We start from the raw sequence: 244,151 nt of genomic DNA, 5'->3' as shown, positions 1-244,151 counted from the left end.
GCCCTTGAACTCACCCAGGCCTGTGCGTAGTGGTGCAGCACATACACCCATGGTGGAGGCTTGCGTACACAGGCTCAGGCGCAGAGAGCTTCTCCCGCCCAGCCAGCAGGGATTCCGGGTGGGATGGGGTGCGCCCCACACAGTACGAAGGAGACGAAGGAGACGCTCTAGCGAGGCCTCCAGGGGTTCAGAGGTCTGAGGCGGGGCTGGGGCCCACCTATTAGCGGTGTCATCACATTCTATGTTTCCTTTTACTCTTCTTTCCTGCATGTACTCCGGAGAATCTTTTCCTCTCCAGAGTGAAAATCAACCCTCATCCATGATATTTCTCTCGTATAATTTGTCTACACCCAGAGATTCTCCATGGTCTTAAAGGTGTGAGCTTTTGCCAGAAAGTTTCTTGGATCTGGGAGATTTTTGGTTTCATTTTTTTTTTTTTTTTTCTGTTTTCTTCCATGTTATTTCCTTTTCCTGAGATACTGAGCAGAAAGCAAGTTCATAGTTTAAGTGGCTGGGCATGGGATTACTCAAAAAAAGGGGAAAAATAGATTTATATTTCTAAAAATATTATAATCAAAATATTACATGTATTTATATTTTTATTTGATAATGAGTTTATATTTGATAATATCTGATGTTTTGAAAACTCAATCCGAACAGAATAATGAAATATATTATGATGCTTTTCCCTCCTGAACACTTTTGTACATTTCATTTCAATTAAAAACCCATTAGTGCTGCTACGGTATACATAGAAATTGAAGAGTCTATAAGAGATAAATTATATGAGTAATTCCAATAAAAGTATATAAAATCTCAAGTCCTGAAGTCTCCCAGGGTGCATACCTAAAGAAGACATAGACATGTGCTGTAAAATTAGTCCTAGACACTAATTCCATCTCTGAACTTCTAAGATTTCTCCCAAAACAAGACAAATTTGGGTCATAGAGGGTGCTGTTAAGACAGATTTCCTGCCTCCTGTCAAGCGGCTCCTTTTTCTACCTTAAGGTCAAAATCTTGAGAACTAATTAATCCTATTTCCCATACCTGGAGTAGGATTTCTTCCAAAGAACCTTATCAGTGAAGTTTCTTTGGCTTCAATCAACAGAAACCAATTCTAGCTCATTTAAGACTGCAAAGAACACACTGATTCCCATAGGCAGAAATCCCAGAACTAGAATGGCTTCAGACAAACTTGTTTAGGACCTCATCCTAAGGAGCTGCCTGATGGATCTTGACATCACGGGTTCTCACCTGTGACAGTGGAGGGACCAGCCAGCTTCCTCAACTGTTCAAAGGCCCAGAGGCCAAACACTGGGTCTTGTGCTGGACTACACACTGCCACGTTTTCTGTAAAGAGGCAGAGAGTAAATACAAGTATTTCTGACTCTGCCGGCCACGCGTCACAAATACTCAGCTTTGCCACTGTAGCACAAAAGCAGCCATACGTGCGTGAATGAGCATGGCTATGTCACCAGACAAACTTATGAATGGAAACTGAAACTGAAATTTTACATAATTTTCACATATCATGATATACTATTCTTTTGATTTTTTTGCAACTATTTAATGATGTGAAAGTCATTCTTAGCTCACAAACTTTATAAAACAGGTGGCATGCAAGATCTGGCCCATGGGCAGTAGTTTGCCAACATCTACTCTAGGGGAACCACTTCACTTGAAACACATAGACTGGGACTGAGGGAGAAGTGGGTCCCTCAAAGCAAATTCGGGCAGTGAGTTCAGAGCAACAAACATAAATGTTCACCCCAGCACTGTGATGCTTCACAGTTTTAGGTCATGAGGACTTGAGCGGGGGTAGCCCAGTGAACTCATAGAATTCACCCTGGAGCTCTAAGTATAATGAGTGGCTCACCTCCAGCTCTTCATTGCTGCTCCTACCCACTACCACTCACCACTAGAGTTGTCCAGGAGGCAGAGCCCATATAACTGTCTATTTCCTGTGGCACCAACAAAACAACAAGTCCCCGGTCAGGATAGTTTTGCACATCTGAATGTGGACCACTTGGTCAGTGCTCTGTTCCCAGTGTTACTGACACAAAGTAATTATCCAGTTTGGGGATAATCCACTTTTTTTCATTTTTTTCAACAAAGAACTAGTTATTGATCACCACCCATTACTCTAGGCTCTTGAGGATACAGCAGAGAACAAAAAAAAGGGGGTGAGGGGAAACCTGCTGGCAAGTGCAAAGGCCCTGGGGCAGGGATGTGACATATTTAAGGAGGTGCAATTGGCTGGAGCAGAGAGAACAGGCAAGAGGAGATGAGGTCAGAGAAGTAGCAGGGGCAGGGGGACAAACAAAAGGGCCTTAGAAGCCATGGTACCAACTGTAATTTTTACTCCAAATAGAGCTGTTGCAGAAAGTTTTCGAGTAGAAAAGACATCATTTGACTCAGTCTCTTAACTGATCATTTTGACTGTTGTTTTGAGAATAGAGTTTTGAGAAGCTAGGAGCTGTTCTAAAAAACTGGGTGTCTTGGCCTCCACTCACAAGCAGAGAACATTTCTCTGCTTGGCCTACAAATCTGTCTTCAAAACAAGCCTCCAAGTATAGTCTGTAATAAACTAAGGCATCAAACAGCTTTGCAGAACACATGCAAGTATGGTTAGCCCACATACCCACTGCCCGCAGGCTGACTCCTTTGTGAACAGACGTCATCAGTGGTAGCCAGCTGACTGCCCGCTCCCACCAGCACTGGACAAAGAGAGTTGAGACCATTGTTGTCTGTGACCTGTGGCTTAATGTTACCCTCAGCCTCTGCAAAGATTACTTTTTATTCTAGAAGATGCCCACCCTACCCTTTGGTTCAAATGTCTGCTGCCAGCATTGTGCACATGTGTACACCCACTCAAGCTCCCCACTCAGCTGCCTTTCTCACTGCCGCGACTGAGCAAAGCTAACCAATAGGGATAATATTTGTGCCAAAAGGTAGCAGAGATGTCACCAGACACCAAGTTTAGGCGACTTTCTTTGGCCCTATACTCTTTGCCAAAGACAGTACCAGGGCTTCCACCTGTATGTCCAAACTGTGATAAACCACCATTCCACAGCACTACCTCCGGCCTGCCCTGAGAAGTTCATACCTAAGAGCCTGGATGTGAAGTTTTTATACTCAAACAACCATATGTTGGCAGAAAAGAGATCTGCTATTCTAGAATGAAAGGGTTCCAAGGTGATCAAGATGTTTGGTAAATCCTGGATAATGGCAGAAAGTCATCTCCATTTCCCCCACATTATCTGCCCCAATAACTGCCTTCACCTAAGCTGGGTAAGGGTATGAATGATGCTTCCTTTGTAACCTTGTGGATGCTGAAGTTCAAGCTTACGGCTGGCCGGTTGCTCACCCACCCTAACTCTCCTTGAGCCTAAGCCCATGTTTTTAAAATAAGCTACACAGTAGAATCATGATGAGGAGGGAAGGGCAAAACAATAGCAGTGCCCGTGTTTCTCCCAGAGAGTTAACATGAAATTTCTGTGAGTGGGGTTCAGGCAACATGTGGGGTGATCATAATGTCCAGCCAGGGTTGAGAACCTCACCCTTAGTTATCAAAACCACTGTTCCTGTTTCTAAGTGGGAGCTCCACTCTTCAAGAAAATTCAAGGACAGAGCAACCTTTGTTACTAAACTTAATTCAACAGAATGCTGGTCCCAGGCAAGGTTCTCCCGCCTCTACCCAAGAAGCAGGAGCTGTCACCAAAACCCCCTTAGAGGTATAGAGGTTCTTCCCTTTGCCTTTGCTCTGCAACACTGCAGCTAAAGCAAAGCTATAAACCTAGCATCCTTTGCTCGTTCCTGCTCCCCTAGGAAAAAATTGGTTTAGTTTCTCTGTCCGCTTTTGACAAGCAGCCTTATTGCCTTTGCCTTTATAACTCTTCCTTGGAATCCTCCGCTCTCTGCATTGCGCTTGACTCCATTTCCTTCTTTACTTGACTAACTTCTGCTCCAGGCAATAAACCTTCCCTGATTACAGGAACGACCACCTATTTGTTCTACAGCTTTTTACTATTCCCTGCTTTTCTTTGCTGTAGCACTTAGCACATCATGTGACTGCCTTACATCAAGTCTTAGACACCATCAATGGTGAGATACATTATTATTTCATGGAATGCTAAGGAACAACGACAACAACAACAAAAAAACTGTCAATAAAATTATAGCAATGCTTTCTTATAACAGTATTTCCCTTTCACACACATTGAAAGAATTCTTTTAGTACAATTTTGAGATATATCAAAGAGCCCAGGGTTTTGTTAGCATTTCTTATTTAACCAACTAATAGTCTCAATTCTTCTTCAATTGAATCACCTGTCACAGAAAGTTAAGCAACTGCTATTCAAACTCAGTGGGAAGTTTCTGATTTTGGTGATTGGCACTCAAATGACAGTCCTACGTGATGAAGTAAATTGATCACATCAACTCCTTGTTGTTTTGAAATGTCTTTTATCTCTTCAGAAGGATGAGGCAATTTCCCCTGCCTTTAGTTGACTTGCCTGGCATGTGATACCAGCATGTCTCAGACTTCAATGTGCGTCTGAGTTAGGCAGGGCATCTTCCTAAAACGCAGATTCTGATTTTGTAAGTCTGGGATGGGGCCTGAAATGCTGCATTTCTAAGAAGTTCCCAGGTGACGCTGATGTTCTTGGTCCATAGCACACATAGTTTAGCAAGATGATAGCCAATTTTTTGTGTATATCTGCCACCTCACCTTACATGACTTATTCAACTAGTATTTTCCTTTCTTAAGACTTATCAAGCATTTTATTAATTTATAGGAAAATAAGAAATGGAGGTCAAACCTCCAACAATAAATATTAACCACACTGGTAGTAAACAGATGCCCCACTGCATTCCCTCTAGCCTTTCTGCATGCACAATAACTTTTCATTCTAATGCTGAATTATAGTGTAATTTTAAAAGGCATTTTAATGGCAATTAGCTCAACTCATGCAATACCAACAATGTATATATCAGTGAGGGAAAGATAATATGAACAGCTTTGACCAAGTGTGCACCCACACAAACCAAGACCACTTCTAACTTCTGCCTTGCCAACATCATTAGTAAGATGTCATCAACTGGAGCATGCAACCTAATTTTGGAGCTGTGACACTACAAAGAAAAATAATTGCATGCCTTAGTACCAACACAACACCGCAGAGGCCTGTGTCCTTTCCTCTTTCCACCACTGTACAGTGAGTTACTCTAGTACAAGGACTAGGCAAGCCTTTGTCCTAAGCACAGACGTCAGTGGCAGGCACTGCTCAAGGTAAGTGCGTAAGGAGCTGATGCAGTCCTCATACTCTCTTGACAGTACTGTTTCCTCAGGGCTAGGAGTTAGTGACTCACACCTATTTGTAACACACATTTGAAATGTTCTCTGGCTGTGCCTACCCAGGGCTTTTTGTGAATAAACTGGGACAACCAAGTGCCTTGTCAATTAGTATTAGCCCAAGGCGGTGAAATAGATTGTAGTTGTACCAAAAAGGCTTGTTGCGTGTGATTCTTTGACATCCTGGTAGTATAATTTGCCTTTTCAGGCATTATGACTGGTTTACTCCTTCACTTCCACTCTCCTGAATAACCCGTGTTTTATTTCTCCTTTTTTCCTGAGTGATGGCTGATGTGAAATAGGAATTCAGTGTCCCTATATTATTACTCACTCTGGCCTTCGTGAGTATCTCTGATACATTAGTCTCCCACTTCCAAAAGAAAAAGAGGGAAGAATTATATTTAGCATATTACAATAGTATTTCATGAAATCATGTGTTCATTAACATGTTGGAAATATACATGAAAGAATTCTGAGGAACTCATGCAAAATCTGGGTGATTATAGATAATTATATTTTCATGATTTTATTTTTAACTCCAAACCGAGGTGGATAACAAGACATTTTCAAGTCCTCCACCTAAAGCAATCTCACTGAAATAGAAATGGATGTTTTATTGTCTAAGAGCATGAGAATTTAAATAGAGTCATTATATTTTGCAGGCTGGAAAGGACCTTAGAAATTATTTTGTTGAAATCCCTCATATTCACAGGTCTTTCCATTCTTACAATTCTAATTTAGTACAATTTTGAGATATATCAAAGAGCCCAGGGTTTTGTTAGCATTTCTTATTTAACCAATTAGTAGTCCCAATTCTTCTTCAGTTGAATCAATTGTCACAGAAAGTTAAGCAACTGCTATTCAAACTCAGTGGGAAGTTTCTAATTTTGGTGATTGGCACTCAAATGACAGTCCTACGTGATGAAGTAAATTGATCACATCAACTCCTTGTTGTTTTGAAATGTCTTTTATCTCTTCAGAAGGATGAGGCAATTTTCCCTGCCTTTAGTTGACTTGCCTGGCATGTGATACCAGCATTTCTCAGAATTCAGTGTACTTTCTGAGTCACCTGGGCATCTTCTTAAAACACAGATTCTAATTTTGTAAGTCTGGGATAGGATCTGAAATGCTTCACTTCTAACAAGTTCCCCGGTGATCCTTACAATTCTAATATTCTTTATAATTCAAACACTTTTTATTCATATGAAAACATGAGAGTGTTCAAACACTTGATTTGCAACAATAAACTTTTCTTTTTATATATGTTTAAAACTATAATATTTTAAGTTAGATATTCCCCATTTAGGGAAGGTTCTGCCTGTGCCCTCTCCCTGTATAATAGAACCCATTAAAAATGGAACCAATAATCCCAGCTAGAGAGGTATACATCTAATAATGTTGCTACTCAAGGGTGCTAAAAGTAACATTATTTCTTTTCATTTCTCTAGAGAATGAGAAATCAAAGAAAAATTCCATTTTTATATTAGGGTAATATATTTGTAAAGGTGGGGGAAATGCTTCTAAATGTGTAGGAAATAGCCTCAAATTTTGTTACCTTTTTTCTAAAACGTAATTTTAAATTTCTTTTACTTTAATATTCATGCTTATTGTAAAGAAAATAAAGTTGTTCCTTAAAGACCACTTTGTTTCAAACCCAGTTCTTTATAGATATCTGACTGCTTGAGTCTAAAAAATCCTTGCAAGAAGTAGATCTAGCAGTATTTTCCATCTCTGGGAGTACTTTTGGTATTTCTTTCTTCGGTATTCCCCCAGCAGATATTTATTGAGTGCAGGCCTCTTTTAGATCTCTGTTCTATCCTTTTGGTATGTGCAAGAACCTGCGATGTCAACCCAGGGCCTGAAAAGTTTAATATGCCTTTAAATGGTCTAATTTCTGACTGAAGAAGCTTAATTATTGAGGTCAGAAGGTGACTGCTTGTGTTTTCCATTCTTTTCATTAAGTTCATACAATGGAGATCTATCTGTATGATGAATGATCCATACAATAGATGGCTACAAAGTTCCATAAACTTCCTCAGCCCTAACTAAACCCTGCTTTTCTCAGTTACTTATCTTCTTGTTTAACTGAAGCAGACTGACAGATCTTCCTACTAAGTAGGGGAAAAAAAAAATCAGGAAACAAGGAAACAAAACCATTTTTCAATTCATTTGCAAGAAGAATGAAAAGTCAGAAAATCACATTTCAAAAATATTGGAACTTTGGTGACCTCTTGTGGGATAATTTATTAGTAGTCCATAATAACATAGTTCCAGAATGGAATCTGAGACTTTTTGCTGAGACTCAATGGGCCTGTTATATCCTAGAAATACCTATACTACATAAAGGTATTAATAAGGTATTAAAATTGGGTTGGCCAAAAAGTTTGTTTAGTTTTTTCTGTACTATATGGCTCCAGTAGCTTCATTGGAAACAATTTTATTACATCGTTTTGTGACAGCTGTCATATAAGCGTACATTTTTTAAAACCTTATCAAAATTGGTTAATTTTTGTACAGCCACTTTAATATTGAATATGGAAGAAAAAACACAACATTTTTGGTGTATTTTGTTTTATTATTTCAAGAAAGGTAAAAATGCAACTGAAATGCAAAAAAGGATTTATACATTGTATGAAGAAAGTGCCGTGACTGACTGAACATGTCAAAAGTGATTTGTGAAGTTTTTTGGTACTATTGACATTTTGGCCAAATAATTCTTTGCCATGGAGCTGTCTTATGCATTAGAAGATGTTTAGCAGCACCCCTGGCCTCTAGACACTAGAAGCCAAAAGTGGGAGATAGCCGACATACTCAGAATATCCAAATCAATAGTTATTGGTGAAAATGAAAAAGTTATCTTTTACAGAAAAAATTAAATGGACTTTTTGGCCAACCCAATAATTTCATAAGGCTATATTTTCAAAAGAGCTTATCTATTTATAGGCATACATCAGGAGTGATGTAAATAAGGTATTAAATATATTAAGGCATCCTAGAATCTTCTGTCCATAGGATAGGAACGGACCTTCCAACCACCCATCAAATATTTGATATTCCTTGGCAAAGGATCCAGTCACAGAGAATTTAGGAAGAGGTTATGGAAAAATCAAAGCTAAGCTATTAGGCATAGTATAAGTGTTCAATAAACAAATTCATGGAAAAAATAAATGAAAAGATTTATGTCTATATTTAATAGTTAATACTAATATCTTTAGGCCTATAATGAGTATTTAAATAAATTGGAACATCTTCCAGCTAGATTCCCAGTTGATGGGAAGAATGAATCTATTCAAGAAACTGTCCAAGGGACTTGTTTAGGAGAAAGAGGATCAAAACTATGAACATTAAAATGAAAACTGTATCACAACAACCAACAAAGAAGCTAGGGAATCAAAACAAAGGCAAACTAAATAGGCAATGAGAGTGGGAAAAGAATTATAGGTATGGGGACATTATAGGGGGAGGTCAGCAGGGAGTGGAGACGGGGGAAAGGGAGGGAGATGGTATAGGAATTAAGAAGCATAGTAGGAGAGAGTGTAGTAGACAGGAAGATGTTGAGAAGAACTATATGCACAACCAATGGGCATGGACTATGGCGGGGAGAACAGCTGGAGGGGGGGGGGTCACTGGGTTGAGGGGAACAAAGGGAAAAGAAATTGGGACAATTGTAACAGTATAATCACTAAAGCATATTTAAAAAATAAAATAAATCCCCCCAAAACAAAAAAGAAACTGTCCATAGGCATCACACACACACACACATGGCAGGATCCTAAGCTGATGAACCAGGGTTCTAGCCAGTAGAGTAATCACTATGGCAATTCTTTTGTCTTTTCTGATTAGCAAACAGTTCATACACAGTCAGATTTGAAGAATAAGTCAAATTTATTTTTCTGCCAGTTATGATCTAACCTATGTGTTACCTTTATGAGGTAGCTATGTTAAAAAGCAATGACTTAATAAAAAAATTGGTTTTCAAAATTTCAGAATTCTGCTTTTCTTCTGAGTTTGTTTTTTAGATTTCTGTTAATAATTATTCTTATTTTTCATGTCAGAAATTTTAAAGTAATATAACCACATGGCAGGCAAGGAAGCATTATTGTTATTTTGTTGTCCTATTTTATATATTCTGCACCATTTGTATAGATTTGTATACTGTAATTTGGTGCCTAGTAAAAATACACAAAGATACATAGTAAATATTGACCAGTTTGAATGACTAATTTTATATAAAAATTTTTTAACTGGATTTGCATTCAGAGAAATCTGTTTAAAATAATCAGATTGGGGGAAGATATAATTTCATAAAATAATACATCTTGATTGTTTGGTAAGTTTTTTAACTAAGAGAATTTGTACCCACATAAAGAGTAAACATAAATGGGGGCGACATAGAATAACTCTAACAGAACAACAATTTAAAAATATAATTTTTTAAAAAAAGAATAAACATAATATGTAAACTTGTTTTAAAAAAATAAACCACTAGGAAATAATGAGTAGAAAATATATCCCCCTCACTGTTTAATTTTATAGCATTAAAATAAAACATGCATATTACATTCCTTTTAGTGACTTTTGGTCCTTTTACTGTTCTTCATCACTTATATGACAAATGACCTTATTCATAGAGACCATTGTCAGAAGCAAAAAACAGATTTCTGTGTTTCATTGAAATTAGAGTTTGATAATACAGGTTCAACCCCTACTAGAGTAAACCAGCATTCCTTCTACATCAAAGATATGACAATTTGGTGTTTGATAATTCTGGACACTCCAAGAGTGACCCTGATAGAGGAGATAAAGTCATTTTCCCATGCATAGAAAAATACTAGAATATCACCAAATATACATAGTTCTATACCTTCCTATTGAATGAGAAGTGAAAAAAATTAAAAGTGAATTAACTTAAATATCAAGCAACCAGGACTAGGGTTATGATGGTTTAAGCATAGTTACTTAAACTTTTATCCCTGGCATTTCATCGAAGTATTTCCACTTTCCATATACTCTGGAATATTATTTTTCAAAATTCCCTCTCAAGAGTATTTCCTTAAGAATCAAATTTGTCTGTCAATTCTTGATTGAGAAATCTAAAATATCCTTAGAGTTCAAATAACTGACTCATTCCTGTCCCCCCCCCCTCCTTAAAATCCAGTCACGGGATCAGTCTCATGACTCTCAGTGTATGAAGCTAAAATCTGAAACCTGAGTATTGTGGAAAACGGGTAACTAGAAATAAAGGCTGTTGAATACATATTACAGGGCTAAGAACTAGGTTATTTAATATGGCTGTCCAGATGTTAACAAGTTTTCCTTTGCTTACATTTGATCCTAAAGTAGATCATGTGTTTAAGAGATTGTGCCTTGATTACAAGCCATTAAAAACTAATCATAAAATAATATTTTCTATTTTAAAAAACTTCTTTTTCAAGCATGAAAGTCAGAGTCTGTTAATAATTTATGACATAAATTAAGAATAATTTGAGAATTTAGTAATTTCTTTTCCTTTGCCTGGAGCATTTATCTTGGTTTACATAAGTATAATTGTTTTAATATCCTAATATTGATACTCATAAAGCATGTAAAGTGATTTTAATTTTTAATAATATAAACTTCCAAAATTATAGATTCCACCACACAAATTATATTTGCTTATCATCTTTAGTTCCCATCCAAAAGTATCTTGCTTTTACATAGTTGCAATTCTAGACTAGATAACATACCACCTTGAACGTTTTATTTCTATTTCCATGTTTTCAAGTCTTCATAAGCCTCGCTGTAGAGATGAAGAACATTTTATCATGTTGCTATAACATCATTAATCATTTGCTTTATGGTTGCATAAGTTGTTTGTATTTCACTTGCTATTGAATATGATGCTGCAGTGAGCATTTTCATATAAAAATTTTGGAGGGCTTTATTACTACCAATAGTTTATGCTATCTCTTTGTTGCAATAGTTTAGGAGTTGTCAGGGTCACAGCAATATATAAATAAATAAATAGATAGATAGATAGATAAATAAATAAAAAGGTGATGGCACATTCCAAAGGGTTTAATGAAAGTGTATAAGCAGGATTAACTCTACCAGCAAAGGTAAGTGAAGTACACAGAAGTTGGCAAAAGTGGGACATCATTTATTACCAACCCATTAAACCTGAAGGGCAAAGACAGGGAGGCTGGTAAGAGATGGAACTATGGTCAAGGAGTTGCTCAAAGATGAGTATACATAAAAAATAAACAAAGAAACAGAAAAACACAGCCACTACTAGAACTATGGTGAAGTTGGGAAGGGAAGGATAAACACTCCTTCCTCTCTCCTGCCTTCTCCTGCATTCCCACCAATTGGCTACAGCCAGCAGGGAACTACAAGGGAGAGAGGGAAGAGAGGGTACCTGGCGATGGAGCCTGGAGAATGTATCTGCATGAGGTGGTACAATGGGAGACAGAAAATTTAATTCAAAACCTGAAGTAGAATATTTAAATATTTAACATGTCAAGTGTTTCTCAGCCCTCTCTGCTCCCTTTCCTGCTTTACTTTCCTCCATAGCATTTGTCATCCTTTAACATATTTTATAATGTACTACTTTATATTCTATCTCTTTCACAAGAAAATAAGCTCTTTGAAGGCAGACTTTTGTTTGTTTTCTCTACTGCTGTGACCTCTACTGCTGTGAATTTGCTGAATGAACATACATAATAAAGATACATAGAGAACCAGAGAAGAAACCTTCATATAAGACTCTTTAAAACTATAAATAACTGTAAAGGAAATAGATTAAATCTGAATGTTTAGAAATTATAATGTGGGTTTCTAAGCCAAGTCCTTGTATTTTAAACTATTTAAAAATATTCTATTACATTCACAGTACATAAAACAAAGGCACTCAAATTTAATACAACATATAAAAACATCTCTAATAATGTGTATGAGGGGGGACCCAAAGAAGACAGAATTGTCTTCTGGAGGGTGGGCCCCTTGTATCATAGGCATGCCCCCTACTAGGTGAGTTTTCTAGGAACCTATCTGTATCAGTGTACCAGCTGGTGTTGTTGTGAGAGGTTGTGTGCAGCTTCAGTGAATTTATTTTTGAAAACTCAACCATTTTCCCATTTTATGATGGGTGATTTATGAACATACCTGCCCCATCATGCTTAGTGTTCAGCAGTTTTTAACCAAAAATGGCATGGCCCCTATGATCCCTTAGGTCTTATAAAACTAAGAAGTGTTGTGGGAAGAAAGTTATATTTACACCTACAAATATTACTAGAAATTGAATTTTAGCTCAGATTGTGTTTAATGTATAGCCTGAGAATAAGGAAAATCAGTGGATGAATCCACCTATAATAGCAAATATGGCTCCTATTGATAAGACATAGTGGAAGTGTGCTACTACATAATAGGTACCATAAAGAACAATGTCCAATGATGAATTGTCCAGGACAATACCGCTTAAACCCCCTACCATAAAAAGAAAAATAAAGCCAAGGACCCATAGTATAGCTGGAGATCATTTAATGTTACCTTACCCTCCTTGAATACCAATGATAGTTACTTAGCCTTGTTAACAAACCATCACATGTACTAGAGGAGACCACTTGTAAGAAGGTAAGCTACTGGGAAGCGCATCTGGCTAACAGCAAGCTTAACTCATACAAGTACAATAGATGCACAAGAGGTAGAAACAATTTGAACAATCCTTCCTGCCTTTATTTTAATCACAATTGTTCTTCCTTCCTTATGAATTCTATATATAATAGACAAAATCAATAATCCATTAATAACCACCACTGCTCCTATTCACCTGATCTCACCCTGAGTGATGTTTTTTGTTTGTTTCTCTGGATGAAAAACATCCTCAAAGGGAAATGTTTTGCCGATATGGAAGAGGTGAACCAAAAAAAGAAAAAAAAAGAGAAAAAAAAAAAAGCAGAAGCACTAAAAGGCATCAAAATTGATGAGTTCAAAAACTGTTTTGAGCAGTGAGAAAAAAGTCTCAATAGGTGTATTGCATCAGATGGAGAGCACTTTGACGATGACTGAAGTTTAAACATGTAAGAATGAATACACAATTTTTAATAACTAACTTCCTTTTTGGGTTCCCCCTTGTACTTACTAATATGTACTAATAAAACAAAGAGAGTGCTTTCCTATTTAAGACTAACACCATTAATATAATGCAATGCAAAACAGACAATAGCAAAATAAATAAATGCTTTATGTGAGTCAATTAACCTTTAGAATGGCATGACTCTGATCTTCTGTTTACCATGTTCTTTACTTAGGTTAAAGTTTTGAGAGACTAAGGGTACTACCATGAAGCCAATGTGTAATGCATATATGTCCCTACTATGTAGTAAAGTAGAAACATTGCATGCATAATTATAGGAGACTGATATTAACTGCTGTGTTTCCTACTTCACCCCCCACTCCCATGACAGTCCCTGGTTACTAGAATTTAAGCTTCATAAGAAGGGAGCCCTTGTCTTGCTTGTTCACCACTGTATTTCCAGCTGCTGCAACAGTGTTTGGCACATAGTAGATGCTTAATAGTTGTCAAATGAAATTTGGGGGCAGCAAAACTATATCAAGAAATTTATGGGCCATTTTATTTATATCAAAGAACTTTAACAGTAAATGAATAGCAAATGACTTTATGTGATCAAATCAGTAATAACAGAATCATCCTAACATTTTGGACCTTTAAAATATATTTGACAACACTTCAGTGAATCAGTTACATTGGTGGCCTTATTTAACCCTTAAAAAGTAAAAAATAACTATTACAATATATCACAACATTAGTACTACATTTTTATAGATGTTCCTTTCACCAAACATTTGTAGATCTCTACTGTGTCCAAGACAATTGGTGAACATAAAGATTTAATGCGTTTAGGAGTTAACAAGGAAGGTAAGATATACTTGGGTAAGAAGAGACACAAGCAAAATGCTATTGAAGCGGAGGAAGTCGAGTCGGATTACCTGCGTCTGATCCCCAATTCCCTACTTGGTAGCTGTTGTCCTTAGGCAAACTACTTCGCCTTGCAGCATCAACTTTAGCTACATTAAAATAAGGATAATAATAGCACATACTTTATAGGGCTCTTGTAAGAACTAATAACTAAATGAAATAAAATATATAATGCGCTTAGCAAAATACTAAACATTTAGCAAGGATTTATTAAATGCCAATTGTTAGTCTTACGGTTCCTACTAAAGGATTCTTGTATTTAATTAACTTCTATGAAGTTTGTTTTACATGAAGTTAAAAAATATTTGTTGGTATGACCTCTGATATTATAACCCATTCTTATTTAACTAGTTTTATTAGACAAAGAGCAACCTGCATCTGAACTTCATGCTATATAACTCAATAAAAAAGTAAACTATTATTGATAAATGTACATTGTTGAATTAAAAATGACTACATGGGAATGAACAACTTTCTCAACTAACTTCTCATTTGACAAGTTATGGGGAAGGTAGGGTTTTTAATAAAAATAGAGACTATTAATGAAACTAGGAATTTTTGCTAATAAGTGGAATTTATCTTCAACCATGAGAATTGAGCTCTACAACCAGCAGAAACATCTATTGTGTACAATTATGTACTATTTAGTTGCTCCTGGAACTATTTAAGACCAAATACCACTCTCCACATACCTTTACATCTTTAACCATATAAGTCTGGGCCAGGAAGTCTCAGGGTAAAATATTGAAGAAAGTACATTGGAATGATGTCAGAACTATCTAAAATTTGGGTAATTCATTAGTACTTGAACAAGATTTTTTCTGTACAGTTATAGTCACGTAGTTTTTTTTTTATATTTACAGATGTAACATTTGAAGTATAAAGTCAAGATTGATATTTCTACTTCAAATATTATTAAACAGAAACATAAAATCATTAAAGGCATATATCTGGTACAGCTTACATTTCAATCTGTTTTCCACTAACCAATATTTGAAAAACTAAAACCAAAAAGTACTAATTATTCAAGCATTTACTTAAAATTCAACATGAGAAGCCTTCTGAAAGAAGTTTGATAGTGACACAACTGGCCTGATTTTTACCCTACGCACACACAAAAATTTTGTCTCCACATTTATCTTCATTATAATGAGGGTATAAGAAAATGTAAATATGTGTTACAACTGCTAAAACTCTGGAACAAAATTCTCAATCTGAAAAGTTAAAGCTGATTTATTCTAGATATCATTTGATGGGAATAGTATATAAAAAAAAAGGTAAATTATTATGAGGTTTTTATTGCAAATAAGGTTCACAGATAGGAAAAAAGTAGGAAAAGCAAGAATCTTTAAATGTCTTCAAGATTAATGGTAAGAGCCTCTGAACTGACTATGTTACAAAATAGCTGAGGAACGTGTAACTTAATTATAGTCTTCACAATGCTATGGTTTTTAGAGACAGTTTTCACTTTGGCTGTTTATTCAGGTGGTATTATATTCCTAACAATAATGTTTTATTTCATCATCCTGTTTGAGTCAGGTTTAAGCATACAGCTGTAGCATTTTTAAGAAGCAAAGTCAGTCTAGTTTTATGAGTTTGGGCTTCTTATTCCATATTTAAATTTATTTTTCCTGGAAAGGAAAAATTGTTATAGCAGCACCTGGTATGGTGCCATAAATATAGTGGAGGTTTAGTAAATATTTATCACTCTTGAAGTTAGAAGAAACACTGATCTAAATTCTGCACAATATGTTGGATTAGGACCATATTGCTTGCAAAAAACATAAATATTTAGGGCAGTATCTGAATCTTAGACAATTTTTGAAAATGATTATTTTGCAGGAGGCCTAATGTTACTTATAACTATAATTAAGATCCACCTAAAAAACTGTTTAGAAAAGCACTCTACAGCATGCTGAGAATTCTCACTCCTTTGTATTGTGATCTGATTAGCCTTGGCAGCGATCCAGAAGAGAACCCCAGCCTTGGACCTGTAGGAAGGAAACTAAGCCAATACTGACAGGGTCAGAGCCTGCCTTATGGCTAGAGCTACACCCAGTTTCAGCTTCTATGGGGACATATCAAACTTGGGTCCAGTTCAGCTAAAGGTTGATAAGCATCATCTCAAATATACTGGGGAGGGAGGCAGGGCACCAGAAATTGGTTATGAAAGAAATGTTATTATCCCATAGATGACAGTTTTATGTTTTGAGTGAGAGATTGTCTGGATTGTGAGAGGGTCTTAGCCAGTGAGCTACAGAGAGCGGAACATTGGGATAAAATCCAGAACCTCCCAGAGAGAAGGAGCTGGCAAGACAGTAAGCTTCCGAGGCCTAGATAATTTGTCTGGGGTTCAGGACTGGAACCTAGTAATAGCAGAGAATGAAGTGCAAATACAGAACAGAGGCAAGAGCCTAGATACCTTGCAGCGTTGGGGTTGAGACCAAGAAGCTTAATACTGGTGGCCACATAGATGTTTACACAGGCTCACTCATCAGTAGGCTTAGGGCAATATATGAGTTCCAGACACTGGTTATTGATGGAATGGAACTCCTGACACCTTGCCAAACCTGAGTCATTTGAGTAACAAGTTGACCATGTTGTATCTATAGGTTGATGTCATGTAGTAACTGCTAGTTGGGCATGGCTATGCAAGAGCTGTCAGTTTGAGGCATTTTTTACTTTGAAATAAACTTAAATAAAGCCAAAACTATATTAAAATTGACCATTCATTTATATACTACAATGTCAGCTCCACAAAAGAGATCTTTGTCTTTCTGTTCACTGAAATGTATCACATTGCCCAGTTGGTCAAATTAAAGACTGTATTAAGCAAATGGTATGTGTCACATAAATGATGTAAATGCTTCTATATGTGCCCTGAAGGCAATTCTTTCCTCTGAAGCAACAGGGCTGAAATAGCTGAAAATCAAACCAGAACCTCATTCTGTGACTGACTGAATCATAATAGTGCAAGTTGAACTACTTGCCTCACAACATGTCTGTTAAAGTGAGGGCATTGATTGGGAAGAACGGGGCTCCTGAAAGTTGGAATGGGAATGTGTGGGAAGACTCTGATGACACTGGGGACATTGAGCCCGTTGATTCTGGTGAGTCTTCTTTGCCAGTGGAAGCAGCCTTTTAACCCCAGTGGATGAGGCCTCTCCACCTCTGTCTGAGGGGATTATCCCTGCATTGCCTGAGGAAACTGTAATGGCCTCCCCTGGGGCAGTTACCTTACAAGACAATGTTTATTTTTCTCAGGAACAACCACTACCATCCCTCTTTGCTTCTAGACCTATAAATAGACTCAAGTCTTAGAAGGATAGTTGTATCATCTTAAGTGAAATTATGACCTTGTTATTGTCTTCACATGGAGATTAAGTATGGCTAAAGGAGATGCATATGGGTGTCAAGTTAACATGGAGTGAGCTTGTGATGGTTAATTGTTATTACCCCGATAAAAGAGGCCCCAGAGACCTTTCTTGCTCTGTTCTGTCCTGTGTGAACATAGTAAGAAGATAGCCATCTGAAACGAGGAAGAAGGACCTCACCATGTATCAAATCTGCCAGTGCCTTGATCTTGAAACTCCAGCCTCCAGACTATGAAAAATAAATGTACATTGTTTATAAATCACTCACTCTTTGCTTTTGTTGTTGTTATAGCAGCCAGAACTAAGATAGTACTTATCATACAGGAGCGGTATAGAAATACTGAAATTTATTGTATATATAAATACAATGTGGTATGAATGTTCAAAGGTATTAGAGCATAGCATAAGTATTCTTGTCTATCCTGGGAATCAGGGACCATGTCAAGAGAGAGTTGGCATTTGTAGGGAGACCTGAATGAGAAATAGGATTTTACCAGGCAGATAAGGTAGGTATCAGCATTCTAGCCAGATAACATAATATGCAAAATTATGAGAGCATATGGGTTTGCCCCTCCTTTAAACATGGGACAAACTGACATCTTCAGGAACTATACAAAGTTTAGTATTTCTGAGAAGGTGATGAAGGAAGAATGATGGGACTAGAAAGGCTCACTGTAGGCCACATGTATCAGGCAGTTCAGGCAAGCCACTGAAAAATTCTGAGCAGAAGAATAACATGCTAAAGTGCCTTGGAAAATTGTAAGGATAAATTGAAGAAGATTGAGACTTTCTGCTCCCAGGGGCTTCTGCATCATCCACATAAGACATAATGAGTGGATATGAAGAGAATGTAATGAATATTTTGTAGATAAAATGGACAACAAATAATATAATAACAGATAACATTTATAAAACTATTTGTGGGTCACTGACATTGTGCAGTGATTATGAATCCAGGTTCTAGAATCTTATTTCCTAAATTCAAACATTGTGTTTCCATCCATTGCTAGTTATCATGGTCAAATTGAGGCAGGAAAGCTAAAATAGAGAACAAAGGCCTTGAGGTATATCCCTCCCCTTTCTCCCCTTTTCCATCTTGGCTGGAACATTATAGACTTGACTTTCACTGACCACCTGTCTCCCCACTTACCCTCCCCAATTTCCTGTAATTGGGACAAACAAAACTAGTCTCAACCAGATTTGACATCAATACTGACCTAAAAGACCAACAGGACCATTATAATATCTTGATAATAAATTTGCATTATAGTTTTGGGATCCCCCTCCCTGAGTCACCATGACAGTTCTACAAGGACCCGTTTTAGTAGTTAATGCATATTATACTTAGTTCACAATTATTTTCTCTATTCAAATTACTTGTATGCTAATATTTGTTCCTGACCAGACCCCAAATAACACAATAGTCAATAAAATTTTGAATCTTATAAAAAAAAAAACAGTAGGCTTCAGGTATTATATCTCCAACTTTGTTTTTCTTTCTCAAGATTGCTGAGACTATTTTATTTGGAATCTTTCATAGTGATATCCAGAGGGAAAGGGGGAGGTAAGGGTAGGTAGAAGTGGGCAAAGAGGGGATAATTTGGGACAAAAAGCAACTTTGCCCTGTGTGATGGACACATGATACAGGGTGCAGATGAACTTTGGTGAGTTGTAGCCTTGAAATCTGTATGGTTTTGTGAATCAATGTCACCCCTATAAATTCATTTAAAAAACTAAAATAAAATCAGAGGAGAGAGAGAGACTATTAATTGAACTCTTTTGTATAACTTGGCTTATCTGTTCTGTACTTTCCTAGACTTTAGCTTAATTTGATTTTATTCAGAGACTACCTAGGAAAAATTCTTCCAAAATAAATAATACATGTCAAAGTCAAGACTGTGGGCTGACCACATACATTTATCTCCTCTTCTTCCTGATAACTCAGTAAGTAGTTATAAAGAAAACACCCACACACACATATACATATACATACATACATACATACACATATATATAATATATACTATAAATACAGATATATGTACAAAGTCAATAAAGAAGACAGAAAGTAGAGCATCAGCAGACAAGAAAGGTCATCAAAATTCTTAAAGAGATTAGCAGTTAGATGAGTAGTGTAGTGAGTTAAATTGTGGTCCCTAAAAAGATATGTCCACATCCTAATCCCAAGAACCTGTGAATGTTACATTATTTGGAAAAAGAGTCTTTGCAGATGTAATTAAGTTAAGAATCTTTGATAAGATCATCCTGGATTTTTTTGAGTCCTACCTAAATCCAATGGCAAATATACTTTTAAAGGTGAGGCTGAGGGAGATTACACAGAGGGAAGACCCTGTGAAGATAGGCAGAGATTGGAGTAATATCTACAAGTTAAGGAATGCCAACAGCCACCAGAAGCTGGACAGGCAAGGAACATGTTTTCCCCAGAGGCTCCAGCCAACATCTTGATTTTGGATTTCTGGCTTCGAGAACTCTGAAAAGTATGAATGTATGTTGTTTTAAGCTACCAAGTTTGTGTTACTTCATTGTGGAAGCCACAAGATATTAATGCAAGTGATTTTTAAAGAAGCTGAGAAAATCGGCCTTGCAGAAATACAGAGAAGCTCAGAAAATAACCAATTGAAAACAGGGAGCAAAATGCAGAATTAAAATGGGGGAATTAATTGAAAGTGAGTGGAAGTTCTAGTCGTCTTTCTTACCACTCCTTCATCCCAACAAGCAGAATGCCCACCAATCAGGTATTCTAGCAAAAAAACTGGAAGATTTTTCTCTATAGAAACTGCACTGACCAGCGAAGCAGGGCAGCCAATGTGGGTGCTCCCCAGCGAGACAACCCTAAAGGAAGGTGGATTAATTGGCAAGCCCTGCCCACAACCATAGAGCTCTGAATCAACTTTCATTGCCTGATGTTTAACAAAATAACAAGTAATGAAGGAACTCCAGACATTTTTAAAAGGCTCCAGAATTATAGAGAGGTCAAAGGTAAATAGAAAGAAAAAAAAAAAAATCCTCAAGGAAAGTTGAAATTCAAGGAACAGGAGAGAACCGAGAAAAGGAAGGCAGCCTATTTACTGAGTAAACTCAGAGATAGTTATGCCAGTTATGAAGTTATTTCTCCTTGGCTCAAAACTGATCACTTTTTTCCTTGCTTGTGATACTGAGAGTGGACTCTGCTGTCAACTTTGGTCGCTTGCTAGATGTAGGCTCTGTGGACCAAGGCCACAGGGCCCTACAAGTCTGGAAGGGGAGGAGGCACTTTTTGTTCAAGTGTTTTTTTTTTCTGGTCCAGCAGGGGTCCTGCTGGTGTTTACTTCAGCAGCAGTGCCCCGTGGGCCTGGGTCAACTATACCCACTCCTCAGTTGTCTGAATCTCTGCCTGGGGCATCCCCACCTTGGGAGGTTCAACGTGCCTTCCTATTCACTTTTCCCTCAACTCTGCAGTTTGCTACCTCTGTGTACATTACAGTTCTCTTTTACCCATGTTAGTAGCTAATACAGCTTTTACTTAGTTTACAATTATTTTCTCTATTCAAATTACTGGTGTGGTAATTTTTGTCCCTGACCAGACAGACCCTGAATAACAACACAATAATCAATAAAATTCTGAATCTGTAAAGTCCTGTAAAAATAAACACTAGACATCAGGTAAAACTCTGACTGCTGAAGTAAAATTTTCAATGGCTGGTTAGAAGAAGAAGTTGAGAAAAATTCCCCAGAAAATGGACTCACCAGTCAAGAGATGGAAAATATAGGTGGTGAGATTGAACTGTGGAAAGGATGGGTGGGGGGGTGGAGTAAAAGGGAAGTGTGAGGTTGCAGTATCCTCACCTTAAAAGGTGGGGTGATGAGATACAATATATAGTTGATCAGAAACAAAGGGGTACGTATAATAGCTAAACTTACAAACATAACCAAAAGAGGAATTAATTATAGTAAATGTATTACTTGTTTAACCCTGGCTGGTTTGGCTCAGTGGATTGAGCATTGGCCTGAGAGCTAAGTGTCGCTGGTTCGATCTTCCAGTCAGGGCACATCAGAGAAGGAAAACTCTGATTCCAAAAAACCTCCGCTGCCTTGTGGCATACCTCTTCAGGGGAAAGGCTAAGGGAGTAAACCCCGACAGAAAATCCGGAGCCGGAGTCCCTAAGGCGGTTTGATGTTGTAGTCAACACCAGCAACTCCTGCGGCGCACCTGAAGCCAAGCTGTATTGACTCCGTCTTTCCCTTGGACCCTTCAGCTGTGAAGAGAGGGGGGGTCTGCTGCATGGGCAACAGCAGACCCTCCATATCACCCTGCCCAGGCTCTGTAGCTTCAACTTCACTGGAGAGGACACTCCAGCGTCATCGCAAGATGTCGATTCAATACTGGAGGAGACAGATACCGTGTCACTCCCGAATTGGACTGCACAACCATTCTCGGCAGTGCAGATAGACTCTTAAGAAGCTACACCATCGTCTCTCGAGACGGACGGCTGCCAACAACAATTACTTGTTTAGCGCTTTAAATATATTGACCCACTTATCTTCATAATTATCCTCTAAGGAATAGACTGTTACTATCCCCATTTTACAGATTACAGAAAAGTTTCAGAGAAATTGAGTAACTTGTCTTTAAGGTCACAGAGCTAGTAAATGCAGAAGTGGGATTCCAGAGAGCATGCTCTTTAAATTTAGAGTCCTCTATTGCCTCCCTATAGGACTTTATTAGGAAGAGATGGGTAAGGCAGGTAGAGGATGATGCAAATAGGTTAAATGATCTCCCTTAGCAGTAGACTAAAGCACTATTTAAGTGGTGATTAAGAAATAGAGATAAGAGGCAGACAGGTGTTAAAAAAACAAAGTTTCACTAAGTAAATTTGGAGATCTAATTGACTTTATCAGGTGATTCACAAACTAGGTGTTATCCCATCAAGCAAGTAGAAGGACACACTGAGGGGTGGTACAAAATGGGAAGTTTTTCTAGAAGAACAGGTGGGGCAAGGGAGCTATCAACAAAAGAACAGCATGGATTATTTTTTTTGACCTGGACAACATCTGTTTCTTTGCGGGGAGGAAAGGGAGGCAAGGTTTTTTTTTTTTTTTTTTTTTTTTTTTTTTTTTTTTTTTTTTTTATCACACAGATTGCCTCTTTCTGTGAGAGATGGAAACAGCCCAAATGACTAATTACCTTACTGGTGCTTTACCAGAAAATTCCAGACTGGTTGATTAAGGTTATATTTCTAAGAAAGGTTAAAACAGCAATTAGGTCAGGCAATAAATCTAGATTTGGTAGCAAAGTGATATCATTTTGGGTCTGTGGTTTTCTCTTTAACAGAGGTAATCACCAGAAGAAACAAAAGCAGAAAGTGTTTCAAGGAGATTACTCTCAGGAACAGCACTTTGGGAAGGACAGGGTGAACCATGGATTTGTCATTTTCCCTTATAAGTCTTTCTGTACTATTAATGCTTGACTTTGATAATAATTTACTCTAAACATTTTAAAAGACATACAATTTATAATTTTCTCTGCTTAGGAGAGAAAAAAATGAAATCATGAAATTATACACAAAATTATGTATTTTTATTTTTAAATATTAGTTCTCTAAAGATAACCTTATATGTGAAAACAAGGGAAGTCCCTTCTCACTTGTGGTAGAGAAATCTAAGATTTGTCCTTCAGAGAAGTAGGCCTGGTAGTTATTCACAGCAGGGTTTTGGAAGCCCCTATTTTCACACTTCATAATAGAGATGAAGCTGATTCTTGATCTAGTAAATACATACCATTTGAATATGAAAAATGTTTAAGCATTAGCAGCCACTAAAGGCCTTACAACCCAGAAATAGGAATGAGTAACCAAAATGTGCCCTTTGTTCAATCAGAGGGCCTCTTGTTCCAGATGACAGATGAGCTGTGTAGACAGTAGTTTTTAATGATAGGAAAGGGCTCTAGATTCTTATGAGTGTTCTATAGACTGGTAGTACAGGCACCATTCTGCATGATATTTATTAATCTAGAAACTATATTTTTCAGCCTTGGGGTTTAATGCCTCTCATGAACTAACATAAATTCAAACTAGTAGATTAAACATTAGTAAATTAAATTGTTTGGATAACAAATGGGTACATAATAAGATGTAACAATAAGGCCTCACATACCCTTAAATTGCGATCTTTTAGGCATGCATAATGATATATATTGATTTGCTGCCATCTAGTGTTCATTGCTTTAGAGATCTAGAATGAGCATAGTTGACATGATTTTTTACTTTTTTAATTCTTGCCTTAGTCTCTTCAACAGTTTGTTTTGTTAAGGGGCTTTCAGTGACCTAAATCAAAACATTTTCCTAATAAAATGGTATTCGTGTAGACAACAAATCTATAAATAGTTTATACAGTGTGGGAAGCTCAGTGAATTCTGACCTAACCCATATAAGTTTGAGTTATTTTAGCATGGCATCGCACAGAAAATTTGTAAGGAAGTCTCAATTACAGTATTTCCTCACATATCACGGGTATTACGTTCTAGACCCTGCCACAATAGGTGAAAATCTGCAAAGTAGAAACCTTACATTTCTTTTAGTGTTTATATATATTTTAAGGCTTTATAACCCTTCCCACACACTTATAAGCCATTCCCAGTCCCTTATTAACCTTTCCCACTCCCTTATTAACCTTTTCCACACTTTTGTAAACACTACTTATGTTCTTAAACATATTCTACACTCTTAAACCTGAGTAACTTTAACAACATATGTATACAGTACCGCAAAATCCCGCGATATAGCGAAAAATCCGCAATAATTAAATATAATATTTTCAAAAATCCCGCCATATAGTGATGCCGTGATAAGTGAACCACGATATAGAGAGGGACTACTGTAGATAGAGAAGAGGTCCAAACAGTTAGCTCTGGTATACTCCAATATCCAGAAGTCAAGGAGATTAGCAAAAATTAGCAAAGGAGACCTAGAAGGAGGAAAAGCAGGAAAATGTACAATCACCAGTTAGAAAATATACAATAAAAAGAGAAGTTACTGCATCCAAAATGACACCAAAATTATATAAAATACTGAGGAATAAATTTAATAGTAATATGAGAGGCTTATATGAAAGCTCTCCTAATTTTCAAAACACCCAATCATATCAGTTATCATTTTTATTATAACTGATAAAGAAATTCTAGAATAGAAATGCTATAGTATGAAGCCATTAAATTAAGGTAGATAATTACAGACATAAAAAGCCTTCCAGGATAATAACACTTGACAAAGACAATAAAAAGTGGTGAGACAAAAACTATAGCATGAAATTGTCTTTATAATTTAGAATAGTTATAATATATACATAAAAGAAAATCTGGAAGAGTGTATAAAATACTTTTATCAATGATTAACATATGGTAGGCTTTCAGTTTCTACATTGTAACATCTGGATGGTTGTTTAAATTTTTACTATGAGCACATATGAACATTATTAACAAAGTTAGAATTTTTAATGAAGTTTATATGGCATACATAATAGCAAGGAAATAAAATTATAATGTTAATTCAAAAAAGTAGAAATAAACATCTTACAGGTGGTACGGCTAATTTGAGAATATGCATAAAAAACAGACTGAAAAGAAGTTTACCAAAACAGCTGGTTGAGTCCCTTTGGGTAGTGTCACTGAGTACCTTTTCCTTTTTCCTGGTGCTATATTTTTCAAATTCTCTATAATATGAGTTTTCCTACTTGTATTATTTTCTGTTTATTACAAAAATTTTTAGATATATAACAAAAAAATGTAAAAAAAATACCAGGTATCTATCAACCAGCTTCAACCACCACCAAATTTTAGATATATATGCATTATCTTTCTCATCTTTCCACAATATATTTTTTGGGGGGTGGGGGATTTGAATATTTTAAAGCAAATCTCAGACATCTTGACAATCTGTTCTATGTACCTTAAAAGGTCATATTCTTACACAACCACAATACCATTATCTCCTCTATTAAGAAATTAACAACGATTCTTTAATATGTAGCCCATATTTAAAAATCTGATTGCCTACAACATATCTTTATATAGTTGGTCTGTGCAGAATGAGAATCAAAACAAGAACCACTTGTTACATCCTGTTTTGCCTTCAGAATCCTACTTCAGCAGTGTCATGGGCTGAATTCTTGTCCCCTGCCCCCCATATTCACATGTTGAAATTCTAACCCCAGTACTCCAGAATGCGACTATATTTGGAGATACTGTCTTTAAAGATGCAATTAAGTTAAAATTAGGTTATTAGAGTAGGCCCTAATCCCATATAACTGATGTCCTTCTAGGAAGAGATTAGGACGCAGACAAGTGCAGAGGGAAGAGCCATGAAGACACAAGGAGGAGGCAGCTGTCTAAAAGCCAAGGAGAGAGGCCTCAGAAGACACTAGCCCCTGCTGCCACCCTGATCTCGGGTTTCTCTTACATGACTTACAATAACAGCATCATATCTCATCTTCCTGTATCTAGATTTGTTTTCTTCCCATCATTTCCCACACTGCAGCCAGAGTTTCTTTCTGAAATGAAAATGTGACCATTTTATTCCATTATTACAACCCCTTAATGGTACCTCATTGACCCTACTATTTTCTAGGTCTCTTCATAACTTGCTCACTTCTCTTGTCTTGCTTTCTCCCAAAGCCTCTAGTCTCATTCTTGACTTTTCGTCATGCTGAATTTACTTCAGTTCTTGGATTATGACAACTGCAATAGCATAATCAATAAAAATAATTTACAGAACAAAAGAAAGAAAGGTGGATAAGCCATACACTGAGGATGTTATAAAGGTAGAACAGACATGATTTTGGTGTAAGAGGTGTAAGAGATGCTCTACAAGTACCTTAACTACAAATACTGCGAAGATAGTGGCGGCTTGGACCAAGATAGAAACCCAGAAAAGTTGAGTGGAAAGGTAAGCAGTTCACTTAGAGACGCATTGGATTTGTAATATTTCTGCCTTCTAACAGGATTTGGAGAAACAAAATGAGATGCTTTGTAAGGCATAGTGATGCCAGTGGGAATGGAAAAGCTGGCCTCCAAAGAAATAATGCGTAATGTTTCACCGTACAAACGAAACAACAGGTTCTAGTGCATGACTACAATAGCAGAAAACTGGAGTGGAGGAATGACTTGTCTAGTATTTTTCCAGCCCTGGTGACTCAGAACTAAAGATGGCGCTTGTGGCAGAAAATAGGCAGCGGGAGGGGCTTCGGGGTAGTAAAAGATGACGTTTTTCTTTTTGTTCTGCTTTAAACACATGCTGCGATAATTTAGTGCCTAACAACTCATGGATCATTTTTTTCTTAAGATTTGGTCTGTAGTACAATTATTCATTCTGCACGCTTAAAAGGATGTTTCCTTTTGTGGGCGGATGAGTTTCTTTTCCCCATTCATGTTTATTTTTGGCGGGTCCCACCACAGCCTCCCAGCTCGCTTTGCTCTGTCCCGTTTTCCCCAGTGCTGCTACAGTTCTGAGATAGCGCCTTTGGAATTCAGGCTCTAAGGGCACCTACACATTCCCGGGGAGCCCTTCCCGCTCGAGGGGGAGCGGACTCTCCTCCCTTTCAGGACCGCGCGCTGCAGGAGCGCGCACCCAGCCGCAGTCTGAGGCCCCGCGGGCGCGCGCGCCGCTTCCGCAGGCGCCGCACTGCAGTGCCTCCCAGCCCAGGCGTAGGCGGGGCCGTGAGAAGCAGTCTAGCTGGGCTGCGGTCCAACCTGGGCCGCATCGGTTGTCAAGGGAACGGCGGCCTAGGTAGCTGTGACGTCAGCGGACGGCAAGCTGCCCGCAATGCGGCAAGGGGCTGGCTGACTCTGAGAGCTGGGATTTCTGGCTGCTGCATTGGCTGTGTGGCCGCTAAAGTGCCAGCCCGCCCCTCCCGGCTCGGGAAGCTCCTTCGCACAGTCCCGACGTCGGATCCAGTGGGACGGGCTGTCGGCGGCCCAGAGCTCCCCTCCCTGTGAGTACCCAGAAGGTGCGCTGGAGCCGGAGCCCGGACCAAGCACCAGGCCAGACCCAGGGGTTGGCGGCGTGGGGGCTGTTCGGGTCGGTGGGCAGGGGGGCGGCAGTGAACACCCGCAGGCTGACCCGGCAGGCGCCTCCAGCCGAGGAGTGTGGTTTTTGGGATATAGATCTACGTACTTTTCCGCTCCCTTTCCTGGACTCCTTCGATCCGGAGTGTTCAGCGTGGTGTCCCGAAGGAGTGAATGCAATCTTTGCTTTTCCTACTCCTGATTCTGGGTTAAATGCTTTTAAATCACATGCGTAGTCAGTACGTTAATTTCCTTTTAGGATGTCAACCTGATGCTGATATTGAACCTGTGAATGCCTTATTAATTACATCTAAGAAAAGATGATCGATGCGTTTCATTTATAAGGAAAAGGTCGAATTACATTAGTAGGGTTTTTTATTTGGATATGTATAAATACAGGAAAAAAAGTAGACTAAGAATCTACTGTGAAACATCTAGGATTGGAGTACATGGCTTTTTCTTTTTGAGGAAAGGATGCTAACAGTTTTTTCACCTGTTGCATTGATGATTGCTGTTACTGCGTGGGCTTTCAAGAAGATTGCGTATTATCAGGACTATGGGAAATTTTAAAAATATATTTGAAGTAAATTTGAATGCCAAAAATATTTTAAAACCATATTTAGAATCTTGTTTGTTTATGTAAATTATCATTGATTTATTAATTTTGTATAAAGGGATTTTATTTTTTCCCCCATGCTATAAAATTTGGTTAAAGAGTTAGTTATCCACAGCTCACAGCTTTTTCTCCCCTCGATCTTGAGTCTTATATTGACCAATAATCAGGTGGTTAGAGAAAATTAAAATGCAGTTAATTTTCCTATATAGTCTTTCTTAACACACCTGTCAAAGGGGTTGTGAAAGAGAAGGTTTAAAATACATAATAGCATATGTGAGGTTTAGGAATGCCCTTTTAAGTCTGACTTTAATTTTTGCCATAGATGTAATCAAATATTCCATAATTTATTTGCTGTAGTATACATTAACATTGAGAGATGATTGTTTTTGTAATGTATTTGCTGTGTTGTTAACTAATGTTTATCAGTTGTGCATTAAAAATACTAAATAGTAAGTAATGTAAATATATAATTAATATAATCTATCACATAATTATTTTAATACTGTAATAATGGGCAGAAAGTTATTTTATTGAACACCTGCAATGTGCCAGCTACTGTGCTGATCAGTTTGCTTTTCACTATTTCCTTTTCTCCTGAGTAAAAAGTAGGTGCCATTTTAATTTTTCAGGAAAAACAAAAACAAAATAAAACAACAAAAAACAACCAAGCTTTAGTGGTATTAAGTAGCTTGCCCAAGTCACATTCTGTAAGTGGCAGAACAAGAGCTTAAACCCTAGAAACATTTCTGACCCTAGAAACATTCTTACTGACACCTCCCTCCTCTTTTTAAATTGGGAATACATAGATGAAGAGAATGTAGGCCTAGCTCTCCAAAAAGCTTGCAGTTCAGTGGGGGGAGGGGGGTGGGTGTCACAGAGCATATTACCAGGGTGAAAATTCAGGGCTGAGCTAGAGGGAGGTATGAAGATCAGTGCAGTATGGGAGCACAGAGAAGTGTTTAACTGCCTCTTAAGGTTAGAGTGGTCTCTGTAGAAGATATCAGTTGCATCTAGTGTCAAAGTGTACTTACGCATTTGTTAGAGGGACAAAGGAGGGAGGGCATTTCTCAGGAGAGAGATGGATGTGTAATGATACAAAGGCAAGAGTGGAGCATTTTAGGGTTGCAATCAGTTTCACATGGCTAGAGACAGAATGTGTGCAGATGTGTGGCTGGAGAAGGGGAGGTGAAGAAAGGCAAGGGGTCATTTCATAAGTAGCTGTAGGCCCCCAATAATAAAGACTTCATATTTTTTGATTTGGTGATTGGGAGCCAGTGAAGAATTTCAAACAAAGAAATGATACCATCATATTTTTATTTTAGAAAATTACTCTGGTTGCAGTGTAAGGTTAGGGTGGTTGAGTTGTGGAAGTAATCTGAAAAAACCCCTGCAAAATCCTTCTGTTGTCTTTTTGTCTCAAAGCCACTGCCTTCTGTCACTTGCCTTGGGTGGTGGTGGTGGTGGTGGGGGAGACAGGTGGGAGTAGAATTGCAGAAACAATTGTCTACATGTTTCTTCTATAGGTCTCAGCTTTCATTTGTTTCTCTACCTGTGACTGCCAGATTTCTGCCCCTCCATAAACAGCTTTGCATATATGACTTCCTGATCACAGATGCAGTGAACTCTCTGTTCAAAACTTGCAGCCACTCTTGGGACCACACAGTGTAGATCACTTCTTTCTTAAAATTCTTTTCCCTTTGGTTACTTTTCCCAGTGTATCACCTATTTCTATGATGTATTTTTTCCTTTATTTTGTGGGCTCCAAGAGTTCTGTATTTGGCGTTCTTGTTTTGTTTTTTTTTCTTGCAACCATCACAGGTATAAATGATGGGCAAAACTTCAGCCTAGATCTCCCTGCTGGATTACTTTACAAGCATACCTCAGAGATATTGCAGCACAATAAAGCAAGCTTTGCAATAAAGTTGTATCTTTTTGCTGGTGGAGAGTCTTGGCTTTTAATTTGTGAAAAACAGAATATTTGTGAAACACAATAAAGCAAAGTGCAGTAAAATGAGGTATGACTGTATTCTATTGCCTACCAAGCATGATCTTATTCTAGTATACATATACATACATATACACACACAATAATAATAGCTGCCATTTTTGAAAGGCTTGCCATGCTCTAGGCATTGTACTAAGTGTTTTACTTTCTTTTTAAATTTTGACAGAAACCAGATAGGTGATTTACTGTTATTTAAAAGATAGGAAATGGAGGTCCACAAAGATTAATCTATTGGCAGGTAGAACTGACACCTGAATCCAGGGATCTGACAATGGAGCCAGTGCTTGTACTCACTTAGTGGCCCTCAGATACCCAGCTCAATATGCCCACTGAGCTTACTGAGTGTCCCTATAAGAAGTACCAATTATAACTCTGGCTGGATAGTTCAGTTGGCTGGAGTGTCATCTTGTAGAACAAAAGGTCGCAGGTTCGATTCTCAGTCAGGACAAATACCTGGGTTGTGGGTTCAATCCCTGATCAATGCACATACAGGAGGCAACTGATTGATGTTTCTCTCTCACATCAAGGCCTGCCCCCCTTCTCTCTCTAAACATATGCTCAGGTGAGCATTAAAAAAAGAAAGGAAGAAAATTGATCTATTGATTGAATTCAGTCCTAATCAAAATGTCAGCAGGCTTAAAAAAATTTTTTTTTATAAAGAATTGAAAATCCACCTTGGCCTCTGTGGCTTGCTTGATTGCAGCATCATTTCATAAACCAGAAGGGCGTGGGTTTGATTCCTGGTCAGGGCACATACCTACAATAGTTTGTAGGATGGTCCCCAGGTTTCAGACAAGAGACAGCCCTAATCAATGTTTATTTTTTGCACCACTGTTTCTCTCTCTCTCTCCTTCCCTTTTCCTTTCTTTGGAATCAATAAGCATGTTCTTGGGTAAGGATAAAAAAAATTGAAAATATAATTATAACATTTATTTAGAAATTTAAATAATGGACCTAGAAAGCCAAAACAATTATAAAAGAGAACAATGTCGAAGGAATTTTATTGTCTAATTTAAATTTCATTATAAAGCTATAGAGCAGCAGAGAGTCTGGGAATAGATCCAAATGTGCATGGTCAATTGATTCTTGACAAAATTGCCCAGGTAACTCAGTGAAGAAAAGGATAATCATTTTCAATAAATTGTGCTGGAACACATACAATATTACAAAGTCTAACCATAAATTATGTTCAGAAATTAAATAAAAATAGATCCGTGACCTAAACATGAATGTTAAAACTATTTAACTTATATAAGAAGCAGGGTAACACCTTCCTTGAGTTATGAATAGATTTCTCGTGTTATAAAAGCGTGAACCATAAAAGAAAAAAGGGATCAATTGAACTTTGTGAAAATTCAAAACACTGCTAAGAAAATAAAATGATAAGCTAAAGGTTGAGAGAAAATATTTGCAACACACTGTATGATAAAGTATATCTAGAATATTTTAAGAACTATTAGAATTCAGTGATGTGAAAATAACCCAGTGAAAATTGGCAAAAGATTTGAACACATCCAAAAGAGAGATGCAGGTAGCAAATGACACATGTAAAGATCAATGTCAATAATTAGGGATATGAAATTTAAAACAACATTGTGATCCCCATTACACACTTATTAGAACAACTTAATGAAAATTGACAATGCTAAGTGCTGACAACGATGTTAAAACTAGAACTGATACATTTGGGAATGCAAAATGGTGTAGCTACTGAACCAGTTTGGCAGTTATTTAAGAAGTTGAGCATCCACTTACCATATACAGCATTTCTATTTTTGGGTATATACTCAAGATAAATTAAAACATAATAGTGCAAAGCTTAAAATGACCTAAATGCCCAGTATGGAAAAATAAAATGTAGTATATATTTACACAATGGAATATTGCTCAGCAATAAAAAGGAATAAACTACATGCAACAACACAGATGAATCTCAAAGCTTTATACTGAGTAAAGGAAACCAGAAACAAAAGGCTACCTACTGGCCCTGGCTAGTGTGGTTCCGTGGACTGAGTGCTGCTCTGCGAACCTAAAGGTTGCTGATTCAATTCCCAGGCAGGGCACATGCCTGGGTTGCGGGGCCAGGTCCCTGATTGGAGGTGTGTGAGAGGCAACTGCACATCCATGTTTCTCTCCCTCTGTTTCTCTCTCCTTTCCCCTCTCTAAAAGTAAATAAATATAATCTCTAAAAAATATTTTTTTTAAAGGCTACATACTGGATGATTCTATTGATATGAAATTCTATAGGACAAACTATAATGATAGGTTGAGCGGGCAAGGGCATGGGGGAGTAGCAGTTGACTTTGTAAATGATCACATGAGGCGATGGAAATGTTTAATGTCATGATGTGGTAGTCACATATCTGTACACACTTGCCAAAATTCATTTAATTACACATTTAAAATGGGTGAAATTATTGTATGTAAGTTATATCAATATAGCTGATTTTAAAAACGTACAAATTAAGCCAAAATCCTAAATGATATACAGAATGTAAAGATAAAAGGATGGCCAGAGATATAATAGAACATGAACAAATGTATTTGGGACAATTCAAAATTCAGGTATGATCTAATCCGTGAAACTATTAAATCCATAAAGTAAACATTTTTACAATAGTACAATGAAACTAGAAATTAGTAACAGAAGTTTAATGTTGATAAACTACTTGGAAATTAAACTATCCCATCAAGAAAAAGAAAATCAAAACCACAAAAACAAGATCTCCTAAAAAATATTTGTGCTATGGAACATATGGGATGCTACCAAAGATTTTGGGAATTGTATTTATTGCAGTGGTTTAAGATTATTTATTTTTTAGGGAGAGGGGAAAGGAGAGAGAAAGAGACTGAGAGAAACATCAATGTGTGTTTGCCTCTCATGCACCCCCAACTGGGGACCTGGCCCGCAACCTGGGCATGTTGCCCTGACTGGGAATTGAACCAGCAACTTTTTGGTTTCCAGGCCAGCACTCAATCCACTGAGCCACACCAGTGAGGGCTTTTGCTGTGGTTTTAAAAAATTAATTGAATAAAGTAAAAGCATATAAATAATGAATATAAAGTCACACTATAAAATTAATATGATATTAGTATAAAGGTTGACATCAGTAGAAGATGTCAGTAATTTAAACACAGAGCCTCATCTGATTAGCTTTCCAGGGTTTCATTGTTTTATTTTTTAATTCTATTTTATTGGTTATGCTATTACAATTGTCCAATATTTTCCCCTTTGCCCCTGTCCACCCAGCATCCCCAACTCTCTGAGGCAATCCCTACACCATTGTTCATGTCTATGGGTCATGCATATAAGTTCTTTGGCTGCTCCATTTTCTACACTGTACTTTACATCCCCATGGCTATTCTGTAACTACCTATTTCTACTTCTTAGTTTCCTCATCTCTTTACCAATTCCCCCATACCCTGTTCCAACTAGCAACCATCAAAATGCTCTCTGTATACATGATTCTCTCTCTGTTCTTCCTGTTTGCTTTGTTTGTTTTTAGATTCAACTGTTGATATGTATTTATTGCCATTTTATTGTTTATAGTTTAGATCTTCTTTTTCTTAAATAAGTCCCTTTAACATTTCATACAATAATGGTTTGGTGATGATGAACTCCTTTAGTTTTTTCTTGTCTGGAAAGCTCTTTATCTGTGCTTCAATTCAAAATCGTAGTTTTGCTGGGTAGAGCAATCTTGGCTGTAGGCTCTTGCTTTTCATGACTTTGAATATTTCTTGCCAGTTCCTTCTAGCTTGCAAAGTTTCTTTTGAGAGAAATCAGCTGACAGTCTTAAAGCAGTGCCACTATAGGTAACTAACTGCTTTTCTCTTGCTGCTTTTAAGATTCTCTCTTAATTTTTAACTTTTGGCATTTTAATTATGATGTGTCTTAGATTGGGCCTCTTTGTATTCATCTTGTTTGGGATTCTCTGTGCTTCCTGGATTTGCATGTCTCATTTCCTTCACCAAATTAGAAAAGTTTTCTTTCATTGTTTTTTCAGATTGCTTTCCAATATCTTGTTCTTTCTCTTCTTCTGGCACCCCTATGATGTGAATGTTGGAACACTGGAAGTTGTCTCAGAGGCTGCTTACACTGTCCTCGTTTTTTTGGATTCTTTTTTCTTCTTCTTTTCATTGGTTGTTTATTGCTTCCTTATGTTCCAAATCATTAACCTGATTCTTGGCTTCATCCACTCTACTGTCATTTCCCTGTAAATTATTCTTTATTTCAATTAGTATATCCTTTGTTTCTGAATGGATCTTTTTTATGCTGTTGAGGTTGTCACTATGTTCCTTGAGCATTCTTATAACCAATGTTTTAAACTCTGCATCTGATAGATTGCTTATCTCCATTTTGTTTAGTTCTTTTTCTAGAGTTTTGATCTGCTCTTTCATTTGGGCCATGTTTCTTTGTCCCCTCTTTTTGGCAGCCTCCCTGTGTTTGTTAGGTAAAGCTTCTATGACTCCCTGTGTTGGTAGAGTGGCCTAATGTAGTAGGTGCCCTTTAGGGTCTGGTGGTACAGCCTCTCCTATCATCCAAGCTGGGTATTCAAGGTGCACTCTTCTTGAGGGAAGAGCCTTGATTTCCATTGGCGGGTCAACGGGAGGGATTTATGCAGGCCAGTCATCAGCAAGGAGAGGCTGTGACCACTGACCACCAACCTCGACCTTCTGTGGAGGATCAACTGTGCAGGGGCAGGACTTGGTGTAGCTCCAACATGGTCTGTAGTTGTCCACTATGTGCGCAGGCTCTGGGGTTTCCTGGATGGTGCAAGGCCAAGGTAAGCCCCCACCTATGTTCTGCTTGGGGCCACCATGTGTGAACTGTAAAACAATCTGAGATGGCTTCTACTTGTGCTGGGCTTGCAGATTCCCAGGCAAGGCCAAGCTGTGAATCTAGGCAAGCTGCTGATAGTGCTGGGCCTGGGGCCACTTAGCAAGAGGTGTGGGGGCCCTGGGGCTTACTGTGAGGCTGGCTCTTGCTTGTGTGATAAGATTTAGGAAGTTGTGAAACCTGAGCCAAGACCAGCCATTCATACGGAAAAGCCACCATTAACAGTTTGGGTGGGCCCTTAAGTAGGGTAGGGCAGAGTCTCAGAGAATACCCAGGGCGGGGCAAACAGTGTTAGCCAGGGTGTTGGAGTCTCGAATATGGCAGCTGCCTGCCAGCTCTGTGGCTCTGTGTGGGGAGGAGGAGGAAAAGGGACAGTGAATGGCTTTTGCCTGCCTTTCTGTTGCCCAGCTCTTGCCTTGATGCCAGACACTTAAGTTCCTCCCTGCATGTCACTGGTGCCTTTCAAGCTGCTCCTCTGGTGCTGGAGCTCAGAGGGAGTGAGTCTGAGTAAGTCCTAGTGTGAGTTCTTTAAGGGGAGCTACTTGGGACTTTAGCATTTTTGTCCACTGACTCAATCCCTGCTGGTTTTTGCATCTAGAAGTCATGGGGACTTATCTTCCTGGCACTGAAAGCCTGGGCCTGGGGGCCTGGTATAAGGTCGTGAACTCCTTGCTTGCAAGATATCCCTCCCGAATTTGGGTGGATGTGAGACCAGCCTGTTCTGCATCTCTGCCCCTCCTACCAGTCTGATTGGATGTGGTCAATTCCATAGTTGTCCATTAAACTCAACTTCTGACTGTTCTGAGTGATGGTTATTCTGTATTTTAGTTGTAATTTTGATGTGGTTGTGTAAGGAGGCTAACTGTGTTTACCCATGCTGCCATCAAGGGTTTCATTTTTTAAATATTTTCTTCTAGAACATTGTTCTGTTTTCTATTTCTAGTTCTTGGCTTTTTTCCCCAACTATTTCCTTTATTAATTTCTTCACAATTTGTATAATATTACCAGTACATTTCTTGTGCTTAGTGAAAGTAGAAAGAAAAATTTGCATTTGCCCTATTCTAACATAATGGAAATTCAAGGTTATTAATTATGACTATATTTATAAAAAGACAAAAGTAAAGTTCTGAAAAGATTTACAATGATTTTTCTTATATGAGGCAATCAGGGTTGGTCTTTAAGTCTTCTTTTTCTCTGTATTTTCTCTTGTTTTGTATTTTTATTTCTTACTGTCTTAATTGGAGCATATGTTGCTTCTATAAACAGAACATGTGAAACATACTTTTTAAAAGAAAATTTTTATTAGATTTTATTAGGGAAAATTTTTTTTGGAGGGTTTAGCTTCATAATTCATCCCAAGAATAGATAGAATTTGGAAATATGTTTTAGATAATCAAAAGTGTCTTGGAGATGGTAAAATAGATATACAAGGTATTGCAGAGTAGGTTTACAATTGTGCATATGCAAAACAGTTTATTCTTGTATTATTATTTATTAATTATTAATTTTTTATACGAACAACTGTAAACCTACTTTTGCTCAACCCTCCATATTGGGATACTAGTTCTTTTAGCATTTTATTGTCTTTTCTCATATATTAGATATTTTTTGACTACTTTTAAACATGGGGATATTCATAAATTGAGCATCGATTTTATTAATAAGCTCATGCATTTCTGGGAGAATTCTTCATTTTGATATTGGCTTACATCTTTAGGACTTTGCTTTTATCCTTTCTGTTTTTCAACACATACCTTAAACTTTAACATCTCTTACTCCAAATTGTAATTCTAACATCTGCAGTGTTTGTTTTTTACATCCATTGTGAGTTTGAATTTCTTTATTGATGCTAATCACATTTATTTTATTTTAATATTTTAATATTATTTTAATTTTTATTGTATATTTTTCTATTACCATTTAGTCCCCTTACATCCCCGCTCTCCTGCAATCACCCCACTGTTGTCCATGTCCATGAGTCCTTTTTCCTTTATGCGCAGTCCCTTCACCCCCTCACCTCCCCACCCTGCCCTTAGCTGTCATCCTGCTTCTCATCTATGAGTCTGTCTTCATTTTGCTTGTTAGTATAGTTTGTTCATCAGATTCTACATATGAGTGAACTCATATGGTATTTGTCTTTCTCTGACTGGCTTTTTTCACTTAGCATAATATTCTCTAGATCCATCATACTGTCTCAAAGGATAAAGCTTCTTTTTTTATGGCCAAGTAGTATTCCATAATGTGACTGTCCCATCGTTCTTTTATTCAGTCATCTACTGATGGACTTAGGCTGTTTCCATATCTTGGTGATTGTAAGTAATGCTGCAGTGAACATAGGGGTGCTTATGTTCTTTGAAATTAGTGTTTTGGGTTCCTTCAGATATATTCCCAGAAGTGGGATTGCTGGGTCAAAAGGCAGATCCATTTTTAATTCTTTGAGGGATCTCTACTGCTTTCCACAGTAGCTGCACCAGTCTGCATTCCCACCAACAGTGCAAAAGGGTTCCCCTTTCTCCACATCCTCACCCTACTTGTTTGTTGATTTATTCATGATAGCCATTCTGATAGGTGTGAGATCATATCTCATTGTGGTTTTAATTTGCATTTCTCTGGTCATTAGTGACATTGAGCATATTTTCATATGTCTATTGGCCGTCGGTATTTTCTCTTTGGAGAAGTGTCTATTCAAGTCCTTTGCCCATTTTTAATTGGGTTGTTTGTTTTTTTGGTGTTTAGTTTTGTCAGTTTTTTATAAATTTTGGGTGTTAACCTCTTATCAGATGTATCAGTAAATATGTTCTCCCATTCTGTGGGTTGTCTTTTTATTTTGTTGATGCTTTCCTTTGTTGTGCAAAAACATTTTAGTTTAGAAAAAAGAATAAAATACCTAGGAATAACCCTAACCAAGGATATAAAAAACCTGTACTTGGGAAATTTTAAGAGAGTGAAAAGAAATTGAAGAAGATAAAATTAAATGGAAGCACATACCATGTTCATGGATAGAAAGAACTTACATAATTAAAATAATCATACTACTAAAAGCAATCTGTAGATTCAGTGAAATTTCTATCAAGATTCCAATGATGTATTTCACAGAACCAGAACAAGTATTTCAAAAATTTATATGGAACCACAAAAAGCCCCTCATAGAAATAGCGATCCTGAGAAAGAAGAGCAAAGTTAGAGGAATCACGCCAACTAATATCAAACTATACTATCAGGCCATAGTTATCAAAACAGCGTGGTACTGGCATAAAAGCATACACGTAGATCAATGGAACAGAATAGAGAGTTCAGAAATAAACCCACACCTGTATAGTTAATTAATATTGGTCAGAGGAAGCAAGCACATACAGAGGGCTAAATATAGTTTATTCAGTAAATGGTGTTGGGAAAATCTGAGAGATATATGCAGAAAAATGAAACTAGGCCACCTTCTTACACCACATATAAGAATTAATTCAAAATGGATCAAAGATTTAAATGTTAGATTCAAAACCATAAAAATCATAGATGAAAACATGGACAGCAAAATCTCAGACATTGGTTGTAGCAATATTTTATCAGACTACCCCAGTCAAGGGAAACAAAAGAAAAAAATAATCAAATTGGACTACATCTAGTTAATCGCACTTATTTTAAATTCTTATTTTGTTTATGGTATTTGTTTTCCTTCACTGTTAATAGTTTTGTTTTATTGGATTTTGTGACTTTTACTTCATTGTGCTATTTTTCTTAAGTGTTTGTTAGTTTTTAATTGTCTACTCATCTTTCTGAGTAAGAAACTCTTCTGCCTGTTGGTTGTGTATGACATGGTCAGCTTCTGCAATCAGAGAGGATTGTACCTACCTGAAGCATGCGTCCATATCTCCCTGTGCTCAGCTGCTTTATCCTGAGTGAAAGTCACCATCTAACACAGATGGAGGTCAGGGACAGGGTTGCCCCTCCCAATGCCTCAATTGGCCATCCTCAGGCTTGTCCCTTCCTTTACTTCGCATTTCTTAACTTTGAGTTTATGGCTTCTCTGGAAGCACTTTTTTTCTCTGGAGAGGTCTTTTCCCATTGGCTTGATTTTTCTCTGGGAGTTCCTTAATAGATTTAATCCTGCCTATTTCTTTTTATCTTTTGGAAATTTCTCAAAATATTTATTTTATTAATAGTAACATTCCTTTTTGGATTTTTAGCCTTTTTTCTGTTAAAAACATCTTATTTTTAATAATTTTGATTGGGGAAAGAGGTACCAGTGTGTGTTTAGTCTATCATTTGATTTAATTTGGTAATATTTAATATTTAGCAGTATTTTCAGTGGTATATTTGGACTAATTGCAGGGTGATCCTAGAGCTATTGCCTTTTGGTTTTAGAATGTAATTATGAAGCAAGATAAATGACCTGTGCGTGTTTTCTAATGAGGAACCTGAAGTGCTTTAGCTCAGTGGCTGTTTTACTGGTTTCTCTAAATTAGAATATGGATCATTCTGCCAAAGAGGAAAATAACTTTTGAGATTTGAGCAATTAATTATTAAAAGTCATTAAGTATTTTTTCACATGTTAATTAACTCATCTATCAGAAGTTACCCTGAGAAATTACTAATCTAGTGCTGGGACAGTGAACTAGAAGAGTGCTTATCAGATGCTGTAGTGTAGAATGTCGCTATGTTCAAGTGAAAAATGAAATAATTTTTCCAATATTACACATTGTTGAACACTAATCATTGTGTTTTATCTTTACATAACTAAACCATGCTTAGTGAAACTTTGTTACTGTGTCTTCATTTCCTAGCTCGACACCGTTGGAAGCAATCTTCAGAAAGTTAAAGAAACTAAAAGTGATTTAGTAATTGCTGCGAACACTAATAACCCAAAGAACAGCATGCGAGTCAAAAACAAGCCAAGCGACCCACAGTCAACAACTGAAAATCCAGATGATGATGTGAGTGGAGAGGAAGACAAGCAAGAAAAGGCGAATACGGTTGCAAAAACAGTGTGCCAGGTGACTACACAACAGACGGAACAGGACGCAGAGGTGGATTCTGCACATCAGAAAGCACCAACCAACTCACAGCCAGGTGTTGCTAATCAGAAAAGTGAGAAAGCAAATGAAGAAAAAGGAAATAACTTAGATGAGGAAGAACTGAAGCAGTCATACCAGCTCCAGGTAGCTGAAGAAATGGCAAAGGAGATTAAGAAGAAAATAAGAAGGAAACTCAAAGAACAGTTGACTTACTTTCCCTCAGATACTTCCTTGCATGATGACAAATTAAACAGTGAAAAAAGAAGAAAGAAAAAAAAGAAAGCCCCAATCCTGTCTGAAACAAGGTACTTTACATTGATAAATATAAAATGTTCTCCGAAAAGCTATTATTTTCTACTTTTAAGTGGTATCTGTAGTTTCACAAAGAAAATTCTTAAGACTTTCATTTGGACACGTTGCCAGTGTGGTAATAACGGCTAACCCTGCAATGTGCTAAATGCTTTATAAGAATTAACTAACCCAATGAGGAATAGTAATATTATCTTTTGTAGATGAGAAAACTGAAGTTTATGTCACAGAACCAGTAAGAAGCTGAGTCAAAACCTTGGCAGTCTTGCTCCAAAGTCTGTCCCCCTACCTACTCACTTACATCTGCTTTTAAATAATAGAAACCTAATTACTTCCCCATTTTTGAGTTACAAATGCCTGTTTGGATATATGAATATAGTCCTTTTCCCTTAAAATACAAATAATGTTTGTAGGACACACACAGACACAAAGAAGAAAATAAAAGCAATCCAGTCACTCAGAGATTACCACTGTTAGCAATTTGGTATCTACTCTTTTTCTGTATATGATACGTATGCTTGCATATGAGGTGTGAACTTCTGTGCATATACTCATATGAATATGGCTCTGCTTGGGGAAACCAAAATAAAAAATATCCTTTATCTACCATAATTTGTTTCCTGTAATCCATATTTAGTTAAACAACTGGAGGTGGGAACAGTCTGTATTAATAATTCCCCTCTTATCAAAAGCTAGATAACCAGTGGTAACAAAGAGGAGGCACACAGAGTTACTACAAGGACATATTCATATATTTATTAGTTACCTGTTGCTATAAAAAAAAACAAAAACAAAAACAAAAAAGACTACTCCAGAACTCACAGCTTAAGTCATCAAACATTTACTGTCTCATAATTTCTGTGAATCAGGAATCTAGATGTGGCTTAATGAGGTATCTCTGACTCAGGGTCTCTCACAGGCTACCCTTAGGATGTCAGCTGGGGCAACAATCATCTCAAGACTTGCCTGGGTTGGGGTGGATCTGCCAAGTGACATTGCTGTTGGAAGACTTGGAAGATCCACTTCTAATCTTTCTCATGTAACTGCTGTCAAGTTTCAGGTCCTGCCTGGCTTTGAGCCAGGCACGTTAGTTCCTTGCTATATGGACCTCATCATGTGGGCTACCCAGTACAATAGGCACTTGCTTTTCCAGAGCAAGGGCTGAGAGAGAGAGAGCATTCATAGTCTTTTTGGAACATAATCTTATTCGTAGCACCTATTACTTTTGTCATAGTCTTGTTTATTGGAAGTATCAAGGTAAGTTGATTGCACAAAGCTGTGAATGTTAGGAGACAGCGGTTATTGGGGGCCACCTTAGAGGCTGTTTGCCACAGTATATTATTACAAATCCTCTTCTCATAGCTACCGTATGAATTGGGAAGCCATGCTTTCTATTAAATAAATTTAGTTCATGAATTTTAGGTAAAACCATGGCTTACACGATAATGACATGCAAAGGGTATTACTCCCTTTAAGTAATAGTACCTGGTGATGTGATAAAATATGGTTTTCTGAAATGACTAATTTGAAATATTTCTCTAATCTTTCTATTGCTCAACCTCTTTTTTTGAAATATGGAGTCAATTTTTGATTACTTAGAGGTAGATTTTTTACTTGATAAATTACAAACAAACTTTAATAGGCTGTTTTCTTGCTACAACTGTGTGTGCTTCTGAGATGCTACCCCTTTACCATTTGTTAGTTAATGTGATGCAAATTTTAAATTTAATAATAACTTTCTAAAAATGTAGTGGCACACTCGCTGCTGGAAAACATGAGCACTTAATAGAAATTGAAGGTTGACTCTCTGAAGCCTTTTGTAAACAGAATAAACTCTGGATGCATTTTTTGCTTTTAAATAAAGTATTTTAGAAATTTGGTCATTAAGCATTTACTTGGCAGCAGGGCGAGGAAGCATTTGATCAATCCTATGTAAAAACAGATCCACTGGTCATAAGATACAATTTTATTTTTCCCTGGAGCTTAGAGCTTAGTTTAATTTGGCTCATGGGTGTATAATTCATCACCAAGTGTAAAATAATACCCATAATACCTAGTTTGACAGCTAACCATTTTAGTGCAAAAGAAAACATACATATCTCCTAGCTGGAAATAGTATTGATTTTAGGATTATCCTTGCCTGTAATAATATATTTGTAATGACTTGTACTTGGGTTGTATTTGCAGTACATTGCCTTTTAATGACACAATTGAAGGTGAACAAAAGAAGGAAGGTCTGGTTGGAATAGTTACTCCAGACAATCATCAAGATGTTGAAATAACTTCTGTGGAACAAAACATAGAAGACAGCGCACAAGATGACACAAAATCCAAACCAAAGAAAAAGAAAAAGAAGCCTAAAGCAGGTTTGTTATACAAATTAAGTGAAAAATGTGTTCTTGGTAGACATAACTTTATTTTAGGGCTTTTAGTCCCTAAAACTAAAGAAAATTAGTCCCAAAGGATATAATAAAATAAAAAAAAAATCCAATATAGAATATTTGGTACTTGTTCTTCAATTCATCTAGATTAAAAGTCATTTATTTGTAACTGTGACCTTCTGAGATGAGTTACTGTTATTTGAATCAGTATTACTTGAATCAGCTCTAATTCCTGACTTAATTCAGCTTTAGAATGACATTAATTTTGTAGCTATTATAGCATAGAGGATTTCTTCTTTCTACCATTGAGTTTAGAACCCTAAATAATTTAGACTCATAGTTGTTGAAAGCAGTAAATGGTCAACAGCCAGTAAACATTTTACATGATAAGGCTGCATGGCTCTGTCAAACATGATGTCTTCCTAATTCCTCAGCCTAGGTCAGCTTATGTCCTTCTCACTTTTCCTTTTCTTCTCTTGCTTTCAATCTGCCTCTTTACTCATGTCTTTCCTCTTATTTTTCTTTACTTACTACTCTTGTCTTTTTTCCACTTCTTAGATCCTTTTTTTGTGTGTGTTTGTTTTCCGTTACCATTTAATTGGCCAAAAATTGGGACTGGAATAGGCAGTTTTAGGATTTGTGATACTTACTCATTGGATTATATAATTGCTGATGTTTTGCGGTTTCTGTAATTAAATTTTTAAAAAGTGCACATATTATAAACATACTTCTTAGTGAATTTTCACAAACTGAACATGCCTGTAAAATTGTCATCCAAGTTGAAAAACAGTGAGAAGTTCCCTCAAGTCCCTTTCTGGTTCATTGCCATTCAGGAGTAAATACTGTCTTGACATCAAACACAGTTTATTTTGTCTGCTTTTCTACTTTCATATAGATAGAATCATGAATATTATGCTCTCTCTAAAATCAATAAGCATGTTCTTGGATGAGTATAAAAAAAAAAAAGAAATCCTTATGTGCTAATCCAATCTGGATCATCTGTGGGTCTGTTTCTGTTTTCTGGTTTGGGCTTTTCTCTTCATTATTGGTCATATAGTCTTGCCTCTTTTATGTCTAGTAATTTTTTATTATATGTTGTCCATTGTGTATAGAATCCTAGAGGCTCCAGATGATGTTTATGTTCCACTAGAAAGGGTTTCCTCTTTGTTCTCTTAGGCAGCTAGGGTAGGCAACTGATTTCAATTTCAACCAGTGAGGAATTGAGCTAGGTTAGGGTTGGGTTGTAGTCTTGGTAAGATTCTGATTTGTCCTGTTCCTAATATGGAGCTTTCCAGGTGTTTTAAATTGAGAACCTGACATATTTATTTCCTCAACCCTAAGAGACTGTTGGAGGTTGAGTTTTGCCCTTCAGAGGTTTTCAGCTTAGTCCATTAGTCTCTGCCCCGTGCAGCTTCAAAATTTGGTAAATGTCTTGAGGGGGAGACTGGCCGTGTGTTTGAGGCCCCTGAAGTCTCCAATTTTGTCAATGTAGCCCCATGCAACCACTAAGTTTTTCTCATTACTCTTTCACCTGATAGTGACCTCTTACCTGGGCCAAATGCTGATCCTCAGTTCATGCCCTGAATCAGCAAATGTCCCCAGAGACTAAAACAGCTGCCATTCCATCAGCTTACCTTTGAATGATTCTCCCCATCCAGAGTTTTAGTCCATCTCCTATACATTGTTTCGGCACTTTTCTGATGTTTTTAAAAACAAGGTTTTTGTAATTCATTTAGCTTTTCAAGTTTTTGTCACCAGAAGCATTGACCTGCTACATCCTACTACATCCTGCCCAGAAGCATAAATTACAGTTATAACTGAATTGAGTGATATATATTCCACTTAGAAAATACCTAGATGAAATTACTTTTTATCTTTGCTCTCTTTTTCCTTTGTTGTTGGTCCTTGTTAGGAAAAATAAGAATGACTCGTTATTTTAATACATTAGTTAGTGCAATATTTTCTTCTTAGAAGGTAAGTCTGCTATTGTCCGGCTTTTTCTTTCTTTTTCCTTTAAGTTTCTTTATGAATAAAAAAAACTAACCATGAATCATAAGATCAGGTTATATGAAAAGTCAGCATATATTGTTGAGTATATTGTGTGGGAACATTAATTATAATGTTCATTTTCTCCTATGCTTATAGTTTCAGATGATAATGAAGACACGGATGGTGATGATGGTGTTCATGAAATAACAAGTCGAGACAGTCCAGTTTATCCCAAATGTTTGCTTGATGATGACCTTGTCCTGGGAGTTTACATTCACCGAACTGATCGACTTAAGTCAGATTTTATGATATCTCACCCGATGGTAAAAATTCATGTGGTTGATGAAAATACTGGTCAATATGTCAAGAAAGATGACAGGTAATTTTTTAAATTACACATCCAACCCTTGAATTGAAATGTCTACAGTAGAAGTTCTCTTTTCTGCCATTGAAAGTCAGTTGCAAGTAGGGCTATGGATTTGTATTGGAGAAAAATTTGCTAGTTGTAGGTGTTCACCAACCATTGATATTGATCAATATGTTTTGTAGAAGAAATGGAGAGTATCTGTTAATTTAGTGATTCATTTTAAGTGGAGGGGGATTTAGGGAGTTTCTGCCAAGCTGAATGACTAATTTATGACATTAAGCTAGCACTGTAAATCACCTTATGTTGCATTGTAAATGCATTAGTTTTCTAACTTCATATTTTTGTTTTGAAGTTAATAATGTTACCTGGGCCTCAGGTGAGGTAAATGAATTTTGAATTTAATTTTTTCTGTACTATTACTTCTATAGATACATGCTTGAAGGCCCAAATAAAAAGTATAATAAAATACACAATTAAACTAGGAAACAAAAACAATCTGCTTGGAAAGATGGCAAGGTTGAAAAACATGAGGATTATCAAAAGGGTCATTCATTTATTCAGTTGTCTTACAGCATACAAAGAAGATATGATACATCTTGAAAGGTTTAGATTCCTGTTGGGCTCATTTTCTTAATTGAAATGTACTATTTTATGACAAACTCATTTAAGATTCTGAAGGAGTTGCTTTATTCCAGCTTTGCATGCTGAAGGTATAATCATACCTCTCACTTTACATTTCTATAATAAAATAATAATGTGAAACCAATGGATACACTTTTGTCTCATAAAATTTATAGTTTTCTAGATGGACAAAGTAGTTTTTCCTTATGTATCATAGCTATTCATTATTTCTAATTGCCTCTAATTACTCTAATTTTATTTTTTCTCACATTCTCAAATTTATAAAGAATTGTGTTAATAGAAATATCTTTTTTTGAACAGTGAACGGCCTGTTTCATCTTACTTTGAAAAAGACAATGTGGATTATATCCTTCCTATTATGACCCAGCCATATGATTTTAAACAGTTAAAATCAAGGCTTCCAGAGTGGGAGGAACAAATTATTTTTAATGAAAACTTTCCCTCTTTGCTTCGAACTTTTGATGAGAGCCCTAAAGTCATCCTGTTCTTCGAGGTATGAATTGAATAGAGCAATTTAAACTAAATTTTAGTTATTACAATAATCCCTCAGTATCTACAGGGAATTGGTTCCAGGATCCTCTGCAGATATCAAAATCTGTGGGTGCTGTAGTCCTTTATATAAATTGGCACAGTATTTGCATATAACTTGTACTTGCTGCAGCAGATATGTCTACACATCACTTCATTCACATTGATTCAGCATAGTTCTCCGTGCATGGTAAATTCAAATATTACTTTCTGGGATTTTTGAAAAATATATAAGTGATCTGCAGTTAGTTGAATCTTCAGATGCAGAAGCCACAGATACAGAGGGCCAATTGCAAAGCTCTTGTTTTAGTAGTTCAATATACAACGAAGTAGTGAGAGAATTTAATCTCTATTATTTAGTGTTTGTAATATGCAGTAGAGATATGAGTAATAGCATATTTGTTGAGCATTTACGAGTATAAGTAGTTAGCCTTTGGATTTACTCTTATTATTTAATCCTTACAACAATGTCATGACTATTAACTGAAGTGTTGAATTTAATGTGTATCTATGTAATCCTCCATTCTTAACCCATTCATGAAATATAAACTCATTTAACAATATTAGATGCCGTAAGAGTTTGTGTATTACTAAGCGAAACGAAGGTGAACATACACAGATCATTCTTAGGTGTGAAGGATAAGTGGAAGATCCAAACAGTTTGGAAAAGCTTTAGCCGACATGCTATTCTAATTGCAAAGGAAATCTAGGAGTGTAATTTTTCTTAGTTTTCCAACTTTAAGTGCAGGTAATTTGTATTGGAAGCTAATTTAAACTTAAATACCACATTTCTTTTAACTAATTCATATTATCTCTCCATAAGCAAAGGGAAGTAGAAAAATCCCCTTCCAGTTGAAGCAAGGTGGTGGATTTTAGCATGGGAAGAGCAAGGCATGACCAGAAGCAATGATTGATTTTGTAGAGTTATTTGCTTTTATGATCCTTAAATTTTATGTGATCTGTGTATGTTTATGAAACAAATGTTACACCTTTCACATGTGATTATTTATATAATTTACACACAGCTGTGACTTTTTTTAAAAAAGTGGTATAATTTGCATGTCAAGGAACTTTGTCATAAAAATTTGTCATTTACTACTATAATCTTTTGTATTCATTTTAGTAATATGAGATTTAAGAAAGATTGTTGGATTATAACCACTTTTAGGTGCTTCTTAAGTTTTAACATTATGTGTTACTGTTTACAAAGTTAATTTTTATTTCAACTTTTTAAGGATTTATCGAGGACAACTTGATAATAACTACTAGAAGTCTTTAAAACTTACTGCACTTCAAGTAGTTCTCCTAGGGGAAAAATGACAAGTACACAAAAATGTATGTGCAAGGATATTTACTTAAGCACTCTATAATAGCAAAAGTTTCAGAGACATGTCTTTTCAATTAGAAAGATTTCGATAAATAAATAATGGCTTATATTAAATTTATGGTATTTATAATACAGAAGAATACTAAGCAGCCATGCCATGATAATATACATATATATGAATTGACTTAAATAGATATCCACTGTGAAGTGTATCAAAATAGTCTGAAATAGCATTGGATTTGTAGTAATAGAAAGATATTTAAGAAAACTCAGAAAAGGGTTTAGATACATGTGAACCAGAAGGTTTAGATACATGTAAACCTGAAAACGTTTAGATGTTAATTTTGATCGTCTCTGGGTCTGGATTACAAGTCATTTTTACTTTGTAATGTATTTTTATTATATTGTCAGTGTTTTTTTATTGGGTGTGTATTACATCTGAAGACAGATTTAAGAATATAAAGAACAGGGATGAATGGAGTCCATATTATTTTTTAAAGCCTTCTTCTATAAAGATTTGTTACCTCAACTGAACTTTTGATAAGCAACAGTAAGTTCAAAGTGATAATTTTTGACAAGTTCCCAGAATACATATAGTCTCTTATGGAAGGCTGGTTGCAAATTTATGAGCTTTGACATCTAGACAGGACAGAGATGTGAAAGAAATTTTCTCGAGAAGCCTAATTACAAGTTATATACACAGAGAAAACCCCCCAACTTCAGGAGGATGATCCAAGGAAGGACCAGAGATAAACAAGGCCATGAGTTTTTTAAACGGTCCTTCAAACACTGCTCTCATACATTAAAAAATGATCAACATTTAAGTATTCTGTGCCTGGTGTATTTATGCCTAGACTATATTGAGGTAATTAATATTTTTGTCTCAGATTTAAAATAAATCTTAATAAAAAATTTATTAATAAAAAAAGTTAAAAAAGTGGACCCTCACTAACAGTATGAATTAACTTAAAGGTTAATGAAATTAGATAAAAATGTTTTTCCTCTTTATAAGGAAAACGTAAGGAAACAAATTATTTTTTCATTTTCATAATATGTTGTTAGAAAATATTAAATTTTAGCTAGTCTAGTCTTCTGTGAAGTAATTTTGTAAGTATTGATTTACAGATTCTTGATTTCTTGAGCATGGATGAAATTAGGAATAACTCTGAAATTCGAAATCAAGAATGTGGCTTCCGGAAAATTGCCTGGGCATTTCTCAAGGTATGTTTTTCATCTGTTTAAATGCTTTTAAAATAATCTTCAGATCTGATTGGCTGCTTTTTTCAAGTTCAGTTTGGGTCCATATAAGGAGTTATGATCTAAGGTAAGATCGCAACGGTAGAGGGTTATTCAGTCAAGCTCAGGGATACTTATTCGGATTTGTAAACATTTATTGAGTGCCCGCTTGTGCCAGGTATGCTCTTTGGCTCTAAAAATACAGCATCGTAAAAGACAGACACAGCCCTGCTGTCATTTATTCAACTTAACAAATATTTATTAAATTCTTTCTATGTACCAGTCACTGCTGTAGTCGGTGAACAAAGATGACAACGTCCTTGATCTTGTGGACCTCATATTCTAGCAAGAAAAACACACAAAACAATTGATTATACAATTTTTCATTTATTATAATGATGAAAACAGCCTGTGGGGTCAGAGAAACGTCAGGTAGAGACATTGAACCTGAGTATTAGCTAGATTGTAGCAGTAGGGAAAAGACAGTTCTAAGTAGACGGTACAGTATATGCAAAGACCCTGATGTTGGAAGTAGTAAGGTGTACAGTAAGACCTCAATGTTGACTATAGGTTCTGCAACTTTAAGTGAAACGATGTATATAATGAAATCCATTTTATCATAGGATAATTGATGTGAACAGGAGTTAAATTCCTGTGGTGTCTCACTATGTTGTAACAAAAGGATGTTTAACAAAACATTATTTGAGGACCTGCAGTACTCGGCCAAAAGAAGGCCACTGGTACTGGAGGACAGAGACTGAGGGGGAAATGAGTAACTGAAGAGATTGCTGAACGTAGGCAGTGTCTTGATTATACAAGGTCTTCTAAGCCATTATAGCCACAGAAAGCCATTATAGAATTGTAAGGGGCAATGAATGGTAAGTTTTGAAGAATTTTAAAAAGGACAAAATAAACTGAGTTACGTTTTGGAAAGATTACTTCGCTGGATGGAGAACAGATTAGAGAGGGTACAAATATATATACTGGAAGGTCAAGGTAGAAAATTCTTGCAGTAGTCTATGTATAATATGGTGTCTATAGGATATTTCAGCAGAGATAAAAGGCATGAAAAGATTGATGTTTGTAAAAAAGAAAATCTTAATTGTATAAATTTTTAATTTCTGGTATTTTTCTAACTTCAAACATAAATTTGAGTTATAAAAACTCTTGAGTAATTAACCTATTTTGTACTATCTTATTATAAAACTTTTCCTTTTGTACATCCATCCATTCAACAAATATTTGTGTCTGTGAAATGCCTGGCACTGCCATTATAAAGGGCATTCACAGATTAATTAGACATTGTCCTTGCCCTCCAGTTCAGTTTCTATGTAAACATATTACTTACATGACTATGTGTCATAGAGTAGATGCTCTGAAACCCAGGTAAGTCACAAGTTCATGGAGTTAGAGAAGAGCTTTAGAAGAGGTGCAGTCTGACTGCTAAATGGCAGCCAGGTTGGCAGTGATGAGGAAGTAATTCTACAGTGACCTTGCAAATCACTTGGTCCAATGTACCTTTTAAAATAACCTACTGTTATTTCCGTACCCCTCTATACTGAATTAGAGGGGAAAAAAAACAAAAACAGAAAACCTAAAAAGGTCACTTTCAAATAGTAAGCATTGCCTTCTTGTGGTCCTATTAAAAATTTCTTTCGTTCCTTTTAATGCTAAGGTTTGTGCAGAACTTCAGTATTTCCTGTAAGCTGCACTCAGGAAACAGTAATGTATCTCATAGCATTTTTGCCTTTAAATGTCCCATGGACTGTTAAGCTTTTCAAAGTCAGCAGTGCCTTCTTTTTGGCAAATTTGTTGAACATTATTTAGTTTTTATTTGATCACATATCTTTGCATTAAATATGTCACTCTCTTGAAACTGTATTTCATAATGTCACCAGTTCCCAGCACATAGAGTTCTTAGAGACTCTGTATTGAGAGAATTAATAAATATATAGAGACAGTGACTAGGAAAGAAACCGATCTTTGAGAAGGTGGCATGGATCACATTAAAATTTTAATGTTTAATACCCATACCATTGATTCCAGAAATGTCCTAGATAATTGTAAATTATTATAGTGGTCCATATGAACCCCAAAGGAACCTTGTCCAGATATAAATTTATGAGACTTTATCGTAGTTCTCAGCTAGAGGCACTGTCAGTTCTTTTAGCACATATGTATATATCTATTCTTTTAAACTATACAATAAATGCAGCCTTATTTATTCAAATTCTGCCTTATACAGGATGGGGCAAAAGTAGGTTTACAGGTGTTCATATGGAAAATACGATAATTAATAATAATATAAGAATAAACCGCATTTTACATACTCACAACTGTAAACCCACTTTTGCTCCACCCTGTGTAATTTGTAACCATATGACAGGATCTTGGCTCGGTCTTAGTTGTTAGACAGCCTGCTGAGTATTACAACAACTTATGGAAAGTATGATTTAGAAGCTGGGACTAATATCTCCTTCAAAAGATCCTCCCTTATGATAAGCTGCAGGCAGATAGTAATAAGGTTTATGAAGGGAGTCTTGTGTGCTTAATATTTAATGTTAACATTTGTATTGCTCAATTTAAAGCTGTTCTTTACCCCTCTATATCATATTGCTATCCCTCAGCTTACGCCCTCCACTGACTTGATAATCTTCCCTAAATGGGTCGGGAAAAGATGGGCTTATCTTTTTGCGAACTGCTTTATTTCTGCACACTCTACAATCTGTGTTTAGTGGCCTTAGCCACCAAAGCTTCTCCTAACATATCACTGATGATTTGCGAAATTATAGAACATTTTTTAGTTCTTCTTTTATCTCACCTAGACTTGTGTAACACAGCACTCTTGAAACTATCCCTTGGCACCATCCTTTCCTGATTTCCCTTATACTATTCCTTCAGTTTCCTTCACAGCCTTCCATTTACCTCTTTTAGATCAACCTTACTCATGGTCTCATCTTTGTTCCACTTTCCTTAGATCCACTTTTCTTACCTCTGCTTCAAATACCAGGCATTTCAACTTGGATGTTCCACGGATATCTCTGACTGCCCCCAAACTGCGCATCCTACCTAAATCATCGCCCCTTCTCTGTCTGCTACTTCAGTCGGTATCACCGCCGTCTGCCCAGGCTCGCAAATTTACAGCCATAGATTTGCAGTGTGCATTTTGGTAGCCACAGTCACATGTGACTATTTGACTTCAAATTAATTAATTAAAATGAAGTATAATTAAAAATTCAGTTCAACAGTTGCATTAGCCACACTTCAAGTGCTCAACAGCCATATGTGACTAGTGGGTACTGCATTGGATAGCACAAATACAGACTATCCCTATCATCACAGAAAGTTCTGTTAGCACTACTTTAGAATCTTTCTTGACTCTTCCCTTGTTTTACTTTCCAATTTGCATCAGTCAGCAACAGTTATGAATTTGTTTCCTGCACTCAATCCCTGGTCTTCTAGTTGTCAATTCATCTTCTGCCTCAGTTGCTGCAAAAGCTCCCAACTGTGTCTGCTAGTTTGTAGAGGAAACAAAGGTTAACAAAAACTTTTTTTATTATACTTAGAGTATAGTCTAATGAAAAAGAACCTGTTTTGATTGGGTGAGATTTTTTTTTCTCATAGGAATCTCCATTTACTTAGCTTAAACATAAGTTGTTTAATATTTTTTAATTAAATAGGCCTTTTTAAGAAGGTAGACTGAAATGTTTTTTAAATATAATGAATGGATTAAATGAATTTAATCATGTTAATTACTATTTGAAAATGATTTTGACTTTTTAAAACTTAGCCATTAAAAATACTGATACTAGCCTTGGCTACTGTGACTCAGTTAGTTGGAGCATCGTCCAGTAAACCTAAAGGTCATGGGTTCGATTTCCGGTCAAGGCACATGCATAGGTTTCAGGTTTGGCCCCCAGTTGACATATATTCGAGAGGCAGCCAATCGATGTCTGTCTGTCTCATCGATGTTTCTCTCCCTTTGTCTCTCCCTCCTTTCACCTCTCTCTGAAATTAGTAGATATGTGCTTAAGTGACGATAAAAAAAAATACTGATACTGAACAGATGGAAAGTTTGTTTCTGTGTTTAAATAATATGCATTTGATCTTTATCATTATCTCTAGCAAAGGTACATTGACCACCTTCTATGTGCAAGATAACGTCTACACAGAAATGTAAATGCTTTACCAACAATCTGAAGTTTTATAGGCAAAAAGAAAACCATCAAGAAAATATTTAAAAAGTCATTTGGGTTACCCATTGTCAAAGTTATTTTGAACTGTGGTTCAAAGCTATGTCAAAGTTCTTTCCTTTGCTTTACAATCTAAGGAATTTCAGCATGCCATCTTAAACTTTTTAAAATGAGTTTTTGACTATATGTTATTGCTTTATTGGATTTATTTATTTTCAATGAAGATAAAATTTTATTTGAATTCATTTTTTTTAAGCTTCTAGGGGCCAATGGAAATGTGAACATCAATTCAAAACTTCGCCTGCAGCTCTATTACCCACCTACTAAGTCTCGATCCCATTTAAATGTCGTTGAGGTTTTTGAGTGGTGGTCAAAATGTCCAAGAAGTCGTTATCCGTCAACGTTGTACGTAACTGTAAGAGGACTGAAAATTCCAGATTGTGTAAGTTAATAGCACATGTAAATATATATCCTCTGCTGTTGAGACTGAATGGTGACATGTTCTCCAGTTCTAAAAAGATAAGATCTCTAGAATTATTTTAATAGATTTGTAGAATAGAGAGTTACCTTTGGAGATTATGTATTGATCCTATAATAGCTGATACTTAAAAGATACTTAAATGAATTTTTAGTAATAAATACAAATTTAATTGTTAGAAAAAATGTTTTTTAAAATACTACTGTTTTTAAATATTAAAGATAAAAGAATGATGTAAAATAGGAGTTGAGAAATGTTGTTCATAAAGAATCAGTTAGTTAATAATTTAAGCTTTTCAGGCTATACAGTCTCTGTTGCAATTACTCAACTTTGTAGTGTGAAAGTAGCTCTGTAGACATATATAGGTGATAACAAAACAATTTGAAAATGTGTTCCAATAAACCATTATTTACAAAAACAGTCAGCAGGATAGATTTGGCCTGGGCCATGGTTTCTAGACATATTTTTAAGGCACATTTTTCTCTATATTATTTAAAAAATAAGTAACTAATATTTCTATTGATGTTTTTCATAGTTTAAAATTATAATGACCTTAGCAAAGAATATGTCCTAAAATGAGGTGAAACTTTTGCTTTTGTCTTATTTGCTATAAGTTGTTTTAAGTCAGTTGCATATTCTGTAGCTGATATTATAAACTGTGACCACAGAGTTGGTTTGCATTGATTTGAATGCAGTTAAATCTATTTTTAAGAAATGAAAGATTTAAAAAACTTTAGATCTTATTGCCAGTTTTGTGATATTAAAGCCAGATATGCCATAGTGCTTCAGAGCCACGACATAACGTCTGGTGGGTTTCAGTGAAGAGACAGAAACAAAGGGTCATAATTATTAAAACAATTTTGTGTTACTGTTCAAGTTCTACTTTTTCTCTTAACTTCTGAGGCTTTTTGGTTACAGGACAATAATTTTAAATATTTTTCTTTTTATTTAGAATAATGTACAAATAAAATCAAATATTTTTTTATGGTTTACATTTTGAAAACATTTCCATGTTGTTGGTTTCACTATTTTAAAAACCATCTCTGCTAGAAAAGAGAAAAAATTACCATGATATATAATTTTTTCACTTTATGTACATATTTAGATAAAGCCATCTTACCGTTCTGTGATGGCTCCTCTGGAGGAAAAGAGTAAACCCGTGTATTGTGAACAACACCATGAGCCGAGTTCAGTAGACACAGAGCCTGGATTAGAAGATTCAAAGGAAGTAGTAAAATGGAAACGACTCCCGGGGCAGGTGAGGTGTTTGATGATACCGGATTCATTTAGATATTTACTTATTTAACACTCCAGCAACTCCTAGGGTAACTAGATTGCTATTTAAAACTCTCAGATTATTTATTCTTGTTTTTAACCACAATGTTGTCTTTGCAGTAATTCATTTCATAAGTAATAATAGAGTGATTCTCATGTGCATAAAAACCCTCTCTAGTTTGTTTGTTTAGAGATATGAGCAGTTTTTCTAGTTTGCTAGAGCTGCCACTAAAAAAATACTGCAGCCCTGGCTGGTGTGGCTAAGTGGACTGAGCGCCAGCCAACCTGTGAACCAAAGGGTTGCCAGTTCGGGTCCCAGTTGGGGCACATGCCTGGGTTGTGGACTGCGTCCCCATATGGGAGAGTGTGAGAGGCAACTGATGGATGTTTCCCTTGCAGGTTGATGTTTCTCTCCCTCTCTTTCTCCCTCCCTTCCCCTCTCTCTCTCTATAAATAAATAAATAAATAAATAAAAATATTTTTAAAAAATACTCCAGACTGCTTAACTTAAACCACAGAAATTTATTTGTTCGTATTTCTGGGGGCTGGAAAGACTAAGACCAAGGGTTGACAGGGCTGGTTTACTCTGAAGCCTTTCTTCTTCGCTGACAGATGGCTGCCATCTTCCTGCCCTTTTATGGTCTTTTCCCCTTGCCCTGTATATCCTCACTGTCTTGCTCTTCTAATTACAACTGGCCCTAAAAAACAAACAAACATAAAACACTTCATTTTAATGTAATCAGCTAGCAAAAGAACTTACCTCCAGATACTATTACTTTCTGAGGTATTGGGGTTGGGCTTTAACAAATTTTTGAGTACATGATTCAGCTCATAACAATACAGAGATTTTTGATGTCTATAAGCGGTATGTTTTCTAATTGATTTATTACTAAAAACTCTTTTTTAAAAATGAATTTATGAAATTTTTTGCAGTCTCTGGCTCCTTCCTGAATCGCATTTTGATGGCGATATGTACATGTATATTTTTCTACCACAAGTTGAGCAGTATTTCAGCTTTTACTAAATTTTTCTTACTCGATTAGTATATTTTGCAGGAGCAAGAAGCATTTCAGATACAGTTTTATAAATCTTACTTGTTTCCACAAAGAGGAGAGTGGTTTATTTTATATGTCTGAGCCAATACCAATGCAATCTGTCTAAAATCTTAATTTATGCAAATATTTAGTATATACATAACAATGATTGTTTTCCCAGACCCTTTCATTTTCTACATTTTGCATCACATTTAATTTTCTTTTTGAGGCCTGCCTTTAACAGATTTGTCTTATAAATACTTTAGACCTGATAATATGGGGAGACTAGCACTTATACTGTGCCCTTAGGGGACCTTTCACATCTGTTGGGGAAACAGAAGACAGTGTTCTTCACTGTCAGGGCAGAGAATTCTTAGCAAATATAGGTACAAAAATAATTGTACAGATGAGCAGCTCTCAAAGTGTGATTTGAGAACAGTAAGAGTCCTGAGACCCTTTTAGGGAGACTATAAAATCAACTTTTCTCATAATGGAATTATAACGATTTTAATAATTTTATAATGATTTAATTTCTTTTTCATATTTGTTCTCTCACAAGTATACAACTGAAGTTTTCCAGAGGTTAAATGATATGTGATATCAAATATGAACTCTAATTGTCTTTTATGAAGCCAGATAGTAAAGAGATTTTCAAAAGTGTAGAACAATTTTATTTTATATAGTTATTTTTCATGAAAAGACACTGTTATTTAAAAAATTAATTAAATGTATTTTAATTTATCAAGTTTACTTTATAATATGATAAATAGGCACTTATACAAAAATTTTTAGGAGGGGCGTCCTCAAAAATTTTCGAAAACTATAAAGCATCTTGAAACTAGAATATTTTGAGAATTGCAGGTATGGAGAAGGTGAACTAGAGTCTCAGAGGAAGGGTTGATTTAACAGGTTGGCGGAGTTGAGGTAGACTTTAAAAGGTGGCTAAGTTAGGGGTGGGTGAAGGGTAGAGAAAGGTATTTTATATGGGGCCCACGTTGTAAATAAATGGGAAGGGACCTGCTCTATTCATCAGGCACTCAAAACTTGAGTGACTGGAAACCAGAGTTTGTATAAGGTTGTATGATAGATTAGGCAGGCCCACATTATGGAGTGTCTTGAATAATCGCCCAATACTTCTTTGTGTGGGATGTGAAAAATTAATGAAAGGTTTTGGGCTAGGAGAGAAGCATGGTCTCAATTACATTTTAGGACAGATTAATGCTGGCAGTGGCAGGTAGGAAATCTTGAGATAGGATACATCCGAATGAGAGAAACCTGCCAGATGGTAGTTGCATTCATTGATGTGAGGTGAAAAAGAGTAACCTTGGGGGAATGGTGGCACAAATGAAAAATAAGAGATGACAACAAGAAAGAAAGAATGAACCAGCATGGTTTAGTAACTGACACGGTAGTAAAGAGGGGAAGGAGTCAAAGATGTTGAGGCCCTTTATTGATATTACACTTTCATTGGCTGTTCTTAGTACAGTGTCAAACCCTGGGAATGCAAAGAAAATGATAGTGGCTTCCGTGACTTTAGCCTAGGTGATTAGGCAGAGTTTTCCTCATCTGCGTCTTCCACTCTAGGAGCAGCAGCAACTGATTGTAAAACCTCCCGACTTTTCCTTCAATTATTTCCTCTTTTTAACCTCCTCTTCCTTTTCAAGGTCATCTGGATGGAGAATGGAGGGGGAAAATGGGTAGCATGGTGTCTGGTACATTATTGTTACCTACTAAATGTCTACTCAATTTTCTGCCTTCCAACTAGCTACTCATAATTCTGCCTCCTAATAATGCTGCCAATTCTTGATGCTACTTGTGAGAAACCTGGTACCTATCTAGAATGCAGGCCCTTGAATTAATAGTCTTTGACTAGGCACATTAAGCTGGGCTTGACCCTCTGAATAATCCTTATTAGCTATATAGTAATGATTACTCATGGGGTTGCTGTAATGAATATATGAAAAGACCTGTGTAATAAAATACCATGTTCTTGGCATATAGTCGTCGGCATCGTCGGCAGCCGTCCGTCTCGAGAGACGATGGTGTAGCTTCTTAAGTGTCTATCTGCACCGCCGAGAATGGCTGTGCAGTCCGACTCGGGAGTGACACGGCATCTGTCTCCTCCCGTGTTGAATCGACATCTTGCGATGACGCTGGAGTGTCCTCTCCAGTGGAGCTGAAGCTACAGAGCCTGGGCAGGGTGATATGGAGGGTCCGCTGTTGCCCATGCAGCAGACCCCCCCTCTCTTGGCAGCTGAAGGGTCCAAGGGAAAGACGGAGTCGATACAGCTTGGCTTCAGGTGCGCCGCAGGAGTTGCCGGTGTTGACTACAACGTCAAACCGCCTTAGGGACTCCGGCTCCGGATTTTCTGTCGGGGTTTACTCCCTTAGCCTTTCCCCAGAAGAGGTATGCCGCAAGGCAGCGGAGGTTTTTTGGAGTCAGAGTTTTCCTTCTCTGATGTACCCTGACTGGAAGATCGAACCAGCGACACTTAGCTCGCAGGCCGACGCTCGATCCACTGAGCTAAACCAGCCAGGGTTATTGGCATATAGTAAGGGCACACTATATGTTTAATTGAACTTTTTCTACAGTAAATATATTAATATGTTAAAAATTTTTATTTTATCTGATAATAGGGAATTAAAACAAAAAATTATGAAGAAATTTTAATAAAATTAGTGAATCAGAAACCAATAGGAAGTGAATGATTCTTTGAAAATACATTTTGGAAGGTAGCCACAAATAATGGTTATTTTAAGAGAAAAAAAGAGAGAATAAATAATTATATATCCTGTTCTTAGCTGGGCCCTGAAGGGCATTTATGGTCTTAGAACAAGTTTGTGGTTCAGCAAAAATCACGTTATTAGTTCTGGAATAAGGGTGCGACATATAATTTTGTGTGTGTGTCGTCATATAAAAGCTATGAAAGTGACAGCTTTAGCGTTTCAGATATTGAAATGTTCTGCTCATATTTTGGGTGAGTTAAATACTCGTTAGATATGGAGTACAAATTTACTTAATTTTATGGAGAACTGACTTTCTGTTTAGAAAGTCTATGGTTTTCCATCATTCTGTTTACTCTTCACTGTAAAGGGACTTAAAAAGCACCTACAGTAATTAAAATTAACAGCTAGCCTTCATATTTTAATGTTTCTTAATTTATTTTTAAAATGTATGTTTTTTTAGGCTTGTCGTATCCCAAACAAGCACCTCTTCTCACTAAATGCAGGAGAACGAGGATGTTTTTGCCTTTCTTTCTCAAACAACGGAAGAATATTAGCAGCAGCCTGTGCCAGCCGGGAAGGCTATCCAATTATTTGTGAGTATTAATCCTATTTGTTTAATTTTATTGAAATCTTTTTGGAGAACATTCTTTGGTTTTTAAAATTCATTGAAATTTTAATTTGAATAATCCCTCAGCACTACTAAATTAAATAGATTTTTTTCAAGTAGAGTAACAGGTCTTTTTAATTTACACTTTTCTATATAATGTTTTCAGAAGTAGACTGCAGGGTGGCAAATTATTTTAAAACATGCAGGCGGGTTTTCTTAAGCATTTTTTATTTTAAATATAGAAATTTAGAACCATGAAGGATAATAAATCTCAGAAGAATTTCAGTTTAATGTGGTCAGTCAGTAGCAGGAATTATTTAAATTATGAAAGCCCTCAAATTTGTTATGCATTAGAACAAGAATATTTGGCTCAGTAGGATCTGGATTAAGACTTCTCATTATGATAAAGAAGTTAGCAGAGAGGCCAAAAAACCCACTCTCAAATTGCCTTTAAAAAATATAGGAAACTGTGTTAAAAAGAAAAATTATTTCTGTGTCTTTAGAGATTTTATTTTATATAAATGAAATAAATAAGTCTTCTAGACTTAGGGGCTTTACTACCTTCCCTTACTTCTGACTTGTAATGAAAAGCAGCGCAGCTCAGCTCCTTATGGACATCTGTCCTGAGCACTAGATTCTGTTGAACTTCCCTCAGCTTCACACAGTTATTTCTTCATTGATTTCTTGTTTTGTTTTGTTTTTTTTTCGTTTTTTTTTTCTGCAAGGACTTATAATTGGCTTGATTAGCATTTGTTAAATAAATATTCCTTCTTATGAAATAATGTTAGCTTTAAGAAATATAAAATTACTTGTGTAGCTTGATTATGGCTCTGCTCATTTAAAATTTCACCAAAACCTTTACATAGGGAAAGAAAATGATTCTTAGGAAACATATTCCAGAATATTAATAGTGATTTCAATCTTTAGGTAGTGAAAGAATTATTTTTATTTTTATTTACATGTGTTTAACATTTTGTGATAAATATATGCTTAAGACATCTTGTTCAAAATGTTATATAAATTTAACTTTACTTACTGTTTAAATCTTAAAATACAGAAGAAGAATCTTTTTAAGTGTTCATTATGATGTGTCTCCTTGGAATTTGTTTTAGTTTGTAGGATGTGCTGATTAATGTTTTTCACAAATTTAGGAAAATTTTTGTCTTTATTTCTTCAAATATTCTTTCTGTCCCTTTCTATTTCTTCTCTTCTTGAGAGACTCCTGTCATTTCTGGTTTGGAACACTTGATGGTGTCCCACAGGTCTCTGCAGCTTTATTTTATTTTTTTTATTTTTTCCGTGACACTCTGCAGCTTTATTTGTTTTTCTTCATTCTTTTTCTCTCTGTCCCTTTGACTGCAAAATATCAATTGACCTCTCTTCAGGTCTTGGTCCTTCTATTAATTCAAATCTGCTATTGAGTGCCTCTCAGTGAATTGTTTATTTTAGTTATGGTACTTTTCAACTCTAGAATTTCTATATGGTCTTTTTAAAAAATAGTTTATGACTCTTTATTGGTGAGCAATTCTTACATCCTAATTCTTTAGATACTGTTTTCTTTAGCTCTTTGAACATATAAGAGTGGATTTAAAGTCTTTGTCTAGGAAGACTGATGTTAAGGCTTCCCCATGAACTGGTTCTATTAATTGCTTTTCTCCCTGTGTATTGTCAAATTTTTCTGTTCTGTTTTGTTTTATGTTTCCATAACTTTATGTTGACAACTTTGTATTTTAATTATTGAAATGTGACAGCTGTGGTAATCAGATTCCCCCACACACACCCCTACACCCCTTAACCTACCCAATCAGGATATGTTGTTGTTCTTTTAATCTTTACTCTTTTTAAAAAATTTTTATTGATTGATTTTAGACAGTGAGAGGAAGGGGGAGAGAGAAGAAAAATCAGTTTGTTGTTCTACTTATGTATGCATTCATTCTGGCTGCTGCTGCTGCTGCCCGCCACCCCCCACCTCCCACCCCCCACCCCCCACCCCCCACCCCCCCTTGGTTGCTTCTTATATATGCCCTGACTGGAGATTGAACCCACAACCTTGTTGTATTGGGACAACACTCGAAGCAAGTGAGCTACATAGCCAGGGCCAGGATATATTGTTGTTTAGTTTGTTTAGTGACTTCCTTGGACAAATTCTGTAGTCTTTTGCTCTTGCCATGTGTTGCCACTGAAGTCTCTACTTGGTGAGTTTAGTAGTCAGCTAATGGTTAGAGAGAGATTTTTTAAGTGCCTCGCGTCTGCTGCGGGGCTCTGTGCGTGTGGTATTGGGACACACTTTCAGTTCTTCAGCTGTGGCCTTCACTTCCTGTTTGCACAGAGCCTCCCAGGTCAGCCAGAGTGACACAGGGCCCCTCAGGTCTTGATTGGGCACGCACACAGCCTTTCAGGAGCACGTGTCCTAGATTCCCAAGAATATGTTGGAGTTTTTCAAAGTGCTCTGTGGGTATCTCACTCCCAGTTTTTTCTTTTTAAGCGTTTTGGTCAACCTCTTCTCATCCCTGGCTGGTATTACTGCCTCAGACAGCCATGCCACTGCGTTACTTTGATATGCACCTAGGGTTAGAATCCTACCACAGAGCATGCTCAGAGTGAGGTCAAATACAGCCAAGCCCTGAGAATGGAAGCTTCCAGATGTCTAATAGTGCTAAGTCTTGGAGATGGGGCTTTGGGGGAGCTTCAGACCTCTTCTGCCCATCAGATGACCACTAGACCTGATTTTCATTGTAGTTGCAAGGCTGTTGGTTTTTAAGGATACTTTGGAGCTTGGGAGAGGGGAATGGGAGGGAACAAGGCAAGTTAAAATACCACAAAGCTCAATTTTCTTACCGAGGTTCAGCTATTTTTCTTGACTAAATCCTCAGATTGTTGCAAGCCTTTGTTTAATTTCCAGAGTTCTGAAAAAGACACTTTTGCCTGTTTTTGCCAGTGTTCCCATTGCTTTTATGGGAGTGCACACTTTTCAAGGTCCTATTTTGCTATTCTGGAAGCACTTATGTACAAAACTGCTTAGTATTTTAAAGGCAGGTGTTTGACCACTAGGTGGAAGTAGAGACTTGGAAACTTTGTTGTTCTGTTATCAACTTAGATCAGCAATTTTCAACCAGTGTGCCACAAGAATTTTTAAAACATACAATGCCTGATTATTTAGTCAGGGACACTGACCTCTTTTCCCTTAGATTGTCAAATAAAAATATGACAACAGCCAACACAACAGTAGTCCACTGTGAATGAATCAAAATTACAAATTGACAAAACATATATTTTTTGGTGTGTTGCAAAATATTAGTAATGAGTTTATAGGTGCCATGAGATAAAAAAGATTGAAAATCACTGTCTTAGATTATTTTATTGTATATATTAACATAACAATACTACAGTGTTTATCATATTGGACCTCTATTAATTCCCTTACGATATCTATAATTTTACTATTAGAATTTTTTTTCTGACAGTAGTACAGTTTAAATTTCTTGTTACTTCAAATAAAATTTTGGTTGGAATTTAATCAATTTTCAGGTAAAATAGTACCTTTTTAACAAAAGCCCAAATTATAGAACCTTTGAAGTGAATCACAGTTTAAATCTTATTTATTATATGATTAATTAATTGACTATCAAAGATTATTAGGAAAATTGTTTTGGAGAAATGAGAATAATTATTAACTATAGCATATTACAAAATTTTATGTTTGTAAATTTCTGTGTTTAAAGCAAGTGAAAAACTTTGTAAGTAGATTTTGAAATTAATTACACTGAAAATCTTTGGTGATATTCTTACAGACAGTGCTTACTATATGTACAAATTGTTATAAACTATAAATTTATATATTACCGTATTGAGAACCCTCTGTCTGGAAACCTACTAATTTTTGAATATTTTCATTAGTTTATGAAATTCCTTCTGGACGTTTCATGAAAGAACTGTGTGGCCACCTCAATATCATTTACGATCTTTGCTGGTCAAAAGATGATCGCTATATCCTTACTGCATCCGCTGATGGCACTGCCAGGTTAGTATATCTGAGAAGTGTTTGTTGTGTATGCTGTTTGCCATCCAGGAAAGCAAAGGGAATATGAAGCGATAGAACCACTAATGTTTCAGTTATGTTTTGCTTCTCAAGGGACTGTCACGAATATGCATTGAGCAGACTGGCTGATTAAATGAGTAGTCGTGAAAACTTTTCTCGAAGACATTTTTGTAAAATCTATTTTATTTAAGTAATATATAACATAATTCTCACTATCTTTAAATGATCATCATGTACACTGTTTGATTAATACTTCGAGATGGAGTTATTAAACAACTAAAATTTTTCCTAGAATATAAGCTCCTGATGGCAGGGATTCCACCTTTACACTTAGCTTGGTGCAGAAGCCAGGACACAGTGGTGCTTAGTACGGATTGTAGGGTAAATAAATGAATGCACACTTTATGTTTTCAGAGCTTTATGGATTGTCAAATATCTGCATTTTTTTAAATGTCAGTCTTTTTTTGGGGGGGGGTTTACAGTACATTCCTTTAAAAAAATTTATTTATTTATTTATTTATTTATTTATTTTTTATTTTGGTTTTTCAATTACAGTTGTTAAATGTCAGTCTTAAATGAACCCCTTCCAATTTAATGTGTCACAGTAAAATATTTTAAAAGCTACTTTTTAAAGTTCCACTTACGCTTTTTGTAGCTGTTTGATCTACCTTGATGTGTTCTAAAAATATTATTAGGCAGTTGTTTAAGGTGCTTTTATATATGTCCTTTAAATTTGATTCCAACCAATGATATTTATTATCTCTACAGACTAGGAAACTGACATTTAAAGCTGTTCAAGATCCACTCTGATTTCACTTTTACTTGTACTTCCTGTTCTTTTAAAACACATTTTATAGACACTTCTAGTGTCTGGGTCCCTTTTTCTATTAATCTTATCAGCTTCCTTTTCAATATAAAATGTCTAGTTAATTAAGATGCTATCATTACTATTTAGTTTATACTTAAATGAAATAAATGACAACTGATGACAATTGATTTACCTCTCTATGTAGCTGGAAATCTACTATTAGTCCCTCTTAATATATTCAAGAATAGCATTGGCATTCTGTCAGATGCCAGGTTATGCTAGAGGAAAATACATAACCTTGCTAAGACCTGACTATGGTCTTATTTAGCAAGTTCCCATCTCTGCTGAGCAGTCCTTTCACTCATTTTTGTTCAGCTAGCTTTTCTCATTGCTCTGGCAACAGACCCAAACCTTACCACACTTCAAGTTCTCTATCCTAAATCATAATCTTCCCACTTTCATTAGATGATGCCTTCAATTTACAGTGAAATTTAGCCAGACATGAACTTCCTATATTTCCGTCTGGTTTCCCATCTCATATCTGTAAATTTACCCATCTTTATCTCTGTCCATCTCTCTTAACAAAGAGGTATGGGTACAGACACCTTTAAGGCTAATTTTTGTCCTGTCCCTTTAACACATTGCATATGGGTGGCGAGAATTCCCATAATTTCTAAAAGGCATTTAAATACTCCGGTCCGCAACATGTTAATTCCAGTCCTTTAATCTACAGTTCTGTTAACTTCTATTTCCTATACCTCTTGACTCTGTAGTATCTTTCTCTTTATTGATTTTGTCCTCTTAAAAATACAGCATACACAATTTCCAATCACAGATGAAAAATAACAGTTTCAAAATAAAGTTTTAAAAGGTGCATGCATGTGGACCATCTCAGATCAAACTCGTGTTGTTCAAGGGTCAACTGTATGCTCAAATCTCCTCATCTTTAAGAAATCTTTTTTTCAACTCTTTCTGCCTTTCAGCTACCATGTAATTTTTTTTTTTTTCTCCATCATCAAGAGCATCCAGCACAAAATTGTCTTAACTTCAGCCCAGTTAGTCTGGCTGTCACGCCTGCCATGCTGTAAATGAACTTCAGGAGGTCAGCAGCTACTTGCTAATTTTAAGAATCATTTGCCAGTTTTTTGTTGTTATCCTGTTTACCTTCACTGCAGTATTTGATTATTGACCAGTCTTGAAATATTCTCAATGTATAGTTTTTATTGACAACCTCTTTTGTTTTCTTTTTAGGACTTTGATCAATTCTCACTCTCCTTCTTTAGTTCCTTCACCTATTCTCTGTAGCTGTTTATCTTCAAGATTCTTTACTTGGATAGTCTTCCCTGGTTTTGTGTGCTTATCCTGGCCTCTCTCATCTTGCCTTGCTCTGAATCTTACTTATATGCTAATGACTTCTAGCTCCCACTTTTTTCTGAGTTAGACTTTCTTTTTCACACTTCTATCCGGATTGTCCAGTGGCACCTCAAGTCCAAAACCAAACTTACCAATATCATCAAATTTGGTCTTCCTCTTTTAGTCCTTTTATACTATATATTTTTAATAACATCCTTATCTGGGACTCAAGAGTAGAACTCATTTCTGCCACTTATATCTACATCTCAGTAATACTAAAGTCTCTCAATTCTCTCTTCTAAAGGGCTCACCATTCTATTAATATGTTTTACCCTCACTGCTATTGCCTTAATCCAGGCCCTTGTTATCTCTTGCTTAAAAAGATGCTGCTAAACTTTCCCAGTGCTCAGTCTCTAGCCTCCTGCATCTCTAGCCTTATCCAATGTCATCTTTCATAATGCCATGATTTGAAAAATCTTTGATTACCAGGGCCCTTTAGAAAATGTTCCAGTTCCTTAGAATGGCATGACAGGCTGTCCCTTATTGGCCTTATCTTCTTCTCTTAGACACTTCCATGTACCCTCTGCTTTATCCACACAACCCTTTGAAATACCATTAACTTTTTTGGTGTCTGCATGCCTTGTTATTAGCTTACTGATTCTTCTATGCTTAAATGCCCTTCCTGCCCTACTCATTCACTCAATGTAGTGGGCTCATAGCCATCTTTTAAAACCCAGCTCAGATTTCATCATTTCTTGAAGCCATCTGGGACTTCCCCACACAACATATAATAATAACAAAGTATGCCTTTTACTTTATGTAGCTTTGAAATTGATACTAAGTTAGGACTCTTCACATCATAAAAATATTGTGAAGGATTAACTGAGTGAAGGAAGAAATGTTGTGGCTAAAACCAAAAAAGACAGTGAGGTTTTGAAAGAGGTAAGGAATGGCTACAAGTCAAAAGGAAAAGAATTAGAGTGGCTCATGCTCCAAAGTGGCGAAAGCATAGGTTCCTGTCCATGTCCTCTCCTTCTGTCTTCCTCGTGTCACTGCCACATGGGATCCTTCATCCTTTCTGAGTAACTCTTTCCTACTGGTTAGCTCTCTTCCATAAGGGTTTAAACCTAAATCTCCTTTTTTAGTTATCTTCAGTTTAATCTGTACTTTCCCCCACATCAACAGCTCCTCATATAATCAGAAAGATTTTTTGCGTGTAATGGCTCCCAAATAGGCCAACCCGATCTTCACATATGCTGTTTTAATGTTGGTATGTTTTTCTTCCCATTCTCGTAACGCTTTTGTGCAGATGTTTAGTCTTTACAGATTTGTAATCCATCTTCTTTTCTGTCTGTGATGGACCTGATTTTTTCCAAAACCCATTAATACATTTGTTCTGATCTTGGAATCTACCATTGATTGGGTGCTGAAAGCCACCATTAATATCGGTTTTGTTTTTACATAAAAAAGCTTCATTTTTATTTTAAAATATTATATATATTTTAATTATATTGAGCTGTTTTAAAAATGTTATGGCTTCATTTGTGCCCGTATTTCAAATAATGCTGCTAAGATTTATTAGCAAACAACTGAAGTTTTTATCTTCTAAGAATCTTGATTAAACTAGCCCCTTCAAATTAGTGATTTTGTTCTTTCAATAAATGCTATGTTTCATGTAATATATGTTCATTGAAAGTATTATTATGGTTAAAATGTTTATGCTTTGACACACGTGCTTTATTTTTACTTGAAAACATGTTCTTTCACTTCCTTCATTATTAGTTTGGATTCTTAGTAATTGAAGATCATATCCTGTATTTTAAGCAGCTGCTGAGAAAACTCATCAAATGCTATTCTTGAATAGCAACTGTATTTTTTTCTTTTATTGATAATTTTGTAAAGGGCTTAGTTTTCTTTAGTACTTAGGCAGTAATTAGAATGAATTGTAAATCCCCATATTAAAGAATTAATATACTCTTCAAATTCTAATAACTGAAACTTTAAAAAATTAGATAGTCCACACTCATATAGCAGCTGTCCATTGCTAGATTTTGCCTGTTTTTTACACATTGACTAGAAATGCAGAATATCTAACGTAACAGTTTAACCCTTAGGGTTTACTCTTTTGTCAAGACTATAGCAATAGCATACTAATGTTTTAATTGTCTGTTATTTAGAGGAAGAGATAATGAGAGTGTTAACACAAAGTAAATGCTTAATATCAAATTATCTTTTTTTATCAAAATTTAATAATTATGTTATCTTATTTTACTCAAGTATTCATATAGTAATTTCATTATGGCTTTTAAGTCTTTGAGATCTTCATGTTTATTCTAGGCTTTGAAGTTACTAGTATAAAAATTAATAGAGTATCCTATTAACTAACCCCCCACTGGTAAGTACTTTGCAAAAGCAAAATACACAACCAAAATGGGAAATCATTAAAGTTTCTCCCTATATTTTTATATATATATTGTATTAAATGCAATATTTTACCAACTATTTGATGTGTGTTTGTTTAATCAATGTCAAAAGTACATATATTTTTAAAAATATTTATTTATTTATTTATTTATTTGAGAGAGGGGAAGGGAGGGAGAAAGAGAGGGAGAGAAACATCAATAAGTTGCTTCTTATATGCACCCTGACTGGGGGACCAAACCTCCAACTTAGGCAAGTGCCCTAACTGGGAATAGAACCCGCGGACCTTTCTCTTCGCGGAGGGATGCCCAAGCAAATGAGCCCCATCAGTCTGGGCAAAAGTAGTAGATGCTAAAAAGAAAGACATATTCAAATCCAAATACAGTTTTTTTGTTTGCTAGTATAGAGTATAATTAGCAATCAAATGAACCATTATGCTTGCTAGTCCCTGTAAGAAAACAGCTTTGTCAAATGTAAAGAAACCAGTCATCAAATATATGATCATATTGATGCTTAGTTATAAAATTTGAATTTAGTTTACTGTTGTCACTTGCTTACTTAAGTCCCATTGGTTGTGTTGGTTTTTGGAGAAATTTTTAAAAAGAAACTTGTGCCTCTCAGAAGCAATATGTAACTTTTTATTCTTTTCCAGGATATGGAAAAATGAAATAAACAATACAAATACTTTCAGAGTTTTACCTCATCCTTGTTTTGTCTACACGGCTAAATTCCATCCCGCTGTAAAAGAGCTGGTGGTTACAGGATGCTATGATTCTATGATACGGGTGTGGAAAGTTGATATGAAAGAGGATTTTGCCATATTGATCCGACAGTTTGACACTCACAGGAGTTTCATTAACTCTCTCTGTTTTGATATTGAAGGTATGTCAGAGAATATATTCCAAATTAAGGCTAGTTGTATGAAGAATTAACAACGGTTTTATCTCACTAGGACAGATATTTAAGTTTGAAAAGGATTTTATGCATTGATGATCACTCATGCATATTGAAATTTATGTGTATTATTCAGATTATATGATAGACCTAGGCATAGATTTGGCACTGAAGGAGTTTTGTTTGTAATTCTAAAGTCATTAAGTTCCTAAACATTTAGATTTAACTAATCTTTGCTGTAACAGCCAGTCACATTCCAAATTTCATAAATATATTGCATTGGGTTGGTGATTATCCTTAGTACTTTTTAAATTAAGGCCCTTTTAAGTTAAAGGCTAAAAATGAGGAAGATGAAGAGAAAATCCCAAAAGAATATTGAGAAAATCTATTTTACATGTAGCAACAGTATTATTTTTTTAAATGTTTATAATCGTATAGAAGGGAAATTTGCAATTATCTTAAGATTTATCTTAGTATATGGATAATATAGGTGGTGTTTTAAAGATATATAATATAGATTATTTTGTCAACTGAAAGAATAAAGAGATGTATTACATCTATTAAATAATCACCTTTTACATTATTTCAGACACTAGATATGTAGGCTATAATTATAATTAATTAGTATGGGATCCGGATAAAAATTATACTGCTAATGTACTCTGTTCAACTCTAAGGATCTTAATATATTGGAACACTTTCAGGAAATGTCAGCCAACAATAGAAAGGTATCTGAAAACTGTGCCATAATATAAGTAGCTCATATTACAATAGCAAGATGAAGAATTTCTTCATTGTTTGGCTAAGCTAATCATATTTTAGAAAAAAAGAAAACAGTCTGTACTGCTCTAGTGGATAAAGAAAGGGCCAAAGCTACAGAAGACAGATTTTCTTTGCTCAGAATTAGGGATAACATCCTAATACACAGAGCAGTTTATCATTTGAATAAGATACTTTTTAACATATGAAATTCACAATTTCTGAATGACCATCTGTTTGTAATGATGGGTAGAATATTGCTAAGTGGGTGCGAAGTTGAACTTGGTGGTCTCTGAGGTCCCATTCAACGTTTAAGATGGGTTGACTTTAAGAATTAATGTTAAACTGGAACACCTGTTATTTATTATTTTATTCATTCCCTGGTCGTTGAGTTCTTGCTGGTCTCAGGCATTATGCTAACAGAATATTTTAGAATATAGGTGTTTTTTCCAGGAATAGAAGGCAGATTATATAGATTGATAAAAGTGAATGATGCAGATACATATTAGGTAATTCAGATAATTTGTTTGGCTTTGGAATTTGAGCTATATACATACGCACTGTAATGCTCATTTCTTTTTATATTAAAATCAGGGAAATCCAAAGGGAAATAAATCATCAAAAATAATTCAGAAGAATGAAGAATTCATTGAAAGATAATTGGGATTTGAGTGTTAGTTGTGTTTGGTTTTTGGCTTTTTAAACTGAAATACCTTTTAGTAACCCTAGGATTCTTTGACTGTTTTACTGGCATGCATTTTTCCAATTTGATATTTTTTCTTTCTACCTGTGTGTAACATTAATCAGTGAGTAATTTTTTTTTTTAAACAGGCCATCACATGTATTCAGGAGACTGTACGGGGGTGATTGTTGTTTGGAATACCTATGTTAAAGTTAATGACCTGCAGCATTCAGTGCGCCACTGGAGTGTAAATAAGGTATAAAACCCTCTTTCAGATTGTGGGACTTAATTAAAGAAATTGGAAAAATCACTGAACCTCTTAGCCTTAAAATAAGACATCAAGACGTTCTGTTCTCTCTTTTCAAAAAAATTAACTTTTTCTCAGTCTCTGAAAAGTCTGTTATTACTGAGTAATTATCATGTCTTTCTGGTGGCTAATTGATGATCTAGTAACTTAGTGAAAATTTTCTTCATTTTGGTGAGGATTTCCTTTAATTTTCTTGAACTCTAATTTGCACCATGGCATTCAGAGAAATTTATGCTTAAATTGCCATCTGTAAGTAGTAGCTTATATTTCAATTTATTGTTCCTCATAGTAGAGTATAACAATTATCCTTGTTTGAAAAAAAAAACACACACACAATGTGTAAAAGAATTTCCATGAACTTTAGTTAAGTTTATTGAGTCTATCAGATCTGTTTAAGAAATAGTCTATTTTTAGTCATTCTCTTTGCTTGGGGTTCATGGTGGAGCTTAATTTCACACACTTCAAAAAAATTCTAATTACTTATATACCTGAAGAACTGGCAAAGCCCCAAGGCACCAGTTCCAATCATTTGAGTCCACAGTGCAGTGTCGACTTTTGTTTTAAAAATCATGTTTCTTTACCTCAGTATCTTAACCAAAGGCAAATTTACCTGGACAAGTTGCAACCTGGTGTGGTTACTTGAGACAGTCAAAAATGAAAAGTTAGGAAATGAACTGTAATTACTTATTTATTTATTTACTGCCCTAAGAGACTTGGAGACTGCATTTTCTTACTGGTTCCCTTCAACCAGCAGTGTGGGGAACACCAGATTGTACTCATCTGTCCCTTATGATGAAGTGTCCCTGTGCTACTTTGTTAGAGAAACCTGGGCTTCAAAATTACGGCTTTTCTATTTTAAGCATGACTATGAAAAAGGAAAATGTGGAGGAAATTAGTAACAGATATTACAAACACTAGGTCTGCCAGCACCTTTGTCAAATGTATACCTAACACTTAACCTGTTACACAGTTTTTATTTTGCACATTTGCATCTGTGGAAGTGTTGCTCCAGTTGCTGAAATCTCCAGCAGTGCATCCCCACCCTCAAATAGCTGTTCTTTAGCTCAGTGAGATCCCCATCTGTGGCATCAGTGTTTGACTTTTTCTGTAACTTTTAAAAAACAGAAGGCAGCAGGTCTTAATGTCACACTGCAGTAGCAGAGGGTCACCTGCTGTTAACAGAGGACTGTAACAGTTTTTACCCCACCTAGGCTGATGCCAGCCTACCTCTGAAGAGGACGCCCTCTAGGAGAAAGGGGCAAAAATAATACAGGGTCCTCGGGAGAAGGAGGATAATTTGTAATTCTGCCTGTGTGGACTTTAAGCAGTTTTGCATTTGTAATTTTTTTCATTCTGCTAATCCAAACAAGAAGGACCTTTGGTAATTATTCTAATTAATGCAAGACCTGTTCAGGCAGATTCTCCATCATTGTTTACGTCTTCCTTGACATTATTAATCAGGAATCTTCTATAGCTGCCTTACATAATTATTTTTTAAAAGCCTACCTACAATAAAAATTAAATTAAATGATTTCAGAATTATTTGCTGATGACATACCTTTTTCAGGACAAGTGGAACTAAGTGTGTGAAGAAATAATCTGAGACTGAAATACTACTTGCAAATTAATTCTGCACTTTGAATTCATGAAAATGGAAACTTTCTACATGATAATAAACAGAAAATGCAATGTTCGAAGATATGTTTATAGGAAGTGCTCTTTGTTTGGGGATATACTACAAAGACACATACTAATGTGGTATTAAATAACAGCCAAAAAATATATTTCATCAGCTTTATTTTCAACCTTAAACTGAAATCACTGGGCATTCTTTTCAACAATTTTGAAGCATCCTGTGTAGTACAATTGAAAATTACATCTTAAAATTAATTTTCCTCTTTTGTACTCTAAAAGGGGCTTATCATTAGACAAACTTTACAGTGGTATTATTATATAGTTTTTGTTTGTTTATTTGTTTTTTTATCCTTTTAGGAGATTAAAGAGACTGAGTTTAAGGGGATTCCAATAAGTTATTTGGAGGTTCACCCCGATGGAAAGCGTCTGTTAATCCATACCAAAGATAGTACTTTGAGAATTATGGATCTCCGAATGTAAGTATATTTCACTGTTGACAGCTTAAGCACTCATAGAATAAGTAATGAATTAATTATATCTATAAAATGCAGCTGTGGTAGTGTCTGGAGGCATTTTTGAATGTTGCTTCTATATCTAGTGGATAGAGACCAGAGATACTGCTCAGCATCCTAGAGTTCATAAGATAGCCACCAACAACAAAAAATTATCTGGCCCAAAATGTGAATAGTTTTGAAGCTGGTATATAGTCAATTGCTTTTTATTTTCATAATTAAAAAAGCTTCTGTCATGGAATATCTTTTATCTCTGTGATATGGTATATAATGGTATATGGTTATAATATTATAACTAAATGAGAGGGCTTTTGAATAATTCATCCTCGTTTTTCTTTTTTTTTGTTTTATTTCTGAATAAGGCCAATGAAGGCAAATAATTTTAATGTAAAAGGCAGAAATAGAGTTCTGGAAAGTCAGCATGGACTTCTGGTGCGCTTTTGTTTTGGTGTTGAGTTCCACTAAAACAAGTGAGAGGAAGCTATTAGATTTCATTATTGGTTTTAGAAAGGCAAACATGGCAATCTCTATTAGTTTTCTGCAGTTCCCTTTTTAGGGATAACCATGCAGCCCTTAAATGTTTATGCAGAACTGTCCAAGACATTGGCATGGGTGCTGTGGGAGCATGATAAGCAGAGGTAGCTCCTCAGGAGTTTATAATGCAGTTGTACTGCCTCCAGAATAACACAAAGCGTTTAATTAGGTTAAATTGTGAAATCTTCTAGGACTGGAATCTGTGTATTCTTTTTCTCTATACATAGCAGCCATGCTATGCCTGGCAGACAACAAGTACTCTATATGTATTTTTAATGAATATAGGTATATAATATAAGGATTTTTTTTTCATGGCAAAAGAGGCGATAGCTATACAATGGTCTTTCTGTTAAAGGTTCTGTGGAGAGGCTGGCCTTCGTGCTCAATCTTAAAGAATGGATAGAATTTAGATAAGATGGAAGTGTGTTCAGTAGGGTGGAAAACGTGCAAAGCCTGGAATAACATTCAGAGGTGGGATAATATGTCATATTCTAGACAGACTGAGTTAGTCTGTATGAGCATAGGTTTCTTGATAAGGAAGAGGGGGTGGGGGGTGAAGACTAGGTCATATATATGGTGACCGGACTTTGGCTGGTGAGCACAAAATGGAATATACAAATGATCTGTTATGGAATTTTATGCTTGAAACTCATATAATGTTATTAACCAGTGTCACACCAATAAATTTAATAAAAATGAATAAAGCAGTGCAGAAAAATATACTAGTATACAAGATTGTTCATAGAAGTCATGTTCATGGTAGGGGAAAGCTGGAAACATTGTGTGTTGTTCAACCATAGAAAAAATTTTAAGATACATTTAGGTGATGGTATAACATATACCTATTAAAATGGTAATGCATAATCTATATATTCTGATATGGAGGACCATTACTTGTGATTTTTTGTTGACTGGAAACAGAGCAATGTATGTAATACCTCTCAGTAAACTAGGCATGATAAATAATAGTACCTAACTGGTGATTGCTGAGGGGAGGGGGGTAAAAGGGACTAAATGGTAATGGGGAAAAATACAGTAAAGATTAAATTAAAAACAAAACAAAATGGTGTAGCTATTTTTCATAAGCCAAAAAAGCCTAGAGGGTTGTGTATCATATTTGAGAGATGATTTAATAATATGTTCTTTTTAATATTTCTGCAAGGATCAAGTATGATTTTTTAAATTTATTACATGAAAAAATATAAAAATTCTGTCCATTTTTTAGTAATCAACTCAAATGCTACTTCCATAAAGTCTCTCTTCATAGCTAGAAAGAATTTTTCTTACCCAAATCTGCACAGTACTCTTTCTCCTCTCTTGCGGTACTTTCTACATCCGCTTTCTATTTTACATGGATACATCCCTTCTCTCGCCTACTAATTTGAAACTCCCTGAGCTGTAGCGCTCTCTTCTTTATTCTGCATCCATCATAGAATGTTTCCCACATAACATTTTCAAAAATTATTTGTTAAATGCAAATGAAGTATTTAAAAGTTTTTACACCAATATTTTATTAAAGTTTTTACCACAAAGATTTTGCATTTGTAAAATCTTTTTTTTGTTTATAGATTGGCAGCAAGGAAATTTGTAGGAGCAGCAAATTATCGGGAGAAGATTCATAGTACTTTGACGCCATGTGGGACTTTTCTCTTTGCTGGAAGTGAGGATGGCATAGTATATGTTTGGAACCCAGAAACAGGTAAATATTTCATTGATCTGCAAAAGAATTTTTTTTTAGTTTTTGAGGAAGTGTGAGAACTGTCATTTTTATGGAATAATTTTCAAGGAAATTCTGATTACAGGTTCTCGATTATGTTTTTAAGAATTAGAATGCTGACGATGGAAATCAGATGCAGTCTAAATTTATGTTAAATTTTCTTTCTTATTGTTTTGATATACCCACAGATTTTGAAGTTCACATTATAATTTAAGGTTAATTCTTTCCTTGTCCATAATGAGATACTGTGGATCTTAGAGAAATATTTAACGATGACTGAAATGTAAACTACAAATGTTACAATCTGAATTTAGACTATAACTAGGTATACAACTGGTGAAACATCTGCAATATATTTTCATTAGAAACATTCCTTCAAAGTTTTTGATGTGTGAAACTTAATAGCAATTTACCTGAATTACTATAATCTGATAAAATAAACTATTACATTGGGATGTTCATTTGTGCCTTATTGTCGTCTTTCAAAAAAAAAAGCTAAAACTACATTAATATTTTTAGCAATAAATTGAGAGAATTTTATAAAATTTACTGTATAATACCTTATGAACGGTATTTAATTACCTTTTGTTTATTCTCTTGGTCTTCCCTTTAGGCATTTTTGACTAGTCAGTTTACTTAGGTTTTTTTTTCTTACTGCATTTTGGTGCTTTAGCATCAATTCAAAAATGTTAAATCCCTTTCCCCTTCAATGAATGGATCTAGAGTTTTTGCTTTCTGAGTTCTGCTTTTCACACATTTCTTAGACCTCTACTGTAGGCCTCTTTAGTCATTAGCAATCATATATATTTTTAAAGCAGATGGTACCTCATACAGCATCTGGAAAATAATCAGTTTCCCACCAACCCTGCCCCACGCTGAGAGCTTCTTTAGCTTTGGAGCCCTGCAGCCCCCTGTTCTCTCTGGAGTTCTTTGCTAGTGGGCATTTGCTCAGCCCTGTCAGATCTCAGAGTCAAGTACCTCCCTAGTTCCAAACTCTGCCTTTGTTTTGTGCGTTGTAAACCTCATTGAAGAGTTTGGATTGAGAAAGAGGAGGGCCAACAGAATGAAAAATAAAGATCATAATTTTATACAGCAGTACTCAAATATTTATAAGTATTTGAGGTTTTCATGTAAATACCATGAGCTTCGTCATTACTTTCTATAAATATTTTTGATAAGTTGCAGGATAATCTTCTAATGAGAAATAACAGTACAAATTATTGAATGTCTTCTTATTTAGGAGAACAAGTAGCAATGTATTCTGACCTGCCATTCAAGTCACCCATTCGAGACATTTCTTATCATCCACTTGAAAATATGGTTGCATTTTGTGCGTTTGGACAGAACGAACCAATTCTTCTGTATATTTATGATTTCCATGGTAAGTCCACTTCTTGATAAGTAAATAATATTTAGAGTAACCTTTACATTTAGGTTGAACCAGGAATCACGAACTCTGTGAAAACTACCATTCTTTGTATTAACAAAGCTCTCTTGAACATATTGTAAGAGCCAAGCAGATAAAATAGATTATATTATAACATTTTATTTTTCCATAAGCACTATTATTCTGGAGTTTAAATATCAGCAAAAACATGTGTAATAGTTGTACCCTTACGTTGGAATCACAGAAAAGTAGTTATCACTTTCTTCATAAATCCATTTAAATAAACAAAATGCACCTAAAAATTATTTGGGAATGTTAACCAAATTTAAATGCTAAGTAACATTTAGGAATTATAGATCTTTAACATGTTCAGTTGAATATTGAGTTCATTTCTTATTCTGTGTTTTTTTTTTTCCTAAAGCACATAGTTTTAATAAGTTGTAGTTTTGAGAGTTTCTTAACGTGAAAAGAAGGCAAAAAACTAATATCAATGAAAGCAAGACCCAGAATTAGAAATCTAATGTCATTTTCTACTCTAAAATTACACTGTTCTATCATTCTGAGAAATAGGAAATAAAAACTGAATACATTTTTCAGGAATAATAAGGAGTTCTTAGAATATATGGATTTATGTCATTTTTTATATATTTCTTTAATCTCTGTCCTGATACTAGGATTTCATTGTTCTGTATTGTACTGATAGTGCTGTCAATCTCAAAGTTGCGATTCCTTTTTTTCATATATTAAAACCTTTATTCATTTCTTTGATTTTTTTAAGATGTCATGTATTATCATTCACTATTCTTGCTAAGCTAGGATAGCTTGTACACAATATCATAACTGCATAAATATACACATATGTATATATAGGCAACATTAATGTGGAAGTATTTGAACAAAGTGTTTTAAATTAATGAAATGAGAATGGTTAAGTTTATTGCATTAATACGGATTGAATTGGTTAATGGTTGTAATAAGTGCTAAGTTATTAAACAATTAAGTTCTGAATCTGAAGTTTTTAATCATAGTATGGATTTTACTATGTCTTCTCAGGCAAATTATATTAGAAGATAAAGTGTAAAATCGAGACTTATTTTAAAGAACTTTACAGAGAAGAAATAATGAATTTCTCTAATGTGTTCAAATTTACTGAACACTTACTAATGGTAGAATTGTTAAATGACACAATACCATTTACTATTACAAGCAAATATTAGCAAAAATAAACACTGCCTGATTATAGAAAAAGACAAATGGGTTTCTCAAGTCATTCACTGTCCAGATCTGGTGTCTAGTTAAAACATGTATCCTGAGACAGGTCTTCCTTTCTACCCCTAAATCTTCACATAAAGGCGAACAATTACACCTAAGGACTTTATGATTGGGACTGTTATATAGGAAACAGGCAGCACAGTTATTTCCTCAGACTCAGGAGGTTTCACAACAGGCTCCATTCAACTTCTAATTAGCTTTTTAGGCTTTTGAAATTTTCACTACAAATGCAAGTTCCACTCTTATCTGTTTTTTTTCTTCAGGGTTTTATTTTATTTTATTTTATTTTCATTAATAGAGGGATTTCATCATTAGATCAGCCCAGTCAGGTTTGTCTGTATGGTTTTCAAATAATAGGTTTTCAACTAAGAAGTTAATTTAGAAGCGTAAGTAGAAAGAGCAACATTTTAGGAGAGCAAAAACGTGGGTTTTAAGCTCAGTTCTGCTTCCCTTAGTGACCTTGCCTTCCTAAAGCTCCATTTTCTAGTAAATGGCACTACTACAACTGATACGTGTGCTACCTCAGAGTTATTTGTGAAGATAACATGAGATGGGCACTGTGAAAGTACTTTGCAAATTAATAAGCGCTAGATTAAAACAAAGAAAGTGAGATAAAATGGGTTGTTACCATGCTCATTCAACCAGTATACACGTGACTTTATGGAAACTTATGTTTTCGGATGCTGATAAGCATCTACATACGGAATAGAATTGAAAAAGGATTTTTTCCCTCTCATTCTTTCTTTTGACAGCCTTCTCATTTTATTTATTTTTTTTTAATGTGTTTTATTGATTATAATATTACATTTGTGCCAATTTCCCTTCCCTCTGCTCCCCTCAACCCGGTGGCCCCCCTCCCTCCAGTTGTCCCCCCCTTTTAGATCATGTCCATTAGTTGTGCATACAGTTCTTCTCAACCTCTGTCTGTCTATTCCATTCCCTCCTACCATGATCCTTAATTCCTATATCATCTCCCTCCCTCTCCCCATTCCCCCTCCCTGTTGACCTCCCCCCAATATGTTCCCCGTACCTATAGTTCTTTTTCCACTCTCGTTGCCTGTTTAGTTTTGCCTTTGTTTCAATTCCCTAGCTTCTGTTGTTTCTTGTGATGCAGTTTTCATTTTAGATTTCATTGTCTTGATCCTCCTTTTTCTAAACCAGTCCCTTTAACATCTCATATAACAGTGGTTTGGATCTAATGAACTCTTTCAGTTTTATTTTGTCCTGGAAACACTTTCTCTGTCCTTCTATTCTGAATGACAATTTCGCTGGATAGAGTATTCGTGGTTGTAGGTTTTGGATTTTCATTACTTTGAATATTTCTTGCCAGTCCCTTCTTGCCTGCAGGGTCTCCCTTGAGAAGTCAGCTGATAGTCTAATTGGGACCCCTTTGTACATAATTCTTTTCTTCTCTCTTGCTGCTTTTAAGATTCTCTCTTTATCTTTAATTTTTGACATTTTGATTATAATGTGTCTTGGAGTGGTTCTCCCTAGGTCCAGTTTTTTTGGAACTCTCTGTGCTTCCTGGACCTGTAAGTCTATTTCCTTCCCCAAGTCTGGGAAGTTCTCCTTTATTATATTTTCACTCAATTTTTCAAGTTCTAGTTCGTCTTCCTCGCTCTCTGGCAAACCAATGATTCTTATGTTGGGCCTTTTATAGCTGTCCCAGAGGTTTCTGATCCTCTCATCGTTGCTTCCCATTTCCTCTCGCTGCATTGGTTGACTGCTTGTTCCTTCTCCATATTCCAGTTTGTTGAAATGAACTCTGGATTTTTTTTCCTCACCATCTGTCTCATATGTGGTTTTGTTCCTTTCGTTATGAGTGTTTTTCACTTCTTTCTCATCTTTTTCCAGATCTTTTGTGAATTCTGTAAGCCACCTGATAACAATGGCCCAGAACTGAGCATCTGACAGGTTTCTTATCTGTTCATCTGTCAGGTTCTCCATCTGTTGCCTGGTGAGCTGTGCCACCGGGATTTCTATAGTTGTCTGCCTCATTTTGACAGATGCGTTTTGTTTTCTTGGGCCGGCTGTAGGGGGCAGTGCCTGTGTACTCGAAAAGACCCAGCGACCGGCGCCGTTCGGCAGCCTTTCTTGCTGTGCCGTGGTGCTTTGTCGTCACAATCCAGCGACCGGTGCCTGTCCACGACCTATTTCGCAGCCCTGTGGCGCTTTCTTTGGGGGCGGGGGTCCAAGATGGATTCACACAGTTATTCCGCTAGGAGACCAGGATCCGTCCTCCCGCCCCCCTGGGCCTCACTGTTCAAGGCGATGTGGTGGCTGCTTTCCCCAGCGTTGGGGTCGCGAGCTGCCGGGGGTTCGACTGCAGCCGGGATTGTTCTCCCCGCCGCTGTCCCTGGTGCGACCGCAAACAGCACCGCCCCCTTTCGCTCCCCCTACCTGCCCAAAGGGCACCGCTGGTTTATAACTTCATATGTTGGGCTTCCGTGTAGTTTTATTTTCTGGAATTTCTAGTTATCCTTTGTTTTGAAGTAGTTGTATTCCTCTCTAGTTGTAGAGGGAGACCTAGCGCGTCCGTCTAAGCCTCCATCTTGGCCGGAAGTCGACAGCCTTCTCATTTTAATTATTAGCGTGTGTACCTTTTTAGGTCAAATGTATTAGAAAATAAATGCATAAAGTTAAGGACATTATTTTATATCCACACTATCTTACCATGGAAGAGGAAGGAATTCTAAGTGTTTTAGAAATGATTGAATAATACAGATGAAATTAAAAGTGTTTTGTGCAATGTATTTAGAACACAATTTTTAATGCTCTAACACACCTTTACAAACATTTGAAAACTTAAAATGTTTTAAACACATTTTCCTAACTCTTTGCTGCTTATTTTTTAAAAGAGGAAGCTTAGAAAGAAGTTACATAATCTCAAAGTCCAAGATTAACACAGTTCTGGTGCATGTTATATATCCATAAGAAAATGAAAAGTTGTTCAGACTCTAAAATAATTTACTCATTAAATACAGGCCAGAGTCATCAGGTCAAATAGCCTTAAATATTGTATTGAAAATTATAATACTTATTTAGAGTTTGCGTTACGTTTTTATTTATTTATTTTTAATATAGGAATATTGTCCCAGACTTTCTTGTCTGAAAATAAAGTGTACATATAGCTTTACATAAATGTTTAACAGTACAGCATTTGAAAAATATAGGACAGTTACATGGTTTTTAAATCGTATTTATCAGAGCTGCTGATAAAGTTAGGTAATTTTCAAGGAAAATGGAGCAAGTTTAAAAAAAAAATAAGTTAAATAAGCTGCAAAGGAGACCACAATGGTAGCTAAATGTATCATCCATCTTTCAGTTCTAGCAAAATCTGTGAAGAGTCAGCAAGCATCTTTCTCTGTTAAACATATGTTCAGGTTGTGGTCTTTTGGGTCTTTCATTCTACTGACTTTTTGCTTTTTTTGGTAAGATATGTGATTTTTACTTTCAGAAGGCAGTTTTATTTGCCTGATGTTGAAGGGTTTAATCATCTAGTAATACAAAATTTAGTCACAGAGTACCACAGATAATGTACTTTAAGGATTCCCACAATAACAGAGGACTAGTCAGAGAAACGGCTTCTACTGAATTAAATTTACAAAGCTAGACTTTAGCAATAATGTTCTGTTATTAATCAATATTTATCTACCTCAATCTCTAGGATCTTGCACTACATTTAATCATAATCATAGCTAATACTTAACAAAGCACATTCCATATTCTTGGTACTGTATTAAGCACTTTACACATATCTAATCTGCACAATAATCTTATGAGATAGGTTCTATAATTACCCCATTGTACAGAAGCTGGGACTTGGATCCATACAGTCTGGACTTGTAGTCTATGATCTTATTTGCTACACTAAACTGCCCTTTTAGCAGATTTCCTGAAATAATAACTTTTGATTGCCTAATTAGCAAACCTTTTTATTTCCTACAATACCATTAACCCTGTGCTTCTCTGTGGAGTATATAATTTCTTTGTATCATCTATAGTTTGTAGGAAGCCGATATTTGTCTTTTATTACCAGTATAGTATCTAGTCTGAATACCGACACATGATGAATATACATGTAGTATTTTAAACAGGATCAAATTTGAGAAGTTCTCAGCATTATTTGATAATTTCAGGTAATAAGCCTAATTTTTCACTAGGTGGCAATATCTCCTCTGAATCAGTATTGACTCTGGAGTGCTTTTCAGTCATAATCTTAGGCAAGATAAATTTTATTGAGCACCTATAATGTTTCAGGTTGAACAGGGCTACGAAACCGAGGAATAACATTCAGATTATTGTGCTGTATTCCATTCTCTTGTGTTTCCTAAAGAGTTGATGAAACCTCTGGGAGAACTTTAGTTAAACTGAAAAGCAGTCTCTATCATTGATATTAAAATTATTTTATTTATAGAATTCATATTTATTAATGACAACCTATATAGTCATTGTCAATAGCTTTATTTTTCACATTGTGACATGCTTGACCAGAGTTTAGGGCAATGCATTCCTTTAGACTCCTATAAAATTTTTGTTATATAACTTATTCTTTGACCAAAAGTCCAGGGTATTTATAATGCCCTATGACTAACACAGTATCTGGTATGTTACTAATGTGCAATAAATGTTTGAAATAAGACTCACAAATTCTGTAAAATAGTATGTTTCCCTTAAATTTTATACAAATATAGAATGAGAGGTAGAATCAGTTAATAGATTAAGGGTTAATAATAATAGTGGTAGTAGTAGCTAACTTCTATCAAGGATTTACTATATGTCACCTACTATTAGGAACACTTAACATATATTATCTCACGCAGAACTCCCCAAATCCCATGAAGTAGATACTATTATTATCCTCATTTTGCAGATGATGAAACTGAGGTACAGGGAGAATGAAGTAATTTACCTAAGGCCGCACAGGTGGTGATCGATCAAGCTACCAGTCGATTCTATGCTGTGTGACCCCAGAGCCCAGGCTCTTGAACCATTAAGCTGTCTGCTACAGCTATTTACATAATCTTTGCATTTCCCGTATTATGGAGTAACTTAAATTAAGAATGTAGGCAAATATTCCTCTGGTAAAATGTGTTGTTTGTTTTAAATTTTAATATTTAGGAGAACTCTTTAAGTTTAAGAGGAACATTGCTTGTCTAGTATTATTATTAATAGCTTACTCCTTTATAAAGTTGCAAGGTAATTATAATGCCTTAAACCATTCTCAATGTAATTCAAAATACAGTTTTTTTTATTATGTAGCAGTAAGTTTTAATGTAACTACTTTTACAATATTTCTTTGCAGTAAGATAATATCTAGTTGAAATAAATTTTATATCCATAGTTTATGTGTAATTTAATGATATTTTTGAAGTCCTAATGATAAATAATTGGCAAGTAAACTCAGATATTATAATCTTCATACTCGTGTAAGATTATGCAATAACAAAAGTAACTGATTATAGGTCAGAATCTTGAGTATCTATTATTAGCCTAGTAGGATAAATTAAAATATAATATGCCACATTTTAAGACATGCTGAAACTACCTATTTCTTGGCTATATCATGAAACATCTATTTTAATATTCTTCACTAATGGGTACTTTGATTTGAAAGCTTATGTCATTTAAGAATTCAAGACAGGGAATGCTTAGTCAGCTTAATGTCATTGAGCATAAACCAGAATCCCAAATTCTTCATCCAGGCGTTGGTGCTTTTTAAAATGCACCAAGTGCTGGCTGGTTAGCTCAGTTGGTTAGAGCATCATCCCAATACACCAAGGTTGTGGGTTCAATCCCCAGTCAGGGCACATACAAGAATCAACCAACGAATACATAAACAAGTGGAACAATCGATGTCTCTCTCTCTCTCTCTCTTCCCCCTTATCTCCCTCCTCTTCCCTCCCTCCTTTCCTCTCTCTCTAAAATCAATCAATCAATAATTAAAAAAAAAAACAAAAAACAAAACGTAAAGTGTACCAAGAAAGAACAGTGTGGTACAAAATAAACAACAGTGTAGTGGGAAAAGCCCGAGTAGGAGTTAAAAGAGCATTGGAGTTCTAGACAAAATGCCATCACTTTCTGTTTGATTATGGTCAAATAATCTAATGTTTCTGCACCTGTTTTTTCACCTGTAAAATTTTAAATAATACCTTTTCTATTTGATCTCCATGTTTTGTCAAAGGATAAAATGAAACATAAAGCAAAATGAAGCCAAGGTGCAGTCGAGAAATTCTATTTTCTGTAGCAATAGATGCATTACACACTTTCAGTGGGTTAGCATGAGGTGTGATAATGAGTTGGTAATGGACTAGGAAATCAACAAAAGGACAATAGCATGTACATATGGAATTTGGAAATTATTTACTATATTTTGGTGTTCAACTAATGGATTTGCCAAACGATGGTAGTTACTATCCCATTTGGCTGGCTATGAGACATGAATCTGTTACACTTTCTTGTATAGCTTCTTGAACAGATTTTTAGTAACACTTATTATTTCTACTTGACATGTAAAATGTGTCAAAGAAATACAGGATTACTAACAGACCCTGAAATACACCCAAGCTACTAGAATTTTCGATCTTCCAGTCAGGGCACATCAGAGAAGGAAAACTCTGACTCCAAAAAACCTCCGCTGCCTTGCGGCATACCTCTTCAGGGGAAAGGCTAAGGGAGTAAACCCCGACAGAAAATCCGGAGCCGGAGTCCCTAAGGCGGTTCGACGTTGTAGTCAACACCGGCAACTCCTGCGGCGCACCTGAAGCCAAGCTGTATTGACTCCGTCTTTCCCTTGGATCCTTCAGCTGCGAAGAGAGGGGGGGGTCTGCTGCATGGGCAACAGCAGACCCTCCATATCACCCTGCCCAGGCTCTGTAGCTTCAGCTTCACTGGAGAGGACACTCCAGTGTCATCACAAGATGTCGATTCAACACGGGAGGAGACAGATACCGTGTCACTCCCGAGTCGGACTGCACAGCCATTCTCGGCGGTGCAGATAGACTCTTAAGAAGCTACACCATCGTCTCTCGAGACGGACGGCTGCCGACGACGACTAGAATTTAAGTTTTACTTAGTAGAACTTCTAGGATTCATCTGAATAGTGTTTTAAGATTAGATGAAACACATCAGGCCCAGTAAAATACAATAAAAAACATTAAAAACCCTTGACCATTCTTGTTTTAATCCATTTGGAGGGCTTATGAACAACAGAATTTTACTTATTGTGGTTCTGAAGGCTGGGAAGTCCAAGACCGAGGCGCCCCCAGATTCTGTGTCCAGTGAGAGTCTGCTTTCATAGACAGCACCTTTTAGCTGTGACCTCGCATGGTGGAAAGGGCACAGGAGCTCTCTGGGCGTCTTTTAAGGGCACTGATCCCATTCATGAGGGCTCTGCTGTCATGGTCTGATCACCTCCTAAGGGATTCGCCTCCTCGGTGGTTAGGATTTCAACATTGGAATTCTAGGGGGGCACAGACATTTAGACAACCGAAACTCTCTCCGCAGAGCAAATGTTACAGGAGGAGAAGGAGGGTGTGGCATAACTGCTGAACGCTGGGAAACTAGGGAAGTAGACCTTCCAGCCTACATTAATCATATTGTAATGAGAAATAGAATAACTTATAAGCTGGGGAATTAGATATCCAGTAAGATGACTGTACGGAGTAGTAGGGCTGTACGTAATAACAGGTCTTCAACATAGGAACTAAATGTGGAACTAAAAGGAGATCTTAGAAGGATATGTTGTGTCTTTAGTTGTACTTTATTATAAAGTCAATAATATAAAGATATTAATAATAAGCCTTGGATTCAATCCAAATGCAGAGAGCACTGTATTAAAACTACCTTATTTCCTCCATTCTGCCTCCCTATAAAGATTTTTTTTTAAATCCCCAGGAAACAACATTATTTTTTATAATTGTTTAAGTCCAGAAGATACACAGAACTTAATATAAATCAAAGGGCTGTCAATTCTGAAAACATTTTAAGAGTTATTTTTAATTCTTAAAAATGTAGACTCCCAAGTTATGGCTAATGGAGGTAATTTTAGAAGTATTTTGATTGATAAAACATTCTTTTAAGCAAATGTAGCTGCCACCTCTGTGTTCTCAGCACCCTGTCCATTTCTCTGCAATGCTGCTAAGCACATGGCAGTAATTTCTTAATGACCTCCAAAAGATTCAGACCCCAAGAGGGGGTTGATATCCTTGTATTATGTTCTCAGAATCTGCTGTGACGTATTCCTCAAAAATGGGTATGGGACTGTTAAAATTGTGAATTTTAAACGTATCAGGACAGATCAGAGCTAAGTTTTAAGTGTACAAAGTTAAGATAGCACGAAGAAGAGAAAATGAAGAAATACAGTTATTTAGCTGCAACATCATACTCCAGTCATGGCCTATGTAAAAGTGTTTTAGAAACCTTTGGAATGTTAGGTGCATAGAGCTTGAAGGAATTTCAGAAATCATCTCTTATAACCTATGTTTACAATGAAGTAATCTATGAGTTTATACAAATAGGTGAATAATTTTTTTAAGGTTAAGGAGAGGAAGAAGGAAAGAACAGATGCAAGCAGCCTTTCTGTTCCTAGTATCTGAGAAACTAGGTCTTTGTGAATATTTCTGCTGATTTTTTTATGGCTGTCTTCACAGAACAAGAGGTGCTGAACATGAAGTAGGCCATTAATTTGACTCCTTTAAATTCAGTAATACTTAGAAAATACAGTTTGGCCAAAATAATAAGGAAATTACCAAAATCCTGCTATCCTGTTTAACTGCTGCTTCTATCTGTGCATATGCTTCTATGCATGCCCTCTGACTCAGAGCTTAAAGTGAAATCATGGCTAATATGCATGTGGCAAATGCAAAAACATACGGTGATAGAAAATGCTGTTAAATAGTGAAACTAAGCTTTACTTTCCATTCATAGCAGCAAAAATCAATGAAATGTCAAAAGGACAATTTTGAAAAGCAAATAAGGCAAATATCATGGAACATGATTTTCGTGTGTTGGTTTATTCATCCCTGATGTGTCTACTAATGTCAAACCTTCTGAATTCCAATCCGCAGGTCACTTCTATATCTTTAACGTTTCTCTTGTTCTGTAAACTACCTTTGAATATTTGAGAATAAAATAAACCTTCTGAGTGTTCTGAAAAGAAGTCCAAAATATGTACAGAAAAATAGTAGTCAAACCCACAAAAATCTTAAGTGTAGTAACAACTGCACTTCCATCTAAGAACCGTGATTGGTGTTAAGGGCTGTGCCTCACTGAAAAGGTGATTGTGAGCAGGTCTTCGCCCTCAATAATGGTTCCTAGTACTTACTACCCATCGAGGCGGGAGAACACTCATTATTGGCCTAGTCTTCATTTAGAGTGTGAAGGAAGTAGTACATGAACATAAAGAACAAAGACCTAACTTCTTTTATATGTGCTGTCTCAGATTCATGGTTGGTGAAACCAAGGTTTAAAATTAAAAAATAATAATTTAAAAATCACCCTTCTATATATTGTATTTATTGTTTTATAAGTATTTTTCTTCCAATGAATAATACATTATGAACTATTTTCCATCATGATAATTGTATTTTTATACATAATTTTAGTGGCTGAATTTCTTTTCATTAAATGAATGTCATGATTTATTTAAACAGCTATTGTTGCACAATTCTGCTATTACATGTTTTTTAATATTTTTAAAAATACTTCAGTACACACCTGGCTACCCTTATTGAATCTATTCCATAGGAAAAGATATTGAGGTATACTGGGTAAATTGAACATGTTTAAAAAAAACATTACTTTCTGATTTGCATATTTTTCTTACTAATTCCTTCTCTAATTATTAGTGAGCTTGAATATATTTTTTATTGGTTATATAATTCTTTTGTGAATTTTCTGTAATCATCCTTTAACCATTTTTCTGTTGGATTATTCATTTTTAATTGATTTTATGGGGACTCTGCATATTAAGAATATTAACACATATTGCCCTGGTTGGTGTTGCTCAGTGGATTGAGCACTGGCCTGTGAACCAAAGGGTCGCTGGTTCGATTCCCAGTCAGGGCACATGCCTGGGTTGCAGGCCAGGTCCCCAGTTGGGGACACAGTAGAGGCAGCCACACATTGATGTTTCTCTCCCTCACTTTCTCCCTCCCTCCCCCTCTCTCTAAAAATAAAATTTAAAAATATTTTAAAAAGGATATTAACATATTTGATCACTAGTTCATCATTTGCTTTTATTGTGAGCAGCTTTTATGACATATGATTGACATACAATGAAGCACATACATTTGCATGTATTTAAAATGCATATCCTGGTAAGTCTAGATATATTTATACACTTGTGAGATCAAACAGACAATGAAAACATATTCATCAGCTCCAAAAGTTACTTTCTGATCTCTTCCTATTTCTCCCTTCCATCAGGCAATCACTATGAATTAGTGTGCATTTTCTAGAATTATGTATAAGTGAAACAATACATGCCATGTATTATTTTTTTAATCTGACTTCTTTCACTCATAATTACCTTGAGATTCATCTATGTTTAGAGTTTATCAATAGTTCAACCTTTTTATTTCTGAGTCTTGTTTCATTATATGGATCTGTCTTTGTTTATCCATTTACCTGTTGATGGGCACTTGGGTTGTGTCCAGTTTCAGCCTATCATAAATAACGCTGCTGTGAATATATTCATGTACAAGTCTTTGTATGGACATATGCCTTCATTTTTCTTGAATAAATTTTTAAGAGTAGAAGGGCTGGATCCTAGTGTAGATGTATGTTTAACTTTTAAGATGCTGCCAAACTCTTCTAAAGTCGTCATACCTTTTAACATTCCCATCAGTAGTGTATAAATATTTCAGTATCTCCATATTCTTGCTAAATTCAAAATGGGCAGTCTTTTTAATTTTAGCCATTATGATAGGTGTGCCATGCTATTTCATTGTGGTTTAAATTCGCTTATCCTTAATGACTAATGATGTTGAGTTCCTTTTCACATGTTTATTTGCCATCCATTTATCTTTTGAGGTGATGTGTCTGTTCAAATCTTTGCCCATTTTAAAACTTGACTTGTTTTGTGATTATTGATTTTTGAGAGTTAGGTTTTCTATATAGGATTGATGCTGATTTGCAGATATTACAACCAGTCTTTGTCTTGTCTTCTAATTGTACCAACAATTTTGAAGAACAAATATTTCAAATTTTGCTTAAGCTCAAAATTACCAATTTTTTCTTTTATAGATTCTGATATTATATCTAAGAAATACTTGGCTAATCGAGGCTCACAGAAATATTCTCCTTTGTTTCCTTCTATAAGTTTTATGGTTTTAGGTTTTACATTTAGATCTGTTATTCATTTTGAGTTCCTTTTTGTACATGGTGTAAGTATGGATGAATAGATTCTCTCACATATGAATATCCAATTGTTCCAGCATTCTTTGTTGAAAACACTGTGCTTTCTTTCCCAAAATTGCCTTTACCCATTGTCCATAAATGGAGTCTATTCTGTTCTCTTGATTTATTTGTTTGTCTTTAGGTCAATCACAAAATATCTTGATTACTATAGCTTTATAATAAGACTTGAAGTCAGGTTGTTTAAGTCCCCTTTGTTTTTATTTTTATTTTCTTTACATTAAACTTATTGGGGTGACATTGGTTAACAAAATTATACAGATTTCAAGTACATAATTCTACAGTACATCACCTATATAGTGTATTGTGTATTTACTCCCCCAAGTTAAGTCTCCGTCCATCACCACCTCACCACCTTCCCCGCTTGGCAGTCACCACACTGTTGCCCGGGTCCATGAGTTCTTTCTCTCTCTCTCTCTTTTTTTTTTTTTCCTTTTTATGCTTCATCCCTCTAGCCTCCCCTACCCACAGTCTCTCCCTTCTGACAGCTGTCAGCCTGCTTGTTATCTGTGAGTCTGTCTCTGTTTTGCTTGCTACTTCATTTTGTTCATTAACTTCCATGTATGAGTGAAATCATATGGTGCTTGTCTTTGTCTGACTGGTTTATTTCACTTAGTATGATGTGCTCCAGGTCCATCCATGTTGTTGCAAAGGGTAACATTTCCCTCTTTTTTACTGGTGAGCAGTATTTCATTGTGTAAACGTCCCATAGTTGTTTTATCCACTCATCTACTGATGAACATTTGGGTGACTTTCAAATCTTGGATATTGTTGTAAATAATGCTGCAATGAACACATATTCTTTTAAATTAGTGTTTTGGGTTTCTTCATATAAATTCCCAGAAGTGGAATCACTGGGTCATAAGGCAATTCTATTTTTAATTTTTTGAGGTAACTCCATACTGCTTTTCAGAGTGGCTGCACCGATCTGCATTCCCACCAATGCAAAAGGGTTCCCCTTTCTCCACATCAAAATTTGTTGTTTGTTGATTTATTGATGATAGCCATTTTGATTTGTGTGAGGTGATATCATACTGTGGTTTTAATTAGCATTTATCTGGTTATTAATGACGTTAAGTGTCTTTTCATATGTCTTTTGGTCAACTGTATATCCTCTGGAGAAGTGTCTATTCAGGTCCCTTGTCCATTTTTTAATTGGATTGTTTTTTTTTTCCTTTTGTTTTTTGGTGTTGAGTTTTGTAAGTTCTTTATAAATTTTGGATATTAAGCCATTTTCAGATATATATGCAAATATGTTCTCCCATTCAGTGGGTTCTTTTCATTTCATTTATGGTTTCCTTTGCTGTACAAAAACTCTTTAGTTTGATGTAGTCCCATTTGTTTATTTTTTCTGTTTCCCTATCCCGAGAAGATATATCAGAAAAAAAATATTGCTACAAGAAATGTTTGAGATTTTATTGCTTATGTTTTCTAGGATTTTTATGGTCTTGAGCCTAACATTTAAGTCTTTAATCCATTTTGAGTTTATTCTTGTATATGGTGTAAGAAGGTAGTCTAGTTTCATTTTTTTTTGCGCATAACTGTTCAATATTCCCAAGAACATTTCTTGAATAGACTATCTTTACCCCATTGTATGTTTATTGATGTTATAGCAAGAGGAAGGGAAACAGGGAGGGAGAGGGAAACGTCAATGTGAGAGAGAAACATTGATCAGTTGCCCCTCATACATGCCCCAACCAGGGACTGACTCAACAACCTAGGTGTGTGCCTGACTGGGAATCAAACCCACAACCTTTTGTTGTCTGAGACGACACTCCAACTAACTGAGCCACTTGGCCAGGGCTTGTTTTTTGTTTTGTTTTTTTCATTTTTATTAATGAAGACTTTTAATTTTAAATGTTCAGGTAGCAAAATTTGCCTATATTTAATGTTGATTATTCTTAATGTTTTCTGATTCAGGCAATTATTTGATAGCTAATCTGATCAATGTTATGGATCTGATTTCCAGAAACACTTACAAACATTCATATTTCTGTATGTAACTTCAGTAGACTATAGAATCTTTGAAGGCTCTTCTGTTGATTCTATATTGCGAATCTTTGTTTTATTTTCATGTCATGTTTAGAAATGCCTTCCATTAAAAATTATATAATTAAGGAAATAATTTTTAAATGGTTACTATATTTTTCCTTCTTTGTATATACAGAAGGACATTCAATATTTTCCAAATTCACTTATTTTAAATGATCAGTGAGATAATATATTTTGAAGTATCCTAAAAACCATAAAGTGCATTACAGATGGTATGTCTTCATTGTCATCATCATCATCATCAATAGCATTCATCCTTTGAGTACTCTATTCCACTCTAGGGAATTAAATCCAAAGAAATGATTATTTAAGAAACAAATTGAATTATGAAGGACTTACACATGATCTGTAATGAGGGAAAGTAGAAGACATTGTAACTCTTGAATAATAGAAGAATGCATAAGTAAATTATGGTGCTTCATTGGATGTGATATTGTAAAGCTTTTAAAAATGATCATTCCATTGCTGTGTAAATATGAAAGGTGTTTGCATTTAAATTTTAAAATGTTAAATTACATTTATATTATGATACATAAAATGTATATATGTATAAAGATTAAGAGGGGTTTTCACCTTTTTGTTTTAGGGAGATGGATTCATGAATAAGTATTTTTATTTTCTTCACATTTTTAGATTAATTATGCCTTTGTTTTTTTATATTATTTTTTCTATAAACATATATGGTATTTTTTGCCCCATAAAATCCACTTTTTTCTCCCCAAAAGTGGGGGGGAAAATGTCTGTGCGTCTTGTGGAGCAAATATTGCATCACAGATCGTGATGTATATTACCTGATCTGTCAGCGGTGGTGACAGCTATTAGAAGAGGACGTGGTGGGCCCACACGAAATCCCTGGGGATGCTTATATGTCCCACTTTACTACTGTATCTCAGGGTGTCTGGTCAGTATGAAGATAGCAAAGAAAGTGATATCAGTGATTGTGAGCAACTGAGCTTCATAAATTCTGACACTACCGATGATGAGTTCTTGGGGTTCCCAGAAAACTAGAAGAGTACTTGAACCTTAAAGTCTCCTCATTTTTTTAAATATGCTTTATTGATTATGCTGTTACAGTTGTCCCAATTTCTTTTCCCTTTGTTCCCCTCCACCCAGTGACCTCCACTCCCTCCAGTTGTCCCCCCCCTTAGTCCATGCCCATTGGTTGTGCATAAAGTTCTTCTCAACATCTTTCTGTCTACTCCACTCCCTCCTACTATGCTTCTTAATTCCTGTACCATCTCCCTTCCTTTCCCCCCTTCTCCCTCCCCACTGATCTCCCCCCAATATGTTCCCCATACCTATAATTCTTTTCACACTCTCATTACCTACTTAGTTTGCCTTTGTTTTGGTTCCCTAGCTTCTGCTGTTGGTTATTGTGATACAGTTTTCATTTTAATGTTCATAGTTTTGATCCTCCTTCTCCTAAACAAGTCCCTTTAACATTTCATATAACAGCGGTTTGGATCTGATGAACTTATTCAGTTTTACTTTGTCCTGGAAGCACTTTCTCTGCCTTTCTATTCTGAATAACAGCTTCGCTGGATAGAGTAATCATGGTTGTAGGTTTTTGCTTTTCATTCCTTTGAATATTTCTTGCCAGTCCCTTCTTGCCTGCAGAATTTCTTTTTAGAAATCAGCTGATAGTCTTAGTGGGATCCCTTTGTACGTAATTCTCTTCTTCTCTTTTGCTGCTTCTAAGAGTCTCTCTTTATCCTTAATTTTTGACATTTTGATTATAATGTGTCTTGGTGTGGTTCTCCCTGGGTCCAGTTTTTTTGGAACTGTCTGTGCTTCCTGGACCTGTAAGAGTTATTTTCTTCCCCAAGTTAGGAAAGTTCTGCTTCATTATTTTTTCACATAATTTTTCAATTTCTAGTTCTTCTTCACCTTCTGGCAACCCTATGATTCGGATGTTGGCCCACTTATAGCTGTCCCATAGGTTTCTGAGCCTCTCCTCATTTTCCTCACTTTTTGTTTCCTCTTTCTGCACTGGTTGACTGTTTGTTCCTTCCCTATGTTCTGATTTGTTGATTTGATCCCTGGTTTTCTTTCCCTCACCACTAGTTTCGTATGTGTTTTTGTTCATTTCAGCAGGACTAGCCTTCATTCCTCCCCCTTCTTGTTTGAGATCTGCTGTTAGGTCTGTAAACATTTTTGTAACCAAAGCTCTGAACTGTGCCTCAAAGATTTCCTATCTGCTCCTTCGTTAGATTAGAAATTTGCTGTCTGGTCTGCTGCGTCACCGGGATCTCTATCATGATCTGTGCCATCCTGACAGTTTTGTGTTTACCTTTGCTTCCTGGGCAGGGTTGTCACACCTCCTACACTATAGGGGGCAGAGCCCTGTGCACTCATCACAACCAGGCGACCCTTCTCACCACACTGTGGCATTTTCTGTGGGGGTGGGGGTCCAAGATGGATTCCTGCCATTCACTCTCCTCTGAGAGACCAGGAACCTCCTCCTCCATCTCCACCCCTCCAGGCCTCACAGTCCAAGGCAATGGGAGTCTGCCTTCCTTAGCATTGGAATCGCAATCTGACGAGTCTGGTCTGCAGCCGAAGGTGCTCACCAGGTGCTTCTCGCCTCCCCTTAAATATGGGTGTCTGTGCTTATCACCATCCCACTGCCATCGCCACTGCTGCTGCCACCGGCATAGTTTGACCTCCACCCTGGCTTCATCCCTCCCACCCATCCGATGAGCACCCCTTCCTTATAACTTCAGATGTTGGACTTCCATTTATTTTCTGGAACTTCTGGTTATTTCTGATTTTGCGGTAGCTGTATTCTGTCCTAGTTGCAGAGGGAGACGGAGCGTGTCAGTCTAGGCCTCCATCTTGGCTGGAAGTCTCTCATTTGTTAATGACAGTGATGATGGTTCTTAATACTGCTGTTGACTCTTGTTTACATGGTTGAAATATTATTCTATTATATTTTATTAAATATTTTAGTACACCATTTGGTTCGGAATATTTTTTTTCTTGTTTTCCTCCTATAAACCGAGGTGCGTCTTATGGTCAGGTGTGTCTTATAATATGAAAAACACGGTATTTTAATTTAGGCTTTCATCCAAGTTGTTATATTTACCAGACCAAGATATGCATGGCCTTCGGGACTCATGAAATTATCTGTGAAACTATTATATTTTCTTTTTTATGGTTTTAGAGTATTTAATAATTTTACATTTTTCCATTTGCATTGTCTTATTATTAGTCAGTATTTGAACTATATTATGCAGTGTTTTATAATTTATTTAATGCTACGGTTTTGTAGCTTACTTCACATACATTTGCTGTATTGATTTGAATTAATACGGATCCATTTTTCCAGTTGCCCAGCAGGAGGCTGAAATGTTCAAACGCTACAATGGAACATTTCCATTCCCTGGAATACACCAAAGTCAGGATGCTTTATGCACCTGTCCTAAGCTGCCTCAGCAAGGCTCTTTTCAGATCGATGACTATGTTCACACTGAAGATTCTTCACTGAAGATGCAGCAAGTGAAACAAAGACTTGATTCTGTCACAGTACGTTTACTTTATGCAATTGAGAAGTTGGAATTTTGAAAACCATTCCTATCCTATTTTACATTGTTATGCCCATAAATATTAATTGAATGAAGTAAGTTAGTTTACTTAAAGTTAGGCTTTCTTATATTTGTAGTTCCTTTCTGGTACTTGTTCTAACATCACTAACTTCAATAAACATACTGAACTTACGATAATCTATCATGCTTTCCTGACTTGGATATCTTTGTAAGACCAGCCCAGGACCTGTTTCTTTGTTTAAAAATATCAGCGTGTGTATGTGTGCATATATATACACATACACATACACCTACACATACACCTACACATAAATACCAACCTGGGAAACTATATACATAAAATATATTAAAGGAGCAACCTTAGTATGCAAAAACTAAACAGTAAAGAAAAATAAACTTCAATAAAGAACTGTATAAAAGAAACATGTACTTCCAAAAAGAATAGTTACGGATGTATCGTAAACATATTCAAAAGTTTTATCTTACTACTAAGAAAAGAAGTACTCCAGAAACCAGGTATTGCCTATAAAACTGGAAAAGAGATAATGAAAATGAGGAGGATGCTTGGTTAAAATTAGTGTAGTATTCTGTTAGTGATAAATGACTCAAATCTTTGTCAAAGATAAGTGGTAAGCCCTGGCTGGTGTCACACAGTTGGTTGGATGTCGTCCCACAAAGCAAAAGTTTGCTGGTTTGATTCCCAGTCAGCACAGATGCATGAGCTGTGTGTTTGGTTCCTGGGGTGGGAGGCGTGCAGGAGGCAACTGATCGATGTTTCTCTCTCACATCGATGTTTCTCTCCCTTTTTTTTTTCTCTCTCTTCCCCTCTCGCTAGAATCAATAAAAGAAAAACAAATTTTAATTTAAGTGGTAAAATATATTGAGAAGCTTAAACATCCTTTAAAATATTTATGCTCATCGACATAATAGTTCTTTTAGTTAGAATTCGCCTTGAGCTCCTTGAAGACAAGGATGTGCGGACTTGCGCTTTGTCGTGCTCTCACCTTCTGGCACAGTGCCTGGCACTTAATATAATGATATCCCTTTCCTTCCTCCTTTGGTGGCTTAACCAGTTTTAAACCAAACGTACAAGGAACTGCATTGAGACATCAGCTGCCTGAACACTCAAGACCACTCTCCCTTTTTAAAATTAACCAGAAACCTAACTTAGTGACCACAGTATTGATTGTTAAGCAGTCTCAGGAATGGGATTAGATGGGTTTTAAAATGTTGTATGCCTGTTTTGGAAAATGTTAATTTTCTTTACATGACAGGAGATTTCACCTTATAAGATTGATGTTAACTAACGTCTACGTATACTTAGTGATGAATAATAACTGGCAAAATGAATTTTGGGTAGTGTGCTAAGTACTCTACATGTTCATTGTAGTTAATCCTCAAGCCTGTCCTATAAAGTGGGTGCTAGTATTCCCCCATTTCATAGAAGACAGAGGTGAGGCTTACAGAGATAAAACAGTATTGCCGAGGTCACACAGATGGTAAGTAAGCATTGGAGCTGAAATGCAATCCAGGCAATCGGAATCCCATATGCACAGTCAGTTTTACTGTCTCCTTTTAGTGATTGATTCACTACTGTTCTTTAGACTTAGTATCTGGCCCTTAGAAATTTCTGGGTAAAATCATTCGTGTTCCTCTTTTTAGTTCTCTCTCTCTCTCTTTTTTTTTTTTTTTGCCCTGTGCTCCACAGTAATTGTTATTTTTCTGCAGTTCTGTACGAGGCTGATGATACATGCAGGCACCCCTTAACTGACTTGAAGACTTTTTTGTATCTCAGTAGCAGATTTCAAATCATCTAGTATATGTTGATTTTTACAAATTTCTTTTTCAAAAGTGATCTTTTCTTGGCTTTGCTCCATGAATTGTAGGCAGTTCCTTTCTGTAGCTCCCTGAGAACTGGTCATATACTCTCATTCATCAGTGTTAGCCTTAGATTTCTTTTGAAATATATTATTAATATGGGAATTATATTTATGGTCCTTATTTATGGAGATAATTCTATACTTCATTTACTTCAGGGTATGTCTGATAGTGTTCTGGTACAGAAGTTTAGTATTTGTGCTAAGTTTATTGAGGAGTCACGTTTTCCTTGAGGCAGTTACATGGGGACCCTCCAGAGTCTCGTTTATCAAGTTAGATTTACCAAGAATATGTCAGTGAATCTTTCTTTAACTTGCAGTTTTTTCAGCTCATTGGAAACAATATAGTGGCAACGGCAGGGTAATAAACTCTCCAAAATGTAGGCTTTGGTTATTAAAATATTAATGTCTAACTGTTGAAGAGTTGACATTTTATTAAGATGAAATTATTAATACCTCTTTACTTATTTTTTAGGAGGTGATCCGAGCCTGTGCTGCAAAGGTAAGCAGTTTTTATTACCAAGAAGATAACTTAAAAACTGTAGTTCTCATTGTGATGCACCAAAGAATTAAAATGTACCATTCATAGATTTTTATAGAACTTTTACAAAACTTAATTTGATATTTTCCTTATTTGAATGTAAATTTATCAAGGAATTATAACACTGGGACCTGACAATTTAGGAAGCCTCTTCATAATTTTTTGAATTTAAGAGTAGTAAGTGATTAGGATATACTCTCAGTAAAGGGACCAACAAGGTCATTTTATTTCCTGAGAAAAATATTACATGATACTTAATAGGAGAGACACCAATACAGTTTCAGTGGTTGTTGCTGAGTAAATTGTATAAGCCTTAAGTGTGTGCGAGCTGCATATAAATAGCAGTGATATATTGTGCTGATAATGCTTTTCATCATTCATACCAGTATGTCACACTTTTCCCATTTAATTCTATAACAATCCTGAGAGATAGATTAGATATTATTATTCCAGTTTTAGAAAGGAATCTGAGACTTATTAAGGTTAAGTGATTTGCCCAAGACCCCAAAGTTAATCTAAACATAGAGATATACAAAATACATCTTGATTTTAAACAGTTTTAGCTAAACTGTATTGAGTTGCTTTCAACACAGCAGCTTTGTTTTACGTACAAGCAAGTTTGTTTTATGTACAACCTTCAACTCAGTTAAGAAAACACAGTTTAATGTATAAGAATTGGAATGGTGCCATGTATTCATCTTTTCCTCTTCTGTCCACCCTCAAAATTAAATAGACATTTATCCATTTATCAATTTTAATTATATGTGTCACAGAGTAAAAGGGTGAGGTACCCAGAAGCGAAAGAATGAGAATGGTGTTGGTATGTTCAAAGACTGCTTTATATAATGTCTGTGCAGTGGGAATGATTTTTTAATTCAGTAAACACCTACTACTATGTGGCAGGCACTGGGAATACAGAAGTAAGTAGGCTGCTGTGTCCACATGGGGCTTCTTACGGAAGAAACATGTCAGAAAACGCTGGTTTTACCCCATCGCTGAGCTGTTCAGTATCAGCCAGAACCCATCACTTTCTTACCTAATTATCACAAGTCAACAGGATATGGAATATAGACAAGGGGAAGGACGACAAAGGAAAAAGAGAACACGCTGTATTCTGATTTGGGCTACAGATGTTCAGGAAACTTGTTCCTGATAGCGATGATTGGTGTAATGATTGTAGCTCCAAGATTACCAGTCTTCCTAAGTATGCATAGTGTATAAAAACTGTTTATTCTCTGATTAGTAATTCAGCGCTATTTTTATTTTAACAAATATACTGTATGCCCTTCTTTTGTAATGCTCTCTGTCCAGGGTATAGTGTTCTGCACATGCTTGGCAGGCTTTGTGGAGAATGCCCTCTGCCAATCTAGAAACTCCCTGAGGGTGGAGGATCATGTTATTCATCTTGATATCCCTGTTATTTGACAAAAGTAGAATAAATGCTCATTGAAAATATGGTATATCTGCAAATTAATCTTGGTCTGGAAAGATTAAACTTACTAGTATCTTTAGTTTTTTTTCTTTTCTTTCAAATAGCAGTCTTATTGAGATATTTACCCTTTGAAAGTGTACAGTTCACTGGGTTTTTACCATATTCATAGAGTTGTGCAACCATCACTACTATCTGATTATGGAACTTGAATCCCCTCCAAAAAGAAACCAAGAAACCCCATTTATCTTAGCAGTCAGGCTTTGCCCCATTTATCTCAGCAGTCATTCTTTGTTTCTGTGTGTGTGTGTGTGTGTGTGTGTACACTCAGGGAGGAGGAGGGAGAAAGAGACCCAGACTCCTGGCAATCACTAACGTACTTTCTTTCTCTATAGATTTGCCTATTCTGGACACTTTAAAATGAAATCATACAACATGTTGTCATTTGTAATTGGCTTTTTTAAGTTAATGTTTTCAAGGTTCCTTCTTTTGTAGTATATGTCAGTACTACTTTCTATTGCCAGATAAGATTTGATTATATGGATATGTTATACTTTGTTTACCCATTCATCAGTTTATGGACATTTGGGTTGTTTCCATTTTTTGGCTTTTAGGTATAACGCTACAATGAACATGTATGCACAAGTTATTGTGGGGGCATATGTTTTCATTTTCCTAGGGAATTTATCTAGGATTGGAATTGTTGGGTCCTGTGGTAACTGTTTAGCATTTTGAGAAGCTACCAAACAGTTTTCCAAAGTGTCTGCACCATTTTAGAATTTCATCTGGAAATTCTATGTTTATAGCATTTTGAGGAATTGAAGTGGCTGCACTATTTTAGAATCCCACCAGCAATGAATAGGGGTTCCAGTTTCTCCTCATCCTTGTTAACACATGTTATTTTCTCTTTTTTATTATAGCTATCGTAACGGTGGGAAGTGATATCTCGTAATTTTGACTTGCATTTCCCTGATGACTAGTGATGTTGAGTGTTTTTGTTGTGTCATTTGTATATTTTCTTTGAAGAAATGTCATTCAAATCATTTGCCCATTCTTTAAAAAACAAATTTATGTCTTATTAGTGTTCACTTTTAAGAGTTTGCTTCTATAGGCATTCAAGCTGCTTCAGACTAGTGGTCTCCTTGTTTAATTGTTTTGAACATTGGTAATGATGAAGATGCAGGTGATGGACAGATTTGGGATATATTTTGGAAGTAGATTCAACACAACTTGGTGATGGGCTGGATGTGGTATAAGTAAAGGAAAGAGGAATTAGGGATAACTTCTCTGTTGTTGCTTTCAACAATGTTACAGATGCTAGTAGTGCATTTTAATGGGATGCTGGAATGGGGAGCACTTACTAAGAGTGGAGTTTTTGATATGAATGTAGCTATGAAGTAGGAAGTTGGATGTATGAGTCTTGCGCTTGGTGAAGAAGTCACATTTTCTTTTTCAGAAAGCTTTTAAAAAAATTTTTTTATGGAATTTATTGGGGTGGCATTAGTTAATAAAATTATATAGGTTTCAGGTATATAATTCTATAATACATCATCTGTATATTGTATTGTGTGTTCACCACTTCAAGTCAAGTCTCTTTCCATCATCATTTATCCCCTCTTTACCCTCTTCTCCATCTACCCCGCTTTCCCTCCGGTAATCACTATAGTATTGTGTGCGTCTAAGAGGGTTGTTTGTTTGTTTTGGTTTTTTATTTGCTTAATGTCTTCACCTTTTTCACCCAGCCCCCGAAGCCCCTTCCCTCTGACAGCTGTCAGTCTGTTCTCTGTACCTATGAGTCTGTTTCTATTTTGTTAGTTTATTTTCTTCATTAGTATCTACGTATAAGTGAAATCGCATGGCACTTGTCTTTCTCTGACTGGCTTGTTTCACTTATTGTAATGCCTTCTAGGTTCATCCATGCTGTTGCAAAAGGTTTTGTTGTTGTTGTTGTTGTTGTTGTTGTTGTTTTAATAGCCAAGGAGTATTCCATTGTGTACATGTATAGTCATATTTTTTTAATCTGTCAAATTGAAGAAGATTACCCGAGGGGAGAGTATAGCTGAATGCGTGAGGCGCTGGTCCTGGGGAGGTAACGAGTAACATGAGGACAGAAAATTGACCATTATATTTAGCAAGATGATGTCCTTTGGTTTTCCTTGATGGATGCTAGTTCAGTAAGCAGCAGAGACAAAAGCATAGTTGAAGTGGGTTGAAGATAGAATGGGAGTCAGTAAAGCAGAGACTGTATAGGCACCTTTCTAGGAAATTTTGACCGAGGAGCAGAGAAGCAGGAGCCAGAGAGAAATATTAGATGGACAGTACTAAAGCATAACTGTTTGCTGATGGGAATAATTCAGTGGTGATGAAAAGTTCATCATGTGCCATGAAGGCGGTAACCACTGGACTCAAGTCCTTCAAAAAGTGAGAGGGGCTGTAATCCTAATACTAATGGAGAAACTGATCTAAAAAATGGGATTTTTCATTCTTTCTGATAGACAAATAGGTAGAAACTGAAATTCAGATATAGATTTGATGATGCAAAAATTAAAGAGTACTCATCTGATTGTTTCCAAGATAGAAATTAGTATTAGAAGTCTTATATTGCTCTGAATTTCAGTAGCCCTAGAATATCTACATATGATTTTATAATTCACATATTTCCTTGGTCTTCCCTTGCTTTTAGGTTCGATTGAGGCATATCAGAAATGATACTTCCTGGTGTTCATTTCAATTAAGCTTTTATGATTCCTTATAAGTGGAATTAACCTGTTTTTCTCATGTTCCCAGCCATATTTATTCACACCTAGCCTATGATATACTGGGGCCTAGTCTGCCTTAAATTATAATTAATTCTTCCTGTCTTTTCCAGAATTAAGTTATGAATTATTTTAAGGATGAGCAAGTCTCTCTTGCCTTCTTTCCTTTCTCCTTCACCTCTCTCTCCTCCCTTCCTTTCTTTCTTCTTCTTTTAAAATTTACATTGCATTGCCTCCACTTCTAATCTTTACATATCTGAATATCTACACGCCTCTGTAAACATTCTGCAGCCAGGAGACTTTGTTTTTGAATTATTAATATTACCTACCATAGATAAATATAAATGCAGTCAAGCTAAAGTTTATTGACAGTTGCTGTAAAGGTAATGATCTATAATATAGTCTAATCTATATGGGACATATTATTTACTGAAAAATAAAAAGGTTAAAAACTAAAGAATTCAGAGAAAATAATTTTTTAAATCTCCTTTTAAAAAAATTTGGATATTTTTATCATGAAGAGGAAAAAATCAAGTTAAGATTTGAGTAGAATAGTGGTTTTCAATTATTTGAAGAGTTTTTAAAATATTTTTTGTAATGCTCACAGTTATTTCTTCATGGCATTGCAAAAGAGAAAATTAAGTTATATTATTTTAACAGTATTTGGAAGACAGTCCTGACCGTAAGAAATAGTACAAGCTACAATGGGCCACTAAGAGAAATTATGGAATTCCTTTATTGGAAATTTTAGAAAAGCAGGAAAAATGAATTTCCCTCCTGTGTGTCTCCTTCACTATTAAACTACTGCCACATTCCCAACACTTCTGACATCAGATGAGTGGCAGTTTTTCCCACAGCAGCGAGTTCTGCAACACCACCATCTAGGTGTCCTACAATTTACCTCAGTTCTGACACTTATCTATTTTGAGATAGTGTCAGCTCCTACAGATAGGGGGCCCACTCCACAACTGCTCCCCTACCCCCCTTCAGATGCCAGTTGCAAGTCCACATTGTTACCTGTGCTTCTGACCAGTCAGTTGTAAGTCACGATTCCCATGATGACTTCTTAGGGTTTGATTAATTTGCTAGAGCAGCTCATAGAACCCAAGGACACAGTTTACTCACTTACACTTTATTATAAAAGAATATGATAAAAGTTACAGATGAGCACCCGGTAGGAAGAGAGGTGCAGAGCAAGGCGCATGGGAAGGGGTGTGGACCTTCCATGCCCTCTCTGGGCATGTCACTGACCTGCCACCCTCATGTATGTGTTCATCAACCTAGAAACTCTTTGAACCCTATACTACTGGGATTTGTATAGAGATGTCATTGGTTGGCCATGATCATTTATTAACTTTATTTTGAGGATGGGGAAATTCTAACCTTCTAATCATTGCTTGCTCTTTCTGGTGGTTAGTCTTTATCCAGAAGCCCACCTAGAGTCACTCGAGTAGAACAAAAGACATTTCTATCATCCAGGAAATTCCAAGGGATTTAAGAGTTCAGTGTCAGATACCAGAGTCAAAGACCAAATATTAGGACAAAAGATGTTCCTTGTGTTCTTATAACGTAGGAAATTACAGGGGTTTTAGGATATCTATTCCAAAAATCAGGACCAGAGAGCAATATACATATATATTTCTTTTATTTTACACTCCTATTTCTATATTTAAATTTGAATATTAAACTATGTGAACTAATAAGTTTCTTATTTGTTAAGCCCATGTAATTCTTATAATCAAAAAGTTACATTTGAGAAGACTTGAGTGTAAATACCTAGCTTTGGATAAGATTTTTTAACATATACTATTTTCACATGTATTAATTCATTTGAGCTGTATCTTATTAGTGCTATACCCGTCATTTTTTGAAAAAAGATAAAAGCTGGTTCTTACCCTCACAATTACAGTCTGGTGGTAGTAATCAACAAAATAAATAAGGCTCGCTAAAGTGTTACCAGTTCTATGACAATGGAAGGTATGGGACATATTAGAGAAACAGAGGAGGGAGAGGTAAATTTTGTTGGGAGAGTCTAAAAGGCTTTTTATACATGATGTAATACTTGAGCTGAAGCTTGAAAAAAGAGTTGACATTCACAGGAAGGTAGTGCTGGGCGGAAGCCCATTCCAGGAAATGAGAAGAGGAACAGCATGAGCTAAGTCACAGAGACATGAAACAACCTGCCACGTCTGGGGGACTGTATGCAGTTTGTTGTATCCAGAGCATAGGAAATGGAACAATAAGTTTGTAGAGGTAGGAGGTTGTTCAAGTATAGAGAGCTTTGTATGCCATACTAAAAAAGTATGGACTTCCCATCTAGGGGAACAATTGATGATAGGTTTTAGGCAGAAATGTTACTCAATATAATCAATCAGAATTTTAGAAAAATCACCTTTCAGCAATATAGAATAATTAGAGAAGCAGACAAGAGATAGGGAAACAAATCAGGAGCCTCTTGCAGTAGTTTGCAAGGGGTAAGAAGGCCTGAACCAAAGCACCAGCGACTGTGGAGAGAGTCTGATCATAAGCCAGAACATCTAGTGGACTTAGTGACTGACCTTGGAGTGTGAAGAAGCATTCTGGGATGATTCCCATCTTTCTGGCAACTAGATGGTTAGGGATAGCTTTCCATGAGGAAATAAATAGTAGGGAAAATGTTAGTTTGTTCTGAATTTAGTGACCAGAACAGTTTTAGATTTAAGAAATGTCAGCATAGAAGGCAGGCAAAGCAGTGAAAACAGTCGTTATTGCCCAGGACCAATATGGTGTGAAGGGACAAGAGAGAGCCCAGTGGGGCTAGCAGAGGACACCGATGAGCAATGGCAGCATAACGAACAGAAATGGTTTTCCAGTAAGAGAGAGAGGATGGTGAGCGGCAGTGTCTGGTATCTGAGGCCTCAGTGAAATCGACTAAAATTAATCTTTTGAAGTCCAGGGTGACTTTGGCTTCAGATTTAGTGTTCTAATGGAGAAAAACTTCATTGTAACTGGTTAAAATTGAATGGTTAATGTATGTAGGTAGCAGTTATGTGCTATTTTTCAAGGAGTTTAGCTTTCAGTGAAGCTTAAGGAAATTATGGAATCATAGTGAAAATTTTTTGTCATTTGCTATTTGTTTTTGTATTAAAGTAGAAAGATCTGTGCTTATAGCCTGTAGGGAAACAGCCCATAGAAAATTTGAAAGTAGAATTTGGAAAACCTTTAAAGACATTCCCCAGGAAGAGGTGGAGGGCTTAATTTTGAACAGAAGGGCACCTCTTCCTCGGACCCTAGAAGAAGAGAGATGAGGGAAGGTGCAAGAAGCATGTTCTTTTTTCTCCCCCTTTATTTTTATTGCTCCCCCCTTTGCCCGCCTCTACCCTCCCCACCCCACGCCCTGCCCTCTGGCCATCGCCACACTGTTGTCTGCATCTGTGGATTATGCGTGTCTGTGCTTTGGCTAATCCCTTCCCCTCTTTCATCCAGTCCCCCATCCCCTCTCCCCTCTGACAGCTGTCGATCTGTTCTGTGTGTCCATGCCTCTGTTTCTATTTTCATGGGTTTGAAGGCGAGGGTTTCAGAGGGTTCAAGACCAATTCCCTGTGAAGTAAAGAAATGTATTGAGAAAACAGAGTAAAGATTTGGAGAAAACCAAGAGTCATTGAGGTAAATTGGCTTTCACTAGGGCCTATTTCTGGGCAAATGTTTTCAACCAGGATTAAATTTTAATTTTGAGCTTCATGCAGGGGAATTATATGGGTAATCTTTGAACCATCAGTTCTTGGTGCATATATCAAAGGCCCAAAAAATCTTGATTAAATATTACAAATAAAACCTATTTATGCATAATTTAAATTTAAGTTTCGGTTTTAGTTCATGTAGTAGTGATGGACTGATTTGAGGGAGATTTTCTGGCACCTCAGTCCACTGTAAAAATTTCTTTTAGCCCTGGTTGGTGTGCCTCAGTGGATTGAGAACTGGCCTGCAAACCAAAGTGTCACTGGTTCAATTCCCAATCAGGGCACATGTCTAGGTTGAAGGCCAGGTCTCCAGCCAGGTCCTGAGTTGGGGGCATGTGAGAGGCAACCATGCATTGATGTTTCTCTCCTCTTTCTCCCTCCCTTCCCTCTCTCTAAAAAAAAAAAAAAAAAATCTTTTGACAGTATCGTAATTCCTCATTTTATTGTCCTGGCTTGTAAGGGAAATATCTGAAGACCTAGAGATCATGTTCTAATGTGTCTTTATGACACCATAGGGTACTCATTTCTTAGCTTTTACTAAGCAAGATATCAGAGAACATCATAAGCTGCTTTTAGAATTTATGATAGGAGAATGTTAAGATACCTGACCTCATATACCTTGAATATCACTTTGGTTCACGTTTTCTGTTTAACTTGGGCTTTAATTTTTATAATAGATGTATAATGTGCAACAAAACATTTCCTGAATACTTGGTGATTTTTTGTCACCCGAACTGTCTTCGAATTAAAATATTATGTACATTGTTGTTCGGACTTAGTGGAAAAAGTAAACAGCCATCTGGAGGAGGGGACACATTTGTGAACATAAGTATATCGACAGTATTAGCATCTTTTCAGTTATAATTTAAAATCAGTTTGAAGTTTCTTTTTAGCTTGAATGTAGTATAAACGTAAATGTAGTGTAAAACCTAAAATCAGCTAAAATGATCAGACTTGTAAGTGAAGGGGACCAAAATTTTGCCGCCCAAAATGTACCCTTTGCGATGTTGACTTTAAACAGGTTATTCAGAAACAAAAAACTCAGAAAGAACCTTTGACCCTTCCCCTTTCCAGCCTAAGAGATTCACATGGACAGGCCTAATCCAGGAAGCCAATGGAAGCATATTCCAGAGCATTAGACAGGGAAGGATCAGTCAGGGCCCGCCATCTGTCCTACCTCCAAACCACCAGCCCATTCGTTGTTTCTGGGTTGCCAAGCAGGAGTTTGCCAAGCTTGTTTTGCCCATGTCAGCTCCCTGTGACTTTCCGTTTTTTCCCATTTCCCTGCCCCCTTTCTCCTTTTTCTGTAATGGCATATAATTCCTCAACCGCCCAATGCCTCTTTGGGTCTCATTCTTATATCACCCCTAAATGCGCATTTGTATAATACGCTTTGGACTGTTTTCTCCTGTTAATTTAATTAACTCCAGTAAGAAGGAATTAGAAGGTGGGAAGAAAATTCCTTTTTTAATCCCCACATAAGTATATTTGGAATGAGTGTTCTATCTCTCCCAAAGTTTTAAAAATTTAATCACCAAAAGAGAAACTAATTGTTAGCTTGTTTTAACTTTTTTAACAGGAAAATTAATCCCCTCCTAGAAAATTAGTATTTGCATATTTTGCACAAAGGTGCTTCTACCCTGAAAGAATAGGCAAAACAGTTTTGTAATTAACTTGGCAGAAGTTCAGGTGATTTTTTTTTTTCTTTTTCTCTATTATCAATTTTATTAAATTTGTATGCTTTTAGTTTTCCCTATTATGGCGGTAATAAACTGACTCTGGCAGACTGTGGTTTTTGCATGAAGCAAGCAGAAAAGTGTGTTGTGAAAAGAGGGTAGGTTGGTGTAGGGTAGACTATCTTAGTCAACCTTTCTGTTGTTGTAAAATTATTAAGCAATTCTTTTCCACAGCATGTGTTTCAAAAATAGATATTGCTTCACTCTGTTTAATGGTTGTTATTACTTTTCTTCCTCTAAATGAAGTAGTGAATATGTGTAGGCTAGCTTTGAAAATACTCTGAGTTCTAATTTCAGATTACGATAATAGTTAACAAGTATCTCAAACCTTAAAAATTGAATTATCTGCTTTATGTTGTGGCTCATCACTTTATGAACATTTGATAGTCTAAAGAATTGTGTCAAGAAAGAGCAGAATTATAAAAATGCTTTAGGAAGAACAGATAATTGTAGATTATAGTTTGGTATTTTTAACAACATTTTATTTTTAAAAAGCAACAAGACTTTCCGTTGGAGTGGAGGCATTTAAGTATTTTATGGTAGCTTTCCTGGTGTTCTTTGTGATTTTAGCACAAGTACATTTCTGAAGAGGAAGACTGAAGTGTGTGTGTGTGTGTGTGTGTGTGTGTGTGCGGCGCGCCTCCAGCATACACCTGTTCTTTTGCATCAGATTTCAAAATGCATTGTTTGACATGTAGGATAAAAATTTTCAAGAACACAGAAGTAAAACTGAAAAATGATTCTAAAAAGAGAAGTGGACTGAATAGTTAAGTGATAAATATACAATTTTGTGTATGGTACTTCCATTTAAAAGCATAGCACTCTGAAAAATTTACTGCATTGTGTATACTTCTCATTCCTCTTCTAGTGATGTTAGTAATAATAACAAATATTATATAGCACTTTACTTGTATAGCACTTGGTGATTTCCTTTTCCAACAGACCCTATTTAACATATTTCTTAGTTAATGTTCTGTAGTGCTTTTGTGGTCAGCACATGTGAACAGCACTCTTTAATGCTGGTTCATCTTTATTGCTCTCACAGCACATTCCCATTGAAACAGACATACTATTTTTATTACTTCCATTTAAAAATGGAAAATGAAGTTCAAAAATGTTAGATGATTTCATTGTTACGTTAGGTATGATATGAGAAGGAAAACTCTGACTCCAAAAAACCTCCGCTGCCTTGCGGCATACCTCTTCAGGGGAAAGGCTAAGGGAGTAAACCCCGGCAGAAAATCCGGAGCCGGAGTCCCTAAGGCGGTTTGACGTTGTAGTCAACACCGGCAACTCCTGCGGCGCACCTGAAGCCAAGCTGTATTGACTCCGTCTTTCCCTTGGACCCTTCAGCTGCGAAGAGAGGGGGGGTCTGCTGCATGGGCAACAGCAGACCCTCCATATCACCCTGCCCAGGCTCTGTAGCTTCAGCTTCACTGGAGAGGACACTCCAGCGTCATCGCAAGATGTCGATTCTACACGGGAGGAGACGGATACCGTGTCACTCCCGAGTCGGACTGCACAGCCATTCTCGGCGGTGCAGATAGACTCTTAAGAAGCTACACCATCGTCTCTCGAGACGGACGGCTGCCGACGACGACGAGTCAACATTAACTTTAATAATGACTCCTGATAGAATTTTTAAAGCTGGATAATTTTTTTAGCACTGATATGGTATTTGACCTCATCTAATGGCTTTGGAAAATATTTTTGTTGTTTTATAAGATGATATCATAACAGTTTAGGAACTTTTGGAAAGTATATTGTTATATGGTCTTAATTAATTGGCTTTTTCACCAACTTTGTAATAGCTCTTTGCCTCAAGGAGAAAACTTAATCTGAAATACACCATTTGCTGTCACTGTTTGAAGAGCAGTATTTACAAATAATAATGAGTTAGATAAAGGGCATGTAACCACAATATATGGTTTAATACAAAGCACCATAAGGGAATTTTTGAATACTAATACATGGAAGTCCTCTGTGTGGTTTGATTATTTTTAAAAAAAAGAGAGAGAAAGGGCAGCTATTTTCATATACAAGTATTTATATATTATTAACTACCATTTAATGCTTTTTATTCACAAATTACATTTTTTCAGTAATTCAAATTTTCAGATTTTTCAAAATTAAATTTTGAAAGTGATAAAAATAATAAATAAATAAATAATGAATGAAACTGGATTGTTGCTGAAATTCTAAGTTACAGGATGAATCTACTAATAAACATTTTATACATTTTTGTGAGCTAGTCTTTATTTTCCTATGATAGCTGTAGTTATAATATAGTACTTCTTATGTGTTTCATTTCTGTGAGACCATTGTACTCAGAAAATTATAGTAGGTCTTTTGTTCTATGGAACATTGTATTTGCTTCAGAAATTTGAATTGATCATTATTTTAATGCTGTTTTTAAACCATGTCTTAAGAATAAGTTTTTTTGGCACAGTGGAAACTGTTTCACTTGGCAGGTTAGGTTACAGCTGTGTTATCTGTGTCACCATGATACATATAAACATGAATATTACAGGTGTTTTCTGTGCAGGATTTTAAAGGAAGTACCTACTATTTTACAAAATGCTAGAGTAATGTGGGTCTGAAATGTTTTAACTCTTTCTTAATTGAAAGCTGTCAAGGAGTCACTTTTATTTTTTGCATTTTTTTGCATAACTTTTAATCCCACTCTATTTTATGTTATTAATGTCAGTTCCATAATAAGCCAACTGGTTTTATTTAATAAGGCAGGTTTACTTTAATATAATTGTGTTTTCATTGCTATTGTATTCCTTCTTTGATACAAACTATTCTGTTTTGTAAACTTTGAAAATTAAGCACATAAATCATTACCACTTTGACCTACCATGTGTCATGGTTCGCATGATAAGCAAATATTTCTCATTTGGTTTTTGCATCAGTAGCCCAGGAAATTCTGTTTTTGTTTCTGATTTGCCTTTCCTATTACAGGTCAACAAAAATCTCTCGGTTACTTCAACATTACCCTCCACACAACAGCCCAGGTTAAAACAGTCAGACATGCTGGACACTGAGCAGATTCTGCGTCAGTTTGGTTTCACACAGACTGGTGAGCCCTTTTCTTACTTTGACTATTCTTTTCAATTTTCAGATACCGTTTTTTTTTTGTAAGTATCTTTTATTTCATTTCAGAAATACAGCTCAGTCAGTTTTAATGCCTGAATTATATTCTAGCATCGTTTTTTCTTTATACATCACTCAGATTATCTTTAACAGTAGATACTGTCAACCTCTATTCCATTGAACAAATAATTTTAAATAGTAGAATGTGAGATTTTAACATGTATACTATTAAATCTGATTCAATCTCTGTTAGGTAAAAGAACTGTAACTGATATTATATGTTATAATCCATTTCAAGTTATCCAAGGCAAAGTGTGTTTTGGCAGAAACAGATTGAGCCTGCCTGCCAGTGATATCTTGTTTCTTCAAAGTTGGCAATTAATAAAATATGCAAAGAAGCTAGTTACAAAAATCTACATGAATCACTGAGTTGAAATGAACTGTATAATTGCAAATTTTTAGGTTAACGTTTAAATTAATTTGAATAAGGTTTTCAAAGGACATCAAAGAAAAAGCACTTATGTGAGAATTTGACTTTGGGATTGGAAGATGGCTGTTTCTGTTCATTAGCTATATGTTTTTGACAGTATTTTATGTATTATTGAATTCTTTTTAAAAAATGAGACAACTGAGAATAAACATCTTTGACAAGGATTATACTAAGAAGAAACTTTAATTTGAAAAAATTGACATAATTTACTTAGAAATATGGAGACAATATTACTTTTCTACTTCGAAAGTGTTTGCAGTTTACATATGCAAGTTATGTTAACATTGCTTTATAAGTTACATATTATGGTAGGAAAATACTTGGATCAAGAACTCTGATGTTCACTCCTGGCTGTATCTTTCGTTATAACTTATTACCTGTGAACCTAAGAACATTCATTTGGAAACTAGAAATGATGTTTACATTATATACCATTGAAGTTCAGATCATGTAGCACATATGAAACACTTCGTAAGCAGAAGGCACTATACGGATATAACATACTTAAATTGTAAACATGATTAATTATGTGTACGCTAGCTTTGAAAATATTTTGATTTCTAACTTCCAATCAATAAATTAAAACATTAAATTTTTAAATTTCTGACATCGCAGATACCTGCCAGAAGTTGGAGCAATAGTGTTGGTTGTTTTTATGTCCTCTCCCTTTAGACTCTTCTTCTCTGAACCCTAACTGGATTCGTACTTGGTTTGCCTTCAGTCATTTTAGTGACCTGGAGGGAGGGAATCTGTCTCCAACATTTGATCCCTATCATCTTTCTCCTGAGATCTGAAATGCTTCTGGGAACAAATTTTTTAACTTCACACTTTAGGATTAAAGGCACAGAATGGAAATGTTTGGCTGAGTTAATATATTGATTAAACTCATTCAGTTAGTGTCTTAAGTTTGTCAGCCAACAAGGTGTAGATGATAGATATAAAATTCTTCCTTTTCTGTAAAGGAAAAGAGAAGAGAGGATAGATAAGAAGGCCTTTGAAATGGAAGAGGGATTATCAGTGAGACAGATAAAGAATGAAAGGAAAGCTGGGTATGATAAAAGACAAGCCTTCCAGACTTCACCATTGTGCATAAGATTAGCTCCATTTACCTTCAGTTCTCTCTGGCCAGATAGGCCTTGAGTTGGGGTGTTTGTACCATGCGTGCCCCTCCATGTGTCCACTATCTCAAAAACATTGCAATTAAGTCATATGATATACATGATAATACTGCTTCATTTGATTTTGTTTTAGTTATTAATATACCTGACCTCATTTTAAGGCATATCCTTCCCATAAAATTTATTGGGATATCACAGTATAGAAAAGTTATAAAAACAGAATATGTAGTTTATTGCATATAAACCATTTTATTCATTTATCCGTTTTATTCGTTAAGAAGCCAGTCTTTTGGCAGGAAGATATCATGTACTAGGAAACAGGTGAACTGGTTTCTACATCTGTTTCCATTTCTAAGTGACTATAGAGTGTTGAACAATTTCTTCAGGCCTCAGTTTTCTTATCCCTACAGGTAAATAAAGGCTCTGGATTTGCTGAGTTCTGTCTTAAAAATTCTGTGACTCTATTTAGTGTTCAAACCAGCTTTAAGAGGGGATAAACAGTTAAGTGTTTTTGACTCTACAAATAAATAACCTATTAGAATCTGGACTATAAAAATAAATAATGTAGACAGATTTTTCAGTAAGTTATTTATTTACTTTATTTAGAAGAAGAATTTTTATTACTTTTAAGTACAGAAAACTCAGGAGTGTACACTTAGCCTAGTTTGGTGGCCAGTTTGTTAGCCCTGGCCTTTTCCAGCTTGGCAGTGCGAGCCACCAGCTTTGGACCCAGGGCATTACCTCCCCCGTGGCAGTGGATCTCATCACATTTGTCATTGTAATCAGTCCACATAGATCCACCAGCTTAGCCAGAACTCCTGTGTCTTCTGAGTTAGCCTGTGTGAAGGCGGTGGTGGTGCAGATCTTCCTGTGGACTGTATGCCCGCAGCCTGGCCTTTCCCTTGACAATGCGGTAGAGAAACCCCATCTTCCCTCACAGGCTGGCAGGAAGACAGCCAGCTCGATGCGATCCGCATTGTGTGCAATCACTACCAGCTGGGCCTTCTTGTTCTCCACCGGGGTGGTGACAGTGTTCACCCCTGCCAGAGGGACAGGTGGCCTCTTGGTGGGGACATCCCCTTTGCCAGCACTTTTTTTTTCTCAGCCCTCACCAGCAGTTTCTGCTTCTTCTCTTGCTTTACCTCCGGTCTGTCCTTGTGGGCCAGCTTAAGCAGGTGACTAGCGGTACAAGGCCTGGGTGAGCTGGTTCATGGCCGGAGGCACTTTCAGATGCTTATAGAGAATAGCGCTATAGCCACATGTAGCAGCGCCATTTGACAAAGCGGGTAAGGTCCCTTTTGGGCTGACTGTCCTGTCCAGTGCCAAAATTCTTGGGCCTTTTCTCAGATGGGATTTACCACCTTCTTGGCCTCTTGCTTCTTTACAATAACAGGGATGGGCACTGCCTTCTTCCCCTTAGCCTTGTTTCCTTTCAGCATGTTGGCAGTGGGAGGAGAGAGAAAGGAAAGGGAGTTGTGGTGTAAGATTTTTATTTTAAAACATTCTATCTAAATAGTCATATGCTATCTATAGGTGTTAGGCTTTGTACAGCATGAAGAAAGGCTATTTTACATAGAGCTAGTCAATATGGGCCCACTACCCACCTTCCTAGTGGCTTAAGAGCAGGGGTTAGTGTGTGTGTGTGTGTGTGTGTGTGTGTGTGTGTGTGTGTGTGTGTGTGTGTGTGTGTGTGTTTATATGTTGAAAGGAAGATGGGTTTATGGTCTGTGATCTGTTGTAACTTCTATTGACCTCATTCAGGGTGAGTTCTAGATAATGGAAACTGCTAATAAAGTATTTTCTTCCTTTGGTTTGTACTCTTCAGAGTTCTAGAATGCTACCTTTATTCATTCTAAAATTACTGTAAGTGGCTACATTGTTTAAGGTCCTCATCTAAGTATGTGGACTAAATATCACAGCCTCTGCATGCAGGGAGCTTACAGTCTGGCTGGGAAGACAAGTGGGCTTGCAGCAAATCTTTTCAGAGTACAATAGATTCTAAAACCACGGTGTAAACCAAGTGTCATTGAATAAAGAGGGATAGAGCAGGTAAGAGGTTTCTCAGGCATTACATGTCCAAACAGAACTCTTGATTTCCTGCCCCCAAACGCCCTCTCACTTCCACTTCTCCCCGGCCACACAACAAGCCTTCCAAATCTCAGCGCGTTTACCCAGCTGTTGAAGTAAAACTAGGAGCCATTCCTGACTCCTCCCCTCTACTTCCCTGCTTCACTCTTGTCTCTTAGCTTGTTCTCCCCCCAACAGCCAGCAGGATTCTTTGAAAAATAAATTAGATAATGTGACTTCCCTGCTTAAAACTCTTTAACAGCCTTCTATCACAATCTTAACCCTGTCTTATAAAACCTTCGGTGATCTTGCCTTTGTGTCCATCATAGGCCTCATCAGCAAGCGGGACTTTGGGAGAGAGGCCACGGAGCCAAACATACGGGCCTGGAAGGTAGCGTGGCAGAGCTAAGGAATGGTCTGAGTTTCATTCAGTGTAGCCCGAGGAAATGGTGGGATGGATGCATTAGGTAAAACTGAGTCTGCAAAGGTCCATTGGGGTCAAATTGTGTTCTGTTGAGGAATTCACGCTTTATTCTCTGATAAAATGGAGCTATCCAAAGGTATGCGTGTAAAAGAGATGATAAAATGTATTTTTAAAAAAATATAGCTGGTGACACAAGATGACGGCACAATGGAGTGGAGGCCACACCTGGCGTTTGCGGAGGTTGACCCCTCTCTCGCTCCCTCTTTGGGCACAGAGTGTGGCATGAGCCCAGAGGACGGGGGCTGGGCAGGGACAGGGGCACCTGTGTAGCTGGACCTTGAGCCCGTGCCCAGCCTGTGCCACCCCACCCGGCCCAGCCTCCCCCGAGCCATTCTCGGTCTCCTCTCATTCTGACTCGTCGCCTGCGCGTGGTATGCCACCACTGGGTCTCCAAGGCGGAGGGCTCTCCCGTGGCCCGGGCTCACCTCCCCTGTAGAGGTGTTTGGCCTCTTCCGTCCCGAACAGCTCCCCTTCAAAACCGGGACTCCTGGACCTGCATCTGGGCCCCGTTCCCTCCACTGGGACCCCGCTCAGCTGTAACCCACCTCTCAGATTCTTGGTTCTCTCGCTCAGGTGGGGACTACTGACTTCCCTTCCAAAGTCCCCTCCCAAGAATATTGGCGCTCTTGCCACCCCTCTCAGCCGGGAGCCAGACTTCTCCCTGACCGATCTCCAAAGCTCTGTCATGGAGGCTGTGGGCCTGGTGGGGGGTGGCATGGGCCTGGTGCCAGAGTGCTGACCTTTGTGTTGGACCTCAGCTCCCTGATGGCGTCCTCCCTCCTGGCTGCTCTGGCCTGGCCCCCAGCCTTCACCTACAACCTGCCACACGCTGCTGACTAGTCTTCTGCACTTGGGTCACGGCGTCCTGCTTTCACTGCTGGCCTCGATCAAAGCCTTGGTCCAATTCACTTCGGGGGTCTTTCAGGCCCATGTAGCCTGCTCTACAGCTGCTGCTCTGGCCTGAAGATCCTAAAGCTCCTGCTCACTGACCCTTTCATGGGCATCGAGGAGCCAGCAGATACTGCACCAGGGAGTCCTCAATGTGGTTTCCAATGGCCATGCTTTGCTGCGCCAGGCCTGTGACACCTGTGCCATTGCCATGAGCCTGGTGGCCTGTGTGATCACCAGCATGATCAATATCTGCCTCTTTGCTACTCAGAATCTCTTCCTCCTGTTGCTGGCCCTGTGGGATGCAGTGATGGGGCTGCTGAGGAGGACGACAGACATTACGGCTACCTTTCTAGCTCACGTTTCCAGCAGTGCTGAGGTCATAGCCCTTCTGGACGCCCTGCCAGCTAGCACTGGAGCTCCTGGCCTCCCCTCCCTGCCTCTTACCCAGCTTTGTCCTTGTCACCGACCTGTGCTGCTGGCTTGCATGCTGCCAGTGACTGAGTTGTCCCTGGACCTCACCATGAGGCTGGGCACTCCATCAGCTCTGCTCCTGGCCATCCTGCCACCAGCTTCAGGAGGATATTGTGCAGCGCTCTCCCCTCGCCCTGGACTTGGAGGCTTGGTACTGAGCCTGGTGCTGTACCCTGTAGCTGGCGAGCTGGCCAAACCAGGGAGGGGCACATGGGGCTTTTCAAGGTGGCATTAGAAGGGTGCCCTCAGCCAGGACCTGGCGACAGGACACTCTTCCTGAAGCAGGGCCCAGATCAGAGGCAGAAGAGGGGGAAATCAGAGTGGCCAGAGTGACAGCTGCCTCGGGCAGGGAGAGGCTCAATGAGGAGGAGGCTGAAGCTGGGAAAGACCCATGGAAGTTGCTGAAGGAGCAAGAGGAGGGAAAGAAGGGCATCATCTGCCAGGCCCAAGCAGGATGCTGTTGCTGCTGCTCCTGCCTTGTCAGCTCCTGTGCCTGTGCGAGGCCTGCCCTGAAATCTTGATGCACCACCCGATCTACCACCGCAACTGCCCACTCTGCCGCCGGGGCATTCTTCAGACCCCCAGTGTCTACCTCTGAAAACTCCCTCCTCCCTGCCCCCCCTGCCAGCTCCATGCTCCACACAGCCGCCTGAGCTAGGGCAGCACTAACGCCTGATCTCCAGGTCCTGGCCTGAATCCCCTTCTGCCCCCGTGGCTGTCATGCCGAGCCTCCAAGCCATACACATCCAGGACATTAAGATGGGACACCCTGGAAGACTGAACTGGGTAGGAGCAGGGTAACAGCTTCTCTTCACTCTGTGGGTCCCTGCGGTGCTGAGGGTGGTGTGTGACTATGCCAGACCCTGAGACTGTTTGCTGTGGATGCCCTCCACTTTACCAGGGCCCACCTAGAACCCACCTCTGGGCTCCCCCTATGCTTCTAGTTTTTCTTTTGGGGATGTGCAGGTCCTGTCCCTGCCCCATCCCCATGGCATCCCATCTTCTGCAGCCACAACACATCAATGTCATTTGTTGTTTTGGCAACTCAAGGACCTTGGAATGATCTTGAACCTTTGCTTGGTAGGTTCTAGAGGTACTATCTCTCAGATGCCTGGTAGGTTTGGGGGGTAGTATCTCTCAGATGCCCTTGGAGCTACCACTCTTGCCTGTCATGATCTTATGAGGCTCATTCCCAATCTGATCCAACAGCTGAGGTCAGGAGGGGGAATCTGCACCCAGCTTTGTGACCATGAACCCTCACACCCCAACTCCACCGGAAGCCTCAGGGAAGATAACCAGATTTCTATTTGTATCTCTTTCACTCCCCACATCTCAGAGGAACATGACATTCCCCTCCTGTTTGCCACTCCCTGGCATTGGGGCAGGCAGCCTGTGCACATTTCACTAGGGTCCAAGCACAGTAGGGGCCAGGGCCTCGGGGCATGCAGTTCCTTGAGGGGTCTTCTAGCCCAGTTTCCAGGGAATAAAGTTTTGTTGACAACTCTAAAAATAAAAAATACAGCCGGTGTCTGAATGAAGAATGAGTAAGAGAGAAAAAAATCTGGATACAACTCTTACAAGGTACTTCAGAACCTGTTCATTAATTGGGCTGTCACTCTTATCTTCTTAATTAGAAAATAATAAATCAGTTAATCTTATTAAAATTAAAACAATAAATCTTTCCCAAGTAATTTGTATAAGAAAGAAAATTGTATCATTTTATTTGTCAAATATATTTTAATAAAACTGGGGAAAAAGAAAGGCAATTGTAATTTTAACATTATGATGCTCATAATACATCACCATGTATTAAAGATGCTATACTGCATTTCAAAACTATTTTCATACTTCTTTGGTATAATGAAGAAAAACAGTAACAGCTACTTGCATTTGTATAAAAAATCATTAAGTACTTTTATACATCTGAAATAGTGTCAACAACAAAAAGCTCTCTGAGAAGTAGGGCATAAATTAAGGTCATAAGGAGTAAAATCTTTTTAGAGCATCTAGGACCTTAGAACTTTTGCTCTTCAATTCCTTTACAGTGAAACTGAGACACAAAGGGGCTGACTTGTCAGAGTTCACGTAGCTAGTGGCAGTCACCTAAAGCCGGATTTGTCACTCCTAGCTCAGGACTCATCCCTACCACACCAAACTGCCTATTGCTAGAGAAGGGCACAAGTGTAGGGGGTGAAGTGGACTGCCTGCTAAGGACCCCTGGGGAAGCAGTGCCTGGGGCCACTCCTTCATTCCTGGCCCCTTGTCCTTTCACTCTGCCAAGGGGTCCCCCTCCCTCCCTGTGTTATCATTGTTCCTGACTTTAGAGGTCAGTGACGTATTGCCAGGTAATACCTGAACAGTACTAACTATTTGGAATAGGTATACTTACAAAACTGAGGTGTCAAGGAGGTATTTTCTGAGGATTAATGAACTTTTTTTTTTTGCCTTCATAATTCTGTTTGCAAGTTACTAGATTCTTTTAAAAAGCTTGGATCTAGTGAAACTGGTATTTAGTCTTCAGTCAATTCAAGGAGTTCTCTGCAGAGAAACTTTGTTCTGTGACAGTTTGTCAAATTTCAGGACCCAATCAACCATCACAGGAGTCCTTATTATAGAAATAAATTTTTTTAATGTGGGTTATTCAGTAAAAAATAAAATTAATCATTGTTGGAGAGGGGTTGAAAATTAGCTGGACGTGTTTATTCTATTGACAGTAGGATAGTTATATTATTTTTGTGTATTTGTATTTGAAGGACAGCATGCTTTATTTTTAAGAAATTGCTATATCTTTCCACAGTATTGTGCTAAATTCAATTCATATTTAATAGATAACTCATAAAAATAAAATAAGTCATTTTATTAATAGAGTCTTCATTTCATCTTTTTTAATTATTGACTTGGAGTTTGATGAGAGAGGCAGAGTGTAACTTGGTTTTTAAAAACAACCAGTAGCTTCTGTCTTCGTATTTTTTTTTTGTACTCCATTAGATCATCTAAACACATGTTAAACTTGATAGCCAGTCATTAAATCTAACTTTTTATCATATCCTAAATGGTCAAGATATTTGATTTAAACAAAATCATAATATAATTCTAATGATTTCAGTATTGGTTAAGAGATCTGTCAAGTTAACTTTTATGCTGTATATTTTGAATATTATTTGAAGAGCTGTATTGTTCTATTTGCATGTCTTTGGCAAGTATACACTTGTTCCTTTGACCAGGAACAAAAAAATTAAAATTAACTCTTAAAATTAGAAGCTGTTTTTCCAGTTAAATTTTATTTTTATTGTTTTCAAGATTTCATTATTTCTTAAGGTTTAATATTTTTATAGAGAAGTGCAAAACTTTTAAAATAATTGAATGTAAGATGAATTCTGCCTAGGTCATATTTTCACCAGAGAGTCTGTGATATCCTTGTTATAACCCATTGTAGGAGGTAGATTACAAGTAGGCTGGAAACAAGATGGTTCTTGTATTTCAAAGGAAGAAAAAAAAATTTTTTTTGGCAAAAATTAAGAATTAGAATAACTCTCAATAAACACAGTTGATGTTAAAAGGGGGTTTCCATTTTAAGGAAGGTGAAATAAACTTCAAAGAAGTTTCTCATTCCATCGGAATTGGCAATGTTTTCTGTTAGTATTGCTTAATGAACTTCAAACTATTCATTGAAAAAGAATATTTTATTGAATCTGATTTCAAACCTTCAGAATTCCAGGACCTAAGTTTAGGTGGTAGGATGGGTGAGAGGAAGTGATTCACTACCATAGATAAAGAAGATCTACTCACAGAATTAACTGATATCCTGTAGACACATGTCCTTAAATGTACTTTATGGAACTAAAAAGAGTAAGTCTTATATTAAGCAATTTTTAAAAGCAAAATTTTGTTGAATATGAATTTAGGACATGTGCATTATGATGGAAAAAGCAGTGGCCCTGGGGTTACGTGGCCAGGAAACTTGCGCCTGAGCCCTAGTAAGCACTTCTCAGCTATTATCTTGGGTAGGTGACTTTATCTCTCTGGGCATAATGTCTCTATTTTCAATTTCATTTAAATTTCCTACTTCATAGAATCATGAGGATCAGAAAAATACTTTAAATACTGTGAAATGTATAAGATATTGTGAGACTAAACAACATGAGTTTTTATGGAAGATTCTTTTAATTTATTTTAAGTTTGAAATTATGCAATTTGCATTGTAGCCAAAGGAATGGAGGAAATCTTGTTTTAAGACATGATTTAATAAAATGTGTTAAGTGATTATTATAAGAAAAAAGAACACATCAGAGGGGCAGATAATGGATATAGAATTTTTAGAAGCATGCCAAAAAAGACATTAAGATGAAGTAATTTTAAGAGGAAAGTTTTCAAACAAGCATCTCAAACTTTAAATAATCCACTAGCAACCACTTAACTTTTAAAACTTTGTCTTTTCACATAAATGCCAGTCAACACAAAAACCCTTGAGGTGGAACTATTTTCACCCTGGGATTCTTCTGGACACTGAGCAGAAGACCTTGATCATGTAAATTTTTTTCCCTTTTACATATGTCTATTTTATATTTCCCTTCCACAAAAACTGAGATTTCATTTGTTCAACTTTTTTTTTTTTTCTTTTTGGTGTCACTTAAAACTGGATTCCCTAAAACAGATATTTGTTAAATTAAAACTGTAAGGTACCATTTTAGTAACCAATATCAGAATTTTGCTAAATTCTCCAGTGAGCTGAGTTAATCCACTCATTAGATTAAAACTTACCCTCACTTGGGATAAAAGCCCCTTTACTTCCTGAATAATGTCATATGAATTAGTAAAGTGTTTCTAATGCTGTTAATAAAGTATATTCTGCATATTTATCATTCCTAATTTAAAAATCATTTTTATGAACTCTATTAAATATTAATATAACTAATGAATGGTTCTTCATGCACAGGGATATGCATTTAGTGTTAATGTCCCCATTGAAATGTTAAGTTTCTCCTGACATTCTGTGAGGGGAGAATATGAATGCAATCTTTTCTCATTTAAATCTGCCGATTTTGCCATTTTCTAGCCATTTATTTTGTAAGAAGCTATTTTATATGATATTTATGTGGTGTATATAGTAAAAATTTTAGCGCTTTTTCTCAATTTGTTAAACGTAGAAAGTGTACTTGAAACTATTCTTTTTCAGTCTAATGTGTGTGTGGGGTGGGGGTGGCTGGGTGTTTAGTTTAGTTTATGAACCTACTAAATTCAGTTGTCAAAGCATATTGTAGCATTTGCCCAGTAGATTAATTTTAAAAGTGAAATAATTAGGTTCATATTCAGTGAAAATAAGAAAACAACTGAAGACCATAAACTATAATTAAAATGAGGTCTTACTGATATAATGGATATGAAAACTATATAGTTTAATGCAAACATAACCAAAGTACACACCAGATTGTTGAATTGTATTTTATAGATATCTAATGTTTACCAATTGGTGTATTAGCAACTTCTTAATTTGTCTTTTTTACATTTTGAAGATTTATAGAAATTACATATAGCATCTATATTTAAAGATCTAATGTAAACTTTTGAGAGTTCAGGAAAAATTTAACAGAGCCGTCGTAGTATACGTGGCTCTGAAGTATGAAATCTAATCAAAGAAAAGATACTCATGCTCAAACTTGTGTAGCAAGCTAGGTAAGCTAAGCACTTTTTGTCACATATGTGACAGAAATGGAATCACTGCCATTAGTGAGCTTCAGTTTCCTGAAAAAAGCTTTTATCTTTTATTCTTGTGTCATACTTCTGATGATAACATTACATCTTTCATTTGGAAACTGGATTAATCTTTGACTCCTTCTCATTTCCTTTATTGAACTAGTCGGCCTCAGAGTCTTCTCAGTTCTTTAGTCTGAATCTCTCTTCACCAATCATCCTTTAATTCTTCATGCGTTCTTTCTTGTCCTATTTGTTCCTGTTTTCTAGTATCAGTTTTATGGATGTATTACATCTTTCTAAATCTGAAAGTGAAGCTCTTTTCTCCAAAGTAATGTTTCCTTTGCATGGAGCTGTTTCATCTGTTTATATATCCTGTTTTTTTCCTTTCATACCAATGGATTTTTTTGTTTATTTCTGATGATCCTTGGCATCTGTCTATTTTTTAAAATGGTCCTGGCCAAGGTTGTGGATTCAATCCCTGGTCAGGGCACATACCCAGTTGCAGATTCAGTCATCAGTCGGTAGAGGCACAAATGGGGAGCAACCAGTGTATTCATTCTCTCCCCACCCCGCCCCCCACCTCCCCCCACCCGCCACTTCTCTGAAATCAATGAACATGTCCTCTGGTGAGGAGTTAAAACAAAATGAAGGACTGGACACAAATATGGTGACCCTCTTCTGTTGTGTAAGTAGCTCTGTAATTTCACTATTTTGTTCACTTTACCAGAAAGTCTTTTTGAGAACTCTGTGTATACATATAGCTAAGACATATTAACTGGCAGCTTATATTTAGGGTAAACAGACAAGATAAAATGAGTCAGGCTGTCAGACTCTTTGTCAGAATGATAGTAAGTGGGACAACAGTATCCACACTAGACATATTGACTCTTCCCAAATGCTTTGTCCCATATTATTTTTAAAGCCAATTCCACTGATTTTTTAAAAATCTACAGCCTGTTTGGGTTATTTTTTACATATGAATCTTCAATTATTTTTCCTGGAGTCGGTTTTATTTTGTCGCCTACCAAAAGTGCAGAATCTGTGTTCTTAGATCTTCTGAGGTTCATGGTCAGACAGATTCGTTGTCTACTGCAGCCTGCCATAATGTTTTCAACAATATGTTTCTAATCACTTTCCATCTTCCATAAATTTGTTCAGATTGCTAATCTTTTTTTCAAGCTTACCAGTGACTCTAACATTGCAAATTGCATGGTCAAGTCTTTGTCCTTAATTTTACTTGATTTCAGCAGCATTTGACACATTTGATCACTTCTTAATACACTGGTTTCCAAGACACCACATTCTCAGTTTTCCTGTCTCCTTAGCAACTACTCTTTTTTTTTTGTTTTTTCTTTCTTTCAGTTTTGTTTTGTATCAGTTTCAGGTGTACAGCTTAGTGGTTAGGCAATCATATACTTTATAGAGTGTTCCCCTCGATATTTCCAGTACACCATCTGTCACCATACATAGTTATAATATGGAAGGTTTCATATTTCATCATCATAATTGTGCAGATTTTATTAATAAGAAATATTAACTTGAATGTGGACTCTATTATTTTTATATTTATTGTATTTAAATCAATACATGATGATGTAGTAGCACTTAGCCAAGCAATTGGAGACACCTGAATTTAGATCCAGATTCTGTTACTTATGCCATGACCTGGAGCAAATTATTTCATTTTAATGACTTGGCATTTGAAAATAGAGGATAAGAGAGTGTTTACTGCAAGTGAAAGTTTTAAAATACCTACCTATGTCAGACTTATACTGCAATAAGAATTATAGATATTATCTTTGAGTATATTCAGAACTATATAAATTATTTTTAATACATTTTATTGATTATGTTATTAGAGTTGTCCCAATTTTCTCTCTTTGCCCCTCCTCTACCTGGTATTCCCCATTCCCTCCATCAGTCCCCCCATTTAGTTCATATCCATGGGTCATGCATTTAAGTTCTTTGGCTCCTCCATTTCCTGTACTATTCTTAACATCCCCTGTCTATTTTATACCTACCAATTTGTACTTAATTCCTGCACCTTCTCCCACATTCTTCCCCTTCTTCACAACTGATAACACTCCCAATGATCTCCTTATCTGTGATTCTGTTTCTGTTCTGCTTGTTTGCCTAGTTTGTTTTTTAGATTCAATTGTTGATAGTTGTGAATTTATTACCATTTTAATGTTTATAGTTTTGATTTTCTTCTTTTTCTTAAATCCCTTTAACATTTCATATAATAATGATTTGGTGTTGATGAACTCCTTTCGCTTTACCTTGTCTAGGAAGCACTTTATCTATCCTTCCATTCTAAATGATAGTTTTGCTGCATCGAGTAATCTAGGTTGTAGGTCCTTGCTTTTCATCAGTTTGAGTACTTTATGTCAGTCCCTCCGAGCCTGTAAAGTTTCTTTTGAGAAATCAGCAACAGTCTTATGTGAATTCCTTTGTAGACAACTATCTGCTTTTCTCTTGCTGCTTTTAAGATTCTCTGTTTTTAACCTTTGGCATTTTACTTATGATGTGTCTTACTGTAGTCCTCTTTGGGTCCATCTTGTTTGGGACTCTCTGAACTTCTTGGACTTGTATATCTATTTCCTTCACCCAATTAGGGAAGTTTTCTTTCATTATTTTTTCGACTAAGTTTTCAATTTCTTGCTTTCCCTCTTCTCCTTCTGGCACCCGTATGGTGCAAATGTTGGATATCTTGAAGATGTCCCAAAGGCTGCCTATTCTATGCTCATTTTTAAAAATTCTTTTTTCTTCTTGTTGTTTTAATTGGTTGTTTTTTTATTCCTTATGTTCCAAATCATTGATTTGATTTGTGGCTTCCTCTACTCCACTGTTGGTTCCCTGTACATTTTTATTTATTTCACTTAATATAACCTTCATATCTGCCTGGGTCTTTTTTATGCTATTGAAGTACCCATTGAGTTCCTTGAGCCTCCTAATAACCAGTGTTTTGAACTCTGCATTTGATAGATTGCTTATCTCCATTTTGTTTAGTTCTTTTTCTAGAGTTTTGTTCCGTTCTCTCATTTGAGTCATATTTCTTTGTCTCCTCATTTGGGCAGCCTCCCTGTGTCTGTTTCTGTGTGTGAGGTAGAGCTGCTTTGACTTCCTGTCTAGTAGCCTGGTCCATTGTAGAAAAGCACACCTGTAAGTTGTATGGGGCGGAGCCTTAGGTAGTTGCCAGGGTGGGACAACCTCTGTCACAGCTCTGGGGCTGTGTGTGTGGGAGTGCTCAGAGAGGGGACAGTGCCGCTGCCTGGCCTCTGGAGTTTTATCCAGGTGGAAGCTGTACCCGGCAGTTGCCCTGATGCCAGGCACTTCAATTTCTCCCTGTTTATGTCACTTGTGCCCTTCCAAGCTGTTACCTTTGTGCTGAATCCCAGAGGAAGTGAGTCCATGTCAGTCCTAAGTTCATTGTGGGCACTTTAAAAGGAGACTCCTGAGAATCCCACCATTCTTCTGCTGCCCCAATCCTCACTGCTTTTTACAGCCAGGAAGAATGGGGACTTACCTTCCTGGCCCTGGAACCTTGCGCTGGGTGACCTGGTGTGGGGCCTGGATTCCTCACTCCCAAGTTATCCCTCCCAACTTTTATCCACCATGTGTGGGTGTGGGACTGCCTGTTCCATGTCTCCGCCTCTACCTGTCTGGATGAATGTGGTTGTCAGACTTACATACAACTTGATTTTTTTATGCTTCTGGGTGGTATTTGTCCTGTGGTCTAGTTATAATTTTTGCTGTGGTTGTGCAAGGAGGTGAGCCATGTTTACCTGCACCTCCATCTTGACTGGCTAATTATTGTTTTTATTTAATCTTTATTGTATTTTTTTCCATTACCATTTAGTCCCCTTATATCTTCCTCCCTCCAGCAATCACTACACCATTATCCATGTCCATAAGTCCTTTTTCCTTTTTGCTCAGTTCCTCCACCTCCTTTATTTTAATTGTTGAACCTTTTTATTTTAAATTAATCCAACTTCCCACTAAATTTTAGAAAGAGAAATCACTATGTTCTTAAACTTAGTGAACATCTTATGTTAATATCCATAAGCCTCTCGTACATAAATATATATTTTTTCAAAATACAAATTCTAGGCGTACTGATTAAACATTTCCAAGACAGTAGTGGTTTTTATTATATAATTCTAAAGTAGGAAACTTGAAAGGTTCTTTATCAGAACATAATTTATATCATGGTGAAAGTAGTGAATGGTTTGAATTTACTGCTTTGCCTCCAAGGTAAAATGAAACTGTCAGTCCGCTGAAAGGTGAGGATTCGAGGAAGAATTACAACAGCTCTCCAGGGCTGCAGCAGGCAGGGCGAGAGAGCAGGCTATCAAATGGCTAAATCATTCTTGACGAGGCACTCCTTTATTGTTTGTTTTTATAGATTGAGAATAAGACTGCATTTAGTATTGTTTAATATTAACCATATGCATTTTACTACTTTTATAATCTCAAACTGAAATTGGAAACTTTTTAATTTCTAAAACAATTGGGCATACAAAATATTAGTGTAGGGTATAGTTCCAAATATGTAATTTTTAAAGTAGATTTTTCCATAAGATTTTTTTCCGATAATAAAATTAATAATATATGCTCTTAAAGAAAATGAATATTCCGTAATGTTTAAGCCATTCTTTAAGTGCTAAATAATATGGTTACTTTTTAGTTTTTCAATATTATAAGGAATATATCTGTATATCAAAATGTTGACCACATCTCTGATAATGAACAACATTTTAATTTATGTTTAAAACAAAAGCTCAAATTTGCTCCATAGTAAGCCTACTTATTTCTTTCCTTTATATACCTGCACATTAACATTTTGCATTTTTCATATCACTGTCTATTCCAGCCTTTATATATATTCTATGGTTCTGAGAAAAATATTAAGTTTTAAAAACTAGTAATCATTTTATAATTACTAAGTTTGCTTGCAGTAGGCACTGCTAAGAACCAAAGAAGCAGCCCTTAATGTCTCCTCCCCTGGTCAAGGAGAAAAAAAAAAGGACATTTATATCATAAAAATATAAATTATGTTTTCTTTGTAAATTTCTGTGTTCTAAAGTAGCATTTTAAAAATTAAATCAGTGACAAGAAACGCTTTAGTTTTTAAACATTTTGGCTTGTGTCTACTGCGAGGCCCTAGAAATTCATAGCAAGGCCCTGGAAATTCAGAGGAAAAGAGCTGTCTAAATTAAGTTCTCATTTACTCGCACTCAGCTGGGTTATACTTTCCTAAAACTCAGAATAGCCCTAAGGTTTCCCTTAAACTAGCTAAGTGTATACTTTTGCATTTTGTGGCTTAGTCAGTTTGTTCTGGATAGTGAGTGAGCGGTCTGTGAAATCATAGAATTTACTGGTAATGTTTTCTGGAAATGAATATCCATCATTTATTGAAAACGTTAACTAACAATGGAAATTAGGTTTAGGAACCAGACCTGTGTAATGAAAGAAATGTCTAGGTAATGTTGATTTGTGTTTTCTGGAATTTTAAATGTGTGTTTTCAGGAAGCTTCCTGAAATGAAAATATAAAGAATCCATTCCTGTATATTTCCTAGCAACCTGCCTGTGAGTTTGAGAGTAAAGTTGATGACAGATATAGAAACTAAAAAATGAGTAAATGGAGTGACTGGTCATTTAAAAAAAAAATAACTTTAAGAGGTTTTTGCATTGTAAATGCTTATTAAGTAAAAAGTGGAATATTATTCTAATTTTAAGAAATTTACTTTTTTCCCTCAACTTTCACCTCTATAAAGTCAACTATAATTTTATGAGGAATAAAAATTGAGAATGATTTTTGACTAATACCCATCTTTTCTTTAACAGAACCAAAAATACTGTATTTTAGTAGAAGCACCCTAACAACAACTATAGCCACTTTAAAAAATAAAAACCTTTTTATAACTTATTAATTTATACAGTTCATCTTCCAATGTTTATGGAGAACCCACTATGTGGTAGGGATTGGCCAAGCCCTGGAGAAATGGAGAATAAAATGCTACCCTGAAAGTCCTCCCAGGGTAGTTGAGGAATTCAGCAGGCAAAGAAATAGTTACAATACAATGGGATTGAGTTCAACAGGCGATAATCATACACTTAGGGAGCACAGAGAAGAATTAATCTGGTTAATATATTATCCTTACAAAATGCACTTAGTTTCATGGCTCTGCTTAGAATTCTTTGTTGTCTGTATAATACAGAACATATATACTGTCCAATTAGGACTATTCCAGATGATGGTTTAGGACTAGGAATCTGGATTTTCTTGCAGTCTGCTGTGTCACAAGGCATGTAATAATCTTAGGTACTGTGCTACATGGTTCAAATCTGCCTCCCAAGGGTGTTCTGATATTCTGGGAAGGAGTGAATAATTATAGAGCACTCCATTTTCTTTCATATTAGTGTGTGTGTCGGGGGGTGGGGGTGTATACTTGCCCTGCTTTTGAAAGGAATCAATTCTTTCACATCTCACAGCTGTTGAATTTTGTCTCAGCAAAGTAGGTTTTTAAGTTTGGCCAATTCAAAATCAACAAAATTGGGGAGGACTTTGGGGAGGTTGCCTCTTGTTTTCCTTCTTTACTTTTGTGGTAACATTATGAGATTTGATATTTAATGCCATCTCTGTCTTTTTGATCTGTATGTTTTCAAGAGAAGAGTTTAACAAAGAGTTGAAAGTAAAACACTTTAAAAGCCAATGTTAAAGGCAGTTATAAATGCCCAGTATAGCAGTTAAGCAAACTAATGTACTTCTTAATATTCATTGAACTTTTACAGGGAAAACGTTGATAAAGCATAATAAGCATATTTTTAAATTACTTCTCTTTGCTTTGAGTTATGGAAACCATTTTCTAAATTATCATGCTTATGTTCAGAATTGAAATTTATTATCCATCCCTAGAATTTAAATTACATCTTTTATGGATAGAACTGAGAAAATGAGTTACGTTACCACAGTCTCAATACCATTCTGGTGTAATAAACAAAAATACTTTTTTCATTATTAAATCCTTTCTCACTTTAACTCTGTCTTTTTTGTTTGTTTGTTTTTATTACTAAAGGATATTTAATTCCTGCATATGCAGATACTAGGAATGCAAGATTCATTCATACATTCAGTAAGTACCTAGTGAGTACTTACTTTGGTCCCAGGTGGTGTTATAGGTGTTATAGGAATGTATCTGTAAACAAAACAGGTAAAAATCTATGTCCCTGTTCAGCTTACCATCCCGTGAAGAGAGACATACAGTAAGCAAACAAATGTGGAATAAAAGGCAAGCCAAGCAGGGAAAATAGGTAGAATGGACTGGGGAGTGAGTTGTGTTGCTGTTTTAAATGGCATGGTCGAGGAATGCTTCACAAAGAAGCTGATGCGAGCAGAATTTTGAAGGAGAAAGAAAACCGTGTTACCTGGGAGACATAGCAACCCTAACCAAGATCCTGAGTTAGGAACGTGCCTGGTGTGCATTTTGAGCAGCAAAGAGGCCAGTATGGATAAAATAGAGGGAGTGAGGAGGAAAGTAGAAGACAGTGAGGCCAGAGGGATAGCGAGGGGCCAGATTGTACAGAACCTTGTGTGAATGAAGTGCGGAACATCCCCCCATCCCTGGCACTGGCAGTATTCACTCAAGACATATTTTTTAAAGGGGGATGCCTGAATTACATTCTACCCTTTCTTTTTGTACCTGTACTTGTGATTTTTTAAGGTACTATAACACTATTGTTAAAATAACTAACAATTTGTGTTAAAGACTTACAGATACTAAATTATATTTTAAGGATTAAACACACAGAATTGCAGTATTTTTCACCTCGTCTGTGTAATGTGTGGAGCAATTTTATTCGTTTTTTTTTTAAGTTATATTTTATTGATTATGTTACTACAGTTGTCCTGATTTTTTTCCTCTTTGCCTGCTTCCACCCGATCCCCCCCACTCCCTCAGGCAATGCCCCCACTATTGTTCATGCCCATGGGTCATTTGTGTAAGTTCTTCATCTACTCCATTTCTTATACTGTACTGTACATCCCTATGGCTATTCTGTGGCTACCTACTTGTACTTCTTAATCCCCTCACCTCTTCATTCATTCCCCCACACCCCGCTCCCATCTGGCAACCATCAAAACACTCTGTGTACCCATGATTCTGTCTCTGTTCTTGTTTGCTTAGTTTGTTTTTTAGATTCAATTGTTGATAGATTTCTATTTTTTGTCATTTTTATTGTTCATGGTTTTGATATTCTTTTTCTTAAATAAGTCCCTCTTAACATTTCATATAATAATGGTTTGGTGATGATGAACTCCTGTCGTTTTTTTTCCTGTCTGGGAAGTTCTTTATCTGACCTTCGATTCTAAATGATATCTTTGCTAGGTAGAGCAATCTTGGCTCTAGGTCCCTGCTTTTCATGAGTTTAAATATTTCTTGCCAGTCCCTTTTAGCCTGCAAAGTTTCTTTTGAGGAATTAGCTGACAGTCCTATGGGAACTCCCCTATAGGTAACTAACTTTTCTTGCTGCTTTTAAGAATCTGTCTTTATCTTTGACCTTTGTCATTTAATTATGTTGTGTCTTGGAGTGGACCTCTTTGGGTTCATCTTGTTTGAAAATCTCTGTGCTTGCCACCATGTTACAATTTTATTTGAAACATACCTGACTGTCCTCAGATTGAATATCTATAGCATGTCACAAAGGTTGTGATTTGAACAGACTTCAGTCTCCTATTAGAGCTTATTAAATACTAAAATTGTATGCAGTTCTTGGTAGTTTTTAAACAGAAATAAGTACTGTAGAATTTTTGACTAATTATTGGTTAGCACAATTTAAATATCTGGCTATCAGTTTAAAAGTTAAAGGTATGCTAACCTGTATATTCAGTGGATCAGTGAATTTGATTTTGGATTACTATTTGGAAATAAGTAGCACAGGTCTAGAATCTTTTTTTGGTTTGTGGTGACACTGACTTTTTAAAAGTGTCTGGCTAGGCCAGTTGTCCTGTAGAATGTCCAGTGTTTTGATTTTTTTCTATTTCATTGAGATTAGATTCAGGCTAGACTTTTTTTGGCAAGAACACTGTAAGATAAGTACTTTTTACATCACATTAGGTGACATATAATGCCAGGTTGTCTCACCATTGGTGCTTCTTATTTTGTCCTTGATTAAGGTAGGACACCAGATCTCTCTGTTGTAAAGATACATTTTTCCCTTTGTAATTGCTGAGTAATGTAGGGGATGATACTTTGAGACCATGTGAATATCTTGTTACCCAACAACCTTACTCAGTGGTTTCAGCTTTTGCTGGTGAGATGAATGAATGCAAAATTGTGGGCTTCTAATGTTATAATTGCTTCTACATCTATTGGCTGGTGGTCAGTTCAGATGAGTATTCCTTTTTTTTTGGTTTTGTTTTGTTTTTGCCTTTTTGAGTATTAGAGATGTTTTAATTTAATTTCTTATTCTGCTTCACTATCATTTTCTTTGTTACTCAAGTTGTCCCTAATATGGTAAAGGAGAGCCCCTTCACATCCATTCCCATGTCCTTTGATACAAACCTGTTAGCCTTTGAGTACTTCCTTGCATGTGTCCTAGGTTCACCTTGAACTTTGCCCCAAAGCTGGAATCAGTCACTTCTCCAAGGAGCCCTGGTACTGTTTAGTAGATAATGGAATTTAGAAACTATTATCTGAAATTAAGTATACTTATTGCTATTGGGATATCATAGCTTCTGGGACATTTTAGTGGACATATCTAGCAAATCAAGTTTTTAAAAATTAATTAGTTTATACTGATATTTCCAATTCAAATTTTAAATTACCTTTATTTTATATTGTATTTGTACGTTTGTTCTTTATATATAGGCAGACTTGTCATTCATCTATAATATTGGTTACAAATATGTTCTCCAGATTGTCATTTGGCTTTTGACTTTTCAGTGGAAAACTTTTATTTAGAAAAGCATTTTTCATACCTAGGTTTAGAAATGTAGTTGCTATGTTTTCTTCTAGGATTTGGTATAGCTTCTTCATTTTTATCATTTAAATCTCTGACCCGTTAAGAATTTTTCTGTTTTATGATATGAGGTATGGATCCAATTTTTTTTCTAAATGTTCACCCATGCCTGGCAGGGTGATCCAGTTGATTGGACTATCATCCCATACACCAAATGGTTGCAGGCTCGATCCCTAGTCAGGCACATATCTAGGTTACAGGTTCGATCCCTGGTCGGGGTACATACGGGAGCTAATGGGCTGATGTTTCTCTCTCTCTTTCTCTCTCATCCTTCCTCTTTCTCTAAAATCAATAAGCATATCTTCTGGTGAGGATTGAAAAAAAAAAAGAAGGGAGGTAATGGTGGAAAGAAGGGGAAGAGACTAGTCAAGGAACATGTATGAATGACCCATGGGCCGGGACAATGTGAGGGGATTGGCTGGGAGTTGGGAGAGGGGGAGGCTGAGTAGAGGAGAGCAAAGTGGGGAAAATTTGGGACAACTGTAATAGAGTAACAAAAAAGAAGAAGAAAGGGAAAAAAATAAAACTCTACTGGAATATAATAAATACTACTTTATTTTTTCGCAACCATAAGTAATCAAAGTATAATTCTTTGTCTGCCCTGAATAAAGATTCATGACGATTTCCAAAACTCAAATAGGATGCATGGTTATAGTGTTGCCTGAAGCAAGAAACCTCTTAAAATGGTGAAATGAAATAGAAAGTAAAAGTTCTCCTGCCTACCACAGTGTCTTGTGCTTAGTGGATAGCCCATAAATATTTGGCAATGTTACATATGATAGCTAGATGTGTATTCTGGCTTTAGAATTTGGCACATTTGTCTCCCTATTTTTGCTTCTGCAATAAGTCTGATCATCTTTGTTCTCCCTTTCCTTTGATCATGATCCTGAGTTGAAGGTTAGTAGAGTTAAGGGAAACTAAAAGTATATGTAATTCAGCTGTTCAAATCAGGCAGGCACAAATGGGCTAAAATGTCACATTCTGATCTTCTACAACATGAAATACCTAAAGCATCTCCCAAGAAGCATAAAATTTCTTCCACTCTCTTCTCTAGAGTGTGTTAATGTCTGGAAAATTAGGAAATATTTTAAGTCATACATTTTAGTTTTACAGTAAATTTAAAAACGTTACCAAAGGAAGTAGTAAATTAACATTATTGAAGTCAGTCTGAGAACATTTAACTCAAGCAGTTGATTAATGCACACCTTTAACACTGCATGGATATGGCATAGATCGTGTTCGTTCAGCCAGCATTTGCGTCAGCTCTTGAGGACTCTGTGTTTTAAGCATTTGGCCTAGGTACTGTGGATACAAAGATGAATAAAATTAGGTCGTGACCTCAGGGGCTAAACAAACACAGAAATGAGTCTGGAAGGTTTTGTGACTTCGATACCTGGTCTCCAGTCCTGCAGCTGCTGCTTGCTGGCTGTGTGGCCCTGGGAATGTTACCCAGCTTCTGATTTCCTTCCTATAAGCCGTGCTTCCTCCTTTTCAAACAAAGTTACCTTTGCTTTTCGTTAATTAAATATCCTGAAATTCTTCATAGTTGTTGAGTTTCATTTTAAGAGATACTCTAATTTTTCTGTTAGTATCCTTGGTCTTCTTCAGATCACTAAAACTCCTTACGAGAGCTGTTAGTTTTGTTTGCATGCTCAGAGTTTGTGATTCCAGCTATTCTGAGGGAGGTGTAAGCTGTTGCAAAAAAACAAAATCCTTGTCACCCCTCTGTGGAGACACAGGAATAGGCTTCTGCTCTTCAAGTCTTAGCAGTTACAAGTTACAGCCATTTCCCAGTGACTGGGCATGGAAGTCCAGCGTGGTCCATAGGCTCTACCAGGCCCTTGTACTACCAACATCAAACTGACAGATATACCCAGTTCCCCAGAGGACTTAGAGCTTCTGCTAGCTCAGAGCCCTCAGTGAACTCTGAAAAACCCATTTTATGTCTATTCTTTTGGAAGAATCCTGATTTCCCTGCACAGGTCCTTGTTCAACACCAAGAAGAACAGAGCCCTCCCCTCACCCTTGCCCAACACACTGAAACTGAGATACAGAAAAATATTTTATCTTCTGATATATGCTCCAGAGTCTGCCATCCCTCTTGCCTTAGTCTTTGTAGGCCTCTAGAAAGGAACTGAACTACTTGATTTCCAATTTTAAAATCAGTAGAGTGAAAATAAGGTGCTCACCTAGAAGATTAAGTGGAACAATGATCACAAAGACAAAAGTTACGAGGGTAATAATAAGTTGAGTTGCAAAATTAAACAAATAAAATTTCCCTGAGCAGAAGAATAAGACTGAAGATTAAAGAGTTTATCAAGTCCCAGGAAAGATTAATTTATAACAAAGACAATCTTAGACATACACTGGTGAGACTGCTGGTAAAGGGAAAATCTCACAAGCCTCCAGGAACAGCAAGTCCTTTCCACTGGGAAGGTAGTCAAATGAGCATTAGCCTTCTCGAAAACACTGGAGAGAAGCTGGCTGATAGTGGAATAACATATGCAGACAATCAAGGTAAAAAATTTCTTATCCAAAAATCCATTCTTCAGGCAAGTATCATAGATAAGTTAACAAAGGATGGCATATTTGAATATACAAGGACTCAGAGAATACTCTAACCAAATGGCAGCTGAATCAGAACAGATATCTTAAGACAGGAAAAATTATATTTTTTCTCTTAGGTATAGAGGAAAAAAATTTTTTTTTTTTTACAATATTTTTTGTTTTATAAATTTATGCTTAGCACATATAAATTCTTGTGCATTTCCATCCATTTAAATTTAATTATATGCATTTATAAAAAAGAATAGAGAAGTAAAAGCCTTCTTAAAGTTTAATTTGGTGTAGAGCAAGGAGGTATTGGTAAGTATAGTATTTGGAGGGAGTTTCAGATATTCATTTGGATAAATAATTAATAATGTGTTTATTATTATTGGAATTGGGAAGGTAACCAATAACACAATTAAAACATTGGTAGATATTAGAAACAAATTGAGGGAAAAAAGGAGTGTGCATTGAAAATGACCAAAAACAATAAAAGAGAAAAATTAAGAAACAACAATATAACGAAGTGGGAGTGGCGATTGGTAATGATCATCACTCCTACTGCAACATTGAGAACTCTCAAACTAAAAAGTCATCAGAGAGATGCGGACAGAAAGAAGTCCAAATGGAACAAATTCCATAGAGGAACGAGTCCTACTCCCTAAGAAGATGTACATCAGTAGTCACTTTAATACCTGGGAGCAGTTTTTAAGACAGAGACACAGGACAGCAGAGAAGGAAGCCTTTTATAGGCAAAGTGATTCTGCTGAGACAGAAATTAGCTGAGCTTCTACGAATCATGTGGCCTGACATGATGGATCGGCATCTGAAAGACTCCGAGTGTGAGTCAGTCCTCTCTCCACACATCAGTTCTCTCCCTTTTCACTGGCATAAGCAGTGAAATAGGAAACTGGGAGAAAGGCAGAATTCTTAATCTCTAGATCCTTAAATCTCAAAGTTCTCCTAGAGGGAGCAACTGATATCTTATTTGGGGGATATTTATTAGATATTTTGAAATTAACTAAAACAACAGTCCAGTCTCCAACCCAGGCCAGCTCCTGATTTGAACAGAGATCCACCCTTTATTGTAGTTTTATAAAAGAGGAAAGCGTGAGCTCTCTCTGAAGGAAGATGTTTTTTATTTCATTTTTCACTGATACATATCTAGCAGTTCTAACCTAAAATCAGAAATAACGAGGTATATGAATAAGCAGGAATAGGTGACCCATAATCAATAAAAAGAACAATCAGTGAAGGAAACCAGAGATGATCAAAGTGTCAGAATTAGACAAGAACTTTACAGTAACTTTTATACATATATTCAGTATTTTTTTAGGACACCTGAGCAAAATGAATGAAAAGATGGAGAATTTCAGCAGAGAACTGGAAAAGAAAAAAAAAAAAAAAATAAGGAAATTCTACACCCAAAGAGTAAAATAAATGGTTTGAAAAAGTAAATAAATGGGCCTAATAGCAGTTAGTGCACAGTTAAAGAGAAAGGATCAGTGAACTCGAGCGCGGGTCAATAAAAAATTATCTAAATTGAAACTCAGGGTGTGCGGAGAAGGCGACAGAGCATCAGACCTGTGTGACTGCATCAGGTGGACTAAACAGCTATAACTGGAATTCCAGAAAGAAACTAGAGAAAAGAGGTGAAGAAATAATGGCCTAGTTGTTTTCAAACTCTGATAAAAGACTGAACATGTAAAAAGCTTAGCAAACCCCAAGGCTGTATGTAAATGAAACCCCACTTAGGTACATCTTAATTAAAGTAAAGAAAATGAACATTAAACAAGAATTGTAAAAGCAGTCAAAGGAAAAAGTGTATTACATTCAGGGAATAACAATAGCACTGATGGCTGTCTTCTCATAAGAAACAATGGAATAAAATAAAGTGCTGAAAGAAAATGGCTATCAACCTGGATTTCCATGCCCACAAAAATATTCTTCCTAAATGAAACCTACTCAAGACTTCCCAGGAAAAAAATAACATAGTCACCAGCAGATTTATACTGCAGGAGGTTGTATGGGACCTTCATCATTCTGAAGGTAAATGATCTCAGATGGAAGTTTGAATCTGCAGAGAGGAATGAAAACACTGGAAAGGATCAATATATATCTAAATATAAAAGACTAGTTTTTCTAAAATTCTCAAAGACTATTGACTGTTTAAAACAAGTATATTGACAATATGTTGTGGGATTTATAACATGTAGAAGTAAAATATGAAACAACAGTAGCATAAAGGATGGTAGGATAAATGAAATAATACTGTCTTAAGGTGACTATATTATTTATGAAATGGAAAATCTTAATTCCATGAACACTGTAATGAAGATGTCTATTGTACCCGTACATTAACCATTAAAAAATATAAAGATGTATATCTAAAAATTTAGCCATAGGGAATATAAAGTGGAGGAGGAAAGATATTTTATTATTCCAAAAGACATTAAAAAGGAGGAAATAAAATAGCAAGATGAAAGATTTAAACACAGCCATATGTTAACTGCATTAAATGTAAATAGTCCAAGCATTAAAAAGCAGAGATTGTCAGACTAGACAATCTAGCTGTAAATATTTATTGATACATTGATTTTCTATATTTTTAATTTATTGGTTGATTAACTCAATAGATGTTATATATCCTTAAGTTCATTTTGAGGTATTCTAATTTTAAAATGCTCCATGGTAAATTGTACATTTTAATTATGTTTCTACATTATTAATATAGTTAGTGAACAAAAATTTAACTTAGAATATAAATACTACAAATAATATTTTTATTTTATTTAATGTTTCCCATAAAGTGTATTAGTCAGTGTTCTGCAGAAAGAGAACCAATAGGGTGTGCGTACTGATAGATTTACTTTAAGGAATTGGTTCACACAATTTGGAGGTTGGGAAGCCCAAGATCTTCAGGCAGGCTGGCAGGCCAGAAACCCAGGAAAGAGTTACAGATCAAGTTGAAAAGCAGTCTAATGGCAAAATTCCCTCTTTTTTCAGAGAGGTCAGTCTTTCTTAAAGCTTTTAACTGATTGGATTAAACCCACCCACACTGTGAAGCTTAATCTGCTTTACTCAAAGTCTACTGATACAAATGTTAGTACTGTACCAACCAAAAAATATCTTCACAGGAACGTGGGGTGTTCTGACTATATATCTGGGTACTGTGGCCTAGCCAAGTTGACACAAAAATAGCCACCACTACAAGTTACTTATTATGAGCTTTCACCTTAATAAAAGTGAAATAAGGTACAAATATAGAAAAATATAGATTATTTAGGTAAAACTTACACGAAGCAGAGAGCTATTTGGGGATATTTTAACTTAAACAAAACTTTCTGTATATTCTTTACTGCAAGTTTGAACAAACATGTATGATTGTATTTCCAAATGATGTTATTTCAACAGGCAATCTAAATTTAAAACTAAGATTGTATCTTTGGACAATCCACTTCTAAAAATTTTATTTTTAACACAGCGCAAAGTAAAACTGTAAATTATTTAGTTTTTTTTTTCTAATTTTAGAAACTGAAAGTTACATATTTTTTGGATTCTTTTTATTTCCATCATTTTGAAGTTACTTTGTAATTGGATAAGAATTTTAAAATCGGTAATCAGTCTAGGTCAATATTACAGCAGATTGCACTACGGAGGGCACAGGTGTAAGATGTTGCTAATTGCCGAACCTCTTAGTATGACCACTTGCATTCAAAAGCCAATGTGTCAGGCCAGACTGTTGTTAGTGGTTGCACCTACAGTTGTGGGAATGTGGGGGCTGGGGAAGAGAGGCTTTCACCATTTGTTCTATATACTTCAGTTTTATTAAACTCTTGCATCAAGAATTGGCCTTATTTGAATATTTTACAATATGTTTTACTCAGGCTTTTAAAACAAATTTTTAGATTCAGGGTCAGAGTTACTGTATAATAAAAATATGTCTGTCCATCAAAATTACCTTAAAGATTGTTATTATACTTAATACAAAACTGTTTATTTGCTCTGTGGAATGTCTTCAAAAAAGGGTATCTTCCCCCCCCCCCATACTCTTGAGGTCAGAAATCATACTTTATCCTTTTTAATTTATCCTTTATTACTGAGTGCCAAGCAGCCTCTCAATAAATATATGTTGATTGAATACAGGTAGTATTGTCCTTTATAGTTCACTGTCTAATAATAGATGTTGAGAAAATTTTTAATGAAACAATTTTTAATCATGTTTTATGGTACTTCATTTATTTTGAATATACTCTTGCCAAGTGATGAAAAGTGATTGTTTTGTGTTAATCTCAGTCATACCTTAAGAAAAATAAGTAAATGCTTATGTAAACTAAGAGGAACTAATGTTTTGTTTCAACTAGGAATTTTGCTAATTGCTACAAACAGTACATTGCATTTCTCTCTTCTAACCAGCCCTACCTGTGACAGCCTTTAGAATCATTTGAACAAACTGTTCTAAGATCCTAACTCATTGGTTTGCTGATGGACAGATTGTAAAGAAAATGAGACCCACACCTGTGTTCATTTTTAACTAGAGCTTGACTTTGAACCAGTATCTTTACAGATGAGATGTGGTGTGTTATATTCTTAGGACCTGTTTATTACAAAGAAATGCAGTAAAGAACATTGGGAGCAAAAAGATAAATCCACAGATGATAAAAGGATTTTTCTCAAGTTTATCAGTCAGTTTTATCAGTTTAAAGGGGAGAATCAAAGGGAATTTTAATTTTCCAGATACTCCATGGTGACTGAATAAATAATACAATGTGTCATAGTAGGAAGTCAGATCAAAGAGAAATTCAAATTTATTTATTCTCTTTTAGAAAATAAGGAAGTGATTTCTTTCTAGCCTTTGTGATACTTCTTTATGAAAACTTGATGACCTCAAGTGAGAAATAAAACTTTTAAGGAAGAAGTGCAGTAGAGCACAGATAATGGTGTACGTATAGTTTTTGAGCCAAAGGCAGGATGTGGACACGTTTTGGGCTATTGCTAAAAGCCGCTGGAATGGAAAAATTGCCCTAGTTCACCTGAAGTCTAGTTTGCTAGCTAACCTCTCCAGCTGTTTCTGACCATAGAATTCAGGATACAACTTGAAAGGATCCTGCCATGCAAGTGATGCTTTTTTTCTTATAAGCTGTTGCAGTTGTGTCTTAACTGACAAATGTTTTCAAAAGAAAATGAACAGGTATAATAAGCAAATATTCACCCTCTTTTCTTTTCATAGGAATTTTCAGCACAGAAAGAATGCCTTGTAACCATCATGTAGATACAGCACCAACGGTAAGGCAATGTATTCCTGCTTTGTTAAAACTGGTAAGAAGCTACAAAATGATACTGGTTATAGTAATGGCATTGTAGACAACCCTTATCATGAGCCTCATGTTTTGTAACTGATGAAGAAAATTTACTAATTTTTGCCAAGATATAAGAAAATAAGATCTGTACCTTTTTTACAGTACTTGTTTATAAATGTGAATATTATAAACAATATGTTTTTTAATTTAAAAATACCTTATACTTTTGACAGAGTAATGTTAATCTATATGCAAATTGATTTACACCCTTTCTAAAATGAGTGTTATTTTGTGCACTAGCATCATTTAAAGTGAATGTTTTGTGATAGTGGAAGAAGGCCATTATGCTTCACTTTTCTTACAGATTACTAGACTTCATTATTATCGAAGTGAAATTCTTTCTTTTATCCCTGTTATGTTACTACCAGGCAACAAAAAGCATTTAACAATTACAGTGTTATTGAGGATATTAAAAATAATTATGAAGATGATATAGAAAGATAATTAAATTTAGTCTCTGAACATAATATTGATATGAAATATATATCAGTTGGTAGTTCATACTTGAAAGATTTATAAGATACAGACTAGAGTATATCTTCCTCTTCACAAAGCATAATCTTATTTCTTGTCTTTTCTATTCAATAAGTACTTCTTACAACAACTCATTTCCTCCTGTTAGAAAAATTTGGTAATATCTAATATATTTTTTAAGAGAATGAAGACAATATTCTTCTATATTTGAATTTTGTTAATTAATATCTTCCTCAAGGGGAGATTGACTCCAATTTCTATTTGTAATAAATTCGTATGATTAATTCAACATATTTGATGACTTACTATGTGGAGCTCCAGAAAAGACTAGTGTTTGAGGAATTAATCATCAGTGTAACCTTAAAAAAACAGTTGGCTATAGTGTATATTCCAATTATCCTTTAGTAGCAATAACCTTAGGTAAATTTTATTCTTTAATATTTAAAAATTAAAGATTAGCAATTATGGAAAATAAATTGTTTTAATGTATTTGAATTGTATACTTACTGGATTATTTTGCATACTTTTGAAATTTATGTTACTCCTGTAGGCATTCCAGCGGGACTGGTGTTTACATTTCGGGAGGGGGGGCATGGAGGGTCGTGTTTGTACATTCTTGAACTCAGAAAAGTGCAGCCTGGCAGAGTTTTTTGTGTATAGGCTGTTTAAAGAGTCCCATGTTAATTAAATGATAAAATAATAGAACCGAGTCCTCATGAACTCATGAGAAATAATGCTATTAACATTTATAGTAGTGATCTCAAAATAACTCCAAAGAGTTAGGAACAATATCTAATAATAGTTTAGGTACTGTTGGTCTTTTGATTATGTTTTTCCAGTTTAGATTATTAAATGTTAGTTCCTGTTATATCGATAACATTTCTACCCTGTGCAGTTGATAAAGTTTAGTATACTTGGTGTATATACAGGCACCCCCCAAATACTCAGTTCTTCAGGTTTTGACTTGAGCCAAGCTTTCTTTTTGCATTTTTTAAAGCTCTCCTCCTCTCTGTCTTTACTACAAACTATGTATATTCTACTAGCACTCTCCCCACAGTCCCCCTGCTTACTGGTAGTTAACCTTGGCCCTTTCTCCATAAACTTGAAATAGAATCACAGATGTGTTCATTACCCAATGTCCTGGAAGGTAAAGTCTGATTTTCACAGAAAATATAATTTTACCTAATTTCCATCCTTTGCACCTACAATGCCCTCATTTTCTTTAAAGGGATTAAGAGAAGAAAATACTTAGAGATGGAAGAAATGGGGAAAAGTTTGTCTAAAAAATTTAAGGTGACATATTTGTTAGTTCAAACTTTGTACTAGATTGGCCCAAAAAGGAGAGAGAGATTCTTTGAGTCTGAGAAAAAACTAGGAAGGAAGTTGGTTAGGATTTCAAAATGACCAAGGCTGAGTCCCCAAGTGACTTCTTGACCTTGTAGCTAACCAGAAATCTCCAGCTCACTTCTCTGCACATTAGCATCCCAGGACCCTCTTGCACCACATACCATCATGAATGTCTTGGGACTAGGAGAGTGCAAGATGCCAGCTACAACTATTCATCAGGCGAGGGAAATTAGACTTTCTCAAGCCTCTATAACAGGGAGAGATGCGTGTCTTACATTCCAAGTTAGAATGAACTTTTCAGTGACTGTATTGTTACAGAGGATAGTTTGATTCTGTAGCACTGTAGGGTGATGCAGTGTCTTTAAGAAAATACAGCTTATCCTGACATAAAACCACCTCTGCACCTTCGTTCTGTGGTCTCGCCTTCTTTTTGGTTTACTTTTTAAAATTTATTATATGAACTTCAATATTTTTGTTTGGATTTCTTTCTTTCTGACATAAATAATATCATATCTGTTTTTGAGATGCCTTTGATAGGAAGTAAAACAAATATCCTCACCTGGCATTACCACCACCCTCCATCAAAAAGAAGCAAACCTTTCTTTTTTCCTAGCTATAGTCACTACTCATTTTTTTTTTTTTGCATTCTTAGTTCTTCTAACTTAGTTTATACCTAAGAGTACATTTTCAAGCTTTATTTTCAAGAAATATAAATTGAGAGAGGTATATTACCTGAGTCTACATATTTTAAAATACTTCTTAGTTGTTTTTGCATAAGACAGCTTGCCAGGATTTTTAATTATTTGGACATAACCTTGTGCTCTCAAAGCATTCCAGAAATTGACCATCTTTTGGCTTCTAGCATTTAGTATTTTAGGAGAGACATTGGACATCAGTAGTTATTCTTTTGTATAGGTAGCTTGTTTTGCCTGCTCATATATTACAGATTTTCTTTTATTTCCTTTATACCTAATAGCCTAGTTCAGATTTAATGGTTAAGTGCGTGGCTTCCTTTTCACTGATTTCTGTCCCGAATGGTATTCACGCAGGCATTTAAGTATTATAGGAAAAGCAAATAAAATATTAGACAATCATAATATTAGATTATATGAAAATAATTAGATTATGCCACTTTAAGAACTAGTTGCTGCACCTGCTTGTAGCCTATAGCAAGTTAAGGATAATATCAGATTCAGATTAATCAAAGGTCATTGTCTGGACTATGAAAAATGGGCATAAAAGTTAGTTAATAGTTAAGTCGACACGGGCTTGAATCCCATATTTACCTTAAATGAAGGACCTATTTGCATATCAAAGAGAAATCATAACTAGCATAAGGAAGTCTTCCCTCACGTGTTTGGTCTTTTCTTATTTGAGATTACTACATGAGTTATATAGTTAAAACATACCTGCCCTTTAATGTACAACCATATGCACAGCAGTTCCCATAGCTTTTCATATTGTCACGTGGAATTAAAACATGGTACACCATGCTGAATATTATAACTTTGATTTGAGGAAAATTGTTTTTGAATATTTTCCAGTGATGGCCTATTGCCATCAGTCATTGATTTTTGTAAAGCTTCTTTAATTCCAGAACTGTAACACTGACTAATATTACTCTTTTCTTCTTATTTTATTCGATGATTCTACAACCCCTACTAATGCGAACAATATTCTTTTAACAAAAAGATTGTTGGCAGTTTATAAAACTACAGCTTACACTTTCACAGAAGCCTACACATCTACCACATGGGTTTTCTCCTGGAACATTCATCTAAGTATTGCATGAATTATTAGGAATTAAAATATCCTAGTTTGATCAGAAATTTAAATGTTGATGTATTATTCTTTATTATTGTAAAACCAAGCTATTTATAAGCTATTCATTCATTCATTCATTCTGCAGTTACACTTCTTCTTGATTTTCTAAGGGTTTCATAGGCAAATTTTTGTCACATAATTTTTCCTCAGTAATAAACTTAAATGTGTTTTAGAGTGTTTTGTTATTCTGGAAATATATCTGAGATGTTTGTGATGTCACTTGCCCTTAACAATAACATTCATAAATGCACTTATCTGAATTCTACAAATATAATTTTACTCTGACACTCTTGAATTTCCTGGTACCTGTACCTATTCTGCCACATTCCGAGTTGTTGTTAGGTTGTTATCATTGTTTAGCCCACTCTGTAGGTTAACAATATTCCTGCACATTGCAGTATTACACATTAGTAAAATATATTTTATCCATATATTTATGTAAAATTTATTTTTCACATTTTAACATAATATTTCTGGCAGCTTGTTTATGGATAAATGAATAAGTTCAGATGAGATGTCTTTGGTCCAAAGGAAGCACATTATTTTCTCCAGTCTGTAGAATTTTCCAGGAATTCATAGTATGTAATTTGGGGCGAATGTATCCCTATAAAACTCATAAAATAGAACCCATGGCCAATCTCTTCCTGTAGGTAATTGCAGGGTGGAGAGGGAACTGATAAACTATAAGCTTTTATAGCTTAAGTCATAAAAGAATATGTTTTCACTTATCAATAAAGTAGCAATTCAAAGCCGTTCTTTTGAAATTCAAATATAAATACAAAATAGGTTCTCCTTTAAGAGTACTGTGAGTTGTCCATAATATAACATTTTTCTTAAGTATCTGCACAGTTTTTTATCCAGAAATTGTAAGTTATGTTGATTTTTCCCATTAGCACACTCACTGGCATTTATGTTTTTCTTAGACTTTTCTCCTTAATTCTCCTTTGACTATTCTAAATTTCTATCTGGAAAACTTTTAAAGTTCTCGAAGTTTTATATCACTGGAGGGCTATAACATAACAGTGGCATAATCTGAATTTATTTTCTAAATTATCAGTAGACATTAGGAATGTGCACAGCAGAGTACAGTGCCGAGCACTGGGTAGACGTGAGAGCGGTAAAGAAAAATTAGAAATACAGAGATATAAAAGGTGGTTTTTGTCTCTGAGTAGCTCTTAGTCTCATTAAAAAGGTTAGCTGTAAACACCTAAATCCCAATACATGAAATGTATAGAAGTTTAGAGCAATATGAAACAAATGTCACGTCACCAAAGGCAGCTTGTGCTCAAGCTAAGGCATAGGGGTTAGGCCTTGGGTGCCACAGGAATTCCCAGGACAAGGGTGGCTGGGAGAAGGCTGTTAGGGAAGGTGCTGCTGGATAATAAGGAAGGATGGGATTTAAAGAGGGATAGGGTGTTCTAGACCAGAGTAACGGTGCAACCGAAGAGCCATAGAAGGAAAATATGCACAGTTGACAGATGGACAACAGTTTAATGAAGCAGAGTATATAAGAACATGAGCTAGAAGATTAGAAAATGTCATTTGGGCATGATTCATAAAGAGCACTGGTGTCAGGTAAAGAATTAAGAATCCTGGTGACCCTGTGAGTGAGCGATGTCCACAATGCCCTGTCCTCACCGACCCTGTTCAGCTCCTGTAGATTCTTGCCTATGGCTTCTTTTATGAAGTTGATCCATCTTATATTTGGTCTTTCTTTTTTTCTGCTGTCTTCTGTTTTTCCAGCAATATTGTCTTTTGCCAGGAACCCTGACTTCTCACGATGTGCACAAAGTAAGATAGCTTCAGTTTTGTCGTTTTTGCCTCCAGGAGCATTTCAAGGTTAATTTGCTCTAGGGCCCACTTGTTCATTTTTCCGATGACCCAGGGTATTCATAGATCTCTTCTCTAACACCATATTTCAAATAAATCACGTTTTTTTTCCTATCAGTTTTCCTCACTGTCCAACTTTTGCATTTATACATAGTAATTATATGAGGGTGTGGATGATCTTTGCCTTGGTCTATAATGATACATACTTATTCTTTGTGATATTTCCTACTTCTTTTTCTTTAAGTCTCAGTAAATGTCTGTCCTAGTAAAATGTATACTCGACGCAGAGAAGGATTCTGCATGCTCCTGTTCAGCACTACAGTCTGAGCACTCTGCAATGCATTGGCACATACTATTAATAACCATTATTATATTCCCAGTATATATAATGATCCTAAATAAGTTAATCACACATCTTTATGGTCAGTTAATATTTGACAAAGGAGGCAAGAGCGTACAGTGGAGTAAAGACAATCTTTTCAATAAATGGTGTTAGGAAAATTGGACAGGTACAAGTAAAACAATGAAACTAGACCACCGACTCACACCATACATAAGAATAAACTCAAAATGAACAGAAGCTTATATGTAAGTCACTAAACCATAAATATCATAGAAGAGAACATAGGCAGTAAAATCTTAGACGTTTCTCATAGTAATTTTTTGCCTGTCTATCTCCTTGGGCAAGGAAAACAAAGGGAAAGAATAAACAAATGGGATTATTTCAAACTATAAAGCTTTTGTACAGCAAAAGAAACCATCAACAAGATGAAAAGGCACCCGACTTCATGGCTAAACATATTCACCAGTGATATATCTGATAAGGTGTTAATTTCCAAAATATATAAAGACCTGATATAACTCAACATAAGGAAGGCAAACAAGCAATTGAAAAATGGGCAAAGGACCTGAACAGACACTTCTCTAAAGAGGATATACACATGGCCAATAGACATATGAAAAAATGCTCAACATCTCTAATCATCAGAGACATGCAAATTAAAACCACAATGAGTAACACCTCACACCTGTCAGAATGGCTACCATCAATGAATCAACAAACGTGTTGGCGAAGATGTGGAGAAAGGGGAACCCCAGTGCACTGTTGGTGGCAATGCAGACTGGTGTGGCAACTGTGCAAATAAGTATGGAGTTTCTTCAAAAAATTAAAAATGTAACGGCCTTATGACCCAGTGATCCCACTTCTGGGACTATATCCTAAGAAACCCAAAACACTAGTATGAAAGATTATATGCACCCTGTGTTCATTGCAGTGTTATTTATAATAGCCACGATCTGGAAACAGCCGACGTTCCCATCAGTAGATAAGTGGATAAAAAGCTATGGTACATTTACACAATACTATGTGGCAGTAGGAAAAAAAAAGGAAATACTACCTTTTGCGACAGCATGGATGGACCTGGAGATTAGTGTGCTAAGTGAAATAAGCCAGTCAGTGAAAGACAAATACCATATGATCTCATTTTATATGGAATCTAATGAACAAAATAAACTGACAAACAAAATAGAAACAGAGGCTGACAGCTGTCAGAGGGGAGGCAGGTTAGAGGACTGGATGAAAGAAGGTGAATGAATCAAGTAAAAAAAAAAAAAATATATATATATATATATATATATATATATATATTATATATAACACAAAGACATAGAAAACAGAGTGCTGATAGCCGGAGGGAAAAGAAGGTGGGGGGGTAGGTGGTGGTGGGCAAAGTGGGGGAAATGAGGACGGAAAGAGACTTTGCTTGGGCTTGCACACCTAAAATCTGTATGTTTTGCGAACCAATGTCACTCCAATAAATTGTATTTTAAAATAATACAAAATTATCACTTAATTTATTAATGCTTGGTTATGAAGATTAATGATATACATGTATTGAATACTGACTGTGTTGCCGATATATCTGTGCATCTACTTTGTTTTCATCTGCATGGTTCTTAGAGAGGTATTGTTCTTCCCACACGTTCTGGAAGCGAGGCACTGGAAAGTGAGAGGCTTGCCTAGGATCACACAGTCGGTGGGCAGGGAGTCAGGAGGTTCTTCTCGCTTTTAATTAACATGCTACCTAAGAGCCTCTAGAGTTCTTGATATTCGTGTCAAAACTTTTCCAAAGACTACATTTCCTAGGATATTGTTAGAAGAGTTTTGAGACATTTTTACTCTTTACACGTTTCCAGTCATTTAGTTTCAACATATGAGAAAGATGTGTCAGTGGTTACTAACGAAAAAGTCCCTTTTCTTGTGGATACATTCTTTCCTGGAACACAAAAACTAGTTCTACCTTTAAACACTGTGTTTTTTATTAATTACTCAGGTTTTGTACTTTTCTACAAATGATTAATTTGTATCTTAGCTGTACTCTTTTTCTAGACCATTTTACAACCATCAGTTTTCTCTTCCATAATGCAGCTCTTAAGACGTTTGAAAATATCTATATCATATCCATTTACTTATCTTAATCTATGATGATTCCATTTCTGTTTGTTCACATTCTTTGAAAAAGGAGCATCCAGTACTGAAGTTAATACTCTAATGGTAATATGAAAAATATAGTGGTGGTATTGGTTTCTGTAATCTGGATACTGTATTGATACTGAACTTTGACCTGCCATAACTTCTCAATGTTTTAAAGATGTGCTATCAAGACATATCTTCCCATTATTTATATTTGTGCCTCAGAATCCTTACCTCTAGAATGGAGATAATAACTACTTTATTAGTGTTGGTCTGTTGTCTCAAGTAGTGAGTACAATGTCTAACACTAACAATAATTTCTCAGCTATTACTATTTAACCCTAAGTGCAAAGTTGTCCATCTATTCTTGTTGAGTTTCATTAATTTGTTTTGACTCACTGTCCAGCCTGTAAAATTTTTTTGAATCCTGATTTTTTTCATCCATGGCAATAGCTCTCTTCTAAACTATGTAACATTGACAAATTTAATAATGCTCCTTATTATTAAACAGCAACACAGTGAAAATTTATCTGTGAACAATTTTAAGTTTTTATTTATGTCATTGGGGGGGAATATTATTATTTAAAAGCAACTTTAGTGTTAAATGGCGTTGTGGTTATCAAAGCATTTACTTGCAAATTTATTAAAATAAGATTTGGTGGTTACTTGGAATTTTCCTGCCAATTAATATAAAATTTGATCCCCTTAAGAAAGCATTAATATAACCCACAGAAAAAAAACAAAACTTGAATAGATCATGCCATAAAGTGAAGAAAGCAATTATTTAGAAAAGAGAAAAATCAACCCTCATCATCTTATGAAATATTCTCAATTTGGGGAGAAATTAAATCAAAAGTTATTAACCCAGTGCTCTCTTTCTCCTGCCGAGATGAACATCTACCAGCTGCCACTACTAATGTTCCATAGATTCTTTCTTTTTGTCCTGATAAACATATGAGAGGTCACCCAGTGTCTCCTTTCTGTGGTACTCTGTCCTGCCATCATCCCGGGCCCCCCGAGATCGCTATGTGGCGGAAAGAGCAACACGGTGGTCAGCGAGACAGACCCCTCTCGGTGTAACCACGCAGTTGGTCACAGATTAGTGTGACACATAAAGACTGAGAGAAATTCCGGAAGGAAATGAAACTTTTTGTTCTGTTTTTAATGAAACTTCATAAAGTTTTCTTGTCACCATATCTCTTCCTGGTAATATCTTATGGCAACATGAACAGACTTCTCTAGGGGCAGTTTTTGGATTCGGAGCTTACTTTGCCAAAACTAGAAATAAATTTTTGTTTTCAGAAATGAAGTTGAAGTTAATAGACCTATATTTGGTTTGGAAAATATGGTCACATTTATAGTTGTGGATGTTCTACAGAAATATTTTACTACAAAACACCATTTCTCTATGATAACTTGGAGAACTTTAAGAATTGAATAATAATTACACCTAACATTTATTGGGCACTTACTCTGTACTAGACACTGTGTGAAGTGTCCTGTGTAGGTTATCTTCTCACTTGAATGTCTTAATGATTCTATAAGATAAAAGTATTATCATCATTTCCCAGTAGGGAAACTGAAACACAGAAGGTCTTTAAGGATCTCCTAGAAACATTTAAATTGAATGTGTTAATGCATTATGGTAGACGAGCCAACAATATTAACTCCCTAAAAGCAGAATCAGTTTATGTGAATAAACCATTAAACTCTAAAGCCACTCAGCGAAACAAAGGAGATTCTGTGGAAATTGGAAGCAGTTCAGGTAATATTAACAGCAGTTAACACTTAAAAAAACAATTTATAGTTTTCAAAGCTCTGCTACATACTTCAAACTCTCATCTGATCTTTGTATCAACACTGTAACTTGTAATGGGATTAGGTGGGCGGTGGTACTGAAGGGTGTAGACAACTGAGCGCTGCTGGAAAGGCTGACCAGAATGACAGATAAAAAGGGTCATGAAGGTCTTGATTTGAGGGGCCCAGTACAGTTTCCTTCTTCATAATAAATCTACCATGGAAGTTATCTAAGAAAGGCAATTTCAAAACTTTTTCTTGGAGAATACCCCATCCACCCACCAAGAAATTTTAATCAGAGATGATTTGAGGTTAGTGGCCAAAGTCTTAGATTTCTTAGGAGTGATGGCACTTCAGCCGAATAGCTGTGGGGTGAGCTAAAGACATAAACAGCAGAGTAATCTGGATGTGAGAAGGGGATCTTGGGGTTTGGTGGGAAGAAGGGGGCCCAGAAGCTGTGGTTTTTCTAGTGCACTGGCAGAGTCACCTGTGACCTTGAGAAAGGAAATTACAAACACCTGCTACACTTCAAACACTGCTACCCACATGCCACAGACAGCTGTTTGAAGAGCAGGAGTGAAGGAATGAGAAGGTAACTTTGAGTATCACCCAAGAATGAGGTGATTGGGCTTCATTTGCTTCTTCCTTGAGACCTACTTGTAAGCTCTTTGTATACCCTTAAGTTTCAGCTGACAGCTAAGTATGAATGACTCCTCAATTGATGTTCCCTATTTTAATTCTTCTTTCTTTTCTCCTTTCTATAATATTAGAAAAATCTTTATAATAAGCACTTAGGCTGTTAACCATTTCGTAACCTAAAGAACATAAAAATGAGGACAGCTCAGTAAAATTGCGGTCTTCCCCAGACAATTTATTGAGCTTGTCCGCTTTAATTTTCTGTCATTGGTATTGTACTGCCAGCAGCTTAGTCCTTAATATAAAACCTTGCTGATATATTAAGTGCCTCTGTTTCTCGTATATTGCTTTCTCTCTGTGTATATTTCCATAGCCAGAATCAAGGCTATCCTGGCTGACATGTCTGACATGGAGAGGGATGGTCTCCTCTGTATTTTATTTTCTTGTAGCTGTTGCTTTTCATCATAACCAACTATACCTTTCATGACCATAATTTCTGTGATTCTTTTAATAGCTTCATTTGGCTATAATTCTCATAGCATAAAATTTACCCTTTTGAAGTCTACAATTCATTGGGTTTTAATATGTTCACGGAGTTTTGCAACTGTCACCACTTCTAAGTTTAAAACATATTCACTATGACCCCCCAAAAGAAATTATGTACTCATTAGTAGTCACCCCCCCCCACACACCTTCCATTGCTTTCTCTCCCTAGCTCCCAGCAAATACTAAACTACTTTCTGTCTCTACGGATTTGCCTGTTATGGATATTTTATATTAATGCAGTCATATCATATATATGACCTGTATCTGGCTTTATTTGCTTAGCATGTTTTCAAAGTTCCTCCATGTCATAGCATGCATCAAAATTTCATTACTTTTTATGGCCAAATAATATTCTATTATGTGGCTATACCACATTTTATTTGCCCTTTAATCTATTGATGAGCATTTGAGTTGCTTCCATTTTTAGCTGTTATGAATAATGCTATATGAACATACAGGTTTTTTTTGTTGACATGTTTCAGTTCCCTTGAGTATATATTTAGAAGTGGGATCGCTACATCATGTTACCTGTATGTTTAACATTTTGAGGAACTCTCAAAATGTTCTCCAAAGTGGCTCTGAAACATTTTACAGCCCCGCCAGTCATGTATGAAGGTTTGAGTTTCTTCACAGCCTCATCAACACTTGGTTATTATAATCAGCCTTGTGATTTGGATTTGCATTTCCTTAATTACTAATGATGTGGGCATCTTTTAAAGTGCAATTTGTATATCTCCTTGGGAGAATCTATTCAAATCTTTTGTCAGTTTTCTAATTTGGCAAATTATTCTATTTTTCTATATAATTATATAAATTCGATGTATTTTTAAACATGTTATTGTATATGTGCACATATATATTGGGTTCAGAGCTTATACAAAATGTAGAAATATATTTTTGTTTTTAGAAATATAGTTGAAGTTAGCAGATCCATTAGGATAGAAATAAATGAAATAGCAAATAGAGAAAATCAATTAAACTATAAATTGTGTGTGTGTGTGTGTGTGTGTGTGTGTGTGTTTAAAGATCAAGAAAATTAACAAAGCCTTAGCTAGACTGACCCAAGGGGAGAAGTAGGTAACATCCAAATTAATAAAATCAGAATGATAGAGATACCACTACTGGCCTTAGAGAATAAAAAGGCTTATATGGGAGTGTTCTTATCAACTGTATGCTAACAAATTAAATAGCCTAGATGAAAGGAACAAATCCATAAAAACACAACTTAAAACTGACTGAAGAAGGAAAAAGAAACTAACTAGACATGAAAGAGTAAACTGATTGAACTAGCAATCCAAAAGCTTCCCACGAAGAAAATTCCAGTCTCAGGTTGCATCATTGGTGAATTTTACCAAATGTTTTAAAGAAGAAATAACACTGTCTTTTACAAACTCTTCCAAAAATTAAAAGAGAAATGAACATTTTCCAATTTATTTTATAGACTCAGTATTATTGTGATCCCAAAATTAGGTCAGAACTTTACAGACCAAAGTTGTAAATATTGATGTAAAAACATCAATAAAAGACTAGTTAACAGAATTACAACATGTAAAAATGATTATACACCACTATGAAGTAGGATTGTCTCAGAAATGACTGGCAGATTTAACATAACAGAAATCAGTCAATGTAATAGGCCATATTAAAGCATTAAGGACAAAACCCCCCACCATAATCACAACAGATATAGGAAAAGCATTTAACAACGTGCACTATTCTTTGTATAGCCTTTATCAGGTATAGGGAGTTCCCCTGTATTCTTACTTTGTTGAGTGTTTTTATCAGGAAAGGATGTTGGCCTCTGCCTTATGTCCTTCATTCTTTTTTTCTTTCTGTGCCTCAGATTAGGTCATCTCAATTTGTTTATCCTAGATCTTCACTGATTCTTTCCTCTGCCATTCAGATCTACTGTTAAGCTGTCACTCTATTGAATACTGCTCCTTTGAACTCCAGAATTTCTATTTTTTTAAGTAATGTTTGTCTTTCTATTGATATTTTCTTTTTGCTGAGATATCATTCTCATACTTCCTCTTATTTCTTTAATCATAATTTCCTTTTGGTCTTTTAGCATATAAAACCTTTTTTAAATCGTCTAGTAAATCCAATATCTGGGCTTTCTCAGGGACGATTTTTATTGACCACTTTTAATTCCTGGATAGGATTATACTGTTGTTTTTTTTTTTAATGTCTTATAAAATTTTTGTTGCTAACTGGACATTTGAGATAATATAATGTGACAAACCTGGAAATCAGGTTCTCTACCCCCACCCTTCCGTGGTTTATTATTTTTGTTACTGTCACTCTTACTACTTATTTAGTTAGTGAACTTCCTGGAGTAATTCTGTATAAAGTCTATTTTTTGTGTCGTGCCACCACCGAAGTGTCCACTTGGTGTTCAGCTCAAGACTGGATGGAGATTTCCTTAAAGACCTGGAACCAAGTGCTGCAGCCTTTTCCAGGGCGCTCCACGTGTTGCGTTGGGACATGGTTTCAATGCTCCAATAGGAGTCTGTAACTCTGCCTTCCGTGGAGCTCACTTTCTGCTGATGCAGACTGCAAAGGTCAGCCAGAGGTGGAAGAGTAGAGCATTCTCTGGTCTTCCCTGGACACACACACACACAGTCCTCCACATGCACAGGGCCTTCTAGAGTTCCGGGAATGTGTTGGAGCTTTTCAGAGTACTCTGTAGACGTGCCATTTTCCTTTTCATATTTTTTGGTCATCCCTTTATTTGTCCTAACTTGTATCACCACCCAAGATGCAACTGATTGTTTTTGACAAATGCCCCAGGGATATGGCTGTTCACACAGCTGGCTCTGAGTCACATCAAATAAAGACAAGTTCTGAGAATGGAGCTTTCAGGGGCTCCCACATAGGTCATGTAGTGTCACTTCTCTGGAGACGGGGCTTTGGAGGCACTCCGAACCTGTTCTGCCCTCTCCTGTGACTGCTCGCCTGTTTTCAGAGATACCGTACTTGTGAGTCTGTTGGTTTCTCAGGCTACCATGGGACTGGCAAGAGAATAAGGAGAACAGGGCAGGTTAAAACTCCACAGAGCATGCTGTGTTTACCAAGATTTAACTGTTTTTCTTGAATTGCTCCTTAGAGTGTTAAAAAACTTTGGCTCATTGTCAGAGTTCTTAAAAAGTTGATTTTGACAATTTTTACCAGTGTTCTTGCTTTTATGAAAGAGCCAGTTTTTATTACTCCCCCATTCCAGAAATGCTTCCACTCATTTGTCTCTAAGCTCAGAATTTTTTATTTGCTGATTTCTAGTTTGCCATTTGAAATACAGTTTGATAAGTTTTAGAGCCTCATATTCAACTATGTCTCCACATATAATTAGAATTATATGCTAAAAAGGAACATTTTCCATTAAACTTTTTCATTATGCTTCTACTTTTATATTCTCTTTTTTCCGTCTAAACCGAATGCTCATGTTGGAAATAGACAAACCTCAGTGTTTAAACAGATGAGCAATTAAATTAGTGATGTCTGGCTGCCAGCATCATAAGAAGCTTTTCTCTTTCTATTTAAATGTATTACTCAAGATTCTTTCAGAAAGTCTTTCCCAATTAACTCTACCTGTAGTCATTTAAGTCATTCCCTACACCCTTAGACATAAACTGCAGTGATGAAGTATATACACATGTTAATATATATAGATAAGCTGTCATCTTAGCCCAGTTTCTATTTCCCAGTTTGGTGCCCTTAGCAAACTGTGACTGAGAAGCGGGAGAAAAGTCCTGTGATGATCTTCAGATGCCTTCTTTATAGAAATACCAAGGCTTTAAGACCCTTCTTTGGGCATAATCTCAAAGAAAATCACAGGCAGTGAACCAACATCCTTCTGTTTACTTGTTTACGTGAAGGCCTCTAACTTCAAACTTAAATATGTAAGTTTAATGATTAACAGCATAGGCTGAAGAGAAAAGCAGACCTGCTAACACCTAGAATCTGTCAAACTATCTGATTTAGACAAATGATAATTCTTTTAGTTTATAATTAAGGAACCAAAGGATGTACACAAATATTTATATGGACTATATAGTCTAAAATATATTTTGTATAATATGTAACATTATAAAAATATATAAATACTTAGCACATTCTTGGTACACAGTAAGCATTAAGTAAATGCTAGATACCTGTATTTCTACATATATCTAGATAGATATGCAGACATATCCATAATGTAGCAGATTATTAAGTAACAACAGTAGATATATGTGATACTGAGAAAAACCCAAACTAAGATTTATATATTTGTTTTAGAACTAGTGAATTTTAAAACCTTGGTTGAATAAAACTAAAACATCCAAATGAGATGTTTGATTTTTAAGTAAAATAAAATATTTCATAAAACAGCAGATTATTATAAAGATATTAATTTATGCTGAACTTTAAGAATAAATGTTTTAAACATATAGTACTGAAATAATATATTTTTCTTAATTATATTCTAAGCAACTTCAGGTCAAAAACTATGCTTCATTTCTTTATTTTCCCTACTGTGTATGTACAGTGCCATATATGCGTGTACTAAAGATATTTGTTATAGGAATGAGATATTAATTTATCTTTTTAGAAATTATATATAATTTTAATGAATTCATTTAACAGATGTCCTTAAGAGGAGTGCTCTTAAGTATTTCTTAAAAGTTTCTGTACAGATTGTCTTGAGATATCAAGGACTATAACTCTGCACCTAGAGGTGGTGCCCAGAAAATCTTGACAAATGCCATTAACCATCAAAAAGAGATTTAATTTAAATTCTCAAAAGACTTGTCCACAGACCTCATGTTATTTTTAATAGGTCTGTTATCTCTGTTCTGTATATATTTAAGCAGAGAAATATTTTAATATTTATGTATTCATATTCTTAAAAAACTTTAATAACTTGTTTTCATTTTAATATATACAAATTTGTATGTTTACGTATTTTCTTTAAAAATTTTTTACTATCTCTTGCAACACCTGTAACTATGGAAAGGATCTGGCCAGGAAAGTAGCATCTATGGATAAATAAAACCAAGTAATAAATGCATTAGGGTAAAAAGAATAATATTTCATTTATTATAAGTGATATATTTCTATACATAGGCTCTACATATCACTGCTTTAAACTATGGGCTATAAATTTTGTAACTACTAAAACTGAGTCTGTACAAATTATGAATAATATGTTATTTGCAAATATTTTTGTTTAAAAATATTGTTTGTATCTAGTTTTTTACTAGAATTTTAAATTTAGTCACAACTCATGATTTATTAAGATACTTTAAAAAAATTTATTATGCTTTTCTGAAGTAATTCATAGATTATTTTAATATTCAATATCAGTATGCACTCTGTTACTATTGTCAACTTAAAAATAGAGAAACAGAGGGATATTAAAGGTACCTCTTGACTCCCAGCCAAGATAGAGGCATAGATAGATATGCTTTGCCTCCTTGCACAACCATAAGAAGGATCACACTAACTTCAAAACAAAAAAAAAACAGACCTGCTAGAAAATCAAACTGTATGTAAGTCTGACAATCAAGGATTTAAAGAAGAAATATTCATCCAGATGGGTAGAAGGGGCTGAAAAGACACAGTGGGGCAGCGGTGGCCAGTGGAATGGGCAGTCCCACATCCAAGTGTGGCAGATAAAAGCCAGGTGGGACACCTGAGGAGCAACTGCAGCCCCAGGCCAGACCATGCAGCCCAGGATGCCAGCACTAGGAAAATGCAGCCTCATAGTTTCTGGCTGTAAAAACCAGTGAGTGTTGGGGCAGCAGAAGAAACTGCCCATCTCTCAGGAGAGTCCATTTAGAGGGCCTTCATCCTAGTATGTACACAAACCCACCCACTCTGGGAACCACAACCAGGGCAACAGCGAGAGGGGCGCCAGTTGCATATGGGAAGTAAGTGAAGTGACTAGAAAAGGGGAAAGTGCCAAGCAAGCAGCATTGTTCCCCCTCTGACCCCTTCCCCACATACAGTGCCACAGAGCTGTGAAACTGATCACCCACACCAACAAATACCTAAGTCTGTGCCCCTTACAATGTAACAGGTGTGGCAGTTCTACCTAATACACAGAAGCAAACATAGGGAGGCTGCAAAATTGAGGAGACAAAGAAATATGGCCCAAATGAAAAAAACAGATCAGAAATCCAGAAAAAGAACTAAGCAAGATGGAGATGGCCATTCTACCAGATTCAGCGTTCAAAACACTGGTGATAAGGTTGCCCAGAGAACTCATTGGGCATGACAAAGGCATAAGGGAAGAAATGAAGGATACACTAACTGAAATAAAGATAAATACACAGGGAATCACTAGTGAAGGGAAGGAAGCTAGGGTGCAAATCAATGATTTGGGACATAAGGAAGAAGTAAACAGTCAACCAGTACAGAATGAGGAAACAAGAATTGAAAAAAATGAGGCAAGGCTTAGGAACCTCTGGGACAACTTTAAATGTACCAACATCTGAATCATAGGTATGCCAGAAGGAGAAAAGGAAGAGCAAGAAATTGAGAACTTATTAAAAAAAAAAAGAAAACTTCCATTATTTGGCTAAGGAAATAGACATATAAGTCCAGGAAGCACAGAGTGTCCCAAACAAGTTGGACCCAAAGAGGACCATACCAAGACACATCGTAATTAAAATGCCAAAGGTTGAAAATAAAGAGAGAATCTTAAAAGTAACAAGAAAATCAAAGAGTTACCTACAAAGGAGGTCCCATAAGACTATCAGCTGATTTCTCAAAAGAAACTTTGCAGGCAAGAAGGGACTAGCAAGAAATATTCAAAGTGATGAAAAATAAGGACCTACAACCGAGATTACTTTACCCAGCAAAGATATCATTTAGAATTGAAGGGCAAATAAAGTGCTTCCTAGACAAGATGTTGAAGGGACTTATTTAAGAAAAAGAAGAAGGTGAAAACAGTAGAATGACAACAAACTCACAACTATCAACAACTTAATCTTAAAAAAAAAAACAACCCCCAAAACTAAGCAAACAACTAGAACAGGAACAGAATCATAGATATGGAGACCATATGGAGGGTTGTCAGTGGAGAGGGCGATGGAAGAGAATGAAGGAAAAGGTGCAGGGATCAAGAAGCATTATTGGTTGGTACAAAATAGACAGGGGGACGTTAAGAACAGTAAAGGAAATGGAGAAGCCAAAGAACTTATATGTGTGACCCATGTACATGAACTAAGCGGGACGATTGCGAGAAGGAAAGGGGTACTGGGTAGATGGGGGCAAAGGGAGAGAAATATTGAGACAGCTACAATAGCATAATCAATGAAATATACTTAAATAAATAAAGCTATCTCTCTTTTAAAAGGGGCCACCAGACCAAAAACAATGAAACAATCAAAAAAATGGAAGCTTCCTGATGGCAGAGATTTCTCTCTGTCGTTCACTGCTTTCTTCCCAGTCTGCAGGATTAGCTGAGACACAATAGGTACTTAATAAGCTGGATAAATAGATTTAATCTTTCAATTTTTTTTTTTTAATATAAATATTTTTACTAATCCTTATGAGGTTTAGGGAAACCTAAGAAATAGTTACTGTGACTCCTAGTTGCAGTCTGAGCATGACCTTGTTGAAAAAATGACCAAGTAGATGTTAAATCACTCAAATCTGGAGAGGATCAGCATTTTGGTGAGACAAGAGGGAAACTAAGGAAGAAAAGTAAAACAAATAGGGAAGGGGGAATGGGCTTACTTTAAAGTTTTGCCAGTAATAATTTGTACAAGATTTGACTTTATGTTTTAAATTGTTTCTTACCCATTCAGTTGTTATCACTTGATATGTGCAAAAAATAGTGTATGTGTTTTATAAAATAGGTTGAAATAAAGTATTAACTAAACTGTATCTGTTATCAGAATCACCTGGAAGGCTTTTTAAAACTCAAGACTATTGGGCCCATCCCCAGACTACCTGATTTCAGTTGGTCTGAAAGGGGTCCAAGAATTTTGCATTTCTAACAAGTTTCCAGGTAATGTGCTGCCTGTGGTCTGGAAACCTCACTTTGAGAACTCTCAGGTAAACCAGTGATTCATAATACTCTGTTTACTGTCCCTCCCAAGAATAAAATTCAGGTACACTATAATTTTTCTTAGCTAAAAGCAACAATAAAAATAAGTCTAGTTTACAAAGGTCTGCATTATTCTCTTGATTCTTTTTAGGAAATAACCAGCAGAAAGAGAAACATTGGAGCCTTTTCAGTAAAGCACTAATTAATTCACTGTAACAAAGTACATGAATTGTGATTTCTGTAAGAAAAGGTTTAATTGACACAATCACCATATAAAATAAGTTGCTTATTTGTGAACTCCAAAGGTCAGGTTATTCCTATTTGTCAAAGAAGGAAGTATTTCCACATGGTAAATTCAGAAGAAATGCTTTAATCATTATTGTTTTAATTGTTACTACAAGATTTTCCTGTACAGTGTTGCAGCAATCAAACTAGCTTTTCCAATATATGTTTGATTATAAATAATACAGCCATACTATCATCTACCAGATGAAATTTTTAAATTTGCTTTAAAATTTATTAATGATTTTCTTCTGGAATAGTTTTTGGAGTACCTGATATGACAGAATTTGAAAGCTAGAAAAGTATACCAAACTATCATCTGGTTCAAGCCCCTTGATTGACAGACATTCAGTCTGAGTGTCCTGCAACATACTTTAGTTTTGGAGGCCCAGAGAGAACTGGAAGCTCCCTGTCTTGAGTCCTAGTTTGGTATTCTTTCCATTATCCTTGGTATTTACTTTACCAAAAGGTATTTGGAATCAAACATTTTCAAATATTTGTTTGATGAAGTGTTTAAGGCTCACGTATACTAGCATTTTATAGTAGGATAGGAACAGATCGTTTGTCTGGGACAGAGACAATAAACTTTATGCAATTATTTACTTTCTTTATCTCTGTTTTCTTAATCTATTATTACCCAGATAAGATCAGTTAAAAATAACAGGACCTTGGTTTCTTTCTTATAAATATCTTTAAGGTCATCTTATGTAGTATTCGTGGAAATAATCATAAGAGACTATATATTTCTATCACATGGTGCTAGAAATAAGGCTATCATTTCTTTATTCCTCTGGTGAAATAAAATATAGTTCCAGTGTCACTAATAAAATGAGTCATTTGAATACTTAATAAAGTACTTCTGTACAGTTTGGATTTTTTAAAGATTTTTATTTATTTATTTTTAGAGAGAGGGGAAGGGAGGGAGAAAGAAAAGAAGAAAAACATCAGTGTGAGAGAGAATCAGCAATCAGTTGCCTCTCAAATATACCCCGCCCGACCAGGGACTGAACCTGCAACCCAGGCATGTACCCTGAACAGGAATTGAACCAGCAACCTTTCACTTCATGGGAAGGCACTCAACCAACTGAGCCACACCAGTCAGGGCAGGGCTCTGCTAACTTTTTTGCTCTATTTTTCTATCTTAATAGTAAAGACCAAATATTCTTTTATTGACACTATTGAGAAATAAGACTTTCTTAAAGCTTATTTTATTTCACTTGTTAAATAATTACTGGGAGACAATGGGCAGGTGCAGCTAGAGTGGGAACTGGGACCATGCCCAGAGGCTATCTAGTAGCAATATGGCTCACTTCCAAGTGCACTGATCCTCTAGTGTGTGGTGGTTGGTGACAGGACAGTGGGTAAGACATGCTACTCGTGAGCTATGCCAATGATATCTTCTCAGAGGAGTAAGTGCCCATCACCTTCCACCACTATATAGTCATCGTCACCCTTAGGGGGCATGTGGTACCTCCTGGGACTCTGTGACACAGGCAGACAGGAAGACTGTGATCACACAGGAAGACTGATCATCTGATACCTTCATCTTATCCATTGGTTGATGTCTTGTGTGCCCTTTTTATTAATAGCAACTCTGACTGATCTCTGAGGTGACTCCAAAACTTTAGCAACACTGAATGATATGAAATAAAAACCTGTATTTGTGGAACGAGAATAGAAGCAGCAAAATAGATACATGTTGCATTGTGCAGTGTTCAGTTTTAGGCTAGAAGGAACAGAAGACTCTATTTGGTGAGGCTGTTGTAGCCATTTTAACTTCCAAAAAACACGCAGAAAAAGAATGAATGTGATCAAGATGTATAAACTTTTGTTTGATTACATGAGAAACATATTCAGTGGCCAAGGAAATGGCCCATTTCTCTGAGAAAACAAAGGAAATGGTACAGTTATACCTAGACCTCTTATAAATAATGAAACTGTTTAAAACTTAAAAGAAGGGGAGGGGCGCTGTCCTGGGCCTGGTGAGGCAGCTCATTTGGTTAGAGCATCATCCTGATATGTCAAGACTGCAGGTTCGATCTCCAGTCAGGGTATATACAAGAAGCAACCAGTGAATGCATAAATAAGTGGATCAACAAATCAGTGTTTTTTTCTCTCTCTCTTCCTCTCTCTATAAAATCAATAAATTAAAAAAAATTAAATATATATATTTAAAACTCTGTCCTCAGAATTCTATAAAATTCATTGAGTGTTTCCTAAATGTTTGAGAAGCAACAAACAGAATCTAAATTCATAATCTATTATAAATATTTGAACAAGAAGGTACAATCTCTCAAGCAGTTCATAATTTTAAAAACTATAATCATATCATGTAGTAACTATGTAACAAACCATGCTATAAATGGCTTGACCATACACATTTCTGCATAATCTTTATGTAATCTGCACAAAGAAATATCTTCTCCCTTTGCTCCAATTAATTGTTTTTTGCATGTAAGTTGCTTTCTATTCCAGTATATCCAGAGTAGTAAAATAACAGGGCTAGCCACGTAACCAAAAGCCAATCGAAGCGTACAGAAGATGAGCCACACCTGAGGAGAAAATGTGTGAGCTAAAAAAGAACAAATGCTTTGTTATCACCTGAGCGCAAATTAAGTGTAACAAGTATTTCTATATTGAAGCTGAATGTGCTTTCTTAAAGGATGCCAAAGATGTAATAAGGTCATAATTGCATTTATCATGAACACCAAAAAAAAAGGTACACATTTTAGTTAATATGCATTAAACTGTAACAAGGCTTCTGGCAAGTAATAATTACTAAGATGTTACTTTTTATTTCACCTTATATTAATTGGTAATCCTGCCAATTACCATAAGTAGTATGCTAACAAGTCTTTGTCTGAGTGCTGATCTGTATATGCATGAGATGAAACTTCACAAGAAAGGAACCATTCAAAATTAGTAGGCTACACAACAGGATGGAAATAACTCACATTCCTTACAGCCAGAATGGAAAAACTCCTAATAGATGGGGTATATGGTAAAATTATCAGGAGGAAATTTACACCCTGAAAATGGGGTTTTTGAGTCCTAGAGGAAGGAAAGTCCTTCTGAGTCTGCTCTAACAATAAATACTTAAAAGCCAACTTGGAAAGGGTCAAAATGATATCAAGAACTGCATGCCAAAAAAAGGTCCAAAACTCTTTAAAGAAATACAGGAAAATCCAGCACTCACTAAAGCAAAATTCACATCTATTAGTTTTCTAGGGCTGTTGTAACAAATTGCCACAAACTTGGTGTGGCTTAAAATAGAAATTTAAGTTAAGCAGGGAGAAAGCAAAGGGAAAGTGGTTGATCCAGACGCCGCATTGACTGCAGACTGGCACAAAGAAGGTCCCCAGCCATCATGGGCCCAGCTGAAGCAGTGCGGGAGGAGAAAGTGCTCAAACACACAAGCTTATTCAGCATAACTCAGTTTGTTGAATGACTTGGGTCCATTAGGAATATTGATTTTTGCATTGTATTATAGACAAATTTGTAAGGAAAATCTGAACAATACTGGTTAATGTTCCTTCAGTATACTAGTTTGAAGAACCATTGAAAAATTTTCAGAGATAATTATAATTAAAAAAATCTCTCAGAAGATTATATAAGAGATTCACCTAAATGTCTTATAATAGCCTGGAAGACTGTTTGAACCAAGAAACAGTATCTGGCAAGCACTGCTATGAAGACTGAAAAATGTCCCCCAAAATGGCACTTGCACTGTGTTTATGCCCAAGCAACTCATCAAGCTTTGAGAAAGAGAAGGAACTTTGTTTCAAATATATGAAGAGTGGACAACATTTGACCAAGTGGATTTTGTGGAACATCTCATTTCCCAGACTTGTCATTACCAACATGGGCACAGAAAGTCTCTTGCAAAAGGATTTCTGGAACAGATTGCCAAAGATATTCTTTCATAACTATAATGCCAGACTACAGTATGCAAGGAATGGTTCTTTAGGACAAAAACTAGCAGAATAGAAGAAAATAGAAACAGTATTAATTCAAAACAAACCTCCTGATGAGATCGCATCTCTCAACTTTTAACTTTTTCTCTCTCTCAAATTATTTTAATAACCTGGCAGTGAGTCAAAAATACATTTGTCTCGCACAAGTGTGATTAAAGGTAATGACACCAGATTCCAAAGAGCAAGGCCGGTGTGAAGGCTTCCAGGCTCACAGATGGAAAAGCTTCGTTTTGAAAAGTCTCAGTGGGGTAGCAGGTGGCAGGAGAAAATTGAAATTTAAGGGACCCTCAGAGGACAGGGCACAGTTGCTGGGTCATCAGCACCTTGAAATGTTTCCTGGTGGTGATTCAGTGTCCAGAGTATTTGTCCTAGGGGGAGAACCAAGCAGGAGGGCTGAGCAGGTCTGTTGTCCTGTGGGTCAGACTTCCTCAGGGGATAGATCCAGCCTCCCTGTTCATTGCAGTAATGCTGGAGAAACAAGGTCACGCTGTAGCCAAAGATTCCAGCTCACCTGCTGTCTCCCACCTTTCTCATGGGACTTTAAATTATCCTAACTGGTGAATAACAACAAAATCTAATTGGAGATGGGGGAGATATGATTTATGCACAACCCACTGCCAAATTAAAAACAAGCAAAGAAGTTACTGTGTATATAGTAATGCTCAGAAGAGGGTAAGGGTCTTCAGATGAGAAGATAAGAACACATTGGATAAAAATACTTACTAGAATACTCATGAGCCTCATGGCTTTTGTCGGTATAGTTAAGAGAGTGGTCCTAACTCCACTCCCAGAATGTGGACTGTTGGTGTGGGAAACACACTGATTCCTCACTCTGTTGCAATTTTGGACATGCATGTCAATAATGGTATGATGGTGACATGCTCCCAACACTGTTCCTTTGCTTTGGGGGATGAAACCTCCCCAGTCTTCGCCTTCCTGGTTGTTGGTTGTGGAGCTCAGTGCCAAGGACATTGTTTCTGCCTCAGTGGGGCAGCCTTGTAATAGTGAAGAAGACAGTACTGTAAGCTGGTAAGGACCTTCAATGGATATGAGGGCCGTGTTGCCCATTTGCAGTACCAACATGGGCTGGTAATGAGCAATTCACCCGACACCATCAGGATGTGGGACTATTAGAGTGCCAGGACTTCCATATAAAGTGCTATAGAATAGGGGACTTAAACGTATTTGAACCACAGTTCTAGAGGCTGAAAGGTTAGTTTCTTCTGAGCCTTTTGTCCTAGGCTTGCTGATTACGTCCTTCTCACTGTATCCTCGCATGGCCTTTTTCTCTGTGCACACATGGTCCTGGTAGCTCTTCCTCTTTTTATAGGGTCACCAGTCCTATTAGATTAGGGCCCCACCCCTAATACAGGCTAGGGCTTCAATTTATTAATTTGGGGGGGACACACATAATTTAGTCCATGACAGGGACACAGAGTATGGAACATGTTTCCAAGGACTAAAGTAAAGGACCATGCAAATTGGTGTGCTGTATTTGATAGTGTAATGAGGACAACCAATGGGTACGTTAATAGAAAAATTGAAATGTAGAATCTCATAGTTCTTTTGGACCGCTGTACCTCTGAAGAGACTCTTTTTTTTTTTTTTTTTTTTTTTTTTTTCTAGCAGAACCTGGTGGAAAAATCAGGGAAAGTTTTCTGACTCCAGTTGGATGAATTCCAGATTGTCAGTAGCCCACACAAGGATATAACGAGATGTGGGACGTCCTAAATGATTTTGTTGCATAAGCTGAATTTCTTCTGCTCTCCTTCCCAGTAGCCGCCTCTGGCTCCAGATAACTAAGCATACATTGACCTCATGCTTGCTTAAGATCATCAAAGTTGTGCTGTCTCAGTGCAGCCAGGCTGAGGAACAAAAGAAACAGACCCCCAGTTTTCCGAGACTGAATTTCATCATGAAAGGAACACAGTGGGCCTGCAGGTGACTTGAGGAGAGTTGATCTTCTCAGCACTGCTGACTACTTAAGTACTACTATCCAAAAAAAAAAATGTGTCTTATCTTTAATGGGTGATTAGGATTTCCGGTTCCCCCTTTTCGCCTCTTCTGCCTTTTCCCCGTGTTTGATTCGAGATAAACACGGCCCACAAATGTATTTAGTTATGGAAAAAATTCAGTTTAAGTCTGGATTCTACCACTTATTAGTTTACTTGGCTTTAGGCAAGTCATTACATTTCTCTGAACATAGAATTTCTCATTTATAAAATTGAAATAGGGATTTATGTCCTCACGAGATTGTCATAAAGATTAAGATAACTTATGTAAGCAACTAGCGTGGTACATAGAACATAGCAAGCATTCAAAACATTTTAATTAACTTTCCCCTTCTATAATAGCTCCATATAGGACAATAAAGGAGGAGAGATTTGGAGAAGGAAGAATAAAGGGAAAAGTTAAAAGTTCCACTTTTACGTAAGTGATTGGGCATCAATATGCTAATTATAAAAGATTTATAATCTTTAAACAATATACTGCATAAGCCCTGGCACTCGCTCTCTCTCTCTCTCTTTTCTCTTTCTCTCTTTCTCCCTCCGTTTCTCTCTCTAAAATCAATAAACTAAAAAAGATTTAAACAATATCCTGCGTAGCATGTTGGAACCTAAGGACTGTGCTAAGCAGTACAATAGGAATTGCATTTGTACCATTTGAATTAAAGTATCACTGTCCTTATACCATATAGTTGCAACAGTTAATTACAAATTCATCCATTAAAATCCCCTGGTAAATGTGTTATAAATACTGTATTGTAAATTAATGAACAGGTACCATAAAGAGTCCTGTGAATTTTATAGAATCCTCTGCTTAAAACTCTTCTGTCTTCCTGTTATCCAAATGATGAGGCTCCTGAACTCTTTCAACATCACGATGTGGCCACTTCTTTCTTCTGTAGCCTCAGCTTCCCTCACCCTTCTGTCTGGGCTCTGACTCTCTTCGCGGGCTGCCACCACATCGAACTAATTTGGGCTTCTCTTTTCTGGGCTCTCACACATGCTGTACAATCTGCCTGAGACATGCTTTCGATCTCTTCACCTGGCTAATTCCCGATTATCCTTTATTCTCGTGCAAAACCTAAATGAGTTACCCCTTCCAGAAATTATTCTCTTTATCATTGTGTATTTAGCCTCTAGCACAGTACCGGGCACATCAGGAATTCAGTCAATACTTGTTAAGTGAACAAGTCAATAGTCAACGTGAATGCATATAACCTGCAAATTTTCAAGTCCCATTTAAATAGAAAAAAAAAAGTAGTTTATTCTTTAATATTTATTGGCCAAAAAGTTTGTTTAGTTTTTTCTGTAAGAGTGCTTAGTTGTCTTGAATTTCATTCAAAACAATTCTGTTAGATTGTATTGTGACAGCTGTCATAACAGCCTGCATTTTTTAAAAACTTACCGAAATTGGTGAAACCGAAATTGGTGAATTTTTGTATAGTCATTTCAATATTGAAGGTGGAAGAAAATAAACAACATTGTTGGCGTTTTACACTTTAGTATTTCAAGAAAGGTAAAAATGCAACTGAAACAAAAAAAAATTGTGCAGTGTATGGAGGAGGTGCAGTGACTGACTGAACATGTCAAAAGTGGTTTGCAAAGTGTCTTGGTACTATTGACGTTTTGGATAACTAATACTTTGTTGTGGGGCTGCCTTATGCATTGGAAGATGTTTAGTAGCACCCCTGGCCTCTACCTACTAGAAGCCAAAAGTGAGAGATGGCTGACATACTCAAAATACCCAAATCAATAAAGTTATTGATGAAAATGAAAAATGTGTCTTTTATTTTACAGAAGAAACTAAATGGACTTTTTGGCCAACCCAATATTATGCTACTTTACACAATGTACCACATCTAAAATGGGTTGATGTCTATTTCCTTATTATAATTGCTATAAGGGATTTGTATATGCATGTGTGGTAATTCTTCTTGATTTGGGTTTTTCAAAAGAAAAATATCAAATATAGTGACCATCGTAACAACTTAGAGAAGAGGATTCTCATAGAAAGGCTTTCCCTCTTAAATTTCTATCTAGTGAAAATGAATTTATTAGAGTATTTTAAAAGGTGGTCAGATTTAGATTGTTGAAATAAAACATCAGAAGCATATTTTGTAGAGAAATAAATTTCGAAAAGAGACATTAACAATATACCAAGAGATCATGATGAAGTTATGTAATTAGGTCATTCCACTGAGCTCTTCCTTTTTGTAAAATTGTTGATGTTCTAAGGAATTTTTTTTCAGATGTGTCTGCTTAGCACGGAGAATGGGAGCGAAAGGTAGTATAAAAATTCTAAGAAAGTGAATGGTGTGTGACCTTTTTTAAATTTGCTTCGCAAGTAATTTACTTTAAAAAAATTACCATCTGCTATTTTGAAGCTAATCTTAGCGTATTGAATGCTCTTAACCATTTCTCAATCCCACAGCCTTTTATCTTGCTTCTCCTGCTGCGTTCCCACCACCCCTGATCCCATTAGCAAACCTTGAGACCGCCTCAGACTTACCAAAGTACTGCTTTGGTTTCAGCTGCTCTTCTGCAAGAGGAAGTGAATGTTGGGGGTTTTCTCTGTGGTACAGTTGTGATAAAGCTGTGGTGGTCTTATCTCTCTCTTAGGTAGTGGCTCTTTATGACTACACAGCGAATCGATCAGATGAACTAACCATCCATCGCGGAGACATTATCCGAGTGTTTTTCAAAGATAATGAAGACTGGTGGTACGGCAGCGTAGGAAAGGGGCAGGAAGGCTATTTTCCAGCTAATCATGTGGCTAGTGAAAGTAAGTTTTATGCTCCCTTCCTGGTTTACCAATATGGTATAACTGATAGTACAAGATTTTATCATTTTCTAACCTTTAATTTACTGTCTTTGTAACTTTTGCATATGTTTACCAGTGGGTATTGCTTTTCATTTCCATGATGCAAAAAATAAATTAATAAAAGGGGGAGGCACTGGAATGCTACTCCATTCTGGAGTATTTGCTTCACACCCTTCTCATCCCAGGGGCCCTGCCCATCTAGCGACAACTTTCTTCATTCAGCCCCTTTCTTCTGCCACCTGCTTTATACACGTCACCCACGTCATCCGTGATTATGTCAGCTCTTCTCTTGCCACAGGGACTCCTCAGTTGACAGCCACTTTTAAGAACCTCTAGCTCCCCAGCTCCCATCCTTTTACTTTATATACCTCAGGCCTAGCTGTTATCCGCCTCCAGCAAGGTGTTTCATTCTCGAGTAGATTAAACCCTCATTTGTGAAAGGAAGAAGACAGGAGCTGGAAAAGGAATTCTAAATATAGTTTCTGAAAGTGGTAGACTACTAGCCGTGGATTTCACCTTGAGAGGTGAACAGACAGCCTGAAAATAAAGACTATGTAGAAAGGGGAGAAAGGCAGTAATGCTTCGTCAGAAGAATGCATCCAATCAGCAATTAACTTCATAGTGTGGCAGGAAAAATACTTCTCACGGGTCAGGAAAGCTCACTGCTAATCCTAGCTCCTCCACAGCTATGACCGATATGCCTCGTTTTCCTCCTGTAAAAGGAGAGAGTTGACCTCTGTCATCTCTTAAGTTTTCCTCCAGAAATACTAAAATGATATAGTTCTGACTTAAAAATGTAGTACAGGCAGCCTTGAGAACACTCTGTCTTTGCATATTTATTGTTAAGTCTTTTGTTTCTGCAAAAATTATTATAAATAATAGTTGTTTTGAGGCCAGTGTATAAAACCCCATTTAAACCCATACAATGGCTGAACAGAAGTACTATTGATTCCCAACATAAGTCCTGAAATTTGAGAGCAGAGATGGCAGAGGAAGAAGGATTCCTTCCACGGGTCCTGGGTGCTGGCTTAAGCCCAGATAAGATATTTTTCCCTTGGCGCCCTCCTACCTACCCTGTGTAGTGCCTGGCCCTTCCCAGGACTTCCCTGCCAGTCTCTCAGGGGCTGTTCCCAGTGTCGTGGCAGCTTCCTGCCTCAGCTTATCTGCTGCTTTCAGCAAACTCCTCCCCTCAGAAGTGCCAAGTGTCTCAAAAATTACCCACTTCTCCCTCACACAGCAAAGTTCTGAAGTTCCTCTGTGCCACCGTTTTAATTCTTTTTCTCTGAGTAGTAAATGACTGGTAGCTCTTTAAGCTCTATCAGAGGTATATTTTTATGTTAAAAAGAAGGTGCATAATGCAGGAAACATAAGGCAATGTGGAAGGAAGAAATTTTAGGACGGATTAGTACCCAGTCACCAGCACTTCTAACTTCCAGATTGTCTCAAATACCCAAATTTATCTCCTCTGCTTCCCAGTGATGGCTTTTCCACAGGGTCAACAGCTGGAATTCGGCTTCTGTTTTTAAATCACGAGCTGCCTACACCTACACATCATAGTCATTCTGGAGTGCATATGTCATTTTAATTAGATATCACAATGCAAACGTACATTGTTTAAATTGACAAAAAGATGGTGTAGCCCTGGTTGGTGTGGCTCAGTGGACTGAGTGCTGGCCTGTGAACCAAAGGATTGGATTCCCAGTCAGGGCACATGCCTGGGTTGCAGGCCAGGTCCCCCGATTGGGGTTGTGGGAGAGGCAACCACACAGTGATGCTTCTCTCCCTCTCTTTCTCCCTCCCTTCCCCTCACTCTAAAAATAAATGAAATATTTAAAAAAGTAAAAAGATTGTATATTTCTAGGCTGGATGTTATTAGGTGCTTTAATTTCATTTATTTTATTTTTTATTTTTTATTATTTTTGTAATTCTCACCTGAGGACATGCTTACTGATTTTAGAGAGAGAAGAAGGGAGGGAGAAAGGGAGGGTGAGAAACATCAATGTGAGAGAGACATCAACTGATTGCCTTTCGAACAGGCTGGCCAGGGACTGAGTCTGCAACCCAGCCATGTGCCATGACTGGTTATCACACCCACAGCCTTCTGGTTTGCAGGATGATGCCCAACCAACTGAGCTATGCCAGCCAGGGCAGGTGCTTTAACTTTAGAATCTATTTAGTTTGCAGAAATAACCTCTTGGGCATCCAAATCTTGAAAGGCTGTAGATATTTGATCTACAGTGGGTTAAAAATCCAATAAAATTTTTCTTCCACAGTAACCACAAGTGAGACTTCTGAAGCATACTGTAATGATGGTTAGTTGTTATATACAGAAATTAATGGTCTCAAGTAGTGACTATTCTTCAGCTGCCCTGATTCTTTATTGCCTCCCAAATAATTGATGTTTTCTTTTGGCATCAGTGATTGCTTGTTGGAAAAGCCTTGTAAAGGCTGGAACAAACAGAAAATATCCTCAGATAACCTGAGAATTTAATGATTGAATTCCCACATGATGAGGGATTTATTTTTCCCTTTTATCCTACTTTTTACCTGCATTTCTTGCCTGCTCAGTTTCAACATTAGAGAAAAAAATGACTGTCAGCAGCATATTTCACTCAAAAAAGCAGTAGAAGTTGTCCTTTACCTTTATTCAAAGCCAAGTATGCAAAGCAAATGATCTAAGGAGGTACATATCTGAATAGAATCTGTACCAGCTCTTCAATTGAGAGCTATGTCTTCTCAATAACAATGCAAAGAAGACATTGGTACCCTGTTATTGTAAAGGACTTACTCCCTTTGTATCTTAAGGCACTGGGAAGAAAAACATGACCAGCTCCCCTTAAACACATCTGACATCTTTTTCAATAAGAGATAAAGAAAACAAATAATAAAATCAACCCATACACAAATTCAATTAATACATCTCATAATCTTAGAATTTTGATTAGGTGTATTTTAACACTTTCAATTCAGAGTTGCTCAAGTCATTTAACCAAAATCGATTTTCTTTTTAGCCCTTTAAAGTTCCCACCTGACTTTTTAGATTCAGCACTGTATATAAAGAGATTATGTAGATTCTAATTTTACATAATAAGAATCTTAGGTTTAACACTGAATAAATTCATATCACATATAGTCCTTGCCCCGTGCTTATCATGTCATATCATCTTCCCAAATTCTCCTTTCTCCGCATTTCTGCCTGGCAAAATCCTACCTGTTCTTCAGAGTCTGACATACCTATTTCTTCCATTAAGCATTCACCATCCACACATGAATGTGTCTATGTTATTTCTCTTTTAAGTACTGTCACATTCTATTTTCTGTTACAGTTCCTTGTGAACATGTCTCTAATCAGATTGTAAGCTTCTTGAGAGCAAAGTCTGCTTTGATCACCTTCATATCTCCTCCAGCAGTACCTAGCATATAACCATGCAGGTTCCTGATAGGTGTATATTGAAATATAATGAAATAAACATCTGCATGACCATATAGTAAGTGAAAATGACACCTTCTACGTTTCTAAAATCCTGCTGATCTTAACTTTACAATCATAAGTTATGTTCTTTTGATAACTAATGTGTAAGACTACAAATTGCCTTAACAGTAAGTGGTAGGTAGCTCATTTCCACACCAAAGCACTGAGTATCCGTTTCTTTAGTTTCACATCATTGTTACTCTTTCCCCCATGAGACAGTGCCCCTCAATTTGATTACTTGAATTCCTTTTTTAATTTTCAGCACTGTATCAAGAACGGCCTCCAGAGATAAAGGAGCGATCCCCTCCTTCAAGCCCCAAGGAAAAAACCAAAATGGAAAAACCTTCTTCATCTTCTCAAAAGGTAAATGTTTTTAAGAATATGTATAGCATATGTGTACTTTGATTTTCACTCTCTCTGGATAAACTATTATCTTGTTTTTCATGCTTATATCCTTCATTGTTTACCTTTTATTTCTTGTAATATTAGCACCAACAGTGTGAAATATATAAGGCAAATATTATTATAGCCATTTTTCAGATAAGGAAACTGAGGAGGCTCAGAGATGAAAGTAGACTTCAAGTCATAGCCCAAGTAATGGAACAAGGACCCAAAGTAGAACTTGTGACTTTAAGTGTGATGCTATTTCCACCCTATACTTGTTTCTGTAACGGTGATACCCACACTGTCTTTAGACCCACCTGAGGGGTACACGTGTATGCTGAAGTCATTGCAGCCCACAGAATAAAGATGTTCTATCTTCCTGGAGCATTCCTTTTACTTGATAGTAATTTAAAATACTTTCAGATTAAAATGAATATGGATATATTATCATCCAGAGAAGTGTCATGTTTTTTAGCCTGGGCCTTCAGATACCTTTAGTCAGTATTCTTCTGGTGTTAGTAGTACTTTGGTACAAAGTTTTATAAACAATGTGCCATCATATACAGTAATCCCTCTCTATATCGCAGTTCACTTATCATGGCCTCACTATATCGCAGGATTTTTTAAAATATTACATTTAATTATTTATCGTGGATTTTTCGCTATATCGCGGGATTTTGTGGTACTGTATATGTATGTTGTTAAAGTTACGTAGGTTTAAGAGTCTAGAATATGTTTAAGAACATAAGTAGTGTTTATAAAAGTGTGGAAAAGGTTAATAAGGGACTGGGAACAGTTTATAAGTGTGTGGGAATGGTTTAGAAAGCCTTAAAATGTATATAAATACTAAAATAAATGTAAGGTTTCTACTTCGTGGATTTTCACCTATCGCGGGGGTTCTAGAACGTAATACCCACGATAAGTTAGGGAATACTGTATAGTACTTATTGAACTTATTTTATTGTGTGGCATTAGCTTTTGCCTTACACGAAATAACTTCACTCTTGATAACATGAACTGATATATACAGTTTTTTGACAGTTGAACCTGTCATGTATCATTAGTCATTCACCAATATTTATTGAGTGCTGAGCATTCTATCAGTCCTCATTGAAACAAGACTGAGTAGGCAAAGCACTTGCCCTTGAGCTTAGCAGGCTGGTGGGTAAGAAATCTGTAAATAGGCAATTCCAACAGACTGTAATAGGAACTATAATGAAGACTTGCACAATGTTTAGGAACACAGAGAAAGAAACCCTCTACATCTGCCCTGGAGAGTCCAGAAAGAGTTCCCAGAGGAGGTCATGCTTGAGCCGAGGCTTCTAGGATGAGACAATAGACAACCTTAGAAAAAACATTCTATCAAAGGGGAGAACTTGAGTAAGGTGTGGTACAGTGTAATTATGTTTGTGACATATAGGTCCTAATAGAGAGGATAGAGAAATGCAGGAGTAAGACCACAGAGAGTCTACTGTCCTCTGCTAAGATGCTTAGATTGTATTCTTCAGACAGAGGGGGTCCCCTGGAGGAGGTAACCCAGGAAGTGACCTGTACAGATCTGCATGTTAAAAATATCATCCCACTGGCAGCATAGTGATTAGATTATAGGTAGCTAAGACCTGGGACAAGGAAGTATTGTCAGTTAGTAATCCATCAAAATAAAATATTAAAGCCTGAACTAAAGGGTTATAATTGACAAGATTTTATGACTGGATGTTTTTAGTGATGTTGGAATTGAGGACCTGTGCTAAGGTCCCTGGCTTATAAGTGAACAGTTAGTGGTACCACAGACAGAATAAAAGAATAAGAAAGGTTGGGGGAGATACCGACAAGGAATGGTAGGGAGTAGAATGTGATGAGTTCAGTTTTAGATATCTGGATTTGTTAGTAGTGGTTATGGTGCTCCCAGGTACAGATATTCACTAGGGAGCCAGAAATGCAGGATTGTAATTTGACAGAAGGTAGGGCTTCAAAATAAAGTGGGGAGGAGTTAGTATTTGTTAGGTATCAGTAGAGCTGTAGCTTGTAATGAAGGAAATGGCTTAGAACAAACATTGTAGAATTCTGAGAGAAAAGTCCAAGGACAGAATCCTAGTATTTAAGGGACAATCAAAGGAAGAGAAGATTAAGAAAGAATAATCAAAGGGGAAGGAAAGATTCAGGAAAAAAATAAAAGAAGAAGAAGAAGAAGAAGTGCCCTGGAAGCCAGGGAGAAGAGAGGTTCTAGAAGGGTATCGTCAGTAGTATCAGAAATGTCCAGTCAGTTAGGTTGTCTAAGCATTTGGTAATGAAAAGGACCCTGGCACCTTTGTACTGGTATCGAGTTGATAAAAGTATGACAAGGATGCGACCTCAGCAGGTGAACTCATGGAACTCATTCCCAGAGCTTCACTTGAAGGAAAAAACAAAACAAAACTAAAGCAGTGGCTGGAGGGAGACCCATTTCCAGGAGTGACTTTTAAATACTTGAGTGACACATAAAATTATATTCTAAGAAGACAAAGCCAGTGGACAAGTTCAGGTTGAAGATAGATAAAGAAAGCATCCCGGGTCTTGGAGAAAGCAGGAGGTTTTCATTTCAAAGACAGGTTGATAGATTAGTATTGGCTAGAGCAGTGGTTCTCAGCTGAGGGCGATTTTGCCTAGCATCTAGTGGGTGGAGGTCACAGATGTTGCTGAACATCCTAGAATGCACAGGGCAGCCCTCCTCATCAAAGGATTCTCTGGCCAAAAATGTCGGTACTGCTGAGCTTAGAGCAGTACCCATCTGAGGTTAATATGAACGAGGTTACAGATAAGGTAATAAACTGGAAGTCTGGAAATCAAGGATGTCTTTATGTTCTCAAAAACAGAAAGGGAGGTGCACATCAGGTGTGAGGGTGGAAGGCGTGAGATACAAAGAAGAATAGTGACCGTCAGCATACCTCTGAGGACAGCAGGAGCCGGAGCGCATTTGGGACACATGGAGAGGTTTCTGAGTATTCTAGGAGCTGCTATTTGAGTACCATAAAAATGGAGGGGGCAGAATTCTATGTAGTCAGATTTCTTTCTTCAGTCACAGTCAACATCTAGGATGCAGCTGTGGAGGAGACAGATTTGGTTTGATACATATAAATCATTGGAGTTGCGGGTGTGATGAAGGCCAAGAGGATAAGAGACTTGATAGCACTGGTAGGACAGTCAGTGGAGTGAAAAATTATGGAAGGTCAGCCAGATTGGAAAAGATGTGGGATCAGAAGACTGGCCAACTTAGAAAGCAAGGTTCTGTCCCAGGTTGCCATAGGCCACCCGTGCCCTGGTTGAGGCATAGTGCCATGCAGTAAAGGAGTTAACAGACTGGAACTGTGGCCTGCAAATCAAGAAGCTTGCTTAATTAGTATTAAACAGCTCGGGGTTATGGTACATTCACAGAGTTGTATGTAAGAACTGAAGTCAAATCGGAGGACCTGTTGATAGAATTGAGCTGGCCAAGTGTTGAACCAGGACCAAGTGTTACCTTGGACATTAAAATTCCAAAATGATTGCAAGAGTTGGGGTAAAAGGGACACTGAACCAAGAGCTGAAGTCCTCAATTCCTGTGGTAGAGCAGATGTCTCAACCTTGGCTTTACATTGAAATCACCTAAGGAATTTTAAAATATATATATTGATGCTTGTCCCCACACCCACATATTGATTTAATTGGTCTGGAATGGAACCTCAGCATGGGTGGATTTCAAAAGTTTTTCAGGTAATTTTAATGTGCAGCCAACATTGAGAACCATTGTGTCAGAGTGACCCCAGTGTCCGGAGGTAACAGCTGCAAAGATAAACAGGGGAAGATATAGCCAGGTGTGAAGGCACCCGATGAGGAGGCCTTGAATGTATATAGCCTTAAATCAGCAACAGAAAGCTAAGAGGCCACGAGGTCCCCATGGTTCATGAATTATGTGAGAATGAACAGCCTAGACTTCAAGGAACTGAGAGAAAAATGGTTTCTCGGTAAAATGCCAGTTTCACACGCAGCACGGATATATGGCGCTGGCAGCCTGTGACCGCATGGGGACCACAGGGGATGCAGTTGAAAGGATTGACAAGGAATTTCACTGTGGGAAAATGCTGCTTGTATAATATTATCTACTGTTAGACATTTACAAAATTTAAGAATTTAGGAAGATGATAATGTAAATTTTCAAAATATTTGAACATTGGCATAGGGAGTCATCAGGACAGCTAATAATATTTGTAGTCGGTGTCAGGAACTGCGTGAGAAGCTATAAGAGACAGTCTTTATTTGTCGAGGCTTACTGCTCTCCCTGCTGCTGTATCATGTGGATCTTTGAAATGTGGGTTCCCTAACCCCCACCTCTGTGGGTTCCTGTCCAATAGCCTTGAACTAATTCTGACTCAGCCAGAGGAGATATAAGGAACTCTTACTGGCTGCCTGTGAAGTTGGCACTCCACCTTCCTCTTCCTGATGCTCTCGTGTTACCGTGGATAGAGACCTCTTACCTGCTTCCCAGACTCCCCAGTCCTCACTACCTGTGCCACCCCTTTACTTAGAACTCACTGCATCGTAGTCTTAGTTTACACTGCGGTTGAATTTTTTTTTAACCTCGTGTACCTTTTCCTCTCACAAACCAATCTTCATGCTTAAAATACACCTTTATATTCACATCACAGCAGAACAGTTCTTGATCCTTGAGGTGTGCTTCCTGCTAACCCACTGCTGTCCAAACCCTAATTCTAACAGATCCCAAGGAACTTGCAGACATGTAAAGTAAAACATTTAAAGCTGGTGTGGCTCAGTGGATTGAGCACCTGCCCCTCAGACCAAAAGGTAGCAGGTTTGATTCCCAGCCAGGGCACATGCCTGGGTTGCAGGCCAGGTCCCCAGTTGAGGGCATGTGAGAGGCAACCATTCGATGTTTCTCTCCCTCTCTTTCTCCCTCCCCCCCCACCTCTAAAAATAAATAAAGCAATTTATAAAAAGCATTTAAAAACATAAAATAGGTAAAGCAAGGGAGTTGCAGAGAGTAAGAATCCATTTGGGCAAGGGAGTAGAAAAGTTCTCATGGAAGAGATTGAACTTGAATTGGGCCTTAAAGTTTAAGATACATAGATTTCTTTTATTGAACGTGATTTGATCTGCTTTATCTGAATCCATGTGTTAGAATAGACTCCTACATATATTTTTCCTCTTAGGAATGTGCCATGTGCATAGTTTGATAACATTTTTATTTTCCTGTGTGAGAAATTATAAAGAATGATATGTACTTATGTAAAAAGAAGTTCCTGAGAAATGGTAATGTTATCCCAGGTAATCAGAATACTTCAGGTACACCTGAGTCACTATGCAAATAACCAACCCCAGAGGAAAGTATAATTGGGCTTCCTGAGCATCTGGCATGGATGCATGTCTTCAGTTTATTTCCTTCATCAAAATACATATGGTTTGATTTTATCAAGATTCTGCCTTATACACCTACCACAAATTCAATCAGATGTTTAACTTCATGTGCAAGTTTTATTTCTATTATCATATGTAAGACATGTTATAAGAAGAACATTAAAAGTCTTTGAAAAGTGACCAGACATGGGGGAGAGTCCCAAGTTCATAGAATTATAGAATTGGTGACATGGTGGGAACTTTAGGGATAATCCCTGGTGGTTCTGGTCAACTCCCTTCATTTTATAGATGAGGAAATCAAGATCCAGAAAGGCTGTAAGAGTCTCATTCATAGTGACAGCCCTAATTTGGAGCTTGGGCCTCATGTTCTCAGGCCAGCGCCCTGTTTCCTCCACCACCCAGTCACCGACATAGACATCTGTTGCCTGCACAGCTAGCCACATTTTGTGTCGCACTGATTTTTTACATCCCTGTCTTATACTATACCCTTCTCTATGTGGAAGTCTTTAGAATGGTATTATTTATACTTTTTAAGGAAAAAAGAAAAGAAAAGAAACCCCCCAGATTTGTTTTCTTTTAAAATTATTTCTATTCAAACTGCAGAATAAGAAGTAAGATTATACCTTTTAATAGCTTGGCAGCTGCTAGATCTTATTAAGCTCTTCCAAGTGGAACACACCTGTTCTGTTGCTAAATGTGCCAGGTCCCTTCCAACATTTCATCTGGTTCATTGAAATGTTAGTGGGTGATGGAAGCATTTGCTCTCCCACTGCAGGAGGCGGGCACGGGCTTGACTTGGTGATTGTCCACCATAGGCTTGAGTCCCCAAATGAATCATAGGGATGGGAGAACAGGAGAATGTTTTCCTCAAGCTCAATCCAGAACATTTTTACGATGGTGTGCTATCAATTTGCATCTAATAGAGGTGGAAGAATATTGGTGCTATCCAGGAGGAAAGAAACTCAGAATCTTTAAAAAAAGAAGCAGCAGCAGCAGCAGCAGCAGCCCTGGCCAGTGTGGTTCAGTTGGTTGGAAGTGTTGTCCTGTATACCAAAAGGTTACAGGTTTGATCCCTGGTCAGGGCACATACCTAGTTTGCAGGTTCGATCCCCAGTCCAGACATGTACAAGAAGGCAACCAATAGATGCTCCTTCCCCCGCCCCACCCCTCACTTCATCTCTCTCGCTCTAAAAAAAACAAAGAAACGTATCCTTGGGTGAGAATTTTTTTAAAAAGAAAAGAAAAAGTCCTGCTGACAACTTTGGTTTTCTGACAGGAGACTTTTATAGACTTTTTTATTTTTCACTTTTCATTTGCTATTTATTTGAGGAGGAAAGCTGTTAAAATTCATTTTTAAATTTTCAGTTATTTTAGATTGTATTAAAGTAATATATGCTCATAGTTTTAAAAATTCAACCAATAAAGAATACTGTAAATGAAACTCTGTCCTGCTAGTATTTATGTTCACTCTAACTTGCATTTCCTGTTTAAAATGTTCTCTGCATATGTAAATATACATGTCTTTATTCATGTCTATGTTTCTATGAAACTAGGATCATAATTAATATTCTGGTGTCTTTCTTTCACAATATACCTTGGACATCTTTTCTTATTAGCACAGACAATTCTATTTAACAGTTTCAAGTTGTTAAAATGCCTAATTTTCTTTTTTATTTAATTTCTAAAATGATATTTTTCCTGAAAATGCTTGTCTTAAAAATAAAAAACCCAAAGTAGAAAATTACCCTCTATCTTCTATAAATGTTTAAACATTGGCAAAACCAAGTATGTTTTCTTTTAATGCCATGCAAAGTAATAATTATGCGTAGGAATGCTAGATTGTATCTGTGAATGTGGAGAAATCACTATGTTTTTGTTTATGTCTTTCTCTAAAAACTCATTACGTGAATAATAGTTATTAGTTTTGCTATTCTAAGGTAGTTATCAAACTATCCATTATAGCTCATTTCTTCATGTGACAAGAGTTATAAATATTTTCAGTTTTTTACTTGGCTGGGTCAGTTCAAAAGAGAGCTGGCTCCTAAAGCAAAGTGCATATTCCACGTAAATTCAGGGCCAGCTGCCTCCTTGTCTAGTACAAATCAAGCAGAGAGAACCCTAAAGGATCATATAACTCCATGGTGGTTTCTCTTCTAGACAAGTGTACACAACGTGTGCACAGACACACACACACACACACACACACACAATTTTACATTGATAATTCTGTTGACCTCTTAGAAAAACAATAAATAAGTTGCCTTCAATGTGCATGTGTCTGGCTTAATCTAAAAAAAAATCTAATTTTCATTTACCCTCTTCATCCCCAAATTAGATAGTTTATTAACCCCTGGATTCATTGTGCCATATATCACTATTTTCTAAAATATCTTCATATAGAAAAAATGTTTTTCCATTTACTGGTCCTTGTACCAAGAGTTCATCTGAATTATTTTTAACCATAGGAATAATATGATTTTATTACTGTGGTAAGTCCAACAACAAATTTATAATAGACAATGGTTATTTTGATATAGCAAAGCAGATTTTCCAAATACCTAGAAGGTAGATAATATACACTAATTCACTGAAAATACAATCATAAGTATTATTGCCTCCTTCCTATTGCTGAAGAATAATATCAGTGTGTATCTTTTTATATTTTAGTAGTTTTATTTATCAGAGAAAATACAGTTTATAATTTATTACATTAAAGAGATAAAATTAATTTATGCTTGTATTTGCTTTAAAATTCAAGAATATTTGAATGTTTTTTTCTTTGTCTGAAGAGAACAAAATCAAAATCTTATAAGTAAAACTAAGGAGCTTATTTGTCTTCCATGAAGAGTCAGTGTAAGCAACACTGATTAATATGCCTTCCTTTTCCCCCATAATTTGTTTCAATAACAGAAATATTTTAAGGAAAAAGTCTTGATTTCAAAACTGTCATTTACATTTGAAAATATCTATGTCCCACAAAGAAAGTGAGTGGGGACCCAGTGATGTGACTGCAAAGCCAGTGTGAGTCACTTCACACCTGCAGATTCCACTTTCAGCGATGAAGTCCCTAGTTGTTCTACACAGAGGAACTTTAAAAGCCTTCAGAATTGCTCTACCCTGAAAGAACCCCTTAGGTCTTGACTTTCTTGAAGGTCTGGGGGCCAGTGCTGCTGCTCTTTGTCCTTTTTATACCTTGTCGCAGCCACTGTGTTGGGCATGCGTACCTCCATCCTGCTCTGTCTCTTGCCCCAGCAGTTGTGTTCTTCGCTACCCTGGGCAAGTCCCCTCCAAGTTTTCAGGACCCTATGACTCTCAAGAAACTGAGGCCCCGACAGGCTGCTTGTTTTTCAGTTTATCTAGCCTGTGGGTAGGAACTAGTTAATTGCCAGTAGTTCTGAAATAAGTGGGCTGTGAGAGAATCCCTCTGTAGTCTCCACCCCAAAACTAGGCTTGGGGGTGGGTGGGGGAGCCAGTCTGTCATTTCCTTGATGTCTTCCTGACTCAAGTTACTTAAAATTTGTACTAAATAACATAAGCGTGAAATTGTTTTTTATTTCAGCAACACAGTGATTAGTCATCTGATCTGAGTCCCTGAGCCCAGCTTCTGTCTCATTTTCTTACACAAATCTTCCATGAAAACTCAGTTTAGAGAATAATATCTCAATAAAGATTTCATCATTGTGCCAATAAACCATTGATAAGTATTTGTAGGCCATGCCTTCTGTGAAGCCAACAACAGATTTTAATCTTTGAACAATGAATATGCAAAAAGTATAATATAAGTAATGTTGTGCTGCATCAAACCAATGTTCTACTTGGCCCAGTGTTACTCTCTCTGACAGTGACCATAAGGATTGTTTGATAGACAGTGTTTGCTCTCCATGATTTTATTTTTAATGGTCAACCTAAATATGAGTAACATCCCTCTCACAATCTATTATAGATCTAAAATGTGAAAGATGTTATTGGGAGAACTAACAACCAGTCATTCCTAGCTGTAACTTGTCCTTTAGATAGTGGTGGAATTGATGCTTATCGGTCACCCTGTCTTCTGACTTGACAATCAGTATGACCTTTTTTCAGTTATCTGACACCCTGTCTTTGCTGTCCTCTTGTTCTGTCAGGTACTCTAGGGTTTCTCAGCCTTGGCACTGTTGGCATTTGGAGCTAGATAAAAATTCTTTCTTTGGAGGGACTGTGTTGTGCATTGGAGGATGTATAGCAGACTCTCCAACGTCTATCTACTAGATGCCAGGAGCACTAACCCCCTGATGTTATAATAATCAAACATGTAGTCCAGACACGTGAAATTTTCCCTGGAGGTCAAAATCACAGATGCACCATTGAGAACTATCCCCTTTTAATAGAAAAATATGTATAATATTGGGGGGGGGTGTAATGTGTTTTTCCTTACATTATAATTCTTTTTTTGTTTTAAGATCCTGTTAATTAAATTTTGCTTTCATTTTTTTCATTATCAGAAACTATATAAGTAGTGGTTGGAGTTCAAGACTACTTTAAAAACAACAGTTTCACGTAAAGAAGTACCAGCCAGCTATGCGAGATTCAACATAATGAGTTTATATAAAAATTTCTCTTAATTTAGTTTTGATAGCTCTTGACTACTACTTATTTCCTTTGCTTGATAAATTATGCACTACTCTTTATGTAAATCATTGAAAATTAACTGTATGCTAATATTCATATTACTTAACAGTCATAATAGCATTGTTACAATGGCCTCTAATTTTATGTGGTTCTCCTTTATATAAATGTCTCCTTTATCTACAAACCATGCATACAACAGAATATCTTTTTTAACATATATGAACAGATTTGTTTTTATCACTCTTTCACTGAACCTTTCTGTACTTAATGAGTCTTTTCTTTCTTTTTATCCCCGTTGCTGCTTCCCCATTACTGTGGGTGTGTGTAAGCAGCAAGCTCTTACACATTGATGTATCTTTCACAACGGAGATAGACTGTTTGATAGACCTCCAAAGGTTGACAACGCCTTTGTGAAAAAAATGCTGCCATGTCATTTTTAGTCACTGACTAGAAAGCAGTATCGCTCCCAGGATAACTGTAGAAAAACATTCCTACAGGATCATGCAGGTTACATATTGCCCTGTTCTTAAACTCACTAGCAGGAATAAGTTTTTTTATTGCAACATTTGTAATTACCACAAATACCATGTATAATTATTTAGTCTGTTATAGCTGCCAATGTGTACATTATAAATATCATAAAACACTTAGGTATACATAGTGGATATAAACCTATTAAAGAAGATAACTGAAGAGCAAATTTAAAAGCAACATGGCCAAACAATTTTTAAACTAATAAGAATATATTATATATTGAATATATATACACATATACATGCATACATATGTACATATACTGAGATATAGAGGAATAAGGAACCACTTAGATTGAGCTACAGACAGACTGTCCAGAATTTCACTTGGTCAGAGGGATCTCTCTCTGTCCCATAATCTTGTACTATATTATTTGTCTCATACTGCATTTAACACCTTCTACCTCAGTGCCAAGTTATTTATACCTCCATTTGCCCTCAATGTCTGCATCTGCTTACTACTGTTTGTTGGGAGGGAAATTGAAATCTTTGATGGGAAAAGTTGAGAAGAATTGAGATCCAAACCAGAGGAAGAGGGAAGAAAGGGAGGAGACAGTAAGGATAACAACAATCCACTCGTATATGCTACTGAGTAAACTTCAGACGAGTCAAGAATTAGATCTGAGCGCTCTCACCCTCACACATCACTACTTTGTTATATGCCAGATGAATCTTTCTCATACTGCTATGTCTCAGCATCACTAAATCATTATGTAAAAATACCCATGCCCTCACATCTATGTTACAATAGCCATGAAAGGGAAACAACCTAAGTATCCATTGACAGATAATGGATAAAGATGTGCTCTGTGTGTGCTTGTGTGTGTGTGTTATGGAATACTACTCAGCCATTGAAAAGGTGAAATCCTGCCATTTGCAACAACATGGATGGACCTTGAGGGTATTATGCTAAGTGAAATAAGTCAGAAGGAAAAAGACAAATACTGTATAATTTCACTTATATAGAGAACATTAATAAAAACAAATGAAGAGACAAATCAAAAAATTCACAGAGGCAGATTGGTAGTTACCAGAGGAAGAGAGGGCGGTGGAGGGAGGAGGGAGGACAAACCAGTTCAAAGGGGTCAATTATATGGTGATGAATGGAAACTTGTGGTGAGCACAACGCAGTATATACAAATGTCACATTATAATGTTGCCCACCTGAAATTTATATAGTGTTATAAATTTAAAATGTTACCTCAATTAAAAAAAAAAAAATACAAGGCCCAGACCCTACCCTAAACGTGCTAATCTTTGGCAGATACTCCATTATGTTTCTGAAAGCCTCCTTTGTAGACGCAAGAGTTATGGAATTTTTTTTGATAATGCTCTTCCAACCCCTTAGTTGAATAACATACCTACATCGTGCCCTTCCTACTGACCTGAGTGTATAACAGTCTATAGGCCATTACACATAGCTATGTAAAACCAATGGGAATCGCCTTTATAATAATCATGTTTCCCCCCAGACTTCCCACTTTAGTACTTTACTTATGATTTGATCAAGACAGAGCTCCCCAAAACTTCACAGATATGTCAGGAATAATATTAAAGAAGGTGGCAAGTAAGAACAGTAAAATTGTAATCTGGTAGCTGCACAGAAGCCATGCTGAAAAATATACAGTCAGTTCTCATTATTCAGAGTTGTTATGTTCTGTAAAGTTACCATGAACACTGAATTAGCAAATGCTGAATCAAAGCTTCTAGGGGAAATACAGGATCAGTCCCCGTGAGCCTGTGGCTGCTACATTTCTATCAGTCAATACATAACATTGTTTTATATATATTCTGTTTAAAAACACTTTATTTACGGACGTTGACTCATTCAAATCAAACTCATACTCAGCAGCACTATAACTTGTGCCTCAACAAAGCGTAACTAACTCACATGTTTTCTCTGTGAGGTGTGAGGTGCATCAGCCATGGCGCACTGAGTCACACTAGACAGCACTTTACCTTTGTGCTTAGGGACCATTTTAAACAGCAAAAGCACTAACAAAAAGCACGAAGATGTGGAAAGCATGGCACTGCGTAAACCACAAAAGGGGCACCCAATCACAATATCAGAGCTTAAACAGAACAGCATTAGAAACATGCGAAAGCATTAAAAGCTTATAAAGTTCGACCTCAGCTTAGGAAACGTGCCCATTAGGCACCTCAGTTTTTCACCACTCTGTGCCTGTGCGTGTACTTAGATGACTAAAATCTCCATGAGTATTGATCTGGGGATTACAAGTAAGTTTTTATAAGTAGGCAAATTTGCAAATAAGAAATCTACTAATAATGGGGATCTACTATGTTTTGAAACTTTGTTAAAAATAAAAACACAGTTGTTTCATAAAACCTGTAGGTCTTTACAATAAATATTGAAGAAGGAAAAGATTAGGTAAAGGAAATGAAATAAAAAGGGAAAGTGTGACCTACTGCTTTTCCAAGATGGCTCGTGTATGTAACTTTTTCTTCATTCCTTCCTTCCTCTTTGGATAGAAATATAAGGCCTAGAAGTTCCTTGAAGACAGGGACTGTCTTGTTCAAAACTGAACTCCAAGCATCTAGTTCACAGCAAGTATGAATAAATGTTTACTGAATAAAGGATGGGGTAAACAAATACGAGCAACTGTTCTGAGATGCTAATTACCCTCCCAAGTCAGACCGACCCCTGTTGGAGACACACAGGCAGACCCCAAGTATGTCTTAACTGCCAACTAGAAATTTTCACATAGATTTTGTCTGTAGATATCATCTGGAATCTCTATTCCAGTATGCCCAAAATCAAATCCATGTTTAAAAGCCTGAGTTTTCCTCTATATTCCAGTGTGTTAATGGAACCATCATGTACCTTGAAGGTCAAGGAGTTATCTGTCAAAAGAGCAGGCAAATAGTCAAACATCAGGAGGTTTTGCAGCATAACAGTATAAGTGTTTTTGATCGAGTTCTACATTAAGTGCCAGAACAACAAATAGAAATGGCCTCTGACCTAAGCTTAATAAGGTCAGGAAAAGCTTTTCAATTTAGAAGACTCAATTTCTAAATTGAGGTTTAGAAGATATATACTAAGGCATGATGCACTTGGGCCACCACAAGTATCTCATCGTGCTGGCGATTAGGATGCAGTTAAAGCAGGGATGAACCTGAACATGAGGACAGGATCAAGAAGGTCCTTGTACGGCACATTTAGGAGCAGGATTTTATCCTCAAGCTAGGAGGGAGCCAACGAAGGATATAAAGCATGGAAGATGACATCAGATTGGTTATTTCAAAAGCTTGTTCTAGAAGCTCTGAAAAGACTGGGAAAAAGCAGTACTGGAGGAAGTAAGACCAGAAAGGGCTATTGCAGTAACCCAAGCCAAACATATTGAGAAAGTAGGATTTGGTGACTAAATCCACAGAAAGAAAAGGAGAATTCTAGGTTTCTAGTTTGAACATCTCTGTGTATAAGAATATAAGAACTTCAAGTTTGAGACACGTGAAGTTTGTGGTATGTCCAGCAGCCAGTAGCAGGTCTCTTGAAGGCTCCTATCAGACTCAGGAGAAATTTGAAAACTTGCAAGGTAGTTTGGATGAAAATGTTTGGGTCCAAATGTGTATTTAGAAAAACTATTGTGTTTATAAGATTTGGTGAAAACTAGCAATTTCCAAATCATTATGAAGAAAACTGGATATCTGAATTCATTATATTGATTTAGAAGTCATTAACATAAACATGCTGGTTGAATCCATGGGAACAGTGAAATATAAAGAATAAAAAGAACAAAGGATAGAAGTCAGTAAAGGATGCCAGATATTTTAGGGTGACCCGAGGGGAAAGAGCTTGGGAATTGCTATAACACTGCCTACTAAGTCTTCGTTCTTCCATTATCCAGCTCTCAATGCACCTTTTACCTGCCTACTGGAGACATCTTCCTAAAACAGAAATCAAGTCATGTGACTTACAGCTCCGAAATCTTAGTTGGCTCTTTATTTGTCTACATAGTCCAAATCTTGCTAATTTGTTTAGACCCCACCCTCAAAGATCAAATAAAAGTTTTGACCTGCCTTTCCTCATCCTCCAAAACAGGCTCCTGGTATGCTGCCCTACAGACACATCCCTCCAGCCTTTGTTCACCCTGTTTTCCTGAACTGTGTAGTTTTTGGTGCTTCTCCAATTACCAGAATTTCAATATATTCCTTAAAATCTAATTAAATGTTTCCTTCTCTGAATTCTTCTCAAAAGCCTCCAGTTACAATTCGAGCCTTCTGTTCTTTTTCTCTGCACCTTTCCTTTTTCACCTTTATCGGAACGTTTCTCCTTCCACCTTGCCTGTTGTATCCATGCCTGTCTCCGCTTTGTGTCCCTGGGAGTCCAGCACAGCGCCTCGCTGGCAGAATAGTGTTCCCCAAGCATGTGCTGTTGTTCAGTCGGCACTGTTAGTATCCAAAACTACAAATCATTAATCACAATGAAGCCCTTCCCGTTTTAGTATAATTGTAGAAACTGCATCTTAATGCAAAGGAATATTTTGTGCGTAAAGAAGAGCATTATAATTGGAGGATTTAGCATCAACTACAAATCACATAATAATAAATTCTAAAATTAAACAGTCAACATCAAACACATATGAATATTTAAAATTGAAAAATTGTGCTCCTGGAAACAGGATTTTAGCAATGGAGGAAACCTGCAGAACTTGTCTAGTCCAATGGTAAAAACTGTTCTACGGAGCCCTGTTCCTTGGGGCTCTAGGGGGCGGGCTGGGGAGGCCAGGTTTGCCAGGTGCCGAACCTTGCTTCACCTGGAGTAACTAACTACCTTTAAGTGTTTGTATATGAGGTTTTCCAAGAAAACGGTACTGAAAAATTATTTTGCTGTTAAATCATTTTGAAAAACAGAAGCATAACCTTCAGGCTACTTCTATAACCTTGTGACTCTGGGCCTCCATTTCCTCATCTGTAAAATACGAGAGTGGTGCTGTGATAGCTCATGCTTTCATCCTGAGCCCCTGCTATTCTTTCCAAGTAGAAAACAGACTCCCAAGCAAAGTGGCTTACTCAGGCCTCTTAGAGTTCATGGCAGAACCAAGACCAGAATTATTTAACTACCATCCCTGATTGTTAGTGTCTCTCTCTCTCTCTCTCTCTCTCTCTCTCTCTCTCTCGCTCGCTCTCTCAAAAATTCCTACGAAGTGGATATCAACAAGTTGTGGATATTAGTTTTATGGAAAAGATAGATATTGGGATTATATAAACAACATGTAAAAATAGAGCTATGCTATGTCAAATTTGTCTTCTTTAAAGCTCGTGTGCTACTTACAACAAACATAGATTGAACACTTACTGAATTTTACATTTATTTTTCAAGTTTATAAGAAATATTTGGGTGAGTTGTTTGCATGGCCCATTTCTCTTTTACAAAGCTATTTATGAGTTGTTTTCTCCTTGGCTAATCTCCATGTAATCAGTAGAAGCACTTAAAGTCATTCCATTAATCATTCCTTTCATGTGTAAGTCTCACTGCATCTAAATTTAAAAGCACCTCTAAGAAGTTGTAATGTTTTGGGAAGCAGGAGTCTACAGATTCTGGTCCTTTCATTCATCTCTTTTGCTTTGCTCATCTTCCTCTCTTCATCCCCTCCTCTCCAATCAAGGGTATCCGTGAGGAAGAAACGAAGTCACAAGCCAACTATCTGAGAGGTGTTCGTGGACAGGAGGGAAAGAAGGGCAGTCATGCTCCTTGGCCTTGTTGATGGTGGGGGGTGCTTATGGGCTGATGATATTGTGGCCTTGGGGGCTTTTTTGTTTAAATATAAAATAAAACAAAACAGCTCACAGAGACACCTCCTTCTTCCCCCTCCTTCTGCCTCCATGAGTAACTACCCATATGGCGCGCTGCTGCTGAGACCAAGGAATGAGTGAGTAAAGGTGTTTAGAAGTGAAGTATTGGTCCTAATTAAATACATGTCCTTTTACAAATAAGTGTTAGAACTTTGTAATGTGTATACTCTACTAATTTGGGATTCATAGGATGTGAACACAAGTTAAGCCACCTTGACATCATGCATCTTTGGATACACCGTTACAGTAGTGCAATAATATAGTAGGAAAGATGGCAGGGACGATGTTTAACCTAGGTAAGACCAACTATCTGAGGACATCACAGCACCCATTTCACATGAACTGACCAATAAAAGCAGGTTTGGTAAGGCCTGCAGGTGGTAATATGTTATACTCATCTATCAAGGTCACAAATTATTTAAAAGTAACATTGTCTTAGTGATCTATAATTCTGTTTGATGTCTCTCTCCTCAACCTCTGGAGTAGTTCAAATTCTAATTACAGTCATTATGTTAAGGTTTTTTTCCTTTTAATCCAGTAGTTTTATAAAAGTTTCATATATATATATATATATATATATAAGTATATTTATGGTAAGATGCTTATCTTGCCATGGGCAAAGAGATAGAAGTAATACTTGCACCATGTAAAGAATAAACCATCTTACCTTTAATTTGATGGCTGTGTTTGGAATTTATTTCATAAGTCTGGAAAAAAACTGAAGAAATTCCATTACAATTGATGCTTTTTTATAATTGAGCTAGGTTTTGATGGTTTTCTTAGCTTCTTGCTCTATTGGGTTGAAGCAGGTAAAGTATTCTGCAATCTGAATTACTCCTTGGGTTTGAATTTCCATATTTTTTGTACTTTTTCCCCTAAAACACATTTTAACTGAGTAGATCATCTTCAATGCTAGAAAAAAATCAAGGTGTTTGTCATTGATTCTTTTGTTTTCTATGAAATTGGGTCACTTACTATACCTTTCACTACTAAGTTTTCTTGTTCTTTAATTCTTGCTTTTATTATATGCTTGATTTAATGCTATATAGCTAGCAATAATACCACATAATTATGGCCCAGGAAAACACAATATCCTTTTGAAGTCTTTCTGATAAGAAAAATAATACTTGTTTAAAAATATTCAGTGTTGAATCTTGCTGAGGAATGATCTTGCAGAAATCTCATTGCGGAGGAAATCGAAAAAGACAAAACAAACTTCAGTAGAGATAAGACTGGGAAAAGCGTAGTTACTCAAGTTAAGATGGAAAGAGAAGGTTGTACTCCTTTTCTTTCATTTTGTTTTTTTCTGAGTTATTTAAATAAGATGTGGTATATCTCTCTCATTTGTATATCATTCAAAACTTTTAACATAGTAACAGTTTATATTTTTGTGTGAATTTTAAATGGATCCTTTTCATAACATGTAATTATCTGTAGAAAACATTTACAGTCTATTTTATGGCAACATTTGGTCGATTTATAAAAATCTGTCTATATCAAACACCATTTTCCCATGTTATACTTTCATTTGGAATTAATATTCATATTCTAGAGGAACCGTCTAACCTTAGCATATAGTTCCACACCCCTGAGAGTACCTGTTTATTTGTTTTTCTCACAGAGGTGCCATTAATAAAACAGACACTTGGAGCAAACTTTGTAGAAGATTTAAAGAGAACTCAGATTTAATATTTTACATATAGTTCAGTGAGTATACTATGAAAATACAGAGTATTCTAAAAAGCTTACAAAATCAAGATGCAGTGCTAAAGGGTAAATTTAGAACTTAAGTAATGTACCATGTAGTATTACCAGATTAATTCAGACAGATTCAATATGATGCTTTTTGCCATACACCTGGAAGCTGGCTTTCTATAGAGTGCTTCTGCAATCTGAGAACAGATTTATGTTTAGAATAGGCATGCTGTCTCCTCACTCAGCAAGGTGGTGGGTTTTCAGCATGTGAATATTACCTGTGTTAACTTTAATTTTTGACTGTTTTATTTTTCTTCTTTCACAACAGTCAGTCAACAAGGACCAGTCTCAGGATTTCACATGGAGTTCAGAATCTATGACACGGTAAGCAACTTTTCTTCCTAAATAATTTGCAGCAATAAATAGTTTGTTTCTTTTTTATTAAGGACAATTTCTCATTTTCCTTTACAAAACATACTCTGAATTAAATTTCAGATAATTGATTTTTAAAAGAGTTTAGCTAGTAAGGAGAATATTGTTTAATATTTTATTTATTTTTAGACAAGGGGAAGGGAGGGAGAAAGAAAGGGAAAGAAACATTGATGTGCGAGAGAAATAGCTATTAGTTGCCTCTCACGCGGCCCAACCAGAACCGAACCCACAACCCAGGCATGTGCCCTGACTGGGAATCAAACTGGCAACCTTTCACTTTGTGGAATGATGCCCAGCCAACTGAGCCACACCGGTCAGGGCAAGGAGAATATTTTAATGGTTGGATGTTGAGGATGTATATGAAAGTTACAAGAAATTAAGTTAAATTAAAGTACCCTAAATTTTTTTTAACATAATTTTTTTCTTTTTTCATTGAATATTTTATTGTTGTTCTGTTACAGTTATCCCAATCCCCCCGCCTGCCCCTGTGCTCTCCACTGCTGCACCCACCTGCCGCTCCCACAGTCAGTCCCCACCCTGTTGTCCATGTCCATGGGTCATTTATACATGTTCCTTGACTAGACCATCCTCCTTTCTCCCCTTATCCCCCTCCCCCCTCCCTCTGGTCACTGTCAGTCTGTTCCTTGTTTCCATGCCTCTGGTTCTGTTTTGCTCATTTGTTTGTTTTGTTCATTAGGTTCCTGTATTAGGTGAGATCATATGTTATTTGTTTTTCGCAGCCTGGCCTATTTCACTTAGCATAATACTCTCTAGTTCCATCCATGCTGTCAGGAAAGAAAGGAGTTCCTTCTTTCTTTCTGCTGCATAGTATTCCATTGTGTAAATATACCACAGTTTTTTGATCCACTCTTTTATTGATGGGCACTTAGGCTGTTTCCAGCATTTGGGTATTGTAAACAGTGCTGCTATGAACATAGGGGTGCATAGGTTCTTTTGAATTGGAGTTTCAGGATTCTTTGGTATAATCCCAGCAGTGGAATCACTGGATCAAAAGGCAGTTCCATTTTTAGTTTTTTGAGGAAATTCCATACTGTTTTCCATAGTGGCTGCACCAGTCTGCATTCCCACCAACAGTGCACTAGGGTTCCTGTTTCTCCACATCCTCTCCAACACTTGCTGTTTGTTGGTTTGTTAATGATGGCCATTCTGACAGGTAGGAAGTGGTATCTCATTGTGGCTTTAATTTTCATCTCTCTGGTGGTTAGTAATGATGAGCATCCTTTCATATGCCTGTGGGCTCTCTGTATGTCCTCCTTGGAGAAGTGTCTGTTCAGGTCCTTTTGCCCATTTCTTAATTGGATTGTTTGTCTTCCCGATGTTGTGTCTTCTGTGTTCTTTATATATTTTGGAGATCAAACTCACGTCCCAGGTATCATTGGCAAATATGTTTTCCCATATGTTTGATTCTTTTTAAATTTTGATAATAGTTTCTTTAGCCATGCAGAAGCTTTTTAATTTGATGTAGTCCCATTTGTTTATTTTTTCCTTTATTTCCCTTGCCCTAGGAGATATATCAGCGAAAACATTGCTGTGTGGGCTATCTGAAATTTTACTGCCTGTGTTTTTCTCTGGGACTTTTATGGTGTCATGACTTATATTTAAGTATTTTATCCATCTTGAGTCTATTTTGGGGTATGGTGTAAGGTGGTGGTCTAGTTGCATCATTTTGCGTGTACCTGTCCAGTTCTCCCAACATTATTTATTGAAAAGGCTATTTTTACTCCATTTTATGCTCCTGCCACCTTTGTCAAATATTAATTGACCATAGAGACCTGGATTTATTTCTGGGATCTGTTCTGTTCCATTAATCTATGTGTTTGTTCTTATGCCAGTACCAGACTGTGTTGATTACAGTGGCCTTGTAATATAGTTTGATATCAGGTATTGTGATCCCTCTTGATTTGTTCTTTCTCCAGATTACTGAGGCTATTCTTGGTCATTTTTGGTGCCACATAAATTTTTGAAATATTTGTTCTAGATCTGTGAAATATGCCATTGGCATTTTAATAAGAATTGTGTTGAATTATAGATTGCTTTGGATAGTATGGAAATTTTAATTATGTTAATTCTTCCAATCCATGGCTATGGTATATGCTTACATTTATTTGTATCTCCCTTAATTTCTTTCTCCAGTGTTCTGTGGTTTTCTGAGTACAGGTCTTCTACCTCTTTCTTAAGCTTTTGTTAAGTTTATTCCTAGGTACTTTATTTTTCTTGTTACTATAGTAAATGGAATTTTTTCCCTAGTTTTTGGTTCAGATATTTCATTGTTGGTATACAAAAATGCCTTTGATTTCTGCATATTTATTTTGTATCCTGCTATTTTGCCAAACTCATTTATTAGGTCAAGTCTGGTGACTATAGGATTTTCTATGTACATTATTATGTCATTTGCAAATAATGACAGTTTTACTCCCTCCTTTCCAATTTGGATCTTTTATTTCTTTTTCTTGTCTGATCACTGTGGCTAGAACTTCCAATACTATATTGAATAAAAGGGGTTAAAGCAGATACCCTTGTCTTGTTCCTGATCCTAAAGGGAAAACTTTTAGTTTTTGCCTGTTGAGCATGATGTTTCTCGTACATGGCCTTTATTATATTGAGGAATGCTCCCTCCATTCCCACTTTGCTGACTGTTTTTATCGTAAATGAATCCTGCACATTATTACCAAATGCTTTTTTCAGCACTTATTGACATGATCGTGTGATTTTTATTTCATTTTGTTATGTAGTCTATTACATTTATTGATATACGAATATTATACCATCCTTGCATCCCTGGGATGGATGCCACTTGATCATGGTGTATGATCTTTTCAAGGTATTACTGGATCTTGTTTGCCAATATTTTGCTGAGGATTTTAACATCTGTATTCATTAGCAATATTGGCCTATAGTTTTCTTTACCTGGTTTTGGAATCAGGATAATATTGGCCTCATAAAAAGTTTGGGAGTTTTTTCTCTTCTTGAATTTTTTGGGCTAGTTTGAGAAGGATTAGGTGTTCTTCTTTAAATGATTAGTAAAATTCACTTGTGAAGCCACCCAGAACCAGGCTTTTGTGTGCCAGAACTATTTTTTTATTGCTTCAATTTCACTAATTGTTATAGGTCTATTCAGGTTTTCTGCTTCTTCTTCATTCATTTTTGGAAGATTATATGTTTCTAGAAATTTGTCCACATCATCCAGGTTGTCAAATTTCTTGGCATATAGTTGTTCATAGTAATTTCTCACAATCCTTTTTATTTCTGTAGTATCTGTTGTAACTTCTCCTCTTTCATTTTATTGGTTTATTTTCTTGATGAGTCTGGTTAGAGACTTGTCAATTTTGTTCATCTTTTCAAACAACCAGCTCCTGAATTTATTGATCCTTTGAATTTTTTTTCTAAGTCTCTATGTCCTTTAATTCTGCTCTGATCTTGATTATTTCCTTCCTTCTACTTGCTCTGGCCTTTGTTTGTTCTTGTTCCTCTGATTATTGCATTAGTTTTTTTATTTGAGATTTTTCTATGTTTTTTAGGTGGCCCTGTATTTCTATGAACTTCCATCTCAGGACTGCCTTCACTGTGTCCCATAGGTTTTGGCTGTTGTGTGTTTATTTTCATTTGTTTCCAGAAATTTTTTTTATTTCTTCCTTGATCTCGTTGTTAATGCATTCATTATTCAATAGCATGTTATTCAGTCTTCATGAATTTGAATATTTTTGAGTTTTTCCTTGAGGTTGGTTTCTAGTTTCATGCCATTGTGGTCCGAGAAGATGCTTGATATAATTTCAGTTTTCTTGAATTTGTTGAGGCTTCTTTTGTATCCTAACATGTGGTCTATCTTTGAAAATGTTCCATGTGCATTTGAAAAGAATGTATATTTTGCTTCTTTGGAGTGAAAGGTTCTGTATATATCAATTTAAGTCCATTTGATCTAGAGTATCGGTCAATGCCACAATATCCTTGTTGATTCTTTGTTTGAAAGATCTATCCATTGTGGACAATGGGGTGTTAAAATCCCCTACTATAAGTGTGTTGCTGTCGATATCTTTCTTGAAGTCCTCCAAGATTTTCCTTACATATTTGGGTGCTCCTATGCTGGGTGCATATATGTTTACAAGGGTTATATATCTTTTTGATGGATTATTCCCTTAAATATTATGTAGTGTCCTTCTTTTATCCTTTTTATGGCCTTTGTTTTGAAATGTATTTGGTCTGATATAAGTATTGCTACTTCAGCTTTTTTTTCATGTCCATTTGCTTGGAATATTTTTTTCCATCCCTTCACTTTCAGTCTGTATAGGTCTTTTGTTCTGAGGTGGGCCTCTTGTAGACAGCATACATGTCACTCATGTTTTCTTATCCATTCAGCTACCCTATGTCTTTTGATTGGAGCACTTAATCCATTTATATTTAACATCATTATTGATAGGTACTTATTCATTACCATTTTTTCCCTTTGTACCTGAGTTCGTCTTTCTCTTTTTCTTCATCTTCTTAAAGCAGTCCATTTAGCATCTCTTGCAATGCTGGTTTGGTAGAGATGTGTTCTTTCAGCCATTTTTTTTTTTTTTTTTTTTTGGTCTGGGAAACTTCTTATTTTGCTTCCCATTTTAAATGAGAGCCTTGCTGAGTAGAGTAGTATTGGTTGCAGGCCTTTTCTTTTCATTACTTGGACTACTTCTTGCCATTCCATTCTGGTTTAGAGTGATTCTGTTGAGAAATCAGCCGATAGCTTTATTTGAGCTGTATCTCCCTTGCTGCCTTTAAGAATCTCTCTTTGCCTTTAAATTTTGCCATTTTAATTATGATGTGTTTTGGGGTGGGCCTCTTTGGGTTCATCTTGATTGGGACTCTGTGCTTCCTGGACTTGTGTGACTTTTTCTCTCATCATTTTAGGGAAGTTTTCTGTCATTACTTTTTCAAACAGGTGTTTTATCCCTTGCTCCTCTTCTCCTTCTGGTATCCCTGTGATATGAATGTTATTCTGTGTCAGGTTGTCTGGCAGCTCCCTTAAACCATCTTCATTATTTTTGAGTCTTTTTTCATTTTGTTGCTCTGTCTAGGAATCTTTTTCTACTTTGTCCTCAAAGTCACTGATTCTATCTTCTGCTTCATCTAGCCTGCTTTTAATTCCTTCCAAATGTATTCTACATTTCCGATATTGTGTATAGTTTCTATGTTCTTTTTTAATGCGTGTGTAGTTCGCAGTAAATTCCTTGTAGCTTCCATGGAATTCCTTGTAGTTCTCACTGAGCTCCTTGACCATCCTTTTGACCATTATTTTGAACTCAGTGTCTGATAGTTTGCTTGCCCTAGTTTCATTTAGTACTGTTTCTGGGGATTCGTCCTTTCCTTTCATTTGGGGGTTATTTTTTTGTCTTCCCATTTTAGGTGACACTTTTTTTTTTCTGCATGTAAGATTGATCTGCTTTGACTCCTTATCTTTGTGGTGTGACCTTCTGTGGTAGGAGACCTGTGCGACTCAGTGGTGCAGTCTTCTTTATCTCCTGAGCTTGATGCTCTTGGGATGCACTTTATGCCATTTATGTGGGCTCTCTGCTTATAATTTGGTTTTGGTTGTTGTTGGGTCATTTTTTTTGTGGGTCCTCCCCTCTGGCTGGATGACTGAGAGTCACACCACCCACCATGTCTTGTATGCTATTGTACGGGTATTACCAGAATAAAACCAAACAACCTAGGAAACAGACCGACACTAGCAAAAATAATCCCCACCCACAACCATCTATCAATATCAAATGAGCAAATATTAATAAAAGTATAAAGATATTAAGAGCATTATAAGAAAGGGAAAGCGAATATGAGATGACTGAAATTAAAATTATTTTGAGAGGGTAGAGGGAGGAGAAATAATAAAGAGTAGGGTATAGAAACAAAATGAAGAAAGAAAGAAAAAATTACATCATAAATAAAAAATGGAGGGAAGAAGGCAGAATGGAGTAAGATAAGGGATGTGTATAGTATTAGGATTAAACAAAAATATTTTAAATATAGTAGGAAAAAAAAAAAAAGAAACCAAATTGGAGAAAAAGATCCACCACAGCAATATCAACAACAAATGAACAAAGATTAATATGTGTGAGATGGGATTAAGAAGGAAAAAGGAAAGGAAAGCTTAAGAGATGTCTAGAGGAAAGAAAAATATTTTTTAAAGATTTTATTTATTTGTTTTTAGAGAGAGGGAGAAAAAGAGGAAGAGAAACATCCATGTGTGCTTGCCTCCTGCACTCCCCCAGCTGGGAACCTGGCCCACAACCCAGGCATATGCCCTGACTGGGGATCAAACTGGCTACCCTTGGGTTCACAAGCCAGCACTCAATCTGTTGAGCCACACCAGCCAGGACCAAGAGTGATTTTGAGAGGACAGAGGGAAAAGGAATTCTAAGAGTGAGGAATGAAAACAGGCTAAGACAGGGAAAATTTTTAACTTAAAATGAAAAAAAGCAAGGGCAGGAGGAAGGCAAAACGGAGTAGGATAGGGGAACAGTAAAATTTGAGATTTGAAATGCAAAAATAGTGAAGATCTAGAAACAAAATTGAGGAAAAGCAACAGCCACCACCATATCCACAATCAATGAGCAAAGATTGGTAAAGGTGGAGAGAGAATAAGGGTATATTAAGAACGGGAAGAAGAATGTTGAGATGACTAATGAAAAGAAAAATGGTTTTGAGAGGCTGGAGGGGGAAGAAATAGTAAGAGTACAGAATAGGAACAAGCTGTAGCAAGAGAAAAAATAAAATTTAAAACAAAAGTAAAAAGAGGAAGGAAGAAGGTAAAATGGAGTAAGAAAAAGGAGGAGCAAAATAGGAGATTTGAAATAAAATATGAAAACTAGTGATGTAATCGGCACAGTCTTGAATGAAAGAAACAAATGTTAAAAAGCTATGCAGGAGAGAAGATAACACCAATCATGAAGAAGACCACAGTGGAATTCATTTCGGTAGAATCCAGTGTTTACCACTGTTTAGTCTTTCTGGATCTGCCCCCCTGGTGATGTCAGATGGTGTCCTAGTCTGGCCCTAGGCAGCCTGTTCGAGACAAGCAATCAATCCACAGTCTGTGGCTGTCTCCTTCAAATTTGGCTGGTCCCCACAGTTCTGCCCTGCTGGCTTTCCATCAGCCCTGGGCCCAGCAGTGGTTCATTTAATGACCCTAGCAGACTGCCAGTACTTTCTCCACCTGCCTCCAGAGGGGTCCTCTGGTGCAATCAGGAGGGTGGAAACCCTCGGTCACCCCCAGGGGGCACTGTTTAGTCTTCAGGAAAGATGGCGGGAGTGTTTCCCTGTCCTCTCGCCACACATCTTGGTCTGTCCCAGAGTCTTTTCAATAATGTATGGTTTATGGTGAATTAGCTCTCTATTTCCTGTGAGGGGCCAATCTGTGTAAAAGGGGCAGCTCTTTGCTCTTGGTGCAGACAGCAGCTATGTCTAGACACCGAGGCTGGGCAGGGCGCTGAACGCCCCTTGTTGCACCTGTCTCTAATCTCTGCTCTACTGGTTTAGTGAATCAGGGCCTGGGGAACAGTGCAGTTTGTAGTGTAAAGGGCCCTGTCAGAACTTTTCCTTTTTCCCCTTCAGAAATGTGCCTAGGAGGGAGCTCCTGAGCCTGACCTCACTGATCTGCAGAGTCTGTTAATCCTGCAGGTGGGGGTTGGGCTCACCTGTCTGTGAGGGGACCTGCCTGGCTGCCACAAATCTCAGGTGTTCAGCTCCTGGCAGTCCAGTCGTCAGCCTGCTGCTCTCTCACTGGAGGCTCGGCCCAAATCCCAGATTTTCCACTCTGAACAGTCCCCTGCTCACCAACTATGCTGGGTTGGGTCCCATAGTCCCTTTAGTATGACTGTCCCTCTGAGTTCCTTGTTAGCAGAGCCGTAGGTCCCTGCTGAGTCTCGAGTCTTGCCTCAGCTCCTCTTAAAAGAGTTTCTGTGTGACCCCCATGCTGCAGCACCCAGCCCTGGGGGGCCTATTTGCCAGATGCTGCCCCTCCCCCAAAATCACAGAGTCCCTCTCAGTCAGGGATGGCCACCACCTCTCAGAGCCTCTGACAGTTTTAGATAAAGTTTCTCTGGAACTCTCCTGGATGGTGTTGGAAAGAGTCCTACAGTGATACTGTAACATGGGGCAGTGGCAAGGTACCGTCCCCACTCCCTCTAGAGATTTTCAACCGTGGACAAGCATGCTCCTGCCGCGCTGTTTCTAGAGCCAGCATTCCCCAGCCGTCTCTCTCTGCCCTCAGAGCTCATGGCTGCTGAGCTGATCCACAGCTGCCCTGACTACACAGCCAGAAGTGCTGGGTCGGGCTGCAGAGGCAGCAGCTGCCCCTCTTGGAAAGCCAGGGCCACCTGCTGCCAGATGCCCTCCAGACGGGCAGGCTCTTGCCCACTCACACACTCCTCGCACTCATCCACATAGCTCACACTCTCACTCACTCCACTAGATTTTCCATTTGATCGCTCTGCAGTTTAGCTGCAAGACTGGTCTGGATCTGGGAGCAAGTCAAGGGAGCTTCCAGCTACTCTGCAGCCACCTTAGATCCACCTGAACATATTTTTTTTTTAATGCATTGATTTGAGAGAAAGAGAGCAAGGAAGAGAGAGAGACAGACAGACACATCAATTTTTGTTCCATTTATTTATGCAGTCATTGGTTGCTTCTTATATGTGCCTTAACTGGGAATCAAACCCACAACCTTGGCATATCAAGACAGCACTCTAACCAACTGAGCTATCAGCTAGGGCTCACACTAAATTTTTGTTTTTATGAACCCATTTTGTCATTTACTTTTCTTTTAATTACTTTTGAAATGACATTAACTGAAAACATGTACAATATATGGTTAAAAAAAATTATGAAATGTGTGTTTTCAGGCATTAAAGAAAAAATGCTAATACCCAGAATACTAGCATTGTATTTTTTCTACAAATGCCTGTTTTGTTTGAGCAATTTATTTCGAGGTATTTATTTTAAAAGATCTCTAGGAATTTTTGTATTTTTATTTAGAACTTGCTGTATCACTTAATACATTAAATAGAAAATCACTCTTTTACTTCAAAAAAATTACCAAAACATTTCCCCAAAATTTCTCAGTTTTTATCATTGCAGATCATTTCGCGCCTAATTTTAAGCCCAAACTTTATACTCACACATCACTAGCAAACTGTCACATGCCTTGAACAGCTTAGGTATCTGTCATGCCCTTCCATCACCCCCAAAACACATGAGTGTATGCTTTCATACATGTGCACACAGATAATCCCTGTTGAATTTTCTTCAGGAAAATATTTTTCAAGTTAAACCTGTTATATACTTTGACATTTTGAAAAATAATATCTTCTGGTTCAAAAATCATAACTCAGATTATAGTCGGATTTACAGGAATTATCAAATGAAAGCATTCATTATTTCATAAGATAATATTTCATTCCACAGATAAAAGATCAGCATAATTTTTAAATGGTATTTAAAAGAGTCATGGAATCATTACATAGAAGATGCCTTAGAAATTCTGTATCCTCTGTTTTATAGCCAAGGAAACTAAGAGGAAACAAGGCACATTTATTCAGCTCTCAGGCCAGGACCTGTGTCTCCTGATTCCTGGGCTCACGTGTGTGTGTGTGTGTGTGTGTGTGTGTGTGTGTGTGTGTGTGTGTGTGTGAAACTATCTTCAGTGTTGTCAGGCTCCTTGATAAGATACCATTTTATTGTACATTTAAAGTCTTTCTTTTTGAGAGAGAAAACCTATTAATAATTATATAACTACATATGGCCCTGTATCACTTCACAGCAGTCACTGACATTATCACATTTGAGTCTCACCATTTCCCTGGGAGAGATGCACACCAGTAGTCCTAACCCTCTTTTCCATAAGGAGAACAAGATCTGAGAGGCTGTGGCTTGTCTCAAGTCACTGCAGGTAGGAAGTGGCAGACCCAGAGCCAGATCACAGGTCCTCTCTTTCCTAACCTGCAGCTCTTTTCATGTCTTCCCTCTTGGTTGTCAAAAGGTGCAAACACACATCCCAGATCTTTCTGGTTTTTTTTTTGTTTGTTTGTTTGTTTTATCTGCCAGGTCTGTTTCAGTTCCATTCTGAATAATTGAAATTTTACATAGTAGTTGATAATACAGTCACTGACTGTGAGGGGATTATACTCAACAAGAGATTGCACGTATAAAAAAATGGACTGACTGGAACAATAAGGACAAACTTTATTTCCACAACCAAAAAAAAAAAAAAAAAAAAACCCCACATTTAAGGCATTATGGGAACAATGCCCTTGGCATCCTTGGACATGTTTTTAAAACTTTTTACCTAATATATGAATGAAAGACTGTAGGCACTCTGACCACGTTGGATACCTAAGTTTAGGTGATAGAGAGATCCTTGCCATACTCTCTACGGTCAAGTCCAAAAAGCCTCACAAAGCATCCCAGCTTGTCAAGGCCATCAGAGCAGCTTGGCTTCTCTTTTTGAAGATAGAGTATTTAAGGAGCTTCTGAAAATAAATGTTCATGAAAAGTTCAGATACATCTAAATGCTCTCATTCATCTAAAGCCTTTGGACTTTCCCTATACTCGTAATTTCTTTGAAGTAAGGATGAATTAAGATACATTTCTCATGACTTGAAAACTGTAGGCTAGTGGAATCTGGAAATACCACTTACAGCTTAGTATGTACAAAAAAGTCATTTCTTTATTTAATTTACCTAAGTGAGTCCATTGTCCCCAAGTAAATGGACAGAGGCTATTTTTTTTTGTTTGTTTTTTCTTTGCAGTCTTGCCATTCAGTTTGTACCATCTGCGTATTAGTTGCTTGACCAAAACATATAAATGAGTCACAAAGGACTGCCATTTGCAACTTTCCACTTGAATTTTTTGTCTAGTTTATTCCTTTATTTTTTGGAAATGCCCATCACTTCCATGCAAACTATTTATACATATTTTAGTAAAGCTACACAGTTTTTAAGGTAGGAACAAGAAACTTCTATACGTTAGTTCAACAAAGGCATTTTCTTGAAAGCCTTAAACTTTCACTTTGGTTCCTCATCTCATGCCTCTGTGTTACCATCTGCTGCCCAAGTCAGAGTTTCTAAGGAAGCTTCCTGTTTTATCTTGAGTTTGTTGGGTATTTTTTTTTTTTAACAGAGACAGCTTTATTATTAACCACTTGAGTCAGAAAGAAGTTAATTTATATGGTCAATCATATTTAAGTCCTTTATAAATATTGTACTCAAATGTGAACTGAAGGAATGAGTGAAATTCCTTCCTAATACAGTGTAGTGACAAGTTAATTCCAAGTATTCTGTCTATCCTTCACTATATATATTTTTTGTTATAATAACCTTATTCCAGACTCCTTCAATTTCTTTCTGTCTTCATGAGAAAGATGTAGTTTACCTTTTTTCCCAAAATACTCTGTTACTTGCAACTTTTTTAAAGTTCTTTATCTTTTTTTTTTTTTTTTTTTTTTGGCCTCTTACCCTCCACACACACCCACGTTTCTAAAATCAGAACCATCTATTTTCAGGCGGATGACATCACATATATTCTAAATATGTTCTGTATCAGATACTTGATTTGCAAATATTTTCTCTCAGCCTCTGTTTTGCCTTTTTATTCTTTTTTATATTCTCTGGTGAGACATTTTTCTTATACTTTCCCGTGGTTCTTTCGATGTGATTAGTTGATTGATTGATGATAGATTTCTTTTGCTGTTTTAGTGATTTCCTTAGGGTTTATAATACAAATCCTTATCACACAGTGTGTCTTCAAGAGCTTTAAAATAGTATACTTCCATTTCTTCTCTCTTGACCTTCATGCTTCTATAGTAGTATATTTTATTTTTATCTATGTTATAAGCCCCTCACTGAGTTATTATTTTTGCTTAAACTACCATCTTTTGAAGAGATGGAAAATATTAAAGTCTTACATACTTGCCCATTTCCTTACAATTCCAGTGGTTTTCATTCCTTCATATAGGTTTGTGTTTCCAGTTGTCCTTTTCCTTCAGCCTGAAGAACTCCCTTTAACATTTTTTGTAGTGTTGGCTAGCTAAAAATGAATACCTCCACTTTTTTGCATGTCTGAAAAGGTCTATTTTACCTTTGTTTTCAAATGCTATTTTCATTTGAAATACAATTCTGTGTCAAAAGATTTTCTCTTTGCTTGTTTGCTTATTTGTTTGCTTTCTGGTACTGGAAAGAAGCTGTTCCATTCTCTTCTCACTTGTATTTTTTCCCAACAAGTAAGATATTCCTCTGTGCATAACATGTTTTCTCCCAGTTTGGCTACTTTGAAGATTGCTTTTTATCACCATCCTGACCGGTATGGCTCAGGAGGTTGAGCATTGTCACACGAAGTGAAAGGTTGCCAGTTGGATTCCCCATCAGGGCACATGCCTGCCTGGGCTGCAGATTCGGTCCCAGTAGGTGCACCTACAGAAGGCAACCAATTGATGTTTCTGTCTCACATCAGCATTTCTCTCCTTCTCCTTCTCCCTCCCTTCCCCTCTCCCTAAAAAAAAAAAAAAATTAAAAGAATATTTTAAGATTTATCTTTATCACTAGGTAACCAAATTATGATGTGCTTCATTGTGCTTTTCTTTGTTTCTGGTACTAGGGGTTAGTGGAGCTTGGATCTGTAGGTTTATAGTTTTAATCAAATTTGAAACATTTGGAGCAACTTTTTCTTCTTTTTTTTTTTCCTGTACCCAATCGTTTCTCTCCTCTTCTTTGAAGATTCCAATTACATGTATGTGAAGCCATATGAAGATGTCCTACAGCTCACTGATGCTTGGTTTATTTTTTAAATTCTTTTTTTGTCTGTGAGTTTCATCTTGGATAGTTTTATTCCTATGTCTTCTGAGTTTTCTAGTCTTTTCTTTGCAGTGTCTAATCTGCCTTTAATCCCATCTAGAATATTTTTCATCTCAGACATTTTAATTTTCATCTCTAAAAACTCAGTTTGGATCTTCTCAAGATCTTCTATGTGTCTTTTAACTTTAGAGCGAGTGGAATAGAGTTATAATAACTGTTGTAAAGTCTTTCTCTGATAATTCTAACATCTGTGTCGTTCTGGGTTGGTTTCATTTTCTTGTCCTTGTTAGAGATTGTATTTTCTCCCTTTTTAATTTTACCCCTCTTCTGGTAAATTTTTATTAGATGCCACACACTGAAAATTTTATCTTTGGCTGCTAGATATTTTTTGTATTCCCATAAATATTCTTAAGCTCTGTTCTAGAATGTAATTAAGCTACTGGAAAATTGTGTGATACTTTCAGGTCTTGCTTTTAAGGCTTGTGAGGTGGGACTGGAGCCATGATTAGTCTAAGGCTACTTAGTCCTCGCTACTGACACAAGTTGCTTCTACCCAGTGCCCTCTGAGTTGTGAGGTTTTCCAACCTGGCGGATGAGAACAGGTACTCTTCCTGAATTTCCTCAGATACATGCACTATCAGTGCTCTGCCAGATACTTGAAGGGAACCTTTTGCAGGTGTTTGAGGTCTTTTGCTGTGAGGCTCTCTCCTCTGGCTTTCTGTGAACCCTACCCACTTTGATTTTCCCAGACTCTCAGCTCTTCTCAGGCTGTCACCAGGTTCCACCGGGTTTCATGCCTGGGCCACTATAGGGCTCATCTCCTTTATTTTCCATATCTTGGGGAGCTATTCTTTGTTGCCTCTGATTTAGTATCTTGAAAACTGTTGGCTCATATATTTTGTCCAGTCTTTTTGGTTGTTTTAGGTAAGAAAGTACATCTGGTTCCAGTTACTTCATCTTGGCTGCAAGCAGAAGCCCAGATATTTTATGTATTTTCAAGGTATCTTTCCTGGTATCTTTGGTTGGGTCCACTGTGCTTGTGTGTAATTGTATTAGTTGTCCAAATAGAAAAATATTTTAAGCCTGGCTGCTGTGACTCAGTGGATTGAGCATCGGCCTGTGAGCCAAGTGTCACTGGTTTGATTCCCAGTCAAGGCACATAACTAGGTTGCACATCAAATCCCCAGTTGGGGGCGCGAGTGAGAGGCAATCACACAGTGATGTTTCTCTCCCTCTCTTTCTCTTTTCCCCTCTCTCTAAAAATAAACAAACAAATTTTAAAAAAGAAAGAAAAAAATATTTTACATAAATGCAGATTTCTGACTTCTCTTGAAAATAATGCACAACTCCACCTTCTTTCATGGCATCTATCGGCTGGGTCCGAGCCTGTGGACAGCCTCCCTCTGATGGGTCAGCCCCTCTCCAGGTTGCCACAGTGCTGCTGTGTTACCTGTAGCTTCCCTCACTCACCTGATCACTGTGGCCTACACAGGCATTTGAGTTTTACTTCAGTGCCACAGCATAGGTTCCCTGGAGATAGATAGAAAGGGTGGACTTTAGATTGATTAAGGTTGTAAATGATCAGTTCTTTTTTCAGAGCTGTTAGAGCACCAGCCTGGTTTCTTATTCATTTTCAACCTTTCCTTTCTCACTCATCATTCTACTTTCTTAATTAAACTTTATCTGTCCTTTGATCTTTGTAATTTCTGACCTTTTGCTTCTCAGTCATCTGACTTAATTTTACTTATGCATGTCCATGTTAGTCTTCCCGAGCTGCCGTACCAGTACCACAGCCTACGTGGCTTAAACAACAGAAATGTATCTTTTCACAGTTCTGGAGGCTGCGCTTCAAAGATCAAGGTTCCAGCAGGGTTGCAGGTGGCCACCTTGTTGTTGTGTCCTCACATGGCCTTTCCTTGGTGCATGTGTGAAGGGAAAGATTTCTGGTATCTCTTCCTCTTAGAAGGACACCAGTCCTATAGATTAGAGCCCCACCCGTATGACTTCATTTAAACTTAATTACCTCCTTAAATGCCCTATTTCCCAATATATTCCTTTTGGGGGTTATAAGAGAGCACATTCAGTTCATAGAAATCTGTGTTTAATCCTATGTATTACTTGATTTTGAATTTTTTTCATCATTTTTAAGTTTTGCTTTGATGTCTCCCACCATTCCTGGACCTAGAAAAGAAATACTGTCTTCCACTCTTTAATTTTTTTCCCCCTTTTTACATTGTTTTTGTATTTTCTTTCTCCTAACATACTTCGTACTACTACAGGATCATCCACTACTATTTGTTTTATATTTTACTATTACTGTTGAACCATTTGAAAAAGCTGCATTCCCCATTCCACTGGTCAGAATATCACAATTTTATTATGCATGAACTTCTTCATTCATTTCTTTATCATTAAGCAATACCCCACACTTTTACATACGCACGCGCACACACGCGCGTGCACACACACACATACTTTTCCATCTAATTTGATTAACTTTCTGATTTTTCCATATGTCTGAGGGTGGTAAAATTTGTTTATTCTTCTCCCTTCATCATGGTTAAGGAGGAGCCCAACCAGCTAACGTTTTGTCTTTGCATTATTTTGAGCAACTCCCTGCCTCTCCCCCTGCCCATATATAATCACTCATATAGTCTCTCAAATGTTCTCTCAGGTCCTGGCACTTACCTCCCCTTCCCAGTCCCACAGCCACTTTCTGAGATCAGAGCCTGGTCTGAGCTGTTGCAGCAGCTTTCTTACTGGCTCCTTCTTTCTGATCTTTCCCTCCTGTAGTTTTCAAGTGGGCAAAGCAGAGAGCCGTGAGGACCGAGGACACGTGATGGATATGCAGGGGAACAAGAATGAGCAAACCGGCAAAAAGGTCACCCTCATAGAGGTAAGAGGAAAACTAGGAGAAGGTTGTGTCTTAGAATCGATAGGAAAAGATTTTGGAAACCCGTGGTCAACAATGACAAATGCCAAAGAGAGGAGAAGTTAAGTAAGGAATGAAAAGTGCTCTTTGCAACTAAGAGACAGTGGGAGGCTGTTCTGATGGCATCTTGGAAGCAGGAACCAGACTGTCTCCTGAGCAGAAGGAAAAGAGCGTCAGAATGCACTGCTTCTCCAAGATGCCGACTTCAGAGGAAAGAAAAAGCTGGACAGTAACTAGTGGAAAACACAGGATGTAGAGGCATCTTTATACAGAAGGGAATGACAAGAATATTTACAGGCTGAGAGGAAATCTTTCCTTGAGAGGAGCCATCGAAGGTATAGATAAGAGGGAGATGCCAGGGGACCTAAGGAAATACACAGGATTAGACTGTGAAACAAGAAGGAGGTGGGTGAGGGGCGCTTTTTCCACTGAGACAGGCACCTGGGACAAAACGTGTTTGCATGGCGATGGTTTCTGGTTGGGGGTGGAGGATAAGAAAGGCCCTTCAGAAGATTTGTTTTTCCTATTAGGTACAAGTGACGTTTGTCAGCTGAAAGGAAGATGCTGATGCTCCGGCATGTCTGCTTTTATGAAATATTCACTTTCTGAGAACTACATTAAAAATTTTCATCAGGATTTTCAGATTTTAATTGTAAAAATATAAAATGTAATTGTACAGAAGGCATATAAATGAATAGTTACCTAATCATTGGTTAAGAAATTATTTTTTTAAATCTTGATACCAGGATCAAAAGCCATTTTGAAACAGATTTTTAGATTTAAATAATAGAAACTTTAAAATGATGTGCAAGGCATATCTCAAATATGTTGTGGGTTCGGTTCCAGACCTCTGCAGCAAAGCAAATATTTCAATAAAGCAAGTCACACAGGTCTTTTGGTTTCCAGTGCATATATATAGGTTATGCTTACACTATACTGGAGTCTGTTACGTATACAATAGCATTATATCTATCGTACACTTAATTTAAAAAACATTATTACTAAAAGATGCTAGCCATCATCTGAGCCTGTTGGGAAAATAGCGACCTTAGACTTGCTCCGTGGAGGAAGGCCATAAACCTCCAGTTTGTTGGTGAAGCACAGAGAAATGAGGTATGTCCTTTGTCAGAAAGAAAAAGCACCATAAGCGCAATCTAAAACCATATGATAGCCTAAGATGGGGAAGAATTTCATAAAACATGTGTCAGATAAAGGATTATTGTAATACCCTTAACATATAAGTAGCTCTAAAAAAATAAAGAAAATGACACCAGTAGAAAAATTGACAAAAAGTATGCCCAAGACATTCTTGAAGAAGTTCTTAAAACTATATATATATATATATATATATATATATATATATATATATATATGGCAATGAGGTAATGAACATAGGAAAAATGTCCACCTTCCAGTGATCACATTAATAGAAATTAAAACAAATACCTGATCCTTCATAAAATGTCAACAAGTTTCAAACTTACAATACCAGAGTTGATACACTGATCGCAATAGTGTAAGACTGATCCATTCTTCATGGAGGGTGGTTTGTTGTTGTTATTTTTTAATTTTCAAACTGCTCCTGTGCTTTGACTTGACAGTTCTGCTTCCAGATAGTGTTGTAGGAAAATACTCAAGGATATATGCAGAGATTCATTTAGAAGAGTACTCCTTCAATCAGTGTTTTCAAAATAGAAGGAGCCTGACCAAGGTCATGTAGCCAATGAATGACTATAAACACCAAGACCTCTTGGCTCCTAACATTTTTTTTTTATTATTATTATTATTATTATTATTATTATTATTATTATTATTATTATTATTATTATTATTCCTGGAACTTTCATTTTAGTGTATTTTCTCATTTTTCTACTCAATCTATTTGATATGTACTACTTGATCATTTCTTTTAAAAGGAAAGTAATTTCAGCAATTTTCCACAGACTATTCTTTCTACATGCAAAGAAATCATGGTCTCAGCATCGCAGCTGAAAAGTGCCTAAACTAGGACCTGACCTTCTGGCTCCAAGTTCAGGGTTATTTCTGTCACACAATGCTTTGTCTGTTAACTCTGATTAGATACCCGTAGATGGCAAGTGCTTGTGGGCAGGGACTATAACATGCTCCCGTTTTTTCTCACCTGTTCTTAGCCCTGGCGTCTCACCACATAATAAACCTGTGGGGAATATTTATTGCATTGAATTTCTTGCGGGGTAGAACCCAGCATTTTTAATGAATCTTTTTTACATGTAACATACACACAAACACTAACCTGGTTTCATAGTCATTTTCAAAATCTTGCTATGTGGCTTTTTCTTGTTCTTTTCATATGATTTGCCTTAAAAGGACCCTGACTTTGTCACTCTCTTCCTCTCTTAGCTTCTTGGGACACTTTAGGAGGAGGTACCTCAGAGCAAGAATGGATTTGGATTCATTCTTGTGTCTTTGGTTAGGTGACATCCCTTCCTTCTTGTGACAAATCTGTGTCTTAACTTTTCTGTCCCGATGCTGTCACCATTCATCATCATGGGCCACTCTTTTTCCCTGGTTGTCTTGGGACTCTCCATCATCAGAGGTGTAAACTTAACCATCTCTTCTTCTCCTTTAATTTGGTTCCTTTGCTCCCTTCATGGGCGGTCTTTGTCATTTTCTATTCAGCCTTCCTTCCTCTTCTTAGTCTGATTCATTTCCCTTACAGATGTCATCTTTACTGCCTGCTTCAGCTTTTTCCAGTTAAATTTCTCTTGGGTTCCCTCTCCTGAGGGACCCCCTGGCTTCTCTATTTACTAACCTCTCACAGCACATTCTCCACCTGATTATTTTTACTTGCCCCGTATCTTCTGCATGTGCAGGACTTATTCACTCATTTCCAGCTGCCCTCCCACCTTCCCTTTTCTGTTTTCTTTCTTCAGCTCTGTCCTACCACGGTCTTAAGCTTCCTCTCCCTCTGTTGTGACTCATTAGTCCTCTGAGAGCCTCTTATCTTCCCTGTCCCCTGTACATGTTTATAAGGTCTCTGGGTGACTTATGCCCAGCATCCATTTGACCCTTTCCTGTTCCCCCACTTTTATCAGACCCTAATTTGCTACAACTTTTGTATACCTGACCTGTATCCACACAGAGACAAAAATGATGCTTTTGTGAGCTTCTCTATGCCATACCAACTTATCTGTGATAGCTCTGTTTAACAAATTTAAAGTCAGGAAGCACCTACTAACAAAGGATTTTCCCCCTCGTGTGTAAATGTTTTTCCTATGAAAAGATAGTGCAATTATTTTCTTAAGATTGAGCCTGTCCCGAAAGGCACAGCTGTTCCCTAGCCCCCTGTGCCACCAGGGAAGGCCCTGGGAAACAGCTAGCCTGCCCTTCCTTGCCATAATGCCTGTACTCGCCTCAGAAGAGATCACTGGCACTGCCTGGCACCTTCACCAGAACGCCAGCGGTCCGAGGCTGCAGCTGGTTTTCGAAGAGCAACCAAGTGTTAAGCTGTTTCTGTTTAGAGAAGAGACAACATTTTTGTGTAAGTCCAGATACTAGTATATGAATAATTGCATTAAAATGTTCAGGTTCAGCCCCACTTGCTTTATCACCCCCAGTTGCAGTATACTTACTACATGGCACCAAAGAGGCAACTTTTTCTTTCATCCATGGTTTTCATTAAGGGTATAATTTGTGTTATTTCAAAGCTGTACCTAGATGCATAACTAACCATCACTGTCTTTGTCCATCAAAAATGACAGACAACATTTTTTGGATTTATTTGAAAATATATGTAATGCTTTACCCACTTGTAAAACTAGACACAGCCAGAAACGAAATAAAAGAATGCTGTTTAATAAAATGGTCTACATGTTTTCTAGTCACTAACCCTAAAGCATGATCCATGACAATTTTTTCCCTAATGAATGAAGGATTTTATAAATGCTGATTGCCTACTCTTAATTTCTGAGAGTTATCCAGGATTTGGAGTACTTAGTGTCTGTATTTGAGAAGTCTATATATTTTTTTCTTTGTTTACATCAACTTGCCAATGCTGGAGCGGGCTTTAAGCAACTGTGATGGTTGGTAGTAAAAATGCTAACAGTATTTTCACAAGGCACACTAGGAGTTAGGTACTGTAATTAATGTTCTGGTTTTGGTGTGTGTGTGTGTGTGTGCATTGCACAGTGTGTTTTATTGCTTGTGTCACTATGCCTGGTCATGCCAAGATTTGATTGTGGACAAAAGACATTAAGCTCATTTAATACGTTTTGTGTACTTTTTTCCTAGTAAAGAGCTAAAGAAGAATGAAGAGACAAAGAACCAGATGCACAGAAATGAAATGACAAATGAAATCAAATGGAATGTCTCTTCAGAGTTCAGAATTTTCAAAAACTAAGGAAGAAAAGAAGGATCCACTATTCCTGTCCTTATGAAAGAACCTAGAAAAATCAGACGCAAGGAGGTATGCTTGGAAAAATACATGTGGCCTTTTGAGCTTCATTGTTATAAACCATTGTGATTGTTGTTGATCAAAGTATTGGTACTTGTATTTATTAGTAATGGCATCAAAATTACATTACCATTGTTCAAAACCAGTTAAGTAAAAACCATAACTGCTACTCAGCAAATATGAAGAAAAGGTGTTGCATTATTAGGATGTTCATTAGGTAATTATTTAATATCATTTCTGTAATGTGAGTATGAGTGTGATATTATGCTCAAAATATGAAGTATCTGCTTTTGAAATTAACTTTATTTAAAATATAAGCAGTTTCAACATATTGTGTATTCAAATGGTTCCACGTAAGAGAGGCATTAAAAGGGAACAAATTTGTTCATTTTAAATGAATCGTATGTATAACTTGATACAGATAAATTAAAATGTCTTTTGACTAGATTTGCAACAGTGTTCCAAATTTCTTTACTTAAAAAAGAAACATTTCATATTTAAACATATCAGTGATTTCTAAATGAACAATGTTTAATATTTATTTTAGTCTTAATATTTGTTTTAAATGATTACATTGCATTATTTATTTTTTTAATGATGTTATTAATAGGAAAGTTTATTTTATTTTTCTTGATTCTTCTTATTTCTCAACTATGTGATTACAAGTCTGTCAATGAAATATTTAACCCCAAAAGGTCAAAACTAATGTAAAATTAGAAAACTTATTTACCAAATTAGACAATTGATTCCATTAAAATAAGAAGTGAGAAAAACAGTGTAGGGCACTGAGGTGTGAATTTTGTCCAGATGTATACCCGATGTGAACTATCTTCTAGTAAAAATATATTTGGCTCCTATCCCTGCACATGTTGTAGAGGCATGAAAATTGGTAAACAGGCCCCTGCTGTGCAGAACCAAAGGGAGGGGGCATTTTCGAACGTGGTGAGCAGTACTGCTGACTGCTGAAGCCCTGGGAGATCAGCACGAAAGTCTGCCCAACAGCAGTGAGCTCTCATTGTTCTAGATGCGCATGCCTATGCTCCAGGTACAGCGGGGCCTGGCCAGCTTGAGTCACCCTTGTACAAGCGTGTTTTTTCTGTCTTGTGACTGCCTTCGATAATTAAATAAAAATATGCGTCTCTGTGGTTTCAGCTCAGAGTCTGAAGATGTGTGTTCATTCTCTTATTTTGATTTTAATCACAAAGAAGTTCAACACGTTGCCAAACATTTTAAATCATGACAAGTGAAATAATTTGTTGGGATAGTTAAACATGCTGAGATCTCAATGTTCATATGAAAAATAAAATAAAGGGTTATTTTTATATTGCAACTACTGAAGACAAAAGTAACAACTGAGGCAAACACCAGGAAAAGTTGGTTTCACTCATAACCCAGTCATTTTTGTCCTATTCACAAAGGAAGACTGAGTTACATTCACAAATAAATAAATAAAACATCTTTTACCACACACTCTGACATGAGATCAGATGGGGGGGATCATAAAAATCCCCTGCAAGTAATAATTCCAAATTATAATCAAGTAGAAGAATAAGACAGAAGAATCCATTTGAAGATTTATGACAATCATACATTTTCTTAGTAAAAAATTGGAGTTTTTTGTTTTATCTTCATTCTGAAATGATTGGATTTTATCCCATTTTTCATGTCATTTCTTCTCCAAACAAGTAACAGTTTGACACTCTTTTTTCTAGATCTAAATAATATTTTTAACCATTCTTGGAATTTATTTCCCAATTACCGATTCTATCTTGATGATTAAAGATTCTTCAGTATCAAAACTGTCAATGAATAGGATTTGCAAACTAGAATAAAGATCAAGCTTTTAATATTTAAAGCATGAAATATTTTATACCATAAATTCTGTTTTACATTTAAAATACTAACTCATGGTGCTCTTGAAATGTTATGTAAGGTTTGTTTCTATTAAAGCAAATATTTGACCTTAATTTTATTTTTAAGCTATAGACATTATCTCCTTAAGAAGTTCAGCAAGCCCTGGATGGTGTGGCTCAGTGGATTGAGTACTGGCCTGTGAACCAAAAGGTCACTGGTTCAATTCCCAGTCAGGGCACATGCCTGGGTTGCAGGCCAAGTCCCCAGCTGGAAGTGTGTGAGAGACATCCGATTGATGTGCTCTTGCACATTGATGATTCTCTCCTTTTCTTTCTCTCTCTCGTCCCTTCTTTTTAAAAGTAAATAAAATCTTTTAAAAAATAAAAAGAAATTCAGCAAGATTATATCTGGGAAATAACTTACTGTTTTATAGCTTTATATGTATGTCATTTTAGTCGCTTATTTAACTCAAGTATTTTTAAGAGGGTTATAAAACTCCAGAAATTATAACAAAATGTTTTGAACTTATATTTTATAAATATTTAAATGAGTTCCATCTGAGGGCCATATTTGATAAGTAAAATTATGGGAACATTGTTCAACAATTCATCTTTTTAAAACTATATATATTTGTTGATTTCTACTTCAGAAAATACTCCCCAAATCTTCAATTGATGTGCATGACCTCATTTACTTTTCACATCAAACCCATGAGGCAGATAAAATCTTCTCTGCACTGCAAATAAGGAAACCAAGACTTTGAAGGCTAAGGCACTTGTCCAAGTGCACATGTCTGGTAAACATCAGCGCTACCTGTAGTAAATGGAGGTTTGTCAGACTCATCCACTGGGAGATCTCTGAAGTGCTGGATTTCAGTTGCTGTGCAGAGTAAGCCAGATAATGATTATAGCTGGATACTCCAGCACATGCAAGAGTAACTACCTAACAACCACATTCAAGTACTAGAAACATCTAACATGTCTTTAATGTAACAGTGACCTAAATAAAATGAAATGCATCTGAGTAAAAAAAAAAAAATTGATAATTTGTTTATCCATAATTATTTTGATAAATCTTTACTCCATACTATAATTCTTACATTATCTTAAGAATTAGTCTGTGGAATCAAACTAATACATATCCAGTAGTGTATTATTCAAGAAGCAGCAAAGGCGCCATTCCAGTCATATAAGAGATAATAAAAACATCAAGACTCACATCAGTCAGAAGGCTCTGTTGACTGGCAAACTCAATCTATGGATGGACCCAATTATCTGCAGGAGAATTGGATGTCAGCATCATTTAGGGTTAACAATAGATCAAGTAGGCAAAAGCAGACAGCTAGACCGGGAAAGCAAACTTGGTAATGAGGCACTTCATTCATCATATACTTCTGCTCTAATTATTAAAGTGAATAGGAAATACTTTAAGTTAAGGCAGGAATTAGATAGTATAAAAACATTTGTTTTGTAAACACAAAGAATGCTTTTTTTCCTAATGATCCTCTTCAAATCTACATCAAGCATATGTTATATGAGCACAATGTTTTCTGAAGTTGTTCTAACACCTCAAATTCATTCTGATTATGGATGGGTTATTTTTATTTTCTCAAGTTAGGGAGGATGATGCTAAGAATCTACAATTTTAATTTCTATTCTCAATCTAAAAAAAAATCTAAGCATACATCATCCACCTCTATTATTATGTCAGAAGTGTCCAACTATATCTACTTATGTCATTTCTAAAAGTACTGAACAATCTGATTTTTACTTAATCTGTAGTTCATTTCTTAAATTATCACTTGATTTTTTTCAAGAATTGTGAAAGAATATGGTAGAGGAAAATGTAGGAATTGTTTGCTTCTACAAAAATTATCTAAGTAAACTTATATATTGTCAATCATTAAAAACTGCTTGGAATAGAAATAAACATAAGAAAAAAATAGAGAGCCCAATAAGAGAAAAAAGCAAGAAGGTGAGGAAAATATCTTGTTGCCAGAGCAAAAATGAACATCTGAAGCTTGCGAAAAACAGCCATGAGACCAAAGGAAGAAGCTTCCCTGGAGAAAAGCGTGGTAGCTTCAGTTCGTTTTTTCAGTGCTTTCAACTGAAAATTAGTAGTAATTGTTTTTTCCTCTTTGTTCACAGTATAATTTTATGTAGACGCACCATATAATTTTTCTCTGTGCTACAGTTCTTCAATTTAAAGTAAATGGAAGATGGCTAAGCTCGGTTATGTTTTTAACCATTCTTGCTTGTTACACAGAAGTTCATGTTCAGAAGTATCTGCAGATGCTACTTTTAGCAACTAAATATTTCCATCATGGTAAAGAAATGTCAGTAAAATCTATGCACTTTAAGAACATCAAATTCTTATTATACTTATCATGTGTGCAGGCAAAGTACATAATAAACTAGTCTATAGCAGCTGTAAATTTCTGAGGATTTATCTAACCACAAATATATTGAAATGGGGAAATGGGGCTATATTAAACTATGCAAGATGCTGCTGGAGCTTTGCCATTTCTGCAACATCCTGTAATTAATTTATCATGACAGGTCTGGCAAACTGAATACACTTGCGACAGACTTTTTTTTACTACAGTTGCTGAAGATCCTGCAGTCACATAAAGTAAAGGTAGATTTTCTTTTCAAACACGAGTATAGCACTATTATATTTACATTGCCCTACAGCCAAAGGCAGATGTATGATCACTTTTGAGTTTCACAATAAGAATATCTAAAATATAGAAAGGGTCCTGGGCTGACATCATGAGTTTCGTCTTCTTGGCACTCTGTGGTCTCTTCCTGAAGAGGGAAAGCCCTGGGTAGGGGGTTGATACAGTCTGGTCAACCTTCGCATGCCTGCCTGAGGCTAGACAGGATGGGATTCTCTCCTGGGAGATCTGAAGATCAGTTCTCTCTTGGTAGCCTCTTGAGCACATCCTTTCCTATAAACAAGACTCATAAGACCACCTGTATCTGCATCTCATCATCCTCTCAAAGCCACAATACTGCCATCTTGCAAATACAGAGCACAGATAAATCTGCTCCAACCCCCTCCTATTCAGAGGACAAAAAAAAAATAACTTTTTTTTTTGGCCAAAATAGATCTTTCTATATAACAACAAGTTCTTTGGCATTTCATATCAGTTTGAAAAGAATGAGCTCCTGTGTGTGTAATTTTATACAGGTGTTACAGTGGTTGGTGTTAAGGATGGATCATAGTAAACAGGCTTTTTCTTGCTGGAGGAGTGGAGATACCCCTAAAAAGTGAAGTCTACATTGTGTCAATGTCACAACCTGGCCCATCTCCTTTGAAAGGTCTACAGACTATAAATAAGAGGACCCAAAGGGGTCTGGGAACCTTGGTTTGGAAGTTTCAGTGAGAGGGGAAAGGTCCCAGATGGTAGAGAGTAAGATGGGACCTGCTCAATGGAAACAGATGTGAGAAGCCAGGCTAAGGGCAGTGGTCCCAGCCTAGTTACCAAAGACAAACTGTGAACTCTTGATGTTCTTTGTTTTTTTTCTAGTGACAGTGATGGTCTTTCTCTTTAGCTTTACTACTGAAAATGGATCCTGTCTCAGAGGACATGAGAAGTCTTGCTTGGGCCTAAGTTTTAAAAAAAGACAGAACTCCAAACTGAATAAACCGAGGGAAAAATGAACAAGAGATGATGTATTGTAGAGAAGTTTCCATACCTTTCACTGCCTCCACCTGAAATGCTCTCTTCAGAGCTCTTCTACCTAAAGCTTTGAAATGGGATGGAGTGTTTGTGTCCCCCCAAAATAAAACCAAAGACCCTTCTTCACATACCCCAATTAAGTGTAACTCATCCAGGATCACAGAAACCAGAAGCAGATTCTACTACTGCTGTTTACTAGATAACATTCTCACTGAACTTAAAGCTGCGTCATTAAATCCTAATTCTCAGAACAAGTCCTAAATTTTTCTCAGCCTCATACACAGCTAAAAGGAAATAGCCTATATAGAGAATGGTCTACATTCAGATAAATTCCCCTTTAAAACTAGGTTATTACAAGTGATAAACTTGAGTGAGCGTTGTAAGTAGGAAAAAAGGTAAACCAAGTGGCATCAGCAGGTCTGGGGGAGTGGTATTTCTGTGCATGCATGGGGGAGAGTTCGGTTTCTTTGATTTTAGTGTTTTTACTCTATTGACAATTGGATAGAGATAGGGACTAATTTTATTTACATTATCAATAGCTAGAGTTATTCACTACTTTCTTAAACATGTTTTTATATTCAGAATCATCAATAGTTTTAACACTTTTAATGTTTTTTAAATGTGTGTGTACATGAATACTCTCTTATTCAGCACTAATGATCAAATGTCTGTTTGCCAAGCATTGGACAGGAGCTGGAGGGACAGTCGAACCAGAACCCTTTACTCTGTTTCACCCTGGAATTGTCACATGTTTACAGTCACAGACACCTTACAGTGATTTTCAGAGCACCTCCACATACATTACCAAGCTTAAGCCTTATAACAACCTTTGTTAGAACAAAAAGGGCATTATTCCCCTATTTTCCAAACCAGTCACAAAGAGATTAAATGACTTGCCCAACAACTGTTGATCAGAGTCCAGCTGTCCTCCCAGGACTGTGTTCTTTCCAACCAGGAATACTCTTCTGACTTGGGAAAATGTAGAAATAAATTATATGGAAAGCCAACATATGTCCCCTGTGCAAGAGACAACGATAAGTTAATACTAATTTAGAAGTGAGTCTAAAGTGGAATCAGTTTGTGATCTGTAGTCAGCTATAAGGTGTTTGTGTTTTTGCTTTCATCCTATATTTAAATATATTTTTAAATACAAGAAATTTAAATGTGAGATTATAACAGAATCCAAATAACAACATATAGAAATTTTTTAAATCTTTTTTTTGTAGAAAAATGAGGATGGAAGTGTGCAGAAATTTTCAGAGTCCCTTCTACAAAACCATTTTGTAAATCAAGTCAAACAAAATCATTTCATGCATTGTATATTCAAGCCAGATGGCTATTGTTCAAGTTACCAAATTAATTACATTTCCTATTAAAGGGTGATAAATTTCCATTGACCTAGAACTTCATTGGACCAGCTGACCATCTTGGAAGTACAACAGAACCTTTCAGAAAATGCAAACCTGATTACATCACTCCCTGCATAGATCTTCCCTGGTACTACACCACTCCATTCGCTTTCACCAGATTCATTGAGCTTTACCTGTTTGCTTAAGAATTCCTATAAATCTAGTCCTGTGCTCTTCGATATCACAGGAGACCGATGAAATTGGCACGTTGGAAGTGACAACAGAAGCAAGCAACATAGTTGCTATCTGAAAGAAGGTCCCAACAACTAAGCACGTGATCTCTCCTCTGCTGCTTGGCCCATTTCATGGGTGCATGTGGTGTCCCTCTGTTCACACTGCAGCAAAACTTCACTCCAAGAACTGTTGTGACTTCAAGCCCTTGACTTGAAAGCACCTTTTCCCCAAAGCCTTTGCTGAATATTGCCATTTGAGTTTCATCTCAAATGTCTCATGCACTGAGGTTCCTTTCCTAATTATGATGGGTAATTGTGTTCTCATAAAGACACTCAGCGCATAACTTTGAAATGGGCAATCTATCAATCAGTGTACGATCTAACATTTATTTTACATAATCTATTGGTCAATGTATTATTTAACATTTCTGATCTGCCTGAGATAACTTTTATAAATCGCTTATGCTTGTTTTCACAGGATGTTCTCAAGTGGGATGTATGCTAAATATTCTGAGTGTCCTGCAACAATAGGGAATTTAGGGAAGGAAAATGTTATTAGTAATTCGCCACACCTTTCCATGGTCACATCTGTCTTTTGTCTCCTTTCATCCTCTTCCCTTTCTCACACTCTCCTCTTTTTTTCTTTTTTTCTTTTTTCTGGCTCTCTTTTTTCTTCCCTGCCTGACATCAGCCAGTGGCATTCTCTGAATTCAACGTTAATCCATTGAAACCATTGCTGACTGCATCTGTCTGCTCCTGATGCTGAGGAATCCAAGATAGAGGACCATCCAGCCAGTGACTTTGGATGCCTCTGCTCAAGCCCCCAGTGCATTCTGAGCAACACTTTATTTCCATAAAAACACCATCTTAAAATGTGAATGCAGTCTTCTTTTTATATCTTTTAACTTTTTTATTGAGGCAAATCATCCAGAAGATTAAATCTGATTTGCATAAGTATTTTGCATTCCCATTCATTTGAGGGTAAAAATCTTTCAGAAACTTTCTAAAATTTGTATATCTGAACGCTGTTGTCTGTAAATCTGATAGCTTGACTCTCTTCTCTTAAATTTCTGTAGTTTTCTGAGAAAAAAGATTCCTAGACTCATACACAGGTCCACAGCATCATTCTTGCTGAGTCTGAGCATCTAATTTTAAGGATTCATGTTATGTATTTCATGTCAGTAAAGCGGATCCACTCATTTTCATCACCCATATAAAATAAGTCTGAAAGCTTCAAACAATTCTTTGTTCAACAAGCAAGCCCAATACTGTGGAGCAGCAGCAGTGTTTACATAAAAAGTGCAAGGAGCCCCCTGAAGACCCCGAGGCAAAGGGGTATGAATCCGACGCAGGAATTCCTGATGGACCAAAGCAGAGAGATGGGGCTCAACATCTTCTGGCAAAAGGTTCAGCTGTGTCAGGTCTACTTATGGTCATGATAATTTGCATTCAGCTTTCTATTCGACTGATGTTAGAGATGCTGTTGAACACCTTCAACTTTTCATCTTGATGTGCTTTCAACTTCTGATATTATAAGTCCCCTTAGGGTTAGTGTAACTACTACTGAGTATAAACGTTAGCCAGGTCAGCTTCTTGAGAACGGAGGTTATTGTGGGTAACCTCGCTGTGACACTCACTCTGTCCACACAGCCTGGAAATGTGATTTGGACATTTATCCTATTAAATAAATGTCTTTAGCACTACTGGGTCATCCCACTCAAAAATATAACCATAACACATACTGTATTTTATTTTAAATGCAATGATTTACTTTTAAAATGCTTTTCTCCTGCACGTTGACAAAAGGTAACTTAGAGAAATACAGCTAAATATTCAGTATTTTCCAAATTTTGAGTGCCTTCTGCAGAACAATCTTCAACAAAAATACGTTGATCAAAAATGAGTCTCAAAGTTGCATATTGCCCTGGAAATATTCACATCAACCTTTAGTGTTAAAGTAAACTGTTATATTTCTAAATTTTATATGCTACAGAGACGTTATCCTATCAAAAAGGAATGACTAATACACCAATGCATTTCATGCCTTTGTGGGAATTGTATCTATTGGGGTTGCTTTTGGGAGTGAAAGAAGAGGTTAGTGTAAGATCTTCCTTTTTGGTGTGTTTCCTCTTCAGTCTTCCTTCACTGTCCTAAGGAAACACAGGTAGTTTTATATGTTGCCATGATCTGTGTGTGGTACATCAACATAGCAACCATTACATTGTGTTAACTTGCTGTCTGACGATATATTTTTATCATTTATTCTGTGTTTACCTTAGTGCCTGGCACATAGTAGGTACATTCAGTACTGAACAAGGCAGATCACAGGTCCAAAACTTTATTTGCTGTATATAGATAAAGTGAGGTTGAGTTGTATGAAGGAATATTAACGTATCATGGGAAATATGTAGCAGTATCACACCATTACAGATTTCTGCATAGTTTCCTATTTCCTCTAGTAACTATTTCCTCTAGTAAATCTATTTCCTCTCCACTTTCTCTCTCCTCCTTCCCATTGCATTTCCTCTGCTGTCTTCCCGCCCCCCTCCCCCACCTTGCTCTCTCTAACTTCTCTCTCCAGGACTCAGGCCCACAGCAATGGCTTTTAAACTCTTACATTCTCTTTATTTACAGTCAAAATTGTTTGCAATGCTCCACACCTTCTGGCTTCCACCTGGTACTTGCATTCAGGTGCAAACAAAAGCAAGACAAACACATATTGCATCTGTACCTTGAAACAGCCTCAATTCCAGGTGGTTGAAAGCACTCCCTGGGGCACCTGAAATTCAGGTGGGGCCATAGCAGTGTTTCAAGTCCAGCTGCCTGTAATTCCCCTTTCCTCTCTGCTGCCAGCAGCTGAGAGCTGGGTGTGCAGAGCTGACTGCTTAGTTCTATCAGGTGTCTGCCTCTCTGGCTTGTGCAGGAGTAAGGGGAAGGCTGATGCTCTGAAATGACTTCAGGTTTGGTTTCCCTGAAGTCACGTCCAAGGGACTTCACATGTCCACACATGTTTCCCAAAGAGCATTTTCTTCCTGGACTCAGAGGGAAAATCCAGCTTGCTATGGTTTTTTTTATTCTGAACAACTGAGCTATAGATGATATGGAGCTTTGAGAACCAGCGCACTCAGCCATTCTAGGGCCAGGTGGGGAGTACTCAGTGGGTTTCGATTCTCCCTGTCACTGCCCATGGATACCTTCTATGGCCCACGTATCTCAAGGCATGCCAACACTCCCATTACACGTTTTTCTTGTCACTGATACGTACCATTAGCACAAATAATCATCTGGCCCTCATCCCAGCAGGAAGCAAAAGATATAACAGTTAACAAGAAGATAATGTGCGCAAGTAGTTATTAGGTCATTATTTTCTGACCAGGAGAACCAGATATACCGCGGCAACACTTTTTCTAACCTTGCAGCTTTAAAATGTTCCTAAGTGGACAGAGGACATGAATCAGAAAGGAAGGTCAAGTGAGGTGCCTACAAAGTGAGGTGGGCTTAAAACGTACAGATGCTTTCTTTTTGGTGTTTAGTTGAGTTCCTTTCTGCCAAGAAATGAAGAAAACTTCATCACACCTTACACAACATTTCCCGTTTTCTTAATTCTTCCCAAATTCTTTTATTTAAAGTTCAGTTTTTAAAATTGGCAAATCAAGCAAGAAGGAAGTCTATTTCCTTATGGCACAGCTTAATAAGAGACTCAAGATGAAAACCCAGAATCTCCATTCCCAGGACTATGGGGAGGAAAATGACGAGATTTATGCAAAACTTCAAAGAAAGGCCCTCCCTACACCCACCTCCTCTTTGCGTGGGTGTTTCCTTCATCCCACTACCACCAGTGTTGGTTTTTGTGTGAACATAATTGTGCTTTTGTCTTGGAGTTGGCTCACCTCACCACACTCTAGTCTGAGATCCCCTGGCCCGAAGCCCAGGGTGGGGCTTTGCCCTCAGCACTGTAAATAATGGTAATTACCTTTGCAAACTTGAGTGGGGGGAGGATTCTTTTTTTCCCCAAGGCCAAGAATCTCCACAGTCTAGAGCATTCTCTATAACCCCTCGTGCATACATCTGTTAGGATGTGTGCCGCGATGAGAAAGACTTTGTCCCTCATGCGATAACCAAAGTGAAAAAATCACAGCACCCAGCTGCCCATGGATCACTCTGGGCCTGTGAGTTTTCTGTTTCCAGATGCTGGCCATGACGTAAGTCCAGGGGAAAGGAGTAAACATGGAAGTAGAATTTAGAATTTATTCCACCACTCACACAGGAGTTTTTGTGAATTAGACTGACGCAGAAGCCTATTCCCTATGTCCACTATAAACTCAGCTTGAGAATGTTTCTGAAGCAGTCCTTCCTCCAGCATCCCTGCCTGGTTGACAGAACTATTGTTTTGTTCAGTTGACATGGAGCCAAGCTTTCACCTCATTAGATTATCACCATGGTGCCGAGGCTCTAATTTCTGCATAATCTTGGTATTTTATTTCATGCATGATCACTAGTAGCTGTTATCCATGTCTGAGATCAAAACAATTAATGAAAATTCAAAAATTTTAAATTCAATAGCTGTTGGCCATGTAGATATACCAGGACTCATACAAAAAGGCTTGATTTATGAATGAGATAGACTGGTTTCCAAGCCACAGAGTTCCTTTGATTATTTTACTTCCAGATTAACTGGTTGGAGTGTGGAGACCTGAACATCTGCACAGATACCTTCAGCCTAGCATGGACTCATTTCAAAGGCAGTGGTAAGACCAAAGATACAGAAAGAGTGGCTTCTTGGGCATGAGTGATAACTGGAAATTTACTAAGACTCTCAAATGAAGTGTCAGAGTTGTCTGCATGTCACTTTTCCATTCAGAAGTCAAACCATCGCTGCCTGGCTGGGAGAGTTATTGAGGTCATGCTCTGTGCTCATGTTATGATGTGTTCCGGGCACTTAAATTATCAGGAATGTTCATCTGTGAGGTTTCTTATGCTAAGTGGAGGTGATTTATAATGCACCTACCAGAACATGAAACCATCTGATACACAATACTATTGCTTTATTAAAATCTCTTTCCCTTGGCTCTGGACCCTGCTGAGAATGCAGAGAACTGAGAGGGTCCACCCCAAGGCTCTGGAGGGCTAACTTCTAAGCAGCAGTAACAAACTTCCCATCTCATGAGGAGGGCTCACTGCTTAGGAGATCATTCCCTTGTCCACGTGGCCTCTTTCTGACTCTTCTGCTCTGGTGGAGGTTCTGAGAGCTCTTCATGCAACCCTCACGGTGTTTGCTCATTCATTGGTTAAAGAGCACCCTCTCCCCATCTGATCCCTCAATTCATCCCCCCATGCAACTTCCAAAGACTGCCTGAGAGAGCACTATGCAGATGGTTTGTCTCTCTGGACTTCTACACCGTCCAAGGGGACTCCCCAAATGGCTAATGTCCTTGTGCCAACTATGAAATGTAACCTCACATGAGATACAGTGGGAGTCATTGGAGGGGAAACTGACAAACCAGCACAGAACCAGCGAGACAAGTCTGTTCAGTTCACCATCTTTGAAAGTATCAAAACTGGCTGCACGACAGTGTCTCCTCTGTCTTCTGCTTACTCTCCAAAATAACTTGTTTGATGGTAATGGAAAAAAGCTGAAGGCAAACAGGAATTGGTTTTCTAGGTCAGATACTTTTAAGACTTACTGAACATCAAGTAAATCCAACACATATAGTCACTCCCATTCTAGACGAGCATCCTCCATGCGCTCTCTCTACCTGGGTTCTCTCAGACTTGGCAACAAAGCTGGAAAGACCTAGTGAACATTTTTCCAAATCTTTGTCTGAAATTGTTTAGTTCCTTCTTTCACTGAAGGTCGCGTTGGTTCTAAGTACCCTTGCCATCCATTTGGGTAGAATTTCTTTAGAACAGACAGAGAGGTAGGACTTGTTTTTTAAACCAGGAGACTTGACTCTGGTTCTTCGAGGAGAAAAAAGGGTTAAATCCTCTGGGTAAAACATTGTCAATCACGAGTGACTGCCACTGAGATGAAAAGCAAGCTGCACCTGTACATGGGCAATTTAAGAGACTCTGGCCAGCTATTTTTCTCTGGCGCTTTGTTCTGCTAGCTGCCTCTGTGCTCTGGATGCAGGTGGAAGCATGGACTTTGCTATCTATAAAAAAATTTAATGGTTAAGATCAACTTCCGCTTCACCTCCCCAGGGATCAAAGTTTTGGGGCTTATTTTTTCCCCCTGAAAGGCTAGTAGAGCAAAGCTCAGATCAGACAATGGGTATGTTGTTGAGATGCCCATTCTGTCCTAGAAAAGGAGCAGGACATCTTTGGTGGGTTGCATTCTTTCTTCCCAGTTTGACGGAAGCCGGGAGCTGCTTGCCTCCATAGGGTGAGGTCAAGCCCCTGCTGAAAGAAGGGCTGTGGAATGACAGCTGGGGCACCTCATTACTGCCACTGTATTGATGTTTGGCCACCATTGCCAGCCCGATGGGGAGCAGGGGAGATGACATGGATGTGACAAGCTCTGTGCCCAGGAGCGGGAAGGATGCCCTCACAGGCTGCTTCATCTCTGGCAGCTCCAGTGCCACAAATGTTATATCTGGTCAGAGTACTTTCCATTTATACAATCAATGACCAGTGAAATGTGCAAGTACAAAAGAAGCTTAAAAATCAGATCCACTAGTATAAGAAACTTTTAAGGGATGTATGCCACCAATGATATTATCAAAGTTCTTGCATTAATTCCACAAACATGTATTGTCTACCATGTGCCAGCCACTGAGTTAGTTATTGGACCTACAGTGGTTGTTTTAGGCTGGATCCTGTCTCCCCAAAATGTATGTGTTGGGGTTCTTACTTCCAGTACATTGGAATAGGACTGTATTTGGAGATAGGGCCTTTAAAGAGGTAATTAAGTTAAAGTTAAGTTAATCAGGGTGGACACTAATCCAATGTTACTGTGTCTTCATAAGAAGAAGTTTGGACAAAGAGACACCAGAGGCACACAGAGAAAGACCATGTGAGAGCTCAGTGGGAAGGCAGCTGTCTGCAAGCCAAGGAGAAAGGCCACAGAAAAAAATCAAACCTGCTGGCATCTTGACCTTGGACTTCCAGCCTCCAGAACTGTGGGAAAAAAATAACTTTCTGTTGCTTCAGTCCCTCATTCTATGGTGTTTTGTTGGGGTAGCCCTACTGAAACATTTCAGCAATGAGTAAGACAAAGTCCTGGTCCTCATTGAATTTTCAGACCACTGAAGAAGTCACAATCTCATGTCCACTTGCGTAAATGAGAAAGGGAGGTGGCTAGCGACACTTTTGAACATTGCCGACACAGCCAGAGTTAGTCAAAGAACCAGGACCGAGAATTCCAGCTAAATTTTGGATGTATTTTGTGACAGCACATGTGGCCATTAACCTTTAGATTTAAATGAAGGGTTAAACATTATTATCACTCTGCTTGAATACAAGAAAGCAAGAAATCCTGCACTGATCATGTGGCGGAAGAGGGAGGAAATCTAACAGATCTGACCTAAAAGGTTAAATGGAAAAGAACTGTGTGGGTGAATGTGTATCACGTGCAGACACATCACAAATGTGTGGGCTTCAGCATTACCAGTAGAAGCAAAGGAAAGCTGTATATTTTTATAATCACTATACAGGTGCTTAATTTAGATTGTTTTCTTGAAAGTTGTTAGTTATTTCTTTTTAACCTCACTGCCCTATACTTACTGCCTCAAAGGAAGCAAACACTAAGATAAAAATACAGAAGTTGCTATCTGGAGTTCAACAGGTTAAAACGAGCTGAAAATAGCTGCTAGGCATGTCATATGGTTAGTTGACTATTTAATCCTCTGACAAGTAAGAGAAATGGAAGTGTTCTAGTCTGATTATCTACCAACTGTCCATGAAGCTTTCCTGTCTTTGGGATTCTGAGCACAGCCCCTGGGGAACTGAGCTCAGTATTCCCAAAGAAAAGCACCAAGTTCTCCTAGGCTGCCTGGAGAAAAGCATGGCAGGATGTGTAATTTCAGTCGTGAGGATGATATGCTTGTAGTACGTTCACATATTGTGATTCTATCCAGACAGGCAGGACACCCTGAGAGTGGAGAAATGGGATTGGGTAGGGTCTCAAATAAAGAAAGAAGTCACTTATGGGAACTGCGTAAACCTTCACCACACCTTGGAGGGAGGTGTGGAGACCCTGGGCTGGAACCCAGAATAAGGATGGAGCAGAAAAGCAGTGATGCAGATGGCAAGTTCAAATCTTTTTCGTGGTCAACTAAGGTTGCCAAGCGAAAATAGCAGCCTCCCAGTCAAATTCAAATTTCAGATAAACTAATCATTCTTAATAGAAGTATGTCACATTCAATATTTGAGAAGTACTGGAAAAGTCTTTGCTATTTATCTGAAATTTCTTTTTAACCAGGTGCCCTGTATTTTTATTTGCCAGATGTGTCACTGCTATCCGAATGGCACACACCAGCTTCAGAGTGGAGAGGAAGTAAGGTTTGTTCCCCATTTGTGGAGATGGGCCTACAGCTGAGTCATGTCCTCTGTGAAACTGTAACCATCTTTGGGGGTTGGATTTGAGCAGTCTTTCTACATAGTACATAGTACCAGAGCCAGTAGGTCTAGAAAGATCTAGAAAAGTATACAGCGTATATAAACCTGATAGCTTATTCTTCCTGTGTTCTCTTGGCTCACTACTCTTTTCTACTCCGTTAGTGTTTAACAAAGACTTCTAGAATTCCCAGGCTATCTCAGCTGCTAAAGAGACAAACCTAAGGAAAGGATTTGGGTCCAGATGATGGCAGGAGCATTAAAAACAAATCACAGTCCCCCAGGGGATAACAAGACCTGAAATCAAGGGCACAATATTAAAGATGTTTCTTGTTTTATAGAGGGAGTCAAATGCTTGTCCCAATGTGAAGAAATCATACTGAATGCAAAGACTCCCTGGTACTGGCACAGCCACTCCCTCCATCTTCAGGAATGGGGTTCCTTAGTTCATCAACTGTTACCTATAGATGACCCACTGTATGGCAAACACCTTGCCATTCTGGGAATTTAACAACCCCAGGCATGGCCTTCACTCCAGGGAGCCTCTGGTAGGGATTCAGATGCTGCTCTTCCACTCAGCCTGGACCTGGACCTTGCCATCCAGCTCGCCATGTCTTGCCTTACATGGGATCATTCAGTTACCATCTACTCTTCAGTATGGGGACCCAAGGAGTGCATTGCAGATGCATTCACTGTTCTTGGGTTCCCTTTACTAACTCATCACATAAGCCAGGAGCTTTTTATTTTTGTTCCAGCTGGGTCACACACACAGCAGCTCAGCTTTCCCCACACCCCCAGGTCCCTATGGGGGTATCTGCCACTCCCTGTCACTCCCTGTCACATTCCTTGTTTTGTGGTCCTCACTTCACTTATCACTACCTGAAACTGTTTCCTTTGTTTGTGTGTGTGTGTGTGTGTGTGTGTGTGTTCATCGTATCTTCCTAAATTAGAATGAAAACATCATGAAAGAAGCCAACTCATCCTTCATTCACCATATTACCTTCAAAGCTTAGAATAATACCAGAGACTGGTAGACACTTAAGTTGTGAGTACTTGAATTAGAGTTTCTTCTTGTATTGTTATTCATTACTTATTATGTTATTTTCCACACAAACAACTGTAAACCTACTTTTGCCCACCCCTGTATTTATTTAATGGATGAGAAACCAAATGGTTAAGTGAGCAAACAACCAAAACGTCTGTCCCAGGGAAACTGTGACATGTATGGGGTGGATCTCATGCACTGGGGCATGGCTGCATTTGGAAGATGTTAACTGTGTCTTCTAAGGATGATGAGCATATGCTCTTTTTTTTCTCTTGGGGATATCTGGTACTGCATCTGTCTTTCTTATCGTGGTCAGGGGCACCAGCTGGTCATTCACACTGGGAACCTGGGAATCACCTTAGTCTCCTCCTCTCTTTCCCTCCTGCTACATGAAAACTGTAATTGAGTATTTGTTTCTACATCAATATGGCAGACTATTAAACCATCACCTCTTCCAAGTGTATTAAACAAGGTTCTCCCGTGAAACAGAACTAATAGGATCAATAGGATGTGTATGTACATACATGTAAGAGTCTGCTTCTCTTGCCCTTCCAGAAACATTTGAAAGAACCCAATTCCATATATTATGTCCCTTTCTGGTTGAAATATCTACAGATTCATTCTTGTGTAGGTGTGTATATGTATAATATATACATATATATGCACACACATATATGATATAAGAGAGACCTTTCTTTTAAAGAATTACATAATTGTAGAGGCAGAATCTCTTCCTCTTCTGGGAATCTGTCTTTTTTAAAAAAACCTTCAACCGATTTGATGAAAACACCCATGTTATGGAGGGTTATATGTTTTAGTCAAAGATTTACATGTTAATTACATCTAAAAAATATCTCCACAGCAATATCTAGATTGGTGTTTGACCAAACAACTGGACCATACCCTAGCCAAGTTGACACATACAACCAACTCTCACAGAAGACTCTCTGCCTCCATCCCAACCTCCTCCACTGTGCTTTCTGTACTGCAGATGATGAAAAACTAAAAGCTGAATTTCTAAGACTCCCTTGCAGCTAGGGTTCTTAACAACGCAGAGATTAGGGTGAGGTAAGTAAGGCATCTCAGTCATCAAAAAACTCAGCAGTCAATTGTTCTCCAGCATTCAGTCACTTGCTGCAGTGAAGGCTGCAAAACATAGGCTGGGGCTTGCACATTTTGCTATTGCAAGTGCAGCAGGCACAGTATAGCTCTGGAGCCAATACTTACAAAGACAACAGCTCCTGTCAAAGGTACAATGGGCCTTTCCTGAATTCTATAGTGCTGAAGGTGGCCTCTACATTCCTCCACTTTTCTTATTGAGGCAGGAGTACAATCCCCAGAGGAGCCACTCTGCCTGTTGTTCTTTCCTAAGTATTATTTAAGAGTCTGTTCTTGTACCCTTGTAAAAGAAAGTTTGAAAAACCCAAATTTATTCCATTGTGTCCCTTTCTCATTAAAATACCCAGACAAGTCAGTTTCCTGTACCTGAACCTCAACCAGTGCCCTCATCTCTCTCATATGCATTCCATCCTTTCCTACTCCTTATTCAGGCCCCCTTTATATGGTTTTAAAGATGATCTTAAGATGACCACTAACTCACCCTCTACACATTTTATTTTTTGCATTCTTGACTCCCCACCCAGATAGAATTGTCCTCTTCCCTGTGGGCTCACACTTTACTATGTCGATTCACCCTGTTCCCAAATATTTGGATAACATGAGCACATCCTGTGGAAAGTCCAATGTCAAACATCCACTATAAAAAGTCTATAGAAGCTCCTTAAATTCTCAAGGAGCTTGCATTCATTTTCTACCTTCCATCTCTATTGAATTATATTTCTTTATTTCACATATTCTGCATATTCTCACAAGGCCTTTTTATGCATAGAAGACCTTGTTGAACAGTTCCATACAAAGCAAATTCTTTAAAAAAAAAAAAGTCCTATATCTTCTCTGCCATGCAGTTCAGCAATCCCTGATCTCATCCTTTCTTATATATTCATTGCCCATCTCTTAGAAAGAAAATTGTTTAATTTTCTAATTTCCTAATGCACCTAATTTCTCCCAGCTTCCTGTTAGAGACCTTGTCTTATCTTTCCACATCAACTGGCTTATCAAGGTTTTCTTTCTGTAAAATGACATAGCTTCTAAAGAAGACTTTTTCTCTAGAGTTCAGTTTGGGCATATAAACTGACAAGAGAAAATCACTCTAAACAATTTTACCAAGGTATGGAAGCCCATGGAAGTAATCTGGGAGGAGAGTTGAGAAAGCCACAGGTAAGGAGAGGGGTCAGGGAAATGCTGGAAGCCACCACACTCTGTGAGGTGGTCTGGCCAATGAGAATTCCCAGTGGGGTGGGGGAAGGACTTTCGAGGACAAAAATGTCAAAGTGCTGAAGAACATGCAGTGTTTAGGAGAACAGGCTCTGGGTCTCTGACTAGTCAGTGCTAACTGATAACTAGCTCTGTGACTGGCAAATTTCTTAATCTCTTTTAGCTTCAATTTTTTTTTCTTTGTAAAATTGAATAATAATTGTTCAAAAAAATAGTATATTTCTAATGATTATTGAAGGGTTAAATAAGATAATACAAGAAAAGTGTCTGACAAAAACAACCCAGCTGTCTGTAAATGCTGGCTATGATGTTGATATAAACAACCACGGTGAGCAGATGCTATTTTTGCTGCCATATAAGCCATCATTGTCTCCTTAAGTCTCCAATTAATAGTCTGTGGGTTTGTTTAAAAATATTTAGAATGTTAATCACTGAATTCCCAATTCTGGTTGAAATGGTAATGAAAGCAAGGGCAAGTGAGTCCATAAACTGACCAAATGCAGCAGAAGCAATTGTTCATGGATACCAGCAGGCAAGTTCCTTGAGGAAGAAGCCAATTCTGACTTTCCTGAGGCTGGGGATGGAGACCCGAGACAATTGCTCCCAGATCTGAAAGGTAAAGGGAGAACCCAGCTGATATCTGAGTTAACCGCTCTTCGAACAGTCACTATGGAGATGGCCACAGCATGGCAGGAAGGCTGCCCATTCCCGTGTCTTGTGGTTGCCACTGGCGGCAGCACTGCAGTGTTGGAAGGACTCTGAAGTCATGCCTAAACTCAGCTTGGGCTTCTAGGGCCTACACTGATTGCAGGAGCCTGTCATGACTCAGGAACATTCTATGTCTAGGGTCAGCAAACTCTAGCCCAAGGGCAAATCAAGCCACCCTCCATTCTGTTTTTGTATGACCCAAGAGCTAAGAATGCTTTTTATATTTTCGAATGGTTGAAAACATTTTGAAAAGAGTAGTATGTTGTAGTACATGAAAATAATATGAAAATCAAATTTTACTGCCCATGAATAAAGTTTTACATTTTGTCATTTAAAAAAAAGTAGTGGAAAATTTATTTTTCACTCTTGTTATGAAAGTGCCTACATTATATTTCAGATTTTAACCTCTTGGCCTAGCAAGTCTAAAATATATACTGTCTGGCTCCTTATAGACAAAGTTTGCCTCCCCTGACTTCTCTGATTCGGAAAAGTTCAATATATCTTGTCCTCAAGGCTGTGCGTATTGTTTTTAACTTGACTTTAATCATATAAAAATTATGGATGGGAGCCCAAGAGCCCTATAGATTGATTTCCTTTATTTTGGTTTAAAAAATAATTTTTAAAAAATCACTTAGTGATGTGGTAAGTCACTAATGCAAGCTCAATTAATTTTTTTCTTTTACTTAATCCTCTAAGGGAGTCAGTAGCTCTCATTGTTCTCTGCTTTCAGGACAAAGGTATGTCCACATCGTTCTTATGGTACAATGTTTCTTAGAGTTTCTTCTATTTTCATGGTAACTGCTAGGTCTAATTTATTTATTTATTTTCTTTAATTAAAAAAAATTTTTCTTCTCTGCCCACTATCACCCTACCTCTTCTCACTGGCTCATTCCAGACACTTGGAGAGTGTTTGCTTTCTTAGTGAGATGTAGATTTGGTTATTGTATCTGCCAGGTGAGTGCAGCGCTTTCACATCTATGGCCTTGCCCACCTTCCCCACCCGAGGAAGTTGGGCACCTTCCCCTTCTCCCTGAACCTTTGGGTGCCCTCTCTCCAGAAAAACTGTGCGACCTTTGAATTTTTTCAATGTAATAATTTCCCTGATAATGACATTCTAGTATCAATGCAGCTTATCTTCCTTTTGGATTGGCCTTCAATTGGCACCTGGCACAGACTCCTAAAACTTTCCCTTCCTTGGCCCCACAAGCACTGCAGTTAATGATCTGTTAACTAATGGGTAAGAGCTTTAATGGAATTGCTTTTTTTAAAAAAAAGGAGTCTATGGAGATCTTTCAGAGGAGAGAAAAAAACCTTTACAAAGTGAAAAATCATACCCTAATTATATGTTCTGGGGGTGGGGGGTTATTTTCTTCTTCATATTTTCTTAGGGTTTACACAATATTCTCTCTTCTTTGCAAACTTGTTTCCTGAAACTTATTTACTTATTTATCAACCACTTACTTTATTTTTCTTAATTGATTTGACAAAGCAAGATGAGCTCTTTTTGACAAGTCAAACAACAGACTTATAAAGAAAATCACCACCACCCCCTTGCTATAATCTCCTTTGCTGGGTTAACCAAGAATTACATTTAGAATTTCTTCCACCCACTTCACTATATTCAACTAGGCAAAAACAACTGTAAAGAGTCATTTTTCTACATTTTACAAAAAATAGAGGTGTACCATACATATCACTCTGAGATTATAATCAGTATGAAATGATAACTCACTCTTCTTGGTAGTTGCATGTTATTCCATGGTAGAGCTCCTGATGTCTCTGTTGATAGACTTTCAATTCAACAAACATTTATTTGCACAAAATAAATGCTACACACTTCAATTAATGCTTGGGAGAGAAAAATGAATGATACATCACCTTTGATGAAGTCAAGTTCAAGTTTCTGTGGGGGAGATTAAACAGAAGATTTCATGTGAATGTGAAATGTTACCATGTAGAAGCATTTGGTTATACAGAGAAGGGACAGAGAACTTAGAGGGAAATTCAGATTCATCTGGAGATGAAACCAACAGACAAAGGGGGAAGGCACAGTCAAGGACACAGAGTGTGCAAAGCCAATGAAGCTTCATGAAACACAGCACCCTTAGGAAACTGGCTAACGCATGGTGTGGAGCAGCTGGAGAAGGGCAGAATGCTAGGTCGGCACAGAAGTGAATGCACTTGTCTACTACACTAGTGTCTGGACCCATCCAGTGGGAAGAGAGTACCACAGAGACATACAAGGGCTTTAAGCAGAACAAAATCCTGGTTTTTAAAAAGTTATCTGAAGGGCACCTGGAGGATGAACTTGTGAAGAAAGACCAGATATAACAGGAGGTGACAAGAAGCAATCAAAATAGTCTAATTTAGAGAAGATGATGGACTGAAGCAGGGCATTGGTGAAAGAATGGGAGGGAGAGATTAGAATGAGTTTTTGAGGTGAACCCAGTAGTAGGACCTGTGCCTACACTGAAGGAAGGCTTTTAGCTTGGGCAACCAGATGTACCCAATAAAGGAAATTCAAAAGAGGGCAGGTCCATCCAGGAGAAGGGATGACTTCCATTTTGCACATGTTGAGTTTGAGGTGCCTATGGAAACATCTTGGGCTCTTTGAACATTTTCCAAATACGTGGCAATAATGACCCTTCTGAAATACTTCATTTAAATTTATAGCAGGTTTTCCCCCTTCACAGAGAAAAAGGAATGAAATGACTCAATAGGGCTCCAACCACTGTCTCCAATCTCAGGAGGTGGAAGCTAGCAGCAGCAGGGACTCTACTAACACATGCAGTGCCTGTAGTTGACAAGCTGTAAACACGGGACCCTTGGGATAGATCTGTAAATAAACAGTGTCCTTCCACTGGGCTGAGGCCCACAAGCCAGAGGGCGGGGCGAGGAGAGGGACATGGGTATGATTTCATTGTGCCAGCCCCGTCAGTCAAGCACTTATGTGTAGGTCCCAGTCTGCCCGGCCACAAGCAGAAGCCCCAAAGGCAGCCTGTGCCCAGTATTTCTCCTGGAGTGACCATGGTCACCAGTAACCTCCTAATTTCCTAATCCAACATGTAATTATTCCATATCTTACTTCATTCAGTAACCACAAAACACTGCGCTCTACAACAAGCCTGTTGGATTCCAGACACCATAATGAGTAAGACTCGCCCTCAAGGTATTCTTGGACCAATAGGAGAGTCTGAAGTGATCATTCCCAAATCCCTTTACCACATGATGGTGCTTTTGTACTGATGGGGACCAAGTATAATGATGTGACAAAAGGAAAAGCTACTTTGGGTAGAGTTACAGAAAGCTTCAGGGAGAAATAGCAGAGACTCTTCTGGGGCAAGCAGGACTCCCCAAGATGGAAAGGGTTCCAATAAGGATGTTCCACAGAGAGGAAGGTCATGGTTCCCGGTCATGGTCAGGGGACTGGCTTCATCAGAACCATCCGGAAAGCTTTTCAGTGTTCCAGCAAGGGAAATATTTGAAAATTAAAAAATTTGACAGTGTAGGAAAAACTACAGACATCTATTAAACAACAAACATTTGTTTCTCATAGTTCTGGAGGCTGGGAAATCTAAAATCAAGGCATGAGTGGATTCAGTTCCTGGTTGCCTTCTTGCTGTGCATTCACATGGAAGAGAGAGAGAGAAAAAAATATCTGATCTCTCTTCTTCTTATAAGGGCACTAATCTCATCATGGGGGCTTTATCCTCATAACCTCATCTAACCCTCATCACCTCCAAAGGCCCCACCTCCAAATATATATTAATTGCATTAGGGGTTAGAGCTTCAACACATAAATTTTGGGGGAACAGAAACTTTCAGTTGATAGCAGGAAGGAACTTGAAACTAGGGTAGGGGAGGGAAGAGAAGGGAAGATGGGAAGAAGGGTCTCTGGGCCTGGGGGCGGGTAAGGTCAGGGCACACAGACAGTGATAGCCACCTTGTTACTGCTCTAATGGTGGGAGGGACAAGTCATTTTAGGAGCAGTGGTGTGTGATATTGAATATTGCCGTTTCCTATTTTGCACCATTTTTAGTCTTCCCCAATTCATTAGTTAAGGCATATTATTCACTAATTAGTGTCAGTCTGGTGGTGATGATGCCCTGGGAAAAAAAGGTTGGGGTAAAGTGAGACAAAGACAGGACAGGAAGACTGCCAAACTGATCAAAGGAAAAAGTTAAAGGCAAGAGCTATGAGTTGGGATAATGTGAAAAAGAAAAACAGAGGAAAAAAAATCTGAGAACTCTCTCCCCTTTAACCCAGGAAACCTCAGAAGAATTTAAGAGGGAAATAAAATTATTTTGTGAATATATATCACAGAAGCTTGAGCTCTTTCATGTAGATGAAGTTATAAGTCCTCATTTCATATTGTCCATTGGTTATGTTACTGGACACGGGCCTGGCCCTGAGTGAGTCCGCCTGGGGCCAGCTGTACTGTTTGAGTTCTTGACTCCGTGTAGGAAAGATTTCACAACACAGACCAGGTGACTATGAGGATACATTTATTAAAGCTGGGGATAGTGAAGCAAGGAAGGGCTTAGCACAGAAGCAACAGGAGAGCCTAGGCTGGGTGGCCTTAACTCACTGGGATGTCAGAAAAAAGGGTGGCCTTGAGGACAGGTTCAGGGGATTTGCCTGGGACAAGCTGCCAGTTGCCCATTGCCTTAGAGTTTAGGAGGCACACACCTGTGGGGAAAGAAGTGGAGGAAGAAAGAGGGAAAGGAAATGGCTCCCACTGCTCCCCAGAGGGAGAGCACCCTTCCTCTCTCTTGCAGGCAGGAAATGTTAGAAGAGGTCTCAGGGGAGGGTTCAGTAGAATATTCCTCAGTTCTCCAGGTGTGCCCTTTCAGGGTCAAGGTCTTCTTTGATTGGTCGGTGACATGGCAGGGGATCTTCAGTCATTGCAGTTGGTTCTGGCCTTGCCCACATGGTTTTGCTGCTTTTCTGGGCCTGGTGCTGAAATACAGGTGAGGCCTAGATATTTCCTCCAGGGAGGAAAGGTTACCCTGGGGTGAGGTCCTTGTTTGCCCAGTTTTGCCCTCTGCCAGGCACTAAGGCCTTCACCCCTGGTGACCACTGCCATGGACTATGAGGACCAGGAAAATTTCAAGGAAGTATTATTTTGTTTTTTCTTAAAAAGATCACCTTGGTGGTAGGTGGTGGTGGGTTGATGGGGCAGACGCAGAGTGGGAGGCCAGGTCATGAGAACCGATGGTGGCCTGAGCCGTGGATCCTCCGGAGACTTTTTGTGGATGCACACCTGTCATCCATCCTGACATTTGGTGTTAGCCTTTTCTCCCTTGGAGTGAACCTTCTTCCCTTCTTCGTAGCAGCAAGGTGTCTCTTTCCAGTGTAATCCCCACTGCCTGTTGTTGAAGGAAGGTAAAAACCAGTGTGTTTGTCTTTCATGAGGATGCCCTCTCTGGAAGACAGGACAAGGCCAAGGCCAACCGGACCTACTCTGGGCTCCTGCAAGCTTCCAGCTTCCTATCTGTCAGACAGTCATGAGCTTGCTAAATGCGCCCCGCCCCCCTTTTTTGCATTAGACACTCACAGCTTGAGTTTCAACAGAGGAGCCTGGTTCCATCCCAGTTGAAGTCCTCCAAGATCTTCCTGCTCTTCAATAAAGCGCTAAAGTGAAGTTTGGATGCTGCTGTGCTTACAACATAAATAAAATGTGTCCTTAATTAAAGTTCAGAATAGGCAAACCCATCTAGTGGTTTTCTCCCCTTGGAAATGCTTCCTGTGCTCTAACTTTGAGGGACAAATATAACAATTACTGGGCCTACTGAAAGGAATTGCCTCTAAACCACCCAGCCTCCACCTTCTGCACCTCCCTTTTTAATGTAAATGTGGGCAATACCAGGAAATGAGCTGGGCACAATATTTGCTGTCTTCATATCTCCACTCTGTCTATTTGGAGTCTTAAGTAAACATGCCCCCAGCCATGGAGCAAGGCTGTGGGTGAGCCCTGCAACCTCTTCCATCAATTGCCTCCTCTCTGAGTCTGATTAGCATCTCTCAAATCCATTGTAAGCTTTTGGAGTCAAAGAACAAAAGACATTGTGCTGGAACTTAACAGTAAGTGTCGTACACAGGAAAAACCTTTCATACGTCACCAGGGGAAAACTCGCACTTCAAGGGTCATCTCTATGCATGTACACATTACCACTTTACTATATAGGTATATAGCTATATGTAAATGAGGCTGCATACAGTATAGGTAGTACATATATAAATGTGGTATTACTAATAGTATATAATTCTTCTGCTATAGTATGGACTAATATAGGCATTGCATATAAATACACGCCCCATAATTTGGGATATTACACACCATGCTAACATTTGTATTATTAATAGCTATATAGCATTTAAAATGCTAATTGTCATTTTTCAGAGTCCAGGCATTGGCTTTGGAAGAACAAGGCCATGGCTTATATTGTTGTAACAGTATGGCCAGCTGCAGGCTTTACCACAATGAGACCCATTGTTGGGTAAATGGAGCCCCTCAGGTGAATGTAATTATGCAAATCCTTCCCTAACTACCAGTACTCTCTTGGCCCTGTCCCCAGTGGCTTCCCACCAGTGGGAACACTGTCACATTTCATTATGGGAGGCCTCACTTGTTTGCTGGGAGTGCCCCCTCCCCCCACATCCTTAGGCCTGATAGCCAGAAAGAACCTGCTGCTGGACCTGCCCCTGTAGGCCTGCTGGGCCCACTAAGGAGCTCACCAGACAACCTAGTCCTTTGTACCAGCTGACACATTTCTTCATTATAAGTCAAACAATGAAAATGGAACTTTAGTTTCCTAAGGTGGTGTTTACCCCCTGATTCAAGGCAGGTCTGCACACAGGTAATTCTAATGCCAGAGGTCAGAGAAGTGGGATGATGAAGTGCCTTGGCTAAAGGTGCTGGAAGTTATAGAGACCCATGGTCAAGTGCTTGACACACACACACACAAACATGGTCCCTCTTCCTCTTCCGATCCAGAGCAATCCGATGTGGTTCTTGAACACAAGAGCTCCCCAATCCACAGACACGAGAACACAGTTGAGTCACTTGTTTATTGACACCACTAAAGACATACCTAGAAATAGGGAACCCTGATGAGATCTCTTGAAAGTCCCCACCCTTTTTAATTTACATGAATCACTCATTGGGCAGAGGTCATTTTTTCCACATTTTTGGTGATTTCCCATAGCCACCAAAATAGAACTCTGCCTGCAAGTGGCTCCTGCATAAACGTTGAGGGAACATGAACTTAAACTAATCTGTTTACTTTCTAGAACTACCTCAATGAAGTACGAATACTAGTTTAATCATTATACATAAAATTAATAAATAATATTTTATTCCTCAAATTCTATACATTGTACTCTTTTCTAAGTATTAACTATGAATAGTTTGAATGTTAAGTAAGATGTAATAACAATGAACCAAATAATACTTCTCTGGAGAAAGTAAATTATCTTAAGGAATTTAAAAACACAGAATCACAAACTACAGAATTCATTTACTCAAAGTCTACCTCTGCCTTGATATCAAAATGACCATCAAAGAATGAGATATTTAAAATCCCAGAGGCTCTGTAAAATTTGTAAATCATCAATGAGGGTATGAGACTAAGCTTTGGTTAGCAGCCGGGAAAGGGCAGGAAAGAGGCCAAACTTACTGGAAAAGAACTCACATCTCTGAGCTGATGCCAGGCATGATGGAGGTTATAAGGAAAGATACCTACTTGTTCCTTTATTCACATAACATCTGTATGACTACTGTAGGATGGAGCTAAAAAAGCCAGAAAGATATGCGTGAGTCTGTGAATAGAGTTCTGTGTATTTTTAAGCTTTTCCTGGGTTCCACAGTTCTATTTTTAAAAAAAGAAAAGGAGATCTGGGACCTACTAATAAAGTCTAGTTTTGCGTAATCTTCCATATTAATACAGGGGACCCTAGGTTTAGATATGTGACATAAAAATAAGTGTATAGATTGCAACCTACTGTATCTATACTCAAGATCTGTAAAAGGGTATGTATCTATCACATGAAATATAAAACAGATTTTCTAACTAAACTGATTAATGACATCCAGATTATGATATTTTCATTTTAAAATTAGTTTGAGCTGTCATTTGCTTAGTTTTTTTCATCAGTAATAAACTGTGCCAGGTACTTGAGTCATTCAAACCATCACAGGAAATAGTTATTGTCTCCATTTTACAGAAGAGAAAACTGAGACCTGGTTACATCAAGAAAGGAACATAAACAAGAAGGGAACAAAATCCATCATGAAACAGGCCCTAAAAGGGATACATATCCTGGGACTCCTGCCTCTTGTGGCCTCTTCCCTGATACCCTCTCAGGGAGACCTTGGCCTGAATGATTCCAGGCCCCAAGTGAAGACACATCAGCTCTTGTTGAAAAAGCCACCAGTAAAGGCTGCTGAGAAGTCATGTGATGGGCACATCAGCAATCACTCCCTGCAAACTAAACTTTTGTCAAAAATTTCAATAATATTTATGTGAACCTGAAGATTTCTTAAAGCCACTTTTAATTCTCTTTAGTGTCATGATTCCGTGTGGAAATTTTTCTTGTTCCCTAAAAGTACCCAGTATGTTCTATGAAATATTTCCATAAATAATAAGGACAATAAATCAACTGAGAAAAGCACTTATATAAAAAGAAGATTGCCTCAATGAGGCAGGTAAGACATTGCATCCAATATTGTATATATAAAACACAACATTTTGTCTTTTTAACTGGATATGAACATGGATTTCAAACAGTTCCAGCCACAGCCTGTATTGAGAAGTCGGAACTCTTGCCCTGTTCCAGTGATTGTCCATATCAGTTTATATAGGGCAGTGAATTCTTTACCAAGAATCGAACCATACCAGTTATACAATATAAAATAGCAAATGATCTGTCAGCCAGGACTGTACTAGAAGAATTTTTAAGGCCTACAGTTATTCATATAAAATTCTTATTGCAGTAATACTTGCTGACTAATAGCCACCTTCTTCTCCAGGGCTCCTTTCTAGAATCTTCACATCAGGGCTCAGTGGCATTCTGGGGGACCAGGGCCAAAGCTGTGTAACTGAGTGCTGTCCTCAGAAAGCTAAATCGTACCTTGCTTTTCAAGATATTTTAAAACCATCAATGTGAGCACTCAAAAAACAAACCAACAACAACAAAAAAAACCCACCCAAAACACAACCCACATCTCAACTTTAAAGATTTTAATAACCTGTCAAAAAGGACAGTTTTGCAAATATGAGAGTGGAAGACAGGAAATAGAAATCTTTTTCTTATGCTGTAGTTTTTGGGCTTACGTGTTCAAAAGAAGCAGGCACTCGTAGCTTTCCACAGTTGCGGAGGCAGAAAAGCAGGTATGGCTGTAAGCCTGACATCTCTTCCACCTAAAGTTGTCAGCTCAGAAGCTGATCCTGAGCCAGAGCAGTGGTTTCTGGGGTTGATAGAGGGTTGTTTTGTTTCGTTTTGTTTTGTATTGTATTGTTTTGCTTGGCTGCCAGGTTGACAGCAATGGAAAGCTTAGAAGTGACACCTGAACAGTAGAAAAATTCCACCATATTTTTATTAATCATTGAAAAGGAAAGCTTGTTCCCTGATTGCAGCAGGACAAACCTACAGTGGGGCAGAGGATCTTTTTGCTCCCTCCTCTCTGACCACACTTGAGAACCAAAGTGCTCAGACAGGGTAAGGTGGTTGAGACCGGGAGGAAGTCTGTCCAAAGGCCAGACTTTCCCATTTTCTTAGAAAAGGCATCTTCTGTTACTAGGGTGGATTACGCTATTATCAGATAAAGGCCAGTGTAGAAGCAACTGCAACAGAGTGACTAGTAAACAGTTTATTTGATGGTGATGATTAATACAACAAAGTGCCCAAAGTGACTCAAACCTCCATCCCTATCCAGAAGATTTTACCAAGTGCTTTTTTGAAGTTTTGTGGAAATACGAATTATCATGTACCTGTAGAACCTTCTCTCATGTATATGTGGGGAGCGGCTGCTCTTAGTTCTCTCCTGGCTTTAAAAAAAAAAAAAAAGAAAAGAAAAGTAAATAGAGGGGTAATTTTTTTTTCCTACCTTTTTTCCCTCTTTTACCCTTATTCCAGAAACTTCCAGGGTCAATTAAAAGCTGTTCTCACCTTCTAGCCTACAAGAGTTGGTGAGTGCATCTGCTTTCTCCTCGGCGTTGCTAGTGCTATGTTACTGTCGTTAGGGAAATAATGTAACAGTAAAGAACGTTTAGAAGACAGAGAGAGTAAATCCCAACTAATTTCATCTTGGAAAATACTCTTCTAATGCTGGGGATGTTCATGCTCAGTTTTTGCAGAGTAGCTAATTCAATACATGTAAAGGATATACCCTGCTTTCTTTTACTGAGTATTGAATATTAAGTGGTTACTTGCTTTTTTGTAGTTTACATAGTATTTCAAATGGCTGCATTGTACAATAATTTAATTAGTGGCCCATTGTTTTCTTCCTTTCTTCCTTCAAAAATCTTAACTTCCTAACTTCCTACCCTCCTTTCTTGTCTTCCTTTCTTCCCATCATAAATCCTTCTGTTTCTTATTTATTTTGGCTTTTTTATACCACATTTCCAGAAATGGGATTAGACATTTTTAAATATATAATTTTTTCATTTTTAAGGAGGTTCATAATTTTGTCTTTTTGTTTGCTAATTATGCTTCCTCTAGTTTGAATCATTCATTTACCTACTGGGATTTTGCTTGTTTTTCTCACCAAGTTGTATGAAAGAATTTGCTGTATTTATTATATTTGCTGTATTCATCCTTAGCCTTTTGAATGCTTTTTTACGTAGATTAAAGAAGATTTTTTTTGTGGTGGGGTGTGATGTGAAAGCTTTCAAAGTCTCTTTAGCAAAATCTACTGACTTATAGTTTTGTGATTAAGTCTTCTAGTTCTAAGATTAATAAAATGATCCAGCAATTATTATTTAATAAATATTCAACTTTTTTTTTTTACAGATTAAAATATTTAGGTTTTTATTGTATTATATCATGTGTGATACAGGTATAAATGGATTTTCTGCTCTAATCACTAACCACTAACCACTATTGATTTTCTTCCTGGTCATTTTATGAGGTCTCCCTTATGATATATTAAATTCTTATTACTGTTAAAACTCTCCCAGCCCAGATGTACACATGTATTTATTGTTGCTAAAAGAGGGCAGCGCTGGATCCCCTTCTTAATCTTTTTTTTTTCTAGGCTATTTTTTGTTATTTTAAACTAATACTTCTTCAAAATGAAATTTAAAGTCATACCATGTTAGAATTTGATGGTATTTCTTTAAACCCTAGAGATTCTTTCTTGTACTACTTAAGATAAGGCGACCCGGATATTTTAGCAACGGATGTCCAGAGCCAAAATGGATTTCATGAGTTTTTTGCTCAGAACAGCCTGAAGTAGACATGAACTAAGAGGATAACATAAATTATAGCCAAGAAGAGGATTCCAATCCATATTTGAGAAAAATGTCAAGAATCAGGTCCCAGGGGAGCAAGTTAGCCTCAAAAGGTAGAAAGGGTATTAAGAAATCTATAACCCCGGAGAAAAAGAGTAAATCAGAAAACAGACTTCACATGATTATTGGTGCATAACCAAACCCTTGGTTCTTCCTCTTATACTTTTCTACAACTCCACTGAATTTCCCTGCGTATTAGCAGTGCCATCCTTGGCCTGGCCATGCATTTTGTGAACTAGAAAGAAGCTTTCATAACCCTGAGAAAACTGTCTCAATGAAATCCAAGCATCTATCAGACTTTCGTAGTGTTTAATGTGTTTTGCAGGAGTCTTGCACAAATTGTCAATGATTCATCCATCTCAGTTGCCTCATTGAGGATTTTTGAATAAGCTGAAAAAACATTTATTTTGTGATATTTTATGATATTTTGCAATATTTTGTTTTGAAATGTGTACCTTTTTTGGAATTAACCATAAGTCATAATACTTACTTTTAACTATTTTTCAACTTCAATTTTTTTAAATCAAAAAGACACATACCCTCTTAACTGTAAACATTGTTTTCAAGGAAATATAATACTTTCAACAACAACAGATATATTCTATTTCCTGAAATCTAGAACAACAAAGACTAATATGCCAGATTGGTTCCCCATAAATCTGTCTTTACTCAAACATTGCTATGGGTTCAAATACATTTGATTTATGAATGTTTTCTCAGTTTCTGCAGATCTTTTTCTCTCCACTGGAAACACTTTAAAACAACAATAATGGCATCTCCGTGAGTAAATATTAGTTAAAGGAACAAGCATCAGATAGAACAGAATGTTGCATTCTTCATAATGTATTCCAGTATTAGAACTTAACACCAGGATTCTTTGAACCTTCTAAGTTATCTGCAGAATTCTGGTTGAAAACGTTTTGCCTTCTAAATCTTTGGAGAGTAGCTGAAGTAGACAACTGTATTTTATCTGTCTATCACATTACTCTGGGGGAACTTCTCCTTCCTGTACCTCTAACCATGAGGTCTAAGTGATAGCAGCCATCATTTATGGAACCTTATATACTTGGCCATGGTGATTACTCAAGAGGAAAGTCTCTGAATTTAAGGAAGATACATAGAATCCCAAGGCCCTAACCATAGTGCTTGATCCTGGAAAAGCCACATGTAACAGCCACTCTTGGTTCTCTGCACTGGTCCCCTCAGTTACCTATTTTGTGTTCCTGTGTCCCAGTTTTGATGTGCTTTGCATCTAAGAGCTCACACCTGTGACTCTCTTCTGAGCCCTGTCCCAGGCTACTAGAGAGGCTCGGCTTTCACACAGCACCTGCAAGCCAGTGCAGAGCAGTCAGAACATCAGGAATGTATGGTTTCCTGGTGGCCTATAGCCAAGGACTAGCTGTTGTGGAAGTTTGAAAGTGCCTCAAACTTGCCTAGTGTCTAGACAAACTCTGAGAGCCATTTGTACTCCAGAGCTCCCCGCAGTGTTACAGAATGGGGGTGTCCAAAAATTCCCAGAGCCTGCAGGTTGGGGGATGGGGAAAGGAAACAGCTTTTAAGATGCCTTACATGCCTGTGGCTAGTGGCTAGAGTCTTTGTTACACAAATGGCTTTGATACTTCCAAGACCCAGAGAAGATGGGAGGGGTTTTTGGACCATGGAATGGTACAGAGCACACATAGCCTGTGTGAGGTTCTGTGAATGATCAGAACTGGTTACCATGCCCACTGCATCACAGGACGCAGTCAGGGATTTAAAAATAAGTGGCAGACATTTTTAGGAGGGAGCTCCATGCGGCTTTGAAGGGGCGAAGAGAGAACCATGCATGATCCAGTGCAACACGGCACATGTTTTCCTGAACTGTTACATGGAGGCTGATGACATCGGACCCCAGATCCTGAAGGAGAGAGCTGACAGATAAGGGATGGGGAACTTCTGGGCATTTTTTGGCTTCTAGCCTTTTGGGGAGCAAGGGAAGTGCTGAGTCCCGTGGGAGAACAGGGCTCTGAGCTGAAGTGCTCACTGCCCTCCCTAGGTTGGAATACTGTAAATAAAGACCTGTTTCCCTCAACACCAGTTGTTGGGTTTTACACCATGGCGCCATGTGAAAGAACCTCCTTTCGTTCTGTAACAGCAGGATTAGGCTGAACCTGGAAACTGCCTGAAATAGCCCCTTGATTTGGTTTCTCTCCCCTTTCCTGTCCGCCTCCCCTGTTCCCTTTCTCCTGAGAGCACTTTCATTATGAATGACTTGAACACACAGCCTCTTCCTTCATAGGGTCTGCTCCCAGGGAGCCTGACCCAAGCCAGCCTTGATTCCAGCTGGGTCAATGTCTCTGCCTGAGATTGTCGTACTTGGAGCTGGGAGGTAGAGAGCTTGTCAGCGTGCTCTGCCACTGCTGGTGGTTGGAGAGAAGGAAGCTTACCCACAGAAAGCTGCAGAGGCACCCTGATGGGTCACAGTCCGGCTTCCAGCTGCCCTTGAGGCATCTCCAAAGTGTGGTTGGGATAGAAGGTGTGATTCAGGTAGTTCTGCTGGGTTCCTGTCATTTACATCCAAGAAAATCCCATCTAATATCATGGGACCGAAGAGCTCTCAAATGCTCATGTCACTCTTTATGGAAAACAGCACAGTTACCCAAAACTTTGTGTATAATTCCTGGGGTTAACATTCATGGATTCTTTATGGTTCAGGCCCCACCTATGTTAGAACCATATAAGGCACTTCTTAAGCACCTACAGTTTGGCTTTTACTCTTCCTCATAATAGTGCTTGCCTTCCTGGGTAATCTCAAACATTTTTGAGAAAAGCAGTAACTAGGACTTTTGTTTTGGATTTTCCCCCAAGCAAACACAGTTAGCAATATAGAAATCACAACTGATCAAGTTAGCAAATAAGAAAGTAAAAAAAAAATATGTATGTGCCAAACAGAGTTCATGTTCAACATGAACTGAAAGCTCATGGAAACAAGTGGGCGGGACAAGGAGAGATGGTATCATTGAACTGTCACCTTCCATTGAGCCAGACCTTAGTGACTAGCTTTTTTTGAATAGGAAAAAAAATGTTTACACTGGTACAAGATCCATAGAGTCATGATTTATGCTCCACAGTTCACTTACTTGGTACTTTTGTCAGTTCTCTCATGTGTCTAAATGAGAAAACAGAAACAAAAACAAAAACATTTCTCTCAGGAGAATTAGAAGAGCTGCTGTCTTCTCCCTATCCTACACTCCACAGCAGCCTTGTCTCCACCTTACATACGGTATATTTTTTCAAATGCTTATTTATTGAGTTGAGAGAGAGAGGGAGAGACAGAAAAGGAGAGAGAGAGAAAGAGAGGAAAGAAGAGA

General features: G+C 37.1%; 1 protein-coding gene and 3 pseudogenes across 2 annotated transcripts; 2 read left to right on the top strand and 2 right to left on the bottom strand.

Moving 5' to 3' along the window:
• Nucleotides 1-40,072: 40,072 nt before the first annotated feature.
• On the top strand, nt 40,073-210,520 carry AHI1 (Abelson helper integration site 1). 2 transcript variants are annotated; one of them, XM_090279880.1, is made up of 23 exons: nt 40,073-40,536; nt 42,728-42,906; nt 45,067-45,289; nt 46,220-46,412; nt 48,900-48,995; nt 53,460-53,645; nt 54,787-54,939; nt 59,178-59,310; nt 63,222-63,345; nt 68,598-68,827; nt 70,430-70,536; nt 72,580-72,698; nt 74,837-74,967; nt 76,226-76,366; nt 94,443-94,639; nt 97,012-97,038; nt 109,682-109,799; nt 138,827-138,882; nt 166,800-166,962; nt 170,736-170,836; nt 189,224-189,279; nt 204,957-205,059; nt 209,365-210,520. In XM_090279880.1, the coding sequence occupies exons 1-23, from the start codon at nt 40,091-40,093 to the stop codon at nt 209,365-209,367; spliced, it is 3,285 nt and encodes a 1,094-aa protein (XP_090136006.1). In that variant the 5' UTR covers nt 40,073-40,090; the 3' UTR covers nt 209,368-210,520. The 2 variants fall into 2 exon arrangements, 1 of the variants encoding a protein (XP_090136006.1); XR_016511655.1 differs by lacking the exons at nt 204,957-205,059; nt 209,365-210,520 and adding an exon at nt 187,014-187,277 and having other exon boundaries at nt 189,224-189,281.
• LOC150007822 (large ribosomal subunit protein eL8 pseudogene) lies at nt 112,077-112,866 on the bottom strand (annotated as a pseudogene).
• On the top strand, nt 114,658-115,932 carry LOC150007821 (E3 ubiquitin-protein ligase RNF26-like; annotated as a pseudogene).
• On the bottom strand, nt 162,462-163,452 carry LOC150007820 (H/ACA ribonucleoprotein complex subunit 3 pseudogene; annotated as a pseudogene).
• Nucleotides 210,521-244,151: the final 33,631 nt, after the last annotated feature.

The sequence above is a fragment of the Furipterus horrens genome, unplaced genomic scaffold (genome assembly GCF_987537825.1).
Source record: "Furipterus horrens unplaced genomic scaffold, mFurHor1.1.pri manual_scaffold_6, whole genome shotgun sequence".
Lineage (NCBI taxonomy): Eukaryota > Metazoa > Chordata > Mammalia > Chiroptera > Furipteridae > Furipterus > Furipterus horrens.
Note: the sequence above shows the minus strand (reverse complement) of the source record. Positions and strands in the feature narration are given on the sequence as shown.

Bases quoted from the DNA above. Each gene is read 5' to 3' on its own strand.
- AHI1 (XM_090279880.1), top strand. From the start codon at position 40,091: ATGCGAGTCAAAAACAAGCCAAGCGACCCACAGTCAACAACTGAAAAT. The intron at 166,963-170,735 runs GTAAGTTTTATG...TTTAATTTTCAG, and splicing joins TAATCATGTGGCTAGTGAAA to CACTGTATCAAGAACGGCCT. The intron at 170,837-189,223 runs GTAAATGTTTTT...CTTTCACAACAG, and splicing joins CTTCTTCATCTTCTCAAAAG to TCAGTCAACAAGGACCAGTC.